The sequence below is a fragment of the Phoca vitulina genome, unplaced genomic scaffold, assembly GCF_004348235.1.
Source record: "Phoca vitulina isolate PV1807 unplaced genomic scaffold, GSC_HSeal_1.0 scaffold96, whole genome shotgun sequence".
Taxonomy (NCBI): Eukaryota; Metazoa; Chordata; class Mammalia; order Carnivora; family Phocidae; genus Phoca; species Phoca vitulina.
In genome coordinates this window covers 741,183-945,083 of record NW_022589799.1, presented here as the reverse complement: position 1 = coordinate 945,083, position 203,901 = coordinate 741,183, and the positions used below count along the sequence as shown (strand labels likewise).

Sequence of the window (203,901 nt, the reverse complement as noted above, 5' to 3'; positions counted from 1 at the left end):
AGGTAGGCAAATTCTTCTTGATCTGAAATAGCTCATAGATCATTCTGCCACACTAGAAATTCCCAAGCAACCTAAGATAACCTAAGAGGTTGTTGACGTTAGAACCCAGAAAAGGACCGAGGAAATCTGAAGCCTCCAAAATGTGAGAGCTCTGTTGCTGGCATCCACGGTTTCAGTTCGGTCCATCTGATCCGTGGGATTTCTGCCCCTTTCTGCCTGTCCCTGGGGCAGAGGTGGAGAGGACATTTGGAGAGGGAACTGAGAAAGGGTAACAACCAACCAAACAACCCTCAGCTTCCCAAGTCAGGTACCTTAGTTCCTGAAGGCAGGGGAGGACCAACATCTGGCCTCATCCCCCTAAGAGACTTGTTCTGAGTGGTGGGGTAGAAGAGGACCTGGGTCAGGCCCTTCAGCAGAGAGGCCCTGGGGATGGGTCAAAAGAGCAGGCAATGACTAAAGCAGCACACTTGGTGGAAGGCATTTGGGTTTTGAGTCCGACAGCCCCGAGTTCAAAAACAGCTCCCTCACTAACTAGCTGTGTGTCCTCGAGCAAATTCCTCCATCTATTTGACCCTGGGGAGAGCCTCTATTGGGTTGCCCCCACCATGGGGACTGTAACAGCCCTGCACATGCGCACACCGCGCCAGCACGTGTCCCTGGTTGCATTTACAGGCTACTACACACACACACACACACACACACACACACACACACAGCCTGTACAGTCGCAGCTGGGCTGAGGGTAGCCTTCCCAGGCAGGTAGAGAACTGCTTGCTGATGATTGGACAAGCTGTGGAAGTGCTCATCACAGTGACCTTGTCACATCAAAGGGCTTTAGGAAAAACTGTGTAAGGAAAATAAGGGGTGGTAGTGGGCGGTAGCTCCACGGGCATTTTCCGCAGGCTGAATGTGCTTCTCAAGGGCTCCTTTCCCTCCTCTGCCAAGAAGGCCCTTGTCCGTGCCCGGAGGTGGAATGTCTGTAGCTGTGCTGTCCAGTAGAGGGGCACGGGTTACATGTGGCTTTTGCGCACTTGAGAGATGGCTAGCGTTACTGAGGAGTGGACTTTTAAGTTTATTTCAGTTTAATTAAGTTAATTTAAATGTTAAAACTGATACTGGATTTAGTTATTGGAAAACTTGTAATATATTTGGAACAACGTAGATGTGTGAATCTACTTTTTCAACAATGAATTTTATTTATTTGTTTTTAAAAGATTTTATTTATTTATTTGACAGAGAGACAGCGAGAGAGGGAACACAAGCAGGGGGAGTGGGAGAGGGAGAAGCAGGCTTCCCGCGGAGCAGGGAGCCCGATGCGGGGCTCGATCCCAGGACCCTGGGATCATGACCTGAACCGAAGGCAGACACTTAACGACTGAGCCACCCAGGCGCCCCTCAATAATGAATTTTATGAAACCTAAGAACAGCTCCGATCTTTCTGGGGAAAATTTAGTGATTGAACTGAAATGTGCTATAAGTGTAAGCTATACACTGGATTTCAAACACGTAATATGAAAAAATAATGTAAAATATTTCATTATTAATTTTCATATTGATAACATGCTGAAATGATAATAGTTTGGGTACCCTGGGTTAAATAAAATATAGTATCAAAATGTAATTGTATCTGGGTCTTTTGCTTTTTAAACGTAATACTAGAACATTTGAAATTATGTGGGTGACTCACATTCTGTTGCTATTGGGCAGTGTTGCTCTAGAGACTCTGAGACTCGGGCAGCTGCATCTTCTGCGCTAGGGCACATCATCTGTCCCCCACTGCCTCTGGGGGCTCCCCAGAGATTTGTCTGCACAGCAATGCTGCTTCTGCCCTCTCCTGCATCGCAGAGTGGGCAACTAGAGTAAGAACCTCTAGTACTAGACCTCCAAGTCTCAACCTAGTGAGCTGCGGGTAGAAGATCTCGGAGAAGAAAGGGCTGTGCCAGCGAAACCTTTCCGGTGCCTTATAAACTGGAGAGGGGAGGTTGCCAGGATGTAAGAGAATTGTGTGGGGGTGTGGGGGTTGGGGGTGGAAGCGCAGGGATACCGTTTTCTCAAGATTGTTGGGTTTTCCAGCCTCACTCTCCACCTGCTGGGTTCTCACCTCTGGTCCACTCCCATATCCTCACTGGGCCCCACTGAAGAGCTTGCCTGCTGGTCAAGTCTGGCTGCCTCCTGGAGGGCACCTGCTCCTCTCCCCTGTTGGGGACAGTTTGAGCGGGGAATCTTCTAATGAGTGGAGTCTCCTCAAAGCAAGGACATGAGTAGCAGGAATCGCTAGGAAGCTCATGATGCTTGCATATTGAGGGATGGTTGGGGGCTCTTGAGGGCAGAGGGGAGCTAAGGACACTGAGCAGATGCTGCTGCAGAGAGGCTCCCCAGGGCCGCATGACTCCCCACTTCTCAGTCCCTCCTCCCTGCCCCTCCTCTCCCTTCCCTCCTCCCCTTTGGATGATGCTGAGGCTGCTGCCTCTCAAATCTCTCCTTTTCTCTGGCCCTGCCTTGCCTTCTATTTGAAGCACACTCAGAGGCAGTCAGCATCTCCTCCCACCCCGCCTCTTTACCTGGGGTCTCTGTTCGGCAGTGACCTCTATCCAGAGACAGCTTCCTACTGGGCTGCACCAAACAGGGAACAAGGGGCACCAGCAGAAATGGAGTGGAAATTAACTAGGCAGCCAGATCCTGCTGCTGCTGCTTCCCTCCCACTTTTCACTACAGTGTGTGGGGCCCCATCCTGCCTGTTTCCTCCAAGCCTGGTCCTGCCGGGTTCTGGGACTCTCCTAGGACAACTACAGATTCTTGCTTTCATTAGGCATTTTCTAGGAGTTCCCTTCATACTCTTCCTCCAGAGCACTAGGGATCTGTGACTGGGAGATCATAATTAGGAGATCCCAACAAGAATGAGAAAGAAGGGAAGGAGCTGGGTGTCCTAGGCTGGGATTTCTGCAGTGGGTCCTCTTGGAAGGTGAAGGACCTCTCCTTCTCCAGCTGCAGAGATACAGAGGACAGGGAAGGGCCGAAACTGAAACAGACTGGGAGTCTCTCCAGAACATCTCTGGGCCTCCTTCTGTGTCAAACCTGTATGTCAGGCAAGCCCATTGGGATACATGCTCAGTGGGCAGGCAGAAAGGATAGAGAGGGAGAGATTTGCTAACAATGAAGGGGGGGAGAAAGAGTGAAATAAACAAAACTCCTGATACCACACTTCGTTTAGGCTGCTACTATCATGGCCATTTGGCAGCAAGTTTAATGATGTGACAGATGGGGCACGTATTGGAGGCTCATGCAGACACAGCACCAATGTGTAGTCTGTCCCTCCTCCCCTATTGCACACTCATATCTTCTTAGCCTGAGGTCTTTGGCCCTAATTCCTTGTGCCTGGGAGGGGACAGAGCAGAAAAAAGAGGGAGACTGCCTGGTTGAGGAGCAGAAACTCTGAGAAGCAAGCGGCACTTCCCAGCCTCACCTCTGCAATAATTTTTTTTTTTAAGATTCTATTTATTTATTTGACAGAGAGACACAGCGAGAGAGGAAACACAAGCAGGGGGAGTGGGAGAGGGAGAAGCAGGCTTCCCGCCAAGCAGGGAGCCCGATGCGGGGCTCGATCCCAGGACCCTGGGACCATGACCTGAGCCGAAGGCAGACGCTTAACGACTGAGCCACCCAGGCGCCCCACCTCTGCAATAATCTTATAACTGTGGTTGGCAGTCTGTAGTGATTGTTAAAGGGTGTAAGTGTGTGCGAACAAACAGACTGGAGCCTTGGGGCTGTTTCCTGCTTTGTGTCAGGGGGATGGGTGGGCAGGGCTGGGCTGACTGTGGATTTACATCTCCTGCCCCCTGGGACCCTCAAACTGCAAAAGCAGGGGGAGGCAGACCATCGGGAGTCATTAGCTGCTGGCACGATGCGGGCAGGTGTGGGACTAGGTTCTGGTGCAAGCAGCCTTGGTTTTCTTTTTTCTCTTTTGGTACCTGAAGCTGGCTTGGCTGGAATTCCAATGTGGAAGGAAAGGTCAGAAGAGCTTGGCAGTGACCCGGTTACCCCCAGAGTTCTTATCCCCAGAGGGCCGAGGTGCCACAAAGTCAAAGGTCATGTGATGTTTGACCCGGCCTTTGCCCTTGCTCCAGAGGGCAATGAGGCCAAAGCAGAGGGTCACTGAGGTGAGGAAGGGGAGGAAGCCAACTGCCAGCACCATAGCAACACCTCTGCTGTCCAGGATGAAGGGCCCTGGGATCCCTGGCATGGTGATATTGGGGTCAGAGAGAGTGCCATTTGGTGGTTCAACTTGGATTACTTCTAGCCAGGTCCTCAGGGAGTCATTCCCAGCAACATTGCTGACCACACAGACATAGGCCCCTCTGTCCTGTAGCTGCACTGAGCGGATCTCCAGCGTCCCATCCTCTAGGACCCTCACTCGCCCAGCCCTTCCCAGCCAAGCCCCCTGAGGTCTCATCCAGGAGACAGTCGGGGCTGGGTCCCCGTCTCCAGAGCAGGAGAAAACAGCATGCCCCCCCCTGCTCTGCAATGACCCACCGCGGCCCGGACTTCCGGATCAGGGCCGGCTGGCAAGTGAAGTGCCCGGGAGGTAGGATGTCTGAAAACTCCCTCAGGCTCTTGCCCTGCACGGGCTGTGGGCCGGCACAGGCCGGGGGCGAGGAGCCGAAGTCCAGGCGGCCGCGGCGCCGTAACAGCCAGAGGAGGCGGCAGTCACAGGTCAGGGGGTTGCCAGACAGCCTCAGGGTGACGAGTTTGTCCGGAGAAGGGAAGGCCGTTTCCTCTAGAGTCTGAAGGGCATTGTCCGCCACGTCTAGGAGGTGGAAAGCAGTCAGGCCGTGGAAGGCGTGGGCGGCGATGGAGGTGAGGCCCGCGCCTGACAGTCGCAGCTCCTGGAGCCGCACCAGAGGACTGAGCCTCCGGGCTGGGATGGCTGAGATAGGGTTCTGAGATAGATCCAGGACCCTGAGGAAGCTCAGGTGGTGGAGCGCCTGGAAGGGCACCGAGCTCAGATTGCAGCGGGTGATGGCCAGGCTGCTGAGATTGAGCCCAACCAGGCTCCCAGGCTCCAGAGCCTCCAGTGATGGCCAGTGGTGGATCTCCAGCTCCTTTAGCTGCCCCAGCCCCCGGAGTGCCCCGGCTGGCAGCCTCCCGATATCCAGTTCTCGAAGCCTTAGGGCCACCAGTGCCGGGAGGCGGGCCAGGGCCAGGCCAGGCACTGTGCTGAGGTTGCAGCGTTCCAGCGTGAAGGTGCTCAGCTTGGCCAGCCCTGCAAAGGCCCCTGGAGCCACAAACACCAGGTGGTTGTCCCCCACCTCCAGCTGCTGGAGGCTGCCCAGCTCCCCAAATGCTCCGTCAAGGAACAGGACAATCTGGTTGAGGCGGAGGTCCAGCAGCCGGAGGGCAGACAGGCCCGAGAAGACCCCAGGCCCCATGATCCGCAGCCGATTGCCCTGCAGCCTCAGGGTGAGTAGGCTTTGGAGGCCGTGGAAGGCTCCAGGCTCCAGGGTGGACAGCTGGTTGTAGCTGAGGTCCAGCTCCCGGAGCAGGCCCAGGCGGGAGAGCATGCCCTGCTGAAGCCCCCACAGGCGATTCCCACTCAGGTCCAGGAGCTCAGTGTCCAGTGGGAGTCCCCCAGGCACGGCCTCCAGTCGCCGATGGGCACAGAGCACTGCCCGGGGCTGGGAGGTGCAGTCACAGACAGCAGGGCACCCGCCACAGCTCCCTCCGGGCAGGAGGAGCAGGAACAGGAGAGGGGGCCATGGGGGCCAGGCTCGCTTTGGAGCTGTAGCCATAGCCATTCCCTCTTCAATCCTGGAATAGATGATGATATGGTCCTTTTTGGAAAGTGACTTCAGATGATGGTGACCCTGGACTTCCCTGGGCCTCCTTAGAGGAGAGAGAGATTGAGCTATCTCTCTCGGCATTGCCAGCGAGGACGGTGCAGACCTGGGAGCAACTCTGGTGGACCACCTCCTTGGGGGGCTCCTGGGCCGCCTCTTTGGGGAATCTCGACTTTCCTCCTGCCCCCAGCCCTGGTAATAGGCCAAGTGCTTACTGGCTCATGGAACCCTAGTTAAGTCTGACTTCAGTGGGCAAAGTTTTCTGTGGATGGGACAGGAAGCAAGGAAGTAACTTTGAGTGTTCCTGTAATGCGTTTTTTCTGTATCTGTGAGATCCAGGAATACCTCCGGTCTCTTCTCCCTGATACTTGTTCTCCCCAAGCTCTGCCCTCCCCCTCTCTGCCAACCGTTGTTCTCCCGTGTTATCTGCCCATAGCTTTGTCTAAGGCTCAGGGGGAATCACATCCTTGGAGTCTGATTGGAGTGAGGTCCTCACCTTGACTGAGTCCTCCAAGGGAAACATGCTCAGCTCTGCTCCCTGTACTTATTGCCCCTCTGCCTTTCTCCAGCCTGGCTCAGGGCCTGGGGCCCTGAAGTAGCAAGATCCAATCTCCCCGAAATGCCTGTGTGGACAACAGCCAAGCTGCACCTCAGCCACGGCACAGATGCAGGGGGCACTTGAATCCCTCATAAGAACCCTAGGGGCGACCCCTATAGATGACACTGGGGTGTGTGAGGGACCCAAGGGATGCCCAAGTTTTGAGTTTTGTTGCTTGGTCCTTAGTCTCAGGCTTCTCTTCTATTCCTCCTCGATGGTGTTTTGATTTAGTCCAATGTGTGAATCTGAGGGAGCTCTCTTGTTCCCTTTAGGCTCAGCTGTCTGAGTGATACACAAGAGACAGACTGTGCGCCGGGGAGGCAGAGACAAGTGCGAGACACCACCTGGCCCGGTGCTGTGGGTGGGAGCGTGCGAGCCCTAGGCCGGCACAGCGCGCTCTGGGGGAGGCCGTGTGCATAGCCTGGAGACTGCAAGTGGGTTTCTGGGAACCCAGGGCCTGGGCAGAATCAGGATGATGGTGAGTAGAATGGCCATCGGGGACTGATTGAGGTGCTAGAGGAGAAGGGGCCTGGTAGTTGGTGAACTCACCCTCAACTCACTCTGTTCAGTGTCAACAGGGCATTGAACAAGGGAGGGGAGGTATTGGAATTGGCAAGGGAGGGCTAAAGAGATGAGATGAGAGACAAGTGGTGCTCCCTGGGAGGCAGGCTGCCTGGGTTTCTTTCTAGCTGCAGATCCAGATGGCCTTCGGGGCTTCAGGCTGTCTGGGCCCTGAAGGGTCAGCTTTCTCCCACACGCCTGATTTTCTCCCATGTGGTACTTAGGAGAGGCAGTTTAAGAGATGGTATGACTTCTTCCCATTCAGGGGGATCACATCCCTGGATCCTGACTGGAACGAGGCTCTGCAGCCCTCCTTTAGACGGACGGGCTCTTCTGGCGGCTCTCCTGCTGTGGTAGTGGGAAACTGAAGATCAGAGAGGCAGAGGGATGCAGGACACTGTCCCCAGGCTTGGGGTTAGAGAGAATGGCACGGGGCAGGCCAAGGCTGCTGACCAGGCTCCTCTTGTCCCCAGCCCAACCTAGCAGGTCTCTCTGGCATGTTGAGAGTTCTCCCGGGACAGACGTGTCCCAGTCTCCTTCATTCTCCCTGTGCCTGTTCTGGGAAGTCCACCTGACAGCTAGCTCTTGATCACTACCGCTGCAGTTCCTGCTCAACCTTTTTGCTCCGCATTCAGCAAAAGTGCAGTGAAGCATGTAACCCAGCTTCCCTTCCTCCCATTCCCGTGAGTTTCCTCTTAGTCCCCAAAGCCTGCTGGGTCAGGGGCTGGGGGATCTGGGGACAACCCCTTTTCTTTATTTATAAGGTGGCTAATTTAATCACAAACTTCCCTTGCCAGTCTCCATGGCTACGGGACTGGCTTCCAGCCACTTTTGCAGGAAGAAATGGGTGTCAGAACCACTTCTTTCTTTAAATGGGGTGGGGTCTGGGTCATCTCTTCAAGGAACAGGAAGCTTTCTTCTTCTTGTGTCTATGTGGTAGTCCAGAGACACATCTGAACCTGGATATCCCTTTTTAAGCAGACCTGATGGAGGCATGGGGACCTGCGTGGGGAGAGGGCTGTGGCGGCGGCGGGGGGGGGGGAGGTTTCTGGAATTTCCACACTGAAATGTGGAAAAACCCTTCCCAGAGGTAGAGGAAGCACTGGGGAGATGGTAGAGGTCTCCTTAGAGTCCTTCCCCACAGGGGCTCTGGGACATTTTAGTTTTCCCATGCAAGTCCGGTGGGGCCAGGATCAATGGCTGGCTGGGGGCGGCAGGGGCGGGGGCAGCTGGCGGGGAGGGACAAGAGGGGCACAGACCCTCTAGCCTGACAGGCCCGCCAGTCTGGCCTTGTCTCTGAGAATGTTACAGAGAAGGGCAGCTGCAGCCTCGGGACAGGAGGTGGGGTCGCTTACCGGAGAAGCTGGAGGGCGGCATCAGGTTGGACACTGCATCTGTCCAGGGCTGGGGACCGTCCCGCTGAGGCTGCACCCCGGGGCGGGTGGGGGGTGCTGTACCTCCCGGCGTGCCTCACTCCCCGCCGCCCCCGCCCACTGTGGCCGCTCTGGCTGCTGTGGCCGCTGCTGCCAAGACCGAGGTAGAGAAAAGAGCCAGAAAGCATTTCTCCTTTTTTTTTTTCCTCTCTCTCTTTTTAAACCAGGCGAGAATGAGTCTGCAGCAACCCTGTTGGTGCAAAATAAATAAATAAAGCCACCAGGGAGGGCTGCAGCAAGCACCTCACAGGATGGCGGGGGGAGGGAGCGCAGAGGGAGACTCGGGGGTGCAGGAGGGCTCAGGAGGGAGAGGCGGCCAGCAGCCCGAAAGGGTCTCTCGTGGACATCCTGACTCCCCTCTGGGGAGCTCTGGGGCCAAGCACCTTCCTCAGGGGTGTCAGTCTCCCAGATGCAGGGTGATTCTGTGCAGCCTCTCAATCTAAATGTCCCCCATGGGTATCGTTTTGTGGGGAAAGTTCTCAGTCCAGAACATCTGCTGGGGAGCTTAGTTCGAGACTCCTTTGGTGGGGGTTCCTGAGGAGCACCTCCAAAGCCTCCCTGGGGGGCTGCTCAGAGTGGGGGCTGCAATCCTTATGATGCTCATGGGTTGCTGGCCTAGAAACCTGGGTCTCCACACAGGAATGAGACAGGAGAACAGCTTGTCTGTAATGCGATTTAAGTACCCCCACCCCTGCCCCTGCCGCACATACCTCTGGCCTTTAAAATCATTTTATGAAGAATAGCACAAGTTGGGGTTTATGTTTAGCCAACTTAACCCCTCCGCCGAGAGGCACACAGCACCTCCACATCACCGGCCGTTTATCCCTCAGAGGAGGGCTCACAGCGATTTGTAAAGCCAAGAGAAGTCCTGGGGCATGATCACAGCCAGAGAAACAGGTGTTTGTCCTGTTCCCTGGTCTCCTCCCTGCTAGAGTTGGGGTGAAATTGTGTCTGTTTCCTTTCTGCATGATGACAGGAGGACTCTTCCAAGGGTCTGTCTGGGGCATCTGACTGACCAGTGTCCAGCCATCCCTTCTTCTTTTGGGGTTTCTTGTGCTAGAAGACAGCTGGGGCTGGGATTGAGTTTGGACCACCCCAGGTCTAAGGTTGGTGGACTGGCACACCACGAAAATGTTCTGGGGTCCCTCAGGATTGGGACTCTTTCCCTGAGGCCACTAAGCACCTCTGAGCTGTGACCTCAAGGAAGACAGAAATGGTGTCAGATTAAATGTGTTTACAGAGGTGCATAATTGCAGTTTGAGTTTGTGAGTGTGTGTTTCACCTGTACGTGGATGTGTGTCTCTCATCAGATTTGTGCTGACCCCTAAAGTCTACTTCTAAAGTGCACATAAGAGGTTTGAGTTCTATCTGTGATGTTCTTGGCCTCCATTGTAACCTATCCCTGTACCCAAATCCCATAAAAAAATTATCCCAGCCCCTTACCCCCACCCCATCCTTATCTTCCCATATCCAGTTTTTTTTAGATCCTGGGAAAAGGGCAGGGTGCCAACCACTTCCTAGCTGAGCTGAGAGGAAGGGGGAAGCAGAAAATCTAAAGATCTGGATTCATGTTATATACAGGTCCTTCTGGGCTCCAGCCATCAGTCTCTGAGCTTGACACATCTCCCCAGCCACAGCCCATGGGGAGACGCAATGAGGTATTTTAAAGTCCTATTCTTAGCTTCTGAGCCCAGAGTTGAGTTCTGTTCATCCAGGGTGTCCTGGATCCCCCTGGTGTCCTGAGGACACCATGGTCCTCCTAGAGGTCCTTATGTGCCACCCGAGGCCTCTCAGAAGCTGGGGGTGAAGGGTCATGGGAAAGGAGACGCAACAAAGCTGAGGCTGGAGATGGTGTTCCTTCATCACCACCCTCTGGCTCTTGGCCCACTGCCAGGCAAGCCTGTGGGCAGAAAACCAGTCTCAGCAATTGCTCACCCCCAACGAACAGGCAGGGACCACCCTCCAGGGGGCACAGGTAAGAAAAATGTGAAGGTGGGAGGAGATCCAGGGAGGAGGGCCAGTAGGCTCTAGGGAAGGGAAAGGAGTCCCTCCTCCAGGTCACTCGGACAGCCCTTCGGGTGACTCAATTTCAGTGCTGAAGAGTTCCTTGTAGAGTGGAGGGAAAGCAGCTTGGACCACGATGGGGTGGAGATGCTGGAAGGTTTGCAGCTTTTCCACGTGCTGGCTACACAGGCTCCGAAGCTTCCCCTTGGGTGGCAGCTGGAGATGGGTTAACAGGGGAGGAGGGTCAGTACTCCAGCCTTCTCCCCAGAGCAAAGATGTCCTCTCCTCCCTGGGCTAGGGCAACCCGCCTTGCTTTCCCCCTCTGCGCTCGGCCCTGGAGGAATGGCTGGATTAGATCCCATCACAGGGAGGGGTATGTGTTCAGGAAACTGGAGGCAAGCGAGGACTGCTACGGAACAAGTGCATGTTTTCTGAGTGAACCCCCTCATCACATTCCTGCTACTCCTAAAATGAACCCTGGTGAATACTCTAACTCACACTTCCTGCTCTTAGAATAGTGAGACCCCGTGGTTTTGTTCTAGTCTATTGCATGCCTCTTGGACCTTCGTCAATGCTGTTCTCCTCACCTGGAATGCCTTTCTGATTCTTCTTTGCTTGGCTAATGCTTCCTCACTTTCAAGTGTCACCTCCTCTGGGAATATTTCCCTAACCACCTCTCCCTGGATGAGGGGCCTTTCCTTTGGACTTCCCTTTGTGTAGTAGCACTTAAACCCCATTTTAGGGAAATGGTCTCATTTGTCTGCCTTCCCACCCTAGCTAGGTTTAATCTAGGGTCTCTCCTTGTCTCTTTCTCTCCCTGTCTCCCCCCCTCTCTGTATCTTCTGTTCCTGTCATGTTTGGCACATGACAAATGCTCAATAACTGAATTATAAACGGTTTCCAAGCAGGTACCCAACACCACCAGTACTCAGCCAGAGGGGAACAAAAAAGGCCCAGAGACCCATGAGGAGACAGAAGCAGGGAGACCTCGCTGGAGAAAGGCTGAGAAAACCATTCATCTTCTGCAGCTTCCTGTATAACCAAGCTAGGCTTGAAAAGACCACTCACTAGCTGCCCCCCTCCTTCCCCCCCTACTTAGTTTCCTAGGAAAGGGACAGTCAGAGAAGACCAGGCAGCATAAGATCTCTTGATATCTCTTGGATTCATCCTCTTTTCATTTCTACTGGTTTAGTCTGAGTTTGTCTGGACTATCACAATAGCTTCATCTGTCCATCCATCTATCCATCCATTCAATAACTGTTGGGAACCTACTCAGCTAGGCACTGTGATGGGCTGTGGTGATATATCACTGGTTACAATAAAGTAGAATAAAATATCTAGCTTTATTAAATGCCTATTCTAATGAGGGAGCCAGAAAACAAACAAATATATATGTCTGAGAATTTCTTAAAGAACAATAATGCAGGGGTGCCTGGGTGGCTCAGTCGTTAAGCGTCTGCCTTCGGCTCAGGTCATGATCCCAGGGTCCTGGGATTGAGCCCCGCATCGGGCTCCCTGCTCCGCAGGAAGCCTGCTTCTCCCTCTCCCACTACCCCTGCTTGTGTTCCCTCTCTCGCTGTGTCTCTATCAAATAAATAAATAAAATCTTAAAAAAAAAAAAAGAACAATAATGCAGGGTGAGGGGTGGAGGGCTTTTTGCATCAGGCGGTCAGGGAAAACCTCTCTGGGATGAAGAGATGGAGCCATTTGGAAGACTAGGGGAAGAACCTTCCAGGCAGCAGGAACAGCAGATACAAAAGCCCTGAGATGCAACTGTATGTGACAGTATTAGGGTTACTGGTACACGAAGGAATAGCAAGGAGGCCAGTGTTGCTGGAACAGGAGACTGAGGGGCCAGTGGGAGGAGAGGAGGTGAGAAAAGAAGTCGGGGTCATATCGTGCTTGAGGCCAGTCAGCCATGACAGACTCTAGAGTTGCCACTCAGCAGCATGGGTGGCTAGAGCAGGACTGAGACCCGTGCTATGTGGCTCCTGCAGGACGGACCAGGGAGGACCAGGGGCCTCTCTAACAGGCCACGTGAGAACTGATAGGGGGGCCGGTGATGGTGGGCGGTTTGTATTCTGAAGGTGGAGTCAACCAGATCTGCTTTCCAGCCGAGCTCCCAGGCTCCAGTCTCTCCTTCCAATCCGTCTGACCCGACTTGAAGTTCTTTAGGACAAAAACTGTTGTGTAGGTCATTTCTCTATCCTCAGCACCTAGCACTCACTGTGCCTGGCACATAGCAAGGGCCCATTGCTTGAACGATTATATAAGTGGTTCCTCTACGCTGGTTCCAAATTAAATTGCCTAAATAATAGCTCTGATGATATCATTTCTAGCCTTCAGAGCTCTCCATTGCCTGGAAATAAAGCCTTCGCTCTTTAATATGGCACTGGAAGTCCTCTCTGATTTGCTACCTGACCTAATTTCAAGCTTGTCTTCTGCTATTTCCCCGCCCTCATCAATCAATGCTAGCTCCCAATCTTACCCATTAGTCAGAATGTACCATGAGCTATTCCCCATATCTGTACTATTTTATTTTGCCTCCTTATTTTTGCTGATTGTTCCCATAGCCTGGAATGCCTGCCCCACTCCCATGAATGTCTGTTAAAATCTGACACACTTCATGGCCGACCTTAAATGCCACCTTCCTAGGAAGCATTTATGACCCACTCCTTTTACCCCAAATTATTATTTTTTTTTAATTTTTTTTTTTAAAGATTTTATTTATTTGACAGAGAGAGAGACAGCGCGAGCAGGAACACAAGCAGGGGGAGTGGGAGAGGGAGAAGCAGGCTTCCCAGTAGGGCTCGATCCCAGAACCCTGGGATCACGACCTGAGCCTAAGGCAGACACTTAACGACTGAGCCACCCAGGTGCCCCACCCCGAGTTATTTTTAATCTCTGTTCTATGCTGTCATAACATTCCCCCGATATCTCTTATCAAAGTAACCTATCAGGGGCGCAGGGATATGGTGGGAGAGCACTGGGATTAAATCTTGCATTCATTACTTACCAATCATGCAAACTTGGACTAGTCGCTTAAGTCCCCTCATCGCTAAAAGGAGGTTTTAATACCTGTCCTATTGACTGAGTTGCCCTGAGGATGACAGCATGTCTGGGACAGCACCTTGTTAACCGCATTACTGTTGTATCACATACCGTATGCTACTCCATATTAGGGTTACTGGTACACGAGCCTCCTTGTACCACACTAAAAGCCCTCGGTGAGGGCAAGGACCGCCTCTCTGTATCTTTGCATTCCATGGTGCCTTGCACAAGCAGGTGCTGGGTGAGTGTTGGCTATATTAAGCCAAATTATTTCCTGGCGGAAATCCCTCCCAATTCCAGGTTCTCTTCACTTTCCATCTGTACGCACATGGAAGTGACGGCTCATCCCTTCGGTTCCCATGCTGCTGCAAGCTCTCTAGCACGTGGCACTCAAGCACTTCCCCCTCTGTACCCTCGGAGCCCGGCCCTCGCAAGCCCTGGGGGCCCAGCTCCTGCGCTGGACCTGACCTCCTCCACTCCTCCACCTCAGGGACTGCTCCTACCTTTGCCAGGATGCCTTGGCGATGAGTCTTGTAGAGATGGTGATGAAAAGCCAGCTCCAGGTTGTGCTGCAGCTGCTCTACCTTCCTCTTCTCTTGGAGCCCTGGCCGGTCTGAAGGAGGGCATGGGGCCATAGCGAGAACAAGAAAGAACATGGACATTAACTTCCCCCAAAAGGGTGTATCATGTTGGACATCTGTGCTGGATAGCAGCCTTCTCGGCTGAGCGCGTGCGCACGTGCGTGTGCGTCCTGGTTTGATCATGAAAAGTTCTGGGGCCTGGGGCTTGGCCGTCTACAAGGAAAACTGGGGAGAGATGAAAGGGATAAGAACATCCAATCTCCCGGGGTGCCTGGGTGGCTCAGGTCCTGATCCCAGAGGTCCTGGATTGAGCCCCACAGTGGGCCCCCTGCTCAGCGGGGAGCCCTCTCCCTCTGCCCCTCCCCCTGCTCCTTCTCTCTCAAATAAATAAAATCTTTAAAGAGAAAGAAAGAACGTCCAATCCTCCTGACTCCAAGCAGCCTTCTCCCTGGTACCCTGATATTTCACATAGCCCATCCAATGCTAGGATTCCACTATGGGGAAAATGAGAGAGAGCCCTGTCACCTGGCCAAGGATGAGCCCGATAGCAAGTGGCTTTGGTGAAGCCTCCCAGGCCAGCGGCAGGGCCCCTGCAGCGTCTGTGGCTAACTCCAGTGGACAAACCACCTTTTGCCCTGGCTCCATAAAATAGCCAGAAGTCATCTTTTAAGTCTTTATTTCTAGTTCGAAGGATGTGTTTAGGTTTTTATTCATTGGCAGAGCCAGACAACAGATAATCTTGATCGGCAAACTCAGGTTAGTAGCTCTACCCATTTCTCCAGGTTCTCCAAATACTTAGCATTCCCTGGCTCAGCCCAGCCTGCTCCGTCCCAGTGAAGTGGGTATCCAGAGTCCTGCCGTGACAGCCCACAGTCTTCAAACTAGCTCGAGCAGACCAGTGATTCCCAAGCACATGACAATCACCTGCGGGAGACTGTACCCCAGCTCAATGACCTCAGATTCTCTGGGAGTGGAGCCTGGGGAAGTATCACTTTTTAAAGCTCCCCAGGTGATTACAATGTGTGGGCTCACTGGACTCACTGACATGAGCACTCACGAGCAAATGAATTTCTCCCTGGGAAGCGGCACGCTTCCACTCATCCTCACGGCTCCCTAGCTCCCCACTTCTCCAACCCCACCTTGGAGGGTGCTTCCCTCTCTGAGGCTCCTCTGAATCTTCTTTCTGCTCTTTAAAGCCATTTCCCAGATTTAACCACATTTGAAGGTCCAGACCCTTCAATATCCGTCGCTCTCCTGTCACCTGAATGTCCCTTAGGCAAGCCCAACGACACTCACTGGCATTGATGAGCACGAGGGCTGTGTAGAGAGCAATCTCGTCCTCAGAAAAGCGCAAGGAGCTCAGGGAGCGGGAGAAGTCGAAGATGGAGCTGATGAGCTCACTGCAGCCTGAGGGAGAGAAAACCAAAGGATGAGCAAAGTGGGTGAGGCCACAGTGCCCGAGGACACCCACCCTCCTGGTGTTTGGAGCAGAGGGGGTGATCTGCCCTGAAAAGAGGGTGCCTGGGTCTTGAAGCTTCAGATGGACTTGCCATCCAACTCCTGTCTCTCTCATTTCCCCCTGCCCCTCACCCAAGGCTCGGAACAGCTCCATGCCACCATATTTGCCTTCGAAAAAGACCGTGTGGTTGTCAGCGTTGTAGGCCCGGCACATCCTGACCAGCACCACTTCCATTGCTCCTGGGGAGAAGGGGAGGGGGACATGCAGGCGAGAGTCAGGCAGAGCCAGGGAGCTGGCTCTGTCCCCCTCAGTGTCCTGCTTTCCCTAAGCCGCCTCCCTCCGCTCAGCCCCGCCCCATTGCATGCTCTGCCCCCCCTCCCTCCAGGCCTGCCCACCCTCCCTGGGCACCTGCTTTGAGAAGCACAATCTGGTCATTCTGGCAGAGCTCCATGAAGCCTGAGAGCCTCTTAGCGAACTCCACCACGTACTGAATGGCCTCGGTGAGGCGGTGGGCACAGCGTTCCCACATCTCCCACATGGACTGTAAGGAAGGAGGAGGGTCCCACTGTAGCCCCGTATATGACCCTCCCAAGCCCCTGGGAGCCCAGACTGATAAACTGCAGGCGTGAGGTTCAGAACGCCCACACTCTCCACTCTGGCGTTTTTAGCCTATTCTCAGCACAGATGCCCACTCGGGGTGAACTCCTGTCATTTGGTCGCACTCACTGAGCACCCACCAGCCGTTGGCACTGAGTTAGCTGTTGTGGGGAAATAAAAAACATCTGAGATGCAGCTTTGCCCTCAAAGAGTTTGCATTTTGTTGAGGTGAGAAGCACATACTGACCCCTCTCCCCAAAAAGACCTGCCCAAAGGTCTTAAGAACGAAGAGAAGCAAAAATTCAGTGTCAAACGAGTGTTTTTAGAACATGTGGTGTTGTCAGGAGTGTGACAGGAAAGAGCATAAACTTTGGAGCCTGGTGGATCTGAATGTTCCTGTGGCCCCACTACTTTGTGACCTCGAGTAGGTCTGTTAACTTCTCTGAGCTCAGTTTCCCAGGCTGTTAAGAACAGAAATAAATGCCAACCTCACGGGTCGCTGTCGCAAGAGCGGAGGATCATTTATGGGAAGCATTTAGCACAGTGCCCGGCAGAGAAGGGGTGTTTAACAAATGGTAATCAGGGTTCTGACCACTGCTATCATTGAGAGGGGACGGGAAAGGAGAGTGTACACACCAAGGTGTGGGTGCTGGCGGAGGTAGGAGGAAGGCAATAGGCAGGGGAAAAGGAAAACCTCTCACCCATCTGCTAGCGGGTAGACACACACACGCTCACAAGCACGCACCCGCACGGTCTGTCCGTGCCGCCCCGCCTCGCCCCAGCCCACTTGCGCGCTCACTCCCTCCCCCGCCGCCCCCTCCTACGGGGTCTCCCGGCCTCACCTTCCTCTGGTAGCCGGCTACCTCCTCCCGGGAGAAGATGTTGGGGCGCTGCCGTAGCAGGTCCTCCAGCCGCAGCTGACACGTCTCTCGGTAGGACTTACAAACGTTCTGCACCAGGTGCTCTGGGGCCAGAGGGGGAAGACACAGGCTCCATCTCACCAACCGCTACCCTACCCCACACAAAGGGCACTCCTCGGCCGGCCTCCCCCCGCGCTGCCTCCCCTCCTCGGCCCCTCTGCTCCCTTGGGCTCACGTGTGGTGTACATGGGGTGCTGACCAGGGCCCCTCTCTTGGAAGCCCCTCCCTCACCATCCCTCCCCTCCCCGCCCCCCAGCCGCTCACCAGTCTCCGTCAGGGAGGCATAGGGCGCCTCCGGGGCGCTGTGGAAACTGGGGCTGCAGTAGCTGTCCGGGCCCCGTCCTGGCTCCTCGAGCCCAGGATGCCCGGCGTCCTCAAAACGAAGTCCACATGTGTCGGGGCTCAGCTGGCTGCCAGTGCTGTAGAAGCGCTCGCTGGCCTCGGCCTTGCCCCGCTCGGGGCTGTATTCCGCGTGGTACGAGGCCCCATCGGGCCCGGCCTTGGCCAAGCTGCTGGGGTAGGAGGACCCGGAGCCTGGGGCTCTCAAGAGGCCAGGGGGGCAGGCCGCGGCCTCAGGCAGGTCAGGTGAGGAGCCCAGGGGCAACTGCCCGTCTGGGAGCCCGATGGGGCCGGCGAGGGGGTCGGCTCCCTGGCCCCCCGCTGGCGGGGTCTTGGCCACCTGTCCCCGCTGCTGCTGTTGCTGCCGCTGCAGCTGTTTCTGCACCTCGGCGTGCAGGCTGTCCCTCTGCTTCTTGGACATGCGGCCGAACTTGACAGCTGAAAGAGGTCGGGGATCAGGAGTTTTCGAGGCAGGAGCACGAGGTACAGGGCAGCCTCGACAGGCATTTTGATCATTACAGAATTCACTTGCTGTTCCCTCAATAGCTGGCTCCGAGCAGAGCTTCTCCAGTGTGGCCTAAGGACCTCCCCGGTGGGCCCCCCACTTTTGCTCTAGACCCCTCCCACCGCTTGCCGGTGTTTGCCGCTGGGCTGCGTCCAGCCCAGGCATTTCGGTCTCCCAAGCAAAGTTTCCCAGCTGGAAACCAGCTTCTGCTGGTAGCAGAATTCAAGCAGTCAGTCTGGACTGAGGACTCTGGCCTCCTGATGTTTGGGCTGGGGGTGGCCGAGTTGGGGGCCTGGAGCTGTATTGGGGTCACCTCGCCTGTCTAGGAGGGTCGGAGGAAGAGGAGAGCTGAGAACACAGGTCTCCCTGTGGTCAGGCCTGCAGGCTCGCTGGTGACCTAGATACTCACCACAGCCCAACCCATGCTCCGCGGCTTGTTTCTGAACATCCTCTTCTGCTCTCTCTTTCCTGCCTTTTCACTCCCCCCCACACCCCTCCCAGGTGTGGGGGCACAGCCCCTCGCCCCGCCTGCCCCTTTGCACCCCTGCGTGTTTCCTTTCACTTTGTTATTTTGGGTGCTGAAAAGTGCTGACGGGCTCTTTCTGGCTCCTCCGTCACCTCATGCCTCCCCCAACCCCGCCCTGGGCTCCCTCTGTGGTGGTGATGGGGGGCTGCGCTGAGGTGGTGGGCGAGGACCGAGGAGAAAGGCACCGGGCACAGCCGCCCTCCCCACCCTCGTGCCTTCCAGGTGGCTCTCGGGCTGGCTCTGGCTGCGGTCCTAGCCACTGTCCTGTGTCCTAGCATGGGGATGGGGGACCAGGGAGATGGAGCTAGGGGCAGGACGGTGGATGTGGAAGCTGGACGGTAACTGGGCCAGTTCTTCTTCCATCCCGGGAAGAAGAAAATGAGGAGCCTGGGGTGTTGGGGAAGGGAGGGCTGTTCTAGCAGAGCCTACAGCTGGGGACCACGAAGAGCTTTGGTGAGGTGCACCCCCATGGTGCGTGGCCGGCCCGTGCCCCACGGAAGGACACGTCTATAGGATAACCTCTTTGGAGACTCCAGGGAAACCCCAGGGGGCCGCCTGCTTGGCCTCACCATCTCGGGACATGCCCAGTGCCAGGCATTTCTGCAGGCGACAGTGCTGGCATCGGTTTCGGCTGGCGCGGTCGATGGGGCAGTTCTGCTGGCGGGTGCAGGAGTAGACCACGTGACACTGCTGGCTGCGCCGGAAGAAGCCCTGGGGCAGGCAGACGGGGACCTCGGCTGCCAATCCCGGCCAGGCCCAGCTCGCTCCCCGGGGCTTCCAGCCAAGGCTCTGGCCCCCGCTTGCCCAGACCCCACGCATGACCAGTCCCTTTTCTCACCTCCCTTTCTTAGCAGAATTATAATCTGCCACGCAGTCAGTCCCCAGATTCAGACAAGGCCCTCCTGTGTAAGGCACCTCTCCAGCAGCTCCCTAGCTGCCTCAGAGCCCCTTCTCCCCACCTTGGAAGAGACTCTGTGTGTGAGTGTGCATGTGTGCGCATGCTCACCTTGCACCCCTCACAGGTGATAACCCCGTAGTGGATCCCAGATGACTTGTCCCCACAGATTTTGCAAGGAATCACTTCAATTTGTGCTGGAGGAGAGAAAGAAAGAACAGGAGATGAGCCCAGGGACCTGCTCTGCCTCCTTCCCCACGTCCCCGGGCTGTAGACACAGGGACACGGTGCTTCTCCACCCTGCTCCAGCTTGCTCTTCACCTCTTGCAAAATGGAAGAAGTGCAGTGCCAAATGCTGCTCAACAAAGGGTCTGGGGAGGCCGTTTTCGGTTTCACGGGGCAGCCAGGACCTGCACCAGCTCCACAGGGGCAGAAAGTGCAGCTGCACAGAGGCCACCTGCTCAGCCCTTCAAGTTGAAAAGCTCCATTTGCCCCCCCGCCGCCTGAGGATCTAGGAGTTCTCGCTGCTTCACAACACCTGCTTCCCGCGCAGGGGGCTTCCTTTAGGCCACCCTCCCCCACCAGGCTTTGCTCCCATGGGCAGAGCGTGAGGCATGGGGGGTGGGGGGAGGAGATGTGGTGCACCAAGGCAGGGGGCCAGGTAGAGATGCCGGTCATCCTCAGCCTGGCAGTGAAGGCTCAGGGACGGGCTGGGCAGCGACCAGGGGCCAAGAGGACAGGGTCCACAGCATGGGGCCCAGAGAAGGCAAGGAGGAGTGAGGTGGAGCCCAGGAGAGGGTTCAACAAGCCAGGTCGGTCAGATGCTGGCGATCCAGGGTGAGAATCAAACAGGGCACCGAGGCCCCAGGCCCTGGAGCAGAGAGTGGGCAGCACATGAGAGTGCCTATGTTGATGGGCCCAATCTATGTGCGCCGATCATGAATGTTACCTCTGACTGGGACGAGGGACCATCTCATTCAACCTTTGTCCTGTCCTTTCCTTTCCAGGTGGAGGGATAGGCCAGATGAGGTAAGGTGGTTGGCCCAGGTTCATGCAGCTAAGTTGCCCCAGAGCTGGGTCTACACCCTAGCTCCCCTGCTTTCCATTATGCTATTCTGTGTACCTGGCTTTTGGGGCCCATACATCGGTGGGCATGTTTGAGGGTGTGTGTACACATGGAAGGTACAGGTACTTGTGAGCCGGCAGGCGCACCTGCCTGTTTGTGTGTTAGTGTTTGTTCATTGGCCAGTAGGACCCCCAGCTGCCCACTGAGCTCATTGTGGCCTTTTGGGGCTCCAGATTCTTCTCCTCTACTTCGCCCTGTCCCTGTCAATGCCCACAGCTCTCTACTGTTTCAGGGAGCAGCAGTTGGCCTTCTCCCAGCTCATCTTTGAAGGGGAGTTGGGATTCCCACTATGTCAGGGGTTTTCATCCATCCCAAGGGGACAGGGCTCTCTTCTCTGCCATTGGTGCCCTGCTGCTTCCCCTCTGAGCGGGGAGGCTGAGGCGGAGCAGGCCAGAAAAGTGATCTACACCCCAGCCCCAGCTCATCTCTGACCAGTCCCCTAACCGTGTCCCACCCTGAGGGTCAGTGAAGGCAGCAGCTTGCCTGTAGGGCAAACCTGTGTTCCGGTGAGCTTACCCCTGGCCCAGGCCTGGACCCCCCCGGTCATGCGTAGGGCCTCCTGACGTGAGGTGGGGAGGGGAACTGTGGCTTGCCCACCACCCCCTGATATTTTGTTTCCCTCATCTTGAAACCATTGTCCCCTCAAGCCAGCTTTGAGCTGAGTCAGAGTAAGCAGCTGCCTCCTCATGGGGGACAGGCCCATGGGTGTCTGAAATTCTTCCATGAGAAGTCACTCCTCTCCCCCACCCCCGCCCCCACTTGCCTGCCCAACACCCACATAGGAGGCTGTGATCGTTGGGGACAGATGGCAAGTGAGCCTTTCAGATTCTTTCCCGTAAATTAAGAGCATATTGGAATGCATGGAAGGAAAGAGAGAATAAGAGGGGATTGGTAGCTGGAAAAGGGGCAGAAAATGTGGAGGCACCTGAATGTCGAGTCACTTAGATTCTCTAGGCCTAGGTTCCCTTGTCAGTGAAATCAGAATAAAAAAGAACATTGCTTGTCCGTGGGATGATTGTAGCTAGGACGGTAGGTGTGATGGTATTACCTGCGGAAAGCACTGTGTCTAAGAGGCAAACTCTACATACACTTTTGCCACAGAGCAGAGCTGAAGGCAAAGAAATGCAGGGGGCACCTGAGGCCCAGCAGAAGCCTCATGCTCCAGAGAGTCTGCGCTCGCCTCGACACCTTCCCCTCCGGCAGCGTGGGTCTCTCTCCACAGTGGCCCTCAGCCCAGAGAGGGGAGAAACCAACGTGGGTCACCCAAAAAAGTAAGCAGAGGGGAGATTAGGCCAAGCCACAGTGGGAACTCGGACTCCAGCCCAGCAGTAAACCACAGGCCTCCCTGTCTCTTCCCTTCTCCCAGAGCCACATCCGGGTGCGTGTGTGCGCCAGCCACACAGGTGACCCAGACACATCTCTCCCTGCCCCACACCTGACCCACTGCTGGTCTCGGCCCCAGGAACCTCACAACGCTATAACCCAGACCTTGCTCTTCTCATGGGATGATGTGGCCAGCCATGGACCCCCTTCACAGATACCTGTGCCTGGGGGGAAGCTGGAGTCTGGACCCCAGCCACCAGGCCAGCCACTCTTCAGGGTTCCCCAACCATAGGCCCCCAAGACAGAGGTACACAGTGAGGCAGGAACATGGAGTCAGGGGTTCTGAGCTGGGGGGGCCAGACTCTGTAGCCTCTGATCTAGAGAGACCAAGAGGCTTGGGACTGGCCGACACCAGAGACTTAGACCCTGGGTTGGAGAAACAGGTGCAGAAACACAGAAAAACCCACCGTGATGTCCTGGCCCCAGTGCCCTGCCCCTGGCCCTGCCTGCACCATCAGCCCCTCTGCTCCCACTGCTCCCTCCTTCCCCTGCCACCTGTACCCCTTTCGGTGCCATCTGCCCGAAACCTCAAAGAGAAAGTCCCAGTGCGCGTGAGTGTGACTTGTGGAGGCGGGGAGGGGAGAGGCCGGGAAGGTCTGGCAGAGGTGGCAGTGGGGTGAGCAGGAGCTGAAAAACACCTCGGATCCCTCACCTTCACAACCTACCCCTGAGCCCCTGCCTGAAGCAGCAGGTGATGGGAACCCAGGTTGGGGATGGGGAGCTGAGTAATCACGGGATTACTCAAACTGTTGCACTGGAGCCTGGCCTGCCAGGAACTTACCATCTAAGGGCCTGCCGGTGCCAGGAACTCGAACCAAGCAAAGGTCAGGCCCGTCTAGGCCAGCCCCTGCGGCCCCCGCTGCTTCGGGAAGAACTTTGTACCTCACTGCTGCTCTCTCCCAGGGCCCATCAAAGGAAACCCTCTCGCTCCCAGGAGACAGAAGGGCGTACTTGCTCATGAAAGCTCTTGAAACCATCTAGCGACTGCGTGACTCTAGCCCTTTGCGTTTCAAACAAGATCACGGAGGGATCTTGTGAGCAGGTCCCTGCTCGGGTCTGGGGGCCCAGATTCTGCATTTGGACAAGCTCTGGTGGGTGCCCACGCTTGCTGGTCCTCAGCCTACACTTTTGAGTAGCAAGAATGTAGCCCCTCTTGAGGCTTTCGGGCCAGGCTCCTCCTCCTGGGGGATGAGGGTGGGGTTGGCCATCTTTTCCCCCAGCTCATTCCTGTGTCTTCTCCTCAGCCTGGGAGACCTCTAGAGCTGCTTTCTGGCATGGTACCGGGGAAAGAAAATGAATCTCTTCTGGATTGCTTCAGAGACCGAAGTATCCCCAGGGAGCTTGTTATGCACACCTTCTCTGTGGGGAAATCCGGTAGCGACAAGGTGGTCTGTCTTCCCCTCCCTCCAACCCCTCTAATCTCACCCTTCCCACAGCTGTGAGATTCATTGATAGCGCTCTCGGAATGCAGCCAGAGCCTGGCCCTGGGCCACCTTAGGAAGCCAGCCCTGGGCCTTGTCCAGGTGCCCCATGCCACAGAGAGGAAGTGGTAGGAGCAAAGGAGGGGCTCTAACCCAGGGGGGTCTCTCCCCTCAAACCCCACAACCTCCCCTAGCCCTGCTGGAGAGTGGATGCAGTCAGAGGAGCCGTGGGGTCCTTATCTTCTGACAAAGCAGTCTCCAGCTGCGCCTTCCTTCTCTTCTCTTTCTCTTTCCTTTTCTCCAATGGACAGTAATTAAGGGGGGATAGTAATGATAGACACAAGCCTGGGCTGAATTCTTACTCTGTGCCGGGCTCTGCATACGTGTTTCATTAATGATTACGACAACCCTGGGAAGTAGGCATTCCTTGCGTTGTCCCTGTTTTACAGATGAGAAAGTGGTCCAGGAGGGCCTAAGTGGCTTGCCTAAGTTTACACAGTCCGAAGTGGCATATCTGGCATTTGAACCCAGGTGTCTGTAACTCGAGAGCCCATGTCCCCAACTGTTAAGCCATACCCCTGTAAGGATGAGGTGCCCAGATGCATCGAGAAAATGGGATAGGGAACAAGGTTACTGGCTGCAGGGGAAAAGCGTGAAGTGTGGAGGTGGGCTGGGAACAGAATTCAGAGAGGACCCCCTGTGGAACTAAAGCCAGGACTCATATCTAGTGTAACGACCCATAGAGGCATGGTTCCCTCTGCCCCAGCTTTTCCTCTGTGGTGCCCACCTCCTCCTGCCTTTACTCATGTCTTGGGGCAGGCTTCCAAGGCCAAGGTGGAACAGCTTGCCTGACCCAACAGAGCTCCTTCGGGGGTGTGGACTGGGTTTCATACATCCTAATAGGCCTCTGCAGAGATGAATGAGTGAATGGGAAAGAAGAATGCATCTCTTTTCTTAGCTTAGCTCCCCCCAACCCCCACCAGCACGGAGACCACAGCTCGGGCCAGGGGTCCCCTGTGTACCCCAGCCTGTCACCAGCCTCCCTCCTTTCTCAGCTCTCCTTCCCACAGCTTCTGCAAAGCTGGAAACCACGGTGGTGGGTGCACCACAGGGGAGCAAGAGGGGGAGGGTCGGTGGGGGGCCAGGAGAGAAGCCGCTCTACCTGCTGAACACTACTCCCAAGTCAGGGCGAGGATTTTCTGCTGATACATCCAGATCCCAGGGCTGAGAAAGTAGTGAAGCTAAAACTCAGGTGGGCGAGGGAGAGTCTGGGGTTCTGAAAAGCCACGAAAGACAGCCAGCCACCTGAAACCCCTCCTGGTGCCCCCGCCACCCCCGCAGTCTGGGACAGGAGAAAGGAGGGGAAACAAAAGAATTGAGTGAAAACAACCAGTGAATGGGGAGGAGGGGATGAATCACCAGGAGGAAGCTCTGAGGAGTGGGAGCCCCAAGTCACAGTCAGCGGCTTCCCAGCCGCCAGGGTTGTATCTCCCTTCCACAGGGCTCTGCTGTTCCAGGACACACGGAACCCAGGGACACTCTGGCTCTGGTGCTGAGGCCCTGTCCTGTTCCTGTCCCTTCCCCAAAGAGACAGCCCCATCTGGCCCAGAGGCCCAGGACAGCATTGCAATAGCAGGAGGAGTAGAGGTTAGATCTCAGAAAGGACTAGCCATGGAGGACAAGAGGAGACCCCAGGGGCTGCCTTCCTTAGAGGGCTCTTAGCATGGGAAAGTCCCTGTTCCCTATTTGAGTCAGGGGCACAGAGGCAGGGGAGGGGAGGGAGCCCCTGGGTAGGGTGGGGACACCAACACCCATGCTTCACTGTACAGGACAGGCCGGGATGTTCCAGATTCTAGTACCTTGGGCTGAGAGTGTTTGGGATTCCTGTTAGGAATGGAAGAGAGGAAAAGGCAAAGGGTCAGGGGTGATACAAGGAAGGAGGAGGCCCTTTGTAAAGTCTTCAGGTGGCCATGGGTTTTCAGGATAAGAGCTGTGGCACCCTGCCTGGGGACCTGGATTTCTTGCAGGCCCACTGCTCTTCATTCTCATGACCAGACTTGGAAAGATCAGGGCACAGCAAAGACAGACATGTGACCTCGCACCGTCCCCCCCCCAACCCCCTCGCCATCCATACCCAGTGCTGGGGCCTCATGCCTCTTGGCTCCACACTGGCCATGTCCTCAGAGAGAGATGACTAGGGCCACCATCCCTCTGGCTGGCTGGGGAGTCTGTTTGGCTAATGGACATTTCTTCTTTACTTAGCAGCAGGTCGCCCTGGCAGGGAGCTCTGCCATCCTTTCAGAACCTCCATGGACTCCATGCCTCCCTCTCTCTGTCTTCCTAGCCCCGATCAGGACTCCGCATCTCCCCTTCGCTGCCCATCCTCCTCCCTCTGCATCTCTCGCTGTGTCTGTGTGCCTTTCTATCTTCTGTGCTCCAGCTCTGTCTCAGGTTTCACACCTCGATGTTTGGGTGGTATTTCCTGGTATTTCTCCATTTATAGCTCCATCAGGACATCATTGGCCTCCGCACCTCTCTTTATTTCCTGGTCTGTGTCTACCCCTTGGTCTCTGGGTGTGTCACAGTCCCCAGCCCCCCATGTGCTGCCGCTCTCTGGCTATGGTCAGAGGGCATGGAGGTGGCTGGCACTCACTAGGTGTGTGTGTGGGGGGGAGGCAGTCAGTCAGATAACCTGGGGTTGTGAGATACCCAGAGATGTCCAAGTGAGAAGGACGGGTGGCATCCACCCTCAGATCGGAGGGGACCCCCTCTCCTATCTACCAGCGTGGATGGAGCTGTTGGGGGGAAATCATGTAGAGCTGCCTAGAAGCTCCCTCCCTCAGTCCTGGGGACTCCTGCTCTCCCACCGAGCTCTGAGGCACACCCGAACCTTGCTTGCTAGGGTGGGTTTGCTGACTGGGGGCCATTTCTGGGAAGATTGGTTTGCTAACCTTTGCTGCTAATCGGAAGAAGCTAGAAAGAAATGAAAGCTCCAAAGGGCCCCTCTTCCTGTGGAAGTTTTTGGCTCTTTTCCTCGCCCCACCTGACCCACCCCAGCTCATACATCTGCACTGGGATCTCTGTCCCAAGTTCTTCCTTTCCTATGGCCTCCTCTCCGTCTATGTCCTGGGAGAGTTGAGACGCCTTCACTAGCTTGAGGGTGCTCACTTCGGGGACCAGGGCTCTCTCCTTGGTCCTGGGTCCTCAGAACTGGGAGCCTCTCCAAAGTTGGTTTTGTTTTTAAGTTCGGCTCTCTTGTTTTGCTGATGAGGAGACCAGGGCCCAATGACTTGCCTAAGGCTACGTGGCTAGTCAGTGACAGAGTTGGCACCAGAACCTGGTCTTTAGACTCTCAGCCCGTGGGTCTTTCCAGGACCCAATATGGCCTCCCCTCTGTGGTTTGTGGGAAGACCCCAGGTTGAGGCTGGGGCTGCCTCAGGCCTCAGGCCACAGGGACATGGGGCTTCCCTTTTGCTCATTTGCCCACTGCTCCGAGAGGTTCTCTAGCTTTCCTTACCTGAACACAGGGATTGTCTGATTTACCCATCCTTGCTCTGCTAGAAGGCACAGGGACCCCAGACATCTGCCCACTAGCTGTTGGCCCATGGCTCCACACCAGGAAGGGGGTGAAGCTGAAGGCTTTCTGCTCCCATCTCCCCTGCCCTATCCCCCTCATCAAATGGGTGACTGAAACTGGGGACACACACACACACACACACAGACCTGGATGCAGGGTTCTGACCCTCTCTACCTGCCGATCTGGCTTTCCTCTTCCTGTCCTGCTGCTTCGGGGCACAGCAACCCCTCTGGCCCTCTGGCTCCTCTTTCACCCTGCTCGGAGGTAGGTTGGAGGCATGGAGGGAAACGCTGCAGTGGGAGTCCGGTCGGTGCCTGTCAGTTAGCAGCCTCCCTCTGCTGCAGCGGTGGGATCTGGGGCGAAGCCCTGGCCTTGCTGGGGCTCAGTCCTTTCTTGTTAAATGAGGAGCAGAGCACCTCAGATACTCCTGCAGATCCTTTCCAGGGCTCATGACAGAGGCGTTCCTCTATAGCCCACTGTATTACCCTGCTCTAAGAAAATTGCCTGGGGAGCAAGACTCCTCAGCTACTCCACCCAGCTCCCAAAAGACTTTGGCCTTGACTGGGACACATGCTGCCAGCAAGAAAGAGCACTCAGCTTTGCTCACACTGTTCCCAAGACACCCCTCTGTTCCAGAGGCCCAGGGATGACGATGGCGTCCAGGCTTCCCCACTCCCAGGTGGCCCCATTCACTTACTTCTCATGACTGAGCCTTGGGCTTTGCCGCCTTAGCTCTCTGTCCTCAGCAGGGGGTGGTCCAGGGATGGGGCAGAGTTGGCAGCTGGGTCGGGGGTGAGGCCCTTTCTGCAGAGCCTCAGCCCGCAGCTCTGCACCTAGCTCTCTCCCAATTCTTCTGGGCCAGGGGGGTTTAAGCCACCACCACACAGGTGGCCGAGTGACAACCCCCCCCACTGCATCCCCACCCCCTCTGGGGTGCAGCGAGTAGGATGACAGGCGCCCCACGTGGCCAATCTGGGCCTGGGGCAGGGTGTGAGGGGCGGGGCAGCCAATTGCAGGGGGCGTTGGAAAATTCCAAAACCACATGCGACAGCCACACGCGGTAAAAGCTGTTTCCACCCGCCAGGGTAGTTCTGGCTGGGGAACCAGAATGGAGCTCACAGGAGCCCAGCCAGGTCCCTACTCCCCCTCCCACTGAGGACCCGAGCCTGACTCTCTGCCCAGTGACTCCAGGGACAGGGATGTTTCTAGAGGTAAGTCACAGGATGTCTGCCTGGGGGCAGTGGCTTGTGCCACCTGACACGCTGTGGACTGCCAACAGCCGCCCACTGGGGTGCAGTCTGGGAGGCCGCCTCACCACCCACCATGCTCATGCCCTCCCACAGATGTGGTGTATGCCCTGGGCTAGGGAAGAAATGATAATTGCAGCAGCAATAATCATCAGACAAATACCCGCTATCTGCAGGAAGTGTTAGTCTGTCAGAAATTTCCTCAAGAGCAAAACTGAAATTGGAATGCAGATAATGATGATGATGATGATGATGGTGATGGTAATAATAATAATAATAATAATAATAATAATAATGTTTACTTTGTGCCAGAACACTTCTTAAGATTTTATATGGATTATCTAATACACACAAAATACTTTATGAGGTAGGTACCATTATCCCCATTTTGAAGATGAAGAAAATGAGACACAGAGAGGTTAAGTAACTTGCCCAAGGTCACACAGCTAGTAAGTGGTGGGGTCAGGATTCAAACTCAGGCGGTTTGGCCCCAAATCCCACTTGAGGAATGGGAGGGTTTCTCTGGTTCAAGTCTGCTCTTGAGGGTGTCTCAGCTTGGGAGGTCTCCTGGCATGTGAGTCTAGAGTTTCTCAGCCTGGGGGTCCTTCTGAGGGGCTCTCTCAGCCTCATATCTGCTCTGTGGTGTACCTCAGCCTGGGGATTCCCTCTTCAGGGCCCTTCAGTAGCTCGGCCCTCTCTTTGTCTGGGGGTCCCTCAGGGGCTCCTCCCTTCTCGGCTTGTCTTGGACCCCCTCCTTGTGGTTGTCTCAATTTGGAACCTATTTTTCTGAGCCTCCCAGCCTGGGGGAGTCATTAATCTCTCCTGGATTCTCTGCACCAAACTTCCTAAGAGGTCTCTGATCTTGCCAGGCCTCTAGTAGCTCCTCAGCCTGGTACACGCCTTTCCCTGCTGGCCTTCCTCTGGCTCTCAGGACCTGGGCAGTGGCTTGGGGGAGGGGCCATCACCCTGGCTTCTCATAGGACACTCTGGGGTGGGGGTGGGGGCATGGCTGCACAGGACCAGTGGGCTGGGAAGGAGGAAGGGGGCGTGGTCCTGGCCAAGGTTTTTGTGGTAAGAGGTTAAGGTAGGAATGGAGCATAGCCTCTTCCAGTTCCAGCTGCTCCGAAAGTCCCCCTTCTCCCTCCCCACCCACGTATGGTCCCTGGCTCCCATCCCCCCAGCGCACGAGCACGTCACTCCTTGACCTGCTTTCCTCCCAGGGCCCTGCTCAGCATTTCCGTGGGGCCCTGTGGCTAGGGGCAGGTGAGGCACCGATCAGGATTGTGCTGAGCAAAGCAACCCCCCACCCAGGAGGCTGTAGCATCCTGGATGGCCCCCCCAGCCCCTGTCTGCCCAGCTCAGGGACCAGGGGATGCTGTTGCCTCTGAGATTTCTCTGCCTGGAACAGGGAGGCTCTAGGCGATCTTGGAAGCCAGAGCAGGGTCAGCGAGCTCTCAGGAGGAACGGGTAGGTAATCCAAGGGAGGGCCATGGAGAAATGCAGGTGGTCTCTCTTGCCCCAGAGTGGTCCTCGTTAATTCAGGGACATATGCTTATGGAGGCTTTCCCCCAGAGTACCCTCAGGCTGCTAAGGGCATGCAGGGCCCTGATGGGATATAAGCTTTGGGACTGAGGTGGAGTGGGTGCATTTTCTGGGTGAGTAGCCTCTCCCACAAACTGGGGGGGGGGTAGATCTGCTGTGCTGAGAGGTCCCTAGAGAGGATAGATACTCGCCAGTATCCATTGGGAAGTCCTTCCTGAGCTCTAGCCCCCTTCCCACATGCTGTAGCCTCAGTCTTTCAGGGCCCAGAGTGTCCCTGTGTGTCATGTTTCCTACAGAGCTGAAGGCTTTCCTGCTCTCCAGCTCTGCACAGCCTGGCTTGTTCACACCTCAGGACGTGTTAACCACCAAGAGGAACACCAAACATGGCTCAGCTGCCACAAAGCCTGGTGGCGCAGGCTCCCTGAGTCCCTGAGGCTGCCCCTGCCCCCGTCTCCCTCCTTCCCCCTGCTGGCTCCTGTGCCTCTGTCCAGCACCCCTCCTCTCCGTCTCCCACGGATCCCTTTTAGAATCACTCTCTCCTCGCGTCTGCCGTGGTCCCTCTCCGCAGGCTTCCCCCTGATCTCCCGACGCCCTGCTCTTGAGGTTTCTTCACCCCTCCCCCTGCCGGGCTCCCCATCTCCCCTCTTTCCCTAGGTGCCGCCTCTGCCTGGGCCAGCTCCCGGCTTCCTCTCTGGCCCCCCCCCCCCCCCAGGCCCGCCGAGCTCCAGCCATGGCTCCACGCCCAGCACAGGAGCTGCCCCAGCCCGCTACTCACAGGTGTGGGTCTTCTTGGCAGCCAGCAGCTCTGGAAAGAGAAGAGAGAGGGCCGGGGCCAAAAGCTGAAGACCGTGGGCACCAGGAGACCCGCCCCTCCCCATCACAGGCCCTATCCCACCCCATTCCTTCCTCCAGAACCTGGTGTCTGAGCCAAAGGTGGGACCATCCTCCACAGCACCTCTCTTCGTTCTCTGCCCCGCGGGTCCTCAGAAGCGCCAGGCTCCTCACTACCTCCGGGAGTTCCCCAAACGATTCCTTCCCCCGGAAGGCCCTTTCCTGACACCCTGCTCAGTGTAAAGCCAGCTTCCCCTCATCGCTCAAGCTCCCACTGGAGGAGCTGCCCATGCCCCTCTCCCTGCCCTCGTGCTGACACTCAGCACCGTGCATTTGGCTTCCCGACACTCTCCGCGCTGCTACCTAACTGCTATCATTGTGTCATTATCCATGAAACGAGGTTCTCCTGCTAGCTGGGAAGCTGTCTGTCTCATTGGCCTTGGTATTCCCAGAGCCTTCCATAGTGGCTGGCCCATTAGAGGTGTGCGATAAATATTCTGCAGCCAGAGTTACATCTCTGTGGGAGTTAAACCTCTTGGTTGCTTATTTGTGCCTGAAAGCCCCTAGGACTGCCCAAGGTGTGGAGGCTGAGAGTAAGACGCTGAGGATGTTTGGAGGAAGAGGAGGGAGAGTGGGGAGCACAGACCCCGCTCTGCCTTCCTGGGCCTCTGGCCGGCCAGCCTGCAGAGGAGGGAATCCCTTCCTCCGGCTGGTCCAGGTAGAGAGCAGGCAGTAACGTGCCCAGGTGGGTTGACGTGGGGTGGGCAGGGATGCACATATTTCAGGGGCGTAGCTGCTAAGGGGAAAGCCTTAGCTAGAACATCGTGGCCGTGGTGGGGGTGGGGGAGAGGTTGGGGGGGGAGTTGGTCATTCATTTATAGCATTTATTGAACACCTACCAAGGGAGTCCCCTTCGAAGAGGCTTCCCCTGCCAGACCTTGGTCCGTTTCCTACAACCACACAGCAGCTCCTCATAGAGCACAAGGCCAACCTCTTGTCCCAGAAAAGCCTGCAGCCCTCCCTCATGCCCCCTAGAGTCTCCCTAACCTCTGGATCTGCTCTCCTGTTATATTTTTCCTTCCACTGCCCAATCCTGGTCTCCACCATCCCCCACACACTGTCCCTCTGCCCAGGAGATGCTCCCCACTGGCCGGCCTCCTCCGCGGGGGACAGAGTGGGGGTGAATGGACTAGAAGGGTTGGGCTCTGCTGGGGGTGGGGTGGGGGAGGACTGCCCAGGGAAGGAGTGGTTCCATCCGGCCCCTCCCCCCTCCCCCTGATCCTGACTGGCCCCACCCAGCTTCCTCCCTGACGTGGCACCCTCTCCCTGGCCTCCAGCCTTGCACCTCAGAGCAGTCCTGGGGTGGGGGTGCTCCCCTTGCCAGCCGTTCTCCACCAGGTGGCCCCCGGCGCCTGCTGGCACTCACTCCCTTTGGTGCTCATAGCTGACCAAGCATGTGGCCGTGGGTCATGCTCTGAGAGGGTCTCTGAGTTAGACCACGCGGGGGGCCAGGGACTGCCTGCCTCTCTGTCCCCCACTGCCCCCGGTCTGCTGCCCCACATTCTCTGCAGAAATGAAACCCCACCCTCCTGGACCAGTGCGGAGGAAAGTGCCAGGCCAGTGGGCATGGGCAGCTGACAGGGTGTGGTTGCTTCCTCCCCCAAGCCTCTGTCTGTCACCCTGAAAGGCAGGACAGGTTCGTCCATTGGTGAATGAACGGAAGGTGGAGTGGCCAGCCTTCCAGCCGCCGGGGCCCGTTCTGCCCACCGAGGAAAGCAGTGTCGCCCCCTCCTCGCAGGGGGCGCTCGCGCGCTGGGGAGGGCCTGCCCACATTCTGACCCTTCCTGGGTTCCGCTCTTCACCCCCTCCCCGCCCCGCACCTGTCTCTTCCTGCTCCGCTGCTCCCTTTCTTTCCTCTCCACGTGTTTCCTGCTTCTCCCCCTTTCCACGCTCTCCTCCTCCACAGTGTCCCCAGCCCCTCCTCCTGCTTTCTCCTTCAGTTTCCTTCAAGACTGGCGTGCATCTCCTGCCAATCCATCTCTCTCCTCCTTTCTTGTCTTGCCCTCCTCCTCCTCCTCCTCCTCCTTGCTTCTTGACCAGACTCTTCCAATCTCTCTCTCTCTTCTGGCAAGTCCTTTCCACCTGCCTGCAGGGCCATGGGCCTCTTACCCTGCGAGGCTCGGTGCTGTGTCTGTGGGACCCTGTCCATGGGGCAGCTCCCTTGGTGCCGTCCTTGCTGCCCTGGCTGCCCAGAGGGCAGGGAGCAGGGCCCAGGGGAGGGAGGAGGGAGCAAGGAGGGAGCACCTGGCCAGTCAGCAGGCAGGGGAAAGGAGTGGCTGACAGAGCGGCCTGGCAGCAGGAGGGGACAGGGCGAGAGACCAGAGGAACAGCGTTTGGAGCCTTAAGGAGGAACAACTGAAGGGAAGGGGACTAGCGTTTGCCAGGCACTTTGTGTAAATCCATGATTTTCCTCGATCCTCACAACAGCCACCATTATTCCAGATTTACCCATAAGCTACATGATGCTCAAAGATATTACTGACTTGCCTGAGGACAATAAGTGGCTGCCCCATGATTTGAACCCAGGTCTTTGTGACTTCAGGTTGGTGTGTTTTCTACCTGACCAAGAGAGGTGACAAGAACAGGGCTTCTCTGGGGGGGGAGCGGTTGGGGGTGGGTGCCGCTCCTCCAGGAGGAGGTCAAACTCATCCCATGGTTCCTCAGTTCCTGAGGCCTCTGCCTGCTTAGCCCCTGCACCTCGCTGCCTTTCCCTAGAATTCTGTGGCTTGCTGATGCCTCCACATTTTCCTCGTCTGTCAGGGGCCGTGTTGCAGGGCTGGAGGGGTGTGTGGGGGCAGAGGAGCAAGGGGAGGGGAGAGGCCAGGAGAGACGCCGCACTGCACCAGTTGGAGGAAGTAGAGCCCCCAGACTCGGTGGGCGCACACTGGGGCCCGCACAGAGGAAGGGCTCTGCAGAAGGCTTCGGGACAGAATGAGGCTGGTGCAGGTCCTGGATGCCACTTCTGTCCTGCACAGTCTCGGTCCAGAGTTTGATTAGCTGGGCCTGGCTCTCCTGGTTACCCAACAGGCTGGCTGGCCAGGGGCCAAGATGCAGTGGGGCGGCTCCCTGGCACCTCCTCCTGCTCGCTCCCGGCTGGTAAACAGCAGAGCAGGAGGCAGCCCCGCCACAGCACGTGGCACCTGGCGTGGAGAGGGCAGGCAGCTGTCCCTTCCCTCTCCTGCCCTCCCATCTCGCCATCCTCCACTCCCGCCCCACCCTGGAGCTTCACACTCTGCTACCATCAGCACCTCCATTCCTGGGTAACTCCCAGGGTCTCCCAATGGCCGCAGCTCGAGGGACAAAGGTTAGACGCGTAGAGAAGGACTTCCCAACTCCTAGGATGGTGGGCAAGGGGATAGGGAGTGAGGAAGAGTGGAGTGGCCGCTTTTGGGGACCTCCTTGTGCCAAGGGTCTGACAGTGATGTATCTGTGCCTCTGATTACCCCCATATCCTTTTGGTAAACGCATGGCCCATGCATCTGTGTGGCCCACATAGATCTGTCTGTCTATCTATCTATGGCCCACACTTCTCTGTACAGAACAGGATGCCAGTCTGTTTTGGGGCTCTCCCCCTCGGGCAGGCTTGGATTAAGAGGCAACGCTCTCCAAAGCACACTCCACCTAGTGCCCTCTGGCAGACAAGTAGAGCCAGCCAGAGGCAGAGGGACAGGGGTGCAGGGGAGGATTGGGGTCCTGTTGTATGGCTCTCCCCTTCCCAGCCCGATGATTGGCTTTGCTTCCACTCAGGATCCTCTCTCTGTGTCTCTCCCTGCCCGCCCCTCCCTGTCTATTGTTCTGTTTTCTGTGCCTCCCCGTCTTTTCTCCTCTTCCAGCCTCTCTTCCTCTGTGACTCTGGGTCTCACAGGGCTTTTCTGAGCTCCCGGTTGGGGGCACCGTGCCAGGTGGTCTGGCCACCCCCGATACCATGAGTATGGCTGCCCCTCCCAGCCACTCGTGCCACTGCGCAGGGTGGGGAGGAAGTGACTGGGGGTTTGGAAGACAGGGTCCTGGCCTCTAGGCCTAAGCAAGTCACATGCCTCCTGGACATTCTTGGGTCTCCACCCCTTCCCTGTCCTAAGCATGGATGCCTGGGGTTCTTTCTCCCTAGGGCAAGAAGGTACCATGATCATCCTTTTGGGAAGTCCACCCTCATGCCTAATCTTCTTCCCTCCTGCTGCAATGACAGCCCCTTTTCTGGAGGAATCAGTCCTTTCAAAGCGGGGCAGTGGTTTTTTTCCTCCTCGAATTCATTCTTACAATTCTTATGCAAGGAAGAGGCTGATAGGGATCAGAGAATCATTTCATCCCCCACGTGCCCAAGTTCCCTTATCAGACTGGGGAATCTCAATGCAGGGGGCAAGCAGCCTGGAGGGGGTAGAGGGTGGTGGTGGCGGCTTGGAACTGGGGAGCAGTCACCGACTTGTTTTCCCTTCCTCCCCACCCTCTAAACCACAGAAACCACTTAAAGCTCAGTGCAAGCCTGCCCTTCCAGGGAGGGCCTGGGGGTGTGAAGGTAGAAAGTATGTGGGGTCTGGACAGCCTGCAGGCCCCATACTGCCCCAGCCCCGTCCTTCAAGGGCCACCTCCTCTGGGAAGCCTGATTCAATGATGAGGACAACTTTTCTTGGGTCCCGGAGAGACCTCAACCCACGGCAGTGACCCAGGGAGGGGGCTGTACCTCCTCCTCCCTCAACCATTAAAAAAAGCACAACCTAGGCTCTATCAACATCTGTAGAGCTCACGGCCTCCACCCCTCCCCCTTCCTGTCACAAAGGCCACTGTGGGTGGAGGGAACGGTAGGAGTTTGACCCCAGCTCCTGGCCCTGAACTTTCCATGGTGGCCCTGCCTGTACCACTCATCATCTGTCAGGTAACATCTGTGGTCACTTAGCCCAGGACGCGGCAGGGGGTGCTGAAAGGCGGGAGCTGGGATTTTTGGAGCCAAAAGACTTGGATAAGAACATGGCCTGCTATTTATTAGTCTTCAGTGAGCACACCAGTCAAAAGGGGACGATAGTAACTGTCCTGTGAACAGGCTTTGAGGCCCCCTGCAGTGTGCACACAGTGGGGGGTTCTTAGCACCTTATTTGTCCCGGGCACGTTTCTGTGGCTTTAGCTAGCCAGGAAGTTCCTCCGGGGACACTGGCCTCCAGCACAGGGGGCAGCTCACAGCTGTGACCTGAGTGAGTTGCTCTTTGAATCCCCACCTCACAGCCTCCTCTGAGCAGCAGGCTGGGGTTGGGGGATCTGGGGGAGCCAGGGTCCTAAACCTTCCCTGCAGCCAGGCCATTCCCAGGCCAGTTTACTTAACCTCTCTGATCTCTCTCTCAGTAAAATGGGAATGACAATACCTACCGTACGGGGCGGTTGTGATGATTACTAGGATAACACAGACAAGCTGCAGCACCTGGTCCAAAGTATGGTGGTTAAAAAAAGTGGTTTGGGCCCTTCCCTCCCTCTTTCCATTCCTATAGTCTTCCCTTCTCTTTATCTGACTCCCCTTTCCTAGGAAGCCGCTTTCTTTTTCTCCATAACGTTTTACCAAGTAACTTTTTTTTTTTTTTTTTTACATTTTACTTATTCATTTTCTAACTTGTCTGATCCCTATGTCTGTTTTGATCACTGGCATCTCCATGGGGCCTCCCTACCTTGTGTTGCAGGAATGCATGAATGAAAGTTAAATGACCTCTACATTTCTTTCCAGGGACTTTCAAATGGACATCAAATCCAGTTGTTCACCAAAGGTTGTGATGGGGGGATTTGGGGCTGAAGTAGAAGGACAGTATTAAGGACAGAGCTAGACCCATGGGTGATTTCACAGACTGAAAGAATGGGAGCGCTGTCATTCTAGGGAAGGAGGACACTCCTTTCAGAGTGACCTGGGTGGGAGGTGGCAGCTGACTCTTAGAGATAGTATAGTGAGGGGGTTAAGAGCCCAGACTCTGGAACCAGACCCTCTGGGTTCAAATCCTAGCTTTACGCCTATATCCTAGCTTTACTCCTCACTATAGGAGTAAAGCCCAAGGTCACATTGGCTAACAATAGTACTTAATCCTCCTGGGAGTTGCTAGGAGGTATAAATGAGTTGACCAGTTGTAGAACAGTTCCTTGCTGGGTGATATTAGCCCTTATTATTGTTTGGTCAATGCTACCACCTGGTGGACAGCTGGAGCAAGGTTTCCCTGGCCTTGGGCTGGGGCAGCTGGTGGGGGCACCTAATCAGGGGAGGGAGAAGGCATCCCAGCGATCTGACAGAAGTGCGTGTGTGTTGTGTTAAAATTACACATGCTGAGGTTTATCGGGATCCAGCAGGCTCATCCCTGGTTCAAGGCACCATGGAAACTGAGAAAGGGCCCAAGGGGGAGGGGGAAAGAAGCTGGGTTGGCCCAGTGCCTTCCTCCTCCTCTCCCTCCCTCCCTCCTTCCTTCCTCTAAGCCTGGCCTGAGCCAACAGGAACCAACTCCAGGGAAGGTGGAGAGAGAGAGAAGAAGAAGAAGAAGAAGGTCACTGCTGACGTCAGGGACATTCAGGTAGGAGGTAATCACAATCTGACCTACATTTATCCATCTCCTTCCCCACCCTCCCCCTATTCACTGGGGTAGCTTTTTCTGGGCATCTTTGAGAAGAGCTCTCACACTCAGGTAGGACGCCCTCCCCATCTCAATCCCTGGGACATTTTATCTCCACCATCCAGTCCTCAAGCGCTACTCGGACACCTGGCTGCGCCTTCGCGCCCTGGGGTGGCACAGGCATAGGCAAGAGAGAGGACACCTAGCTCAGCACTGTGTGCTGACGTCTCCTGACTCACTCTCAAGACACGGAAATTTCATCTCTCCTCAGGACAGATGTGGGTACAAGTGGGGAGGAGGTAGATGAGTGGGGGACTGCTGATTTCCCCTGTGCAGCCCCAAGGAACCCCCTGGGGGCAAGGTGGCTAATGTTGGTTTCGGTCACAGAGCTTTTTCTGCAGTGATGGGAGGGCCCCCTGAAGGGGTGGAGGCCTTTTTGGACAGGGCCCTACCCAGCCCAGACCTATTAACGTAGCTTCAGCATCTCTTGGGGATGGAGCCCAGGACTGCTGATGTCTGATTACTCTAATGCTCACTCAAGTTTGAAAACCACCACTTGAGGTCTGCTCCAAGTCAGCGTGAATGAGCTTCTTCCATCCCTGGTATAGCCAAGACTGAGGGAAGAGAGCAGGCTGTAGATCTGAGTGTAGGGTGCCGACAAGGGGAGAGATCCTGCTAAAAACAGACATTTTATTAGCAAAAATAAATACAGGCTGGGCAAGTGAAAAGAACGAAGACCTCTTTGAGGAAGAGACAGTCTCCCAGTCTACAGGCTGAGATGGGCAGGCGCCAGGGAGGTCCCTGGACCTAGCCCCCCACCCAAGGGGGGCAGCAGGGCAGTGAGGGGCGTCTCACACTCCCCCAGCAGCACGTCTCTGCGGAAGCCTGCGCCCCTGTCCAGCACCTTGGCCCTCAGACTGCGGGCGGGCAGGTCTGGCGGGCCCAGCCCGTCGAAGAAGAAGTCCTCGTTGAAGATGGGGTTGGCGCTGCATTTGACCACGCGGCTCCGTTGGCCCCGTGGCCGGACGCGCGGCCGCAGCCTCAGCACCACGCAGCAGCCGCCGCCGCCGCTCCCGGGGCCGGCGGGGGACCGCGGCAGGCCCTCGGCGCTCACCAGGCGCAGGCGCAGCCGCCCGGGCCCGGCCTGGTAGTCGGCGGAGAGCCGCAGCCGGCCGCCGCGGGGCGCGAGGCGCAGCACGCTGTCCTTGGTCGGCCGCAGCTGGCAACACAGGAAGTCCAGGTGGAAGAGCGGCGGCCCGGGCGGCCCCGCGCGGCGCGGCGCGTGCGGGCTGGTGTCGGCCGAGCTCGCCTCCTCGGGGGCCAGCGAGTGCGGCCGGGGCCGGCCGGGGCCAGGCCGCGGCGAGCCGAAGGGCGACGACTCGGGCGACGAGCCCGTGTCGCTGTCGGCGGCCCGGCAGAGGCGCAGGTCCGGGGCGGACACGTGCAGCCGGGCGTGCGCTGGGGAAAGCCCCCGGGCGGGGGCGGGGGCGGGGGCGGCGGCGGGCGGCGGGGGCGGCGGGTGGAACAGGGACTCGCGCCGGCGCGTGTGCGGGCTCTCGGGCAGGAAGGCCCAGCCTTCGCGGCCTGCCAGGTGCGGCAGCGAACAGGCCGCGGGGAGGCTGCGCCCGGCCGGGGGCTCGGCGCCCCTGACGTCCGGGAGCCGAGGCGGGATGCAGAACTGCGGGATGCGATCGGGAGTGAGGACGTTGGGGCAGGCGCGCGCGGGCGGGCCCGGGGCTCGGCGCTTAGGGAGCAGGCTGGACGGCGCCCATCGGGGCCTGGACTCCGGGGGCCCCAGCCGGTAGCCGGCTTTCTCCAAGAGCCACATGCAGTGGGGTCCGAATTCCGCGAGACCGAGTAGGTGCAAATTCAGCGTTCCCGGTGGAGGCCTGTGGAGGACAGAAGAGGGCCGGAGGTGGGTGATACTGAGAACATACACCGGTTGGTCGACCACGGCGCACTCCACCCCCGCCCCCCCGTCCCCCCCCCCGCCCGGTACACGGGCCCCTATCTGAGCAGGAAAAACAAGGGGGGCGGTGAAGCCTGGGGGCCTGGGGAGAAATGGAGGGCACTGGACAGTCACATTTTCAGACGCAGGCCTTTAGACACCCGCGATCTCAGACTCTGCCATTAGTGCTAAAGATGCTCACTCACTAAAGAGTTAGAAGGCCCAACACACCCACTAGAACTCCAGGCTACTATTCGGAGAATGGAGGAACATTCTCAAATTATCAAAAGGTCTGTAGTCACAAACTCGGACACGGATCCCGAACCCTCCTGGTACATCCTGCTCCCCTGAAGAGACGCAGAGGCCCTTGGCAGGCTCATCCCCTTCTCCCTCGCCCATCCCGAACTCAGACTCTCCTCCAAGGTCTTGGGTGGCGCCCCTCGGGCTGCCTTCGCCCGGAGCTGGGAGCAAGGCTCTCCAGCCTGAGCCGTCCGTCCTTCGGCCCCAGCCCCCCTGCTTCCTCTTGCTCCTCCCTCTCCTTTCTGAGTGGCTCCAGGCCAGAAGCCCACTCGCTGCACAGCTGACTGCTGTCCCGGGAGCACCCAGGGCCGGTCCCAGGAGTCGCACCCCCGGGGACGGGGGGGTCACAGAATACCCTCCTCTCCCAGCCCTGGTTGTCCTGCTCCAGCCTCCCAGCCCCAAGGCATTCCGAGTCTGCAGGGCGGAGCGGCCGTTGGGCCGCCACTCCCACTCTCCACTCCTTCCCTCCCTAGGAAAACACTGAGCACAAAGGCGCTATTGATTCTCTGCCACCCCCAGAGCCTGCTCCCCGAGGCTCCGCCGCCGCTCGCTCACCGCGCCCCCGCGCCCCACCCGCGGGACCGCGACGTTCCGAGCGTCCGCCGGCCTGGGAGTCCGAGCCCACGGCGGGCTCGGTCAGACGGCCGGAGCGCAGGCCTCACCTGTGGGCTGCCGCTGGTTCCTGGCCTCCGGCTGGCTGGTGTGCAGAGCCCGGAGGGGAGCAACTTCCTCTCCAGCTTGCTCCCCCAGCCCAGTCGTTCAGGGAGGAGTTGGCAGGGGCCTCCGTTGCCTACGTCCGACCTCTTTTCCTGGATAAACAGAGCTCTGTCTCCACGGTCATCAGCCCGGCCTTAACTCCTTCCTCCAGGTTTCCAGCAGCAAGCCAGTCCTGGGTCCCAGCCTCCTCTGCTGGCCTCCTAGGAGGGCTGCGGTGAAGAAGAAGGAGGTCATCAGTGGGCAGTGGCCTCCATCCCTCTGTGCTGCCCGGCCTGCACCCTAACCTTGCTAGCAGAAACCCATAGCCGTGGTCACACACACTGCATATTGTGCAAAGCCGTCCTTGCTGGAATCCTGCTTTGGCCCCCATTGTCCTAGTCCGGAGCCATCGCAGTAGCTCTCAGACAGAGTGACTTGCAGTGACTAGTTCTCTGAACTACATGGCCCAAGGAAAAGTGATCAGGATCCAGATTTCTGGACAAGGAGACACTGAGGACAGAGCTGGTTCTATCAGTGGGTCGAGCTCCGGCTGGCCTGTGTGCCTTGTCGTTGGCAGAAGGCTGTTCACCTGCAAACGTGGAGGGTGCCTCTCCTCCCTTCCCCTCCCCTGCAAGAGGATCCTAGGAAGCACAGGCCGCCATTGGCAAGATCAGCCCCTCAGCTGCACCCGCCATCCCTCAGTCTCTCAAAGACATGAGGCGCATTCCCTCCTTAGGATCTTTGCATAGGCTGTTTCCCCTCCTAGGATGACTCCCCACTTTCATCCTTCAGATCTGGAGGCCCTCACTGACAACCTCCCATCTAAATAGGGGCTTCTGTTGTATGCTTTCCCAGCACCCCATACTTTTCCTTTCTGGCATTGGTCACAGGTTTTTTTCTTCTGTGATTTTTGTATGTGATTATTTATCTACTGTCTTAATTAGACTGTAAGTGTCATGAAGACAGTGCTTAGCACAAGGCAGGTGCTCAATCAGGATTTGTTGAATGAATTAATGACACTAAGCAGAATTATCCCTGAATCAGTTTATTCATCCATTCACTGTGTAGGTGCTGGGGATATATAGAATGGGGAGCAGGCTAAGGGGAGAGACAGACAATAAACATGCAAACAACAACAGGATGTAGGAAACAAGATGGTTATTTTGACATCTGATACTTGAGAGTTTTAAAAGAGCATGTGTTTCTTTTTTTTTTTTTAAGATTTTTATCTTTATTTTTCGATAGAGACAGCGAGAGAGGGAACACAAGCAGGGGGGGTGGGAGAGGGAGAAGCAGGATTCCCGTGGAGCAGGGAGCCCAATGCGGGGCTCCATCCCAGGACCCTGGGATTATGACCTGAGCCGAAGGCAGGCACTTAACGACTGAGCCACCCAGGCACCCAAGAGCATGTGTTTCTTTTGTGGAGATCCCTGGTGACCTCAAACCCTCCAGTTCCGTGGCTCCTGACTCAGCTCAGCCCTGGTGTCCTTTCTGGGGAGGGTGGTCTGTGTGGAGTGCTGCAGCCAAGAACTCTAGGCTTTAGCATCAATCAGATGGGTTGAGGATCCCTCTGCAATTTACTAGCTGTGTGATCTCTGGCACATAACTTAATCTCTCTGGGGTTCACCTTTCCCATCTGGAAGAGGGAGAGAACATACCTAACTCTCAGAGTTGGTATGAGGATTAAGTGAGATAACACATGGGCATCAGTTCAGCTCACTTCCGCTAAAAGCACAAGAAAACAGAAACCCCAACTCAATCTGGCTTGATGACGACATTTTTGGCTTTTATAATAAGAAGTCCAGAGGTAGGGTAGAATTCAGGGAAGTTTGATTTTGCGGCTTCATTCATTCATTCAGTTACAGACTACCTACTATGTGCCAAGCACTGTGCTGGACTGGAGGATATAGCAGTGAGAAAACAGGTACATCTTCTACCCAGGTGAAGTTGATACTTTAGTGGAGGAAGAAAGATAACAGACAAAAAAAATTAGCAAAAAAAGTACAGTTTATGAGAAGGAAATCAGTGTTGGGAAGAAAATAAAGTAGGGAAGGATCATAGAAGAGCACTCAGTTTTAAATGGGGTGGTCACGGATGGCCACATTGAGAAGGGAATATTTCAGTAATGACATGGAAAGAGGAAGGTTTTCTGAGGGAAAAGCATTCTAGGCAGAAGGAATCATCAATGAGTGGCGCTCAGGCAGAAGCATGCCTGGAGTGTTCAAGGAGGCAAACTGGTCAGCATAGCTGGAACAGAATGAGTGAAGGGGAGATGGAGTCAGAGGGATAATAAGGCCAGATGCTGTTGGGACTCATAGGCACATAAAAGCTGTGACAATTTTAGCTTTTATTTGAGCCGAGGAGTGATATGACTTGCCATGTATTAAAAGGGTTGCTCTGGTGAGAACAAAATGAAGGGGATAAGGGCATAATTAGAGAAATCAGATAGGAGACTATTGAAATAATCTTTGCACAAGATGATTGGGGCATAGATCAGGATTGTAGTAGTCAGTTTCTAGATCTGTTCTGAAGATCAAGTCAATAAATGGATCCATCCCCGTATAAAGAGAAAGAATGATCCAAGGTTTTTGGCCCGAGCAACTGGAAGAATGGAGTTACCATTTGCTGAGAAGAGGAAAGATTAGGAGTTCAGTTTTGGGTCTATGAAGTTTGAGAAGCCTGCCAGACATCTAAATGGAGACATTGAGGGGCGCCTGGGTGGCTCAGTCGTTAAGCGTCTGCCTTCGGCTCAGGTCATGATCCCAGGGTCCTGGGATCGAGCCCCGCATCAGGCGCCCTGCTCCGCGGGAAGCCTGCTTCTCCCTCTCCCACTCCCCCTGCTTGTGTTCCCTTTCTCGCTGTCTCTCTCTCTGTCAAATAAATAAATAAAATCTTTAAAAAAAAAAATAAATGGAGACATTGAGTAAGCAGTTGCATATATGAACCTGGAGCTCAGAGGAAAGGTCCAGACTGGAAATGTAAGTGTGGGCACCAAGAGAAATGAAAATGGAATTTAAAGTCAGGAGACTTGATGAAGTGTAGGTAGAAAAGAGTAAGGATCCTGGGCTCAAGGTTCAAGACTGAGTCCTGGGCACGCCAACATTTTTTTGGAAGATGTTATTTATTTATGAGAGAGAGAGAAAGAGATTGAGAGAACGAATGGGAGGAGGGGCAGAGGGAGAAGCAGACTCCCCGCTGAGCAAGGAGCCTGACACAAGACTCGATCTGGCATCTGGGATCATGACTGAGCCACCCAGGCACTGGGCACGCCATCATTTAGAGGGGAGAGGAGGAGAACCAGCTGTGCCAGATGCTGTGGCAAGACCCAGTAAGGTGAGGACTGAGAATCGATCATTGGATTTAGCAATGCAAAGTCATTGGTGACTTTGCCAAGAGCAGTTTCAGTGCAGTGGTAGAAGCAAAAGCCTGGTTGGAGTGGGCTGCAGAAAGGTTAGGGGAAAGAGAGAGCAAAAAACCCAACAAACCTCTCTTGAAGAATTTGCTGAAAAAGCAGGGGCAAGTGGGGTAGTGGCCAAGCGGGAAGTGGAATCAAGAGAGAAGTTTTTTTTTTTAATTTATTCATTTGAGAGAGAGAGAGAGAGCATGAGCAGGGGGAGTGGCAGGCAGAGGGAGAGGGAGAAGCAGACTCGCCTCTGAGCAGGGAGCCCAGGACCCTGGGATCATGACCTAAGCCAAAAGCGGATGCTTAACCAACTGAGCCACCCAGGTGCCCCCAGAGAGAAACTTTTAAATCACAGAAATAATGGTATGTTTGTATGCTGATGGGAAAGATTCCATAGGAAGGGGAGAATTGGTAATGTAGAAGAGACAAAGGAGAATTAATGCAGCAATATTCCTGAATAGACACAAAGAATAGGTATTGCGCATGAGAAATCAATCTGGAGCTTGTCCTTTGATTGCTGTGTGGACAGCTCACCCAGTTACTGGAGAGAAGGTAGAATAACTGAGTAGAGGTAGAAGGTGGAGGAGTGGGTGGTGGGAACTTGTTCCCTCTGAATGCTTCTAATTGCTCAGGAAGCAGGATGTAAGGTTACCAGCTGAGAGTGATGATGGTTGGCGGAGGAGGTGACTCTAGGGCTTGAGTAGAAAGGACCAGGAAAGGAACAGTCACCCAGGAGGACAGGGGAAAGGCAAGGTGGCTGCTGGGCAGTATTGCAGGCTCGCCTAAAGGATAGCAGCCACGACTTTATGCTGAGACCAAACAGCATGGTTGTGAGATTTTTCTCCAGCTGTGTTCATTTGTACAGATGCAGAGGGAAAATGGGCAGAGATTTGGTTTAGGATTGTCTCAGTCGTTGACAGTTCACTTTGGTCTGGCTCTCTTTCTCCTTCCATTTCCTTCTCTTGGTGGTTAAAATCAAGGGCACATAGAAGAGTGCACACCACCTGGGTCGGACAGCAGTGGGACTAAGAACTGGGTATAGATCATCCATAGCCTGGCTGCATCAGTCAGGGTTTGGTGAGGAAAATAGCACCTGCTGGGCAGTTGAACAGAGGGAGTTTAACATAGGGAACTTGTTACAAAGGTGTTGAAAGAGCTAAAAAGGCAGATAGGTTGGTTAGGACGGTCTAGCAGGATCTGGAAGCGTGGAGACACAGCCATTACTTGAGTTGCCTTTCAAAGCAAAGAGAAGGGGCGAACTACCCTAACTTCTTGCTACTTTCCACCTTCCAGTCTGCCACCAGGGCCTCTCAAAGCCAGGTGACAAAGGAGCCTTGGGAAATGCAGGTTGTAGGCACTGGCCCTGCACAGTCTAAGGCAGAGTACGGGAGGGGTAGGGATCTGAGAGCCATCAAGCAAGTGACTGGCACACGGAGTGGCCACAAGTTGACTTAATGAGAACAAGAAGATATCAGACCTGGAAGGAACTTAGACATCACCTCACCTGTCCTTCCATTTGTATAGAGCAAGGAAAAGACCCAGAAAGCAATGACGTGCCAAACAGAGCAGAGTTGAGGCTAGAAGCCAGATCTTCGATGTCAAAGAGCATTGTTTTTTACTTGGACCCTAGAGTTCTTTGGACTGGAGCAGACATGCTCCCTTGAATGGGCCCGGAGCACCGCCTCTTCACCATCACTGCCACTCCTGGAGAGCATCACATGTGACCCGAGGCCCTGATCGCCTTCTTCCTGCTGGTGCCACTGTAGAGGGACACCTGGAGGACTGGGCATTACCGAAATCATCTGGGTTCAAGCCTGATGAAGAGGCAGGCAGGGCACAGGACTTTCCTCCAAGCAGGCAGGCAACTGCTCTGAGACTCCCTGGGCTTTTGGGTCTCACTAAGCTGTCTTTCCATGGCTTTGAGCATGGCCTACTAGCATAATTTGCTACAGGGCTCACTGTGGCCACTGGCAGGTGATGGGGTTGGTGGTATATTGTGACTTACAGCTCTGGCTCCTTACGTGAGACCTTTGATGAATGACTTAGCTCTGCAGTTCCACAAAGGCCTTCGGGGCCCTTTCTTTAAGAGCTGGTATGAGCTACCAGAGTTTCCTGCCTTCTTGAATTGGTTATTCTTACACTTGCATTATTCACTCTTTGGTTCTCTTGACACTTGACTCAGGAACCTGGAGAAAACATATCCTCTGCTTTTTTTGTTTGTTTGTTTTTAAGATTTATTTATTTGACAGAGAGAGAGAGAGTACAAGCAGGGACAGCAGGAGAGGGAGAAGCGGAGCCCAATGTGGGGCTCGATCCCAGGACCCTGGGATCATGACCTGAGCCGAAGGTAGACGCTTAAATTACTGAGCCACCCAGGGGCCCCTATCCTCTGCTTTAAGCAGACTAAACTGCCACATTTGCCTGAGTGACTAGTTGGATTCCACTCCATCTACCTTTACAGTAGTTGCATTCCAGATGAATTTTGTTTTAAGTGTGCAGGCAGCAACTCCCCGTTTCTGCCTAGAAAGCTGTAATACTTGACGTCCTGGAGAGGAGAGGCATTTATCAAAGCCCTAGAGCCTAGGGAAGTGTTCCAGCAGCTGATAACCTTATTTCCCTTACCAATATCCCTGCCTGTTCTCCTGGCCTTAGCCAGTCAAGGCTGACATTCCCAGCCCTGCTGTGGGGTCTTGCATGAGAGCTTCCCACTCTGTAGATTTCCACCCTGTGCCAGGATGGGGGTCCCAGCTCCTGGAACCTCAGTCTCATCCTGAACTTGAATTCTTCACTTCCCAGGATAAGGGTTTGGATATGGACTCTTCCTTCCTCCGCCCATCCTCCTCTCAAACGGAGACAGTGGTTGCCAGCTACGCACCAAACCCTTTTCCCTTTCTTCCCCAACATGTAGTTAGACCATATTTTCCAACCAACCTCCCTTTGTTGATTGGTGGGGCCTCATGACTGAGTTCTAGTCAATGGAAATACTTTGAGGCTTGGTCCCAAACACCTCTCTTGTGATTGTCTCTTCTCTCATCTGGCAACTGGATATCAACATCCAGGATGATTTTGGAAGTCATGTGTTAAAGATGGCAGAGCTTTTGTCAGCCAGATTCCTGAGTGACTCCTAGACACCAACAACTGGACTTTATGTCTCTTCTATTTAAAATATGGGTTACACTTCAGAGATGTAAAGGTTTACCTGTCTCAGTATTTGGCTTTACCACATCTAATAATAAAATCCTTTGTGATATGCCCCCTTGGAGTTCTCATTCTTTGGTAACACTTCTCAAGTCCTTGGACCTCTTCCTGGGCATCCTCTGCACCCACTTAGTTTTGATGGCATCCTGCCTGTCCCTGAGGCAGCTGCTCAGTTTCCCACTTCTCTCCTCTGCTCAGAGGAGGCTCTGGCTTCTCCCAGATGACGACTGCCTCCTCCAGTCTCTATTCTTCTCCTTCATGTCAGACCACTCCTCCTCAAAAATGTGCGCTAGCCATGGTCTTTTTTCTCCTTTACCACAGTTTCCTTGCCTGACTTAGCGCCATCATCCCGTAGTCCTGCTAGCTGGCTCACGCCCTCCCCTCACCCCAGGTCAGTATACTCCAGACCCCCGTTTTCCACCAGCGGTTGGGCCTTCTGCATGCCTCGGCCCACATGTACTGGGTCGGTTTGTTCTGATCCCCCAGTGGCCTATGGCAATCATTGCCCTTCTTCCAGACCTCTCTCCCCACTGAGGGCCTTGCCTCCTGTTTCACTGAGGGCACTGAAGTCCTCTGGCATGAATCCCCTCAACCTCCCATCCTGCTATGCACTCCCCCTTCTACTCCTTCCTTTTTTGGTATCAGAGTCGCTGCTGCTGTCTCCAGCGGTGCTCTTGATCCATCTCTGAGACCAGATAGCTGTTCTGCTGGATGACACCTCTCTCCCTGCTAGAGTTTCAGCCTCTCTCCACTGGCTCCTTCCAAAGCAATTTATAAATATAGTCAACCCTCTTTCCTTAAATAACATCATCAATAACAACAACATTCCTAGAAAGAATCATCTAGATTCACTTTGTCAGTCCCATCCATTTTTTCATTCACCATAATCTGGATTTTGCTCCCACCCAGCAAAGAAGACCCTCACCTTCCTCATTGCCAAAGGCAAAGGCCTGTTTTGAGTCCCCATCTGTCTTGCCTTCTTTTTAACATTTGACACTGCTGACCTCTCCCTCTTCAGAATAGTCAATCCTGTCCTATCCTTGGTCTCTGGTGGCTTTTGTCCTTTGCCCAACTGCAAGTTCTATCTATGACCGCTTCCCTAGCCTTCATTTCTCCCCCTTCCCCTCCTTTCACTCTATACTTCCCTCCCAGGGGTTCCATGTCCATTTTTACGTCGATGATTTACAGACTGAGGCAGTTGTTCATCCGTCTCAAGCTCCAGACCACAATATCCAGGCTCCTGCTGGTGCTCACCATGTGGCTGAAGTACCATGGGCACTTCAAGCTCAGTGCGTGGAAAATGAAGCTTGTTATTCACCCCCACCTCAAACCTGCTTCTCTGCACTCCTGGTAATGCCACCTGCAATTCCTAGGCCAGAAGCCTGGAGGCATCCTGGAAGACTCTTCACAAATCCACTACCTATAATTAGTGGCAAAGTCCCACGCTCTTTTGTTTGTAACATGTTCCATCTTTCATCTTCAAAGCTCTGACCCACGGCAGGCCCTTACTGTCTTTAGCTGGGGGCCGTGCAGGGGTCTCCTAACCAGGGTTCCCACCTTCAGGCTTGCTGACCCTCCCTTTACTGCCACCAGAGTCATCTTTCTAAGAAACAAAACTTTATGTCACCCCCCTCCCCCAGGCTATACCCTTTAAAGTCTTTCCTCACTGTGTGCTTGGTGCCTCACCCAGGGCCCGGCACCTGCAGGTGCTCAGAAGATCTCTTGGCGCTGGCTGGGGAAGTGGGTGTGTGGGAGGTGCTGTCAGGATTCTGATTTCCTACTACAGAAGGGTCTTAGCCTGAGAATGACGCCACGAATCTATTTATTCAGAGGAACGCGCCCTCTCCTTCCCGTCACCAGTCACTTCCTGGGGACCCTCCCTGCCGTGCAGTGGGCCCCAAGCAGGCAGGGCAGTCAGCAGGAAGGCACAGTGACTGTTACTGGGATGACTCCTCTTCCAGCTGCAGCTGCAGGAAAACACCTGCAGAGAAGAGGACAAGCTGAGTGTCAGGAGCTGGTTGGGGTGCTCTGCGCATTTGCATCCTGTCACCTGGTGTCCGATCCTGTCCTTGTGGAACAGGTTGGGCCACTCCTACATAGAAAAGAATCCTAGCCAGGTGCTCCTTCATTGGAGTCTACAGCAGGTGCCCGGTCCCACTCTAAAAAGCTGGATCCCAGCTTGGGAGCGCATCCTCAGCATTCTTTCTTCCATTGGTCCTGAGGGTGATGGTGGCAGGACAGAGTCTGGCGCTGAGGCTGAGAACCTCTTTACCTGAGCACTTAGCATAGACTGTCTGCTGGTCCCTGCTCTGGGCGATGCACGACATGTAAAGCTTCTGGTCCTCGATCTTTTCCACGTCAACTTTCAGTACAGCCAGAGAGCCCACAGGAATCAAGCTGGAAGGGGAGGTGGCTTAGTCCATCCCTCATGTGAATCCCTGGCCGCCATCCCTTCACCCCTCTGTTTCCCCAGCCTTCTCTTCATCCCACTCTGCCTCAAGGAATAAGTGACTCAGGGCTCGCGGCCCACTTGCAGACTTCCAGAGTCTGATGGCAGAGGCTGTGCTCTGGCCGGGAGTAGAAGGTCAGCTGAGCAGCGGCTTGGGAAGGAGGGCGGCTGACAGGGCTCCCGCACCCAACCCCTGACCATGGCCACTCCTCAGTGATAAAAAGGGCATGACTTTGGCCAACGCTCAAGGATCCATACTTACTTTTTGAACCTGATGTTGAGGCTTACTGTGAATAGCCCCTCTCCAGCCAGGTAAGCAGTTTTAGAGAAGGTCTCGTCCATCATGGCAGCCAGCGACCCCCCATGTGCAAACCTGGGGGTGGGGTGGGGCAGGAACAAGGCCAGGGCTGCAAGCTTCCCCGCCACCCACCCTGATCCTGATGTGGAGCCATCCTGCCTCTATCTTTCTACAGGAGAAGAAAGGAAGCAGAGCAGGATCCCAGCTGATCAAACTGGTCCAAGTCACTTCAGCTTTTCTCCCATGTTGCTTCAGCAGCATGAGCAACCCCTGACATAATTATTTTATTTCGTCAGGAAAAACTGAGTTTTTTTTTTTCTTTTCTGATAAAGTTAATGGAAAGGGGTGCCTGGGTGGCTCAGATGGTTAAGCGTCTGCCTTCTGCTCAGGTCATGATCCCAGGGTCCTCGGATCGAGCCCCATGTCGGGCTCCTGGCTCAGCGGGGAGCCTGCTTCTCCCTCTGTCTCTCCCCCTGCTCGTGCTCTCTCTCCCTGTATCTCTGTGTCTGGAATGAATAAATAAAATCTTTTAAAAAAAAAGTTAATGGAAAAACATTTTTTTTCTGATTCATCACCTAATTGCTGGCAGCAATTGCCATCATTTGGAAAGGTGCGCTCATACAAGGGATGGAAAAGCCCCTGTGCTTTTTGGCTTGGGCTCTGAGGCATGGCCTTGGGCCAGCTCCCACCTTACCCATCGCTACACCAGGGCCAGGCTAGCATGGATTACCCTCTTGTTCCCACCACCAGGAGGGGAAAGAGCTGGGAGCCATGGAACCACACCAACCTGGTTCGACTCCGTGCTCCACCTCTCACTACCAGTCTGATCTTGAGCAAGTTGCTAAGTTGCTGAGTTGTTAAGTTGCTAAGCTTTTCTTTTTTTTTCTTTTTTTAATTTTTTAAAAGATTTTATTTATTTATTTGAGAGAGAGAGAATGAGAGAGAGCACATGAGAGGGGGGAGGGTCAGAGGGAGAAGCAGACTCCCCACCGAGCAGGGAGCCCGATGCGGGACTCGATCCAGGGACTCCAGGATCATGACCTGAGCCGAAGGCAGTCACTTAACCAACTGAGCCACCCAGGCACCCAGTTGCTAAGCTTTTCTGAGCCTAAGTTTTTCCACTATGAATTCTGAATAAAAATAATTCCTATTTCATCAGATTACATGAGGTAATGTTTATAAAACCCCCTACTTCCACATTGCTTGAAAGAGGGAAGAAGTTGGTGCCAAAGAACCCCAAACCTGCTCTTCCCTTGTTATCCTAATTGGCCAGACAGGGGTACCATTGGCAAGTGTGTGGATTCTGCAGGATAGCTCTTGATCAGCCAGCAACCTATTCTTCCTCATTGCCTAGGGCTGGGTGGATACTTGTGACAAAATAGAAAATATATATATGTCTCTGGCCTGGATTCAACACAGTGCTGTTGAAATCCTTGTAATTTCCTGGGTGATGGGAGTGTCTTGTTCTACTGAGGTGACTCTGGGCAGGCTCCTGAATGGCTCCTGGATGGAGCCCCAGAAAGACGAAGCCATGATTAGAAGCTCCTAGAGAAAGAAGAAGGGCTGGAAATGGAGTATATGATGGTTCATGCCTGCGTGAGGAAGCTTCCATAAAATCCCAAAGGTATAGGGTTCAGAGAGCTTCCAGGCTGGCAAACACAGGCCCAGTGGGAGGGTGATGCACTCTGACCCCACAGGGACAGAAACGCCTGCATGTGCTTGGGATACTCCCAGACCTCGCTGTATGCATGTCTTCATCTGGCTGTTTTTCTGTATCCTTTATCATATCCTTTAATAAACTGGTAAATATAAGTGTTTCCTTGAGTTCTGGAAGCCTCTCTAGCAAAGTAATTGAACATCAGGAGGGGGTTGTGAGAACCTCTGATTTGCAACTGTAGGGGCCAAGGCAAGCTGTCCCAAGATGGGCCACTCTGGTGTGAATATTATTTTGAGCTGAAGGCAATCGAGACCCTGTGGGCTCAAGGGAAACTTTTGCCCCTCCCTTCACTACATAGAAGAATTTAAATTGGGGGTCTTTCCCAGAATAAAGGTTATTACCAGAGAAAAATTTTACCTGAGTGACCCATCTGTATGGCAGGGCAAGCAGCTAATTACCAAACATCTGCTCTTCTTCTTATTGCCCTGTGAAGTGCATTCCTTCCCTTCAAAGTCCCAGACCCCTGTCCCTTGCTCCTTAGTTCAGGATGACATGTAGTCTTCATTTTGCCTGTCTTTAGAATTTCCGTGTCTGTGTGGATTGCCTGTATGTACACTATTAAATTTGACTTTCTCCTGTTAATCTGTCTCATGTCAATTTGATTCTTAGTCCAGCTGGAAGGACCCTTGAAGAGGACAGGAAATTCTTGCTTCCTGACATAGCCAAGTCAGACAGAAGTTGTGGGAACCTGGTGGCCTGCTACTTGCTCTTGGCATCTGAAGTGGGGTCAGTCTCGTGGACTGAGCCCTTACCCTGTGGGATCTGATGCTGTCTCCAGGTAGATGGTGTCAGAATGGAGTTAAATTGTAGGACACCCAGCTGGTGTCACAGAATTGCCTCATGTAGGGAAAAGCCTCTCCCCATTTGGTGATCAGAACTATCAGAAGTAAAGGTCCTGTATGAGTAGTAAAGGAGACACACAGGAGAGAAAGACATAGTAGTTGAGAACTGGTTTTTTTCCCTACACAGTAGATAGGCTGAACTGGGTATTTCTTTTTCTTTTCTTTCTTTCTTTTTTTTTTTTAAGATTTTATTTATTTATTTGAGAGAGAGAGAGAATGAGAGAGAGAAAGAGCACATGAGAGGAGGGAGGGTCAGAGGGAGAAGCAGACTCCCTCCTGAGCAGGGAGCCTGATGCGGGACTTGATCCCTGGGACTCCAGGATCATGACCTGAGCCGAAGGCAGTCGCTTAACCAACTGAGCCACCCAGGCATCCCTGAACTGGGTATTTCTTTCTGTTCAGTATGAATCTCTTCTCTGAACCCCTCAACCCACTGGCTTCAGTGTTGGATGGTCCTCCTCTGCCTCTCCTGCCCCACTTCCATGAGCCCTGAAATAAAAATCAGCTATACTTCACCCCCCATCCCCGCCTTCTGGTGTTTTCCTCTTCAGAATGAAGGGCATTCCTGACCTGTGTAGGGCTCTGACCTAGTCCCCCAGCAGCTGATGCATCAGTGGGAAAATCATTGTCCTCACCGAAGATGCCTTTGGGATGGCCAAGGTGACCAAGGGCTGCAGTCTGAATCCATGGCCTGTGGAGGTGCTGACATCTATTAAGATCTCTGAATATAACTGCAACTGAGTCCCTCCCAGGCCTTGGGACCCTAAAGCTTCCCCCCACCCTTCTGTCTCCCTTGTAGGAACTTTGGCACCACCAATAGCCTTCAGTGACTGTCTAAAGAAGGAACGGGGATGCAGGAGAAGGCAGACGACCATGGACTTGGTGGCCCAGTGACCTTGAGCCTCTTGCTCAAGCAAGAGGCTCAAGGCCAGCTTGCTCTCCCTTGTGGAATTTACCTAGTGTGAGTTCCTTCCTGGGCCTATCCCAAGTTTGAAGGCAGCAGAGTATAATGGAGAGATCAATGGATTGGAGTCCCAGGTCCTGGATTAGAGACCTGATCTGACTTGGTTGTGTGTACTACTGTGCTACCTTACCTCTGTGTGCCTCAGTTTGCCCCTGGGCAAAAGATGAAGTCTGGAAAGATGGTGTCTGAGAGCTATATTGTGCCATATGATTTGTGAGTACATACACATAGTTCCAGGCATTCTGGCAGTTGGATATTATTGCCTCAGGTTTCAGGTAAGAAGGCTGAAGGCCAGACGTTAAACTGCTTGCTTAGGGTTCCAAGGCCAGCAAGGCAGAGCAGGACTGAAAGCCTGGCTCCAGATCTTGTCCTCTTCCAAGTTCACAACATCTTTCTCAAAGTGGCCTCTAAGACCACCTTCTTATTGGAAGAATTTCAGACCTCCCTAAGGAGGCTCTCCTTATCTGCACAATGGGGACTGGACCAGATGACCCAGAGCGCCCTTCCAGTGCCCTGGTGTTGAGACAGAAGCCCAGTGCTCACCACCCCCACCTAGCTCCTTAGGGGGAGGTACAGACTCCGGGGCCTGGGGTGTGGCTCATCCATCAGCTGAGCCAAGCCCAGAAAGCAGCCAAGAACATCCACCCAGGCCCTGCCTGTGGCTTACCCTGGGGCCCCCTCCAGGTAGGGGCCAGGTTGGAAAAGACAGATGGACTTCTTCTTGGATGGGTGGAAAAAAATGACATACTCGTAGCCTTGTCCTTCCACTTGAATGCACCTGGTGAAGATGCGCCAGTCACTTTTGTCTAGGGAGAGATGGGCAGTGTCGTAGCTGGAGAAGGGGGCGCATGAGTGCGTGGGGCCCAGTCACGATGCAGGGCCAGTCATTCAGCACCATGGGTGGAGCCCTGCCTTAGGCACAGGGTCCAGGAGAGAACCAGAGGACACCCAGCCTCTGCCCTCAGGGAGCGTTCAATCTGAGACTGGAGACACAGCCCTCTCCTCAGGGACCCCTCAGTCTGGAGGGAGAAATACTCAAGGAAGTTCCCTGGCTGAGGGGTAGAGATAGGCTCATGGCCAGATCAAGACTTTAACAGACCTTAAACATGGGAAATTAAAACTATAACATGTAATTCACATATAATTCAAAATAACAACAGTACTGAACAGTAAAATCGGGGTGCTTGGCTGACTCAGTTGGTAGAGCATGTAACTCTTGATCTTGGGGTTGTGAGTTTGAGCCCCCTATTGGGTGTAGAGATTACTTAAAAATAAAATCTTAAAAAAAAAACACAGTAAAATAAGTGCAGAAAAGTCCATCAAAGTCCTGATTTTTTTCCCCCAAAACAACTACTACAACAACTACATCCTTTTTTGATGGATATCAAATATTTTGAAAAAAATTATTTTGGTGACCCTGCTTTGTGGCATAAACACAAAGGCCATCTGCCTACTGCACCACCCATTCATCAGTGGGCAGGAAAACCACATATATAAATGAGAGAGACAAGAAAACAGGGATGTGCATGTACACACGCACACACACGCATCTACACACATGAAGAAAGCTGAAGGTGGAAAGTTCTATCCATCTGATCTGGTGGGTGTCTGGGGAGACTGGCTGTGGACCCCGTAGAGCAGGGACAGTGTGCCGAGGCCTGCAGTGGGGGAGGCAGGCCCTAGGGCCTTCACTGGGTAGAGAAGAGGACTTGGGATAAGGCTTGACAGTATAGGAAGAACACCCAGCGAGAAGGCAGAAGGGCAGGGGGCTGAGGGGCTGTGCTCAGGGGGTGGCTCTTGGCTGGGAGCAAAGGCCGACACTGGGTTGTGTTCTCTTGGATGGGAGGAGGGAAGCAGAGATCAGAGAGAATACTCTTCTCTTCTCCTCTACCTGCCTGGGGCTGCATCATCAGAGGTGGGTCAGACACAGAAAGAACTTCCAGCTGAGAACTGGAAGGGAGCTTGTGGATCTCCTTCCCAAGGGCCAGGAGAGTCAGCACAGTGAAAGAGACTGGCTGAACCCACCCGGTGCGCTGGGGAGCAGGTATGCCCAGAGGCCTTCCCAGGCCAGGCCCTACCTGACGCCACTGCTAACCCAGATGGGAGCTTCAGCCCCTGGATGTGGTCTCTGTTGGACTTGAAGGAGGGCAGTTTGATCCAGCCGTCAGTCTTGGTCTTCTCCAGAAATTCCTGGTACAAGTTCAGCATGTCTGGACACCAGCTGGCATTAGGAAGGGCATAATCCTTAAAATCTGTCTTCTCCAGACAGAATCTTGAGACCTGGGAGGGAAAAATCGGGGAGATTAAACAGCTTCCTGGGGGATGGGGGCTGCTGTTTGGGCTGTGGGACCTCTAGGTGGCTTGCTCCTGGGTTCTTGGCTCCTCAAGCCCTTCCACCAGTGTTGACTTACAGGAAGCGGCCCATTTTCCTTGCAGAGGGCTAGGAGACACCTGAGGGTGACTGACAAGGGGACGCTAAGGTGCAAAGGAAGGAAAAAAAAGGAACCAGGGCTGACAAGTAAAGGCATACTGCTCTGTGGTGTGCCTTACCACTGTCCTGTTTAAAAACCCGTGAGCTGTTCTTTGAAGCTAAGAACTGCTAGTCTAAGCCCCACTGTACAGATGGGGAAACTGAGGAAATATGGCTAAGGTTGCCAAGCTTGTGAGTATAAGAGCTGATGGTCAGACTAGAGCCTGTCCTCAGACACTGTCTACCCTAGGGGGTGCGACCAGTGGTGGAGGACCATTGCTACCACCTCCTTACCTCAGGGGCTATCCCTGTTCTGTCCACAACTGTGGGCCTGCCCTGGAAAGGTGGCTCCTTTGAAACATGTTTCGAGTGCCCACAGAAGTGTGAAACTATCTGTGGGAAAAGCGAGCCCTCTGAGGCATCAAGCACTCATGGACCAGTAACAACTGTGGGCAGTAGGCTGGCTGCTCACCAAACCTCACACAGGACCGTCCATCTGGAAATGCCCCAACTCAGTTGCAACGGTCTGAGTTCCACAGGAAGAAGGTGACTCATCGGTGGCCACACGAGTTTCAGACCAGGACGAAAGTGTCCTGGTGGTCTTAGTTTTGGATCTGGGCTCCTTAGTCTCCTTTCCCTTCCCTTCCCTTCCCTTCCCTTCCCTTCCCTTCCCTTCCCTTCCCCTTCCCCTTCCTTTCTTTTCCTTTCCTTTCCTTCCTTCTCTTTCTGCCTGCTTGCTTTTCCTTCCTTCCTTCCTTCCTTCCTTCCTTCCTTCCTTCCTTCCTTCCTTCCTTCCTTCCTTTCCTCCCTTCCCTTCCCATTCTTCCTTCTCTTTCTGCCTGCTTTTTTCTTTCTTCCTTCCTTTCTTTCTTGCTTTCTTTCTCTCTCTCTCCCTCTTTCTTTCTTTTTCTTCCTTCCTTCCTTCCTTCGTTTTTCTTCCTTCCTCTCTTCCTATCTTTAGGCCCCACATGGGGCTTGAACTCACGACCCTGAAATCAAGAGTCACATGCTCTACCAGCTAAGCCAGCCAGGAGCCCCTTGATCTGGGTTACTTGATATCCTAAGAGCACCTTCCCTTTGCCAAATCAAATAGCTCCCCAACACACTGCCCACTTGCCCCAGCCATCATCTGGGAAGAGGAAATTTGGGGTGCTCCTATGCCCTAGGCCCCCAAGAGAAGGGCTGCCTACCTGGCTGAGCTGGGAACTTACTGACCAGGGAGTCCGTGGAGGATCCGAATGCTGAGTTGGGGTTCAGTCTGGGCAGGACCTGGGGGACGCCAGGAAGGACTCTGTGCCGGCCAAGTCTTACTGCCACCTGGAAGCATCTCCTTATCATGGCTGGGTTCTGAGGTTGGGGCTGGTAGGACTGAGAAGGTAGCAAAGCGAGTGAGTGCTTTTTGGATGTACCTTGGTGCTGCAGGGGCGGCCACCTCTGGCACAAACCTCTCTCCTTTTTGTCACCAGGCCTTCAGCAGCAAGCTGCCTCAGCAGATGATTAGGCAAGGCTGGACTGGTTTGACACAATACCCACAGATGTTTGGAGCCTTTAGCTGGTCCCAAGCCCCACCCAGCACTCGGGGAGAAGTAGATGCTGCTTGGGCATGAATGCTGAACAGGACTGGCCTGAGTCCAGAAAGAAACATTTGTTAAAGAGAAAAAAGTGCATAAAGAAATAGCATATGGTACATGGGGCCTTGGAGAGCTGCCCTGGAGTGTTTGGGGGGGCAATCCAAGAACATTCCAAGAAAATTCCCAGAAACGTAAGGGAGGTCTGTCTCTTGATTGGAGAGTGTTGGTGGAGTGTCTGTGTGTGTTGGTGGAGACTTTGTGGTGCGTGCTCTGCAGCGAGACCATGTAAGACCTCTGTCTGGTATGGTCCTGGCACGCAGAAAACCAACTCACCGCCCTTAGCTACCCCTTCTTATATCCCAGACAAGGGGTCACACAGAGAAGCCTCCACCTGCTGGTCCCTGGAGGGGATACTGGTGAGAAGGAGAAGGTCTTAGAGGCAGAGACAGAAAATCATTTGGGAGCAGTCAGCTTAGCAAAGATGCTCTCAGGTTTTGGGAACCCCAGGGAAGGGGATGGGTGCTGGGGGTGAGGTGGGGAGCCGGGCAGTGGAGGCCTTGTCACTGGCAAGTGTGCAAGAAAGATAGCTTTCAGTGGAAAGAGGGGAGGAGCGTTCAGCCAGGGTCTGCAAGGTTGTGGGCTTTTTTGGTGGCGGTTATTTCTTCTATTGAATTAAAACTGCCAGTTTTCAACTAGAAGTCCTAGTTTTTAATTCACTGGAGAAAAGCATGCTGTGAAAGTCAGAACCGTGCAAAGGTGGAATTATGATGATAATGGTGGTGGTGGTGGTGATTTGGGGCAGTTTCTGAAAAATCAAACTGACTTAATAGGGAAGTTTACAGGTTTTGCCCCACTTTCTGTATTTGGCTGCCCCGGAAGACTAGAATAGAAATATTTTCCTCATGTCCTGTGAAGATTTGAATGAAGTTTCTTCAAGGACAGAGAAACCGGGTTTTTGATTGATTCAGTCTCTGGATCTAGCCAAAACTATTCGAATTCTTTGCTAACATTTAAAAAACAGGGAGTGTCACACAAAGCCGGTCAAAGACCTCCGGATGAGGAAGAAGATCTGGCAGCAGAGCATGTCCATTCCTGTGCAGTGGCAGCTGCCTGGGGCCACACCTCATGCCCTCTGGCTTGTCCCAGGCTTCCCCCGGTACCTGGCACCGCTTCATTCCCTTGCAATCTCTATCTGTGCTACTTGATGGAAAAGATGGGACTTGAGGAGGAGATGAGAGAGAAAAGAGGAATCTCAGAAAGGACTGGAGAGGAATCTGAGGAAACGGGAGTAGGGAGAAGGAGGGGCTCCATAGGAGCCTGATCCCAGGAAGGTGGCACTCACTGTCCGGATTCCAAGAAGAATCAGTACCTGAATCTGATCATTGACCAAGAGCCATGTGGGAGTTGGGTTATCACCCTTGCACAGCCTGACTTCCCTTGCAGATTGTGTACCCCAGTGGGATCAGCATCTCTTGTTGCCTGACTAGAAGAGGAACACTCTTTTTTTAAAAAAATTTTATTTTATTAAGTTATGTTAATCACCATACATTACATCATTAGTTTTTGATGTAGTGTTCCACGATTCATTATTTGCATATAACACCCAATGCTCCATTCAATACGTGCCCTCCTTAATACCCATCACTGGGCTAACCCATCCCCCCACCCCCCTCCCCTCTAACACACTCAGTTTGTTTCTCAGAGTCCGTAGTCTCTCATGGTTCATCTCTCCCTCCGATTTCCCCCCCTTCATTTTTCCCTTCCTTCTCCTAATGTCCTCCATGCTATTCCTTATGTTCCACAAATAAGTGAAACCATATGATAATTGACTTTCTCTGCTTGACTTATTTCACTTAGCATAATCTCCTAGAAGAGGAACACTGTTTGTGAAATAGTAGAAAAAATATATAATGGTTTCTGCCCCTGGTTTCCGAACACAGCTCCTAAATCCCTGGGAATTTTCTGGGTGATCTGAGTGTCTTTTGTTCCAATGAAGCAACTCTGGAAAATGAGTCTCCTGGATAGCTTCAGGATGGGCACTGGTCACCAGCAAAACCAAACCAGGATGAGAAGCTTGGAACTTACAGTTCCTGTTGGTTTGAACCCCCTTGGGAGCTTCCCTGTGTAATCTGAAACTAGCCCATAAGGGAAGGGTGAAGAGAGACTGGAAGAAAGAGGCAGGCCACTCCAGGTTGGTAGGTGAAAGTTTTAAGGAGCAAAGGGAACTTATAGGATAGGCTAGTCTTGGGTGGCAGCCAGACCAGTGGATCCCTGCACCCACCTGGCACATTTTAGGTTTAGGGAGAGAGGGGCCTTAACTGGATTCAGTCATGTATACTATGCAGGGCTTCTCAACACCACATCATTACTCAAGGGGCTGTGTCCTTGGAGCAGCCCCTCAGAGTAGGAAAGGAAAGTGAAACCCACATTCCAAGGACAGGGGTGGGGGAGAGGACCTCTGATCACTAGGGTTCAACTTATGGATCAACCAGCAGTCATGTCTTCCTGATGACCTTCCCCAGCAGGTACCACCCTCCATTCTTCAAGAAGGGGACAGGGGCTGGAGATTGAGTTAATGATCCATTATGCCTAAGTGAAAGCCTCCATACAAATACTGAAAGTACAGGGCTTGGAGAGCTTCCAGGTTGATACATCCCAACTCTATGGGAATAGTGGTTCCTGTGCTCAAGACCCTCCCAGACCACATTTTATGTATCTCTTCATCTGGCTGTTCATCTGTATCCTTTATCATATGCTTTATTCTATAATAAACCAGTAAACACAAGTGTTTCCTGGAGTTCTGTGAGCAGTTCCAGCCAACAATCAAATCTAAGACAAAGGGTATGGGAACCTCTGATTTGTAGCCAAGTCAGACAGACATTGTGTAAGTAACCTAGGGACCCACCACTTGCCATTGGCATCAGAAGTGGGGGGGCAGTGTCGTAGGACTAAGTCATTAACCTGTGGAGTCTGCACCTAACTCCAGTTAGGAGTTAGCTAAGTGAAATAAGTCAAGCAGAGAAAGTCAATTATCATATGGTTTCACTTATTTGTGGAACATAAGGAATAGCATGGAGGACATTAGGAGAAGGAAGGGAAAAATGAAGGGGGGGAAATTGGAGGGAGAGATGAACCATGAGAGACTACGGACTCTGAGAAACAAACTGAGTGTGTTAGAGGGGAGGGGGGTGGGGGGATGGGTTAGTGTCAGAATTGAATTGTAGGGGGCCTGGGCGGCTGAGTCAATTGAGCGTCTGACTCTTGGCTTCGGCTCAGGTAATGATCTCAGGGTCATGAGATTGAGCCCTGAGTTGGGCTCCGAGCTCAGAGAGGAGTCTGCTTGGGATTCTTTCCCTCTTCCTCCCTCTGCCTCTACCCCTCCCCCTGCGTGCTCTCTCCCTCTCGCAAATAAATAAATAAATAAATAAAATATTTAAAAAATAAGAATTGAATTGTAGGACATCTACCTGGTGTTGCAGAGAATTTCTTGGTGTTGGGAAACCCCACACACCTAGTGTCAGAAGTGCTGTGCAGGGTGCCTGTGTGGCTCAGTCATTAAGCGTCTGCCTTTGGCTCAGGTTGTGATCCCAGGGTCCTGGGATGGAGGCCCGTGTCGGGCTCCCTGCTCAGTGGGAAAGCCTGCTTCTCCCTCTCCCGCTCCCCCTGCTTGTGTTCCCTCTCTCGCTGTGTCTCTCTCTGTCAAATAAATGAATAAAATCTTAAAAAAAAAAAAAAAAAAAGAAGTGCTGTGCAATTATAAAGGAGAAAAACAGGAAAATTTTCCTGTGGACATCCTGCCACTTTAGTTGTTTCACAACTTTTAATTAAATCTGCTTTCAAATATTTACATCATATGCTTATATAAGTTTTGTTCTCAGTCTGGCCAAGTACTATAGTTAAATTTCTTTTCTTGTATAACTAATTTTCCCTGAGCTGATGTTCAGCTGGGTGCTGTGGCCCAGGGCAATACAAGGAAATGAAGGGGCTGCTCAGCAGATCAACCTTCATTCCCCAGCTGGGAGGGAAGAGATCTAGAAGAGATAAAAGAAAATAAAGACCTGGTGATGTCTGTGACATCAAGGGTCAAGGGTATGACAGATGGAAGGTGATTAGAAATATATCTGAGAGACCGTCTATGCTGACGGCAAAAGCATGGGTGTGGCCCTGCAGTCAGTGAATGGAGGAGGCTGTTCAAGGCCATTTTACTCATCTTGCAGGTTCTCTGTGCAACACTGAGCCCCGTCTAGATGTGGGCTGGGCGGTCAGCTACGCAGGGAGGTGGAAAGGTATTGGCCAGTGCCTTGAATGGGTTTTGTTACAACACGAACTTTGGCCCCAATTGTTCTATGTGAACAGAGCTCAGAAAGAAAAAAGAAAACTCGCTTAGAGGAAAGAAAGCTTCTCCCCAGACCTGGACTCTCTGGAGAAGCAATTAGGAAAAAGAGGGAATGGGGCGCCTGGTTGGCTCAGTCAGAGGAACATGTAACTCTTCATCTCAGGGTCATGAGTTCAAGCCCCATGTTGGGTGTAAAGATTACTTAAACAAAAAATAAAACTTAATGAAGTACTGTATGGTGACTAACTAACATAATAAAAAAATAAAAATAATAAACATTTTGAAAAAAGAAAGAAAGAAAAAAAGAAAACAGAGGGAAGTCAGTGAAAGTTCATTATAATTTAGAACTCCTGTTGGATTCTGATTTAGCCTGTTTGCCTGCTTGGTTCATTTCCTGTTTGGGACCCATGGGGGAATGTGGAGTCTGGGGGTTTTTCTCACTGTGATACGACCTGTCCCCAGAAGCACATCCTGGGCCAGATCTGACAGGTAGGTGGTCCACAGGAGAACCGGCAGTGGGATGTGGGTAGATAATTAACAACTGCCTCTTGGGGGTGGGGAGGGCTCAGAAGTTTGCCAACCCTGTGGTGGAAATATTCCCATGGTGGCTGCTTTCAAGCTACCAGTATGAAGCCATGGACCCTGACTGTGAAGCTGGGGAAGGTTGTAGACAATTGGCTCCTGCAAGCTGGTAGGAACTGGCTCCAGCACATCACTGCTTTAGAAACTTCTCTGGTGTGTTGTGAAACAACAGGGTAATCAAGGCCTGGTAGGTTCCATGGATCACTTCCCAGGCCCAGGACTCTTTCTTCCTTCTAGCAGGCTCCCAAATCTGAATTTACACCCACCTCTGTCTCTTTGGGAATTTCTCTCCTATGTTGTAGCCCTTAGTCTCCCCAGCCTGCCCTCCTCCCCTGCTCCCACCAAACAAACTCATGGGACACTTTCTGCTTAGAGATATTTACTGTAAATCATTAAGAGGAAACAGGTAAAAAGGAACATTTCCAGAACTCTTACAAAAGTCTTTCTCAGCTTGGGGGCCCTGGCAGACCATTCTGGACATGTGGTGGAGCTCCCCACGTGGGCTGGCCGACTCCTGGCTGTGATGGTGAGTTCCGGACACTTCGGAGTGGTTGTCAGGGTGGCCCCATCCGGCCCTTCTGGATGAGGAAGGGACTTCCCTAGTGGCCTTCCTACATGTCTTTGCTCTTCTGTGAACTCGATCCCTCCTGAAGACTTGGCTCTTATACTCATCCCTGCAATTTCTAGAGGGCTCCCAGACTGCCCATGCCTCTCTCAGTCCATGACTGATCTTCAGACTGGTCAGGCTGGCCCTGACCTCAGGGAAGCTTGGTTTCTTGACCTTCTGAGCCAAGGGTCAGGGGCCAGGCTGAGTGATGGGAAACTGAGGGCACTCAGAAGGGGCTGCCCTGGTTTTGCTCCCCTCAGGAGTTGCCGGGAAGGAACATAGGCCCAGTTATCAGCTTTCTAATTTCTCCAGAAAAGCCAGACTTTTATGTTATGTGAAACCTTCCAACTTTTAAACGTTGCAACCAATTTATAAGTACACTGTGTGCACCAAATCAAATGCCTCTGACTGGATCTAGTCTGGCAGGCTGCTGATCCTGCCGGCTGGTTATAAGGTCGTTCCTGGCCCTTCTCACACTACCATTCTCCCAGGAGTCTGTGGCTCTTTTGCTCGGGTCCCGTTTCTCTGACTATCCCCAGAGCGGTCTTCTTCCCAGGGACCCTCCTGGGATTCATTTTATACCCTGGACCCCCATGGTAGGCACTTTGGAAAGGAAAACCACAGTCCAGTGTTGAAACTGATAAACCAGTTTCCTTGGGGTTTTCGCTCCATCCAGTTGCTAAGGGGTTTGGTCTGTGCTGTGTGTGGGACCTGTGAATGAGCAGCTGGGGGAAAGGCAGAGGCTCAGCCTTCCAGGAGCCAAGACTGGAAGGCGGGCGTAGGGAGGCTGCCTTCATGAAACCTGGGCTTGGAATGGAGCTAAAAGAAGTGGTTGCTAAGCGCTGTGCCCAGAGGGGCCCTGTAGGGGTGGGCTGGCGGGTGTTGCCTGGGGGGGGGGAAGGGTGAGCAGGGCTGTGGCAGGAGACCTTGTGCCCAGGGGAGCTGGGCAGCTGATAAGCAGACACTGGCTCTGGGTGCTGCGGCCTGGTGTGATCACTGCATTGATGGAGGGGGTCCCGGCCCAGCACAAGGTGCTAGGACTGACGGGGACTGATGGGGACCTGTGCTCCCCTCCCCACAGATGTGAGAGCCCCGACCACAGCTCAGCTGGAGTTCCTATTTGTGAACTGCCAAGAGGCAGAGGGCCAGGACCTCTAAGCTCAGAAAGTGGCAAATCCTGAATGGGTGTGTGAGGGTGTATGCGCACACGCAGGGTGGGGCTCCTAGTTCCCAGCCAGGCCTGTACTTGAAATCCCTTCTTCTTCAAACCCAGACAGTTACCTGAGAGGTGGTACCTTCAAATCAAAGGGACAGCCACATGGTGCCACTGGCAAATCTGCTTTACTAGCTTCAGGCACAAAGTAAGGTCACATTGCATTTCAAAAACGTATCAAACGGTTAACACCGCTCCCATGATACCTGGAACCCTTTCTTCCCTGAGAACTCTGAAACAGGGGTGTCAACCATCTGTTGAACTAGTTCAGGGGCCAAGTCTGTGAGGCCTCCAAGCACAGGAGATGGTGGCTTCCCTAGCTGCTGCGGGGTGCCCAGTATTTCTGCCCGCTTTCCCCAAGTCACGGGCACCCCGGGGCTAGAGTGCGTTTCTGTCACGCGGGTGCGGAGCCGAGGCCTGTGGCCCTGACAGGGCGGCCCTCTTGCCGACCACCTGGCATGGGCTAGGGGAGGGGGAGGGTGCGAAGGCGATTCCTCTTCAGGCCCCCAGGAGGAGCCTCCTCTAGGCCTTGGGAGTGTGCTCACGGGGTGAGTCAGCTGCCGAGTGGCCCCCCGAGGAGGCCTTGACCAGTGCCCTCACAGGGTAGCCTCTTCAGGCTGCCCCGCCTCAGGCTCCCACCTCTGTGCTTCCCAGGCAAGGAACCCCCTCCTTCTGGGGGCAATTTCCCCTGCCAGCCTCCCTGTAGCCACCCTTCTCCACCACCCCTTCTCCCCAGCCAGTCCTCAGACCTTCACTTAGTCCCCGTGTGGCTTCTCCAAATTCTTCCCATCTTTCACTAGAGTTCCCAGAGCCCATAAACCCTGGATGAGTAGCATCTGAAAAAAACAGTTCTTCCTTTCCTGGGCGATCGCAGGGCTCTATCCACACAGCTCTGGGAGAGGAGATGAACCATTCCATTCTTCGAGTGACAGGTAAAGATTACGTTTCACATTAAACCAGCCTAACCTTGGATTCCCTCCTCGAAGCCAGGCTTCCCGGGCGTGTCTGGCTGGGGCTCTGCCTTGGGTTCTCCGAAGACAAAGGAAGAACCCATAGGGAGGTCCCTTCCTGAGGCCGGGGCTCCTGGCTCAGCGGGGCAGGGGAGCTCCGAGGATGTGGCCTCCTCAGAGGGCAGCTCTCCTGACCATGGCTGGGCACTGGGCACATGGCATCAGCACGGTGCCTTGGTGGCCCTGTCAGCAAAGAACAGTGTCACGGCTGCTCCGGTGTAGAGTTCCTTGGTGTTGAGAAAGCCTTGCTCCCTCCCTTGGTGCCCTCTGCTAGGCTGAGCAGGCCTGGCTCCTGGCCACTGTGAACCCCAGGGCTTTACTCCTCGCCCCTACCTCCAGCACTGCCGCTTGAGTCCCCTGGCTGTTTCAGTGCATGCACATGCACGTGTGCACACACACCCACACACGGACACGTGTGCTAACTTACATACTGTGCGTGGCTACACATACTCATATATGCACAAACATACTCACACAGATGCACTCACGTATACACAGATGTGGATATACACGCTCAGAAACATACACACACGCATACAACACACAAGGGTTTGTGTGTACATATCTACCCATTCACATACATGAATCATACTGTACACGTGCCCAGGCAGTGTACACGCAGGCGCACACACACTCACAAACACACACACGTATGTAGTCAGAGATACAGAAGCACATGGCCGTACACACATGGCATTTGTACACACATTCACATGCACACATGCTCACACAGACTCACATAACTACCATGTGTGCACACATATTCACACATATGCACACACATTCACCTGTTTACATATTGTGATATTGAGAGTTATTGCACCATGCGTTGCTCATGTGAGAGAGGCTAAAGTTTTGCCTCTCTTTTAAAATGTAAATATTCCTGCAAAGGTCACAATGGGAGCAGTTATTAGTTATTTTATTTTATTTCTTAGTTTAACTGGGAACCTGAAAGTAGGTGTTTTTTGTTTTTTTTTAAGATTTTATTTATTCATTTGACAGAGAGAGATACAGCAAGAGAGGGAACACAAGCAGGGGGAGTGGGAGAGGGAGAAGCAGGCTTCCCGCTGAGCAGGGAGCCCTGGACCCTGGGATCATGACCGATCCAAAGGCAGACACTTAATGACTGAGCCACCCAGGTGCCCTGAAAGTAGGTTTTAAGGAGAAGGGGCACAACCTTGAGTCTGAGAAGTGACATTTCTCTGGATGCACAATTTTGCCAGGTACCCTCTCCCAGAAAGGGCATGGCTGGATCAGACAGACTGACTTCTTCATAGCTTAACTCCTACAGAACCTCAGACTGTCTAAATCTGGATGAGCCTCCAAACATTTGGTCCTTTGGTCCAAGTCCCTCAACTTATAGAGGAGGAAACTCAAATTCACTGAGGTTAATCAAGGCTCCTGGGTTGTATTTCCAAAACAGATCTGAATCTGTCCACTTCCCTTACTTGTCATCCACATATAAAATCCCAGGGCAAGACTAATTACTTAGGTTATGTGTCCCCTTCTTGGACCCATGTCTGCGGTCAAGGGATGAAGAGCTATGACTGATGAAGGCTGGTCAAGCACCTGCCCCCCTGCCAGGGCTGTGATTGGCAGCACTCCCATATACACTGAATCAAATGAAACCAGAAAGCACCGTCCTGTTACCAGAAGACCGGGAGGCAGGGATAGTGGGCAGACCAAAAACAACTGATGTCCATGACTGTATCTTAGCAATTGTCTAGAAGTTTCTGCCTCCGAGTTTTGAATAGAAATAAACACCAGGGTCGGCTGTGATGGGGGAGGGGCAGCTTAGGGACCCTGTCCGTGTGAGGCCTGTATTTGGGCAAGAAGGGATGAAGTATAAAGTAAGAGAAGGAGGGGTAACAGCGCTACAGTTCAGATGATTTTTGACTCTAAAGTAGGCTCTTCAGAAACTTAGGGATGTTTGTGGAGCGTGTCGCAAATGGACAGAGGACTTGGGTGACTTTATGGAAGCTTTTTTTTTTTTTCATATTTTAGATATGCGGGAGTGGCTATTGAATTTTTTACTCTTTTGTTTGTCTTTTCTCAAATTGATAGTGTTATAAATATTTAACTTTTTATGAAAGAAATTATTATAGTATTTGATTAGAAATCTAATAAAAATTGTTAAAAAGTGTATACATTTATAACATGTACAGTATATATGTAAATATATATATAGTTAGTAAAAAATATTTAAAATATTTTTGACTATGTTTAAAAAGTTAAATATAGTCATATATTTAATATTTGATCTACTTCTCCAATGTGACTAGCAAAGTGCTTCTCAATGTTGGACAGGAAGTTATTGCGGTTGTGCAAGAAGATAAGGTATCGAATGAACTGAAAGCAATTAGTCTCTGATAAGTGGGAAGACGACAGCAAAAACCACGGCAGAGGGCAGTCCGACTCCAGCCCCTGAGTGCTGACTGGCCGTGTGACTTCGCTGATGGAGGGTGCTGGCTACGTCAGTCCCACCACATACTTCTCTCTGGAGAGTGTTAGCGAAGGTCTGCATTTCTAGCCTGTGTGGGAGAAACGGGGTGATAGATGACAGCATCTTTTTCACCTTGGACTCTCTGAAACTTGCTGAAGGATACGTGCCTCGAAGACATGACATGGTCCGTGCCGTGGTGGTGGAGAGCAGCCAGTCATGCTACGTCTGGAGAGCCTTATGCATGACCCCAGTGAAAAGACAGGACTTTGCTGCCTTTGAGGAGGCTGCCGATGAGTCCTGTGGAGCCCTTTTATTGAAAAAGAAAGGTGATATTGAAGTCACGAGGATGACAAATTTTGGAACGTTAAAAGAAGGAGGAAGTAACAATATGGTGATCTGGATAGAGAATAAAGGAGATATTCCTCAAAACTTAAGTCAGCTGTAAACTGGCTGGCTGGGATAAAGCAAAACAATTCAGATTTCAAATGCTGGATAAAACCCAAATGTGCCCAGTAGGGTCTCTTGTTCCTATTCCTGAGAAGGAGAAGAATTTTTCAGATGAAAATATTAACTCACTAGATAGCTACCAAAAAACCCACAACCTGTCAGGTGTCAGAGAGCGATGTGGTGAACAACAAAGAAGTCTCTCCAGAGGACTGTCTGTGCTTGTGAAGGAGAAGATGGGGACAAAGGAGAGAGGAAGCTGGGGAAGCAGGTGACAGAGCTGGAGCCCGGAGGGCTCATCCCTCCAAGTGGAAGAGCCCTGATGGTGTTTATATGTGATGCAAAGAATTCTGGCCCCAGCCCCTGCAAGGAGCTCCTTCTGCTCTGCTTCTCCAGCTTTGTAATTGGGCGGTTCCTTGAAGTGAATGTCATTAAGTGGGGAGGAGTCGCTAACAGCCGTCCCAGAACCATTTTCTTGGGAAAGGTCTGAAAGTTCAACCACATTAACATCCACAAAAAGTACAGTTGTGACCACACAGAAAAGGAACTCAAGATGACAACTTCCAAGTTTTCTTCCACAGTATCCAATACCAGATAGACTTAAGAAATGTGTGGAACAGGGGCTCCTGGGTGGCTCAGTCGTCAAGTGTCTGCCTTCGGCTCAGGTTATGATCCTAGGATCCTGGGATTGAGCCCCACATCGGGCTCCCTGCTCCTCGGGAAGCCTGCTTCTCCCTCTCCCACTCCCCCTGCTTGTGTTCCCTCTCTCCCTCTCTCTCTCTCTGTCAAATAAATAAATAAATAAGATCTTTAAGAAATGTGTGGAACAGGGATGCCTGGGTGGCTCAGTTGGTTAAGCGTCTGCCTTCGGCTCAGGTCATGATCTCAGGGTCCTGGGGTCCTGGGATCAAGTCCCGCATCAGGCTCCCTGCTCAGCGGGGAGCCTGCTTCTCTCTCTGCCTGCCACTCCCCCTGCTCGTGCTCCCTCTCTCTCTCTGACAAATAAATAAAATCTTTAAAAAAAAAAAAAGAAATGTGTGGAACAAAAAATTGACTTTCTAACTTTCAGCCATTACTCGCAGAGCTTTTCAACATCTCGAACTGTTACGGAACCTGGACTGGATTGCCCGATGGAAGAACCAAGCAGCACCTGGAGATCTTGGAGGATGGGAGGTTTATTTAACGCCAGCAGGCTCAGAGGAGAGTGGTCTCCAAAGGTCTAAGTCCCGAGTACGAAGGGGGCAATTTATACACTTCTACTTCCGCATACTTGGCACTTTTGGCGCCTGCGCGAAGTGGGGCAGGGAGAAGAACCTAGACTGGTGCAAGCGGGAAGCTGAGCAGGGAGAAGAACCCGGAAGAGCCCCGGGGCAAGGACTGGGACTCTCTCGCTGGCTCGGTTGGCCATCTTAGGACACACGTTTTCATTATCATTCCCCCCTTTGATGCCCCTTTAAACACCTAGTTTAGAGGGCATCATTTTCATCTTCTAAGGGGCGATAGTGAGTAAGGAGTAACTGGAGTCTGATTTTAGCAATTTGAGTAGTGATAAACCTAGTAAGGGCATTAAGAATACAAGGACCAAATGCCACTATGAGGAGAAGCAATAGGAGGGGGCCAACAAGGGGGTGAACCAAGGGAACCATTGTGCGAGGGAATCCCACCAAGTTGTCCGCTGGAGTGTTTCCCACTGATGACGCACACATTCCTGTAATTGGGTAAGTTTCTTGGACCACACCCGACTCATTAGCGTAGACACAACATTCCTCCTGTAAGAAGAGGCAGAGGCCCCCTGAGCGGTCATGAGTAAGTCGAGCCCGCGCCTGTTTTGGAGGACCACTGAGGCCAGTGAATTGAGTTGGCACTGCAGGGTCAGGGCTGTCTGAATGAGGGTGGAAAAATCCGCCATGAGTTGTTGAGTTAACCCCTGGTACTGAACCTGAGACATCCCGACGCCAGCGGTGCTGAGGGCAACATGTGATGCAGGCTCACGATAAGAGGGATGGCCCCGGGGGAGCGTCGAGGTGGCTAGGAGGTCTCCATATGCGTGGGGCATCGCTCCCAGGGAGGACTGAAAGATTCGGTAAGAGACTGACAAGCGTGCATGATTGATTGCGCCAGGTGAGGCAGATGTATACACCTTGATCACAAGCCAGAAAAGTGTTGTTAGGCGCACAGATCCAGCTACGGCCCATGATGGGAGAGGAAGAGTTGCCATACAGAGGTACCGGAGCCAGAAAGGGATAATCTGCGGTCCCCAGGCCGAGGTGGGAGGTGACATGGTAGATTGGCTGAGGATGACACCTAGGTATTGGACGGGACCGGGCTTTATACAGATCCAGCAGTCAGACGCTAGGGGTGGATTTGGGTGGTTAAGCGCTTGGTGGGAGGCGTTAATCATACCTAACAGTTGTGCTATAGATGCTTGCTGCGTGTGGGTGGGGGACCCAGGGATACGCCAGGTCAAGTTATTTTCTGTCTGACTCTGGGGGTTGACTGTAAGCCTTGGCGTGAACATGGACTTAATCATAAATTTGGCCATGGGGTCGGTCCCCATAGGGTGATATTGGCCCAACAGGAGAATGATTCCTGTAGCCCACGATGTGGCATTGGGTTCTAAGACTGAGAGGGTGAGCGGTATACAGTGATTGTTAGGGCAAGAGGATGGGGTGGCCTTGCATGACAAGGAAATCTGGATGTCACTGTGCTGTTTGAGGTGCCACCTGGTGGACCATCGTTCCATTCCCGGCCAAGTTGCCACCCATGACTCACATCCCCAGGCTTGCGAGCAGAACTGAGGGCAGGTGTTTGGCTGTCGAGGCATAGGGCCCCACAGATGTAGATATCCACCAGCTGGTAACCAGAGTGAGGGCCATGGTAGGAACGCTGTCTATGAGGTTCCCAGGAGGTATCAAGAAGCTGGCATCCCTCAAAATGGAGGTTAACCTTTGGTGTGTGCCCATCCCAGGTGGAAGAAGTCAGTGGGGGCGCTGGTGCGGGATTGAGGGGGATAAGCTGGAAAGTCCATTTGCCAGTAATGGTGATATGAGAGTTGTCCCCCTTGCCTGGCCGGGCAAGCTAGAGGCAGTGCAGAGGAACAGCAGACCAGGTAGCAGAAGACCGGGACTGACTGGGGCCAGGAAAACCATGGTGAAATGTGCTCAGGAGTAGACAGCAGAGGGCCAGTAAAAGTGGGATCTACGACCTTAGGTAGAGGGAGCCATCATGGCTAACCTGACAGCAAATGAAACCTGTGGACAAGTAAGTGTAGTAATGCACCCTAGGGACACCCAATAAGCAATGACAATAGTAAGCCTCTGGGGGAAAGTCCAGTCAGGAGGGGCAACAGTGTAGAGTCCGACCCCCAAGATGAGGAAAATCATGCCGATGAGAGCCAGAGACCACGGTGAGCAGGTGTCCATCAGTCGGTGAGGTCTCGCCGAAAGTGAAGCTGGAGTGGGTTTGTGAGGTCTGGCTGGACTCTCCACTGGCACAGCTCCTCGTCTGAATGATGAGCTTTCTTCACTCTGGAGTGGTGGACCCACGGGGTGACACCTGAGACCTTGAGGGCAGTGGTTAGAACAACAGTGTGGGGCCCTGTCCACTGCGGTTTGAGGCGGTATTTCTTCAAATCTTTGACCCAAACTGAGTCCCCTATCTGGAAGGAGTGTACCTGAGACCCTAAGGATATTGGGGCCCTCTTGATGGTGTACTTTTGTAATTTATTCAGGGTGGCCCCCAGGGCCTGAAGCTGCTCCTTTATCCCTTTATCTCCAACCTGATGCAAGTTTCCTGGAAGGCTTCCCAAGCACGGGGGAGGCCGGCCATATATTAATTCGGATGGGGAGAAACCTGATGTCCCGGGTGTGCAGCGAGCACGCAGGAGAGCTAGGGGTAGCAGATTGGCCATGGGAGGTTAGTCTCCTGACAAAACTTTGGTAAGGTTCCCTCAAGAGTGTGATTCATTTGCTCTACTTTCCCTGAACTTTGGGGCCAGTAAGCGGTGTGGAGTCTCCAGGTGATGTTGAGAGATTTGGTCAAGACCTGTACAATGTCTGCCACAAATGCAGGTCCACTGTCATTATGGATTGTTAATGGCAGGCCGAACCGGGGCACGATCTCCTGCAAGAGGACTTTAGCTACTTCCCGGCTTTGTTCTGTCCTAGTCGGGAAGGCTTCGACCCACCCAAAGTATGTGCATACTATTACTAGGAGATATCTGAACCCCCTGCTCGCCTGCACATCTGTGAAGTCTACCTCTAGATCTTCGAAGGGGGTTGCTCCCAGCCTCTGGACACCTGGCGGGGGCCATGGTGCAGACCGAGCATTATTTTTAGCACGTGTTATGCATTGTTCACTCGTTGCTCAGCACAGTGCTGGCAGCTGACTGACGTAGTAGTGCTTCTTGAGAAGGGCCTCTAATGCAGTTTGTCCCAGATGAGTGAGTTGATGGTATTCCTTGACTAGATGCCCTCCAGTTGCTGTTGGAACAAAGATGCACCCATCTGGCATCATCTGTCATCCCTTTTCAGTCAGGGTGGCTCTCTCAGCCATGGCCCATTCTTTTCCTTTTTAGTGTAACTGGGTGGGGGGACTTCTTCCGGGGGTGTTAAGGCCATGGTGAGGGAACGGGCTCTGTCCATGTCCTCACTGGCTGTGGTCTTGGCTGCCTCATCTGCCAGATGATTTCCCCGCACTATGGGGTCATCTCCTTTCTGGTGTCCCTTACAGTGAAGGATTGCTACTTCCTTTGGAAGCCAGATGGCTTCGAGGAGTCTCAGTATCTCCTCCTTGTTCTTGATAGCTTTTCCGGCTGTGGTTAGGAGGCCCCTTTCCTTGTAGATGGCTCCATGTATATGTACAGTAGCAAAGGTGTACCAAGAGTCAGTATAGATGTTGATTCGCTTGCCTTCACCGAGGGCTCAGGCTCAGACTAAGGCATATAATTCAGTGCGTTGAGCTGACCATCCAGCTGGTAATGCCTTAGCTTCTAGGACTTCAGTGGTTGTGGTTACTGCATAACCTGCTTTCTGGGCACCCTCTTGTAGGTAACTGCTGCCATCGCTGAACAGCGTGAGCTCTGGATTCTTTATGGCTTGATCCTGCAGATCTGGATGGCTTGCATACACTTCATCAGTCACCTTGGAGCAGTCATGGTCTGGTTCCCCCTCTTCTGTGGGGAGAAAGGTTGCTGGATTTAATGTCCTTACTGTTTCGAGGGTGACCCGTGGGTTTTCGCAGAGGAGCCCTTGGTATTGTGCTAGCTGACAGTTGGGAAGGAAGCAGGGTCCCTGTGTGTTCATGAAGGACACGACTGCATGAAGGACCTTGACGTTAAGTTCTTGCCCCAGGGTAAGTTTGTCTGCCTCCTTGATGAGTAGGACTGTGGCTGTCAGCACCCTGAGGCACGGCGGCCATCCCGCTGCTATGGGGTGCAGCTTCTTTGACAGGTAAGCAACTGGTCATTGCCAGGGTCCAACAGTCTGGGTGAGTACCCCGAGCGCTATTTTTTCCTTTTCATGCACAAAGAGATTGAAGGGTTTTTCTACATCTGGTAGGCCCAGGGCTGGAGCCCACCCCAGGGCGGTCTTTACCTCTGTGAAAGCGGCTTCTGCTTCCTCAGTCCAGGTAGGGGGTTCTCGATCTGGTCACCCTAAGAGATCATAAAGGGGTCTTGCTATTGCTGAGAACCCAGGGATCCAGATGTGGCAATATCCTGCAGCCCCCAGGAATTCTCGTAGGCCCCTTTTTGTCTGGGGCTGTGGCAGGGAGATGATGACCCTTTTCCTCTCCGACCCTAGTTCTCTCTTCCCTTAGGTGAGGAGGAAACCAAGGTATCGGACCTGTTGTTGGCAGATTTGTGCCTTCTTCCATGAGGATCGGTATCCCGAGTCTGACAGGAGCTGTAGGAGGGCCTTTGTGCCTTTTGTGCAGTCTTTTTGTGTGTCACTGGCGAGGAGGAGGTCATCCACATACTGGAGGAGGGTGCATCATGTGGCCTCTCTTGGGAAGTTGGCGAGGTCTGCGGCCAGCGCTTCCCCAAAGAGGGCTGGTGAGTTTTTAAATCCCTGCGGGAGGTGCATCCAAGTCAGTTGCATCTGGCGCCCTGTATCAGGTTCAGATCATTCAAAGGCAAATAGTGGCTGGCTCTGGGGAGCTAAGCAGAGGCAGAAGGCATCCTTCAAATCTGGGCAAGTGAACCATCTGGCTGACCCTGGGATTTGGCCGAGGAGGGTGTATGGATTCGGAACCACTGGGTGAAGAGAGATGGTCACCTTGTTGATGGCCCACAGGTCTTGAACTGGTCGGTATCCCCCTCCTGGCTTCTTGACTGGCAGGAGTGGGGTATTCCAGGCCGCCTGGCACTTGACTAGAATACCTGTTTCTTTGAGTTTGGTCAAATGTTCTTGGATGCCGATCTTAGCTTCTTGTGGAAGGGGGTATTGCCTTTGCCTCTGAGGTTGGGCTCCTAGGATCAGTTCAACAATGATAGGCCCGATTCCGGGCTAGTCCAGGTGGGTTGTTTTCAGCCCATACTGAAGGGAAGGTGAGTCTGAACTCCGGCGGGCTGCTCGTTTGGGTCTGGGCACAGAATAGCCTCCATTCTTCCCTTGGTGCAGTAATTGCTAGTATTAGAGACCCTGTCTCCTCCTGCCTTGGGTTCAGTGAGAGGCTAGTGTGTCCTGTGGGCTTAAAGATTATCTGAGCCCTAAGCTTGGAGAGTATGTCTCGGCCCAGGAGAGGGATGGGGCAATCGGGCAGATATAGGAATTCGTGTCGGACCTTGTGGCCCCCGAGTTTGCACTGGCGAGCCTGGCAAAAGGGCTGTTGTATCGCCTGCATTCCGGTGGCCACGAGGATGGTCGCAGTCCTTTTGCTGAAAGGTGCCACTGGGGAGGTAACAACAGAGTGCTCGGCCCCAGTATCAACCATAAAAGTCACTGGTTGGCCCCCCCTTCATTTTGACCGTGGGCTCATGGGGGCCAAGGAGGAAAGAGCCCAGTCCCCCTCAGTCTGAGTCCATTCCCACAAGGCCTTATGAGGTCCTCCTCTCGGGGTTCTTCCTTGTAGCGACTGGGCTCTTTAAGCCTTTCCCCGGTTGGGACATTCGTTTTTCCAATGTCCTTTCTCTTTACAGGAGGCACATTGATCCCTTGCCAAGGGGGTTCTGGGCTTCCCCCCCTTTCGGTGGTTGGGGTCTCCCTGCCTTTGTGTTGTCCTTTTCTTTCAGGGCAGCGGCCAGGAGGCTGACTTTCTTTTTCATCTTTTTGTTGGCTTCCCGTTCGGCTGCGACCTCCCTGTTCGTGTAGACCTTATTGGCAATCTCTGTTAGTTGGGTGTTGTTCATCCCGGCAAAACCCGCTAGTTTCTCAAGTTTTTTTCTGATGTCTGGGGCGGCTTGAGCCATGAAGGAAGTGTTTACCATCTGTTGGCTTTCCTGTGCCTCGGGGTCAAATGGAGTGTATATCCTGTAGGCTTCACATAGTCTTTCATAGTAGTCCCTGGGGGACTCCCCTGGTTGTTGAGTGACTGAGGATACCTTAGTCATATTTATGGGTTTCTTAGCTCCTACCCGGATTCCCTGGAGGAGGGCCTCCTGGTACCGGCGGATGTGGGCCTGTCCCTAGGTTGTGGTGAAGTCCCATGCTGGGCGCTCTTCGGGTGTGGCTGTATTAGCCCGGGCAGCAGGGCTGATGACTCCCGCTGGTGCGTACTCTTCCAGGTACCTTGGAAAGGTGCACCTTTCATTATTCTCCTCCTTTCCTCTGTGTTAAATAGTGTGTGGAGGAACTGTTGGCAGTCTTCCCAGGTTGGCCGATGAATCTGGAAGAGGGATTCTATGAGGTCTACCATAGCCTGTGGTTTCTCAGAGTAGGATGGGGTGTTATGTTTCCAGTTGAGGAGGTCAGTAGTGGTGAAGGGCTGATAATACATCATGAAATGGCCAGGTTGGACTGTCCTGTCTTCATTGTGCCTCTTGGGTTCCTGCGTCTCTCGTACCAGCATTTGGAGGGTGCTTGCACCCGGCCTGGGGCACAGCTTGGCTGCTGGTCCTGGAGAAAGGGGATCTTTTAGGCCTGGGGGCACCGGTGGATCCTCTGGGCCTGGGGGCGCCAGTGAAACCGATGGTGGCGGAGTGTCTGGAGCTGAAGGGCCAGGTGTAGGCGGTCTTGGGGGTACGTACAGTGGGGAGAGGGTTGGTTCATCCTCGGGATCTCTGGCTAGGATTTGTGGAGACTGGGATTTTTGCTGATTTTCTTTAGGTTGCTTGGATGAGGCGATTAAGACTCTGGCCTGTCCCTGCCTATTGCAAGCGAATTGCACCCGGGGGGGAGGGTCTGAGCAATTCCTAGCCAGGAGTCAATGTACGGAAATTGGTCAGGGTGTCCTGGTTCTCCTGTTATGACTCACCATACTCGACGAATCGTTGGGACATCCAATGTCCCTTCTGAAGGCCACCCGACATCAAAGGTGGGCCATTCCAATTCACATAGGGTTCTCAACTTGCTGGGGTTCATCCTGACTCCATAGTCTCCTGAAAACCCCTTCTTGAAATTTTTGATCATGGTCTCTAGAACCGTAGGTTTACTCTGCCCTGATCCCATGGTGATTTCTCTGTGTGCAGTGGCGCAGAGACAGACAAGGGGGGGGGTGCCTCCTGAGATGAGGAGACCAATCAGATGCCCGTCTGGCTGTGTCCTGAAGGAGCTTAGCCGTAGTGGTCTCAGCATTGTGACTTACAGTCGGAAACTATTCCGATGCCTCCACAGACTGTAGGCTGTTCACCACGGAATCGCAGACGGGCCCACTCAGACTCCGTAGACCTTAAGGGTGCCCGCCTGTGGAGTCACAGAATCAGTCTGCTTGAGCAAGCCAGGTTGGACTGCATGTTCACTCACACACTCACACTCCAGAAGTTATTACATTCCCTCCCTGGGAGTCCCTACCTGTGAGACCTCTAAGAGGTCTCTGGGAGGTGATCAGGCTCCCCTTACACCCCAATGGGGGTGGGCTTGTCTGGGTCCTGGGGCCCCAGGCCTTACGGGAATCCGACGTCAGGACCAGGTCCTCACCTGCCAAGTCTCCTCAAGTCCGGCAGGAACAGAGGAGCAGGGCCAGCCCGAGGTGACAGGGGTGGGACAGTGGCGAAAATTAGGCAGGCGCGCCTTCTCTGTTACGATCCCTCGTTCAGTTACCACCCCGCTGTTGCCCCCAAAACCGGTGGCAAAAATGGGCCATTGTGGTTGGGTTTCCCGGTCAGGGAACCATATGTTACGGAACCTGGACTGGATTGCCCGACGGAAGAACCAAGTGGCACCCGGAGATCTTGGAGGATAGGAGGTTTATTTAACGCTGGCGGGCCCAGAGGAGAGTGGTCTCCAAAGGTCTGAGCCCCGAGCACAAACAAAGGGGGCAATTTATACACATCTACTTCCGCATACTGGGCACTTTTGGCGCATGCGCGAAGCGGGGCAGGGAGAAGAACCCAGATTGGTGCTCCTGGGAAGCAGAGCAGGAAGAACCCGGAAGAGCCCCGGGGAAAGGACTGGGACTCTCTGTCTGGCTCGGTCGGCCATCTTAGGACACAGATTTTCCTTATCAGAACTACAAGGAAAAGTTTTCGACTTTGACTTGAGGAGATTCATGCAGAAATAGAACTGAAAGAGTATAACATGAGTGGGGTCACCTTGAAAAGAAATGGTGACCTGCTGGTTCTGGAGGTCCCAGGATTGGCTGAAAGTAGGCCTTCTCTGTTCGCAGGTGATAAGCTGATTTTAAAAACTCAAGAGTACAACGGACATGTCATCAAATACTCGGCTATGTGACTGAGATTCATGAAGATACATAATTCTTAAACTTAACCCAGAATTTGAGCAAGCATATAACTTTGAGCCTATGGATGTGGAATTCACATATAACAGGACCACAAGCAGATGGTGTCACTTTGCACTAGAACACGTCACCCACTTAGCTGTTAAAGTGTTGTTTCCAGAAGAAATCATTTTACAGTCTCCCCAAGTGACGGGGAATTGGAATGATGCACAAGACACCAAAAACAATGGACAGTCCACCATCAAGAATAGGAAAGCCCTGAAGGACCATACTAAGCACGCAGCAAAGGAGAGGCGGGCTGGTGCCCAGGACACGCTGGGGCCAGTGGCCTTTGCTGAAAAGTCAACTGATCTGGTAAACGAAGTTCAGATCCCCACGGCGAGAGAAGGAATTTTTCAATCCTGTGCTCAATGAAAACCAGAAGTTAGCGGCTGGAAGAATCCTGAGTGGCGACTGCCACCCACTCCCGTATATTCTTTTTGGACCTCCTGGAACCAGGAAGACGGTGATGGTTCTAGAGGCTGTTTTACAGTGAACTACACTTTGCGGGACAGTTGAATATTGGTCTGGGTACCCTCCAACAGTGTGGCCGACCTCGTGTGTCTGTGGCTGCACGAGAGCCAGGTGCTGTGGCCCGGCACCATGGTCCATGTAAATGCCACCTGTAGGTTCAAGGAGACAGTCACTGATGCCATCAAACCGGACTGCAAAGTTGGAGAAGATATCTGGAAGGCCTTGCACTTCAGGATCATAAGCACGACGTGCAGCAGCAGGGGTCTCTTTTACCAAATAGGAGGGAGAGTTGGACATTTTACCCATGTGTTTGTGGACGAAGCAGGACAGGCGAGTGAGCCGGAATGCCTTATTCCGCTGGGGCTGGTTTCAGAGGCCAACAGCCAGACTGTCCTTGCCGGAGACCCCATGCAGTTTGGACCTGTCATCAAGTCTAGACTCGCCATGGCTTATGGGCTGAATGTTTCTGTGTTGGAAAGACTGATGTCCCTGCCAGCATATCTGAGGGATGAAGATGCTTTTGGTGCCTGTGGTGCCTACAATCCCCCGTTGGTTACAAAGCTCATGAGGAACTATAGATCCCACCCAGCTCTGCTGGTGCTGCTGTCCGGGCTGTTCTACCACAGAGCTTGAAGTGGGGTGACCTCCCTGCTGGGCTGGGAGAAGTTACCAGAGAAAGGCTTCCCCCTCATTTTCATGGCGTGAAGGGCAGCAAAGCTCGTGAAGGGAGGAGCCCGTCATGGTTCAGGTCATGCGCTGTTGCTGCCTCCTCGCCAGGGGCATCTCCAGCCAAGTGTCTGCAAGTGACATTGGTGTGATCATGCCCTACCGGAAGCAGGTGGAAAAAAATCAAAATTATTTTGCGAAATGTTATCTGATGGACGTAAAGTTCGGATCAGTAGAGGAGTTTCAAGGGCAAGAATATTTGGTCATCATCATCTCCACTGCATGGTCAAATGAAGATAGATTTGAAGATGATAGGTATTTTTTGGGTTTCTTATCCAACTCAAAAAGATTTAATGTTGCAATCACCAGACCCAAAGCCTTGCTGATTGTGCTGGGAAATCCTCATGTTCTGCATCCCTGTGTTGGTGCTTTACTGGAATACAGCATTACCAATGGTGTCTACGCAGGGTGTGATCTGCCTCCTGACCTGCAGTCCCTGCAAAAAGTCAGGATCAGAGGGACCCACAGGACCAGGTCCACAGCCCCAGTTGGTAAGGCATGGCCAGGAGGCCTGGCACCACATCCTAGGGAGCTGCTGTCCTCACCTCTGTGCTGGGGCCCCTGCCTTGTGTCCTGGCCTTGGCCATGAGCATGGGGGCCATGGGGTCAGATGGAGCCTGCTGTCCGTTCTCCACACCAGCCCATTCCTGCTGCTGGGCAGTTACTGCAACCCATCACCGAAATAAATGCTCACATGGGGCACCTCGAGTGCGGCTGGCTGGAGGAGGCAGGCATCAAAGTGTAGGACGTCAGGCTGAACGGCTCCACAACGGGCCACGTCTTGGTCAAAGACAACAGCCTGTGTTGCAAAGACTGCACCTGATCTTTCATGTGGCTCTTCCCACGGAGGCAGAATTTCAGCTGGTCAGGGATGTGGTGCTGTGTTCCCTTCCAAACTTTCTGCTAGAGGGCGTGAACAAGCTCAACATCAGCCCAGTCACCCTGAAGGAGGCGTATGTCCAGAAGCTGGTGAAGGTCTGCACGGACACTGACCGCTGGAGCCTGATTTCCCTCTCCAACAGGAATGGGAAGAACGTGGAGCTGAAATTCGTTGACTCCATCCGGCGCCAGTTTGAATTTAGCGCAGACTCTTTTCAGATCATCCTGGACTCTCTGCTCTTCTTCTACGACTGCTCCAGCAGCCCCATCTCTGAGCACGTCCACCCCACGGTGATCGGCGAGAGCGTGTATGGGGACTTCGAGGAAGCCTTCGACCACCTGCAGAACAGACTGATCGCGACCAAGAACCCCAAAGAGATCAGGGGCGGGGGACTGCTCAAGTACAGCAACCTCCTCGTGCGGGACTCCGGCCCACAGACCAGGAAGCAACCAAAGCTCTGGAGCGTTCCAGGTGCTCCAGGACTGAGGAAGGCAAGCATGCGGGCTTGGTCAAGCCCGGGACCCTGCGGGCACAGCCACGGAGCTTTCCCTTGGCTGACCTTGTGCCGCGCCAGGCCCAGCACCTGCATACTACAGTGCGGCCTGGACACCATCACACCAGTGAGCAAACCTTACATGCGGAGAGGGAGGGAGGTGTGCGCATACTTAACAGAAGAAAAACTGGTCCTCTGGCATTCTTTCAGTTGGGTTCTTTTTAGCTTGGGTGAAGGCCTGGTGTGCTCTAGCGGTGTGGCAAGCCTGTGCAAATAAGTGACATTTTTGAAGTACCCTCTCTGTCTAAACTCCTTTCTACTAATTAAGTGAAGCTGGACGGCAGTGCTGGCTCGTCCCTTCAGCTTCACGTTTGTACACATGCCTACAACCCATGAGGGCAAGCTGTGAGAGCTGCCACAAGAGCCCACGGTCTCCAGTGTCATTACACGAAGACCAGGAAGAAAGGGTGGCTGCTGCGAGACATGCGAACAGCACAGCTGCGGGCCAGGCGCCTCCCCAGGCTCTACCAGGACTTCTAGGGACAGGGAACTGCTAGCCTCACCGTCACTGTGACCCCCATCCTCTGCTGGGGCCTTTCTTGCAGCTTGGGAGCTGCAGGTGGGCCCTAGGGATGGGAGTCTTTTTTGGGCTTGGCCATCCCAGGGTCAGTCAGCTCCGGCAGTGGAGGAGTCCAGCTGATCTTTTGGCTGTGCAAGGATAACTGGGTAGATAACCACAAGGCTATCCCTAAGTCATTAGGTCGAGCCATAGGAAATTGTCAATATCTGACCATTCTGACCTTTGAAAATGGCTATTTCATGCGGTTCAACCTAAACTTTTAGTAAGGGGAAAGAAAGGAAAGAAACTGAAGCCCAGACTATTATCTGGTAGATTCTATTCAATCTATTAGAAGTAGAATAGGTTTCCTAGAACATTAGTCTCCCAATTCATTTTTTCATCTTTCATTTGTTTAAGGTTCTGTTATGGGTTGAACTGTGTCCTCCCAAAAGGTATGCTGAAGTCCTAATCCCCCACCTCATAATGTGAGCATATTTGGAAATGGGGTCTCTTTTTTTTTTAGTCTCCACGACCAGCATGGAGCCCAATGCAGGGCTTGAACTCAATGATCCTGAGATCAAGACCTGAGCTGAGACCAAGAGTTAGATGCTTAACTGACTGAGCCACCCAGGGGCCCCAGAAATGAGGTCTTTATTGAGGTAATAGAGTTAAAGTGAGGTCATTAGTGTGGGCCCTACCAATGACTTGGTGTCCTTATACAAAGGGGGAAATTTGGCCAAAGGGAAGATGATGTGAAGGCAGGAGTGATGCATCTACAAACCAAGGAATGAATGAGGCTACCAGCAGCTAGGAGAGAGGCTTGAGGCCTTCAGAGGGAGCTTGGCCTTGTAGAAACCTTGATTTTGTACTTCTGGTTCCCAGAACTGCGAGGCAATGAATTCCCCTGTTTTTTCAAATCACCCAGTATGTGGTACTTTGTCATGGCAGCCCTAATGTGAAGGCCTGAATGTTTGTTCCTGTCCCTGCCTTCCTATGTTGAAATCCTAATGGTATTAGTAGTGGAGCCCTCATGAGTGGGGTTAGTGCCCTAATAAGAGGATCTAGAGAATCTCTAGCCCCTTCTACCACATGAGGACACAGTGAGAAGGTGCCAGCTCTAAGCCAGTAAGCTAGCCCTCACCAGAAGGTGACTGTGCTGGTGCTCTGATCCTTGACTTTCTAGGCTCGAGAGCTGTGAACAATAAATTTCTGTTGTATATAAGCTACCTAAGTCTGTGGTATTTTGTTATAGCAGCCTGAATGAAGATACCTAGGAAGTAAATATAGGTTCCTTCCAGTGATGATCAACTATGTCGTTGGTAAGACACAACAGGACAGCTTATGTTAAAAATGGTACGGTTGTTTAATCCCTAGGATCCAGATCTGAGGTATTCATTCATTCCTATAGGAACTTGTTGTACTTCCTACCGTGGCCAAAACCATTTGTTTGGATACAATAAAGTTAGCTTTGTTCTTTCTTTCTTCCTTCCTTTTTTTCTTTTTTGATGTAGTGTTCCATGATTCATTGTTTGCGTATAACACCCAGTGCTCCATGCAGAACGTGCCCTCTTTAATACCCATCACCAGGCTAACCCATCCCCCCACCCCCCTCCCCTCTAGAACCCTCAGTTTGTTTCTCAGAGTCCATAGTCTCTCATGGTTCGTCTCCCCCTCCGATTTCCCCCCCTTTATAACACACACACACACACACACTCCTTCCTTTGGTTTTCTGGCATTTTCAAGTTTGTGGTTAAGAGTTTCAATATGAATTTTTTCTTCAGTCTGAAATGGGGCAAATATCATGCTGGTGCAACCTTAAGGAGCCCATTCAAATTTAGGAGAACCAGAAACTTATTCTAAGGAGACACAAAGAATTGCTGATACTGTCACATGGAGTCCTTCTGTGTTAAAGAGTTTAGAAGGTGGAAATAGAGCTCCTGGAGTTGTATTCCGAAGATTTGTTGAGGAAGATCAGTGTTAGCAGGCTTCACCCTCTGGGGGACTCAGAAGTAGGTAAGTAGAGCAGAACTGGAGACAACAGCTTCTTCTGGAGGGAAGGAGTGCAGATTGGTGTAGAATGCACCAGAAGCTCTTTTATGTCAAACTTTTTTTAGGATCTAGTTTTACAAATAAACCTAAACAAACAAAATAACAGAAGGTGATTGTAAGTCAGCTGACTGCAGTCAGATGGGACTTCTCTGAGTAGAAATATATAGGTAAGGAAAGGGATTTTTTTTAAACAGATTTTTTTTTTAACAGAAGCACCTTATTTATTTATTTATTTATTAAAAAGATTTTATTTATTTGACAGACAGTGAGAGAGGGAATACAAGTAGAGGGAGTGTGAGAGGGACAAGCAGACTCCCTTCTGAGCAGGGAGCCCGATGCGGGGCTCAATGCGGGGCTCGATCCCAGGACTCCGGGATCACGACCTGAGCCAAAGGCAGACACTTATTGACTGAGCCACCCAGGTGCCCCAGGAAAGGGATTTTGATTCATATTTGTACCTTCCATCTTTGGGCCTACTCTCCTTTCTTAGCCAAATTAAGAATCAGCTTTTGACTATCACAATACAATAGTGCCTCTGGGAACCGGTCCTCTCCCACTTGGTCATTTCATGGTTCATTACCACTTCCATTAGAGATAGTTAGGAAAGTAAAAGGAAGTGAAATTACAACTAAGCCATCTGGAACCTTTGATACTGAAAGCCTTAGGGAGATAGGACACATAAACCACAGCCTGGAATGGAGTCTTTAAACTGACTATGGATTCAAATTATTCAGGATCTTAGTCCTGCTTCTTTTATCCATCATTTCTGCAAACAGCTGATACTTGGCAGGGGGTGGGGAGGAGGAATGAATAATAAGACACAAAAAGCATTAATGATAAAGGAAAAAAAAATTTAATAAATACAACTACAGTAACATGAAAAAAACCTTCTGTTCATAAAAAAGATACCTTAAGGCAAATAAAAGTTAACTTACATACTGGAAGGTGCAGTTATACGTCCAGTAAAAACATTAATACAAAATACAGAAAGAACTCCTGTAAATCAGTTAAAAAAAGGGGGGGGGAAACAACAAAAGAGGCTGAACAAATAGGAATTTTACAGAATGGGAAACAAGTATGGTAAATGTATGAGGAGATGCTCATCTTCATAGGTGATCAGGAAAATGCAAATCAAGATCACACAGAGATAACATTATATAACCATTTGATTGGCAAAAACTCAGAAGTCTGACTTTACCAAATGCTAGAGAAGACAGGGATCAAGAGAATCCCATATATTGCCGGTGGGAGTATAATTTAGTAACAGCTTTAGAAAACAAGCTGGTGTGTTCCGCTGTGAAGCTGAATACTCCCATACTCTACAACCCAGAAATTCTACTCCTAACTATATGCCAAGCTCTCGTCCGTGTACACCACCAGAATGTTCACAGGAGCCTTTCACAAGAATCCAAGGCCCATGGGATACCTGGGTGGCTCAGTCAATTAGGCTACCAACTCTTGATTTTGGCTCAGGTCATGATCTCAGGGTCGTGAGATCAGAACCCCACATCAGGCTCCAGGCTGGGTGTAGTCTGCTTAAGATTCTCTCTCTCCCCACCCCTGCCACTCCTCCACTCTCCATCCCTCTCTTTACAAGAGTCCAAAGCCCAACATCAAAAGAGGAGATAAATCCACTGTGGTATACTCACACAGTGGAATATCACTAAACAGGAAAAATGAGGAAACTACGTGCCAACAACAGAGTGAACTTCAGTAATGTGAAGCTGAATGAAAAGAAAATCAACTCCCAGAAAAGTACATATAGCGTGATCTCTTTTTTGCAAAGTTCAGAACAAACAACTAAAGTGTACATTCCTATCAGAGAAAGACAAGTATCATATGATCTCACCGATATGAGGAATTCTTAATCTCAGGAAACAAACTGAGGTTGCTGGAGTGGTGGGGGGTGGGAGGGATGGGGTGGCTGGGTGATAGACATTGGGGAAGGTATGTGCTATGGTGAGCGCTGTGAATTGTGCAAGACTGATGAATCACAGACCTGTACCTCTGAAACAAATAATACATTATATGTTAAAGAAAAAAAGAAGAAGATAGCAGGAAGAGAAAAATGAAGGGGGGGGAAATAGGAGGGGGAGACGAACCATGAGAGACTATGGACTCTGAGAAACAAACTGAGGGTTTTAGAGGGGTGGGGGGATGGGTTAGCCCGGTGATGGGTATTAAGGAGGGCACGTATTGCATGGAGCATTGGGTGTTATACGCCCGATGCGGGGCTCGATCCCAGGATTCTGGGATCATGACCTGAGCCGAAGGCAGCCGCTTAATGACTGAGCCACCCAGGCGCCCCAACTTGAGGACATTTTGCTAAGTAAAATAAGCCAGTCACAAAAATGGAACATGAATCATGGAACACTACATCAAAAACTAATAATGTAATGTATGGTGACTAACATAACATAATAAAAAAAAAAAAAATTAACTGTACATTCCTTAAATACACACATATATTCTTGATACAACTTACGAAAATAACAAATTAGGTATAAGTGAATAGAACATTGTATGTTAATTATACTTCAAAAACTTTAGGGGAAGGCAGGAGGATGAGATGGGAAATATTTAGGTAGGGGTATGCTATTAAGATTCTGGTTCTTGGCTGATGGTAGGTGTTCAGGGTGTTTCTTCTTGAGTCGAAAAGTACATCAGTGAATGAATAAATAAAAGATGACTGTTTCATGCGTCACTGATGCCCACTGTGTCCTAACTCAAAGATTCTGATTAAGCCAAACCTGGGCATCTGAGGTCCCTTAAAATAAAACAGAATAGAAACAAACAAAAAGCACCGGATATCTAAATTAACTCGTCTACATCTGAAGCTACGGAATGTAAGGCTTCAAGGGCTCTTCCGTTGCAAAGGCCCCGTCAGAGCAGGGGCTGGGAGTGCTCAGGGATGCAGTCTGGAAGTACTTCTGATAAACTGCTCATGGGGAGCACAGAGGGAAGGGCCCCGCATCTCTAGACAGCAGCAGCAGGAGCATGCTGTGGTTTCTTTCCTCATTTTAAATAAAAACGCACATTTGTACCCAATTTTGCATTCTTTTTCTTTAATTTCTTGAACTGTGCAAGCTTTAGGTGCCACAAAACCTAACTCCTGTCCTGCTAATCCACTGACATAATCATGTCACAAGGTACACAAGGGCCTACGGTGGACTCTCCCTCCAACCTACCTGGTCCTCTTCCCAGAGGAAACCAATGTTTGTGTCACATTCCTGAAGGTCTATGCAACACAAGAATATACAGATATTTCCCCCTCCCTCCCATGTAGTACTTTTTACTTTGAAATGTCAAGCTGACAGAAAAACTGTGAGACTAGTACAAAGAATGGTCTCCTCTGGAACCACTGGAGATTAACTTGCCAAAATGTGTGTAAAATGACAATATATGAAGTTACTCACAATGTTATTTCTAAGAGCAAGAGACTAGGAAAACATTCATGTCCAAGATCTCCAATTCCAACCCAACACCACAGGGTTCATTCTAGTTTTCTCTTTCTGTATCTGGAAATCCCTTCTCTGACAGTAAGGCACCTGGCTCCCCTCTCGGCTGCCAGCCCGTGTAGACGCCACCGTCCCGCATAGGCTCTGACACCCTGCACTGAGCCACCTGCCCGTGTGGACACCCTCTTCACTCCACTCAGGCTCCAACCCGGTGCTCAGCCCCCACAGCCACACCTTGCTGCAGCCTCCAGGCCAATCCCAAGCCTACCATGCCCACTCTACCTAATGGCTTTTGGAATAAATTATTCAGGAAGGAAGGAAGGAGTAAAAGGGAAAGAGGGAGAAAAGGGGAAGAGAATGCAAAGATCTCTCTACATTTTCTCTATTAGTGATAATGATACTACATTCACAGTCCTGCATCTTGTGCTTTTCATTCAATATGTATTAATGAGATAGCCCCATAATTAAAGAATGTCCTTATTACTTAAGGCACCATAATATGCCACAGAATGTTTTGTGGCACACACTGTGTGGTTGCTCAACCAGCCTCCTACTGATGGGTAGCTATGTTTCGGCAATCTTCTGCTATTCCAAATAGCTTCACATGAGTAACACACTTACTGTGACAGCAGGGCAACACATACATTGTAATTTTGCACACTTTGGTACACCTGTGGGATCAGGTCCTGGAAACAGGTGAAAAAGAGCACACGACTTTGTAGTTTTGATAGATTGTGGCAAGTAGCTCTCTACCAGTAATGTTTAAGAATACCTTTAACTTGTTTTTTTACATGATAGGGAATTGAGAATTTCTGGGCATTTGCGGGTTATAAAACCAAACCAAAACCAAAACCAAAACAAAACCCAACAACTCCCAAGCCCCCAAACACAAAACCCAAGAAACTAAACCAGACCAAAAAAAGACATAGTGGTAGTTTCTTACTTGTTGCCTCGGAGTATAGGGTCTTTTCATCCACACTTCGGACATTACAGGAAACAAACAATTTCCTTCCTTCAACTTTATCAAGCTGGCTATTTATCACAACAACAGAACAAAGGGGGATAGGCCTGCACAAGAAAAAAAAGGGGACAAAATTTGTTTTTATTAAATTTGTGTAACACTGAGATGACCAAGTGCTTGTGAAGGGGTGGAAATCTACAATAGCTGGTATCAGCGTGTGTCAGATAAAACTGTCTCAGATCAGACACCCCTTCCCTGGGCTGAACCCAGTGGCCATCCACACCCCTCCTTCCTCCTGAGTGCCACTGATTTCAGGTGGGCCCAGGCTGCCCTTGGCATTAGCTTCAGAGACCACTGGGGATTCTAGCTTTTCGATGGCACAGGCTGTCCCATCTGAAGACCCAGAGCAAAGTCTGGAGGGTGCTGGAATCCTTTAAAGATGTGAAAACAGGACCATGGACCATGGGATGGTCCCATCAGCAGCTCTCATTTTCTATCATAATCCAAATTTCTCACCCAATCCCCTTTAGAGTGACTGTCACTAGAAAGACACCCAATAACAACAAATTGCAGTAACAGCTTAATGTACTAAGCCAGGGCTGTCCAAGAGAAATTTCTGTGGTGATAGAAATGTCCCACCTCTGAGCTGTCCAATACAGTAGCCACCTTACAATGAATACCCAAAATGTGGCCGCTGTGAATGAGAAACTGAATCTTTAAATTTATTTAATGCATTTATATTTAAATTTAAATAGCTACATGTGACCAGTCGCTACAGTCGCCTTTGGGAATCCTGGAGATAGAGTGCCATGATGAAAAAGGTGCCTTTTCAAAGGTGAAATGTTATTTGGCAGAACCATAATGTGGAGCAGGATGGGTTCTGTGCTCCCTCAGTGCCCCTCGCACTGGGCTCGGCACTCAGGGGGGAGTGTGCTTGAGATTCTCTTCCTCTCCCTCTCTCTCTGTCCCTCCCCCACTTGCTCTCCCTCTCTAAAATAAATATATCAATCTTTGAGGGGAAAAAAAAGAAAATGAAAAAATCCGGTCACCTGCTACACCATGGGCAAAACTTGAGGACATTTTTTTTTTTTTAAAGATTTTATTTATTTATTTGACAGAGACAGAGACAGAGACAGCGAGAGCTGGAACACAAGCAGGGGGAGTGGGAGAGGGAGAAGCAGGCTTCCCGTGGAGCAGGGAGCCCGATGCGGGGCTCGATCCCAGGATTCTGGGATCATGACCTGAGCCAAAGGCAGCCGCTTAACGACTGAGCCACCCAGGCGCCCCAACTTGAGGACATTTTGCTAAGTAAAATAAGCCAGTCACAAAAAGAGAAAATGTATGATTCCACTTACATGAGGTAAGTCAAATTCATAGAAACAGAAAGTAGAATGGTGGTTGCTAGGGGTTGTAAGGACGGGAAAATAGGGAGTTAAGGTTTAATAGGTACAGAGTTTCAGTTTTGCAAGATAAAAAAGTTCTGAAGATTAGTTTCACAACAATATGAATATATTCCACACTACTCAAAAAAATGTTAATATAAAATATAAGGCACAAAGCCCATTAAATCTAAAAATACCACTGTGGGGATGCCTGGGTGGCTCAGTTGTTAAGCGTTTGCCTTCGGCTCAGGTCATGATCCCAGGGTCCTGGGATCAAGCCCCGCATCGGGCTCCCTGCTCAGCGGGGAGCCTGCTTCTCACTCTGCCTGCCGCTCCCCCTGCTTGTGCGCTCTGACAAATAAATAAATAAAATCTAAAAAAAAGAAAATTAAAATACTGCTGTGAACTCATAACCTTATTAAACATTAAAAACTTTCCAGCTGTGACACAGAAATGGCCCAGCAGCAAGGTTATCCTACCCACCATGAGAACACATCTAGTATTTTCCTAGTCTTTTGCACTATTCTCCACTAAAAAGAAATCAGCAATCTTTATAGTGTAGCTACTCTATGTCTTGGCACAGATATACTTCATTGTCGCTAAAATAAAAGTAATGATAATAACAACATTAACAATAATAATAAGCAGTCAACACTACTGAGTACTTGTTATGTGGCCAGATACTGTTCTAGGTACTTTACATGCATTCATTCATTTATAGCTCATAATGACCCTATATGGTGGATATTATTATCCTCTTTTTAAAGATGAGGAAATTAAAGCACAGGGAGGTTAAGAAACTTGTCTAAGGTCATACAGCTGGTAAGCGGCAAAACAGGCATTTGAACCTGCTCCAAAGTCTGTCCTCTTAACCAGTATGTTATACTGTCTCTCTGGAGACAAAAGTACTTAAAAATCCATCTGGATAGAATTGAAAGGACAGGAACCAGTCTAAAGAGACTCCTAACAGGCCAAATGCAATTTAAATACAGAAAAGAGGGTGATAATTATGGTTAACCACATTATGGAAAGCCAAGAGTCCCTAATGATTCTCAAAAAAGGAAAAAACTAACTCAACAATTATAAAACTATAGCTATAATTCAAAAATAAGGATGGCTATGATCAGGTAAGTTGAATTTTTTAAGCAGTTACATATAGTGAACAGTGCAGACAAGTATAAGTCTGCCTCACAGTATTTTACTCTATGAAAGGACATGGTAGACACAGAGTGAGGGATGTGTATAGGTCAGCTTTGGGGAGGTTGCACTGGAAGAATTATGTTTATACAATCATGGCATAAACAATCTGGTAGTTTTCTGAGCTCTAAGGTCAGGTCTATAACGGATACCTACATTCAGCAAGAAATCTCCCATTTGTTAGTCAAAAGAGCTTTGATAGCCTACATGAACGGGCTAGGCAAAGACCTGGACAACCCTCAGCACTGGGGCTGTTACCGCTTATGTACCCTCAAAGTGTGTGAGGTACAGGTGGGCTGAAAGGTGAAAGGAACACCTATGCACATTTGGTGGATTTACACCCACGGACAAATGCCATTTGCGGATTTATTAAAGTCCAGCACAGTCTCCATAAGAACCCTCACTAACCCTCTCCCCCACACCAACAGGCAGAGAACTGTCAGGAAGCCAAACAATTCCAGAAAATGCAGGAATCGTACCCTTAACAGAAAGGCCTGGTTACAGAAAAGAATCAGCTAGAAAGGCAAATGTCTTGCCCAACTGAGTATCTCTGAAAGAAAACTAGTCTCATGTCCTTGTCTCCTGGGAGATGGAATCTCCACCAATTATAGGAGATGCATTTAATTGTAGGTAAGTGGTAAACCAAAGCAGAAAATATACAACTTAGACACAATGGACTCGGATACTAAAAAAGGGGAAGTGCTAGGTTAGAAAAAAGGGCGTAGGTTTGGAAAGTCCCTCTAACATGGTAAGGAAATCTTGACTCCAACAGGGGCTTGGCTTTATGAACTAAGGCATGTGTTCCAATCACCCTCAAAGGAAAAATCCTATTCCATTAAGAATCTCCAGGATGACTGCCCAGAACTTACAAATTCGGCTGAGCTGAGACTGTTCCTTTAGGGTCTGACACAAGTACTGGACACCTAATGAGGCTATGAGAACAAGTATACTAACCTCAGGAAAATAGAAATATTGGCATCCTAGAGAAATTAATCAACCCTGGAATGAAAAATTTTTAATAAGTGTAGGTGAAATACTAAGTTTTTAAAAAGATTTATTTATTTTAGAGAGATAGTGCATAAGTGGAGGGGGGCAGAGGGAGAGATTCTTCAAGCAGACTGCCCGCTAAGCGCAGAGCCTGACACAGGGCTCCATCTCACGACCCATGAGATCATGACCTGAGCCAAAATCACAAGTTGGTCGCTTAATCGACTGAGCCACCCAGGCACCCCGAAATAATAAGTTTTATGATCACTGAGATAATTTTGTATTTGACGCATCTGGAAAAAACACACCGTATTAGGCTTATTATTTTATTTACTGAAGTACTTAGTAAAATTTGATTATGTCAGCACTGAAAAGAATTTTTATTGCATAATTTGTAAGTTTGGATTTATTAATATGTCTGTGGTTGTGTTAGCTGTTGACCTTAAATACATTTGAGGGGATAATGACATAGTATATATAAGAAACCACTTTCTCAATCTCTCTTACTACTAATGATGTTAAATGAAAGTCTTGTGCAGAACTTCCAGGAAGTCTCCTAAAAAGAGAGAAGACAGCTCTTCTTCTACCCTTCGTCAATCCTGCTGTCAGGGCATGTGATGCCTCTTGCTGTTACTCAGTACTGTGAAAAGGTGAGCTGGAAGGAGCCTGCATCTCTGGGAACCAGGGAGCTTGCCATATCAGCCCAGGATACCTTCCTCTGGACTCCTTTGTGTGATACATTTCTATCTTGTTTAAGGTGTTTTTTATTATGAAGTTATGATTACTGGCAGCTGGGGAGGGAGAAGTTAAAGCAGCTGGTCTCCAATTCTTTCATTCTGTGTGTGTTGGGGGGCGGGGGCAGGGAGCAGACAGAAACATTCCCAGGGAAAAGGAGATAAATGACCATGTCTAATTTTTTCCAACTGGCCCTCCAGGTGAACAGATCAGGAATTGGTAAACTATGGCCCCAATGGCCAGTTGCCTGTTTTCGTAAATGAAGTTTTCCTGGAACACAGCTATACCCATTTACGTATTGATGTATTGTCTATGGCTGTTTTTGTGCTGCAATGGGAGAGTTGAGTAGTTGTATCAGAGATGTTATGGCCCGCAAAACAAAATATTTACAGAAAAATTTTTGCTGGCCCTGGAAATAAACTGGTAATATTTGCTAGGGGGAAGTGTCCTCTTCTGTAGAATGCCTGGCTAAGGATTACTTATAGTAAATAAACCCACAATCTATGAGGCATGGCTTCCTAATGATGGCCACATACACCATACAACTCTCTGTGGCATAAAATGGAGATGTTTTGTAACTTAAATGCCCCCCACTGTGCAAAGTAATAACCCACAAAACCTTATTTGGAGACCTCATCTATTAAACTGTTCTTAAACTCTGTTTTGCACTATTGCTCTTTCTCTGTTTCTGTGCCAGTGTCCACGGTTTTGTTAACTGTAAGGGTATCGCTGTAGGATTGAAGAACTAAGACCTTGCGGAGCTTTATTTCTGATGGATACCAAACTCATCTTGCTGTCTGCCCTTTTATTTCTGTGTGAAGTTATAAAAAACTTCTATGTTTTGGGGCACCTGGGTGGCTCAGTCACTTAAGTGGCTGCCTTCTACTCAGGTCATGATCCTGGGGTCCTGAGATAGAGTCCCACATCGGGCTCCCTGCTCTGCGGGGAGCCTGCTTCTCCCTCTGCCTCTGTCTCTCATGAATAAATAAATAAATAAATAAAATCTTAAGAAAAGAATGAAAAACTTTTATGTTTTGTTATGTAGTGGTTATTGGTGCTCCACTCAGATCCCCTTCAATCCTTTTTTCACCTTTGTTTTGGTTTTTTGTTTTTTTTTGCCCAGAGCCTGCCTTGCTCAAACACAGAGAGCCCAACAGGCCTGGAATTTTGGTCCCCAGGATAGCCCTCATTGTATGACTGATGTGTGAGAGAGAGCTCCCTTGCTTAAGGTCGGAACAATCCAGAGGCACACATTTCACTCCAGAGCTCCTTGGATGATCAGGCTGAAGGACTTTGGGAGCCCAAGCCTGGTTGGCTTCTCCTTCCCTTTTCCTGTTTTGCTCCTCCCACTCCTGTGCTAGTCTCCCTTGGGAGCACCTCCTTTATCATTTGCACACAAATCTTTGTCTCAGGGTCTGCTGCTGGGGAGCCTGATCCATGACACCTAAGAAGCAGAGAATACCCAGGGATTTACCTTCTAAAATTGATGTTGAGATTGGCAGTCATGACAACTCCCTCAGCGGTAAGTGCACACATACCAAGAGTAGAATCAATCATGGTTGCAATGGCACCTCCGTGAAGGAATCTAGTTACAACAACAGAGAAAGAAAAATGTTTTCAGAAGGCTGAAAAACAGAGCCTCTGGAGTGAAATCATACAAGCACATCTCCATATAATTTACTTATGAAAGGCCCACTTGGCCCATGTTCAATGAACTCAATATCCACGTCCCCAGCTTTATTTTATTCATAGCACAATAGTATAGTATTGGTAATACACCAGAACTTAATGGTAATCAGATCCCAAGCAAGCAGAAAGCTAAAATATAATTTAAGAAATCTATGTCATGTTTTTATTTAACTGCACATATCATTGTTTAAAAATGTAGGAAATGAAGATAAACAGAAAGAAAAATAAAAATTGGAAGGCCTATAATCCCACCATCTAGTGACAAATCACTGTTAATGTTAATGATACTCTCTCAAATTATACTATTGCCCTGTCCCATGCTTTTGTGATTTAATATTTATAAACATCTTTCCATGTCAATAAATATGTATATCTACATTGCCACTTCAATGCCTTTATTGTAGACTATGGATATGTATGACTACAAGCAATTTTTCAGACCAACATTTCTATTGATCAATGGGATGCTATCATTCTTACCCAGGTGCTCCTTGCAGGTAAGGACCTCCTTGAAATATGCAAACTGTCCTGTTTTCAACATGATTATGGAACATCGCATATTCAAACCCCAGACCTTCCTCAAGGCTTCTGGGAAAGAGCTGGGCTTGTGACATGTGTTCTTTTATAGGCTTTGCATCTGTAGGGAAATGAGGTGGAGGCATGAGAAAACAGGTATGAGAAAGATGCCCTGACAGAGCTAAGCATCTGTACCTTGCGAGAACCACAGGTTAATGGACGACTGATTAAAATGTTAACCAGGTACAAAATTAGAGGGAGTGGGAGCATCCCACAGAAACAGAATATACGATCTTTGCCGTTGTGGACTTAACAGTCTAACTGGGGACATAGTAAACATTAATGAAATCAAAACCAAGTACTTACTCACACATAGCAATCAGGAAATACAGTATATAAATGCTGAGGGCATACTAAATGAAATAGTAAATAAGGTACAGACAGAAAGTCTTCTTGGAATAAGAATGGCTTAAATGGGTTTTAAAGAAAATGAACAGTGTAACAGTAGGGAGGTTTTCTTTGCAGAAGTGAGTTTAGCCTCAGCAGAAGAAAGTTATCATACTGAATCAAAACCAGGTCCAGTTCAGTCCAATACTCTGTGTGACTAGGACTCTAAAGCCCCAAACTCAGGGTTAGAAGCATTAAGGTTCGTGAAATCAAATTAGTGAGTTGTAGTCAGACTTTAAAACAGAATGCTTCACATATATCCTGGGCAACAACTAGTATACTTGTTTAGATATGCTTTTTCAGTTATACAACTGTGCACAAGTTGTGTGTAGTGGGTTGTGAGTCAAAATGCAGGTCACTTCAAAACTGAAAGCTATTGTTCTAAAGGTAGGGCGTGTTTATCCTTACACATCTATGTTAAGATTTAATTCCCAAACTCTGATTTCTTTCTTGGCTCATCATGATTTGCCATGCATAACATTAAGTGTCTTTTACTGTTACTGAATTTATATTTACAAAGTTTGAAAAAGATATGAGATGAGAAGATTTGCAAGAAGTGGGGAGAATGGCTTTTATTTAGGCCATGAACATCCTGTGGGGCAGGTGCCCTGTCTTTTAGACTCTGTACGCTCAACAAGTGACATACTGTGTATGCACACACTATACGCACTCTAGTGGTTGTTGAGAAAATTAAGTTCTTGGCCTAGAACTTGTTCCATCCTCCACACTTTATCCCTACAGTGAGGAGATAAACCTCAATGACCTCTGAGATCCGTCCAACTCTGACACTGGAACTTCAGGATAAGATAAGCAATAAACCCTTCTAATTTTTTACTTAGGAGTTCAAAATTTCTGATCTAGATTACCAAACCTTGAGATTATCTCATAAAAATGAGAAAAATAAAGATGGTAAAATAAGTTTGTTAGAAATGCAAATTCTTAGGCTTTACCCCTGACCTCCTGAAGCACAGCCTGTGTTTTAACAAGACTCCCAGGTGCCTCATATTCATGTTCAAATCTGAGAGGCACTGGCCTTTTACAACATGGGTAACAATGACGGTGGCAGAGGAGTGACATGGTTGGACTTGCATTTTGAATCACTCTGCCAGCTATTGAAAGGAGGGATTGATGGGGATGAGAAAGATGAGCTAGAGGACCACTGAAACACTACAAAATCACGGTCACCAGCTCATCCCCTGGGTGAGGTGACGGTCTCCAGTGTGTGAAAGATGATAGGTGGCTAGATTTGTCCAGGGCCGGGGCTTTCCTGGATGAGTAGGCCAGAGAGGTTCAGACAAGTGAGGTCAAAGAATTGCTTCCATGGGCCCTAAACAAGCAAGCTGGAAGGAAGACAACTGTGGTCAGGAAACAGTGTCTAAATGTGTGAATGCGGAGGTTGTTCACTTGTTGCAGACAAGGCTCAGGATGTCTCTGGCAGTGTGCGGCTGGGGCTGGTTGAAGAAGAGTTCACAGTTGACAGGAAGCTAAGTGAACTGAGGAGTGGCGGAGAATGGTGGGGATTCAGAGGGTGAACAAGGTGTTGAGACACTCAGTATGTGAGGGAGAGGTTGGCAGAGGACAGCAACACAGAGAAGAGAAGGGTAAAATGTCAGACGGTAGAAACCTCAAAGGAACGGGAGTTTCTAAGAGGAACAGGAAGTAATGGGTTGAAAGCAAGTGTGGGTAACAAGGAGAACCTCCAAGTCCCCCCCTATTCAGAGAGGGCCAAGTTTCAGGCAAGAACCATAAGCCATTTGGGAAAGGAACCCTGGAAAACACTGATATTTAAGGAGTAGGGAGGAGAGAGAGAAGACTGGTCACAGGTTTGTGAAAGCCAAGAGAGAAGTTCCAAGGAGAATGAGATCAACAGTGAGGTCTAGTACTGTAAGGGCCAAAAAATGCCCTCCAAATTTGGTATTTAGGTCACTAGTAGCTTACACGAAGAAACTTCCATAGAGCTGGTAGGGGAGAAACTAGATCACACTGTTAAAGACATTCAACTGTGTGACAGGATAAAGAGTTGGAATGGAATTAGTAATACAAGTTACTAATTTTTCCCCTTCACTTGTAAAACAGAGAACTTCTTATTTTTCTCTATTGGAGGTTCTACAAAGAAACTTGTGAACTCTACTGTTTTTCTTGGTTAAAAGTAGTTTTATTGTTATTTCATCCGTTCTTTCAACAAATGCTACCATGAAGAAATGGAGGCAAGGAAAGGTAAAGTAACTTGCCCAAGATCATACAGCTTTAAATTGTGGAACCCAATTGGAACCCACACACTAAACTTCAACATTAAAGTAGGAAGTTGTCAGCTTTTGGATGGTGTCCAAAGCCACGTAACTGAATGGGATTAGCAACAGAGTATAGAGAAGAAAGGAGTCCTGAGGGCTGAGATGTGGGGCACCCTAATATTAAGAGTTTGAGGATAATGAGGAACCAGCAAAAGACATGGACAGGAAAGGACCAGTGAAGTAGGGGAGCGTGCTGTCTTGGATGCCAAATTCAAGGGGAAAGGAGGCACTGGCTGTACCAAAAGCTGAGAGGTCACTGGTTAACATCATGAAGGTCACTGTGCCCTTGACAAGAGTAGTTTCAATGGAGCAATAAAATTCTGACTGGAGTGGGTTCAAGAGCGACTGGGAAGAGAGAAAGAGAGAGTTGTGGCATGTCTGCGCACTGATGAGAAAAGACCCAGCACAGTGGGAGGTCTTTACGTAGTAGGCTAATGGGGAGGGAACGCAGTGCACGGAAACAAGGCTTGGCTCCCCTAAGAGGACGGGCAGTTCACTGGTAACAGGAAAAAGCAGAACACCAGGCACAGATGCAGGGAGTGGATAAATGAGACAGTGGGAGTTTGAAAGTTCTCTTCTGATTGCTTTTATTTTCTCTTAGGGGAACAGGAGGCAAGATCAACTGGAATCAAGGCTTGAGAAGAAGGTAGGATATGGCCATCTAGGAGAGCAGGAGCCTGAATAGACAGGGGAAAATGAAAAATGCTTGTCAGGCAACATTAAGGACCTACTTGAGGTCATTTTGTAAAAAACGGTAATAATCCCGGGCAGCCTGGGTGGCTCAGTCAGTTAAGCGTCTGCCTTCAGCTCACGTCACTATCTCAGGGTCCTGGGATCGAGCCCCCCCCACATCAGGCTCCCTGCTTGGCGGGGAGCCTGCTTCTCCCTCTTCCTTGGCCCCTCCTCACCCCCTACTTGTGCTCTCTTTCTCTCTCTCACAAATAAATAAATAAAATCTTTAGGAAAAACAAACAAAAAACCCATCACAATCCCCAAAGTAGCCTAAGGACGAGTTTGGATGACTGAAAGATAATGAGTAAATTAGGAAATATCTGTATAAGCTCCATGAGGTCAGGGACCCTATCCGTGTACTCAGGCCTATTCTAGGACCACAGTATCTAGGGCAGCCCAGACGCTCATCAGATAGTTATTGAAGGAATAAATACTGGATTTGCAAATAAGAAGCCAAAAAGGGGGGCACCTGGGTGGTTTAGTCGGTTGAGCCTTTGGCTCAGGTCATGATCTCAGGGTCCTGGGATCAAGCCTCACATCGGGCTCTCCACTCATTGGGGAGTCTGCTTCTCCTTCTCACTCTCCCTCTGTGCTCTCTCTCTCTCTCAGTCTCTCTCTCTCAAATAAATAAATAAAATCTTAAAAAAAAAAAAAAAAAAAGACTTATAAAAGAAGCCAAAAAGGTCTTTATAGGCTGACTCTAAAAATGAAGAATATATTAGGTATATACATAAACTTCAGTAAGGTTCAACAAATTGGCCACGTAGGTGCAGAAGAGGGGAGACCAATAGTTCACACAAATGACACACGGTGTTAGCTGGCTGTTAGTGGCAAGTGGGACATGGCTACCTACCTAGTGCTAATGTCTTATTCTACACTGAAAGGATATAACTGGTTTCAAGCTTAGTTCTGGGAAGCATACACTAAGAAGAATTCTGAGAAACTGGAATATGTCCTGGAAAAAGCAACCAGGCTTGTAAAGGAGACTGAAACATCCTCTGGGAGAAATACCTGAAAAAACAGAGAAGAGAAGCCTGGCAACAAGAACTGTCAGGCACAGGAGTGAGATGCATGCATCTAACTCCTACACATGAAAGGATGCTTATTCTGTGTGTTCCCAGGTGGTAGAACTCAACAAATGGGTGAAAGGCACAAGAGTGACTGTAGCTCAGTACAGTTTAAGGAAGAAATCACTAATAAGTAGAGCTGTCCAAAATGGAAAAAGCCCCTTTGTCCCAAGCACCCTATGACTGGAGGGGTTCAAGTGAAGTCTGGATGAATGGTCTTAAGGGTTAATATAGAAAGCAAGAGAAGACAGAGAAAAAGTTAGACTACAGTAGTGGGTCCCAACCTTCCTTCCATTCCAAAACAAGGGAGCCCACTGTCCTCTCCAACAGTAGTGGCTTAATAAGATTGCTGGGTTGTGAGCTCCACAATGGTGGGCATCCCAGTTGTTTTCTTCATTGCTATACCCCAGTGCCTAGCATAACGTCTGACACACAGTAGGTGCTCAATAAATATTTGTGTAAGGAAGAAAGCTAATAATCTCAAAAGAGAAAAGAAGGAAGCAGTAATGATGACTAAGAACCCTTCCCTAAGTGATTCTGATGGTCCATCCTTATATCCCAGACTAAATAATCTTCTAGGTCCTAACTCTCAGATTCTATGTATCTATTTTATCCTGGTTTGATTTAGCTAATTAATATATTTATATCAATAACTATCCACATTTTTAACTCTTTAAGCTATTGGTTCTTGACATTTTTAGGTCATGGATTCCTTTGGGGATCTTATGAAAGACACCGATTGGCCCCTGAAAAAATGGACATTCCTTAAAGGAAGAGAGACCATTACTTTTCTGTTTATCCGAAAGACTGACATACTTCTTACATTCTCATAAAGGCAGGTATTACAAGTTTTTGTTTCTGTTTCAAATGCAGAAGTCTAAGAGTCTAACTGGGCAAGAGAGCATTACCTAAAATGGCAGATAAAGGTGGGTATTATTGAGTTCAGTAAGACTGGCTTTTGCAATGCGACAATAAAACCAGTTTAACGAACTTTCAACTTCTAGTTGGTTGTTAACATCATCACAGAAATCAGTGGTTCCTTAATTCCAGGACTAACTGCATCCACACAGTCTGAAAGCTTGTTAAAAATAGATCCTCAGGCTCTACACCAAAGGGTCCAAGTGATTCAGATCAGGAGAAACACTGACAAAGGAGCTTAACTGTTTAGTTAGTGCAAAAGCGCTAAGCCTATGCAGACTTGGAAACAGAAGTTTTCCAAGTTTTTCAGATGTGCCCCCTTTAAATCACAACAGCTGGCCTGACTGTGGTTCGTACTCCTACCAGATCCAAGAAGGGAGGTGAAGAAAGCAATGGGCAGCATCAGTTACTCCTTTCCCCTGGTTATCTCCTATGGATACATGAGGTATACACGTTAATAAACTTGTTTATTTTCTTATTAATCTGCCTTTTATTACAGGGTCTCCACCAAGAACTTGGAATTATTTTCCTCCCCTATAGTTTCTGGCGACCCAGAAAGTACCTGCTGAGACACCACCACTTGTTCCAGAGCCTACAGATGGGATCCTGGGAAAACAGGCAGAAGCCAGCCAAGGGTAAGAATTCTTACCCTGCTCTGCCATGTCTTCCTCTAGTGCCTGGACAAGAGAGGAAGGTAAAATTTTATGTTGTCCCACCCTTTCCAAATTCAGCTTAGCAGGAGAAAAACACATGTAATTCTTTAAACTGTGGATCCTGGATTTGCTTTCAGGTACCCACTGGCTAACTATCCTTTCCCTCCTGTGGACAGTTACTACTTTTCTGTTTGTCTTGTTTTGTGTTCTGAGAACTTGGGCTGCATTTCTGCCTGCTGGGGCATATAGGTTGTCGGTTCTTACCTGTGCGGGTGGCCCAGCTGTCAGGTTGGGGGCCCCAAAATGTGGCCAGACAGAAATGTGAACTGTACCCCATTTGTGGCTAGTGTCCTGCCAACTTTTGCCAGCTCTCAGGGGTTGTACAGGTCTTTCTTTCTTTTGGTTACCTTTGGGAGTGGTTCTGGATTTTGGGAGGGTTGCATCTTTTGTCCCCTCCTTTGGGGACACTTTTTGTGTCCGTCATTAAGCCATAAAAGGCTTATTGGTTTTAGCTTTTAGTCACTTGATAGGTATGCCTTTGATTTAAAAGACACAGGAAAAAATATTTTAAAAAGGAATAATGTCAGGAAAATTTACTGTGTGTTTCAGCTGAAACCTGAGAAAATATTTGAAAGGAATTTTTAAAAAAGTTCGATGGTCAAAACTTGGCCACATTGGAGGCTGATAGGTTTTTGTTTCGTTTTGTTTTGAGAGAGAGAGAGAGCGAGAGGAGGAGGGGCAGAGGGAGAGGGAGAATCTTAAGCAGGCTCCACACTCAGTGGGGAGCCCGATGCACGGCTCCGTCGCATCTCACGAGCCTGAGATCACGACCTGAGCTGAAGTGGGACACTTAACCAACTGAGCCATCCCAGGTATCCCAGGAGTTATTTTTTTTTAAAAGGCCTCTCTTCTATTTGATCCTGGCTCCTCCCATGGGAACTTCTCAACTTCTCAATTGACTGAAACCCCCTTCTTGAACCCCTGCTGACTATATGCTCCACCAGCTCTGTCCACCTCTTTCTTGTTTGCATGATTTAACTAAGTATAATTTGGAACTTAACTGGCTTCTTTGGGAAACTTAAGATCTCCCTAGATTAGCTCCTCTGGGACCTCTTCTTCCTACTGCTTCTGTTCTTCCTTTTGTCACCTTCCATCTTCCATTCAATTCCCTGAATCCTTGCTATGTCCCCTGCTTCAAACTCCGACCTCGTCCAAACCTTCTCCACCCCAGCCATATTTTCCCTTCCCACTTCAGCCCCTCAGCTCCCTACAGCCACTTGAGCTGCAGGCCGCTTTCCTCTACTGGGGGCTCTCTAGGGACCCAGAGACCCCAAGCAACTCTCTGAGGCTGCAAAGGAAAAAGGAGCTATTTGGAAATGGGGCAAATGAAAAATTCTTAAGTCTTCTACACAAATATTCGTAAAAAGCTTTAGCTTAGTGGGTTAACCCTAACTTATTCCATCTGCCTGAAACACAATTTGGATTCAATTGTTCTTTTATAAACTACTGAGTATAAGATTTCTGTTTGCATTTGTCTGTATGTTTATGTATGTCTATATATGTATGTTCTAGATGTGTGATATTTTTCTACCTCTGGGTGGCATTGCCAAAATTACTCTGTAAAAAGAGCTCTACTTTATTGGCTTTAAAAAAAAAAGTGCTTATATAAATTAAGTTTGAGGACAAACTCAGATAAAGAGACTAACCCAAATGTTTTTCAAATTCACATGACTTGGGTAATCTTTGGTAAATAGAAATATTGTAGGTTTACTAAAACAACAAGCACTAACCCAGAAAAACAGACACACTTTCAGAGTTGTCAGCACTAAATGCAGACATACAACTTTTTCCACCTGGTTTACTAGTCAAATGAGCTCATGTTATCTGTTACAAAATTTGTTAGCAAGAAAAATAACTTAAGATGATGAAATTCTCATGAATAATGTAAACATTGCTAAGAATAAATGAATTAAACAGATGTAAGCTAAATGTTTATAAATGAACAATTAGATTTTATGTCTACCTAAAAATAGTTTCTTAAATCTCTTTGGTAACTTAATATTCTTAGGAGTTTTGCTAAGTTATGGATATTCATTAAATATCTAGATCATTTCCAAATAAGATAAAATATTGAAACATTAATTGTTAAATATTAAGCCTAAGTTTACCTGCTTGTAGCCTCTTATTACAGAGGAGCTAAACATATTGGGGTCTGTTAGTAAACATGTCTTGTGCCACACTGAAAAACTGTACTGTGAGGAAGTGTATGCTTCTAGAAATTATAAAAATGTATTCACAAATTTGCCAATCTCCACAATACTGGCATGACACAGTTCATAATTGCTTACTTCTTCATTTTCACTAGAAACTAAGGTTCTATGGGTTAAGAATTCTAATATATGTCATTCAACATACTACAAGTAATAAGGGAAACAACTATGCAAAGCAAGTAGGATGTATTTTTAGTAAGAAAAGGTATGAGGTATGGAGATGTATTTTTGTTAAGGAGAAAAAAGTAAATTTGTCCTCAAGTAGAATAACTAGTTGTTTCAGAATGAAAAGAGGAGAATAAAGGACAAACTAAGTAGATAAAATTGAGGAGGAGAGAGGGAGAGAGAATCTTACCTTGTGTGGTCAAGGTGGCTAGAACTGTATGAAATTATTATGAGGGTTTTTTTTTTTTTAAGATTTAATTGTTTTTTGTTGTTGTTGTTTTAAAGCTTTTATTTATTTGACAGAGAGAGACGCAGCGAGAGAAGGAACACAAGGAGGGGCAGTGGGAGAGGGAGAAGCAGGCTTCCCATGAAGCAGGAAGCCCAATGCGGGGCTCAATCCCAGGACCCTGGGATCACGACCTGAGCCTAAGGCAGACGCTTAACGACCGAGCCACCCAGGCTCCCCTTAAAGATTTAATTGTTAAGCAATCTCTACACACAACATGGGGCTCTAACTCACACCGCCAAAATCAAGAGTCGTATGCTCCACCAACTGAGCCAGCCAGGTCCCCGTATTATAAGAGTTTTTAAAGTAAGTTTTAATAGAATGCTTGTACAAAGTTAAAATTCAACCACATTTTGGGGTGCCTGGGTGGCTCAGTCGTTAAATGTCTGCCTTTGGCTCAGGACCTGATCCCAGGACCCTGGGATCATGACCTGAGCCCAGACACTTAACGACTGAGCCACCTAGGCGCCCCAAGGACACAGTCTTCTTAAGACTATTGGTCTGCTCTTGATAAGAGATTGTGGAAGGTTTTTTTGTGTTTGTTTGTTTTTGTTTTTTACCTTTTAAGCAACCTGCCTAGAAAGCAAAGATTTTGTATCTTACCAACACCATTTCCTATGCTTCGTGTTGTCTTTTGCAGGTCTTTGATTACTTAAGAAACTGAGTCTTCTCTATTCACAGAAGTTTTTGTTTCACAGTGACCTATTTAATAAGGTGTTCTAAAACATTTGATATTTGACAAACTTCCCCTAACCAAAGTCTAAGTCAGGTGTTTTTTTTTTGAACTCAGACTAACTGTGGGATTTCCCAGCATGTTCCCTGGTACATCTTCTAAAGGAGAGATACTTAACTATTTAAATCGTGTAAAATTCCTAGAAATCTGCTGTGTCCTGGTATAATGTTATCAGTCATGATTCTAGTTATCTTAAAATCTGTGCCACAGAAATAACCACAGTTCCTTATCATTTGCATTAGAATGAACTCTCATCAGATCTTTAACCAAGGCCATTCTTTAAGTCTTTTTGTCATTTAGAGTTTTACTCTGATGATTTTGCAAAAAAAGTGCTTTGTCTTCTGAGATTCAAGAAAAGGACTCTTGGGGCCCCTGGGTGGCTCAGTCGGTTAAGCGTCTGCCTTCAGTTCAGGTCATGATCCCAGGGTCCTGGGATCGAGCCCCACATCGGACTCCCTGCTCAGCCAGGAGCCTGCTTCTCCCTCTGCCTGCTGTTCACCCTGCTTATGCTCTCTCTCTGTGTCAATTAAATAAATAAATAAAAATCTTTTAAAAAAGAAAAAAAAGAAAAGGACTCTTATATGCACAGGTTTCTGATAACTTTAAGTAATCATACTACTGAATTGGGTAAGAATTTCCGTAACTCTACTGGAAAACTCAATTCACAAAACTGCCAAGATCAAGCAAAATAAGAATCAATTACAAGGGACTAAACGAATTGATGAAGATAAGCAAAACTGAAACATTTATCTTTCTCCTTACCTCATCTCATCAGAATTTGGAAATGCTTATTAAGTATTCTTATTTTCACAGTAATATATTTATTTGCAGATAATCTGTTCTTTGTAACAGACACAGACAAGACCAAACAGGCTCATGGAACTAAGGCTGACTTTATGGAGCCAATAAAGCCCCTTCAGAAAACTGCCTGGCATCTTGCTTACTGGGTTCCTGGCATTACAGCGGGTAGAGACGGTCACTTCCTGGCAGCATGAGAAGTTCAGAATATTTTGGGGGCCCTGAGAAGAGAGGAATCCACTCAAATTCAAAGGTATTGCAGGCAAGGACAGTGAGTCCTTGGCTTGGTTTCTGGCCTTGAGTGGCTTTTAAAAGTCTAATCTGAGGGACACTTGGATGGCTCAGTTGGTTAAGCAGCTGCCTTTGGCTCAGATCATGATCCCAGACCTCGGATCGAGTCCCGCATCGGGCTCCCTCCTCAGCAGGGAGCCTGCTTCTCCCTCTGTCTGCCACTCCCCCTGCTTGTGTGCTCTCTGGCAAATATAATAATAATAATAAAAAAATATAAGTCCAATCTGAGATTCCTTATGAAAAGCAAACCCAGGAACGCCTGGGTGGCTCAGTTGGTGAAGCATCTGCCTTCAGCTCACCAGGGTCCTGGGATCTAGCCCCCTGCTCAGTGGGGAGTCTGCGTCTCCTTCTCCCTCTGCTGCTCCCCCTGCTTGTGCTCACTCACACTCTTTCTCACTCAAATAAATAAATAAAATCTTAAAAGAAAGAAAAGAAAAGAAAAGCAAACCCAAAAAAACCCATGTGGCCAGTCACTATTCTTGTGGTACTTATGTAAATAATAAGGCTATGTTTAATGAGACTAGATTCATTCTGCAAACAAATTAGTCTTATCGTGATTATCTCCGATACAAATGGATGACTGCAGAGAGAAAAAGTACGTTTCAATAGCACCTTTGTGGACATCAGATACCAGTGCTGTTTGCTGTCTTTGAAGTTGTTATCTATCTGCAAACTGACCTGGATCCTAAATTCTTCTAGTTTCCTCAAATATCTGACTATGACTCTCCAAACATTTCCAATTTTCTCCCACCCTTCTGACTTGGAATCACTAAGAACAAAACTGCTTTTCCTGAAGCCCTGCAAACTGAAACTGGACAACTTGACAGAAATTTCGTAAGAGTTCATGTGTGGACAACGTTCTTACCTGTTGCAGTTGGGCTATTCAGAAGGTTCACACCTGATGACATCACCAGAGATAGTCAAACTGCAAACCAGGAAAATGAATGAGACTGCTCAAGTATGGCTTTCAACTACCTCCGTTTTGATCTCGAGCTTTCTAATTGATTAAGTTCTTCTTTGCAGCTCGTAACTCAGGCAAAAAGCCCTCCAGGCAAAGTATCTTGCCTAGGGAACCAAAACTACCCCCCTCAAGCAATAAGGACTGCCTAGACTAGCAAGACCCCCACCTGTGATTGACCCCAAGCTAATCATCAACTTGACCTTTACATAACTGAGGAAGGAGGGAATGGAGGCTCAGGAGGGAAGTTGACCAACGTAAAGCCATTTTGGTTTTTAGGTTGACTCTTAAAGTCAACAGGTCATAAAAAGAATCACAAGACCCCACTCCCTCTGGCTATAAAAGCCACATCAGCTGGACATTCTTAAAACTGTTCTGTAGGAGCGTTGTGCTGACAATACTGACCCCATCTTTGGCCCTCCTTCTTGTTCACATTTGCTCAGTAACCTCTCTTGGGGCTACATGTTCTGGGCCCCTTGGAGATGAATACATATACCTTAGAAATGCCGGCCCGGATGGGGGGGGCTTATTTTAGCCTCCCATGAATCTGTTAGAGGTAACATAGCTTTTCCTGATGCACAGGTGGTGCCACAAGATCTAATTAAAGGCCAGCTGTCAAATAAGGTGCATGCAAGCCCTCTGAGGGGAGTGCAAGCCTTCTGATCTCACTACAGTGATCTTCTGTGTGTTCCCCTCACTCTATACAATCTGTGGACTGAGGTCTGGGTTTCGTGGAGAATTAACTATGCAGCTACTGTGGACTGTCCTCCACCTGAATCCCTCTGTCAATAAGTTACCCTGAATAAAACTCTATGTAAACTGTATGGAGTGGCCTGCTTTGTTTTCTGGTCTCAAAGTGCCTTCTTAGCTTGGGGATACTTTACTGTCTATCCTCCACCTTCTAACATGCTCCCTGTAGGTTATTCCACAACCCTAGGTAGGACAACGGAAAAACCAACCGCGCAATATAAGTGATACACCCAAAGTTAAAGAGTAAGCTCCTCTCTATTAGCTAATTTAAAAAAACCCTATAAAACACTTTACTAGAAGCAAAGGGGCATAACTCTTCCTCACCCAGGAGAAGAGACCATTACTTTGTGAAGTAGCTCCTGATGTGGGAAACAAAGGCAAAAGAAGAAATTAAATTTCCTACTGCCTACAAGTCCTTGAAACGGGCAGAGTGACATACTCCTCTAGGAACTCAGCTGCCTTTATGTTAGTACTTTGCCGAGGGCAAAAGGCAATCTTAGCCTGACCCCCAGGATCCTGTGAGTCTACTCTAACACATAAAAATTCCTTTGGAAACTTCCTTTATCTCTACTCCCCACCCCAAAATACATGTTAGTAATTATCCTCTAAGCATATGGCCCACTAATCTACATCTGAAGGGTCTCATGACTCAGGTTTTATTAGACAATAATAAATGACCTTTTCCCAACAATAGCTAGCCCCCTCAAGGTCCTGGAAACGATGCTTCCAAAATTCCTTAGAGACTTATGCTATCCCTAACCCCCTCCCAACTTGAAAGTATATAATGGGCCACTCCTCATGACCCCAGTGCAGCTCTTTCTGCCTGCCCCTGTCCTTTAATAAAAACATCTTTTTGCACCAAAGACGTTAATTCTTTTTGGGCTGGTAGCTCCCAACTCCAACATTGCCACATCACTTGGTGCCTGAATGTGTGGCTCAGTCTTTTCATCTGCACTCTGAGCTTCCCTGTAAACTTGGTGAGTACTTTCTCTTCTCTTCCTTTACTCTCATTTCAGGGGATTTTCATGGAATATAGTCCTTTTTTTTTTTTAAATAATATTTATTTTTTCAAGAATTTTTGTTTATTCATTTGAGACAGAGAGAGAGAGAGAGAGAGCACGAGCAGGGGGAACAGTAGAGGGAGAGGGAGAAGCAGGCTCCCCGCCAAGCAGGGAGCCGGATGCAGGGCTTGATCCCAAGCCTGGAGATCATGACCTAAGCCGAAGGCAGACACTTAACGATCTAAGCTACCCAGGCACCCCCATGGAGTATGGTCTTATTGGAACACTTTCAGGTCAACTGCTCAGGCTGCAATCCTCTAGCTTGGGGCTACTCTACGGGGAGGAGAAAGCCTGGCTTTTGGCTGGAAGTTAGTACCCTGGCCAGAATGGTAGTAAGACCCAGAAACTTAGTTTCTTGATGTTCTCTCTTTATTCCTGTCCTTACACAAAGTTGTCTTTTTTGAGCACGGGACAGCCACCTAAGTTGCTAGCAGAGCTGCCAATTTTAAGACTCCCATGTGAGGTTTCCTCCTCACTGGTTTAATGTGATGTTCTCCACATCTCTGGTCTAGTGATCTCTGGCCACGAGACTTCCACTTGGAACCGGCTGAAACCAGTACCCAACTGAATTAAAGCCCAACCGGGACAATTTCCTAGAGAAGTTGGCTGTAAAGACTACATGTGTTGGAATGTCGCTTAGACCATGACGGATTTCTATCTCTACTGTCTTCTGTCAATGTCCTCCACTTACAACAAACTATAGCGGCAATTTCCCCTTGTAAAAACTTTCCTAATGTTTTCCATGGGTTAAAAATGGGGGGTTCTTCAGGGCAAGGCAAGGTATGGTATCTCGGTCCACATGCCGGCACCCATTTTACAGTCTAGAATTCGATGGGCAAGCTGGGGGATGCGAGCATCCCTCCTACCGGGACTTTAATGGCAGGGCGGTGATCATAGCAATTTCATTCAAGGGGCGCCTCAGGTTGCTCTGACACCAGGAACCTCTGACAGAACCAAAGACTGTCTATACATGAGCTATTGTGCAATTTCTCTGAAGTTTACCTCAAGTTGTCTAGCTTAGGCAAACAAACATTCAAAGACAATGAGAACTAGAATTTAACATCTGCAAAGATGGGTTATTGAAACATATTTTTCTCTCTGTAATCACTCTCATTTCCAGAAAGAGCCAAATTAAGACTAATTTGTTTGTAAAACAAGTCACAATCTTGGCCTTAATTTCTCCTTTTGCTTTTGTTTCCCACATCAGTGTCACTTAGGCCAAGTCACCAAACTGGGGTTTATTTATATTTATTTGACAGAGAGCGAGAGAGCACAAGCAGGGGGAGCAGCAGGGAGAGGGAGAAGCAGGCTCCCCACTGAGCAGGGAGCCCTGACTGGAAAGCAGCCGCTTAACCATCTGAGCCACCCAGGCACCCGCAAACTGGGGTTTAATATCTAACCTAACTGCAGTGTCAGCCTCCCCCAGAAATGTTTTAACTGAGTCAGGCTGGAATTTTCTGGTCATCATCAATGAGGTAATCTGTTACCTAGGTCCTCTCTATCCCCAAAGGCAAATGAGGTCATCTGCATGATAAGACCCCCTGCCCTTTCCCCCAAGTGATAGTGACCTTGCCTGGAATCCTTTCTTTTCTTTTGCCATTAACTCCTTGCCCTACCCTCCTTCTTACAAAAACCTTCCATTTTGTACAACTCTTGGGAGCCCCTTTCTACTTGCCAGATGGGATGCTGCCCGGTTCATGAATCATTCAATAAAGCCAATTAGATCTTCAAATTTCCTCAGATGAATTTTGTTTTTTGGCAGGGCCCTCACTCCATCTGAGATGCTCTGAGCCCAACATCTAGAAATCTTGACTGTCCTCTGGACTCAAAAACAGAGTTTACGGTTTGTTCCAACTATTAACCTTTTTCTTTTGTTTCCATAAAAAAACGCCTCTTATTAAATAGGTGACTGCTCATGCCATGTAGAGCCCCCCTGCAATAAATACCACCTCCTAAAATGAGACACAACTGTTGTACACAACTAATGTATTCCCAGGACTAACAGACTCATTCAAAGACATGAAACTTCTTGGGGAAGCTTCAAAGACGGGAATGAACGACAGCAGAATTCGTCAACCCAAAATACGGCTCTTTGGCATCAAGATTATTTTGAGGAACAGCAGACGTGTTGGGCGTGGAGCCTACTTAAAAAACAAACAAAAACAATAGAGAGTAAAGAAACCCCTGCATTACTTACATCCTTCCCTCTTCAAGCGGTAACTGATGTGGGGAATAAAGGCAGAAGGAAATGTAGTTAAAAATAATTTCCTCATATCCTGCAGCCAAGTGACAAATACTTGAGGCAGACAGAGCAGGACATTCCTCCAGGAAACTCCCAAGGGTCTTAATGTTAATGTTTTGCTAGAGGGAAAAACAACTTTAGCTTGACAATAGCCAGGCTTCCAGGATCCAGTGAGTCTTCTGTAGCTTATGAAAGACTTTTGGAAACTTCCCTTGGTCTTCTCCTCCCCCAACCCCAAGGTGTATAATCAGTGCAGCTCTTTCGGCCCAAAGGTCCTGTCCCGGTGCTTTAATAAAACCACCTCTGCCCAAGGGTCCTGTCCCCGTGCTTTAATAAAACCACCTTTTTGCAAAGACATCTCGAGAATTCTTTCCTGGCCATTGGCTTCAGGCCCCAACATTTCCACATAGTAACCAATGCCTCAATATTTTGTTTTATATTTGACATTTAAATATTCTTTATGAGAGAGTGGTTGTTCCTACCAGGAAAAAAGGTTTTGATCTTTTCAGTCCTTTGAGGAGATACAGATTTATGTGAAGGCAAACGTTTCCAAGAGCCATCTTCAGTTTTCTTCATGAACTGGTCAAAAAGGAGTCTCATGTCCTTGCTCCAGCTGGGGTTGGGGAGAGAACGGTCCACATAAATGACCTCTGAAGAAAACGACCTCTAAAAGAAAGAGAGGAGAAAAAGAAGAATGGAGAGTGAACCCTATCTTGTAACATATTCTCCTATTTTCTGAGACTATCTTGCTGCCTCTTCCAGAAGTTGGTCATTTCAGAGTGGAAGCACATTTTAAGAATCAGCTGATCCAACCTCCTTGAGAGGAGGAGAGATTGAGAGAGAGGGTAAGTGATTGCTCAGTGTCACCCCACTAGCTACTAGCAGAGAAGCATTAAGCTCAGGTCTGTGGATTCCTTTCTTTTAAAACAAAACCAAACAAAACACCTTAATCAAGCACAGGTGAGCCAGGAACTGGAGATAAACAGATGAAGGACACACATTTTCCTCCATGTAAAAAGTGTTACCAGTGGGGTATGCAGGAGCCAGAGCACAGGGGAGAGGTGTTTAATTCAGATGGGGGGTGGGGTGGGGTTCAGGGAGGAGTTCTTTGACCTGAATCTTGATTTTGATGTAGGGAAGATGTTAGGGTTCGAAGCCAATGGCCAAGAAAGAATTCTTGAGCCGTCTCCAGTGCAAAAAGTGGTTTTATTAGAGCACGGGAACAGGACCATGGGCAGAAAGAGCTTCAATGGAGTTGTGAGGGGTGGTGATTATATACCTTCAAGTTGGGAAGGGGGTAGGGATAGGTAAGTCTCTAAGGAATTTTGGAATCAAGGTTTCCAGGATCTTGAGGGGGCTAGCTATTGCTGGGAAAAGGTCATTTATTACTGTCTAATAAAACCTGAGTCACGAGACCCTTCAGATGTATATCAGTGGGTCATACGCTTGGGGGATGATTGCCAACATGTATCTGGTGGGGGTAGAGATAAAGGAAGTTTCCAATGAATTTTTAGATGTTAAAGTAGACTTACAGGATCCGGGGGGGCAGGCTAAGATTGCCTTTTGCCCTCAGCAAAGTATTAACATGGAGGCAGCTGAGTTCCTAGAGGAATATGTCACTTTGCCTGTTTCAAGGACTTGTCAATGGGCTGTAGGCAGTAAGGAAATTTACTAATTTTTCTTCTTTGTTTCCCACATCAATTGAACAAGCAGAAATTAGCCAGCTAGAAAGGGTATTGTAGGCATATGCAAAAGCAAGGAGGCATGACAGTTTTGTGGGGCCTCATAACAACCACACTTAACGAAATACTTATGAAGTAGGTACTAATTATTATCCCCATTTTACAGATGATGAAACTAAGGCCTAAAAGAAGCCTGGCTTTGTTTTAGTGCAAGGGGAAGAGCAGATGGCTACAGAGATGCAGACAAGGGCTTGGCTGGGAGAACTTCCATACTAAGCTAGTTGGCCTGAACTGGTCTGTATCTGCAGTTGTTCCCAGAGGGATTTCAATAGGGAAATGACAAGATCTGATCTGACCATCATAAGAAAGATAGTGGGAGGGACCAAGACTGGATGTGAGGACCCTGTGTCGAGGCTTTTAGAGGTAACCCAAGTGAAAATTATGACTGCATGAAGCAGATAAGGAGTAAGGGAAGAGTAAAAATACAAACACCAACCCCAGGTTTCTGAATTATGCAACACGGTGAGTGATAGAGCCAATTATCAAGAAAGAGAATATAAAGAGGAGGAGGAAGTTGGAGGCGGGGGGGACAGGTGCTTGGTGTCATAGTAACCATGACTTCCACCCATGCTATTTCTCTGCAGCACTGAGCAATGCTACCACTCATGCCCAGGCAGCAAGTGGAATGGTGCAGAGACCCTGGAGGGGGACAAAGGGTGACTTACGAAGGAGGACAAAGCAAATGGCCATAGGCACTGGAAAGGAAAAAATTTTTGGGGGGGGAGGGATCTTTTTTTTTTTTTTGGCTTCAGCAGAAATCTTGGAATATTTAAGATCACAGAAGCTATCAACTCTATGGCATTCCACTTCCAGTCACCCTTGTTAATTCAGATTCAATGTATCTACAACACTTGGACTGAGACGTTACTAGGGTTCGAAGCCGATGGCCAAGAAAGAATTCTTGAGAAGTCTATGGTGCAAAAAGGTGATTTTATATTAAAGCACAGGGACAGGAGCCGTAAGCAGAAAGAGCTGCTGCACTGGGGTTGTGAGGGGTGGCTGATTATATACTACTGGGTTGGGGGAGGTAAGGAAAAAGGGAGGTTTCAAGAGAACTTTCACGTGCTAAAGAGGACCTACAAGATACCGGAGGCCTTGCCATTGTCAAGGTTGTTTTTCCCTTCTACCAAAGCATTAACATTAAGATAGTTGGGAGATTCCTGGAAGAATGTCACACATGTCCATGTCCCACCAGGAGTGGGGGCTGGGGGGAGGTTGCAGGGTGTCAGCTTATGCTCCGTCTTCAGCCATCCTTCTGCTCCCTCATCACGGACCACACCCTGATACCAAAACAGCAAGGCTGTGCTGTGATGGAAGAACCAGCCAACCAGCCTTCCACTGACATGCTGACACCTCGGCTGGCTCTGATCTGGCCGGCTCTGATTCTGGCCTGATGGTTGAGAATATAGGCAGCCTGTCTCAAAAACTCCACAGAATTAACAACTCCTTGACTGAACAGAAGGAAGTATCAACTTCATGAGGGGAAATGTGAGCAGGGTCGAGACTACTCCACTCCCTAACCCAGGATTTGTACCTTTGTTTTTTTCCTATGGTTTTGGATTCTCTATCTCTTTAGAACCCAGTTCAGAAAATTTGGGAAAGAAAGGAAAAAACAATTTATGGGTGCCTGGGTGGCTCAGTTGGCTAAGTGTCTGTCTTTGGCTCAGGTCATGATCCCATCCAGCCGAAGCAGGCTCCCTCTGCCCTTCCCCCCACTCATGCTCATCGGAACGCACTCTCTCTCAAAAATAAAAGCAAACAATGATAAATGTTGATGTCTTTCTACCAACTTATCTTAAATGTGATCTTTCTCTCATTTATTTAGGAGAGAGAGCAGGTGTGCTGGCAGGGGAGGAGCAGATGGGAAGGAAGAGGGAGAGAGACTCTCAAGCAGACTGTCCGCTGAGCTGAGCATGGAGCCTGACACAGAGCATGACCCTGAAATCTTGACCTGAAATCAAGAGTTGGTTGCTTAATCAACTGAGTCACCCAGGTGCCCCTAAATGTAATCTTTCTTAATACACTTGTAATTTCAGTAAGAAATGTATTTTTTCTTCCTGCCTCACCACTTAAAATTATTTAGTGCCCACTTTTTCATGTCCTTAATCTCAATTATCACCATTTTCAACAGCAGAAAAATAGTCCTTTAGACTCATTTACTATAATTTACCTAACCAGTTAAGTTAGGCATTTATTTTTTTTTTAAACATTTTTTTTAAAAGATTTTATTTATTTATTTGACAGAGAGAGACACAGTGAGAGAGGGAACACAAGCAGGGGGAGTGGGAGAGGGAGAAGCAGGCTTCCCGCGGAGTGGGGAGCCCGATATGGGGCTTGATCCCAGGACCCTGGGATCATGACCTGAGCCGAAGGTAGACGCTTAACGACTGAGCCACCCAGGTGCCCCTAAGTTAGGCATTTAAAGCGTTTCTAATCTTTTGCTGCTCTAAATAAAAATGTTCATTGGAAAATTATGAATATAGCCTTTTCTCTATTTTGGATTATTTCCTTAGAATCCAGTCTCAATCATGTGGCTTTTAAAGTACATGAATTCTGGAAATAAACACAAGTAGTCACAGATAAATATGCACTGAGCAATACATGCCAGTTGAGAGGTAGAACAGAATGTGTAGGATTTGGCTCATCCATAGGTCTTATTTAAATAGGCAACTCTAGGATGGATCAGTTCCAGCATCTTTTTATGGACCATGGTGATAGAGATAATTGAAGACTTTCGTTGAAAGATTTTATTTATTTATTTGACAGAGAGAGACAGAGCGAGAGAGGGAACACAAACAGGGGAAGTGGGAGAGGGAGAAGCAGACTTCCCGCTGAGCAGGGAGCCCAATGCGGGGCTCGATCCCAGGAACTTGGGATCATGACCTGAGCCGAAGGCAGAGGCCTAATGACTGAGCCACCCAGGCACCCCAGAGATAACTGAAGACTTTTAGGAACTAGAATGACTCCCTTGGCTGTGGGCTCTCCTACCTGATTTTAACTTTGAAGTGTGGGATTCACTTAAACGCAGTGAACTTTTTAAAATCTGCTATATGCCTGGTTCTGTGCCAGGAACTGGTTAAGACAGAGACGACTTGGGCCCTGCCCTCAAGTGCTAGCAGCCTCAGGTGTGAAAAATACCGTAACAGAAGTACAAAAAGACACAGGAGTGACATTCAGGGAAAACTTCAAAAAGATGAGGACTGATGGAGTGATTTCTAAAGGATAAAAAGTTCACTAAGGAGAGAATGGGAGGGCTACACCAAGCAAAGGCACAGAGAGGTGACACAACTGTTTGACATGATGGGGAAGAACTGCAGGATTTCAGTCTTCATGGATGTAAGGTGCAATGAAAGTAGCAGCCAGATGTGGATGGCAAAGAAGGGGAACACACCATCGAGCCTCTTTGGCCTTAACACAGGGCTTAGATTTCATCTGCTAGGTCAAAGTTTCCAAACACCAAAATGAAAGATGATTTTAGGTAGCACAAGGACTACAGCATATGTATTTTTAAATACATAATACCAAAGGACATAAATAACACATAACACTTGGTGATCTCACAAATGTTATTCCTTAGGATGAAACTCATTAAAGAAAGGCAGTCTTTAAAAAACCATGAAGATGGTATATGAATGATAAAATACTTTTTTCCACTATGGGGAGCCTTATGGAATTTTAAGCAAACAAGTAACATGAACTTAGGTTTTAGAAACCTTGCTCTGGTGTAAAGGATGAATTGAAAGGTGAGGGGAATCGCAGGGAAAGCAGTTAAAACTGTTGCAAAGATCCAGATGAGATATAGTTAGAAGCTGAACTAGGTATGGGGCACCTGGGTGGCTCAGTCAGTTAAGCAACTGCCTTCGGCTCAGGTCATGATCCCAGGGTTCTGGGATTGAGCCCCGCATGGGACTCTCTGTTCAGTGGGGAGCCTGCTTCTCCCTCTCCCTCTGCCTGCTGCTTCCTGGGCTTGTGCTCTCTTTCTCTGTCAAATAAATAAATAAAATCTTTAACAACAAAAAAAGAAGCTGAACTAGGCAGAAAGAAATGAAGAAAAAAAAAGATTTAAGAGACTTTTAGGATACTGGGATCAAGGGATGTGGAAAGAGACTGATCATAGGGAAAACAGAAATAGGAGAGCCTTGGATGATTCCAGAATTGTAGCTTTGCAGACTGGGGCGGAAAGAAGAAAGGAGGTTCTTGTTACTGTTTGTGTTAGGAGGGGGAAGAGGAGGAGTGGATCTATAATTTTATTTTATTTTTTTAAGGTTTTTTTTTTTCTTTTTTGAGATTTTATTTGACAGAGAGAGAGACACAGTGAGAGAGGGAACACAAGCAGGGGGAGTGGGAGAGGGAGAAGCAGGCTTCCCGCTGAGCAGGGAGCCCGATGTGGGGCTCCATCCCAGGACCCTGGGAACACGACCTGAGCCAAAGGCAGACGCTTAAGGACTGAGCCACCCAGGTGCCCCTGGATCTCTAATTTTAGTTGGAGGCATGTAGATCCTAGGACCTCAGATGAACACTGATGTTGTGAGAAAAAAAATAATGAAAGTTTCAGTTCAAGAGGGTAGGAACTAAGAGATACTTGATGTAAGGGCACTTGGAAATTCCCAGCACAGGGGCGCCAGGGTGGCTCAGATGGTTAAGCGTCTGCCTTCGGCTCCCTGGATGGACAGCTCCGCACCCCCTCCCCCGCCCCCGCCTGACTCCTGGCTCTGCGGGGAGCCTGCTTCTCCCTTCTCCCTCTGCTCATGCTCTCTCTCTCTGTATCTGTGTCTCAAATGAATAAATAAAATCTTAAAAAAAAAAAAAATTCCCAGCACAGACTGTGTACCTGAGGGATAAATGTTAGGGATATCATTACCTTTTCTAGCCCTCTATAGAGGGCTTGATCTTTGGTTATATTTTTCAAGTGGGACTTGTTAACTAAAGTTATGACTCCTTTTTAATGTATTTCCTTTTAAGATTAAGTTACTGAACCAAAAAAAACGACTTACAAAGCCTGTAAGTACTACTGTTAAATATTCTCAACACAGATTACAAGGCATCAACATATAATTAAAGAAACAAATTATCTTTGTTGTTGCGAGAGGAGCACAGGACATTTTCTTTTCCAAGGTGAAAGGTGGTATAGGATTAATAACCAGTCTGCACACATTATTCTTTAAAAGAAAGGTCTAAGAGCTTGCAGTTCTTGCTCAGTAAAAACTGTTCCCTCCCTCTAGGTTCCCTTAGAACTTCATTACAACATACAGTGTTTTAATTTTGCAATTTCATCCTTTTCTTCCAAACTAGATTGTGAGCTCCTTGAGAGAAAGGGTTTTCTTACTCATCTTTATATCATCAGAGACCAATGTCTTACATATTGTTGGGGTTTAATTAATAATAATTGAATACTTCAGTGAAGCAAAACATAGGGATAGAATAACAAGCATTATTTATTTAGTATTAACGCCAGGCAGCGCGTTCAACGTTACCTCATTTTACTCTTACAACAGCCTTTGAAGTTGAGAAAGTGGTACAGTTATCCGTTGGGCAGAGATGATCTGGGTGAAACCCTAGGAAGAGACACCGCTCTTCTCGCGAGCATACTACCGTAAAGGTCAGGAGCGGTTACTGCCTAGGTCAGACCCCAACTCCACCACGTGCCTGTGTGTGACCTTGCCCAAACCACGACCCAACTGGTCTCAGTCGCAGCGATATTCCTCGACTTGCTGACCAGAGACCAGCATCCCGCACGCTGCTTCAGGCCCGTGTCCCCTTCCTGTCCCTCTCCGCCTTTGGACCTCAGGACTGAAAGCGACCCCGCTAACACCGACGTTCGGCGCTGACGTTAGCTTTTACTCTGCGGCCAGCGGGTTGAGGATCTACAGTTCAGCGCGGCCATCCTCACCGGCTCCCCCCAGACAGAGCCTGGCCCAGCCGCCCGCTCCCGACGCCCGGCTCCCGGACTCACAGGCGGCGGCCGCGAGTCCCTCGCCGGCGGGGGCGCACCTCCCAAGCTGCCGCGCAGGGCCCCGGGCGTGCGCAGTCGTGAGGCGCAGCTCCGCAGCATGGCTCCGAGGGCGCGCAGGGCTCCGGCAGACACAGCTGCGGGGTCCGCCGGCTCTTCCCAGTGACCGACGGGCCACGTGACCCAGGGGGCGCGGCGTGAGGCGGGCGGGGCGGTGCCCTTAGGTCTCCGCAGACTTTGTGCCCGCGCCAGATCCTCCGGCCCAACTACTGTAACCGTCCCCCCGCCACCGCCGGCTGTAGGGGAAGGGGAGCGAGGCCCGGGAAACGGGGAGGCCGGGAGGACCAGCCCCGACTCGCCCGCGGTTGCCGCGCCCCCCGCCCCCGGTCCCTCCCGGCCGGCGCAGCCGAATTCTGGGCGTGTAACCATGAAGTCCCTCCCGGAGAAGACAAAAGGCCCTCGGGCAGGTGGGAGCGCGCACACTCGTTGTTTCTTGTAGGCCACGGACATTTCCCTGGGATCGGGTTGGTATTGATTTGTACAGAGCCTTCCGCCGCTTAAGTGCATTTATACGCTTAAAATGCTCCTTTTCTGCCTCTTCCGCTGCCCCTCGTCTCCCGCCCCCTTAAAGGCCCGGGCCGAGCTAAAAGTCCTCTAAATCATGCTGTTTTTCAAAAAGAGAACTCGTAGGAGCACTTGAAGGATGTGTTCATCTCTAGCTTTGGAGATGGGCCTGAGCTCAAACTCCCCTCCACAACCTAACACTACAGACTCTGCACCTGGCCACTCTTTCTTCATCTGTTTGTTGAGAATACTAAAAAGTGCACAACAGGATCTTCCCTTTCAGTGGGAGTCACGAAGTAGAAGTTAACCAGAAGTTACCTTGTACTTCCCTCAGGAAACTGCCCCCAGGGGCGCCTGGACGTCTCAGTCCTTTAAACGTCTGCCTTTAGCTCAGGTCATGAGGGGTCCTGGCATCCAGCCCTGCCCCTGGGGCTCCCTGCTCAGCGGAGCCTACTTCTCCCTCCGCCCCTCCCCGCTGCTTGCGCTCTCCGGTGCTCTCCCGCGCTCGCGCGCTCTCTCTCTCCAATAAATAAAATCTTAAAAAAAAGAAAGAAGAAGAAACTGTTCCAGGCCAGTGGTGTGCTGGAGCTGGCTCCTACAAGCTCATGGGAGCAGACTTAAAAATTCAGAATTTGGGGGTTCTGGGTGGCTCAGTCGGTTGGGTGTCTGCTTTCTGCTGGGGTCCTGGTCCCAGGGTCCTCGGATGGAGCTCCGCATGGGGCTCGCTGCTCAGTGGGGACCTGCTTCTCCCTCTCCCTCTGCTTCCCCCCCTCCCCCGCTTGTGCTCTTTCTCTGTCTCTCAAATAAAAAAAATTCAGAATTTGGCTAGCCAGTCCTTAAGTACTGCTATTATTAAAATTTAAATTATGTCATGGGGCCTGAGTGGCTCAGTCACTGAAGCGGCTGCCTTGAGCTCAGGTCAAGATCTCAGGGTCCTGGGATGGAGCCCCACATTGGACTCCCTGCCCAGCTCTGAGTCTGCTTCTCCCTCTGCCCCTCCCTCATGCTTGTGCACTCACTCTAATGTAAATAAAATCTTTTAAAAAAATTATGTCAACTTACAATTGAATAAATTGTATTAAAAACAGAGGTGTTTGATACTAAAATCTGTAACTTCCTAATTACTACGTTTTAGTACTGTCTGTGCTCTTGGGGTTATTTACCTTTATCGTATTTGTGTGGTGGGAATAGTAGGCTCATATCTTCCCAACATCCTCTTTAAGTCACATCACCTAGCGGCTAGAAATCCACTGCATGGGAGTATTCACTCAGATACTGCAAATGAGGGCCTTCTCTCTCCTTTTTTTTAAACATTTACCAATATACCATTAGTCCATCCTGAATTGAAGTCTTAAAACCCTAAGGGTTACTAGCATAATAGGTTACTAAAATTGCTTACACCCGGCACATCATTCATTACATGATATTTTCCCAACAATACACCTCTGTCACCACTCACATAGTAAAGGTGGAACGGGAGGGACCATTATCAGGAAAGATATATCAGAGATAAATAAACTTGGCTTTGGTCTTGGCGCTAAGTTCAGAGAGCCCCCTTCTACTTTTTTTTTGTGGGCAATTAGTATCCATGAAACTAATTTCCAATTATTCCAGCACCCTTTGTTGAAAGGCTCTCTTTTCTCCGTTCAATTGTCTTTTCACCTGGGTCAAAAACTGGTTATCCATATATGTTTGGTCTATTGCTGGACTCTGTATTCTGTATGTTAAGTTAGTTATCTTTCTTGATGCTAATCCCATACTGTCTTTATTCCTGTGGCTTGAAATTATTTTCAACTTTTAATTTCTTTTTCAAAGTTGTTTTGGCTATTCTAGATATTTTGACTTTCCATAGGAACTTTAGAATTAGCTTGTCAATATCTACAAAGAAATTGCTGGGATTTTGAATTGACATCTCAGCAAATGGAGTCTGCTCATGAAAGTTGTATTTCATCTACAAGTCTTCTTATGAACAAGTTATATCTTCCCATGTATTTAAATCATATGTAATGTCTCTCAACAATGTTTTGTGATATAGGTCTTGTACATCTTTTGCCATACAGACATACCTTGTTTTTGTGTGATTCTCTTTATTGTGCTTTGCAGATCTGTGTTTTTACAAATTGAAGATTTGCGGCAACCCTACATGGAGCAAGTCTATTGGTGCCATTTTTCCAACAGTATTTGCTCACTTCATGTCTCTGTGTCACATTTTGGTATTTCTTCAATATTTCAGACTTTTTCATTATTACTATATTTGTCATGGTGATCTGTAATCAGTGATTACGACTCGCTGAGTGCTCAGATGATGGTTAGCATTGTTTAGCAATACAGTATTTTTTTTTTTTTTAAAGATTTATTTATTTATTTATTTGACAGAGAGAGACACAGCGAGAGAGGGAATACAAGCAGGGACGAAGGCAGAGACGAAGGCAGACGCTTAACGACTGAGCCACCCAGGCGCCCCGCAATACAGTATTTTTAAGTTATGTACATTGCTTTTTTAGACATAATGTTATTGCACATTTAATAAACTACAGTGTAAGGGCGCCTGGGTGGCTCAGTCGTTAGGCATCTGCCTTCGGCTTGGGTCATGATCTCAGGGTCCTGGGATCAAGCCCCGCATTGGGCTCCCTGCTCAGCGGGAAGCCTGCTTCTCCCTCTCCCGCTCCCCCTGCTTGTGTTCCCTCTCTCGCTGTGTCTCTCTCTGTCAAATAAATAAATAAATAAATAAAATCTTTAATAGACTACAGTGTAGTGTAAACCTAACTTTTACATGCACTGGGATACCAAAAAACAGCATTGGACTTGCTTTATTGTGATATTCGCTTTATTGTGATGGTTTGGAACCCAACCTACAATATCCTGAAGTATGCCCGAATTTATCTTTAAGTATTTCATATGTATGATGTTATTATAAATATTTTTTATCTCAATCCTTGATTGTTCACTGCTAGTATATGGAAATACAGTTACTTTTTAAGGGTGCCTGGGTGGCTCAGTCTGTTGAGCGTCTGACTCGATTTCAGGTCATGATCTCAGGGCCTTGGGATCCGGCCCTGTATAGAGCTCTGCACTCAGCCAGGAGTCTCCTTCTCTTTTCCTCTCCCTCTGCCCCTCTCCCCACTCACACACACACTGTCTTTTCTTTCTCTCTCTGTAAAATAAATAAATCTTTTAAAAAAAGAAATACAATTACTTTTTATATATTCATCTTATATCTACAAACTTGCTAAACTCATTGGTTAGTTCTAGTAATTTCTTAATAGATTCCTTACATTTTCTACATAGATGAAGATGTTATCTGTAAATACTTTTACTTCTTTTTTACTATCCATACAGCTTTTATTTCTTTTTTTGCCTTATTGCACTGGCTAGAATCTCCAGTACAATGTTAAATAGTAGTGATGAAAACAGACATCCTTGTCTTATTGCTGATCTTAGGGGGAAAGTATTCAGTCTTTCACCATTAAGTATGATCTTAACTGGAGGGTTTTTGTAGATGCTCTTTAACAGGTGGAGAAGTCCCTCCTATTCCTAGTTGGCTAAGAGTTTCTGTTAATGGGTGTTGGATTTAATCAAATGCTTTTTCTACATATTGAGATGATTAGGTTTTTTTTGTTTGTTTGTTTCATACTGGGGTGCCTGGGTGGTGCAGTTGGTTGAGCCTCCAACTCTTGGTTTCGGCTTGGGTAGTGATCTTGGGGTCATGGGTTTGGGGCCCACTTTGGGCTGTGCTGTCAGTGCAGAGTCTGCTTGAGTTTCTCCCTCTCCTTCTGCCCCTACCCCCCCCGCCCCGCCATGCATGCTCTCTTTCTGTCTCTCAAATAAATAAATAAAACTTAAAAAAAATTAAGTAAAATAAAATTTGTTTCATATCATGAATTACACTGATTTTTTTCTTTGTCCTCTGACCATGTGTTTCTAATGATCTCTACATGTGAATCTATTCTTCACAGCAGAGATTACATAGAGCTAAACACATGATTTGTAGAGGAAGAACAACAGCATTTCAAGACTAAATATGTGGAAGAGACCAGTGCCAGGTGTCTTTATGTTTGCTAAAATAAAGTTTAGAGATGTAACTGAGACTCGTGCTCAAAAGGGAAATTATGTATAAATAATTCAGATCAAAATAGGACTCAGTTCTTGATAAACAAAATCTGTATAAGTGTAGGTGGTTTCAAATAAAGAAATAGATAAAATAAAAAACGTGCATATGTGGAAACTGAAATGCAGGATAGGCATGTATATGTCATATGAATATGTATATACATATGTCATATGAAAGATAGTGTGTGTCATGATTAAAAATGCAGGTGTGGGGGGTGCCTGGGTGGCACAGTAGGTTGAGGGTCCAGCTCTTGGTTTCAGCTTGGGTTGTGATTTCGGGGTTGTGAGATCCAGCCCCACGTCTGGCTCCGCACTCAGTACGGAGTCTACTTGGGAGTCTCTCTTCCTCTGCTTCTGCCCTTCCTGCTTGTGCTCTTTCTCTTGCTCTTTCACTCTGTCTAAAATAAATAAATAAATCTTTAAAAAAAGTGCAGGTGTGGATTCCAGAATCAAACATCTGGATCCGAATCCTGTCTTTGACACAATATGTGTGGCCTTGGGCAAGTTATTTATTTAACTACTCTGTGCCTCAATTTCCTAATTTGTGAAATTGAGATTACTTTCTAGAGTTGCAGGAAGGATTAAATGAGACAATACATAAAAAGTCCTGGAAACAAAGCAAATGCCTATTAAATATTAGCTATTATTGTGTACAAAATACATGTAAGACTTAATTCATGAGTACTGCAGGCAATTGATTTCATGTGATATCTATCGCCTTTTTGGCCTGTTTCCAGTCTCCATGCCTTTTCAGCACTCCTGGGAATATCTGAAATGCACAATAGACGTGTTCTGCTTAGTCCATTTCCTGCCACTCTTACTACAAACTCCTCCCAGGAAAGCATCTCACAAATAGCAAGGAACAAGCACTGAATGCCTAGATGACATTTGAAAATGGAAACTTAGTACTTTCCCCACATCCAGCTTTGGAAGACTATTGCCCCATTACCCTGGTGGCTGAAGATGTCAGAAGCACTTGGCTGTGGTTCCTGGCTGGCTTCTCTGCATGTTGTCTACGGTGGCCCTTGGTTCTTTCAAATGCCCAGAGGCCTCAGTTTAGGGCATTACCTCCAAGCAATTCTGTCATCTGTGGTGGATCCTCAGCTCACAGCTTGGCTTTCTGAGTAATTTTGAAATCAGACACTCTTCTTTTTCACTCATAATGGAGGAAAAGGAGAAAAGGGTTAAAGCATGATTCTTTTTCATTTTATTTCTAAGATTTTATTTTTAAGTCATCTCTATACCCAACGTGGGGCTCAAACTCACAACCCCGAGATCAAGAGTTGCACGCTCCACTCACGCTCTAGCCAGGCATGCCTGTCGCGTTTTTTTTTTTTTTTTTTTTTTTTTTGAGACGTAACCCATGTATAACACTATATTAGTTTTAGAGGTACAACATGAAGCGATAATTGGTATATATTATGAAATGATCACCATAATGAGTCTAGTTAACCTCCATCACCACACAGTTACAACACCAGTCGAGTTCTGAATGTGAAATAATTTTGCTTTCCTGGGATAAAACCACATGAGGTATTTTGGTCTGTGCTTTTCTTATAATATCTTTTCCTGGTTGTAATATTAAGGGTAAGAATGGCCTCATGGAATGAGTTGGGAAGTTTTCCTTTCTCTTAAATTTTCTGGAAGAGTTTGTGTAGAATTGGCTTTTTTTAATCCTTAAATGTTTGATAGAATTCACTAGTGAAGCCAACTGGACATGGGGTTTACTTTGTGGGAAGGCTTTTAACTACACACTGAATTTCTCTAATAGATGCAGGGCTGTTCTGTTTATTTCTTCTTAAGAGTTTGTACTTACAGCCTATATTTAGAGTTTAACTTATCATTTTCTGCTTTCAAGTGACATTATACCACTGCATGTACACTGTAAGAACCTTGCGGTAATGTACTACTGATGAAGTTTTAGAATGTAAGTGAGGTCCGGAGCCAACGACCAAGAAAGAGTTTTTAAGATGCCGCTGGTGCAAAAAGGTGGTTTTATTAAAGCACGGGGACAGGACCCGTGGGCAGAAAGAGCTGCTGCCCTGTGGTCTTGAGGAGAGGCTGATTATATACTCAGGAGTTGGGGAGGTGAGGACAAAGGGGTCTCCAGAAGGACTGTCATATGCTAAAGACTCTCAGGATACTGGAGGCCTGGTTATTGTCAAGCCAAGGTTGTTTTTCCCTCTAATGAGGAACTAATATGAAGACAGTTGGGAGTTTCCTGGAGAAATGTTACATTCCTCCTATCACACCTCCTTGTCAATGGATTTCAGGTTCAAAAGAAATTCAATTTTATTTACATTTCCTTCTGCCTCAGCCTCCCTCAATTTCATGTAGGGGAGGGTGATGTTAGGGCTTCAGGAAACTGAGTTATGGGTCTCTGGAAGTTAGGTTATTGACAAGAAAGCTTCTTCCTTGTAAATCACTAGGACACTTGTAAACTGAGGGAGACTCCTGTCCTGCAAGACTGTGATCTCTATCAGTTAACCATTTGTTTTTCCTTTAGGGCAGCCCAGAGTGCCTGAGGAATGTTACATATATCCCAAAGTTGGCGGGGGGGGGGGGGGGGGGGGGGGGTTGTAGGGTGCCAGCTTCCGCTTTGTCCTCAGCTTGCCTTCTGCTCCCTCATCACTACCATTTCTTCCCTCGTGGCCTTTATGGACGCTCTTTCTTCCCTCTCTCTTTTTTAAAAGATTTTATGTATTTATTTGAGAGAGAGACACAGAGAGCATGAGCCGGGAGAGGGGCAGGAGAGGGAGAGGAACAAGCAGACTCCCTGCTGAGCCCAGAGCCCTATGTGGAGCTTGATCCCAGGACCTCAAGATCATTACCTGAGTGAAAGCAGATGCTTAAACTTTTTACTCTTGGATGCTTTTAGGATTTTCTCTTTATCACTGTTTTGTTTTTTGGCAAATTGGTTATGATTTGCCTTGATGTGGTTTTTTCATATTTCTTGTGTTTGGGGTTCATTGGGATTCTTGGGTCTGTGGATTTATAATTTTCATCAAGTTTGGAAAATTGTCAGCCATTATTTCTTCAACTGTATTTTCAGTTCTCCCTTCTCTTCCCTTCTTTTAGGGACTCCAAATACTTGTATATTAGGCCACTTAACATTGTCTTGCAGCTCACTAATGCTTTCTTTCCAAATCTCATTTAAAATACTGGTATTTTCGGGGCACCTGGGTGGCTCAGTTTGTTAAGCGACTGCCTTCGGCTCAGGTCATGATCCCAGGATCCTGGGATCGAGCCCTGCATCAGGCTCCCTGCTTGGCGGGAAGCCTGCTTCTCCCTCTCCCACTCCTCCTGCTTGTGTTCTCTCTCTGTCTCTCTCTCTCTCCCCCCATCAATTAAATAAATAAATAAATAAAATCTTAAAAAAAATTAAAAAAAGAAAAAAAATATTTATCTTTTCTCTCTTTCATTTTGGATAGTTTTTATTGCTATGCCTTCAAGTTCACTAATCTTTTTCCTTCTGAAATATTTAAACTGCTGTTAAATTCCATCAGTGTATTTTTCATGTAAGATGTTGTAACTTGATTTGGGTCTTTTTTATAACTGCCTTTTCTCTACTTAACCTTTTGAACTTACAGAATACAGAGATAATAACTGTTTTATGTCATTTTATGCCACTTCTAACATCTGTGTCAGTTCTGGGTTGGTTTTGGTTGGTTGATTTTTCTCCTCAATATGGGTTAGATTTTCCTGAGTGTGTATGCCTGGTAATCTTTGATTAGAAGAGGAAGAACTGAATGTCAGACATTGTGAATTTTACCCTGTTGGGTACCTCATAGTTTTGTATTCCTGTAAACCTTTTTTTCCCTGTTTGTTTGTTTGTTTGTTTTGTTTTCCTATAAATATTCTTGAGCTTTGCTGTGGGATGCAGTTAATTTATTTGGAAACAATGTGATCCTTTGATCCTTTTGAGTCTTGCTTTTAAGATTCCTGAGGAAGGACTAGAGTAGCATGTAGTCTAGGGCAGGATTTCTGAAACTCAGCACTGACTTCGGGCCACATGGTGCTTTGTTGTCAGGAGGCTGTCCTGTGCACACAGGATGCTTACTAACTTCCTGGCCTCCCCACTCGATGCTGGTACCACCTCACTGCTAGTCCTACAGTCAAAAATGTGTCTACACATTACCAAATGTTCCCTGGAGGAGGGGAGCAAATTTGCTCCAGGTTGAGAACCATTGGTCTAGGGCTAATTATTTCCAACTACTGAAGAAAGACTCTATCCAATGTCCTGTGAACCATGAGGTTTTCCGGTTTAGCTGTTGGGAACAGGCTCTCTTCTGGCCCTATGTGAGTGCTGGGCAGTGTTTCCCCTGATTCTCTCAACAGTTTTTCCCCAGTCAATGGGGTAGTTTCCTCAGACACAGACACCAGTCGATACTCTGAATATCCTCCCTACATCTCAGAGTATTTTCTCTGTGTAGGTCTCTCCTCTCTGGCACTCTGTCCCACAAACATGGCCACCCTGGGCTCCCATACTCTCACCTGGGTTTGTCTTCCCTATGCCACACCCTGAAACCCTCTTGAGTTCATTGTAGGGCTCTCTCCTACAATCCCAGGTTCTCAGAAATCACTGTCCTCTATTGTCTGATGTCCAGTGTCTTTTTTTTTTTTTTAAAGATTTTATTTATTTATTTGACAGAGAGACACAGCAAGAGAGGGAACACAAGCAGGGGGAGTGGGAGAGGGAGAAGCAGGCTTCCCGCTGAGCAGTGAGCCCGATATGGGGCTCAATCCCAGGACCTGGAATCATGACCTGAGCCGAAGGCAGACACCCAACGACTGAGCCACCCAGGTGCCCCTGATGTCCAGCGTCTTGAAAATTGTTGTTTCATATATTTTTTGTATGTGTGGTTTTTGTTTTGGTTTTTTTTTTAGGTGGAGGGAGAGTGTTCTTTAAGGTGAGAGGGTAAATCTAGTCCTTGTTACTGCATCTTGGCCTCAAGCAGATCCTTTAATTAATTAATTAATTAATTAATTTTTATTTATTTTTTTTAAGAAACTAGGCTTTTTTTTTTAAGATTTTATTTATTTATGTGACAGAGAGAGAGAGCACAAGCAGGGGGAGCAGCAGGCAGAGGGAGAAGCAGGCTCCCCACCAAGCAGGGAGCCCGATGTGGGGCTTGATTCCAGAACCCCAGAATCACGACTGGAGCTGAAGGCAGACACCCAACTGACTGAGCCACCTAGGTGCCTCTATTTATTTATTTTTTAAAGCGTTTATTTATTTATTTGACAGAGAGAGAGAGTGCACAAGCAGGCGGAGTGGCAGGCAGAGGGAGAGGGAGAAGGAGGCTCTCTGCTGAGCAGGGAGCCCATTGCAGGGCTCCATCCCCGGACCCCAGGATCATGACCCGAACCAAAGGCAGATGCTTACCCGACTGAGCCACCCAGGCTTCCCACCCCATGTATTTATTTTGTGAGAGAGAGAGAGAGAGAGAGGGCAGGGTGAGTGGCAGAGGGAGAGGGAGAGAGAATCTTAAGCAGATCCCACACTAAGTGCAGAGCCTGATTCGAGGCTCAACCCCATGACCCTGAGATCATGACCTGAACCGAAATCAAGAGTCCGAGGCTTAACCAACTGAGCCATCCAGGCACCCCTGATATTTAAATTTTTCCCCATAAATTTAAATACTTGTAAGGTTTATAATATTTTGTGTATTGTATAATGAATATATACTTCAGATACATTTTCTCTTTTTAGAAAAAGATTTATGTGGCACCTGGGTGGCTCAGTCGTTAAGCGTCTGCCTTGAGCTAAAGTCACAATCCCAGGGTCCTGGGATTAAGTCCCTCATCAGGCTCCCTGCTCCGCAGGAAGCCTGCTTCTCCCTCTCCCACTCCCCCTGCTTGTGTTTCCTCTCTTGCTGTGTCTCTCTCTGTCAAATAAATAAATAAAATCTTTAAACAAAATAAATAAAAAGATATTTATTTGAGAGAGAGAGAGTGCGCGAGAGCAGGGGGAGGGGCAGAGGGAGAGGGAGAGAGGCAGACTCCCCTCTGCCAACGAGCCAGATGCGGGCCTTGATCTCACCACCCTGAGATCATGACCTGAGCAGAAATCAAGAGTTAGACGGTTAACTGACTGAGCCACCCAGGCTCCCCTTTCAGATATATTTTCATCAAAATCTTACGGGTTGCAGATTTAGCTTATTCAAGTTTTGGAAAATGTTTGCCATATGAACTAATTGGCAAAATCAATCCAAATTGGACTTTCCATTAGAAAGTGTCATTTTTCAGTTCAAATAATGGTGTTAATATGTATCCCTCTGATAAATTATTTCACTTCTGAATTTTAAGGTAAATTCTGAATCTTGCATTTGTACATTACCTGGGTGACAATAAGATGCTGGCATTTAATGTTTCTTGCTGAATTTCTCTCAGATTTGCTGTCATTAAGACTTCCTTAGGAAGGATGCATTTATTTTTATTTTTATATTTTTAAAATTTTAATTCCAGTGTTGTTAATGTACAGTGTTATATTGGTTTTAGGAGTACAGGGGTGCCTGGCTGGCTCAGTTGGTAGAACATGCGACTCATGATTTCGGGATTATGAGTTTGAGCCCCACGTTGGGTGTAGAGATTACTTAAGAATAAAATCTTTAGGGGTGCCTGGGTGGCTCAGTCAGTTGAGCATCTGACTTTTGATTTCCACTCAGGTCATGATCTCAGGGTCGTGGGATTGAGTCCCACAGTGGGCTCTGTGTTCAGCGGGGAGTCTGCTTAAGATTCTCTCTCTCCCTCTCCCCTTGCCTCTGTTTGTGTTCTCTCTCTCTCTCTCTCAAATAAATAAATAAAATAAAATAAACAAACAAATAAATAAAATCTTTAAAAAAACCCAAAGGTGTACAATATAGTAATTCAACAATTCTATATATTACTCAGTGCTCATTATGATCAGTATTCTGCCTTGTGTTCTCTTCCAGGAATTTTATGGTTTCTAGTCTCACATTTAAGTCCTTGATCCATGTTGAGTTTATTTTTGTGTATGGTGTAAGAAATGGTCCAGTTTCATTCTTTTACATGTAGCTGTCCAGTTTTCACAATATCATTTATTGAAGAGACTATCTTTTTTCCATTGGATATTCTTTCCTCCTTTGTCGAAGATTAATAGACCATATAATTATGCATTTATTTCTGAAATTTCTCTTCTATTCTATTGATCTAGGTGTCTATTTTTGTGCCAGTACCATACTGTTGTGATTACTGCAGCTTTGTAATATAACTTAAGTCTGGAATTGTGATGTCTCCAGATTTGTTTTTCTTTTTTAAGATTGCTTTGGCTATTCTGGTTCTTTTTTGGTTCCATACAAATTTTAGGATTGTTTGTTCTAGTTCTGTGAAAAATGCTGTTGGTATTTTGCATTAAATCTGTAGATTGCTTTGGGTAGTATAGACATTTTAACAATATTTGTTCTTCCAATCCACGGCATGGAAGCATGGAATGTCTTTCCATTTCTTTTTTTTTTTTTTAAAGATTTTTATTTATTTATTTTAGAGAGGGTGTGAGCAGGGGGACGGACAGAGACAGAGAGGGAGAGAGAGAGAATCTCAAGCAGACTTCGAGCTGAGCACAGAGCCCAATGCGGGGCCAATCTCATAACGCTGAGATGGTGACCTGAGCCAAAATCAAGAGTCAGATGCTTAACCGACAGAGCCACCCAGGTGCCCTGTCTTTCTATTTCTTTGTGTTGTCTTCAATTTCTTTCCTCGGTGTTTCATAGTTTTCAGAATACTGGTCTTTCACCTCTTTGGTTAAGTTTATTCCTAGGTATTTTATTATTTTTGGTGCAGTTGTAAATTGAATTATTTTCTTAACTCTCTTTCTTCTGCTTCATTATTAGTGTATAGAAATGCAACAGATTTCTTGGGGCGCCTGGGTGGCTCAGCCGTTAAGCGTCTGCCTTCGGCTCAGGTCATGATCTCAGGGTCCTGGGATCGAGCCCCACATCGGGCTCCCTGCTCCACGGGAAGCCTGCTTCTCCCTCCCCCACTCCCCCTGCTTGTGTTCCCTCTCTCGCTGTGTCTCTCTCTGTCAAATAAATAAACAAATCTTAAAAAAAAAAAAAAAGAAATGCAACAGATTTCTGTACCTTGATATTGTATCCTGTGACTTTACTGAATTCACTTACCAGTTCTAGTAGTTTTCTGGTGGAGTCTTTAGAGTTTTCTATATATAGTATCATGTCATCTGCAAATAGTGAAGTTTTACTTCTTCCTTATCAATTTGGATGCCTTTTATTTCTTTGTGTTGTCTGATTGCTGAGGCTAGGACTTCCAGTACTGTGTTAAATAACAGTGGTGAGAGTGGACATCCTTGACTTGTTCCTGACCTCAGGTGAAAAGCTTTCAGTTTTTCCACACTGAGTATGATGTTCACTGTGGGTTATATATATATATATATATATGTGTATCCTTTATTATGTTGAGGTATGTTCCATCTAGACTTCTTTGTTGAGGATTTATCATGAATGGATGTTGTACTTTGTCCAATGCTTTTTCTGCATCTATTGAAATGATCATATGGTTTTTATCCTTTCTCCTGTTGATGTGATGTATCACATTGACTGATTTGCAAATACTGAACCACCCTTGCATCCAGGGAATAAATCCCACTTGATTGTGGTGAAAGATTTTTAAAAATTTATTGTTGGATTTGATTTGCTGGTATTTTCTTGAGGATTTTTGCATCTATGTTCATCAGAGATATTGGCCTGTAGGGGTGTTTTTATCTAGTTTTGGTATCAGGATAATGCTGGCCTCAGAATGAATTTGGAAGTTTTCCTTCCTCTTCTATTTTTTGGAATAGTTTGAGAAAAATAGGTATTAACTCTTCTCTAAATGTTTGGTAGAATTCATCTGTGAAGCCATCTGGTTCTGGACTTTTGTTTGTTGGGAGGTTTTTTGTTGTTTTGTTTTGTTTTGTTTGTTTGTCTTGGGGGGGGAGTGGGGAGGGACAGAAGGAGAGGGAGAGAGGGAATCTTAAGCAGGCTCCACAGCCAGCACGGAGCCAGACGTGGGGCTTGATTTCACAACCCTGAGATCGTGACCTGAGCTGAAATCAAGAGTCAGACACTTAACCGACTGAGCCACCCAGGTATATGGGTATATGGTGTCATATTTTATATCCTTTTATTTTGTGAATCCCTTGACTGATTTTTTAAAAAGATTTTATTTATTTATTTGATAAGAGAGAGAGAGAACAAGCAGGGGGAAGGGCAGAGGGAGAAGCAGATTCCCCGCTGAACAGGGAGCCCGACGCGGAACTCCATCCCAGGACCCTGGGATCATGACTTGAGCCGAAGGCAGATGCTTAACTGACTGAGCCACCCAGGCGGCCCTCCCTTGACTGATTTTTATAGATTGTACAAAATATCTGCTTTTGTGCTTCCTATTTTTCGTACTCTCACTTATGATCTTCCTTTCCACTCAAAGAGTCCCCTTTAATATTTCTTGTAGGTCTGGTTTAGTGGCCATGAATTCCTTCAGTTTTTATTTTTATTTGTCTGAGCAACTCTTTCTCTCTCCTTCTATTCCAGATGATAGTCTTGCTGGATGAGTATTCTTGGCTGCAGATTTTTCCCATTCAGCACTTTGACTATATCATGCCAAGGAATTGTTATCCCCAGGGTCGTGCGCCAAAGTGAGATTCTGGATGGCAAAGGGTGCGGGTCGTGGGGAGCAGGTGGTGAGGAAAGGGGAGGTTAGAAAGAGGACTGTTTCAGGCAGATGCAATTCGTGTGCATCATTACTATGTTGCTGTAGTATCTAGAGGTATTGGATGGTTCTTATCATCCTTTTTTTTTTTTTATTTTTTTTATTCTTCACCAGGCTCACCCATCCCACATCATTAGTTTTAGATTTAGTGTTCCATGATTCATTGTTTGTGCATAACACCCAGTGTCTTATCATCCTTTTAACCAAGAGGCAAGAGGGAGGTTCTGCCTTGAGTGGCCAGACAGAGGGTGTTGTCATTTTCTAACCGTCATCGCGCTCCCCACATGGTTTCCCTTTCAGGGAATACCCCAGACTCTTTCCAGCCTCGGGCCTTCTTGTATGTTTTTCCTCTTCTGGCAGTGCTCTTACCCCCAGCTCTTCACCTGGCTAACTCCAACCAATCCTCCGGTGTCAGCAGAATTGTCACTTCCTTAGTGATCTTTCCCTGACAAGTGTGTCAGAGGCAATGCTAGGTGCTGCACATTCCATATTTTATTTAATCCGAATTAGGTCCTTGTTAAGTTCTCCCACAGTAGCTGGGACTTTTCCCTTAAAGCACTTAGCATAGTTTATAATTAAGTATATATTTGTGTGCCCTCTGCCTCCCTCAGGAGACTGTGAGCTTTCTCCAGCCCTGCATCTCTAGTGTCTGGCACAGTAATGGACAGATCATGGCACTCAGAAAATAGTTGTCGAATGAACCAATGAATGGGAAACATTTGGAAAGAGGCTGAGGACTCTTCTCCTCTCTTAACCCCCTATCTCTAGATTATCTCATCAATTCCCATGGATGTAAACACTATCTATATGCTGATGCTCCCAACTTTTATCTCTAATTCAAAGCTCTCTTCACTTCATCATTAGGATAATTGTGTGAGATAACCATTATCATCCCTATTTTACAGAGGAAACACCTGGAGAAAATTATATGTCCTGGTGCTATCATCAAAGGTATGGTTTCTTGGATGTTAGGATGCATTCCTAAGAATGTTCTGCTATGTCATTCTTACTACAGAGTGCTGGGTCAGTCTTTTTCAACGTTGCTTTTGCTGACTTCAGAGTTAAAGTCTCCCATAAGATGGTTGATAGATCCAACCATGCTGTTAGATGAAGATTCTGATAGTGAGTGGGATCTGCTGAGCTGGATAAACACCATTCTTTACAGAATTATGTTTTAAGAAAGCTTATTTTTGCCTTGGTATGCCATGACTAATAAAAAGCACCATTTAAAAATACTTATAGAGTGCCTGGCTCAGTCGTTAAGTGTCTGCCTTCGGCTCAGGTCATGATCCCAGGGTCCTGGGATCGAGCCCCGCATCGGGCTCCCTGCTCCGCAGGAAGCCTGCTTCTCCCTCTCCCATTCCCCCTGCTTGTGTTCCCTCTCTCACTGTGTCTCTGTCAAATAAATAAATAAAATCTAAAAAAAACCCCAACAACTTATAAATGGGGGCGCCTGGTGGTTCAGTGGGTTAAACATCCAACTCTTGATTTTGGGTCAGGTCATGATCTCAGGGTTGTGGGATTAAGCCCTGTGTTAGGCTCTGTGCTCAATGTGAACTCTGCTTGTCTCTCTCCCTCTGCTCCTCCCTGCACTCATGCTCTCTCTCTCTCAAATAAATAAAATCTTTTAAAAAATAAATACTTATAAATGCTCAATACAGATTTTAAGGCACCGACACGTGACTAAAGAAACATCTACTTCCGTAGTTGTGGGATTACTGTAGGCCATACTTCCTTTGCTACTGTATGAAACCATTTAGGACTGGGCACTCGCCCAAATGGCTCACGAGTCTTGAAAAGGAAAGCTGCAATAGGTTAATAGTAAAACTGTCCCTGTGTAAGTCACTAAGTCCCTGAGCGGCTGAAGTCTGAGTTAAGTCTTGTGGGGCCAAGAGGAGTTGGCCCAGCAGGTGAAGCAGGAGAGGACATTGCAGGTGCAGGGTGTCCAGGAGCAATTCCCAATGACTCGCCAATGACTCCCCAATGCGGGGAGTCGCTCGGCAAGTCCAGGGAGCCACCAGTGGTTTCTGTGGGGTTCGGCGTTGGTTGGGAAGGGGATGTAGGGAAAGGTGAGGGTGGAGGAGCAGGCGGGGGTCTTCCAGATCCCGAGGGACCATTACCACCCATACTACTGTGTTGGTGTTTACTCTAGGCCGTGGGGAGCCACAGGAGTCCTATTAGAGCAGTGACATTATCTGGTCTGTATTTTAGAATGATCACCGTGGAGGCTTTGTGGAAATTGCATTAGAATTAGGGATGTGCCTGAGAGTAGAGGGTACTGTTCGAAGTGGGAAAAGAAGTGTGTTTGGGGGCAGAGGGAAGAAGGAATATCTATTGAGTTGGAGATGTCCAGTGGGCAAAAGTCAGGAGTTTGAGAGAAAGACTTGAAAATATCTTTTGATTTATTCACACAGAGCACACGTGAGGCCTCCCCCAGAGCTGCTTGGGTGGAGAGAGGCTGGTGGCCAGACTGGAGAGGTGTGTGGCATGGGTGGGAGCAAGCAAACAGGACACAGATGGGAATGGACTCACTGCCCCCCCCCCAGAAGCCTCCCTGTGAGGAGAAGGGGCGGCAGCCGCTGCAGCAGAAGAAAGGACTGTTTGTTCTTAAAAATGAGGTTCATTTTTGTTGTTGTCCTTTCTTCTTTAATACAGAGAAAATATCAACTATACATGCTAAGAACATTGAAACAACACAAGTTAATAAACTTGTCAACCTGCTTGGTGACCAGACTCCTGAGCGGGGGAGAGGGGGGATGGTACCTACCCTTTGGTGCTTTCTACACCCGGCCCCTTTCTGTTTAAATCTGCTCTTTCACCCAAAACAACAATAATGCTAGCGGACACCCTCCTTCCCAGTGCTGCCCCCTCTCTTCTGCCACAGCCCAGCTCTAAAAAAACCCCGCATTTCTCAACCCATTATATTCTGTCCCCAGGTACTACCGAATTGTCATTCACAACTGCCGGATTCAGTGGGGATTTGAAGGCCTCTTCTTACTTGGGTCCTTTGCAGCAGTTAAATGTATTGATCTCTTTTCTTTAAGCTTCCTTTTTCTCTGGTTCTCTTAACTCCACCTCATCCAAGTTTAATTCTTGGGTCTCTGGAAAGTTGCTTCTATGTAGAGTCATCAACTTTCTCATTACATCTTGGGACATCTATCCTCTGCTCTATTTCTTTTCACGGAGTGCAATCTCACAACCTTGGCTACTCTTTAAATACATTCTGGTAAAAAGCTTGGGTTCAAATCTGGTGAGTGACTATTTTTTTTCAGGCCCTGTGGAGTGAGGGCTCAATCCCACACAACTGCCCCACTTCAGATGCAACCTGCAAATGGGGCACTCCGGCTACCTTCACTTCTGCCAGCTGACTAAAAATTCAGATGTTCTCATACCCCTCTCCCCATTGAGTTCAATAATTCACAGAACTCAGGAAATCACATACTTACCATAACAATTTTATCGTAAAAGGTGTAACTTAGGGACAGCCAAATCCAAGGAAGGTGTGTGGGTGGAGGGGGTGATGCAGAGCTTCCATGCCTCTCTGAGCACGCCACCCACCCAGCACCTCAGGTTTACCAACCTGGAATTTCCCCCAAACCCTGTTTTTTTTAAATTGAGATTTCATTATGTAGGCATGATTGGTTAAATCACAGGCCACTGGTGTTTGAACTCAATTTCCAGCCCCTTTCTCTTCTCCAGAGGTCTAGAGGTGGGACTGAAAGTTCCAACCCTCCAGTCCCATGGTTGGCTCTGCAGTCCTGAAGATACCTAGGGGCTCTGTCTTGAGTCACTTCACTAGCTTACACTCAGGTATGGTTGAAAGGGCCTATTATGAATAACAAAAGACACTGTAGCACTCAGGAAATTCCCCTTTGTGTCTGGGGCATGAGAGACTCTCAGTTTTTTTTTCCATCTTCTGGGTTGTTCCTTCTCAGTCTCCTTTGAAGGTTAATCTTCCTTGACTAAGCCATTAAATGTTGGAGGTCTTTAAGACAAGTTTGGTTCATTGATTCACTTGCTGAATTTATTTAATCAAATGTTTATTGAATATCTATGTATTAGGTTCTCTTCTAAGTGCAGGGGATATAGCAGTGAACAAAATATACAAAAATTTTTTAAGAGTCCTTATGGATGTAATGATTCATTCCTTTACCATATGGTTTTCATTAAAGAGTGCTGGCTTGGTCTTTCTCAACACATTGCTTTTGTTGACTTCAGAGTTAGAAGGTGATCAGAACTAAGGAAAAAAATAAAGCAGGAAAAGCAGAGAGGGAGTACTAGAATGGGGGTAATCAGGGAAAGGATCCCTGGAAACATGACATTTGAGCAAAGACTTGGTAAAAATAAGGGAGGTTTCTGGAAAAGGACAAGTGCAACTACCCTGAGGCAGGAATTTGCCTGGTTTTTCAGGGAATAACAAAGAGGCCACTGTGGCCACAAAAAAATGAGTGAAGGAGAATATTATATGGAAAGAGCTAATGGAAGCCAAATTACACAGAGCTTTGTAGGTCATCGTAAAGACTTTGGCTCTTACTCTGAGCAAAATGGGGCACCACTGGAGGCTTTTGTGTAGAGCAGGGGCATGATGTGCTAACTTAACAGCATTACCCTGGCCACTAGGTGGACAGTTGACAGGAGGGGGTCCTTTCTTCCCTCTGCCCCCAAACCAATTTCTTCCTTAGCCCATTTGGAAATCAGTTTCCATCATTCATGCCCAGAAACCTAGATGGCATTCTGAGTCCTCCTTCTATCTCATGCCTCACATCCAACCAGTTACCACTAGTCAAGGAGACCAGTTAGGAAGTTAATGCAGTAATCTAGATGAGAGAGGATGGTGGCTTGGACCAGGGAGGGAGTGATGGAGGTAGTGACTCTAGATCTATTTTGAAGGTAAAGGCAACAGGATTTGCTGATGGATTGCAAGTGGAGTGTGAGAAAAATAAAGGAGTCAGGATGAGACCAAGGATTTTGGCCTGGGCATTGGAAGTATGGAACTGCCAGCAGCTGAGACAAGGCAGATAGTAAGAGGAATGGGTTTTAGGGGGAAGATCAGGAATTCAGCTTTGGATGCATTAGGTTTGAGATAGACAAACAGATCCATGGAATAGAAAAGAGCATGAAGATACAGACCCACACATATATGGACACCTGATTTACAACCAATGTGTCATTGCAACAGAGCAGGGAAAATACGTTCTTTTTAACAAACGGTGCTGAATCCATTGGATAGCTGATGGCAAGAGATGAGCCTTGACCCTCTTTCACGCCATGCACAAAAATCAGTTCCAGATGGGGGTGCCTGGGTGGCTCAGTAAGTTAAGTGTCTGCCTTCAGCTCAGGTTATGATCTCAGGGTCCTGGGATCAGGGCCTGAGTTGGGCTCCCTGCTTAGTGGGGAGTTTGCCCCTCCCTTTTCCCCTGCCCCTCCCCCTGACTCATGCTCGCATGCTCTATCATATAAATATCTTTTATTTTTTTAAATTTTTAAAAATAAAATAAAAAAAATCAATTCCAGATGGATTATAGACATAAACAGGAAAGGTAAAACAATAAAACTTGGAGAACATAGAGGAAGATGTTTAAGACCTTAAAGTAGAAACAGTATTTCTTAACAAGATACAAAAATCTCTAACCATAAATGAAATATATTGATAAATTGGACTTAATTATAGTTAAGAACTTATATTAATCAAAAGATACCAATAAGAGAGTAAAAAGGCAAGCCTCAGAGGAGAAGATACTTGTAAAAATGCATCTGACGAAGGGCTTTATGTAATTATTATTTTTTTGGAAAGATTTTATTTATTTATTTGACAGAGAGAGACACAGCGAGAGAGGGAACATGAGCAGGGAGCCCGATGCGGGGCTTGATCCCAGGACTCTGGGATCATGACCTGAGCCGAAGGCAGACGCCTAATGACTGAGCCACCCACGCACACCCAGGCGCCCCTGTAATTATTATTTTTTAAAAGATTTTACTTATTTATTTTTGTGTGTGAGAGAGAGAGCATGAGCAGAAGGGAGGGGCAGAGGGAGAAGCGGACTCCCCGCTGAGTGGGGAGCCTGATCCCGGACCCGATCCAAAGGCAGTCACTTAAAGACTGAGCCATCCAGGCGCCCTGGCTTTATGTAATTAAAGAACACCTATACATCAATAAGGAAAAGTCTAACACACACACACACACACACACACACACACGCGCTCGTGACTCAATCAAGTACATCAGAAAAGAGGATATCCAGTGGTCAATAAGCAAATGAAAGGGTACTCAGTTTTATTAGTCATTAGGGGAATGCAAGTTAACCAATATACACCTATCAGAATGGGTACTAAAAAATCCCTGACAATACCAAATTTTTTATTTATACCAAGATTTGGAGGAACAACTGGAATTCTCATTCTTTGCTAGTAAGAGTATAAATTGATAAAAACCACGTTGGAAAACTGTTGGATAGTATCTGCTGAGGCTGAACATATGCATTCTCTATGACCCAGCGGTTCCACTCCTAGGCTTACACCCAACAGAAGTGAGTGAAAGAAACAAGGAAAAGAATGTCCAGAGTAGCTTCTTTTATAATAGTACCGAAGTGGAAGCCGCTCCATACCCATCAGCAGTAGAACAGATAAGCTGTGGTAAACTCATACAACTTCTTTAATATATTGATAAAGAATGGACCGTGCCTCCCACAACAGCCTGGTGAACCTCATAAACAATATTGAGTGAAAAAAAAGCCAGGCACACAAGAGTAGGCTGAAGTTTCATTTGTACAACCTTTAAAACCAGGCAAAACTAATTTAAAATGATAGAAGTCAAAATTGTGTTATCTTTAGGGAAGGGTTTATTGATAAGGAAGGGGCACATGGGAACCTACAAAGATGCTGGTAATGTTCCAATTCTTGAGACAGACAGTGGTTACATGTATATGTCCATTTGTATAAACCCATTGAGCCGACGCTTTACGACTGAGCCTCCCAGGCGCCCCAATATTATTCTGTTCCTTAACTCTTTTTAAAAATTAGTGTTAGGGGCGCCTGGGTGGCTCAGTCGTTAAGCGTCTGCCTTTGGCTCAGGTCATGAGCCCAGGGTCCTGGGATCGAGCCCCGCATCGGGCTCCCCGCTCCGCGGGAAGCCTGCTTCTCCCTCTCCCACTTCCCCTGCTTGTGTTCCCTCTCTCGCTGTGTCTCTCTCTGTCAAATAAAGAAATAAAATATTAAAAAAAAATAAAAAATAAAAATTAGTGTTATAAAAACTGTGATGATTCAACCTAAGTCCTCTTTTGTTGCTCACTTTTATATGAAAGTAGTTTTCTTGAACTTTTAGAATGAGGTAAGAAAGTGTTTCCAACTTCACAGAGCTCCCTCTGCTGTTTGGTGTGATGTTAAAAACATGGAGCCTGCTTTCTGAGATTTCTGGACTCTGTTTCCCTCCCTGATCAGGACCTTTGCCTCCTCTCTGTGCTGGAAGGACACCCTGGGAGATGGGTACTGATGGTTCATAGGGGCCAGACTGCTCAGCCTCCTTGGTCTTTACTGAGGGCTCCTTGCACTCACCTAATACTGAGAGAGCAGAATCTCTCCCAGTTTCAGCTGGGCCTTCTGGGTCTGTTGCTGTTTTGAAGTTTTCCTGTTCTTGGGTCCATTAGACACTGCCTCCATTTCTTCATTCTTCTTCCATACTGATGCTGATACTGTGTGGGTTTTGTGACTGTTGATTTATCTCTACTTGCTTTTATTTTGGGGTTCATGGGGATATTCTGCCATCTACTTTTACGTTAGAGGGTCCAAGGGCAGGCCACCCCAAAACGGGTCACTTTGGCATGAAGATTATTTTAAGTTAAAAAGCAATCAAAACCCAGCAGATTCAGGAAAAGCTCTCCACCTCCCCCACATCTACCTGAGAAGAACTGAGATAGAGAACCTGCTCCAGAAAAGAGCTATCACCATGGATAACTACATTTACCATGAACTAGGTCTGGTAGGCAGGGAGGAACTTAGCAAGGCCTGTTTGATCAAAGTCCTCTGTGTCCCACTGTTTCTGAGTGGCCCAGCACATGTGTGTTTACCAAACATGTACTCTTTTTCAGCTTCCTGTGAATTGCATTTCTTCCCTTTGAAGTCCCAGGCCCTACTCCCTGCTCCTTAGCTCAGGACTACTATATACCACATTCTGCCTGACTGTCTTTGGAATTTCCGTGTCTGTGTGGATTCCCCGTAGATATGAACTTAAATTTGATTTTCTCCTGTTAACCTGTCTCATGTCAATTTGATCCTTAGTCCAGGCAGAGGGACCTGGATAGGGCCAGAAGTTCCTTCCCACATGGTGAATGTCCATGAGGTTTTGGTTTTGCTATCCACTTGCTTGTCTGATTTTTTTTTTTTTTAAAGTGGAGCCCAATGCGAGGCTTGAACTCACGACCCTGAGATCAAGACTTGAGCTGAGATCAAGAGCTGACGATTTACTGACTGCACCCCCCAGGCGCCCCTGTCTGTTTGGTTTCAGGTGAAGATTCAGAGATTGAAAAACTGCTGCTACCACCCCTGCTGAATCCCCTGCTCTGCAGATATGTGCGCTTTGCTGTATAGATAGTTTATTTTTATTTTATTTATTTATTTTTAAAGATTTTATTTATTTATTTGAGAGAGAGAGAACACGCTTGAGCGAGAGAGCACAAGTGGGGGGGCGGCAGAGGGAGAGGGAGAACCCGGCTCCCGGATGAGCAAGGAGCCCAATGCGGAGTTGGATCCCAGGACCCCGGGATCATGACCTGAGCCGAAGGCAGACGCTTAACGACTAAGCCACCCAGGCTCCCTGTTGTATAGATATTTTAGATAGACTTGATATTTTAGAGCAATCTTAGCTTCACAGAGAAGTTAAACAGGAAGTACAGAGAGTTCTCCTGTACCCTTTCTCCCCCAGTTTCCCCTATTATTAACAGCTTGCCTTTGTTACAGGTGAGGAACCAGTAGTGATGCCATAACTAAAGTCCATCATTTATATTAGGGTTTGCTCTTTATGTTGTATTTGGTTTTTGACAAATGTATAATGTCATATATGTTATATTTCCATAAGAGGTAAAAAGATCCACCCTCTGCTTAGAAAGAGCTTACCTGTTTCTGGTACTGAGACCTTGAGGCATGAATGTATACAGGGGTTCTCACCGAGGGAATTCTATATAATGCAACGAGTAACACGCTCAATGACACAAGGACAGCAAGAAGCCTCATACAGCTCTACCGTGTAATGTCCCTCAGTATAAGCTGGTGGTACTGAAGTCCAAGGAAAGCACTTTAAGGGGAGTGGAGAGACTCAGCAGGGGAGGCAATAGGTCTATAGCTTTCTGACCATCTGGCCTATTTCAGAGAAAAATGTACTGTAACTTATATATAGTTCAGCTAATCCTACATAAAAATTTTGATAGATACTGAGAAGTGACACCAACATTATAGATCTGTTTGCTTATGAGACATTCTTTGTCAAAGGTATGCCTTTTTTCATCTTTCTTTCGCTCGAGAAACTGTAAATGTGGTTTTTTAGGCTGATATTCTGTATGAGGAGAGGTGGGCTTTAAGCACAGTTAATAATCCACTGACCATCTTCCCAGCTCATAGAGAAATACATTAGGACTTCTTGTAGTTTTTTATTACCCCTCTTTGTGTCTTTGTGTGGAACTGTTTGCAGCTGTACGTTCCATAAAGTTTGTGGTTTTAGTACTTCCAAGTAGGCTATAGTAACTCTGCCTTCCATTTATCTATTACATTTTTTTCCCTTTCATTTCTTTTGAAATTACCTTATGGTACACTGAGAACACACAGACGGAACATCACAGAATTTGTTGACAATTTTGTTCAGTATGTTCTCACCAAAACTGCACATTAACCTGAAACAGCCAAGATAGTGTGTATTAGTTTCCTATTGCTTCTGAAAAATTGCCACAGACTTAGTGGCTTAAAACAATGCAAAGATAGTTGGGGAGGTCAGAAGCTCAACGTGTGTCTCATGGGCTAAAATCTGAGGTGTCAGCAGGGCTGGAGGACTTAGGGGCGAGTCGGGTTCTTTGCCTTTCAGCCTCTAGAGGGCGCCCTCACTCCTTGGTGCTTGGCCCCCAGCCTGCAAAGGTGTAACTCCAGCCCCTGCTACTATCCCAGATCTCCTTTGATTCTTCTGCCTCCCTCTTCACATTTAAGGACCCTTGTGAGTACAGTGGGCCTACCCAGCAATCCAGCATAATCTCATTTCAAGTTCCTTAATGTAATTACATCCGGCAAAATCCCTTTTGCTACATGAGGCAACATTCATAGATTCTGGGGACTACACTGTGGACATCTTTGGGGGCCTTCTGTTCTGCCTACAAGAGGTGTTTTTAGGCAGTTATCTGTATCTTCCATTGACTTTTGGCCTAAATCTTCCGAATTTGTAGTCAGTAGGTAAAATTTTTGGCTATTTATGAACATCCTTTGAATAATTAGAAAGATTGTATACATCTTTATTTCCCTGTACACTTGTGGCTAATTTTCCTCAATAAGCTAATAAGTTGTGTCCATCACAATACCTAATAGTTTGTCCCTTTAAGGACCACTGTCTTATTAAGGGTTTAGGAAAACGTCAAAGCTGAGCCTTACACAGTGATACATTGTTTTTAACCTTTTTGGTTTCCAAAAGAACATGGCTGTTACTTACATTTTCCTTGGTTTCTGGTATCATAAGAGATACAGAACTCTTAATATATTTTCCTCTTTGGAATGAGGTGGTGAGAGCGACCACTTGTTGAGGAGCTCTCAGGTACTGGATACTGAATGAGGCACTTTATACCCATAATACCGCATTTAATTCTCACAGCAACCCTGTGGTGTCTGTCTTGATATGTCCATTTTAAAGGTGAGAAGACAGCTCCAGGAGATCAGTTAACTTTCCCAGGATCACGAAATTAGTAAGTTATAGAGCAGGAATTCAAACCCATTGTTCCTGACAAATTACATGCATTTTAACTAAATCATAGCCAGTCTTCTATAAATATTGGTGAAATCTCTCATTTCATTAATATGAGCATAATTTTTTTTAAAGATTTATTTTTTTTATTTTGAGAGTGAGAGCGAGCAGGGGTGGGGGATGTCACAGAGGCAGAAGGAGAGAGAGAATCCCAATCTGACTACCCCCTGAGCAGGACCCTGAGATCATGACCTGAGCCAAAATCAAGAGTCGGATGCTTATCCAATTGAGCCACACAGGTGCCCCCAGAGCATAATCTTCATGTCATTCCCAGAAACATACACTATTGAAACCTGTATTTGCTCTATCTTGTTGGACCCAGGTTTATATATACAGGTTAATTATAATCTGTTAAGTCATATTTTAAAAAAGGGAGAGCAAGTTGCCTTGAGGACCTGCAGGGGGGCATCAGAGGCCCATTGACCCTGGTACTTTGTTGTCTTTAGCACAATTCAAAAAGAAGCTGTGGGGCACTGTGACTAGGGGGGTATCAGCTGTTGGGGGGATGTGGGGTGGGAATAAAACAAAGTGAAGCTTACAGAAGGAAAGAGGATGTGTCTCACTCTCCTCCCTGCTATTTTCCTACCCCATTGCTCTCCTTTCCTTTAAAAATTGTTTTGTTTTGGGGCGCCTGGGTGGCTCAGTCGTTCGGCTCAGGTTATGATCCTAGGATCCTGGGATCGGGCTCCCTGCTTGGTGGGAAGCCTGCTTCTCCCTCTCCCACTCCGCCTGCTTGTGTTCCCTCTCTCGCTGTGTCTCTCTCTGTCAAATAAATAAAATCTTTAAAATAAATAAATAAATAACAAAAATTTTGTTTTTGCATTGTCTTTTAACTTTTTTTCCCTGATCCTGTCCACTGTAATTACATTTTGCTTCTTACCTTAACTTCCTTATTCTTTGATTTTCTCTCTTCCTTACTCTTTTAAAATTACTTCTCTTAATTTAATTTTTAAAATTTTTTTATTTTTTAAAGAATTTTTTTATTTATTTGAGAGAAAGAGAGTGCAAGAGAGAGAGCACGTGCGGGGAGGGGCGTGGTGGGGGGAGGGGCGTGGTGGGAGAGGCAGAGGGAGAGGGAGAAGCAGAACCCCCGCTGAGCAGGGAGCCCCACGTGGGCCTTAATCCCTGGACCGTGGGATCATGACCTGAGCGGAAGGCAGAAGCTTAACCAATCTGCCTAACCGACTGAGCCACCCAGGCGCCCCACTTCTCTTAGGTTTAAAAACCTCAAATTTGTCTTAAAATATACTCATTTAAAATTGCCTCTATATATGTAAAGATAATACACCAGCAGCACTGGTATTATAAAATAAGTAATTACTACCAAGAAAAGAGAGGGCCTGTAGGTGCTCAGTGACTTTTTAGGGGGAGGGAGCACTTCATTAAAATTAAATGGAATTGAAAGTGATAGCAATACTTATACCTTAGTTTGGAAAAAAGGAAAGTTTTACATAGATGCTTTGAATTGAGGTAAGATTATGATTTCTTTTACTGTTTTGGAGAAACCTTTTCAGTGATCTAACTTCAAATAACTGTTTCCTGAAATCTAACAGAATTTATGAGCTCAGGGAACCTCACACACACACCTAAAAGGTAGTAAGCATTAAATTCTATTTAGACTCCTGGATTCATAAACTGTTAAAGCTGAATGAGACCTCAGAGAGCATCTAGTCTCTTCTCTTTCCTGGGATGACTGAGATTCTCCTTGAGACCAAGGACAATGTTCTGTTCTTTGACCCCGTAAACCTCAGTCTACATTCTGGTTGGTAGCAGGTGTCCTGTAAATATTTGTTATCTGAATGAGAACACTGGAGGCCCAGAAAGATTACAGATTCTTATAACTTCACATAACAAATCTGAAGACACAGGATGGACTCCAAATCTTGCAAGTACACATGGAATCACTGTGATTGCAATAGTACAGTTTCCGCATGGGATTCCACTGAGCCCACTCTCAGACTATGGGTTCTAATACATATATTTCAGTGTGGTCACATACTGACCACTCAAATACAAAATTTATTTAATTCTTCTTTTTTAGTGAAGGACAGCAGTGATAGAGTTTTGCCAATAAATATCTAAGGTAACGATTTCAAAAGCCACTATGAAGCAATTCCATGCCATAGATTTAAATGTCTAAACTTGCAAAATTTGGCAAAAAGAATGTTATAAGTGGATGCCAAACACAAGGGAGTGAGGGAAAGGTAAAGCATGAGGGACTACTGAATTTTTGTTTCTCTGTGATAGTAGTGAGAACTACTATAAGTTCTGCTGTAAGAGGGGTGGAAAAATCTGTGTGGACTTTTACCAGAGCCATTTTCAATTTTTAAAAATTGCTTACAACAGTGTATGTTACCAAGCAACTGTAACCAAGTTATTATATCAGTGGTGAAAATACAACACACTCATGATCCTTCCAACAAAGGGCCCCTGACTCATTTTCACCAGTCCTCGATACCAGGGTTCACGGATCTGCAGTAACTGTGATATCATCATTTCTTCCAAAGAGCCAGAGGAAAAGAAGTTACGAGAGTGTAGTCTGTGTGTGTGTGTGTGTGTGTGTGTGTGAGAGAGAGAGAGAGAGAGAGAGAGAGAGAGAGAGACAAAAATGGGGCAGGTTAGCTGGAAAGGGAGTCAAATGATCTTCATCAATTTCTGCAACAGCAGGCTTAGATTAGCTGAGGACACTGAAAAATTTTAAGAGAATCACAATGTATTTTGAGGGAACTGATTCAAGACTGACCACGGTCTACCATAAGGCAGCGGGTGCAGTGTTTACTCACACGGGCTCTGGCACCAGACTGCCTGGGTTTGAATTCCAGTTTCTTTACTTCCTTGCTGTGTTTTCTTGGATGAGTTGCCTAACCTTGATAAGCTGCAATTCCTCCATCTGTAAATGGGGGATAATAAGAGACTCTACACTGTAGAGTTGTTCTAAGGATTAAATCAGTTAAAATAGATGAAGTGCTTAGAACAGTGGGTGGCACATAATTAGTACTCAACAAATGTCAACTGTATTATCTCTCCCGATGAAAATCACAGGTGACTAAAAAATGCTGACCCTTTTGACCGGTGATTCTCAACAAGGATGAGTCACCTCTAAAAAGTGGGGAATTTACAACTGTGGTTTTTGCTTACACAATGATTGGCAGGCAGCAGCACTCAGCGGGTAGGGTCAGGGTTAGACGTCCTACAGTCAGTGCAACGGTGAACCCCCCTAGGTCCTACACAACTTTATATATCCTCCTAGCCTTCATGTAGGTCAAAATTTTCTAGGGGCGCCTGGGTGGCTCAGTCGTTAAGCGTCTGCCTTCGGCTCAGGTCATGATCCTGGGGTCCCGGGATCAAGTCCCGCATTGGGCTCCCTGCTCGGTGGGGAGTCTGCTTCTCCCTCTGACCCTCCCCCCTCTCATGTGCTCTCTCTCTCTCTCTCAAATCAATCAATAAATAAAATCTTTTAAAAAGATACTTTAGTAATTTGCCAGCCTTAAAAATCAGGAGATTTCATGTAACAACCTAGATTTCTGGCTTCTCTTGAGACTATAGGAATGTCTGAAATCCCTGCCCTATTTCCTACTTGGCAGCAGTAGAGTGGAACTGAAATGGGGTTGTCCCCATGGGCGAACTCTCTCTTCACTTACTTGTGATCTGCTAGCTCCAAGGCCTTTGAGTCAGCTGCTGCCTGGTGCCCAGAACATCTTACCCAGTGCCGGCACCTGGTCACACGTGTGTCGCCAACACGTATCCAGTCCTTCCATGTGGAGGAGCTGGGAAGCAAGAACCCGGCAAAGCAAAGTTACTGAAAATCACATTATCCAAGACCTCCTGTAACTGAACTGCCAGGAATTGTACCAGTTTTAGCACCACTAAGCCCAGTCTTCAGAAACATTTCAAGTTAGTGGACAAGAGTATATTATATACACACCTGTCATAGTAGGGCATTAGCTGAAAGCTCAAAAGGAAGTTCTTGAATTAGGAGAATGGATGTAGTCAAATAGCATTTCTTGTCTTTTCCTTTTTCTAGTACATCTAGACACAGCCTAGTTTGAGACACTCCAGGGTTCCTCACTGATCTCATTGGGGAAGGAGAGAGGGGGAAATACAAAATTCTCAAAATACCTTTTTTTTTTAAAGATTTTATTTATTTATTTGAGGGAAAGAGTGAGTGAGAGACAGAGGGAGGAGCAGAGGCAGAGGGAGAAGCAGACTCCCCGCTGAGCAGGGAGCCCAATGTGGGGCTCAATCCTGGGACTCCAGGATCATGACCTGAGCCAAAGGCAGACACTTAACCGACTGAGCCACCCAGACACCCTCAAAATACTCTTAAAACATAATATAAATCCTTGATGTAACTAAACACTCCTGACACTGAGTGGGAAATGAGAAAAGTGGCAATAACCAAGGGGCAGTTTGGGGGATTCAGCCCCTTATTTTCCTCAAAATACCTTCCACAAAGGCCCTCCAAGTAAATATGCAACTATTTTGCTATGGCAAATGAAGCTACAAGAGAAGTATCCATACCCTACCCTCAGATTGTTAACCCTAGAACCCTCCTTTGTAGAAATTCCTGAGGGAACATGGGAAAGTTGGTGACAGCCTGCATCCCCTGCAGGTGTTGTGATTTAAAACAATGGGGATTGGTTCCCATTCCTCAGAACTCCGCTATCCCCACATCTGTAGCAAACAAGGTGGGTTTATGGTTTGTTTTCCTGAAATCTGTCTGACCTCCCTTTTGAACTTGATCCAGGTGCTTGGTTGGGACTGTGATCAGAATTACTTAGAGACAAATAAGATAAATAAGGCTTTTTATGTAGTGGCATCCCATTTAGCAAGCAAACTGACCTCCCCCACATACCATATTTCAACATACTTAAGTTACTTTAGCAGGCAGGCTGAGCTCACATGGAAACACAGTAAGCTCAACTGAATGGTAGATTTTTTTTTTCAAGTTTATTTATTTAAGTAATCGCTTTGCCCAGTGTGGGGCTCGAACTCACTACCCCAGATCAAGAGCCAGCCAGGTGCCCCATGAACAGCAGATTCTTTTTTTTTAAGATTTTTTTTATTTATTTGACAGACAGAGACACAGCGAGAGAGGGAACACAAGCAGGGGGAGTGTGAGAGGGAGAAGCAAGCTTCCCGCCAAGCAGGGAGCCCAATGCGGGGCTCGATGCGGGGCTCGATCCCAGTACACTGGGATCATGACCTGAGCCGAAGGCAGAAGTTTAACGACTGAGCCACCCAGGTGCCCTGAACAGCAGATTCTTAGAGCCAAGGCTGAAATATGTGGCATGCTATCCCAGGAACTGTTACAAGCACTTCGCATGAATTAGTTTCTTGATCCTCACAACAACCCTAAGAGGTAGGAACTATTCTATCCCCTGTTTAGGAGTAAGCATACTGAGGGACAGAGAAGTAAAGTCACTTGCCCTGTTCGTTCCACAGCTAGTCAACCACAGAGGTGGGGTATGAGCCCAGGCAGCCCTGCTGCAGGACCCATGCTCCTCTGAGGATGAGGTGAATTTCTTGGCAATCCCATTTTGCTGAGCTCTCCAAGGAAGGCCTAACGCGGTTGCCACACCTGCCACACTAGCTTACTGTGGCACAAAAGTTTTGTAGTGTTGGGGAGCAAGAATTTCCTGTCCCCTTCTAGGTCCTTCTAGTTGGATCAAGAATCAAATTGACATGGGATAGATTAACAGGAGAAAATCAAATTTAATTTCATACCTAGGGGGAGTCCACACAGACATGGAAATTCCAAAGACAGTCAGGCAGAATGTGGTATATAGTAGTCCTGAGCTAAGGAGCAGGGAGTAGGGCCTGGGACTTCAAAGGGAAGAAATGCAATTCACAGGAAGCTGAAAAAGAGTACATATTTGGTAAACACACATGTGCTGGGCCACTCAGAAACAGTGGGACACAGAGGACTTTGATCAAACAGGCCTTGCTAGGTTCCTCCCTGCCTACCAGACCTAGTTCATGGTAAATGTAGTTATCCATGGTGATAGCTCTTTTCTGGAGCAGGTTCTCTATCTCAGTTCTTCTCAGGTAGATGTGGGGGAGGTGGAGAGCTTTTCCTGAATCTGCTGGGTTTTGATTGCTTTTTAACTTAAAATAATCTTCATGCCAAAGTGGCCCATTTTGGGGCGGCCTGCCTTGCCCCCTACGGTATCATAATAGAGCATGATGCTGTAAGCCCAGAGGAATTTTGTGTTACCTTTAATGACCCGAATTAGACCTAAGGAAACTGCTAGCCAACAATGACAGAATACTTAACTCACGTCAGTGCCTAAAAAAAAGTGGCTGAATGTAATTTTCAGTTTGCTTTTGAATTTAGGTGCAATCAAACCTCCACTCTCAGCTGTATTAAATGACAGTGGTTATTGCCTCCTTTTTCATCTTAGTCTCAAATAATGGCTGTGGATCCAGAGCTAATAGCCCTCCTTGAGTCCAAGCAATTCAGGCAGCTGAGAGGATGTCCTCTCAGGATACTTCTCCAGGGCATAAGGCTGTCCTAGGTGTCCCTGATGGCCCTCTGTCGGTAGGATAGGATCTGTAAATTGTTGCGAGGAATGGCAGTGGACTTGTGCTGACCTATCCCCCCGCAAAACCTCCCCCCGCCCCGGGGGCCCTTGTGGTCAGGGGTGGGATTTGTGAGAAGCCAGGCCTAAGCCAGGAGAATGTGTGGCTGTGAAGGAAGGTAAAGCAGCGAGCTGTAAGGAGGAATTGGGGCTGATTAGCACCAAACACAGAACTTTCTCCGTGTATCTGTGAATGGAGCATCTCTGTCCAGTTACTAGCCAGGTCTCTCCTACACCACTTCTTCAGTTTTTGCTTACTTAGCAGTTAGCTGTCAAATTCGAAATCCATCCTAGTTTAGTCTTCAAAGCCTTGATATAATCGAGCTTTCATTGGCAAAACCAAACAAAAAACCCAACCAGACAACTTGGGAGGATCTTCCTGTCCTATAACCGGAGGCAATCGGATATAGTGGTTGAATGTGTATCCCCGGAGTCAGACTGCCTGAGTGAATCCTGCCTCGTTTCCTTCCCAGTTGTGCAGCCTAAAAGTCTGGTGTCTCAGTTTCTTCATCCGTAAAATAGGAATAATAAAAAGTGGTGCAGTGAGCATTAAGAGTACCTCATTATCAGGCCTCAGGAATTACCATTATCATCCTGAGGTAGTTCAGCGTTGTCTGTAACTAAAGTCGCGTCAGAGACATACACCGAAGAGGAGCTGTTCCCGTAAAGTAAATTGTGTCATTTTGGATCTCTTTCTCTTTGCTTTTTGCGCTGCTATGTGACAGCTGTCTGTGCTGTGTGTCACTTGGCCTTTTCCCATGATTAATGCTTCAAATTTGTAACTCGTCAAACAGATAACCAGGGGAAAAAAAAAAAGGCAGCAGTACTTCATCTAAGCACACCCACAGGAAAGCAGACACCGGGCTGTTGCCGTGGAAATGCAGGGTATTTTGTAAAACACTTGGCGCGGGGGATAGGAGTTGCCTCACACTCCTGCTGGGTGGGGAGAGGGCAACTGCTTTCTTTAAAACCACCAGGCCAGTGGTTGAGCTGGGAGACTCCCCAGGTTCCTGCAGTAAATCAGAGCTGTCTCGGGTTTGGGGTTTGGTTGTACACTTGGTTTGTTTGTCATGTGGACATTTTTTTCCAATTTCCTTCCTCTGGGTAGAAGGAGTTATAGACACCCCTTTGCTCTTCTACATACATCCAGAAACTGCAAACTTTGTTCTCATAAAAATAAGGTCTGTTTTCCTCTAAGTCCTGACACAACTAAACCTAGCAAAAGGATTTTTGTGAGCTGCTTCTCCTATCCCGTCTCTACGCGTATTCATTGTCCATAAATAAGGCTCACTGAAGCATATTTTTTTTTAAAGATTTTATTTATTTGACAGAGAGAGATGGCAAGAGCAGGAACACAAGCAGGGGGAGTGGGAGAGGGAGAAGCAGGCTTCCCGCTGAGCAGGGAGCCCGATGCGGGGCTTGATCCCAGGACCCTGGGATCATGACCTGAGCCAAAGGCAGGCGCTTAACAACTGAGCCACCCAGGTGCCCCTCACTGAAGCGTATTATTCAGCATTTTCTTTTTAGCCAGAGTTAAGCACACAGGAGGATATTTTTCAGATAGAGGTGTTTGGACAACTCTAGGCATTGTAATTTCAGGACGGAAAATCTGTACCAGATATGACTTCACTGGAATTTATTAGCTGGCTGAAGTCAGTAATTCTACATGAAACAAACTGAGAAGCAGAGTTACAAGCTGATGGAATGTGCCGTAGCCTCCAGTGGTTAGTCTGGATTAATATTGCTCAGTCACCAGTGACTACCCATAATATCCTGGGCAGGAGCAGAATTAGACATGCTCTCTAGGAATCACATGCTAATGAAAGTCAACCCCTCAACCACCTAACCTCTCAATCATCTTACTGAGTTGCTAGGCCATAAGCAGGGATATAAACCCTCTAAAACACAGCTCTTGCCTTCTAAGAGTTTCTGATATAGGTGAGGGAAAACAAAAAACAGGAAAAACTACTAGCAATAATATGATGCACAAGGTAATATAAAATGAATATTGGCAGCGGTGGGCGATATGTATGTGGAGAAGAGAGAAATCCCTGTGGGCTGTGGTGAAGGAAGGTAGGATTTGAGTCGAGCCTTGAAGGATGGGTAGCGGGGGGTGGGGGGTATTCAGGAAGGGGAAAAGACAAGAGTAACAGTGTAGAGGTCGGGTCTCAGCATTGGAACTTGGTCCACGTAGAGATGTTAGGACAGGCCCAGGGAGGTCAGAAACTGGGGAAGAGACAAGGCACTGGTGTGGGGCAGTATTAACATTGAGTGGGGAGTCGTTAGCACCGGGCCTAAAAGTTGTGAGCCAAGCAAAACCAGGAAAGCCATGTAGAATACAAAGGGGGCTATTTAAAAGTGTGTGAGTTATGGCCTTGCCAAGCAAGGAAAAGATGAGAGGAACACAAAATTCAGTCAACCCAGGGCGCCTGGGTGGCTCAGTCGTTAAGCATCTGCCTTCAGCTCACGTCATGATCCCAGAGTCCTGGGATCGAGCCCCGCGTCAGGCTCCCTGCTCAGCGGGGAGCCTGCTTCTCCCTCTCTCTCTGCCTGCCACTCTGCCTACTTGCGTTCTTTCTCTGTCAAATAAATAAATCTTAAAAAAAAAAAAAATTCAGTCAACCCAAGTCATGCAATAGTGTAAAAGTTTACAATATAATTCCATAACGTGTGCGGGATCCGATGAATTGGCATTATGACACTAATGTGACTTGAGAGCCCAATGGAAGGTCTTAACTCAGAAGAAAACTTAAAAAGAAAATTATATACAAAGTCGGTTTTCAAATATTTAAGAGCATTTAATTAATTTGTGAAGGCACTCTGAGAAGTGATGGCTGAATTTTGCTTGATTAATAACTAGAATATGGAGATTTATGCTAGAAATACTGGATGTTTAAATTTAATAAATCAAAGTAGTGTTTTCTGTGCACGACTGCTGCTTTGGAGGAGCCAACAACCTCAGCTCGGCATGAGCACAGGATGGAAGGTGTCCACCTCAGGCCGAATGAGGTTCTGGAAGGCAGGAGGGCAGCACCAAGTCGAGGTCCATTAACTGTTGGGACTGAGGTTTGGGGAGAGACTTCAGTTCCTGGAAGCACGGAGAGGAAAAGGAAACACTGACAGCATAGGACCTGGGGCAGGAAAAGGAGTCACCTGGCAGCAATTCTAAGTGGCAAAAGGTTCTCTCTCCAAAGGGAAACAAGCACAGAGAAAAAAGAGAACTTTTAGGGAAGAACATGTGGAAATCCCATGGAATACTTTGCTTTTGCTTTGCATTGAGTGAAAGCCTATAGTAACCAGTAATAAAATGGGTATTGGTCTCTTTGTTAGATTGAAAATGAATTTTCATGAGTCTGGACCTTTAAGTAGAATTCAGTCTGTGCTGAGAGCAGGCCAAAATTCAAAGGCCCATTAGAAAGGACGGCTTTTAAAAATAATACTTAGGCCCTACCCCAGAACAATTGAATCAGAATCTCTGGGGATAGGGGCTGAACATCAATGTTTTTGTGTGTGTGTTCCTGGGAAGTCATTTTAACTCTCTGGGCATTGGTTTCCAACTATAAAATAAGATTGGACTAGATGATCTCAGGGCCCCTAACCAGCTCCAACAATCTGTGATTCGTGGAGGAGAAACGGCCGTGCCATTCATTATTAGCTCAGACGTGGCCCCGCCCACAGCCATGGCTCAATGGCCCACTCACTCTGGAGGAGTGTCACACAGGAAAGAAGATGCTAGCAGTCGGGGCGCCTGGGTGGCTCAGTCGTTAAGCGTCTGCCTTCGGCTCAGGTCATGATCTCCAGGTCCTGGGATCGAGTCCCGCATCAGGCTCCCTGCTCAGTGGGGAGTCTGCTTCTCCCTCTCCCTCCACCTTTCCCCACTGCTCCTACTCTCTCTCTCTCTCTGTATCTCTCTGTCTCAAATGAATAAATAAAAAATTCTTTAAAAAAAAAAAAAGGTGCTAGCAGTCACAGAGACTTTATACTTGGTCAGGGAAACAAATGACAAAACCAGCAGAAGCAACAACAAAAGCAGGCTCACTTCCCTTGGCGTGTCCACATACTTGTTCCTAAAGGGAACTTGAATAACTCTCAAGTGGAGGCTTACATCTTGTGTTAGTACTGTATTGGGGCCATAACAAATTACCACAAATGGAGACGCTTAAACAACACAAACTTATTACCTTACAGTTCTGTAGGTCAGAAGTCTGACCTGGTCTCCCGGGGCGAACATCCAGGTGTGCACAGGCCGTGTTCCTCTCTAGAGGCTCTGGGGGAGGTCCAGTTCCCTTGCTCATTCAGGTTATTGGCAGGATTTAATTCCTTGCTGTTGTAGGAATTGAACCTCCTCCCCCCACCAGTCTTCTCCTTTCTCAGCTCTCCAGTGCCAGGGAAGTTTCTCTGCTTTTAAGGACTAATGTGATAAGATTGGGCCCGCATGGACAATCTGGGATAATCTCCCCATTTTAAGGCCCTTTATCTTAATCCCATCTGCAAAGTCTCTTGCAGCATAGGATTCGAAGGTTCCAAGGATTAGGATGAGGGCCTGGGGGTGCAGGGGAGGAAGGTATTATTCTGCCTACACTGTGCCTCCAGAAAGTTGGTGTTTGTTTTGTTTTGTTTTTTTAACTAAAAGAAAGGGGGTGGGGGTGGATAAGAAGCAGGGGTGGGAGCTTGTGGTGCAGAGTAGGTCGTAGGTTTGTCTTCAGAGTCACTGAATATTGATCCTGGACAGGATGAAAATATTTATCTGATATAAATTATCCCCCACCCCCCCGGTAGGTAGAGGGGAACCTTGGACACTGAGAATGCTGGCTCTTGCCTTTCTTTTAGCTCAGGGATAAGAAAATAGTATGTCTAATTCTATTAGTATGTGTTCTCTGAGACCCATCGGCAATGGCTGAAAACAGCCTCCCTTCTGGGCCAGAGCTTTTCATCCTTGTCCGTGGAGCTCTCTGCTTTTGTAGGCATACTTTAGAAAGTCTGGCCCTGTTGGTCATGCCTTATTTGCACCCAGTTCATCTTCTTCAGCACTAACAACATCAGGGAATGGAATTTGGGCATTAACAAAAGAAATGAAAGAAGACAAAAACAAAAATACAAAAAAAGAAAGGAAAAGAATTTCTGATTTTCAGATCCTTCATGTACTTGGATCTGTCATGAGCACTATGAAGGCGCACACAGGATTTGTGTCTTTCCACAATGTCAGCTTTATTCACTCATAAAGCAAAGGTAAATCACAATGATAAAGCGGGTTCAGGATTCCAAACTCAGTGACCATTCACCATGGGATTAAACCTGGCTTCTTACACAGCACACGGAGCAGGAGAGAAGACAAGCCACACAACAAACAAGCAAACAGAAGGGTGCAGGCAGTTAAGGAACCGAACATGAAGTCGATCTGTGGGCGCACAGTTGAGATAAGGCCTCGGTCTGGTCCGGGTCAGCTCTCCGAACTCGCTGCTTCTGATGTTCAAGCAGCGAAGGATCTCGGTTCTCTTCAGAGATCAATCTGGCAGAGCCTTCGGCAGCAGTTGCCTTTTTAAAGTGGTCAGACATAGAGGGGTCAAGGTCTGAAGAGTCTGACGGTTTGCAGCCAAAATCCTCCCCTTTTTGAAGGGATTTCATCGGTTTCGGGTCTCTGCAGACCTCCTCTGGTTCTGCTCCTTATCATTTCTGGGGAGTCAGCTGATGTGGGTCCGGTGCTATCTCCTAGCTGCGGTACCTGAACTGCTCGTGTCACTGCTTGTCGCAGGGCCCTGCTTGACCGGAGGGACTCCATTTTGCTCTCTACAGGATCTGAACTCCAAATTAGATGGCTTTGAACACCTTTTCTTTTTTTTTAAGATTTTTGCTTTTTATTTATTTATTTGAGAGAGAGCGAGAGAGAGAGCAGAAGGGAAGGGCACAGGGAGAGGGAGAAGCAGACTCCCTGCTGAGCAGGGAGCCTGAGGCGGGATTCGATTCCAGGACTCTGGGATCATGACCTGAGCCAAAGGCAGACGCTCAACTGACTGAGCCACCTAGGCGCCCTCTTTTTTTTTTTTTTTTTTTAAGACTTATTTATTTTAGAGAGAGAGAGCATGAGTGGGAGGGGTAGAGGGGCAGGGCGTGGGGTTTGATCTCACAACCCTGAGATCACGACCTGAGCCGAAATCAGGAGTCAGACACTTAACAGACTGTGCCACCCAAGCACCCCTGAACTCTTAACATAGGAATGACGAAGATGTCTTCATTCATTCAGTATTTATTGGGTGCCCACTCTGTGCAAGACGTGACTAGTCCAGAGATTTTTGGGAGGAAGAGGCTGGGTGTTGTTTATTCAAAAACAGTCACCCAGCCAACTCCGAGTTTTTGTGAAAGGGCTGGCCTTGTGGATTTGGAGTTTGTGCACCTCCCACAATTGTTTAATGATAGACAGGAACCTGAGCCTCCCTGGAGTTATGTCCCTTTAGTCAATTAATTATTCAAAAGACAGTTTCTAGTTTATAGCAGGAGGAAAAAGATGCTGTCCTTTTGATGTGGGGAGCAAAGGCAAAAGAAATGTGATAAAATTAAATTGCCTTATAACCTGCAGCCCATTGACAAATACTTGAGGCAGGCAGAGTATGACCTTCCTCCAGGATATCATTCCTCCCAACTGTCTTAATAATTAATGCTTTGCTAGAGGGAAAAACAACCTTAGCTTGACAATAGCCAGGCCTCCGGGATCCTGTGTGTCTTCTTTAGCATATGAAAGTCCTTTTGGAAACTTCCCCAACTCCAAAGTGTCTAATCCTCACAATCCCTGGTCAGCAGCCCTTTCTGCCCACGGGTCCTGTCCCCGTGCTTCAGTAAAACCACCGTTTTGCTTGGCCCTCAGCTCTGAACCCCAACCTTCAAACCACATCACTTTGACTTTTTCGTAGCTTTCTTAGGGACATTTTTTCTGGCATGCTCTGGCAGAGAAAGGAAACATCGCGTTTTGAAAAGGATGGAAGTATAACATTCCAATGCTTTCCACTCTTGTGGATTCTGATAAGCAGAATTTAGGAAACGTTTCTGGAAAAAAAAATGATTTTTTCCTAATCTCCCAGTAAAATGTTGTGAATGATTTTTCTCCACGTTAATGCAACAGCATCTTTGATTTGAACAGTTTTTCTTCACAGAGGGAAACATTCCAGTTCTGGATATTGCTGTGTGCTGGGATGGAAAACAAATGGATGAGAGGGACGGAGCCCTGCCACTCCTTGGTTCTGTCTCATTTTGTGGGTCATTTTAACCTCTCTAAAGTTTTGGTTTCCATGAGGTAATAATCATCTGCATCAGAGTTCTTGGTGTATCATGACAAACCAACTACAGGTTTACTCATACACTTAAGCAGAAAAGAATTTACTAGAAAGGTATTGGATAGCTTACCACATCTCAAGAAAGGAAAATGTGTACGAACAAGGCAGGTCAGGCAGCTGCCAGGATCGAAGCTCAAGTATGTCACACCGTGGTCTGGTGGACATAACAATGTCCGGTGGTTGGTTGCTGGCTGCTAGTTGGCAGCCCTAGCTCATGGGAGCTCAGCATTGCTGCCTTCTGCCTGCTGACACGGTGGATTCTCTACGGTCTGTGCTGTTTAGCATCACTAATTTCTAATTCAATGGGGGTAAGGTGTGTCTGCTTACAGAATTTAGGTCATCTGCTATTCCCTAGCAGTGAAGGAGTCTGGGGAAGCAAGTGTGTAGTATTTCAGCTTCTATAGTGAGAGGTGGGTTCTTCCAATCCACCAAAACTTTTAAGACTGGGGAATTTCCAAACATGAGAAAGAAATCTGGATGCTGGGTAGCCAAACCAAACCAAACAACTGCTGGAGTCCATCCCTTTGGTGGTCTAACATTTTCCTAATTCCTTTTTCCCATATTTATACTTTCAAAAGAAAAAATTCCTCCCACACAACCTAATGCAACTAAACTTTGTATCATTTAAAATGCTCTCACCCCTACTGGGAGTTACCCCAAGGATCTTCTGGATCCAGTCAGCCTGTTCCCAGCCTCATTCTGTGGCAGCATCCCTCTTTCCTCCTGATATTTAGGATCAATCATCTCTACAACACTGGAACGAGGACAAAGCCTGTTCCACAGGCTGCTCAGGAGACTGAGCTTATAATTGGCTCTTTAGGGCATCTGAGATCTCTACTCTAGTTAGAGGCTCAGAGACAATGAGCGTCATTGTGGGTGGAGTGGGTGATGACCTGGCTTGACCCTTGCAATGTGCCTCCCTCTGGGTGCAGGATCATGGGCTGAAAGCATCTCATTGGACAAGAAAGGAGTGGCTGATGAGGAAGACTCAGAGTGAGGTTTCTGAGTGCTCTGAGTCAGCCAAATGCTGGCACATTTCCCAATTCCAGTACTCAGGGTTCAATTCTTTCTAAATCTCACACAAAACATACCGTGAGACTGTCAGTTCAATATTTAATCTGGTGACCCACAGAATCAAACCTTTTTCTTTTTTCAAGATTTATTTATTTGAGAGAGAGAGCTTGAGCAGGAGGGGCAGAGGGAGAGGGAGAGAGAATCCCAAGCAGACTCTGTGCTGAGCATGGAGCCTGAGGCAGGGCTCAATTCCTTGATTCCAAGATCATGACCTGAGACGAAACCAAGAGTCCGACACCCAACAGCCTGTGTCATCCAGGTGCCCCATAATCAAACTTTTGAGGGTTTTTTTTTTTTTTTATCATGAGAAAATATACATAAGAGAGCTTTATTTTTTAAGTTATATAAAGTCTTGGATTTTAGTCCATGTTGTAAGGGTAAAATGCAAGAATTTGAGCTTATTATTTTTTCTTTATTCTGACCAGTGACATTAGAAGAAACCACTGCACTCCACAGTCCTTGGATTCCTTATACTGTTCGTGTTGGTCTATGGCTTCTTTGTCCCTCATATCTTCCCTTCAGTGGGTTCCCTATTCCATGTGGACATAGGTAAGAATCTAATTAGCAGAGATTCTTTATAGTTCCTGCCTTTCTGGGTCACTAACTTCTGATTCAAGTCTGGATCGTCTGTCTGACAGTCTGGCCCAGGGCCCCTTGCTAACTTCCAGTTGCAAGGGGGTCTTGGAAAGTGAGTACCTGGCTTTCCAGCCTTTATAGAGGGAGGTAGACTGCTTCCAGCAAGACTCATGGGACAGGGGATTCCTCAAATGTATGCCTGGGGTAGATGCTGGGCAGCCTAAAACCCAACCAGGGTCTAGTGCACTTCCTTATGAGGTTGTTAGGGAGATTTAAAAAGATTATATATATAAAGCATCCAACATAGTACCTGATACATATTATATCTCAGTTGATGTTATTTCCTAGCATCTTCCTGGTTAATAAAACTGGCAGGTCTGAGCCATGAAGGATGGGACTGCAAATATATAGTTAAACTCAAGCATCAAAATTTGACATAGGATTTAGATAAAAGATTTAATAGTCAGACTAGGAAAAGTTATAGTAATTCATTATCTTCTGATACTTAGAAAACTTTTATTTTTGGTATCAGCATTGGCATTTTAATTGAGAAAAAGCGTGACTATTCAGCTTTTTTTCTAAAAAGTTTTTTAATAAAACCGGCTTACCAGTTTTTATCTGGTTCTTGTTATAAAGAGGAGATTAAAAAATTTAAAATTTGAATTCATCTTCATCCATGGCAAATTATTTAGACTGGGTGTGCATTCTCTGTATTGGTTGCTCCTGCTTGCTGTTCCATCTGGGTGTCTGAGTTAGTTTTGCATATTTGGTTTAAACTTATGAACATGTGTAAAAGGATCAGCAGAAATGAGAAAATACTGTTTTGACTGACTCCCAAGCCCAATCTGAAATCAGAATGAAATTGGTCATGAATTTTCTAGTCACAAGCTGCATTGGAATGAGAGGCCCCAGAGGCATATTTATTGGCTTGGAGATGTTAACTTTCTCCCTTGGCTTCTGTAAGCAACAAAAGAAGGTCACCTCTCAAGATTCACTCTGCATGACTTGTGATTCCTTTGCATGTATCTACATCCATTAATTCATTCATCAAACATATTTTTGAGTTCCTAGGACATATTGGATATTATGTCAGCCTCTGAAAGCACAGTGATGAAAAGACTGGCCTAATAGAATAGGTGAGACAGACGTATAAACAAGTAAGTGTAGTGTTGTGTAACAAGTGTGATGATCAATGTATGTGCAAAGATGAGTGGGGGCTCAAAGGACAAATGTTTAACTGTGATTGTGGGGGAAGTGGATTCAAAGAAGACTTCACGGAGGAAGAGACACTTGAGCTGGACCTGGAAGGACAGCACAGGGGCTCCCTGAGAGAAGGGGAGAGGGCATTCCAGATAGGGGCATGGCCTGTGCGCAGGCATGAAAGCATGAGGTGGCCTGGTGCCGTGTGAAACTGCAGGTAGTTTGGACCACAGAGCAGGAGAGGGAGTGTCAGGACATGAGGTTGGAGGGGAGGCCAAAGCCAGAACCTGGGGGGCCTCTCATGCCACGCTTTGGAATGTACCCTTCACCCTAAAGGCGCTGGGGGCCATTGGTGGGGCAGGTTCGAATTTAGAGCAGTTATTCTGAAAGCAAACGTATGATCAATTGGAAGTGGAGGTTGAGGGTGGAGCAGGCTGAATTTGAAGGCGGGGAAACCAGCGAGGGCAGAGAATATTGCACAGGTGCCTGTGAGAGGCGAGCAATGTCCCATCTTTGACTCTGTCTCCATTCGATGTGATGAAGCTATTGTAGCTGTATTGGTAAGGAAATCCCAGGGCTCGTCAGATCACTTCCGTTTCCTAAAATGTCACTTATGGCAATGTGGCAGAGGCTGCCAGCTGGCCCCCAGAGACGCGTGTGCCCCTCGCATGGTGTAGAGCAGTGCTGGAAAGCAGATGCCCAGCCAGGAGCTCCGTTAGCAAGGCCCCCCCCTCACCGCACCCCTGCAGCCTGGCGGGCATGTGTGACTAGTTCTCAGCAGAGGAGGGGCTGTGTTTACTTCAGGGCTGGGGTGCTTAAATATCAGGTCTCTGTGCCCCCTCCACACCTTCTCCGCCTTGCTGGCTGCCAGTCCCTGTCACCACTTGGAGGAGAGCTGCAGGACAGGACTGGACTTTATTGTGCTATTGACTCAACAGTGAGCCTGCCCTGATACGGCCTGTCTGTACTGTTGCCAAATTTTAGAAATTTGTTATTAGACTTGGTGGGCTTGCTGCCAAATTATTCAGGCTAACTCTAAGTCAGTTCATGGATTATGAATTATTTTGACAGTGACACTATCCAGAGACCTAGGTAGTTTGTGTCCTTTTTATTGAGAGCTGTCCCCATGATTTCTGGAGTTGGAGGTCGGGCCATTCTGTGTTCCACAGAGTGACTCAGGTAGGAAGCCAGAGGAAGTCAAACGCCATCACTCATGCCCCCTCTCTGGGCTGTGTCCCGTCAGTTTAGCCAAGTTACGCTGCACCTTGTTTTGAGTACCGTTTTGGTTCTTCTTTCTTTTTCATTTCCACAAACATTTTTTTGGCACCTGTCATGTGCCAGGCCTATTCATAAAGTTTCACTTTGGGCCTGGGACTGTGCTAGATTGTTCTGGTGCAATGATGAACAAGAAAGACATGGTCTCTGCTCTCCTGAAACATAGAGTACTGGTGGCAGGAGAGAATTAAGGAAACTTTTCAAAATGATATGACAAGTACTGTGTTTGGGGGAGAACAGGATGCCTTGAAAACAATGGAAGGAATATAAAACCTGAGCTTGGAAATTCAGGAAGGCTTCCTGGAGGAAGTGATGTTTAAGCAGATATATCAGGGTTGAATAGGAGTTAGTCTGATGAAGAGTAGGAGACAGAGTGTTCTAAGAGGAGAAAGATAGTGTGTGCAAGGGCCTAGAGGAGAACTAAAAGAAGTTGTTGGCCCCTTGAGAAGAGAGTACAAACTGGGAAATGGCAAAGGCTAAAGTTGGAAAAGGAAGCAGGGGCCTGACGATGAAAGGGTTATAAGCCATGTAAGGGGACTGTCTTATGTTGGGGTACCCCAAAAGCAGAAACCAAGGCAAGTAGAAGTAGTTTATTTGGAAGGTGGTTACAGAAAGCACAACGAAAGAATGGGGAAATAAGCGGAAGGGAAGAAAGTGTTAACCAGCAGGGTGCTGCTCTGGGCAGCTGAAGCTCAGTGCCACCGGAGACGCCTGAGAGTGTGGGGACAGGCCTCTGAGTTGTCACACTGGTCCGGAAGGCGGGGCATTTATCCAGCACTGTCGTCCCTCATTGGTTGGCGGTTGCACCTGGGAACCTTAGTTCCTTCCACTTCTGGTCTGTCCTGGGCTCCTCAGAGAATGGCCTCGGACAGGCTGAGAGACAGAGCCTCTGGAAGCCACGGTGTGCATGGGAGCAGTCTGGAGCTGATATTCAGGGTGGGCCACGGGGTGTGGCATAGCACCGACAGCAGCTCCCAGAAGTCTAAACGTTGTCCTAAGAACAAATGGGATCTATTGCAGGGTTTTTTTTTTTTTTTAAAGATTTTATTTATTTATTTGAGAAAGAGAGAATGAGCGACAGAGAGCACGTGAGGGAAGAGGGTCAGAGGGAGAAGCAGACTCCCCACTGAGCAGGGAACCCAACGCGGGACTCGATCCCGGGACTCCAGGATCATGATCTGAGCCGAAGGCAGTCGCTTAACCAACTGAGCCACCCAGGCGTCCTATTGCAGGGTTTTTAAGAATGCGTTTTAGAATGCTCATTTTGGCTGAATGGAAAGGGTGGATTAGATTAGGGCAAAACTGAAGTAGACAGATGAGTTCAGAGTTATTTTTATTTTTATTTATATGACAGAGAGAGAGAGGGAGCACCAAGCAGGGGGAGCGGCAGGCAAAGGGAGAAGCAGACTCCCCACCGTGATCATGACCTGAGCTGAAGGCAGACGCTTAACCAACTGAGCCACCCAGGTGCCCCAGTTCAGTTATTTTAATAAAATTTCCTTTCTGCTTGAATAAGCCTGAGTGAATTTTATTGTTTGAAACCAAGAACCCTGAAAAGGTCAGCTTTGTAATTTGTGTTGGGGGTGGGGGGCGAGATGATGAACATAGTTTTTTTGTTTTTTTAAATAGATTTGACTATTTGGAGCATTTTTAGATGAAACTGAGTGGAAAGTACAGAGATTTCCCCATATGCCTCCACCTCCACACCCCCACATATGTGCAGCCTCCCCCGTTATCAACATCCCCCACCGGAGGGTACATTTGTTACACGTGCTGAACCTACACTGATGCATCTTTATCACCCAGAGTCCATAGATTATATTACAGTTTACTCTTGGTCTTGTACGTTCTGTGGGTTTGAACATACGTATAATGACTTGTATCCACCATTCTAGTATCATACAGAGTAGTTTCACTGCCCTAAAAATCCCTTGTGCACTGCCTACTTATTCATTTCTCCATATTTCCTAATTCCTGGCTACCACCAATCTCTTTGCTGTCTCCATAGATTTGCCTTTTCCAGATTGTCATATAATTGGAATCATACATCATGTAACCTTTTCAGACTGGCTTCTTTTTTTTTTTTTTTTAAGATTTTATTTATTTGACAGAGAGAGACAGCGAGAGAGGGAACACAAGCAGGGGGAGTGGGAGAGGGAGAAGCAGGCTTCCCGCTGAGCAGGGAGCCTGATGTGGGGCTCGATCCTGGGACCCTGGGATCATGACCTGAGCCGAAGGCAGACGCCTAATGACTGAGCCACCCACGCACCCCCAGACTGGCTTCTTTCACTAATTAATATGCATTTAGGTTTTCCCTGTGTCTTTTAATGGCTTGGCAGCTCATTTCTTTTTAGAGCTGAATAATATTCCATTGTTTGAATGTACCACAGTTTATTTATCCATTTATACACTGAAGAACATCTTGGTTGCTTCTAAGTTTGGGCAATTATGAATAAAGCTGCTATTAACATGTGGACTTAAGTTTTTTCAACTCCTCTGGGGAAATACCAAGGAGTATGATTGCTGGATTGTATGGTAAGGGTATGCTTAATTTTAGGGGCGCCTGGGTGGCTCAGTTGGTTGAGCGTCTGCCTTCACCTTGGGTCATGATCTCCGGGTCCTGGGATTGAGCCCCTCATCGGGCTCCCTGCTCGGCCAGATGCCTACTTATACCTCTGCCACTCCCCCTGCTCTTGTGCTTTCTGTCTGTCAAATAAATAAATAAAACCTTTATTTAAAAAAAAGAGTATGCTTAATTTTGTAAGAAGTCCCCAAACTGTCTTCCAAAGTGGCTGTAACATTTTTCATTCCCACCAGCAACGAATGAAGAGTTTCTGTTGCTCCATATCCTGTCTTCTGGATTTTGGCAATTCTAACAGCTGTGTAGTGCTATTTCATTGTTGTTTTAATTTGCATCTCCCTGATGACATATGAGGTGGAGTGTCTTTTCTTTTTTTCTTCCCTCTTAAAGATTTATCTGTTTATTTTAGAGAGAGAGAGAGAGAGAGCACAAGTGAGTGGGGGGAGGGGCAGAGGGAGAGAATATTTCTTCAAGCAGACTCCCCACTGAGTGCAGAATCTGATGTGGGGCTCCATCCCAGGACCCATGAAATCAGGACCTGAGCCAAAACCAAGAGTTGGCTGCTCAGCTGACTGAGCCACCCAGGAACGTCTTTTCTTTTTTTTTTTTTTTTTTTTTTTTAAAGATTTTATTTATTTTATTTATGAGAGACAGAGAGAGAGAGAGAGGCAGAGGGAGAAGCAGGCTCCCAAGGAGCAGAGAGCCCGATGCGGGACTCGATCCCGGGACCCTGGGATCATGACCTGAGCCGAAGGCAGACGCTTAACCATCTGAGCCACCCAGGCGCCCCAGGAACGTCTTTTCATATGCTTATTTGCCATCTCTACATCTTCTTTGGTGAGATAATTGTTAATGTCTTTAGCTTTTTTTTTTTTTAAAGATTTTTATTTATTTATTTATTTGGCAGAGAGAGAGAGAGAGAGAGCACACAAGCAGGCAGAGTGGGCAGGCAGGCTGCTTCCAGCTGAGCAGAGAGCCTGACATGGGGCTCCATCCAGGACCCGGGGATCATGACCTGAGCTGAACGCAGAGGTTTAACCGACTGAGCCACCCAGGTTCCCCTTTAGCTCATTTTTTAATGGCTTGTTCATTTTCTTATTGTTGAGTTTTAAAAGTTCTTTTTATATTTTGGATAACAGTCCTTTATCAGATATGTCTTTTATAGATATTTTCCCCCAGTGTGTGGCTTGGCTTTTCCTTTTCTTGACAGTGTCTCTTCACCAAGCAGAAAATTTTAATTTTAATAAAGTCTGGCCTATCAATTTTTCCTTTCATGGATCATGCCTTTGGTGTTGTATCTAAAAAGTCACTGCTAAACTTAAGGTTCACCTAGATTTTCTCCTGTGTTGTCTTCTAGGAGTTTTATGGTTTTGCATTTTACATTTAGGTCTGTGATCCATTTTGAGTTGATTTTTGTGAAAGGTGTAGGGTCTGTGTCTAGATTCATTTTTGTGCAGACAGATGTTCAGTTGTTGCAGCACTGTTTGTTAAAGAGACCGTCTTCACTTCATTTTGTTGCCTTTGCTCCTTTGTTAAGATCAGTTGACTATATTTCCATGAGTCTATTTCTGGGCTGTCTTTTCTTTTCCACTGATCTATCTGTCTGTTCTTTCACCAGTAAGAACAGACTTTGATTATTGTAAAATTTTGATTACTTTTGATTACTGTAGCTTTAGTCTTGAAGTTGAGTAGTGTCAGTCCTCCAACCTTGTTCTTTTCCTTCAGTATTGCGTTGATTATTCTGAGTCTGTCTCTCCACATAAACTTTCAAATCAGTTTGTTGCTATCCACAAAACAACTTGTTGGGATTTTGACTGGGATTGCATTGAATCTACACATCAAATTGGGAAGAACTGCCATCTTGATAATATTCAGTCTTCTTATTCATAAATGTGGAACATCTCTCCATTTATTTAGTTCTTCTTTGATTTCTCACATCAGAGTTTTGTAGCTTTACTCATGTAGATCTTATACATATCTTGATAGATTTATACCTAAGTATTTCATTTTTGGGTGATGCTATTATAACAAGTATTTTTAATATGAAATTTCTCTTGTTTATTGCTGGTATATAGGAAGTCAATTGACTTTTGTATATTAAACTTGTGTCTGGCAACCTTGCTATAATCACTTATTAGTTCTAGGAGGTTTTTTGTCACTTCTTTAGAATTTTCTACATAGATGATTGTGTTATCTGTGAACACACTTTTGTTTCTTTCTTTCCAGTCTGTATACTGTTTATTTCCTTATCATGTCTTATTGCATTAGCTATTCCAGTATGATGTTGAAAAGCAGTGTGAGAGGGGACATCTTTCCTTTTTCCTGATCTCAGTGGGAAAGCTTCTAGTTTCTCACCATTAAGCATGATGTTAGCTGCAACTTTTTGGTAGGTATTCTTTTTTTTTTTTTTTAAGATTTTATTTATTTATTTGACAGAGAATGAGAGAGAACACAAGCAGGGGGAGCTGCAGGCAAAGGGAGAAGCAGATTCCTGCTGAGCAGAGAGCCTGATACGGGGCCCAATCCCAGGACCTGGGATCATGACCTGAGCCGAAGGTAGATGCTTAACTGACTGAGCCACCCAGGCACCCCTTGTCAAGTGGTTTTTTTTTTTGCATTTATTGATAAGATTGTGTGATTTTTCTTTGTTAGCCTACTGATTTGATGGATGATATTAATTGATTTTCAAATGTTGAATCAGCCTTGAATATGTGGGATAAATCTCACTTGGTCAAGATATACATTTCTTTTCATACATCATTGGATTTGATTTGCTAATGTATTGTTGAGGATTTTTGCATCTATGTTCATGAGAGATATTGATCTGTGGTTTTTTTCTTTTTTTGTAATGACTTTATCTGGTTTTGGTATTAGGGTAATACTGGCTTCATGGAATGGGTTAGGAAGTATTTGTTCTGCTTCTATCTTCTGAAAGAGATTATATAGAACTGGTATAATTTCTCCTTAAATGTTTGGTAGAAAAAAAATGTTTGGTAGAATTCATCTGGGCCTATTGCTTTCTGTTTTGGAAGCTTATGAGTTATTGATTCAATTTCATTAACAGATATAGGCCTACTCAGATTGTCTATCTCTCTTCTTGTGTGAGTTTTGGCAGATTGTGTCTTTCAAGGGATTGGTCCATTTCATCTAGGTTATCAAATTTTGTGGGCATAGAGTTCCTTATAGTATTCTTTCATTATCCTTTTGATGATTAGGATCTGTAGTGAGGTCCCCATTTCATTTTTGATATTAGTAATTTGTATTACCTCTCCTTTTTATTTTATTGGTATTATCAAAGAACTAGCTTTTGGTTTCATTTGCTTTTTTGATTGATGTACTGTTTTCAATTTTATTGCTTTCTGCTCTAATTCTTATTATTTCTTTTCTTCTGCTTACCTCAGGTTTGCTTTTCTTTTTGTTAGTTTCCTAAAGTGAAAGCTTAGATGATTGATTTGATTTATTTTTTCTTTTTAAATTTTTTTCAGTTTTATAACTTTATTTGACAATCATGGTTAGTTCTCATCCACATTAACTGTAGATTTTTGAAAGTGGTGGCAGGTACATAGGTAACCACTGATAGAGCTTGTTTGGTGAATCTTCATCCTCGTCCTTTTTCTGGACAACCACACATGGATACGGTATGGGATATTCTTTATTCCTTTGGCCCAGACAGCTTTGTTGAGCCTGGTGTCAATGCGCACATCTGGAGTTCCCATCTCCTTCATGGAAAATTTCTAGATCTCTTTGAGTGCCCAAGGGGCATGCTTCTTGAAACCCATTCCATGCATGAGCTTGTAAATGTTAATGGTGTGTTCTCTGGTCACTGTCTCATTGATGGCAGGATGGCCCCTCTTCTTGACACCCTTCTTTGCAGGAGCCATTCTGCCAACCTCAGTTTGGAAAACTTAGGTGATTGATTTTAGATCTTTCTTCTTTTTAAATATATGCATTTAATGCCATAAATTTCCCTCTAAGCATTGCTTTCACTGCATTCCAAAAATTTTAATAAGTTGTCTTTTTATTTTCATTTAGTTGAAAATACTTTAAGATTCTCCTTCAGATTTCTTCTTTGACACATGTGTTAGTTAAAAGTATGTTGTTTAATCTCCAAGTATTTGGGGATTTTCCAGCTTTCTTTCTGTTTTTGGTATCTAGTTTAATTCCACTGTGGTCTGAGAGTAGACACTGTATGATTTCTATTCTTTCACATTTGTTAAGGTGTTTTTTTTTATGGCCCCAAATGTGGTCTGTTTTGGTGAATGCTTCCTGTGAGCTTGAGAAGAATGTTTAATCTGTTGTTGTGGGATGAAGTGGTCTATAGATATCAAGTATATCCAGTTGATTGTTGGCGTTGTTGAGTTCAACTATGTCCTTACTGATATTCTTCTTGCTACATAATTCAATACATTATTACTATTTTTTAAAAAGATTTTATTTATTTATTTGACAGAGAGAGAGTACACATGCAAGCACAAGCAGTGGGAGTGGCAGAGGGAGAGGGAGAAGCAGGCTCTCCACTGAGCAGGGAGTCCAACATGGGGCTCGATCCCAGGGCCCTGGGGTCATGACCTGAACCGAAGGCAGACACTTAACCTACTGAGCCACCCAGGTGCCCCACATTATTACTATTGTTATTCTAGCAACTTATTATCTGTTAGATCAACTAAGAATAAGAAAAATGAAAGTTTTAATTTTGCTTTTACTTATTCCTTTTCAGAAGCTCTTCCTTTATTTATGTAGATCCACATTTCTGACATATATACTTTTCATTCCCTCTAAAGAACTTCTTTTAACATTTCTGGCAAGACTGGTCTATTGGCAACAAATTTCCTTAGTTTTTGAGAACTCTTTATTTCTCCTACACTTCTTTTTTTTTTTTAAAGATTTTATTTATTTATTTGACAGAGAGAGACACAGCGAGAGCAGGAACACAAGCAGGGGGAGTGGGAGAGGGAGAAGCAGGCTTCCCGCTGAGCAGGGAGCCCGATGCGGGCTCAATCCCAGGACCCTGGGATCATGACCTGAGCTGAAGGCAGACGCTTAACAACTGAGCCACCCAGGCGCCCCTCTCCTACACTTTTGAAGGGTAATTTCACTGGGTACAAAATCCTAGGATGGTGTTTTTTTTTTCTCTGAACATTTTAAATATTTCACTCCATTCTCTTCCTCCTTGCATGGTTTCTGAGGAGAATTTGAATGTGATTCTTGTCCTTAAGCTCAGAGATTCTTTCCTTAGCTGTGTCTAGGCTACTATTAAGCCCATCAGAGGATTTTTCATTTCTGTTATTATAGGTTTTTTGATCTCTAGCATTTCTCTTGGGTTCTTTCTTAGAATTCCCATCTCTCTGCTTACATTGCCCATCTGTTCTTGCATGCTGTCTATTTTATCCATTAGAGCCCTTAGCATACTAGTCACAGTTGCTTTAAATTCCCAGTCTGATGTCCATCGACAGATGAATGGATAAAGAAGATATCACACACACACACACACACACACACACACACACACACACAATGGAATACTATTCAGCCATCAAAAATGAAATGTTGCCATTTGCAAAAATGTGGATGGAACTAGAGAGTATTATGCTAAGTGAAATAAGTCAGTCAGAGAAGGACAATTATTGTATGAACTCACTCATATGTGAGTTCATACATATGTGGAATTTAAGAAACATATGTGGAATTTAAGAAACAAAATAGAGGATCATGGGGAAGGGAGGGAAAAATAAAACAAGACAAAATCAGAGAGGGAGACAAAACATAAGAGACTCTTTTTTTTATTATTGTTATTATGTTTTGTTAATCACCATACATTACATCATTAGTTTTTGATGTACTGTTCCATGATTCATTGTTTGCATATAACACCCAGTGCTCCATGCAGAACGTGCCCTCCTTAATACCCATCACCAGGCTAACCCATCCCCCCACCGCCCTCCCCTCTAGAACCCTCAGTTTGTTTCTCAGAGTCCATAGTCTCTCATGGTTCGTCTCCCCCTCCGATTTTCCCCCCTTCATTCTTCCCTTCCTGCTATCCTCTTCTTCTTCTTTTTTTTTTTTTAACATATAATGTATTATTTGTTTCAGAGGTACAGGTCTGTGATTCAACCGTCTTACACATTTCACAGCGCTCACCATAGCATATACCCTCCCCAATGTCTATCACCCAGCCACCCCATCCCTCCCACCCCCCACCACTCCAGCAACCCTCAGTTTGTTTCCTGAGATTTTTTTTTTTTTTTAAAGATTTTATTTATTTATTTGACAGAGAGAGACACAGCGAGAGAGGGAACATAAGCAGGGGGAGTGAGAGAGGGAGAAGCAGGCTTCCCGCGGAGCAGGGAGCCCGATGCGGGGCTTGATCCCAGGACCCTGGGATCACGACCCGAGCCGAAGGCAAACGCTTAATGACTGAGCCACCCAGGCACCCCAGTTTGTTTCCTGAGATTAAGAATTCCTCCTATCAGATGAACCATGAGAGACGATGGACTCTGAAAAACAAACTGAGGGTTCTAGAGGGGAGGGGGGTGGGAGGATGGGTTAGCCTGGTGATGGGTATTAAAGAGGGCACGTTCTGCATGGAGCACTGGGTGTTATGCACAAACAATGAATCATGGAACACTACATCAAAAACTAATGATGTAATGTATGGTGATTAACATAACAATAAAAAGATGCAGATTTAAAAAAAAAAAAAGAATTCCTCCTATCAGTGAGGTCATATGATACATGCCTTTCTCTGATTGACTTATTTCGCTCAGCAAAGTACCCTCAGTTCCATCCATGAAGAGACTCTTAATCATAGGAAACAAACTGAGGGTTGCTGAAGGGGAGGTGCACAGGGGGATGGGGTAACTGGGTGATGGACATTAAGGACATGGGATGTAATGAGCACTGGGTATTATATAAGACTGATGAACCACTGAACTCTACCTCTGAAACTAATAATACACTGTATGTTAATTAATTGAATTTAAATAAAAAATAATAAAACATAAATTAAAAAAATAAATTCCCAGTCTGGTAATTCTAACATCCCTGCCATGTCTGAATCTGGTTCTGATGCTTGCTCTGTTTCTTTTTTTGCCTTTTTCTTCTTTTTTTTTTTTAAATATTTTATTAATTTTTTCAGATAGAGAGACCACGAGCTGGGGGACAGAGGGAGAGGGAGAAGCAGTCTCCCCGCTGAGCAAGGAGCCAGACACGGGGCTCAATCCCAGGACCCTGGGATCATGACTTGGGCCGAAGGCAGATGCTTAACTGACTGAGTCACCCAGGCACCCCTCTTCTTTTGCCTTTTAGTATGTCTCTTAATTTCTTCTTCGTAGCCAGACATGATGTACTGGGTGAAAGGCACTGCTATAAATAGGCCTTTAATAACACAGTGGTAAGGTGTGAGGGGAGGAGGAGTGTTTTGTAGGCCTGCAATTAGTCTCAGTGAGCCTGTGCCTCTAGACTATGAACTTCCTGCAGGCTCTCAATCCCCCCACCCCTCACATGGGGCAGGATGCCTAGAGTGGGCTGGAGTTGGGTATTTCCTCTCTCTTTTTGGTAGAGATTAGGCTCTGGTTAATAGATTCTCCTGAGGGCAGACCTTGTTAAGAGGAACAGAATGCTTGGAGTATTTCAAAATGGTTCCCCTTCTTCTCCCTGTGCTGGAAACACTTGAGGATTTTTCTCTAAAAAATTCCAAAGTGAGAACCTGGTAGAGCTCAGGAGGTAAAACTTTCAGAAGTGTGAGAGGCTCCCAGGGACTTAATCTCCTTGGACTTTTTCTCTCTCAGACTCACCCATGCTGAGCCTCCAACACTTGGTATATTTCAGGTTTCCCTACCTTGACATTCATGAGGTTTCTGCCCCAGTTGTGGTTCTCTGTATCCTCCTGTTGATCTCTCCAGTTGTGGGGGCAGCAGTTTGCCTTGTGACCTCACTTCTCTGGTGGATATAGATATTAAGAAGGGTTGTTGGTTTTTAGTTTGTTCAGTTTTTCACTTGTTGTTGGGATGAAGTGGTGACTTGCAAGCTTCTTACATGCTAGACCAGAAACCTGTGATTGTAGTTTAATGCCGCGTTCAAGAGGCCTGTGGAACATCCAAGTGGAATTGTTACTCTTCTAATGATGCCTGAATGGGGAGGGGGTGTGGTAAATGAGATTACCCAGGGATAGAGGTAATGTGGGAAGAGAAGAGGACCTAGGCAATGTCCTTGAGAAAGACCAACATTTAAGGAAGAAAAAGAAATGCTAACAAGGCAGAATGAGAATGAACCTGAGAGGCAGGAGGAAAATTGGAAGAATGAGACCTGTGGAACCTAAGGGAAGAATGTTTTAAAGATTTATTTACTTATTTTGAGAGAGAGAGCGAGAAAGGGTTCACGTGAGCATGTGGGGGAAGGGTCAGGGGAAAAGGGAAAGAGAGAATCCCAAGCAGACGCCCCCCTGAGCGCAGAGCCCTACATGGGGCTTGATCCCAGGACCATGAGATCATGACCTGAGTCAAAACCAAGAGTCAGATGCTTAACTGACTGAGCCACCCAGGCGCCCCAAGAAGAATGTTTTAAAAGAGGGAGTAGCTAACAAGAGTAAATGCTGCTGAAAGGTCAGATAAATGAAGGGCTAAAGATTGTCTCTTGGAGGGAGATTTTTGGTGGTTTGGATGAAAACATTTTCAGTGGAGTGGTATGGGCCTAATATGGATCAGAAAGAATTGAGAAGGAAAAGGTGAGGAAATGGAGCGAGCAGGTGAGATTAATTTTTTCCAGAAGTTTGTGAGATATAGATTTGAGGGAGTGCTTTTTCTTTTAGCAGGATAGGTGGCAAAGGAAGAATTTGAACCCAAGTCTTTCTGACTCCAAAGCTCTTGCTCTTTCAATAAAGCATTGCTATATGTAGCTTGAAGGGTAGGGAGGGACCTTCTGGTTGGAGGATGAATTAGGCATATATAAATGTTGATGGGAATGAGTGGAATGAGCTGGAAGGAGTGATGGAAAGAAGATATAGAGGAGGGTACGTAGCTGCTGGAGGGAAATCTCTTAGAAGGCCGGGAGGAGGTGAGAACCAGAGCACAGGAGGAGGGATTAACTTTAGAAGGGAAGAGGGATGTCTAGTCCGTTTTAACAGGAGAAAAGCAGGAAAGAATGCTGTAGGTTATATTTTATGTCCTTTAATCTTTACAAAACTCTCTGGGGCTAGATGTTGTTTTCCCCAGTTTTCAAGCAATGTAACAGAAGCCTGGAAAAGTTAGGTAATCTGTCCCGAGTCCACCGGAGAACCTAGGTCTTCCGACCCCAAGGTTGCTTTGAACTGCAACTATGATACTCATTTGCCTGTGATATTTTAAAAGCTTAAGTTCCCCATAGGAAGTGCCCTGAAAATGACTGAGATCTAGTTGTGTCCTTGTTTTGTGACTTGATAAACCAGGATGCAAAGAGTTTTATTGCCACAAACATGCGGTGCCATTTGGTAGAGCCCTAGCTAAAGAGGCAGTCTTTAATTAATGTTTGACCAACTCCATACCAAAGGTCTGACTTTTCTTTCTAAGATTTTGCTAGAATAAACAACCTTGCTTCTGGCTCTTTGTGTGGCTGAGAAGCACCAACATGCAAATCTTGTATAACTTATCTTCTGCATTCTTCCCAACAATTGCCACCATGTGGGTACAATTGGTCTGTGTTATAGATGAGGAAACTGAGGCTCAGAGAGGTCAAGTAGCTTGCCCAAGGCCACAGAGTAGGTGGCAAAGGAAGAATTTGAACCCAAGTCTTTCCAACTCCAAAGCTCTTGCTCTTTCAACAAAGCATTGCTATATGTAGCTTGAAGGGTAGGGAGGGACCTTCTGGTTGGAGGATGAATTATAAGTGTTAGCCATATACTGAGCATTGTTCTAGGTGCTGTAGGTGCAATAAATTAATCCCTGGGCAACCTGTGAGGCAGGTTCTATTATTGTCTCCATTTTACATAGGAGAAACTGAGGCACAGAGAGGCACAAACTTACTCAAGGTCACACAACCTTTAAGTAGCAAAGCCAGGATTGGAACCCAGAAAGTCTGGCTCCTGATTTTGGGCTACTGCCTCTCAGGAAGGGACTGTTGCTCTCTAATGAGGAGAATAACTAGACTGGATTCTCAAAGTTGATTTTCTGACTTCTTCCCTGTTTACCCAATTTAGTTATTTGACTGGAGGCATAGACTTTGGAGTCTGACCTGGATATGAATCAATAGCTCTATCACTTAGAGTTGTATGACCTTGGACAGATTACTTCCCTTCTCCACCCATTCGGTTTTTTTGTGTGTAATGTAGGGACACTGAGAATACTTAACTCAAAGAGTCTCTGTGAGGATTAAATGAGATAAAGCCTGTTAAGAGCTCAGCAGGAATGCAGGGCAATAGACAATGGGCAATAGATGTTACCTATTCTTAACAATATATCGTGAAGTTGACAGTAACCAGCAGGATTTGAGCGTAAGTCCGCTTGACTCCAGAGCCCCCACATCCTCTGGTGTACCAGAGCATCCCCATCCCAGTGCTCAGCAGGCCCCTCTTTTTTTTTTTTTTTCTAAGATTTTATTTATTTGACAGAGAGAGACACAGCAAGAGAGGGAACACAAGCAGGGGGAGTGGGAGAGGGAGAAGCAGGCTTCCCGCTGAGCAGGGGGCCCGATGCGGGGCTTGATCCCAGGATCCTGGGATCATGACCTGAGCCGAAGGCAGACACTTAACGACTGAGCCATCCAGGCGGCCCTCGGCAGGGCCCTCTTGTAGACTTCCGCGATGTAGTGTTCCATCCAGTCAGGTGGCTCCTTTGACCCTCCCTCTTCCTGACCCACTGTGATAGCAGTTAGTGCTGAGAAGCTAGAAGTAGGACCAGACTGGGAGTTTGAGGCCAGAGGAGCAGGGATAAGAAGCCAATGCCAGTGGAGGTCACACGCCTGACCCCCAGTGTTGCCGGCAGCTCCCAGCGGGAATGTGCAAAGTCTACAGGCTAATGTCAGGTCCAAGTCAGGGCCTGATTTAGACAGTCCTCGCATAGAATGATTCATTACAGGTGGTCTTCTTTTGGAAATCTGCCACCCTAGCCCGCAGCCCTCGGGGCTAGATTTTGATGATCTTGCAGGTCCATCTAATACTTCTATTTTCCATCCATTTTTAATCAGTCATTGAGTCCTATTACATTTTTAAGAAACTGTTTTTGTGTCCTGCCCCCTCATTTTGAGACCTGAGAATGCCTGCTGGGAGTGCTGTTCTCCAGAAGGCTGCAGTAGTGTAGAAGGTTCTAGATTTCCCAGGGTGGTCTGAGAAAGCATAGATTAGGGGGGAATCCGTGTCAAGGAGAGAAGTCAGGATTGTTACAGGTAAACTGCGGATGTGCTTCAGGTCCTAAAGGTGAAATAGGGCCATAAATAAGAGTGTGATCAGATGTTGGCAGGATGGGGGCTGCTAGGAGAGTGAGCCCAAAAGGTGGGGTAAATGGTGGGAGTCCAAGGGCAGGGGTGTGAGGAGGATGCTGGGCACTTGCCACATGGGGCTGTTTGCATGGCATGGGGAGAGCCCCACTGCCTAAAGCAGGCTTCTCAACCTGGTCCCTCAGAGTGCAGCAGACTGTGGAGTAAAGTTAACGTGTGTGTGTGTGTGTGTGTGTGAGCACGCGTGCATGTGTGGGCATGTTGGGGGAGGGGGTGTCCAAAAAATGCAGCCAAAAGGAATACCCTGTAGGAGAGAATTTTCTTTGAGGTCTTATGTTTTATACTGAAGATCTGTTTGTTTTAATATAAAACTGTTTGAGAGGACAGCACCAAGTAAAGTGAGTGTTCCCTACTTATGCCATAACTTGAGTAGGCTCTGTCACTGCTCCTCACCTCAGCCCCCTAAAAGCCACAGTGTGGGAAGCGCAGGCTCAGGGACCTGGAGCTGGGGTATTTTGCTCCACCCTATTCTTACCTTCCCATCTCCTGTACTCTAGTCCAAATCTCAGCTTCTCTTACTTGGCTTATTACAATGTGCAGTTAAAATCTTAAATTCAAACAATACATATTTACTTAAGACAGGATAGTTCTTTTTTTTTTTTTTTTAAGATTTTATTTATTTATTTGACAGAGAGATAGAGAGAGAGCACAAGTAGGCAGAGAGGCAGGCAGAGGGAGAGGGAGAAGCAGGCTCTCCGCTGAGCAGGGAGCCCGACGTGGGGCTCGATCCCAGGACCGTGGGATCATGACCTGAGCTGAAGGCAGCCGCTTAACCAACTGAGCCACCCAGGCGTCCCAAGACAGGATAGTTCTTAAAAACATCTAAAAAGCAATGAATTTAACAATGAATTATTTTTTAAAGTAAAATTTTATTAAATTTTTTGTACATGGATTCATTTTGTACATGGATTCATATCCTAATGATATGAAAGGACACATAAATATTCTCCTTCCCACTTCCTGCTCCCCCCTCCCCCTGCCCCACCATCCTGTTTTTTCTGGGAAGCATCCGGTTTTATCAGTTTCTTATATATTTAAGTAATTATGGGCATGTATTCTCCACTATCATTTTCCCCCAAATGGTGGCTTAATGGACATACTTACAGAGAGACAGATGCACACTATTCTGTACTTTATTTTTTGCTCTAACATTATGTCTTGTGCTCATTACAGATCAGCATATAGAGATCAGTTGTTTCTCATGACTGCCCAGCAAGCAGCAGACTCTTAATTGGCAGGCCTCTTTCTAGTGTCTCCCATGTCTGTCATGTGTGTTGGATTAATTATGCTGAAATGTCACTCCCTTGCTCGAACCTACATGCTTTCCCCCATCCCAAGTATGACGTGGTCCTTGCCCTTCCCGCATCTGACAGCACACCCATCCCAGCCAGGCCCGGTCTTTCTCTGTTCGTTCTGGCCTTTTCCACGTTTTCTGCTCCTCTCTGCTCTTCCCACCCTGCCCTGCCCAAAGTGGATCTTCCTCTCTGTTCTTTTCTCCTGACTCCTCTCTCCATGAAACCCCGGACTCTCAGCACTGATGGTGGCATTTACCGCTCAGCATTCAGGCTGCGTCTTCGCCTCACCTGCTGTCACCTGCTGTCACCTACGCATTGTTGATATACACAGCTCTTGGTCCACTGGACTGCAAACTCCGAGCAGACCAGTGACCACATTCTCTGTGTCGTTCGCTACTTCCTGTGGTGCTTGCAGTCACACTGTTGAAAGGAAATTTCATTACAGGAAATCACCTGTAAAGTGGGAACAGTAATAGTACCTGATGTGTAAATGTTGCGGTCTGGGAGCAAATGGCCAAGAAAGAATTCTTGAGACATCTTCAGTGCAAAAAGGTGGTTTTATTCAAGCACGGGGACAGGCCCATGGGCTGAAAGACCTGCCCCGGGGTCACGAGGAGTGGTGATTATATACTCTAAGGTGGGAGAGGGGTAGGGATGGCTAAGTCTCTAAGGAATTTGGAAACAAGGTTTCCAGGACCTTGAGGGGCTAACTGTTGTTAGGAAGAAGTCATTTACTACTGTCTAGTAAAACCTTAGTCATGGGACCCTTCAGATGTGTATCGGTGGGCCATATGCTTAGAGGATGACGGCTAACATATATCCTGGGTAGGGGGTGGGTAGAGATAAAGGAAGTTTCCAAAGGGATTTTTATTTGTTAAAGGAGACTCACAGGGGCGCCTGGGTGGCTCAGTCATTAAATGTCTGCCTTCGGCTCGGGTCATGATCCCAGCGTCCTGGGATCGAGCCCCGCATTGGGCTCCCTGCTCAGCGGGAAGCCTGCTTCTCCCTCTCCCACTCCCCCTGCTTGTGTTCCCTCTCTCACTGTGTCTCTCTCTGTCAAATAAATAAATAAAATCTTTAAAAAAAAAAAAAGGAGACTTATAGGATCCTGGAGGTCAGGCTAATGTCAAGCTAAGGTTGCCTTTTACCTCTAGCAAAGTATTAAATCAAGGCAGTTGAGTTTCTAGAGGAAGGTCACCCTGCCTGTCTCAAGTACTTGTCAGTGGGCTGTCAGTTATAAGGAAGTTCAAGTCTTTTTCTTTTGCCTTCGTTCTCCACATCAATATCTATCTCATAGGTTGTAAAATTTGTAAGAAAGCCAAGAAACCTTTTGTGTGTTGACTCACCCAGAATGGGAGTAGGACAGAACAGAGTCCTCTCTACAGAGACCAAAGCTGAATCCTCCTCCTCCTCCTTCTAGAAAAACAGGCTTGAGGCTAAGTGCTGTTACTGCTCATCAGAGCCTTAATGGATGTGCCCAGAAGAGGTTGATGGGAACAGGCTGAGCCTTTGCAGGAAGAAGCCGCAATGCAGGGGCTGCTCATTGATTAGCTGCTTGGGTGATATGATAGGATTTTTGCATTACGCAGTTCAAGTTCTGTGGTCCAGAGAGCTAACTGAAATGATTTTTTCTCCTCTGGTCAATCTTATCGGGAGGATGACATAACAGCATTAAAGAAAACATTAATGACATCACCATTTTTACTTTACATAACCGCTTCCAGACTTTGCTCACTTTCATGTGGTAAAAAATATACAGGGTAGCTGCAGTCGGAGTGAATATATCATTTTGCGGATAAGTAGGAATCTTGGTAGGACACAAGAATTAGTGTTCCATGGAGGCATCTTCCTCATTCAGACCCTGTGGCCCTATCATCTTGATTTTCTCCCCTCTTCATTTTGGTGTGACTTGCCAGAGGTCAGGTTTTTCTTTCTTCTCTGTTCTCAGTGCTTCTTAGAAAGGTAAATATAAAACCCCACTCTGGTTTATCTTTTGTAAGCTAGAACGTGATTGGGATGTGAGTGCTGGAGGAAAGTGGGAAGAACATTCACAGGAACTTATTTATTTATTTAAGGTTATTTATTTATTTATTTGACAGAGAGAGAGAGAGAGAGAGACAGGGAACACAAGCAGGGGGCAGTGGCAGAGGGAGAAATAGGTTCCCGCTGAGCAGGGAGCCCAGTGTGGGACTCGATCCCAGGACCCTACGATCATGACCTGAGCCGAAGGCAGATGCTTAACTGACTGAGCCACCCAGGCTCCCCCACAGGAACATATTTATTGTCGATCGCCCCCTATTAGACAAGAGGGTCTGTCTCCTATAGGAGTAGAGATAAGCCAAACCTTAGATTCTTAGCGTTTTTATCCAGTGACCTCACCTACCACACCTCACACATCATTTACTATTTCCCAGTTGTCATTCATTTATCACCTACCTTTTCTGTCTCACTTACATGTACTTTCTCACATGAATACACTCCATTCTAACCTCCCGGGGACTCTGTGTCCTGGACATTCCTCTGTACCATCATTAGTATGTCCCAGAAGGCCGCAGGGAAGAGTGGCTAAAACCATAGATGGTCTAGGTTCAAATTCTGCCTCCACCACCTATTAGCTCCATACCTTGGTCAAATCACCTGCAAAGTGGAAATCAACAGTCCCTACCTCACTGGTTGTTGGGAGGAGCGAATGAATTAATACTTGTAAGGCACTAGAACATAGTAAAAGCTCAATTAACATTAGCTATTATCTTAATATCCTCTAATCTTCAAAGACTAGATTACCTGTAATCTTCTCTGCCTAATCTTGCCCCACCCACAATGATCACTCACTCTTTTGATGGTGTAACATATTTGATACTTAATTTACACAAATAGCACCTGGAGACAGCTGCAGAATGGGAAGAAAGAAACACACCATCTGAGTTCACATCTTGACATTGCCACTTACTATGCGGCTTTGGGGTAGTTACTGGAGTCTTGGTTTTGCCATCTGTAAAATGGACGTTATAACACCTTAACAAGGTTACTGTGAGGGCTAAATAAGATAATGCTTGAGAAGTAGCTCATACAGATCTTCGTAGACCCCAATAAATACACAAGTTCTTTTAAAAAATACTAGAATTTTGTTTTCCAGACTCCAAAAGTAGAATTGTAGAGAATTAAGATGACATAGCAGTGTATAGAAAGGAAATTAAAATAATCTCATAAACTTCTTCCTGGAGACAAGTTTCCTTAGCCGGTAACTCCTACCTTAGAAACCAAAACACAGCTGGATGTATTTCCTTTAGTCTTTTGTGTGTGTGCAGACACACATATTTTAAAAAGAAGGGAATCCCAGAGCGCCTGGGTGGCTCAGTCGGTTAAGCATCTGCCTTCGGCTCAGGTCATGATCCCAGGGTCCTGGGATCGAGCCCCACATCGGGCTCTATGCTCAGCGGTGAGCCTGCTTCTCCCTCTGCCTGCCGCTCCCCCTGCTTGTGCTCTCTCTCTTTCTCTCAAATAGATGGGTAAAATCTTTAAAAAAAATTAAATTAAAAAAACAATAAGAAAGGAATCCCATTATATACCAATTTTGCAACCTGCTTTACTTTACATACACATTTCCCCATCTGTTTAATATTTTTCAAAGTCATGGTTTTCATGAGTTATATAGCATCCCATGTACATTTATACTTAACTTATTTATTTATTTATTATTATTTTTTAACAATTTTATTTATTTATTTGTCAGAGAGTGAGAGAGCACAAGCAGGGGGAGTGGCAGGCAGAGGGAGAAGCAGGCTCCCCGCTGAGCAAGGAGTCGGATGCAGGACTTGATCCCAGGGCCCTGGGATCACAACCCGAGCCAAAGGCCTAACTGACTGAGCCACCCAGGCATCCCTATACTTAACTTATTTAACCCTATTGTTGGACCTTGAAGTTGTATTCAGGTTTTAGCTACTCTAAAGATTGCTGCATCAAATATATCTGTATACAGATCTTTGTCATGATCTTTTGTTACTTTGTTAGGATAAATTCTCCCGGGATAGAGATGTTAGGTCAAGAACAACACATTGAAGGGTGCTGGTGCACACCCCCAACTTTGCTTCCCACAAAGCCTGTAGAAATTACTTTCCTGTCAACAGTGACCAAGGGTGCCCGTCATACCTCACTCTTGCTAATGCTCTGTTGTGTTATTTAATTTTTTTTGTCTGCTTTGTCTATATCTTTCAACCAGATTGCAATCTTGAGCAGGCACTGTGGGCATCTGCCTCTTTATGTCCACCACAGAACTTTGCTCATTATCATTCCTATAGATAGCCTTTGTAAATAGTTCCCAAATGAATGAATTCACGACTATTCACGACTGTCCTTCTGAGGTTAAGAGCTGGAGAAGATACTTGAACAATCACTATCAAGTTGGTCAAATTGAGAAAGAGGTTTATATACTTGCCCTTGGTCTCCCATGGAGATGACTTAGGTAGAAAAATACTAAGTCACAGGTAATTGACTCATGTTCAGGGGACTTAGACAAAGGCATGGGGTCCAAGAGAGAAAATGAGATGTGTTTCAGGGTCAGCTCTGCAGCATTTCCACACTGCCATCTGTTCTTCCTTCATAACTGGGTGTGGAGAGGGGCGGGGTCTGCTTTTACAACTCAGCCTTGTAGCAGAATGAGTGGAATTTTCCAGAGGTTCCTCTTGATGGCTGTTGGCATAATCAGAGCTTTGCCCTCTGGGAGCCATTAGACTGCGACTCTTGAAGCCTAGATGATTGTTTCGGTAGGTCAGATTGTGGGATCTGTTGTTTATGTTGGCATGCAGAGTCATGTGGGGTTTTGAACCATAAATACCATTTTTATTTTCTTTGTACTAGCTCAAAACTCTATGTTCTGAGCAATGGGGCTAACGTAAGGAAAATGTGCTATTCTCCCCTTCCCCTACCAGCTCCATCATGCACACACACACCCAGATGGTTGCCTGGCATTGGATACTATTCTGAATGCCAGAGTCTGGGGTCGTCTTCTAGGAATAACACATTGCATTAGAATTTTTTGGAATCTACATACCCACTATGAACATGAATTGAAACTTCCTCTGCCCTAACTCCTGAATCTCTCCTGGGCTAGTTCTCTTTCTGTTTTCAGGTAACGAGGTTTAGAGTGTGAAAGCTTGCTGTGGATTTGGGGACATCTGAGCCCACAGTAACATCCCTGTGTTACAGTTTCACTTGCTCATTTGTGAATTGCACACCAATTTTATAATACTCAGTAAACACATTTGTCCCAGGAAGCAGGTGGTGTAAACTAAAGGGGTAAATCTGGGCTGATACACATTCCTGTAAGACAGACAGACAGTTTGCTGGACTGTGATGGGTCAGTTTCTTCTCCATTCCCTGTAGCTGTCAGAGGTTATCTTTTAGAGCCTTCTTTCCTTAGAGCCATGGTTTCTTTAACCTACAGGTTGGAAGACTTGCTTTGGAATTAAGAATCATCCCTGTGGTTGGGGCGCCTGGGTGGCTCAGTCAGTTGAGTGTCTGCTTTCGGCTCAGGTCATGATCCCGGGGTCCTGGGCCCCGAGTTCCACCAGCTCCCTGCTCAGCGGGGACCCTGCTTCTGCCTCTGCCCCTCCCCCCTGCTCATGCGCACGCGCTCTCTCTTAAATAAATGGATAAAATCTTTAATAAAAAAAAATCATCACTGTGGCAGATATGGTGGATTGGTCAACTCCTAATGTGCAGAGGTTGGAAAATGTGAAACTCTTATTTCCCAGGCTCCCTTGAAGTTAGGGCTCCGATGTGATTGCAGTTCTGCTAATTAGATGTACTTCCTTGAGCCTTGGGTGGGGAGCCAAGTCCTGTGTGGAAGGAGGCAGGGAAATGGGTATCTGGGTTGTGTGGCTCTGGAGCTGCCCAGCTGCAGCAAGGGCTTCCCAGTTCAGCAGACGGCTTCCTGAGCCAGCAGCCCCCTTGGTGGCCCAGTTCTGTGACCTGACATTGCCGGGGTCAGTGCCTTCAGCTCGTCAACCCTCCCTCCGTTTAATGACTTGTAATAAATCCCACTTTGTAAACCTGATATAATCCCATCGCTGCAAAGCTGAGTTGTATTACCTTGTTCATTTCTTGGCTGAGACAAAATAAAATGGCTGGAACTGTACCTTTGACCTTGATTTTATTACAGATTTCTTTTTCCGAAAGCTAGTTTTGGACTACCCTGTTCCCTTTTGCATGCTTTTCCTTGTGAGGATGGACGACCTCATACTGAGCTTTTCCCCAGAATTATGTTGATGTGTCCAATCATAAGAACAAATGTTTCCATCTTCACTGACCTATTTAATTGGAACAATTTCATGTGCCAATTCATACATCATCTCTCCATAAAAGCAGGGTATAGCATACATAGCACATAATGCACATATGCTGAAGCTTGCAACAGGCACAGACCGGGCTGGGAGAAACATCTTGCTGTTTTTTAAGACATTAGTACTGGCACTTCATTTTCAACAGAAAAGGACTACCCCATTCTGTAAGTTGTGCTAGCCTATTTCCTGCCATCTCAATTCAGTCATGACATCTCGTGACAACTCAACATATGTTAGTGTGTTGTTGTTACTGAAGCATCACACCAGACTCTGTTTTTTGATCAGTTGTCTTATGGACTTATTTTTACCTGAGAATTTGCCGAAACTTTGCAATGAAAATTGGACTCTGACATCTCAGGCATTCAAAGTGCTTGTTGGAAAGGCTCTGACTTAACTAGATGAGACGTGCTCAGTAATGGTAAAATTGGGATATGTTCTAGAAGTGCCTTCTCTTAAACCTTGGAGTTTTGGTCCTTCAGCTAGACACAGCTCCAAGGGCGGATCAATCAGGGAAGTCAGACTCCAAGCCTGAAAGGAGAGCGCTTTCCCGTTTTGCCCACTCTGTGGTGCGCCGGCTGCCCAAGGGCACGCAGGCTCTTCGGGAATGAAGCAGGGACGAAGCATTTCTGAAGAAGGAACAAACATTCCATCAAGTGAGGAACTAAAAAAGGAATTTGTTTATTGAGGTTAAGAGGGTACAAGCAATATAAAAATCAAAAGCTTATCTGACTTTCTCTGCTTCTCAAATGGGGGTTGGATTTTATTTGTACATTTTCTGAGGGTCCCGATCTGCTCATGGAATCGTTTATACAGGGTGAAGCTGTGGGACAGATTCCTAAAGAGACCCTTCGGGAGAACTCTCATTGGGTGGGTGGGAGTGTTGCTCATGTTGCCTACTTCTTTCCCTTCTGCTTCATGTGTATTACGAAATAGTCATTGCATGCGATGGTGAGCCCAGCAATTAGCGAGAAGAAGCTCTGGAAGCCCACTTTGCCATCTCGGCACTGGTCCAGGTCCTTCATTATTTTGTCCACAGCCAGAGGGTCTTTTTGATTCTAAAAAAAAGAACAAAGGCAAGAAATATCGGTCAGTGGTTACTGTGACAAGCTTCTCTGATTTGCCCTGTTGACAACCATTAATATAATCTTCCAATTATCTGAACTCTTGTTGTAGGTTGTAAGTGATCTTTGGAGGTCACCTAAATGTATTTTTCTGCCTTGAGGGAGCATTTCAGTAAATTCAAATTATTAAGCTAGGAAAGAAGTTTCCGTGGTATCCTTTCATATAACTATAGGGATCTTAGGAACTGCCTATTTCAAGGAAGAGGAGGATTCATGTCAGAGAAGCTAGACCAGGCCTCCTAATTCTCAGTCCACCGCATTTGCCACTGTGAACCTGGCATGACCTCTGACCTGTTCTGCTTCTAGTTCAGCCGTTTCTACAATTTTCGAAATCACAGGATTCTGCCTAAGAACCCCCATTTTTTTTTTTTTTTGCAGTGTCAGCCTACATTCTCTTAACAAGTGCTTGTTTCTGATAACGTGGTCAAATCCTTGAAAAGGGAAACTCTGTAAGAAAAGATGGCGTAAGATAATTTAGGGAGTAAGTTTCAGATCACTCCTGTTCCTAGTGAGGATGGTTAGAAGTGGGAAGCGTGGCTGCTCCTACAGGGGCCAGACCATCAACCAGGGAGGGAGATGTGGCCCTCTGGAGGTGTTAAGGTGTTCAGGGAAAGTCTCTATACTTCTACTGGTTGTGTACACGAGTGAGGGAACTCACGCTCAGCGTCTCGGGCTGGATGTTTCCACCCTGCACCCAGAGACCCCCTAGGCTAAAGCAGCAGCATTTCCCACTTAAGGACTGAAAACTCCGTCCTAAGCCATCAACTGCGACTCACTCTGTGGGGCTGCATCCACTTCAGGTGGGTTTCAGTTAATTCTGGCTTCACCCCTGGCTTCCTGGCTGTGGTCAGAAGGAGTGCAATTTGGATGACACAAGGGTCAACTTTAGAAACAAAATGCTCTGTCAGAGCAGCAGGTGTGGGTGTGCCTGGAATTAGGACCCATGCCTGGAGTAAATGACACCACCATGTTTGGTCCTCCGTACTCCGTACACCCTTTATGTTTCTCATGCTGCAACGCCTTCAGGGGGAAAGGGTCTGGGTCTCACATGATGTTCATCCTCGCTTTGCATTTTATGCAGGGTTTAGTACGCGGAGAATGCCTTTGTGTAATGGGCAGGCTTATAATGAACCCGCATTTTATGCTTGCCTGGAAGGATCGCAGAGAGCGGAAGTGTGGAGGTAATCGTGTCCAGCCCTCTCATTTACAGGGGCAGGAACCGAGGCCCAGAAACCAAAGCCACCTGCCCAGTGTTAGGACAAAGCCAGATCTTCTAACTCCTGGTCTGGGGCTGTTATCAGAGGATGTACAAAAGCAGAACAACAGCGTATTCTGCCCCCTTCTGGCCTAGCATTGTGGTAAGTGCAGCTGTGAGAAGGCAGCTGGGCTACTGGTCTCTGTTTACTTAACTGGTGGTGATGACATGGAAATCAGAGCGTACTGTAAAACCCCGTCTTTACGGAGTCAGGAGGCAGGGGCTTGACGAATGTGCTAACCACCAGGCAGATGACAAGACACAGGACCCAGCCCTTTACCACCATCTCCCTTCACCCGTTAGAGGCTAATGCAGTTTTCTACCGCATTCACAGTAACGATCCTCTTCCTTCCTTCCTTTCCTTCTTCCCTTTCCTTTTTTTTTAGATTTTATTTATTTATTTGACAGAGAGAGAGCACAAGCAGGCAGAGCTGCAGGCAGAGACAGAGGGAGAAGCAGGCTTCTCACTGAGCAAGAGCCTGATGTGGGGCTCGATCCCAGGACCCCCGGATCATAATCTGAGCCGCAGACAGCCACTTAACTGACTGAGCCATCCAGGCGCCCCAGTAACGATCCTTTCAAATGACCACAGTAATGGCAGGGAGAGAAGGGCTTGCATTTCACGCTAGAATTTTGTCAAGCAACATTTCCCCTTCGGTTAAATACCACAACCATGTCTTGAGGGCCTACCATGTAAAAGGACAACTGTGCCTTGTGGCCTAATGTCTTGAGTGAGGTGTCTGAGCTGATGGCAGAGTCCTCTCCTAGTCCTGATGGGCCCCTCAGTCTGTGGGACTCAAGCTGTGTTCCTGTGTTCTCATAGCATTTTCCGTGCGGAAAGCAGTGATTCCTGGAGTCATGCTTGGCTCTCATTCAGCAGATGCTCGACACCATTTCTTTATAGATTAGAGCAGGACACATATTTTTAAAAAGGCTTTATCTGAAGCAACTTAGGAAGAGATGCAAATTGCTCGGAGTGGATGTGACCAGAATGCGGCATCTCCAGTGCCAGGTTTAGGACCTGCGGTTGCCACTTTCTGGTTGATGACTCTCCAGTGAGAGGCCTTTTTTCTCCATCTCTGTCTCAACGGCTGTCTTGTGGTTATATGTGTGCAGCCTTGTTTCACCTCCAAATCGTAAGCTCCTTGAGGGCAGGGACTGTGTCTTCTCTACGTTCTGCTTCCCCTTCTATATCTCACAAACAGTAGGCACTCAATAATGTTTAATAAACAAAGGAACAAAGACACCTTTCTGCTAGTGGCCTCTGCAGGGAAGGGATGAAAAGGGGAAGGAAAAGCCACCAGGGCTAGAAACACTGGGGTTCGTGTCTGGTTCTTTCTGGGCCATTCAGTACTTACTTCCAAAAATCCAGGGAACTCCTTTTCCATGAGTACTCTCAGGTCCTCCTTTGTTAAGTAGCCTTTATCCCCAGCAAACTTGTGAAACGTGAACATCATGGTTTCCATGGCATGTTCCATTTGAGACGGCATTTTGGTGAAGTCTGTTGAAACCTTTTAAAAGATGTAAAGAAAGAGTTTACATGAACTTTTAAGCCACACGTATTGCCAGTCTTCTGTGGGTAACTGGAAGGAAAGTCATTAGGTCATCCATGTGACCCTTTCCGGCTCTAACGTTCAATGAATCTAAGGCCCAGTTCATCCCAGGTGTTGGGCCTCCTGCTGATGGAAATGGGCACCTCAGGTACTGATGCTCTGAATGAGGAATTTGTCTAGTTGTCCACTAATTCTGCATAAATCACCTAATGAGGAATAAAAACTCTAATCATTTGGAAAAGCAAGGTCAGTGTCCCTCTTTTTAACTGACAAAGCACCTACTGAAAGAGCAGAGGTTTCATCTTTTCTCTTGGCACTGGTACATGGGACTCTTAGATACGTCTGAATACCAACAACCCACACAGTCAAGCCTGGTTAATATTGAAAACTTCAACCCTCCAAGCTTAACTAGGAAACCTGATTCAGTGTAAGTTTTTTAGAAATCTGCTAACAGGGCCCCTAGGTGGCACAGTTGGCTGAGTGTCCGACTCTTGGTTTTGGCTCAGGTTGTGATCTCAGGGTCGTGAGATCCAGCTCTGCTCAGTGCAGAGTCTTCTTTTTATTTTATTTTTTTTAAAAGATTTTATTTATTTATTTGAGAGAGAGAGAGGGAGAGAGAGAGAGAGCACAAGCTGCGGGGAGCAGCAGAGGGAGAGGGAGAAGCAGGCTTCCCCCTGAGCAGCAAGCCCGATGTGGGATCATGACCCTGGGATCATGACCTGAGCTGAAGGCAGACACTTAACTGACTGAGCCACCCAGGCGCCCCAGCTGGTATCTTCTTAGCATTCTCTCTCCCTCTCCCCCTGCAAGGCGCCTGCCCCCACCCCCGCTGCCATGCATGTGCTCTCTCTCTCTCTTAAAAAAAGAAAAAGAAGAAAAGAAAAATGGAAATCTGCTTACAAGTGAATTTTCTCTGCTGGGTGTGTATTCTCTACTAAAGGTCTGAACTTGTTACTGCTTGCAATACAGACATTTGCATCTCTGGTAGTAAAGTGCAGTTTCTCAAAGCTACCCAAAGCTCATTATCTAGTTTCTTGAAAAGGAACAAGTAACAGTGTATCCCTAACTCCTTTGGGGACCTAGTTTTTGGCAGGAAGCACAGAAGAGCCACTCTGAGTCTGGGGCACAGTGGGAGAGCAAGAACTTTCCATCAGAAAGTGTTTAAAAGGAGGGAAAGGAAACATGTCAGATCATTATATTCAGGTATAAAGACCTGGGGGCATGTGCCGCATCAAGACCCAGTGCCTGGTATTTAATAGGAGCTCAGTGGATTCTGGCTTAATTGGAAGGAATGCTTTGGCCAGAACAGAGTAGTTTTGGCTGACATCACCTAAGATCACACTAGTGGATAGAAAACAGGTGAGCTTGAATGGAGACTGTAGTATACCACTCCAAAAACAAACAACAACAAAAAACCAAAAAAGCTCCAAAAGGGGAGCCTGGGTGGCTCAGTCAGTTAAGCGGCTGCCTTCTGCTCAGGTCGTGATCCCAGGGTCCTGGGATGGAGCCCCGAATAGGGCTCCCTACTTAGTGGGGAGTCTGCTTCTCCCTCTCCCTCTGCTGCTCCCTCTGCTTGCGCTCTCTCTCATTCTATCAAATAAATAAAATCTTAAAAAAAAAATAAGCCCCCCAAAACCCCACGTCACGGGAACAGGTTTTGAGCACAGGTTGACCAAGAGGCCGGCACCTTCCCTGGCTGAAGAGTGCCCAGAGAAACCAGAAACATGATTTCGGTCTGGTTCCTGCTGCCGGTGGATCTGTGTTCACAGATTTCTAAATATCTTTTACGGAGGAGAAGGTGGAGTTAGTTGGTGACCATGGGGATTGAGCAATTACACTTACGAATTGTAAATTCTACCCCCTAATCCCCAGAAAAGTGCAGGAACCAGCATGCCAAAGAATGTGCTATTCTAGAGAATGTTACACGCCAGACTCTGGTATGATTCATCTGAAAGGCAGTTCTCTTGGAGAGATCAGCAAATTAATGCTTCAAGGTCCACTGTGAGATGAATTCCAGGGGAGCCACACCCTTTTCCCTCCCTTCCTACACAGCCCCTGTGGTTGTCGATGGCAACCCATGGCGCTTAGATGGAGTTGCCCTTGCCTGGATTGTTCTGGAAGTCCAGCAATTTAAGAGAACTGAGCCGAATGAGTCACCTACGGGAGAAAGATGTGGGATCCCACTCCAGTTCTGAAATAACTCAGGAAAAGAGTCAGTGACCAGAAGTATGAAAAAACCTGTGTCTAAGCTCAGAGTGGTAGGGTACTTCACACCGATTCCCAAAGATGCCAAAATTGGTACTGGCTGCCGGACACCCAGGTCACCTTCTGCACAGAGCAGAGCAGAGGGAAAGTGCACTGCAAAGCCAGAGAACTAAGAAAGGGGACACAGCACGGTAAGGACCCCTATAATGGGAGAACAGGCTAATTTAGGAACTTCTAAGAGATACAAGTTGTAAGCAGGAGATCTTGGCCACCCTTGAATATGTTCTTCAAGAGAGTAAGGCCAGTCTAACCCACATTCGCTCAGGTCTCGGGTCACTCCAGTCCTACCCCTCCTTGTCCACATTCATTACGAAGTATTCCTCTCTGAAGCCACATGCCTGCCCCATTGGGTCCCCCATCTCCCCCTCACCGTTTTATTTAAGAAATGGGCTGTAAGTACAGTAGCCAGCTGACTCCCTATTTGTCAGGTAGACCTTTTGTAATAAGAATGCAGAACAGTGGGCACCTGGGTGGCTCAGTCGTTAAGCGTCTGCCTTCAGCTCAGGTCATGATCCCGGGGTCCTGGGATCGAGCCCCGCATCGGGCTCCCTGCTCAGCGGGAAGCCTGCTTCTCCCTCTCCCACTCCCCCTGCTTGTGTTCCCCCCCCCCGCCCCGTCAAATAAATAAATAAAATCTTAAAAAAAAAAAGAAAAAAGAATGCAGAACAGTGACTAGCCAGGAGTTCTTAGAGATGAATGGCTTTGAAAACCAGAGGAGATGCCCACAGTCTCATCAGGAACCGGTGCCCAGAGAGCACTGAGCATGGCTATGAGCAAATTATTCTGTTTGGAAGGAGGAGCCAGTGCACTGGTTTTAAAGTAAGATGAAGGAAAAGGGGGAAAAGTTGTGATTAGAACTGTTCTCTTAGCTAGTGGATGAGTCACGGAGCTCGTTCCCCAAGTGCAGCTCTTCGCCCCAGAGTCAGCGGCCCTCCCCTCTTGGGTGGGGCAGGCTGCAGGGCTGACCGTTGGTAGCTAGAGTAGGAAGTTCAGGGACCTGAATCTGGCGCTTCCATCCCTCCAATCCTGCGACACGCTCTGCTCCATTTTTGCTGGGGTGCCTTGGGCCTGGGGCTGAGAGGTGGCAGCATCCTCTCTGTACCCAGGACAACCCAGTCCTGCACCTGAAACACTCCATCCATTTACTCTTTCAGCTGTTTGTCTCTCTCTCAGATTTAAGATCCTCTAGGTTAAAAACTGAGTTATTCTGTTCTATCTATGAGCCACATGATAAGCATTTGCTAAATGAGTGAATGAATAAATCAGACAAGCCCCTTGGCAGGACCTGAAGTGCAGGTGTGACCACCCAGGTCTGGACTGAAAACCTTGTAGTTCAGACCTCAGCAGAAGGATGTGAAGCTGGAAGAGTTGGGGAAGGGGCCCACAGGGGCTGCCTGTAAATGGAACAGTAGGGTACAGAGGAAAGCACATTCCATGAGTGCAGGAAAAAAACGCGTCCTGCTAAACAGGTCTGGCCGGACCCTGAACATGACTTCTCTTTCTCTTCTCACTCCTGCTGTTTTCTTGTGTTTTGGTTCTCACTGTGAGCTCCATAGGCTGTTAACTACCTCATCATTCTTTCATTTTTTTATTGAGTCATTTTATTCCGATGTCTGTGTATCCTCCCTACCTGCTTGCCTGGGTAAGAGGTCTTTAAGATGGAGGCTCAGAACTCTGTAGTCTTTCTCCGTGTAGCTTTCTCTACAGAAAAGAATTTTGGACTCCACAAATTTAGTCACAGTGGTGGGAATTAAGTTTTCCATTTCTGGTCCTCCTACCCTGAGCACCTGCTGTGCCCATCCCTGATGTGAGGCTGGTACGCGTGCTCGCACACACTCTTTCTCTCTCTCCATGGTGCTTGCTTTTGGGGAGTTCACCAGCTAATGGCATACTGTTTAAAAATATATCCTGAATTTTAGCTAATTGTGTTTCTGATTCTTGCCCCACTAGATTGTGGGTTCCTTGAGCACCCTGCCCTCCCACAGCCTGCTCAATGAAGTGGTGAGAATGAAAGTGACAATAATGTACATTTTGATTCTCCTGGGAGTAGCAGGGAGCAGGAGGCCTCCTTAGAAAAGTGTCTGCTCTTGAGCAGTCCCAGATGTTTGCTCTGGACCCATGCCCAGATTCAGACCGTAATTTCAAAAAGGACACTTTTAAAGAGCAAGAGGTCTGATTTACTTTGCTCTTCTGTGTCTTGTCTATACCCTAGTTTTCTTATGGCCCACCCAGAAAATAATTGGCAGGGGGACAGTCAAAACATCTGTTATTTAAAAATGTGTTTGAGGTTTCCTTCCTTTTGCCTTGGAGATTTTGAAAAGAAAAAAGCAAAAACCTTTTTTTTTTTTTTTTAATTGAACACAGAAGGTATTTTTGAATTTGATCCCTAAAGAGAATTCAGAAAAAAATGAGTTGAGGCAATGGATCTGGATCCAGGCTGTCTCTCCCACCTCTCCCCAAACATAAAACTTGCTCACCAAAAAAGTGGGCAGCAAAGAAAAAGCTCCAGATGCAATGCAATAGGAAGAAAGAACTCAGAAGCCTTCTCTACCCCAAGGGAGCACATCCACGTTTCCCTGAAGAGTTGTCAGACATCAGCCGGAACTGGCGAACAGTAGCCATTGTGACAACTGCTAGTAAATCCATCGGTGGGTTGGGTGGTAGTTACTTAGTGAAGGGGTAGGAAGTGCTGAAGATTGTCAAAAATATAAATTTTTTTTTTTGCTTTTGGTGTGAGATTTCTAAATTGTTGAGTCTCCAGGAAAATGAAAAGCTTAAGAAAGATGCTAAAACTTCATTCCAGCTTTCCCAGCACTCAGAATGCTAATTTATACATCATAACCCTGAAAAGATTCCATTGTTTCCCTCAACTTTGAAATACTGGGCTGTATCCAAGGGCATACCAAGTGGGTAGTACTCTAAAAAAGCCACATTTTTGGAACTCTCATTGGAAAGCAGGGAGGCACCCAGTCTCAGCCCCACCCAGCCCAAGGCCTGACTTCACTGGGGTGGCTGCTTGGGGGACTGGTCAAAGGCCAGACACGGGAGGAAAAGGGCCCATCTGACATTGTTTGCAAGAAAAGCCAGGGAAGAGCATCACCTAGAAATCAGTGTACTTTGTGGCCAGTACACCCTCAAGAAGACTTGAAGAACTGAAATAGGAAACTTCAAATGGTGGGTCAAGGACAATGATGAAGAAAGTAGCTTCTGGCTGTCAAGGAAAGCATATATGTCATCGAGGAGAGACAATTAAATAGAAACAGGATAGGAATCTGTGAGGGCCGGGCTGATGAAGAAATTTCACATGAGTTATATGAACTCATTTCTGCCCCAGCCTCTGGTATTATCCTTTGCAACTGGCTTGCATGCTGGAGGCAAAGATCACTGTCAGGGTGTTTCCATGAGCCTGGCCTCACCTGAAGCGCAGCATATAAAGATCCACTGCAGCAGTTTGGAAACTCAAGCTGCAGGGGGGTGGGGGTGGAAACCTGCAGCAACTGCTAAAAACATCAACCGGAAGAGCTACCTCACACCTAAAGCTGTGGCAGCCTGCCAGCAGGCACACGGCCCAATCCCCCAACAGTGGTGCGTCTCACCATGGCCCTGCCAATCCAGTTGCTGCCCTCACCCGCAGTTCAGTCAAGAAACCTCTCCTTCAGATAGCTGGCCAGTCCCGGTGACTCACTTCCTCTTGGAAAATGCCCTCTGAGATGGCACAGTTCCCCTTCTCCTTCAGGGAGTGTTCTGTCGGAACCATCTGCAGAGAGTATCTGGCACCATTGGGGCCACACCCACATGGTCTCACAGCTGAGTCACGGGCCTGCACTAGGAGAATCTGGGAGCCCTTTGTGCTGGCCAGGCCCTGCACGATGCTCCCAGCTCCCCTTGGGAGGGAAGGGGGGGTGGGCTTGATGTATCTCAGGGTCTGGCCTAGGGCTCTGCTCTGCCTATCTTGTAGCTGCTCGGCTTTAATCGGCTTTTCTCACCAGCCCCACCCACCCAACTTGGCGGAGTCAATTAGCCAGAGTCTAACTGGACAGTAAGCAGTGTCCAGGCTTCGAGAAAGCCGCATTCCTTTGGCTAAGCTCAAGTTGTGACCCGGTACCAACGGCAAGTCTATCTGTGTCTCATTGCACGGGGCCAGGTTAATCTGGGTTGGGAGGTCTTTCGTCAAGGCTGCTCTTCCCCTCTTTATAGTTCCACTTGTTTAATGAAGATCGCAAGAAGGGAATCCTTTCGGGAGGGAAATCCCGTCCTATATTCCCCTCTCCGCCACCGCGGGCTAGCCAAGCTTTATAAAGAAAACAAACACACCTACACACAAACAACAGGAAGCCCAACCTGAAGCATCTGGGCGAGGGACTGAGCAGTGCCCTTGAGGAAGGGAGTCCGCCAGCTCCAACCCGTCCAGCTCGGGCCCTCCAGCTCACACACATCTGCGGGAGGTCAGCCCGCAGCCGGAGCCCACAGAGAAACAGGCCAGCCAGGAAGGGGCGAGAAGCGGGGCTTCGGATAACTCGGGGGACTAGTGGAAAAGTAGGAAAAGTGGGAGTAAGGAGAAACGGAAAGGGAGGAGAGAGCACAGGCTCCGGGGCGCCGACACCGCGGTCCTGGAATAAAGGACGAGCGCCCCTCCTCCAGTCCGCGAGGATCAAGGGCAGGGGCGCTGCCCGCCTCGCCCGGGTGTGGCCCAGGGCGCTGAGAAGTGGACACCCAACAGCCCCCGGCGCCCGGAACAACCGCGCGAAGCCCGGGCAGCCGATGGGGGGCTTCCCCGGGCGCCGGGTCGGGGCTGGGGAGCGGCCGGGGAGCGGCGGGCGGAACTCACCTTGGCCTGAGGCGCGGCGGGGACGATTGGTTGGCTGGGACGCACGGCCAGTGAGCGGAGCGCGAAGGGCTGGAAGCCTTAGTACGGGGCGGGGGTGGGGGAGTGGGGGGGAGGGGGAGGCAGGAGGAGCCTGGGCCGGTGTCCGGGCCGCGCTCACCCCACCCCTTCCCCCGCCCTCCTCTTCCTGTCCCCCCCCACGCCCCGCGCAGGCACACACCCTCCCCGCGGTGCCGCAGCGCGCGGACCTCCACCCGCTCTCACCTCGCCCGAGAGCATTCTTGTGAACATCGCTTCCTACTCGAGAGCTCTCGGATATTTCAGGACATCCCCACCCTGGGCCGTGTCCTTCCTCTCGGGTTTGGTTTAGAGAGTGAGCGCGCGAGGAAATCAAAGAATCCAGCGGTTCTGCGGGTGGGGCGCGCTGGCCCAGAACCAGATGTAGGCGGCTCTTCGGTAACCTACGGGGCTAGGACTGGACGGTACCGCAGGGAGGGAGGGCACGTGGAGTCCTAACGACCGCCAAGGTGTCGTATTCTCAGATTAGGCCCAGGACGTGAGTCCGGAGGGTCTTCGTGGCCTGTGCCCGTCCGCCTAGGTCTAGGGGAGAAGCCCTGCCTGTGCTTGCCCCGCGGGGGGTGGGGGGGATGAAGGGTGCTGTTGGCTAGTCGGCTCCCACATGAACCCTTTGTTGAACAAGGGATTGACCCCTCAGTGTGTATGGCTCCACGTGGTGGACAGTGCAGCTTCAGCTGTGGTTGACCAAAGTCAAGACCAAAGTTCCTAAGCCTCCTTTCTGTCCTGTAATTGGCCTGTTTGGTTCTCGAAGCCCTGTAGGAGAAATTTCTGGAAGAAATTTAGAGAAAACCTAAGTGTTTCTAGTGGATGCACAGTGTTTCCCTCCTCCCCCCATTTATTTTAACTGCTGTTTAGGGTTAAATGCAAACTACTAGCAGCTGTTGGTGGAAAAGGGCCCAGTCCCAAGTTCTGGGTTTTCCTTTGTTCCCAGGGGAGGTCCTGGGAGGAGTGGAGTGAGTGATCCTAAAGGAATGAGCAGAGTCGGGGAATCCTCCAGGTGCTACCATGTGACTAATCTTGGCTCTTGCTAGGAAAACCCAATTTGGATTTCAATTCTCACTCACGCTGGGTTCCTGCAACCCTCGTGGTGACTGTTTAGGGGGGAGTTCTTAAAAATCTTGCCATATGCTTCCCAAGTTTTTCCCAGGCCCCAGGTTATAGTCAAGAGTGGAGAAAATCCTGGATCCTGTTAGTCCCAGGGAAGATGCAACTGGTTTTAGAATGAGAACACCTGAGTTTGTATACTCTTACTTACTTGATTTCTTCATTTGATCCACAGACCTTTACGAATGCTCAGTATATATGGCAGGCCCTGGGCATTCAGTTTCTTCCCTCAAAGAGCTTCCAATCTAGTTGGAAGGTAGATAAGCAAACAATTAAAATCCGGTGCCCCCAGTGAATGGTAGAGGACACTAGGGGATACTTGGAGAATGTTGACTCCAAGTGGTCACAGAACAATTCCTGGAGGAGGCAACGTTTGGTTGATGTTTTAAAAGTAACAATGACACTTATTGTGACTTTTAAATCTGATTATAAAACAGGTTGTATTCTTATTATAGGTTTGGAAAATATACCAATGTATGGAAAAGAAAATACAATTATTTGTAAACCTATGAACCAAAGATAAACATTTCTGTGTTTTCTAGTCTTTTTATACATCTATTATATATGTGTGTGTGTGTGTGTGTGCGCACATGCTTACACGCACGCACGTATTTGTAATTTGGGGATTTGGGGGGACAGAGGGGGATTTTAAAAAATTGAACCCAGAGGGCATTCTCAAATTTGGTCCCTAAAGCAAATTCAGAAAAAATGAATTGAGGCAATGGATCTGGATCCAGGCTGTCTCTCCCACCTCTCCCCAAACATAAAACTTGCTCACCAAAAAAGTGGGCAGCAAAGAAAAAGCTCCAGATGCAATGCAATAGGAAGAAAGAACTCAGAAGCCTTCTCTACCCCAAGGGAGCACATCCACGTTTCCCTGAAGAGTTGTCAGACATCAGCCGGAACTGGCGAACAGTAGCCATTGTGACAACTGCTAGTAAATCCATCGGTGGGTTGGGTGGTAGTTACTTAGTGAAGGGGTAGGAAGTGCTGAAGATTGTCAAAAATATAAATTTTTTTTTTTGCTTTTGATGTGAGATTTCTAAATTGTGATCACACTGATTATAGAATTATGTGTTCTATTTTTGTTCCATAATACTTTATCTTTTCTCTTTTCTCTTTCTTTCTTTTTCTTTCTTTCTTTCTTTCTTTTCTTTCTTTCCTTCTTTCTTTCTTTTTCTTTCTCTCTCTCTTTCTTTCTTTTTCTCTCTTTTCTTTTTACTATTTTCTGTCATTAAATATTGTCAAGAACATGCTCATTCATTCACTCATTCTTTTTTTTTCCCCATTCAACTACACTGTAGCTTCTCTGCTCTCTTCTCCTGGTTGCTGGTGCCAGACTCTGAGACCCCCCAGGTCCTAGTAGCTGTGGCTCCAAAGACGGAGGGAACTGGGTTTCTGAAACCCTGTTAAGTGCTGAGGACGCAGTGGTGAAAATGGTCAGTAGGATGGCTGCTATCTCTGCCTTTGTGCAGCTTTCTACAATTTCGTACTGGTAGGTCCATAAAGTCCCATGTATCTACCATGCTTATTATAATCTCCCTCTAGAAGAGGTTGTACCAGGCAGTTCGTTCTTTCTTTTTCTTTTTAAAGATTTTGTTTATTTATCAGACAGAGAGAGAGAGAGGACATAAGCAGGGGGAGTGGCAGGCAGAGGGAGAGGGAGAAGCAGACTCCCCGCTGAGCAGGGAGCCCAATGCGGGGCTCGATCCCAGGACCCTGGAATCATGACCTGAGCTGAAGGCAGACGCTTAACGACTGAGCCACCCAGGCCCCCCTAGGCCATTCTTTCTTGAGAAAGTAGTCATGCCTTGTAAACCACATGCATACAGTGGAGCCAACTCTGTTTACCTAGTGACAACCAATCAGATCAGGCAGCAGTGCCTGAGCCAGAGCTGCCCAGCAAGGATGGTAGAGTAGCAGGGGGAAGGGGAGCTGTGCAGAAAGAAACAGATGGCTCTGTGAAAAATCAATAAAAGAAAATCTTGTTTAAAGTGGAGTCAGGAAGCCAGCAGGGGGAGCTCTCATGCCCTAGGGCTCATCAATTGCAGACCCAAAAGGAAGAGAGGGACCTTGCGGGTGGATACTACTTACTATCCAGGCGGGAGGGAGGAAGGCTTTCTAGCACAGTCCAGCCAATGAGAGACTGTCACAACTCAGCCAATGAAAAGCCACTACCCTTCACATTCCCAGTTTACTTGAATGGACTTGATGTTTATAATAGTGCCTGTGAACTTGCAATTTCCTCTATAAAAGAGCAGTCCTCCTTTGTTCTCCTGACTTGCCTACGTTTGCTTGTCTCAGTTTGTAATTCTCTGCTATTCCCAAATAAGCCCATATTTGCTGGTAAAATAACTGGTAGTTTTATTTTTTAGATTAACAGCCATCCAAGGAATGGGAACAGAGGCCTGACTCAGTGTGGTCCCTGGAGCGAAGAGAAGGCAATGTTGAAGCTTTCCACCAGGTCTGTGGTATGTTCTAGTACACTAAATGCTAGGAGCAGGGGACATCGTTCCACTACTGAGGCAGCAGTGGGAGTTGTCCCTCTTCTCAGGGTGGGCACAAAACCCATTACCCGGTGGTTCTTAACTTTTTGGGGTTTGTAGCTGCAGCCCAGAGGGTGGCCTGTTCACCAGAATTGTGTGCTCTTCCTGTCAGAGTGGACAGGAGTACTCAGCCGGGAGTTAGGATCCCAGCACCTCTTGCACTTAGGTGGGACTCTGACCAGGCACCCGCTGAATGGAACTGGAAGTGATGTGTCACTTGCAGACCAAATTGGTTAAGAGGTGACTTTACCACATTTTTTCTTTCCCTCTGCTAGATGCTGAGGCTTTAGGGTTGGAAGAATCACAGCTGAAGGAGCCCGGGTTACTGAATCACTGAGTGGAGGAAAACCACCTGCTAACTAGGCACAGCTTCGCTGGAACAGTTATGTGGGTGAGAAAGAAAACTGTGGAATTTGGGGGTTTACTTGTTACAGCATAACCCTAACAGATAGAATGGCATTCTTTTGAGTGCTAGGAATTTTGGCAGCACACTCAGAAAGATTAAGTGGCGCACATAAGAGTTACACTATTATACTGATCACACGGCAGCATTGTGGCATGTTCGAGTGAACCAGCTTCCGTCCCGAGGCTCTGTTGGAGCCTCACGAGGCACAGTTTGCCCAGGTCTGGTAGATACGTACACCTTTTTGTCTCTTCGTGTGTATCAAGTTGTGCCTGTAGCGCAGGGAAACTGCATGCAGCCTAGCTCCACGTTCTGTTTGCCCAGAAACTGTTACTGCTGTGAATCGTAGTTGTAGCAAAAGAACACTTCATCTGTCAGTGAAGGAGCCCTGAGGAGTCACCGTGGTCCTCCAAAACCACAGATGTATGGCTGCCTGGCCAAGACGAGTTGCTGGCAATCCAGAAAACAAAACAAAACAACAAACCCCCAAGTGTGGACACCCTAAACAGGGAAATGTAATTTACTAAACCTTTTCCGTAGTTTTTGAACATTTAGGTTGTTACCAGTTGTTTTTCTTTTTACTGCCATATATAATGATATACAATAGGACTACCTTTGAATAAACATCTTTGCCCACCTGTTTATTTTCTTGGGATAGACAAGTCGGGCTTCGATTGTGTGGGGGCAGACGGGGGAAAAGCACGTGCCAGAGCATGGAATTGTGGAGTAGTGCTTCTATCCCAGGAATTGCCCCAGTCCTGAGAGGAGGTGCCTTTCCTGGCGCACCTGAAATACTCTTCTAAGGAGCTTCGAGCTTGTTTTTGAAGGTAACAGGGAATCACTGAAGAATGTTAAAGGAGTGTGAGTGGCTACCCCCTTACCAGCTGCCAGGCTCCGGGCAGGTCATCACACCACTGTGAACTTGAGTCTCCTTCTGGGTAAAATAGGGAGAGACACCGATCTTCTGGGGTGACAGAAAAAAATGAAGCAGTGAGTGACCATGAAGGCACCAGCTGTGCCCAGCAGGCAGCGGGTTCTGCACAGTGGCCAGCTTCTGTGTGGTCCCTCCCTCCGTGAAGCAAAAGCTCTAGGGAGGCCAAGCAGGGCTCGGGGTCTGTAGTGTGTGATTCGTGGGCAAACGCCTTTGAGCAGTCTTCCCTCCAGGGCACTGGAGGGTTCCACAGAGGCTGTGTTTGCTGTGCTAACTTATCTCGTGGGGCAGCAAAAGCTGAAGGACTGTAGCTTGCCTATCTTCCTCCCTTCCTTCCTTCCTTTTAAACACAGAACTCTTAGTTGGGGGTTGGAAACTACCTGGTTCTTCTGTAGGTGAGCTGCAAATTCTAATGATTATAATCTATCAGATATTCACTGAGCGCCTTCTTCTTTTTTTTTAACTGAGCACCTTCCAATACCTGGTATGGTCTGGGTACTGTGGCTACGTCCATGACCAAGATAGACAAATTTCCGAGGCCTTACATTCTACTGGGAAAGACAAACAAAATACAAGTAAAGGAGAAAGCTAAACTAATATAAAAATTGTGGTAGGTTGTAATGAGGGCCATGATGGGAAACGCAAGAGTCCGAATGAGAGTAAAATTGAAGAGGACATGTTTTAGGTAAAAAGTCAGGGAAGAGGGATGCCTGGGTGGCTCAGTGGGTTAAGCGTTTGCCTTCAGCTCAGGTCATGATGCCAGGACCCTGGGATGGAGCCCCTCATCAGGCTCCCTGCTCGGTGGGGAGCCTGCTTCTCCCTCTGCCTGCCACTCCCCCTGCTTGTGCTCTCTCTCTCTCTCTAACAAATAAATAAATAAAATCTTGAAAAAAAGTCATGGAAGAGTACACTGAAGACTTAGAGGAAGACGAGGAACCAGGGTTGCACATAGAGCAGGGGCTAGGAGGAAGCTTACCCTGTGGACGGAAAAGCAAGTGCAGAGACTGGGAGGTGGGCAGGGGAAGTGAGCCTGCAGCATGGTGGGGAGCAGAGGGGAGGGTGACAGGACATGAGGTAGAAGGCACAATTTGCTAGGTCTTAACATGGTGGTTAAGAGCACAGACTTGAGGTCAGTCCTATTTTCTGTGCCTCGCATTAGCCACCTAAGCTTTCCAAATTTTAGTTTTCTCATTTGGAAAAGGGACTTGATCTTAGTACCTGCCTCACAGGAATGTTGCAAATATAAATGAGAAAATGCATATAAATGCTTAGCTGAGTGCCTGGCACATGGGAAGCGCCACACTCATGTTAATCATACTTATTACTAAACGGAGGATGGCTTGGAGCCGGACGGGCCTGTATGGAATCCTGGCTCTGCTGCAGGGTTGCTTTGTGCCATGGGCAGGCATGTCTTTATGCCCTCTGTTCCTCGTCTATGAAATTCCTTAAATGCCTGTCCTGGGGAGTAATTATTATGGGAATTATATGAGGTGATTTATGTGCAGCCATCCTGATGGTAGGAACCAACCCCTCAAGGTCTTATAATTATTATTATTTTTTTAAAGATTTTATTTATTTGAGAGAGAGAGCGAGCAAGCACAGAGGGAGAGGGAGAAGGAGACTCCCTGTTGAGCAGAGAGCTGGACACGGGGCTCGATCCCAGGACCCTGAGCTACCCAGGTGCTCCAGGTCTTATAATTATTTAAAAATATTTTCCTGGAAGGGCACCTGGTGACTCAGTCGTTAAGCGTCTGCCTTCGGCTCAGGTCATGATCCTGGGGTCCTGGGATCGAGCCCCGCATCGGGCTCCCTTCTCCACGGGAAGCCTGCTTCTCCCTCTCCCACTCCCCCTGCTTGTGTTCCCTCTCTCGCTGTGTCTGTCTCTGTCAAATAAATAAATAAATCTTAAAAAAATTTTTTTTCCTGGATATTACAGCCTCTTAGTAAACACTCCAAAAGAGACAATCAAAACCTAAATGAAAATCTGTTATAAGTTTGTGAATCGGGCACCTGGGTGGCACAGTCGGTTAGGCATCTGAGTCTTGGTTTTGGCTCAGGTGATCTCAGGCTCATGATCATGAGATCGTGAGATCGAGCCCCAAGTCAGGCTCTGGGCTCAGCACAGAGTCTGCTTAAGATTCTCTCTCTCTCTCCTTCTGCCCCTCCCCCCTTTCTCTCTCTCTCTCTCTCTCAAATAAAAAAAAAAAAAAATCCCAAAAAAAAAAAAAAAAAAAGCTTGTGAATCCACTTGTGTTATGGGTTGGGGTGGACGACAAAGAAAAATCTGGGAATTTTAGCTTTCCTTTTCCATTTTTCTCGTCAGGAGAGACCCTGATTTACCTGGTTTCTTGCAAGGAGGAAGAAAAAAAGATCCTGAATTAAGTAATAGAACACCAGCTTGTCTGAATCTCAAGAATGCTTGGTGCTGGATGCAAACTCTGCAGGGGGAGAGCTACTTCTCATGGGCTATAATTTTGGCCAGTCTCATATGCAGGCCTTTTCCCCTTATTAACACTTGAGAGCAAGTGGTGCTCCAGGCAGAAATTCTGGGGCCTGTATGAAAAAAAGTTGTTTAAGCCACAGAGACTGTGTGTTCGTTGGTGATACTGGAATGTGGCTGGGGAGGGCTCAGACCTATGGGGCCCTGGTGAGTCAAACCCTTTGTGGAAAGCTGGCTGCTTTGGGGGCCCCTGGGTGGCACAGTCGGCTGAAAGTCCGGCTCTTGGTTTCGGCTGGCTCAGGTCGTGATCTCGGGGGTCGTCGTGATCTCGGGGGTCGTCGTGATCTCGCGGTTGTGAGATAGAGTCCTGCCTCCGGCTCAGAGCTCAGCGAGGAATCTGCTAAAATTTCTCTCTCTCCCTCTTCCTGCCCCTCCCTGCGCGAGCGCACGCGCACTCTCTCTCAAATAAATAAATAAATCTTAAAAAAAAGAAAAACAAAAGCTGGTTGCTTAGTCAGAACTGATGTCAGCGTCAGCCAGCAGCTAGCTCTGGGGTTTCCGGGCTGGAAGCAAGGGGAAGCTGCAGTGGGGCGCCCTCGGGGATTTGCGCGGGGAGAGGGTGTGTCCTTGCTTCCCAGCTAGTGCTGTGGGGCCCTCTGGTGGCTGCGGAGCGAGTAGCTCCGCTGCGGTGGGTGCTTCTTTCAGCGTGGCCCCAGTAGAATAAGGGGCAGGATTAAATAACTTAAATAATTTACCTAAGAGCATATTATGGCCCTGTCAGAACCCACACTAAGCCTAGTCTCGAAGCCTCACTCTTGCCACCACCCCTCTCTGCCTTTCTTTGGGTAGAGCAACAACGAGGACTGTAGCTGCTTCGGAATATAACCGGAATCTAGGCAGGAACAGGAGCAGCGTTCCTGAGTAGCTCTGATGGGAGGTCCTGTGTGTGGCCAGTGTTGCACAAGTGTAGACCGTAACCCGGTAGGATTCAGAACAGTAGGCTCGCTATTGGCTAGGACCCTTAGGAATAACTTGTGGGAGACACAGGGTTTGAAGTGAGCCTTGAAGGTTGGGTGCTGTCCCCTCTGATGGGCATTGATGTAGCACGTGGAACACGTACAGAGAGGAGGGCAGTCAGGGGGTAGGAGGAACAGAACTACAGAGGGGCGAACGTCAGGACACATTTGGGGAAACAGTAAGTGCAACTGGCAAAAGGCTTGGGTGGGGGGAAGGCCTAGCTTGAACTCCAGGCTAGAGATTTAATTTGCAGAACAATAAACCACAATAGCTGGAGTCGCCAACTAGGAACAGGGAGAGTGGGAGCCAGAAGATGATGGTGGGGATGATGCAGGCCTGAATTCAAATGGTGGTGGTGATAGTGGGCAGGAGGGTGCAGCCGGGCACCTGTATCACTGTGGTGCCTGCCACACACAGGGTGGAGACACTGGTTGGGGAAGGAAGGTGCTGAACAAGGTGCTGGTGGGATTCCAGGTGGAAATGACCTACTTTGTGATTAGTCTCAAATTGTTGGACTTACCCCTGGCATGGTGACTTGGGAGAGTGTGTAGACGCTGGCTTTCCCAGTTGTCGCTGCACAGAGCCTGCTTCCTTGGACAGGGCCCCGTGGCTTCCTGCACATGCTGGTAGTCAGGCTGAGGTCCTGGAAGGATGCCTGGTGCCTGCAGAGGTTTTCCTGGCCAGGCTCAGTTCAGTGATGAGAGCATCATACTGGCATTTGGAAAGCAGGACGTAGCTGCAGGGCTAGGTGCTTCAGGGAATGCAGGGATGAAGGCAGCAGTTCTGTGCTTGAGAGGAATTCATGCTGCAGCTGAGGAGACAGGCTGCGGGGGAAGACAGTGAAGGGGGATCAGAAGGTGGAAGTACCGGCTGATTGCAGAGCCAGGCACCCTCAAGGTTCTGGTCAGATGTCATCTCCAACATGACGCCTCCCTGAATCCCCCCAGACTGGGGCTGGGTGTTGGTCCTCGGGCCTCCCTTTGCACCTCCTGGCCCTTATCACAGGGTGTAGAAATTGCTTGTGCAGTTGCCTGTCTCCCTCAGAGCCTGTAGGTTCCTTGGGGACACAGATTTGTCTTGGTGTATTGTGTCTTCTGAGCAGAATACGGGGGATGTTGGCGGGGAGTGTAAGTCACTGGTCAACACGGGCTGCTGAGGACAGCGGCCCTGGCTTGGAGCTGCTGGGACACCTGAGGATGGACTGCTGGGAGAGCCCCTATAGCCCAGCTCAGTGTGCCCAACTTCTCTTTGTGAAAGATCGGATTTACTATCTGTCACCTATTCTAGCAGATAAGAGTTAAAGCCCTTCATATTTTAAAACACATTCATGCTTCTCAGCTTACCTGTTCTTAAAAGTTAACGGTAGATGTGTCATCAAGGTCTGTTAATGACAGGAAAACTTCCGGTATGAGACAGCTGTCCATCAACTTGACCCAACCCACGATAACATTGTTTTTTCCTTGTTAATATTTAATGGTAGCAGCTGTGGTGAAGTAGAAAGAGGATTAGAAAAATGAGGTTTGAATTCAGGTTTTCCCACTTATTAGCTTTGAGACCTAGGGCAAGTCACTTCACCTCTCTGAAGCTGTTTATTTTCAGAATGAGGATAACAATAACCAATATTTGGGAAACTCATTACATTTTATAGATCATTTTGGTATATTCATTCAGAAAGTTATTGAGTGCCAACTTTATGCCTGACATTGTCTAAATGCCGTGGATCCAGAAATAAAGACATTGTCTCTCCCTTCAGGAATCCCAGTCTAGGGACAAAACAGCACGTCAAGGTGAAAAGCATCATGGCCGAGGCGCCTTTGGTTGTTGCTGGAGTGCAGAGCAGAGAGCAGGGGCATAGAGGGGAGGCTTCTTGCAGGGGGAGCCACTGGAGGCTAATCTGAAGGATGAGTCTGAGCTCTCCAGGTTAGGAAGGTGGGGGAATGAGGGAGTCAGGCAGAGACATCTGGAGAAATAATAGATGATCTGGAAGGTTTGGTGGTTATACGTGCTATGTGTTTGGAGGTTACAGGAGATCAGGACATGGAATCCTTGAAGGGCCAGATCACAAAGAGCCTCCGGTGCTGAGGGAAAAAACTTGAACTTTATTTTGAATACTGTGAGGAATGTTGAAAGTTTAATACTTATGTGTGTCTTTCTGATGAAAAAAATGATCTGTATCCATTGATAGAAAAATGGAAAACAGAGGGAGGAGTAGGAGACATGGATTTTGTCTGGTCTCAGGAATTCAGCTGGATAGGGATCAAACCATTCTGAACACCTACGAACTCAACAGGAGATCAAAGAAAAGAATAGCAGCAACTCTCTGAACAGAAAAGCGACCACTTTCTGGAAGGTAGGACGTGCGGAGAAGTGAATCGGAGGTGA

General features: G+C 47.9%; 6 protein-coding genes, 1 long non-coding RNA gene and 1 pseudogene across 11 annotated transcripts; 2 read left to right on the top strand and 6 right to left on the bottom strand.

Moving 5' to 3' along the window:
* Positions 1-3,643: 3,643 nt before the first annotated feature.
* LINGO4 (leucine rich repeat and Ig domain containing 4) lies at positions 3,644-8,615 on the bottom strand. The gene is given in 3 exon segments (XM_032397041.1): positions 3,644-4,510; positions 4,512-5,805; positions 8,349-8,615. Coding segments are annotated over 3 exon segments (2,001 nt in total). The 5' UTR covers positions 8,555-8,615; the 3' UTR covers positions 3,644-4,009.
* RORC (RAR related orphan receptor C) lies at positions 8,608-24,728 on the bottom strand. The gene is made up of 9 exons (XM_032397043.1): positions 19,415-24,728; positions 18,978-19,119; positions 17,303-17,815; positions 16,961-17,082; positions 15,930-16,062; positions 15,653-15,760; positions 15,359-15,469; positions 13,985-14,094; positions 8,608-10,646 (listed from the first exon to the last, which is right to left on the bottom strand). The coding sequence occupies exons 1-9, from the start codon at positions 19,979-19,981 to the stop codon at positions 10,485-10,487; spliced, it is 1,968 nt and encodes a 655-aa protein (XP_032252934.1). The 5' UTR covers positions 19,982-24,728; the 3' UTR covers positions 8,608-10,484.
* An 11,368-nt stretch (positions 24,729-36,096) lies between these two features.
* Positions 36,097-48,722, bottom strand: C2CD4D (C2 calcium dependent domain containing 4D). The gene is made up of 3 exons (XM_032396995.1): positions 48,291-48,722; positions 39,970-40,233; positions 36,097-38,948 (listed from the first exon to the last, which is right to left on the bottom strand). The coding sequence occupies exon 3, from the start codon at positions 38,885-38,887 to the stop codon at positions 37,826-37,828; it is 1,062 nt and encodes a 353-aa protein (XP_032252886.1). The 5' UTR covers positions 38,888-38,948; positions 39,970-40,233; positions 48,291-48,722; the 3' UTR covers positions 36,097-37,825.
* An 11-nt stretch (positions 48,723-48,733) lies between these two features.
* THEM5 (thioesterase superfamily member 5) lies at positions 48,734-57,371 on the bottom strand. Its single transcript, XM_032396999.1, has 5 exons — positions 56,560-57,371; positions 54,953-55,154; positions 53,542-53,680; positions 49,316-49,426; positions 48,734-49,001 (listed from the first exon to the last, which is right to left on the bottom strand). The coding sequence occupies exons 1-5, from the start codon at positions 56,680-56,682 to the stop codon at positions 48,764-48,766; spliced, it is 813 nt and encodes a 270-aa protein (XP_032252890.1). The 5' UTR covers positions 56,683-57,371; the 3' UTR covers positions 48,734-48,763.
* A 9,580-nt stretch (positions 57,372-66,951) lies between these two features.
* Positions 66,952-117,471, bottom strand: THEM4 (thioesterase superfamily member 4). Of its 4 annotated transcripts, none has more exons than XM_032396991.1 (6): positions 116,887-117,471; positions 109,674-109,857; positions 93,494-93,650; positions 92,799-92,909; positions 87,006-87,130; positions 66,952-67,413 (listed from the first exon to the last, which is right to left on the bottom strand). In XM_032396991.1, exons 1-6 carry the CDS (start codon positions 117,448-117,450, stop codon positions 67,235-67,237), a joined length of 1,320 nt encoding a protein of 439 aa, XP_032252882.1. In that variant the 5' UTR covers positions 117,451-117,471; the 3' UTR covers positions 66,952-67,234. The 4 variants fall into 4 exon arrangements, with proteins under 4 accessions (XP_032252882.1, XP_032252884.1, XP_032252885.1 ...); XM_032396993.1 differs by lacking the exon at positions 66,952-67,413 and adding an exon at positions 82,242-82,690; XM_032396994.1 differs by lacking the exon at positions 66,952-67,413 and adding an exon at positions 85,073-85,371.
* Positions 77,097-81,068, top strand: LOC116627266 (annotated as a pseudogene).
* LOC116627270 lies at positions 117,282-197,620 on the top strand. Its single transcript, XR_004298465.1, has 3 exons — positions 117,282-117,350; positions 196,558-196,646; positions 197,004-197,620. It is a non-coding gene; the product is annotated as an uncharacterized LOC116627270 (long non-coding RNA).
* S100A10 (S100 calcium binding protein A10) lies at positions 182,636-193,350 on the bottom strand. 2 transcript variants are annotated; one of them, XM_032396996.1, is made up of 3 exons: positions 193,265-193,350; positions 185,716-185,868; positions 182,636-183,036 (listed from the first exon to the last, which is right to left on the bottom strand). In XM_032396996.1, the coding sequence occupies exons 1-3, from the start codon at positions 193,289-193,291 to the stop codon at positions 182,875-182,877; spliced, it is 342 nt and encodes a 113-aa protein (XP_032252887.1). In that variant the 5' UTR covers positions 193,292-193,350; the 3' UTR covers positions 182,636-182,874. The 2 variants fall into 2 exon arrangements, with proteins under 2 accessions (XP_032252887.1, XP_032252888.1); XM_032396997.1 differs by lacking the exon at positions 193,265-193,350 and adding an exon at positions 193,004-193,091.
* Positions 197,621-203,901: the final 6,281 nt, after the last annotated feature.

Bases quoted from the DNA above. Each gene is read 5' to 3' on its own strand.
- THEM5 (XM_032396999.1), bottom strand. From the start codon at position 56,682: ATGATAAGGAGATGCTTCCAGGTGGCAGTAAGACTTGGCCGGCACAGA. The intron at 53,681-54,952 runs GTAGGGCCTGGC...ATCTCTCCCTAG, and splicing joins TGGGTTAGCAGTGGCGTCAG to ACAAAAGTGACTGGCGCATC. The intron at 49,002-49,315 runs GTAAGTATGGAT...CTCCCCTTCCAG, and splicing joins CTCAACATCAGGTTCAAAAA to CTTGATTCCTGTGGGCTCTC.
- S100A10 (XM_032396996.1), bottom strand. From the start codon at position 193,291: ATGTTCACAAGAATGCTCTCGGGCGAG. The intron at 185,869-193,264 runs GTGAGAGCGGGT...ATCTTTTAAAAG, and splicing joins CAAGAATGCTCTCGGGCGAG to GTTTCAACAGACTTCACCAA. The intron at 183,037-185,715 runs GTAAGTACTGAA...TCTTTTTTTTAG, and splicing joins AGTTCCCTGGATTTTTGGAA to AATCAAAAAGACCCTCTGGC.
- C2CD4D (XM_032396995.1), bottom strand. From the start codon at position 38,887: ATGTGGCTCTTGGAGAAAGCCGGCTACCGGCTGGGGCCCCCGGAGTCC.
- THEM4 (XM_032396991.1), bottom strand. From the start codon at position 117,450: ATGCACTTAAGCGGCGGAAGGCTCTGTACAAATCAATACCAACCCGAT. The intron at 92,910-93,493 runs GTAAGAATGATA...TGTTGTAACTAG, and splicing joins TACCTGCAAGGAGCACCTGG to ATTCCTTCACGGAGGTGCCA. The intron at 67,414-87,005 runs GTAAGAAACTAC...TTTCAATAAAAG, and splicing joins CCTATACTCCGAGGCAACAA to GGCTCCACAGGACTCATCGG.
- RORC (XM_032397043.1), bottom strand. From the start codon at position 19,981: ATGACCGGCATCTCTACCTGGCCCCCTGCCTTGGTGCACCACATCTCC. The intron at 17,816-18,977 runs GTGAGGCCAAGC...GACCTCTTTCAG, and splicing joins ACTGGGCATGTCCCGAGATG to CTGTCAAGTTCGGCCGCATG. The intron at 14,095-15,358 runs GTGAGTGTCGTT...GCCCTCCTTCAG, and splicing joins CCTCGTGCTCATCAATGCCA to ACCGGCCAGGGCTCCAAGAG.